The sequence below is a fragment of the Oncorhynchus clarkii genome, chromosome 31 (assembly GCF_045791955.1).
Source record: "Oncorhynchus clarkii lewisi isolate Uvic-CL-2024 chromosome 31, UVic_Ocla_1.0, whole genome shotgun sequence".
Lineage (NCBI taxonomy): Eukaryota > Metazoa > Chordata > Actinopteri > Salmoniformes > Salmonidae > Oncorhynchus > Oncorhynchus clarkii.
The window spans coordinates 33,426,788-33,715,145 of record NC_092177.1 but is presented as its reverse complement, the minus strand read 5'-3'; the positions used below and the strand labels follow the sequence as shown (position 1 = coordinate 33,715,145).

Sequence of the window (288,358 nt, the reverse complement as noted above, 5' to 3'; positions counted from 1 at the left end):
TTATTCAGCCCCTTTACTTTCAGTGCAGCAAACTCTCTCCAGAAGTTCAGTGAGGATCTCTGAATGATCCAATGTTGACCTAAATGACTAATGATGATAAATACAATCAACCTGTGTGTAATCAAGTCTCCGTATAAATGCACCTGCACTGTGATAGTCTCAGAGGTCCGTTAAAAGCGCAGAGAGCATCATGAAGAACAAGGAACACACCAGGCAGGTCCGAGATACTGTTGTGAAGAAGTTTAAAGCCGGATTTGGATACAAAAAGATTTCCCAAGCTTTAAACATCCCAAGGAGCACTGTGCAAGCGATAATATTGAAATGGAAGGAGTATCAGACCACTGCAAATCTACCAAGACCTGGCCGTCCCTCTAAACTTTCAGCTCATACAAGGAGAAGATCCCCCAATCACTCTGGATGAACTGCAGAGATGTACAGCTGAGGTGGGAGACTCTGTCCATAGGGCAACAATCAGTAGTATATTGCACAAATCTGGCCTTTATGGAAGAGTGGCAAGAAGAAAGCCATTTCTTAAAGATATCCATAAAAAGTGTCGTTTAAAGTTTGCCACAAGCCACCTGGGAGACACACCAAACATGTGGAAGAAGGTGCTCTGGTCAGATGAAACCAAAATTGAACTTTTTGGCAACAATGCAAAACGTTATGTTTGGCGTAAAAGCAACACAGCTGAACACACCATCCCCACTGTCAAACATGGTGGTGGCAGCATCATGGTTTGGGCCTGCTTTTCTTCAGCAGGGACAGGGAAGATGGTTAAAATTGATGGGAAGATGGATGGAGCCAAATACAGGACCATTCTGGAAGAAAACCTGATGGAGTCTGCAAAAGACCTGAGACTGGGACGGAGATTTGTCTTCCAACAAGACAATGATCCAAAACATAAAGCAAAATCTACAATGGAATGGTTCAAAAATAAACATATCCAGGTGTTAGAATGGCCAAGTCAAAGTCCAGACCTGAATCCAATTGAGAATCTGTGGAAAGAACTGAAAACTGCTGTTCACAAATGCTCTCCATCCAACCTCACTGAGCTCGAGCTGTTTTGCAAGGAGGAATGGGAAAAAATGTCTCTCGATGTGCAAAACTGATAGAGACATACCCCAAGCGACTTACAGCTGTAATCGCAGCAAAAGGTGGCGCTACAAAGTATTAACTTAAGGGGGCTGAATAATTTTGCACGCCCAATTTTTCAGTTTTTGATTTGTTAAAAAAGTTTGAAATATCCAATAAATGTCGTTCCACTTCATGATTGTGTCCCACTTGTTGTTGATTCTTCACAAACAGTTTTATATCTTTATGTTTGAAGCCTGAAATGTGGCAAAAGGTCGCAAAGTTCAAGGGGGCCGAATACTTTCGCAATGCACTGTATATTAGTACTAAACACGGCTGCTAGAATCTTGACAAGATCCCACACAATGGATCATATTACTCCAGTGCTAGCCTCTCTACACTGGCTTCCTGTTAAGGCAAGGGCCGATTTCAAGGTTTTACTGCTAACCTACAAAGCATTACGTGGGCTTGCTCCTACCCATCTTTCCGATATGCTCCTGCCGTACATACCTACACGTACGCTACGGTCACAAGACGCAGGCCTCCTTACCGTCCCTAGAATTACTAAGCAAAGAGCTTGAGGCAGGGCTTTCTCCTATAGAGCTCCATTTTTGTGGAATGGTCTGCCTACTCAGGTGAGAGACGCAGACTCGGTCTCAACCTTTGTCTTAATTGAAGACTCATCTCTTCAGTAGGTCCTATGATTGAGTGTAGTCTGGCCCAGGGGTGTGAGGTGAACGGAAAGGCACTGGAGCAACTAACCGCCCTTGCTGTCTCTGCCTGGCCGGTTCTCCTCTCTCCACCTGGATTCTCTGCCTCTAACCCTATTACAGGGGCTGAGTCACTGGCTTACTGGTGCTCTTCCATGCCGTCCCTGGGAGGGGTGCGTCACTTGAGTGGGTTGAGTCATTGACATGATTTTCCTGTCTGGCTTGGATTGTGTCGTGGCGGAGATCTTTGTGGGCTATACTCGGCCTTGTCTCAGGATGGTAAGTTGGTGGTCGAAGATATCCCTCTAGTGGTGTGGGGGCTGTGCTTTGGCAAAGTGGGTGGGGTTATATCCTGCCTGTTTGGCCCTGTCCAGGGGTGTCGTCGGATGGGGCCACAGTGTCTCCTGACCCCTCCTGTCTCAGCCTCCAGTATTTATGCTGCAGTAGTTTGTGTCGGGGGGCAAGGGCCTGTCTGTTATATCTGGAGTATTTCTCCTGTCTTATCCGGTGTCCTGTGTGAATTTAAGTATGCTCTCTCTAACTCTAATTCTTTCTTTCTTTCTCTCTTTCTCTCTCTCTCTCTCTCTCTCGGAGGACCTGAGCCCTAGGACCATGCTTCAGGACTGCCTGGCCTGATGACTCCTTGCTGTTCCCAGTCCACCTGGCAGTGCTGCTGCTCCAGTTTCAACTGTTCTGCTTGCAGCTATGGAATCCTGACCTGTTCACTGGACGAGCTACCTGTCCCAAATCTGCTGTTTTCAACTCTCTAGAGACAGCAAGAGCGGTAGAGATACTCTGAATGAATCAAATGTATTTATATAGCCCTTCGTACATCAGCTGATATCTCAAAGTGCTGTACAGAAACCCAGCCTAAAACCCCAAACAGCAAGCAATGCAGGTGTAGAAGCACGGTGGCTAAGAAAAACTCCCTAGAAAGGCCAAAACCTAGGAAGAAACCTAGAGAGGAACCAGGCTATGAGGGGTGGCCAGTCCTCCTCTGGCTGTGCCGGGTGGAGATTATAACAGAACATGGCCAAGATGTTCAAATGTTCATAAATGACCAGCATGGTCAAATAGTAATAATCACAGTAGTTGTCAAGGGTGCAGCAAGTCAGCACCTCAGGAGTAAATGTCAGTTGGCTTTTCATAGCCGATCATTAAGAGTATCTCTACAGCTCCTGCTGTCTCTAGGGAGTTGAAAACAGCAGGTCTGGGACAGGTAGCACAGTGGTCACTGTGCAAAGATTGAGGGTTATGCCATGTTTTTTTCTATTGGGCTTGATTTTGATGTAAATGTAATCTCTGTGCCTGTGCACATGTATGCATGTTCAACTAGTCTACTCTAATATTGATGTTATGTTGAAACGGTTCAAATGTTGTTCAAACTGTGCAATAGAGTATAATTTTTTAAAACATGTCTTACAGAAAATAAAGTGTGGTGCCTGGGCTTCTTCCTGGAATGGATTCTAGATACAGAAATATAATTCCTTTGCTTGTGTGTGTCATTGTGGCAGAACTGTTTCCTGTGAACTGTATCCCTCTCGAGGGATTAGACATTATGCTGGATTTCAAGCAGATGACTCATGATGAGCTGAATGGCAGTTTGATCATGAAAACACTCCTCCCACAGCTTTACAAGTATTCCTTGAACTTACTGTATGTTTCTTTGGAATGGCAATTTCATCCACATCTCTCATCATCTGCTGATCACCAGTTCTCTAAGCCACAGATTGTTACACCAGATAATGTGATTTACCCAAGGATTTTTGGTATCCATTACTGGGAGTTACAGGATGGGGGGGTGGACACCCACCTGTCTCAATCAATAAAGACATACCCTCGCAGTTCTGCCCTAAAGCTGGTGTTCTGTCCTTGAGCAATTATTGTCTATTAATGTTCTGTATTATGTCGTGTTTCATGTTTTGTGTGGGCCCCGGGAAGAGTAGCTGCTTCTTTCACAACAGCTAATGGGGATCCTAATAAAATACAAAACAAATAAACATGTAACTACAGTTCTCTGCACTTGTGTGTCTATACCTGAGACACACCTTTTGTTGTTGTATGTTACTTTTATCATATAACATTCTTTTTGAATACCCAGTTCTCTTGAGTTAGTATTATATAGTGTACACTCCCCTGTATTTTAGAATTTAACAAATAAACATTCTTTGGATATCTGAATGTCTAGAATTTGTTTGATGCTACAGAGCTTATATATATATATTATTTGAATCCATAAGAGCAGACAAATTTCAAAGAGAGAATAATCACATTTATTTTATGGTGGTTTGAAATCAGGGCTCTCCAACCCTGTTCCTGGAGAGCTACCGTCCTGTAGGTGTTCGGCATGGTGGATAGGGGAAGCTGAGACTCTTTGTGCTTATGGCGATGGGCTTGTCCTGCCTGCAGTGAAAGGACAGCTGTTTAAGACTCTGCCAAAATGGGTGTAGGGCTTCTTAGCCACCAACTGTTTGGGTCCTCTTGCAGAAAATGTGCTGGTACTGAACGTCTCATGGAAGGACATGGTTGTGATGTTAGCATTTTACACTTTTTGGGCAAAACGCCTTTGCTGGTAAAGTTATAAACCGAATAGGACTGACTAGTGTCTTGTTTAGGGACAATGAGGGGACTGCTTTTGGGAGGAAAGATCAGTCAACAAAGTGAATGGGCTGGGGGTGTGAAAAGTCTTAAAAAGGCAGTTCTTACACAGTGTGAATTGTTTTGTATAAAAGATTAAGCACAACCCTGCACAACCAAAAACCCCTTCCTCATCTCAAAGTACTGTCTATTAAACCTCCCCCAGCCCATTGACCTTGACAGATCATTCTTGTCAATAGTAGCCCTTGGTAGGGGGATTTTGTATTGTGTCTTTGTACTGTGTTTTGAGAATCTGCAGGGAGAAGAATGAGGTGGTTGTGTCATTGCTGTTGTAGTCTTGATTTTATACATTTAAGTGTCCCTTGCTGGTTTTTGTCCCACAATCTTGTTGTGCTCCATAAACACAAGGTATGTCTGCTCCCTCATGCTCGTGTACCCAAAATCAAATTGAATATTTTTTTTTATTTGTCACAAACATGTGTACATGTGTTTAGCATATGTTATTGCGGGTGTAGCAAAATGCTTGTGTTTCTAACTCTAACAGTGCAGTAATATCTAACAATTTCACTAAAATACACACAAATGTAAAGTAAAGCAATGGAATTAAGAATATATAAATATTTGAGCGATATGAGATGAGTAATGCAAAATATGTAAACATTATTAGTGGCTAGTGTTACATTAGTAAAGTGACCAGTGATTCCAAGTCTATGTACATAGGGCAGCAGCCTCTAATGTGCTAGTGATGGCTATTTAACAGTATTTAACAGTCTGAAGGCCTTGAGATAGAAGCTGTTTTTCAGTCTCTCTGTCCCAACTTTGATGCGCCTGTACTGACCGCGTCTTCTGGATGATAGTGGGGTGAACAGGCAGGGGCTCGAGTGGTTATTGTCCTTGATGATCGTTTTGACCTTCCTGTGACATCGGGTGCTGTAGGTGTCCTGGAGGGCAGGTAATTTGCCCCCGGTGATGCGTTGGGTAGACCGCATAACTCTCTGGAGAGCCCTGAGGTTGCTGGTGGTGCAGTTGCCATACCAGGCGGTGATCAGCCCGACAGGATGCTCTCGATTGTGCATTTGTAAAAGTTTGTGAGGGTTTCAGGTGCCAAGACAAATTTCTCCAGCCTCCTGAGGTTTGAAGAGGCACTGTTGAGCCTTCTTCATCACACTGTGTGTGTGGGTGGACCATTTCATTTTGGCACTGAGGAACTTAAAGCTTTCCACCTTCTCCACTGCGGTCCCGTCGAAGTCCGTGATCAGCTCCTTTGTTTTGTTGACGTTGGATTAGAGGTTATTTTCTTGGCACCACACTCCCAGGGCTCTCGCCTCCTCCCTGTAGGCTGTCTCGTCATTGTTGGTAATCAGACCTACTACTGTTGTGTCTGCAAACGTGATAATTGAGTTGGAGGCATGCGTGGCTACACAGTCATGTGTGAACAGGGAGTACAGGAGGGGGCTGAGCACGCACCCTTGTGGGGTTCCAGTGTTGAGGGTCAGCGAAGTGGAGAGGTTGTTTCCTACCTTCACCACCTGGGGGCGGTCCGTCAGGAAGTCCAGGACCCAGTTGCACAGGGTGGGGTTCAGACCCAGGGCCTCAAGCTTAATGATGAACTTGGAGGGTACTACGGTGTTGAATGCTGAGCTATAGTCAATGAACAGCATTCTTACTTAGCTATTCCTCTTGTCCAGATGAGATAGGGCAGTGTGCAGTGCTATTGCAATTGCATCGTCTGTGGATCTATTGGAGCGGTAAGCAAATTGAAGTGGGTCTAGGGTGTCAGGTAAGGTAGAGGTGATATCCTTGACTAGTCTCTCAAAGCACTTCATGATGACAGAAATGAGTGCTATGGGGCGATAGTCCTTTAGTTCAGTTACCTTTGCTTTCTTGGGTACAGGAACAATGGCGGACATCTTGAAGCATGTGGGGACAGTAGACTGGGATAGGGAGAGATTGAATATGTCAGTAATCACTCCAAGCTTATACCAAAATGCCCCCGCATTGGGATATTTTTACACCCAGGCACTGTGGATGGACTCCAGATAATCTGAGTTTTACAAAAAGAAAGCTAAAAAGAGAAGATAGGTAGACTAAATTGATTACATGGTCTGGAAGGTACTCTGTCATCCTCAGGCTACCTCTAACCACCTGTAACCCTATAAAACAAACACAAACCATACAAACGCTACCCAATTCATGTTTATACCAAACGTACTGTAAATTTAGCTATCTTCGCCATCAGCTTGTGAAAATGTAGGTTGTACACTTACCAGCGTGTAAACTTACCTTTACATTGTGCAGAGCTAGGGGTTGAAAGCACATGTTGGTGGAATCAGATTAGGTACCACCTACAACAAAATACACAACAATACACAATTTAACCACCCCACTAATTGTATTGATCTCTATTAGACTTGCTAGCTAAGCATTCCTAACATGGACAATTCAATATTGTCAGCTTGCTGTTAGCTAACGAACATCACTAAATTGGCAGCAAGATTGCTAACCAGCTGAAACTGTCTGAGAACCAACTAACCAACTAAATCATAGATTATTTATATACACTCTTCATTGCTACAAACACACAGACAGAGAATGAGTTAGCTATATCAACAATTCTGTTTTTAGTAAAGGGGTGTTTTCCAGGCAAGGGTGGAATAGATTGCTACAAAATTGAAATAACAAATAAGAGTAACATTAGCTGGCTTACGTTAGTTAACTTCAGTCAAAGATAGAACGAACAAACATGTTCTGCTGAAGGTACAGTAGCTACCAGTCTAGCAGTGACTGCTATGGCATACGCCAAATTGATTGACAGTGTGTATACCAAAAGATAGCAATTATTCCAAAAGATAGCAACTAGTCCAACTAGGTTAGAAAGCTAGCTAGCCTTAGGTTACCGCTAATTGAGAATCTTCCATTTTGTTGTGATGGGGAAAAAATGGCATCACATCATTTCTCAGCTGATGGATACCCCATCAGAAAATCCCTCTGATAATCTTTGGTCACAGCATCATTCTTGATAGCCGCAAGCCACTAGGGGAATTGGGGTGAATCTCTGGTAGATAGAACAATGGAAGGTAATACATTTTCACGTTTGTTTTGTAATTAGCACTGCCAGGCACAGAACACCATACAGGCATGATGACAAATATTAGTGAAAAACAATGTTTTCAAAAACATCTTGCTTAGAGAAGTTCTGAGATGGCCGTTCAAAGTTAACAACGCCAATATTCAAGGTTGTGGGCACGCCCCCTCTACCTAGTGGGCGGAATCTGCATTCACTATGAATGCAGGGCTTTGTGGTTCACTATGAGCAAAGAATATACAGGGAGTGTATCCCGATTCTGCTAGGGAAATGAAAATGTGCGAGTTCTATCTTGTGGTTTGTATGATTGTGATGTTTATGATAAAAACAGAGTTGTTATTATAGTAATGACTATATGCCGTAGCAGAGCAAGGGTGAAATTCCCATTTAAGCAGTCAGACAATGATATGTATTGAACATACATATTGGACTGTACAGCCTAAGCTAGAGACTGTAAACCCATGAAATGAGGTATCAGCCTACTCGGTGACACCTTTAGAACACAACTGTGTAAAGTTTTCACAAATATTAGCGTCGTAGCACTTATTGCTGGACTTTGAATCCAGTTTGAAATGGGCCACATTAAAAACGACAGTCAACCGACTATGTATTGACCATTCGTATTACAAGGTACAGCCTTACCTATGGATTTTGGGTGCATGGAATGGGGTTTCAGCCTACTAGATGACAGTATAAAAGATACCCAGTAATGACAAATTGCAAGATAGATCAAGTTTTAATCAGCGCCGAATGACGTGACTAAAATCATCATCTGAGCACAACAATAGATTTGTGAGCAAATGAATTGCAAACAGAACCTAAATATAACCCAAAACTAACACTGAATACATGTGAATGTATGTCTGAGTGTGTGGCAGCGTGCTGGAGAGGAGAGAAGTTTCCAGCAGAGGTTATGAGTTCTTGAAAGACTGTATCAACATCAGTTCAATGGATCCAAGACTTTCCCCTTTTCATTACTTATATCAGGGCCAAGAAAATGCCTAACTCTTAGGCCTACCTTGAAAGCCCAGACAAGTACAATTCCCATATCTGCAATTTGTTTATTACCTTATCCTAAATCATTCAGTTTGATATTACCTCACCCACATCTACTATTCATAATTGCACACCTAAAGTACAAATAAATGGTGCGTATCCTGGTGTAGGAACAGGCAAGCAGTGCCATTAGACCATGCCATCTCCTCCCATCCATATATTTATACCCTATAGTATAAGCGGAACAGTAAAATATGTTAAAGGACTTTTAAATCACTTAATCTGATCATAAATCTTTATGTTGCCCTCTTAGCCTGTGGCACATTGGCAGGGACTTGGATATTGTGCCTGAAAGAAAAGGGGCCCTGTCTTTTTCCAAGGCCCTGGCTAATGTGGAAAAGAAGAATGAAAACAGCCTAGCCTACAGTACGAAGCACTGTGGAAACTGTCGTTCAGAATTGAAGGGGAGGGGTCCATGCCTGTTTAGAAAGGGACAATGTTTTATATGGGGTGATATAAAGCACTTGTTTTATTTCTAGCTTTCTCTAGCTTACTTTCTACAGGAGTGGTGGCCTTGGGTTCAGCTCCAGGCGCTTGGTGACTGCAAAGCCCTGAAGAGTGTCCTAAACGGGGTCTGGCTAACGGAGAAGGGACCCAAAAGGAGCCTTGTTTGGGCCACACTGAAGGACCCCAGAGCTCCAGCGAGGACCGCACTGACTACACCGCTGGTTCCAGGACTCCCATGATAAGAGCATGTGGTCTGGGGCTGGGGTTAACCCCGTCAAGGACATGAGAGCAGGATGTTGGACTGAGTTAGGGGTTTCTGGTGGAGCAGGCCCTAACTCATCATGGATATTATTTGGGAGGTGGGACTGTGAGTCTGTGAGACTGACGACAAGCTCTCAGAGTTATAGCGTAGCACAGGAGAGTTGTGTTTTAATTTGACTGAGTCAGCTCAATTTAAAACCAAGTACTATGCTGTATGTCTTTACGTGGTCAGGAAAAGCTCTCAGTACTACTGTGAAAATCATACCAACTCTCATTATATAAAACAAAGTGCAATCTATAAAGTATAATCTATAATTCTTGCCAATTTGTAATACAGATTCCTCACCACCATAACACTTTTTGTAACAACATGTGAGTGGGCTGTGTCACTCATGGTAAAGTATGACATTTTGTACTGCATATCCTTTTCAGATTGCAGGCTGAGAAACATGCTTAGCAGTCACAAAGCGTTCAACACTTGGCCTGCCCTGGTTCAGGCTTCCTGATACGCCTACCCATCCATCCATCCTCCATGACCCTGCGTGTTCATGTACAAGACACACAAGCAGGCCACAAAGCCTCTCTAGTATTCTTTGGCACTGGACTCCTGCCAAGCTCAACCTTAGGCCCACAAATGTATACAACACACCAATTTCAATGACATGAGCGTCTGAACGCAGACGAGGATAAGCAATTAAGGGTTTGACGGGTCCCACTGGACCGTAAACCCTGGGTACCTGGGAGCATGTAGGGAATTTATTGCCTGGGGTCAAAGGGCAAGGTTGCACAGGGGTAACATTCTAAATCAAAGTTAAGAGCAGCAACTTGTGGAATAACAGGGTACTCTTGGGAAGGGAAGAGTGGGGCCATCATTTCAAAGAAACAATTGGAAAAATAGGAGGTTATTTTACAGAGTGTGAACCATTGCCTGTGTATATTGTTATGCCAGGAAATGAGCTCCCTACGTGATGGTCTAACTATGATACCGGGGGCTGTAGGCTCACGGCTGACCAGATACAGCTGCTCCTCCACTGTGATTGCACCTGACTGGTGGTGGTGTGGTCCTGCTATAGCCTAGGGAGTAGTCTGAGTAGACTAGTCCCTCTTACCAATAACTACAACACATAATAATATATGCTCCTCTTATCTCATATCTTACTATCGCTCATATCCTCACCAACAAAAATAAATGGGCAGGACAATGATAATGATGCATATCCATACTCACTAGATGAAGCAGTTGTGCGTTCTGCACTGCTGAGGGTCCGAGAATGTTCAACAACTGCGTGCAAAAGCATGGATCACATTCAAAAGTAATCAAACCCACAGTAATGCACAGATGGATGTGCTTTATTATCAGAGTTAATATTTGGCAAAACTGTCTTCACATTCATTTAGAACAAGTCATCAGACGATTAAGTGTTGCAGATCCCACATATGGTTCCCAGTCAGCTTCAAATGACTTTACACGGGTGTTAGTACATTATACAGTATGCCTGTAATGCAGTTCTCTGAAGCCAAAGTATACACCCTTTTAGGTCAATTTATCCAGAATATCAATGGAAATAATACAGTGCCCTCAGAAAGTATTCAGACTCCTTGCTTTTTCCACATTTTGTTACATAACAGTCTTATTCTAAAATGTATTAAATAAAATAAAATCCTCAGCAATCTACACACAATACCCCATAATGATAAAGTGTATGTATTGCAAATGTCTTAAAAAAACAGAAATACCTTATTTACATAAGTATTCAGTACCTTTGCTATGAGACTCGAAATTGAGCTCAGGTGCATCTTGTTTCCATTGATCATCCTTGAAATGTTTCTACAGCTTGCCACCTGTGGTGAATTCAATTTCTTGGACATGATTTGGAAAGGCACACACCTGTCTATATAAGGTCCCATAGTTGACAGTGCATGTCAGAGCAAAAACCATGCCATGAGGTCGAAGGAATTGTCCGTAGTGCTCCGAGACAGGATTGTGTCGAGGCACAGATATGGGGAAGGGTACCAAAAAATGTGTGGAGCATTGAAGATCCCCAAGAACACAGTGGCCTCCTTCATTCTTAAATGGAAGAAGTTTAGAACCACCAAGACACTTCCTATACCTGGCCGAATGGCCAAACTGAGAAAGGCCTTGGTCAGGGAGGTGACCAAGAACCCGATGGTCACTCTGACAGAGCTCCAGAGTTCCTCTGTGGAGATGGGAGGACCTTCCAGAAGGAAGGCCTTTATTGTAGAGTTGCCAGACGGAAGCCACTCCTCAGTAAAAGGCACATGACAGCCCGCTTTGAGTTTGCCAGAAGGCACCTAAAGACTCTCAGACCATGAGAAGCAAGATTATCTGATGAATGGAGCAAAGTAGAGAGAGATCCTTGATGAAAACATGCTCCAGAGTGCTCTGGACCTCAGACTGGGGTGAAGGTTCACCTTCCAACAGGACAACGACTCTAAGCACACAGCCAAGGCAACGCAGGAGTGGCTTCGGGACAAGTCTCTGAATGAGGGGCCCAGCCAGAGCCCGGACTTGAACCCGATCAAACATCTCTAGAGGGACCTGAAAATACCTGTGTATTTACGCTCCCCATCTGTGTATTTACGATCTGCAGAGAAGAATGGGAGAAACTCCCCAAATACAGATCTGCCAAGCTTGTAGCGTTATACCGAAGAAAACTCAATGCTGTAATTACTGCCAAAGGTGCTTCAAAAAAGTACTGAGTAAAGGGTCTGCATACTTAATCAAGTAAATGTGATATTTCAGTTTTAACATTTTTATAAATGTAACCGACCGGCTCGATTCAGTCTTATGTGGCAAAATTGTGTTTTTTACATTGGATAAAAGTAGAGACTCAGAGCTAGAAAATGGTATATCATACGCTACAGTTGTGTCACGCCCTGGCCATAGAGAGGCTTTTTATTCTCTATTTTGGTTAGGCCAGGGTATGACTAGGGTGTGCGTTCTATGTTCTTTTTTCTATGTTTTGTATTTCTTTGTTTTTGGCCGGGTATGGTTCTCAATCAGGGACAGCTGTCTGTCGTTGTCTCTGATTGAGAACCATACTTAGGTAGCTCTTGCCCACATGGGTTTTGTGGGTAGTTGTTTTCTGTTTTGTGTTTCTGCACCTGACAGGACTGTTTAGTTTTCGTTCATTCTCTTTGTTTTGTATTCAGTTTAAATAAAGATAACATGAACACTTACCACGCTGCACCTTGGTCCTCTTCTCCTTCTCCCGATGACAATCATTACAAGTTGAGGAACAATGGGAAAGTAATTCTGCTTTGAATGAAACCTCACTTTTGAGAAAATTACCTTTGAATGTTTTGGTACACCCACTTGAGAGCTCTTCTTTATCTATACCCATTCAGCATCATTCAAGACCTCTTAAACTATAGCCCAGCCCATAAACTAATTCGAATTGTCATTCGTAAATTCAGAGCGTTTCGCTCTCGGAGCGTTCAGAGCGTACACTGGACGCTCTAGCTGAGGAGTAGGTTTGATCCGAGCGTGAGCCTAACATGGACTATCTTGCTACTTACTTCCAGACACAAATGAACAGCTCACTCTGACCATTTTACTTGCCCTAGCAGAGCTGGTTAGGCTGTTTTTATGTTATCCAGAGGTTTGGTGACTGCAACTGTACTGCTGGCAACAATTTATTTATGTTTTATTGCCAACGTTTACTGACTCCGGCCATATTCAACGGGTGTTGAGCATTCATGAATTTGTCAGTTATTCTGCGCTCTGGCAAACTCAGACGAGAATGCTCTGAAATCGGAGTAGATAGCCAGTACGAATTTACCAGTTACGTCTATCAACAGTTGTAACATTGACATCATGAACATTCTATTGAAATGGTTACTTGCATAGGGGTGTCACAACTTCCGCCGAAGTCGGCCCCTCTCCTTGTTTGGGTGGTGTTCGGCGGTCGACGTCAACGGCTTTCTAGTCACCACCGATCCATGTTTCAGTTTCGTTTTGTTTTGTCTGTATTAATCACACCTGGTTTCAATTCCCATATCATGTTCCTTATTTAACCTTCTGGCATGAATTTCTGTTCTGTCCGTGATTGTTGGTGTCTTAGTGGTTGTTGTAGGTGTTAGTGTGTATGTATTTTCCTATTTGGAGTCTTGCTTGACTTTTGTGGGTAAACTCCGTTGTGTTGCTCAAACCTGCGTCCTGCGCCTGACTCCGCTACATCTCTGCACCCAATCGCTGACAAGTGGAGTCTTTTGTTAAGACATGTAGCTAGCTAGCTAGCATGACGTTACTACCCTGCATGAATCTGCAGTTAGCTAACCAACCAGGTTCAATGTTAGATAGCTAACATTAGGCTATAACTAGCAAATGGCTTTGAGATATGAATAATATTAGTACACAGATCATACACGTAACGTTAGCTAGCGAGCCAGCCAGCTAATGTTAGCTAACAGTACACTTTAACTTGAAATGAAACAACTTTCTGACAAAATTAGAAACATGTAATGCTTGAAAATGTAGCCAGCTAGACTATGGATGGACGCTTCCCCCTCTCTGTAACGGATGCTATGATTTTGGGGAAATATGTTTGGTTGGTGTGATATACCTTAAACTGAATAAACATGTATTATTATCATGCAATACATGGATGTATGGCTAAAATGTTTTCTGAACAACCATTGTACCCACTGTGACCCTTGGGTGGCACAGGAGGAAAAAAATTACACCGGAGAAGAAGGCTGGTGTTTTACGTGTTCCTAACCGATTGTGTTTTCTTGTTAGTTTCTTTGCGTTTGTAACTTATCTACCTAGAGAGTTTTTCATCTGTATTTTTTTGTAGCTGTCTACATTCCACCACAGACCGGGGACTTTAATGCAGGGAAACTTAAATCAGTCATACAACATTTCTATCAGCATGTTAAATGTGCAACCAGGTGGAAAAAAAACTCTAGACCACCTATACTCCACACACAGAGACGCATACAAAGCTCTCCCTCGCCCTCCATTTGGCAAATCTGACCATAATTACATCCTCCTGATTCCTACTTACAAGCACAAATTAAAGCAGGAAGCACCAGTGACTCGATCAATAAAAAAGTGGTCAGATGAAGCAGATGCTAAGCTACAGGAGTGTTTTGCTAGCACAGACTGGAATATGTAACGGGATTCCTCCAATGGCATTGAGGAGTACTCCACATCAGTCATTGACTTCATCAATAAGTGAATCTTTGACATAGTTCTCACAGTGACCGTACATACATACCCCAACCGGAAGCCATGGATTACAGGCAACATACACACCGAACTAAAGGCTAGAGCAGCCGCTTTCAAGGAGCGGGACTCTAACCCGGAAGCTTATAAGAAATCCCGCTATGCTCTCCGACGAACCATCAAACAGGCAAAGCATCAATACAGGACTAAGATCGAGTCGTACTACACCGGCTCTGAAGCTCGTCGGATGTGGCAGGGCTTGCAAACCAATGCAGACTACAAAGAGGAGCAGGACGTGTACTGCGAGCGTGCGCTGACCAACTGGCAAGTGTCTTCACTGACATTTTCAACCTCTCCCTGTCCGAGTCTGTATTACCAACATGTTTTAAGTGGACCACCATAGTCCCTGTGCACAAAAACACGAAGGTAACCTGCCTAAATGACTACTGACCTGTAGCACTCACATCTGTAGCCATGAAGTGCTTTGAAAGGCTGGTCACGGCTCACATAAACACTATTATCCCAGAAACCCTAGACCCAATCCAATTTGCATACTGCCCCACACCATAGTGCCCTCAAAGCTCATCAGTAAGCTAAGGACCCTGGGACTAAACACTTCCGTCTGCAACTGGATCCTGGACTTCCTGACGGGCTGCCCCCAGGTGGTAAGGGTAGGCAACAACACATCCGCCATGCTGATCCTCAGCACATACACTGTCCCCCTCAGGGGTGTGTGCTCAGTCCCCTCCTGTACTCCCTGTTCACTCATGACTGCACGGCCAGGCACGATTCCAACACCATCATTAAATTTGCCGATTACACCGGATCACAGACAACAACGAGACAGCCTATAGGGAGGAGGTCAGAGACCTGGCCGTGTGGTGCCAGGACAATAACCTCTCCCTCAACGTGATCAAGACAAAGGAGATGATTGTGGACTACAGGAAAAAGAGGACCGAGTGCGCCCCAATTCTCATCGACGGGGCTGTATTGGAGCAGGTTGAGAGCTTAAAGTTCCTTGGTGTCCAAATCACGAACAAACTAACATGGTCTAAGCACACCAAGACAGTCGTGAAGAGGGCACGACAAAACCTATTCACCCCCCACCGGAGACTGAAAAGATTTGGTATGTGTCCTCAGATCTTCAAAAGGTTCTACAGCTGCACCATCGAGAGCATCACTGCAAGGCACTACAGAGGGTAGTGTGTACGGCCCAGTACATCACTGGGGCCAAGCTTCCTGCCATTCAGGACCACTATACCGGGAGGTGTCAGAAGAAGGCCCTAAAAATTGTCAAAGACTCCAGTCACCCTAGTCATAAACTGTTCTCTCTGCTACCACATGGCAAGCAGTACCGGAGCACCAAGTCCAGGTCCAAGAGGCTTCTAAACAGTTTCTACCCTCAAGCCATAAGTCTCCTGAACATTTAATCAAATGGCTACCCAGATTATTTGCATTGCCCCCCCCCGCCCTTTTACACCGCTGCTACTCTCTGTTGTTATCATCTATGCCACTTTAAGAACTCTACCTACATGTACATGTTACCTCAATTTCCTTGACTAACCGGTGCCCCCGCACATTGACTCTGTACCGGTACCCCCCTGTATATAGTCTCACTCTTGTTATTTTACTGCTGCTCTTTTATTACTTGTTAATTTTATTCTTATTCTATTCAGATTTTTTTTTAAACTGCATTGTTGATTAGGGGCTTGTAAGTAAGCATTTCACTGTAAGGTCTACAACTGTTGTATTCGGGCGCATGTGACTAATAACATTTGATTTGATTTGATCACACACTTTTCAAGTCTCATGTCCATTTCACAACCTTTTGACCTTTCTGCCAAGCTATTGTTATTAAGGTAACAACCAACAACAGGTCAGAACTCAATAGCAGGAAGCAGTGGCCTGCTTGCCTACATTGCACTTGGCAGCTTTGCAACTGAGGTAACGAAGTTTAGCACTAATAGTCTTTCAAATGTTTTCCAATGCATGTTTCTGCTGAGTCATGTGTGCTCCAGGAATGTTTTGTCTTGAGCATCAAACAATGGTGGGAAGATAATTTGGTCGTATTTGTCGTGTTTTCTTCAGTAATTTGAACAAGGCTTGTTCCTGGAATTGGAGGAACCACCCTTGGTACTTTTTATTGGTTAAAGAGGCTTTACTCTCTTTACTCAAGGTTAAAACAGTGTGCGGGTAAGGAGCCAATAAAAAAAGGGGCTGTGTGAGGCTGCTTCTGCAGCCACCTCCCATAGGAGGAAAAGTTTTACAAACCAAGTTAAGCAATATTTAATCTAGGGGCACATACCGGGATATGTGCTATACACTACATGATTGACGTAGCTTAGTGTTTGCGGTATGTGTCGAGTAGCAAGGTCATTTTGCAATGAATCCACACTAACTTTAGAAATGTCTTTAAACCTGTCAGGAGGCTTTCATGCCAATTAATCTCAGCAATAAAACGTGTTGCTAAAATACTTACAGCTTGGAATCCCGTGAAATGATGTTTATTTTACACCAGGACTTGTGAAACAGCCATCATCTAGCACTAATCTGTCTTCAGTCAGGTGTCATGTTTACAGGTTTACTATGAGCAAGAGGTTAAACTAGAATTTAGGATGTGTTGGGAACTGTCTTGAAACACACTGTTTAGCGCAATGTGTATAAAAAGCAAACTGAGCACAAAGATTACAGATTGACACTGTCTCAAACTTTTTCAACTAAATTCCAGCTATTCCAGTTGTCTGTTACTCGGCCTGGCAGAGTACACAGTACTGGCATTGTCTTTCAATTAGAATAGGGAGGGAGGAAACAGCAAATTAGAAATTGATGAGAGATTGTTATTATTTTCATTGTTAGCTTAATGTTAATAAAACAAATATTGGAATTTCAGAGCTTTGTGGGGGAGATGTTTTCGCGTCATGCACTCTGACAGCAAAAACTTGCATCTGGCTATCAGCACTTCTGCAGGCAGGCCGGCACATCCCTGTTCCCGGAAGAAACTCCATTTATGTTATGTCTACAAAAACTAATTGAAAATGTGTGATCATTCCAAGTTCACGTTGTGTATATGCTTGTGCTACTACAATGTGCCCATGTTTAGGCTAAGGGTGGAGATTTCTTTATTTTTATTAGACCTAGCCACCATAGTTTTGAATAAATTCAAGGCCCTTTAATGCAAACGTATGTCAAAGCAGAATGGAAGTCAGTAGGTAACCCTGGAATAAGACTTAATTAATATATATATATATATATACACTACCATTCAAAAGTTTGGGATCACTTAGAAATGTCCTTGTTTTTGAAAGAAAAGCAAATTTTTTGTCCATTCAAATAACATCAAATTGATCAGAAATACAGTCTAGTCAGTTAATGTTGTAAATAACTATTGTAGCTGGAAATAGCAAATTTTTTATGGAATATCTACATAGGTGTAGATAGGCCCATTATCAGCAACCAACATTCCTGTGTTCCAATGACACGTTGTGTTAGCTAATCCAAGTTTATCATTTTAAAAGGATAATGAATCATTAGAAAACCCTTTTGCAATTATGTTAGCACAGCTGTAAACTCTTGTGCTGATTAAAGAAGCAAATAAAACTGGGCTTCTTTAGAATAGTTGAGTATCTGGAGCATCAGCATTTGTGGATTCGATTACAGGCTCAAAATGGAACACAGGAGTGATGGTTGCTGATAATGGGCCTCTGTATGCCTATGTAGATATTCCATTCAAAAAATCTGCCGTTTCCAGCTACTATAGTCATATACAACACTAACAGCGTCTACACTGTATTTCTGATCAATGTTATGTTATTTTAATGGAAAATGTATTATTATTTTTCATTCAAAAACAAGGACATTTCTCAGTGACCCCAAACATTTGAACGGTAGTGTATATGAGAGGAAAAGTCATCTAAACCCAGGATTTTTTTCACTTTTCGAATGAATTAATTGGGATATTTCTAGCTTTGCACCATACATTTATTCTACTGTTTGGCTCCTTGTTCACAGCTGTAATATAATACATGTGGAATAAATCCCTGCTGGTGGACTTTGAAACAACCCTTTAAAAGAATGTGACAGTCACAAAATAGTCTTGTCGGTTGAGGAAATATATATGATTTGATTCTTGGATTTCATTTCAGGTCGTTACCACTGCCCCAATTAAATGGTTATCTTGGTGCCTGATTTCATTTTAATTCCATCACTTCCATTTGATATGGAACATATGGCTGAGGTATTTTTCCATTTCCACCAATATATGAAGTGAAATAGCATGACTTAGAAGTCTGTGGCTCCAAGTGATCTTTATAAAATTCAGTCTAGTGTTTTCTAATTAAGGAAAGATTGTATTTTCCTTGGGAAGATGAATCTGGTTGAGAGTCACATGATACAAGGGGCCATAAACAAAACAGACATTTATGAGAAATGTATAAATATGAGATCATGAATCGTGATATAATTTGACTGAAGAAATATTTAAGGAAATCATATCTAGCGTGCACTCTGTCAGAATGTCTCAGTGTCTTAAACCTTGTGGCTTTCTGAAAATGAGCCGTGAAGTGAGATGACAAATTACTTTTTTATAGGACTTTCCAATTCTATGTAACTCACTCCTTTGGTGCGCTTTCCAAGTTAACGTTAAAGGGGGGCTGAACTTCCTGATTTGGCCATTAAGAAAGGCAGCAGCCATGACCGAAGAAAGAGTTGTCTTGGGGGTGTGGTTTGATGTGGGTGTCTATAGTGTGTGTGTTTGCCCGTGACAAGCGTTTGTACATTCACTCTGCCAAAACAGTACACAGTTACAGTTACAGTCCCTAACCCTTGAAACACTCTAACCAGGTCTTGAAATCGCCTAGGCTAGCTACAGTAGTGCTAGCAAACTTATCATTGCCAATTAGCTTCAGCCGCTGGTGTGCGACTATGGCAAAGTTGGTTTGACAGTAAGGGATCGTAGAATTGTACATGGTTTTCTCATTAAATGCAGTACTTTCAATATTTGTACATGGTTTTTGTACAGGTTTTTAAGTCTTTGAAATTTGGAGCTATTGACATTTTACTGATGGTTCCTAACTAGTCCCATGGGGATATCGAATGTCAAACCAAATTGACCATGGGCATTACGATTGGGTCGTGTGCAGCTGCGCTACGAATACTTTGGGCAGGATGAAACAAACCCAACCCAAGGAAAACTGTTACGGTCCCTGTCATTCTGTGACATAACTTTTTTTCCTATCATCTCGAAAACTAAGTTTTGGACTAGACTGACCTTATGACAAAAAGAAATCTGATTTTTGACACTAGAATACATGTTTCTGATTCATATCGATGGCACATAGGTCATTTTCAAAACGAGAAGTTGCTTTTTAGGGGCGGCCGCTCTTTAGTCAAAACTATACCCATCCCTCCCTTTCAGCCTGTCTCACTTCATAAATCAGTCAGCTTTGTGGTATAGGTTTGATACACAATAATATTGTAAAAAGGGAATTTGCCAATTGGTGTATATAGTCGACTGTCATGTTCAATTTGAAAAACTTCAAATACAGGTGAGAGGAAGGAAGTCCAAGGATTCCACCTTTAACCCCATTTGGTATGAGTAATTATGGCTTTGGTTAGCTTTTTGATCACAAAATAACCACATAAATGCTTTACAGATTGAACTTGAGGCAAGGAACTAAGGATAACACCTACCTCCCAGACTTTAAAGGCCCAGTGCAGTCAAAACCTGTGTTTAATACATATTTCCACACTATGAGTTTGGAATAATACTGTGAAATTGTGAAAATTATGATGCATTTTATTATAAAGGCTGTTTGAAAAGACAGAATAACATTTCTGCCTGTTTTGGTGGGATGCTGTTTTAGCCTGCCTGGTGAAATCACCAGGTGGTAAATTGGTTAATAGACCAATAAGAAAGACAGTTCCAAACCTCTTTGCCAATCACAGCTAGTTTTCAGTTTTTCCCACCCCACTCCCAGACAGTCATAGCAAAATTCTTGCTTGGGGAATTGCTTTGCTAAGAAGCTATGTTTGTTCATTTTTTACCATTTTGATTGAAGACAATCACAGTAAGGTACTTAATTCTGACCCAAAAATGATTTGCTATTGAGATACTGTAAAAATGGCTGAATTAGACCTTTAAGATAAAATGTAATACAATCATTACAGGAAACTGTCCAAACCATATCACCAAGGAGTGTTCTTTACAACCATATAATTAAGGAATAGCTGGTATGCAAGTAGAGGTTGACTTTGACATGCAATGTGCATGGTTTTTCAATTCAACCAATAGTAATCAATGAAGAAGAATTGAGTGTAGTTTATGGTTTTTAATGAAGACATATTAAAGGCTTGCAAAGTTGATGTTTTGTTTACATTACCATTTATTTCGGCCACAGTGGAAACATCAACCCACTGCCCTCACATTTAGCCCTACAAATTATAATTTAGGATTATTTTATATATTGACATAATGTCTGTAATACTGTAATTTTTGTTAACCTTTATTTTATTAGGCAAGTCAGTTAAAACCTCTCTGGGATATGTGGGACGGTAGCGTCCCACTTGGCCAAAAGCCAGAGAAAATGCAGAGCACCAAATTCAAATAAACTCCTATAAAAATCTCACTTTCATGAAATCACAGAAATTAAAGCTTGTGAATCCAGCCAACATCTCAGATTTCAAAAAGGCTTTTCGGTTAAAGCAAACAATGCTATTATCTGAGGATAGCACCTCCATAAACAAAAGAGAGAAAACATTTCAACCCTGCAGGAGCGACACAAAACGCAGAAATAAAAATATAAATCATGCCTTACCTTTGACGAGCTTCTTCTGTTGGCATTCCAATATGTCCCATAAACATCACAAATGGTCCTTTTGTCCGTCCATATATATTCAAAATGTCCATTTATTTGGCGCATTTGATCCAGAAAAACACCGGTTCCAACTTGACTACAAAATATCTCAAAAGTTACCTGTAAACTTTGCCAAAACATTATAAACTATTTTTGGAATACAACTTTAGGTATTTTTTAAAGTAAATAATCGATAAAATTGAAGACGGGATGATCTGTGTTCAATACAGGAAAAAACAAACTGAAACATGCTTTCTGGTCATGTGCCTCTATCAAACAGTACACATGAAGTGACCCTCGTTCAAGATGGCCGTACTTCTTCATTACACAAAGGAATAACCTCAACCAATTTCTAAAGACTGGTGACATCCAGTGGAAGCGGTAGGAACTGGAAGCAAGACCCTTATAAATCTGGATTCCCAATGAAACCCCATTGAAAAGAGGGTGACCTCAAAAAAAAACTCTGAATGGTTTGTCCGCGGGGTTTCGCCTGCTACATACGTTCTGCTATACTCACAGACATGATTCAAACAGTTTTAGAAACGTCAGAGTGTTTTCTATCCAAATCTACTAATAATATCTAATCTTCTGGGGATGAGTAGCAGGCAGTTGAATTTGGGCAAGCTTTTCATCCAAAATTCCAAATGCTGCCCCCTATCCTAGAGAAGTTTTAAGAACACATTCATATTTTCAATGACAGCCTAGGAACAGTGGGTTAACTGCCTGTTCAGAATTACTGATTTGAACCTTGTCAGCTTGGTGGATTTGAACTTGCAACCTTCCCAATTACTAGTCCAACACTCTAACCACTACCCTGCAGCCCCAAGCTTACAACGTTGATGTCACAAACTTCAAAGCTACACACGATTGTCATTGACTAGTTGGATATTTATTTCCCACTTAGCAAACAATTTCTGTACTGACAGCATTCTTAAATTGTTTTTTTTTTTTATCAGGTTTTGATTCGGGGCATTTCCACTGCTGAGACTAAGAATTTTCACTTGAAAATGACCATAACTCTATCCTCCTGATTCCTGTTTACAAGTAAAAACTCTGACAGGAAATACCAGTAAAGTGCTCAATATGGAAGTGATCCGATGAAGCAGATGTTAAGCTACAGGACTGTTTCACCAGCACAGACTGGAATATGTTCCGGGATTCATCTGATGGAATTGAGGAGTATACTGTATCACAAACTTCAAAGCTACACACGATTGTCATTGACTAGTTGGATATTTATTTCCCACTTAGCAAACAATTTCTGTACTGACAGCATTCTTTAAAAAAAAATATTTTTTTTATCAGGTTTTGATTGGGGGCATTTCCACTGCTGAGACTAAGAATTTTCACTTGAAAATGTATGTCAAACAAAAAACAATGATTGCAAATGTAAAACAACAACTACATGCACAAAGGGTACTTTTAACATTCATACTTAAGATCTTATACATTTATACATTTATACTGAACATTTTATAAAAACACATTTACAGTGCAGATGCAAAGTTTGGTGACAGAATGACAGTTTGTGCAGTTGGTGCCATCATTCTGTGATCAATCTTTGCAACTGCACTGTTCTTCACACTCACACATGCAACAGTTTATGTCAAATTGTTTTGAGTTCTACTTGTAGTCCTAGCTAGCTAGCTACATTAGCAGAGATTCAATGATGATGAGAGACAAGAACTTCAATAAATAAGTAAGGGAGGCCTCCCGAGTGGCGCAGTTCTTGCTGTGCCACTAGAGATTCAGGGTTCGAGTCCAGGCTCTGTCACAGCTGGCCACAACCTGGGAGACCCATGGGGCGGTGCACAATTGGCCCAGCGTTGTCTGGGTTAGGGGAGAGTTTGGCCAGTAGGGATGTCCTTGTCCCATCGCACACCAGCAGCTCTTGTGGTGGGCCGGGCACAGTACATGGTCACCAGGTGTACAGTGTTTCCTCTGACACATTGGTGCGGCTGGCTTCCAGGTTAAGTGTGGCTTGGTTGTGTTTCAGAGGATGGTCAGCTCTCAACGTTTGCCTTTCCCGAGTCTGTACAGGAGTTGCAGTGATGAGACAAGACTGTAACTACCAATTGGAGACTGTCACGTCTGCTCCTGCTCCTCCCCTCTGGCGTACGATGTTGCCAGAGCACTACTCATCATTATGTGCACCTGTTAATCATTATGGACTCCATTACCTTCATCATTTCCTCCCCTTTATATGTCACTCACCCATGTTCACTCACCAGTTGGTATTATTCTTGTGTATAGGCATTTTGCCTTATGCTAGTGTCGCGTTCTTGGTTTTGTTGTTTTATTAAAAAGTTTCACCTACACCTGCTTCTGACTCACCGCCCCATCATTACAGATACCACAATATTGGGGAGAAAATTGATTTTTTTTTAAATAAAATTGTAAGGGTTAAATGCTAACGTTATGTACATTTCCATGTAAATAATGGATGATGCAGCAAAGTTTATTTTTCCAAGGTAATGTACGTAACGAAGGTGTTTATCCCGCTTATACCAGTTACCAAAGAAAATACTACTTAAGCAAACGTTTTAATAAGCAAATTTGCACTTTCTCATCTTTTGTTTAGATCTATATTTAAGGACGCGACCCAGTTGTTCATTCTATGTGTTCCGTTGTCATGCTCGCTGGCAACATTCTTGTCCCTTGCTTGCTAGCTAGCCAACTAGCTATGGCTAACACAGTCACAACCTCTGAAGCCAGAATAACAGCAAAGTAGCTGCATTTTCATTTTTTTAAGTTGTTTTCTATTGACATTGATTTGGATATATCCATAACAATGATCTGATGATGCCCAATTTCGCCTGGCATAGTGCCTTCTCATCAGGACACTCATCGACACTTCATTACAAAGAGATCACATTGTATATCAAACACTAGGCTAGAAACTAGCTAAATAGATTGTTGCTATAAAACCTGCCATAGTAAAAAATTTAAAATAAATAAAAAAAGATCAGTTGCTTAAAACAGCTGGTCAAACTAGACATTTGATGTGTGAGGATTTGACAACATAGTGCCACTTGCATGATTAACTTATCTTTTAGGGAGTGAGAATGGCACCGGAGGGGATAGCCACCATTTTACTCCTGAACAATTGTGCTTTAATGTTTTTTGCACATAATGTTTCTGGACATCAGGACAGTGATTACTCAACTCGAACTGGACAAGGATTTTAAATTAATGAGTCGGATGAGAAGGATATGCTACTCTTCCCGGACCAGGCCTAAATCCCCGTAATTCGTATGAAGAGGAGACGCCGTTACAGAGGTCGACGAGCAGGATGCCTGGCAAGACTGTGTCAGCGAGTGAATAATAAGTCTTTACCCTCCATTCTACTGGCGAACCTGTAATCACAGGAGAATAAACTGGATGAGCTCCAATCAAGGCTATCCTATCAACGAGACATTAAAAGCTGTAAAATCCTATTTTCCACCGAGTCGTGGATTGTAAGGGCTGCATACTGGCGGCAGAGAAGTCAGGCGCAGGAGAGCAAAAAACTGTGTTACAACGGCGCAGTTTAACAATATAAATCACCGTAAACAAAACAATCAAATACAATGGGTACAAAACCCGTCGCACACCAGACATAAAGTGCACAAGCACTTACAATAAACAATTCCGGACAAGGACATGGGGGGAACAGAGGGTTAAATACACAACATGTAATGATGGAATTGAAATCAGGTATGTGGGAAGACAAGACAAAACAAATGAAAAATGAAAAGTGGATCAATGATGGCTAGAAGACCTGCGACGGCGACCGCCAAACGCCGCCCGAACAAGGAGAGGAACCAACTTCGGAGGAAGTCGTGACATGGATAATATACAGTTGGGTTGTCCGTGCATCGGCAAGGCAGAACAGCATCCTCTGGTAAGATCAGGTGGCTGGTGTGTGTCTCTTTGTCAACAACAGCTGTGCGATATCTAAAATTAAGGTAGTCTCATGGTTTTGCTCACCTGAGTTAGAGTACCTCATTTATATTATTCTTGGCTGTCTATTTACCACCAGAAACTGATGCTGACACTAAGTCCGCACTCAACGAGCTGTATAAGGCCAAAAGCAAACAAGACAATGTTAATCTAGAGGCGGCGCTCCTAGTGGCCAGGGAATGTAATGCAGGAAAACTGAAATCTGTTTTACCTCATTTCTACCAGCATGTCACATGTGCAACTAGAAATTTAGAAAAAAAACTCTAGATCACCTTTAATCTACACTCATAGCTCTCCCTCCCCCTCCATTTGGCAAATCTGACCATAACTCTATCCTCCTGATTCCTGTTTACAAGTAAAAACTCTGACAGGAAATACCAGTAAAGTGCTCAATATGGAAGTGGTCCGATGAAGCAGATGCTAAGCTACAGGACTGTTTCACCAGCACAGACTGGAATATGTTCCGGGATTCATCTGATGGAATTGAGGAGTATACTGTATCACATCAGTCACCGGCTTCATTGCAAACTATCACGGATTACAAAGGGAAACCCAGCTGCGAGCTTCCCAGTGTTGCAAGCCTACCAGACGAGCTAAATGCCTTCTATGCTCGCTTCGAGACTAGCAACACTGAACCATGCATGAAATCACCAGTTGTTATGGATGACTGTGTGATCACGCTCTCCGTAGCCGATGTAAGTAAGACCTTTAAACAGGTTCAAATTCAAAATGAACCAGGACTCATACTCAGAGCATACGCTGACCAGCTGGCATGTGTCTTCACTAACATTTTCAACCTCTCCCTGACCCGGTCTGTAATACCTACATGTTTAATAAAGCAGACTAGCATAGTTCCTGTGCCCAAGAATGCCAAGGTAACCTTTCTAAATGACTACCGGCCCATAGCACTCACATCTGTAGCTATGAAATGCTTCACATCAACACCATCATCCAAGAAACTCTGGACACGCTCCAAATCACATACGTCCCCACCAGATCTACAGAGGATGCAATCTCTATTGCAATCTACACTTCCCTTTCCCACCTGGACAAAAGGAACAACCAATAGTTGAAGTTGGAAGTTTACATACATATAGGTTGGAGTCACTAAAGCTCATTTTTCAACCACTCCACAAATTTCTTGTTGACAAACTATTGTTTTGGCAAGTCGGTTAGGACATCTACTTTGTGCATGACACAAGTAATTCTTCCAACAATTGTTTACAGACAGATTATTTCACTTATAAATCCCTGTATCACAATTCCAGTGGGTCAGAAGTGTACATACACTAAATTGATAGTGCCTTTAAACAGCTTGGAAAATTCCATAACATGATGTCATGGCTCTTGAAGCTTCTGATTTCAGTCAATTGGAGGTGTACCTGTGGATGTATTTCAAGGCCTATCTTCAAACTCAGTGCTTCTTTCCTTGACATCATGGGAAAATCCAAAGAAATCAGCCTAGACCTCAGAAAATAATTGTAGATCTCCACAAGTCTGGTTCATCCTTGGGAGCAATTTCCAATTGCCTGAAGGTACCACGTTCATCTGTACAAACAATAGTATGCAAGTATAAACACCATGGGACTACAGCTCAGTGTTCAACACCGTAGTGCCCTCCAAGCTCATCACTAAGCTAAGGACCCTGGGACTGATAATACTCCTGTACTCCCTGTTCACACATGACTGCATGGCCACGGACAGCTACAACACCATCATTAATTTTGCTGACGACACGACGGTGATAGGCCTGATCACCGACAACGATGAGACATCCTATAGGGAGGAAGTCAGAAAACTGGCAATGTGGTGATCATGGACTACGGGAAAATGAGGGAAGAGCACGCCCCCATTCACATGGACGGGCTATAGTGGAGCTGATCGAGAGCTTCAAGTTCCTTGATGTCCACATTACTAAGCACCTATCATGGTCCAACCACACCAACACAGTTGTGAACAGGGCACGGCAACGCCTGGCAACTGCTTGGCATCCGACCGCAATGCGCTAAGGCGGGTAGTGCGTACAGTCCAGTACATCACTGGGCCCAAGCTTCCTGCCATCCAGGACCTCTATACCAGGCGGTGTCAGAGGAAGGACCTAAAATTGTCAAAGATTCCAGCCACCCTAGTCATACTGTTCTCTCTGCTACCGCACGCCAAGCGGTACTGGAGCGCCAAGTCAGGGACCAAAAGGCTCCTTAACAGTTTCTACCCCTAAGCCATAATACTTCTGAACAGTTAATCAAATGGCTACCTAGGCTATTTACATTGACCACCTTATTTTTTTCTTATTTATTATAATGTTTTGCACTGCCTCTCTTGAATAGGCTTGATGTACACTCACTGGACTCTAACCACACAATCACACATACTACAACACACTCACACACACACACACATGCATGTTGACGCAATACACACACATTCACATTCCTTCACACTCTTCACATACACTGCTGCTACTACCGGTCTATTATCTGTACATAGTCACTTTACCTTTACCTAGATGTACCTAATTTACCTCGACTAACCCGTACCCCTGCACATTGACTCTCTACTGGTACCCCTTGTATATAACCTCGGTATTGTTATTTTATTATGTTACAGTATTTTGTTTGTTTATTTAGCTAATTTTTGCAGGAGTTCTTGTGCCACAACTCCTGCATATTAACCAATCTGCATCCAGGACACAAACAACCCATTTTATAATTATTGTTAGCTGTGGTATCTCACAGATTATGATTTCCTTCCATTCTGTCAGATTGTTATTTCCTAGCCAGAGGGGAAAAAAATCGAATTAACGGGTTTAGATGTTTTAAGGGCATTTCACTGTATACTTTTGTCACAATGTCCTTTCATAAAATGTAATTCCAACTTTAAATGTTTTAAATATTTTGTATGGAAATAGCATTGTAATAATCATCTACTGGACATTTGTTCAATGTCTTTCCGATACCTGCTGTCATACACACTTGGTCATGCACACAGTGTCAGCCAAAGGGATCGTTTACCCAAATTACAAAACGACATATTGGTTTCCTTACCGTGTAAGCAGTCTATGAGGTATGTCAGCCATCCATCCTTTGGTTAAATTTCCCTGGCACTGTTTCCACATTTGTGCCACAAATCGTATTCAAGCAATGGGACCGATATTAGCATTTTTAACGCATCATGTTCAGATTATCTATACATGACTTTGTTGAGCTTTACAATCTATTTGAGATATAAAATGGTCTCTTCCTGGTTGATCCCTTATTTAAAGTACAGTATATAGACAAACCTACAGGAGGATATGTGTGGTGCACACAGTGTTTATGGTTGGATTAGTATACCATCTGACTCTTATGTTTCACAAGACTGCAGAGAGGCTAAAATAACATACCTGTTTAGCCATTAATATGCCATCTTTCTTCTTGCATCGTGATGTGGCAAAGCACATTGAACATGGACATACCAATGTAAAAGAAAGCACAATATGGTCAGTATGGAAAGCTCAATACTATTTACCACCATTTTTTCAGACGTGTCAACAGGAAACATGTGGATTTAGGCGAGACATCTGTACTTGCACTTGTCTTGGACTTAAAAGTGCCCCTGTGCATTGACCAAGCAGTTCCCCTTGTCAGGTGGAGAGTGTGTAAGTTCCAGCCCTTCAAAAAAAGCAGTTTTTCTACAACTATTGTAGTGTGAGACTGCCAGCTGTTAGGGTAAAGGCACTTTTTATGTCCTTGTGTTCAGCTAATGGTTTATCTTCCGGTTGTTGCAACACAGTTGCTTGACTTGGTCTGTAAACATACATGGTGGCTCGAATTTCTTTATGAATAATCTACCGGTAATGGACAAAATAAAGGAAACACTTACATTGTTTGAGCTGTTATGGAGTGCGGTGCATTTTCCTGAATGGTTTAGGTCCTCTCAACCCCTTAGAGGGCATGGTAAATGCCAAGAAATACACAGCCATTCTGAGTGATCAACTTCAACCTATGGTGAATAATTTTCTATCCTGATGGGAGTGGTCTCTTCCAGGATGACAATGCCCCCATCCACAGGGCACGAGTGGTCACTGAATGATTTGAGGAGCAGGAAAACAATGTAAACCATATGCCATGGCTGTCTCAGTCACCAGATCTCAAGCCAATTGAACAGTTATGGGAGATTCTGGCGCGGCCTCTTAGACAACGTTTTCTACCACCATCAACAAAACACCAAATGATGGAATTTCTCGTGGAATAATGGTGTCATCCCTCCAGTAGAGTTCCAGACACTTGTAGAATCTATGCCAAGACGCATTGAAGCAGTTCCGGTGGCTCGTGATGGCCCAATGCCCTATTAACAGACTATAAGTTGGTTTTTCCTTTATTTTGGCAGTTACTTGTATCTCTTTATAGTATGGCCCAATCTCTGATCTCTTTTCATAATTATGATCTACCATCTACCATAGATATACAATTATCTCTGACTAAACTATATGGCACCGACAATGCTCAATTTCAAGAGGGCACGCACCATTCTATTTTAAAAAAATTAATTGGGGGTGGGGGGGAGATCATCTTTAATATTGCACATAGATTGGCTTCAATCAATGTAATTAAATGCATAATTTCCAATCCCACATGTATTTTTGGGGTATATATATATATATATATATATTTGTTTTAATGTATTTTCCTTCTTTATTACTTTCCCCTAAACCTACCATCCCTCCCCAAATTGGAGTAAACTAACGGACAACAATACTTAGGCTTCTAATTCCAGCTCATACATACTTTGCATCACAAATACCGTGGGCGGTATACTATAATACTGCAGTAAAATGCTCACGTGAAATAAAAGGACAAGCAGATGTAGACCAATGCAAAGCCTAATTTAGATGAGTCAGGCATAATGGATGTTCCATTATAGCTACTCATAAAAAATGTGCCAATGCGTTGGTCTACATCTGCCGGTCCTTTTATTAGACTTGGTATCCAAAAAATGGTATAAACTTCAGAATTTTACAATTGGTAAATAAATAAAAAAAGACTGTTTAATACTGGAGTGTGAACCTAGTGTATCATTAGCGTCAATATCTGTAGTTAAAAAAGCTGTCCGGTGCTAATCAATCTCAATTAGAGACTGTTTTGATCAATGACCTTTGACTTGTAGCTACAGGGACGCTTGTTTGGCTACATCTTCACTACTTTCCCAAGTTTGTCTGTATGAGGTAAAACCAACGAGCACTCAAGGATCTCTACACTGGAGCATGTTCAATGTAACACAATTCGAGGCTTTGGCAGACGCCTATTATGATTACTCGTTGATTACTCGTCGATTACTCACCCCAGCTGCCAACCTAACCCCTGATTCAGATGACCATCCTACCCATGCTAGATTATGGAGACGTAATTTATAGATCGGCAGGTAAGGGTGCTCCCGAGCGGCAAGATGTTCTTTACCATTCCGGCCATCAGATTTACCAGCAATGCTCCTGATAGGACACATCACTGCACTCTGTGCTCTTCTGTAAACTGGTTATTTTTAATCCCAGCCCCCATCCCCGCAGGAGGCCTTTTGCCTCTTGGTAGGCCGTCATTGTAAATAAGAATTTGTTCTTAACTGACTTGCCTAGTTAAATAAAAAATAAAATACAATTGTAAGCGCTCCTCTGGCAAATTCCATCTTTACCACTGTGTGACATCACATCCTTCAAAATGTATCTCAGTAACCATATCATCCACATACAAGAAAGCTCCTGACCGCATTGAGTCAGTCGGTAATGAATAGTAGTGGGCAAGGTGGGATTTTCTTAATGATCAAACTGGTTTGAGAGAGCGAGAGAAATTACGATGGATAAAGGAGGTTTTTTTTGGGGGGGGGGGGGGGGATCAGCTTTAATATTGCAGATAGATTGTGGCTTCCATCAATGTAATAGTCTGCATCATTCCAATCCCCCATTTAAAACAAATCTATATATACAGTATATAAAATGTATTTAAAATATATTTTCCCCTAACCCTACCATTCTCCCCTAATTGGAGTAAACTAATGGACAACAACTCTTAGGCTTCAACATACTATCTACATTTTACAGACACAGTATAGTTTTTGTTTGTTTTTTGTCCCATCCTACCCTCAACCCCTCCCATCTATCACTGAACACCATCCAGTTAAAGGATAATTAATTAAACTATGGTCACCTTGAATAATTAACTTCCGATGATTCAGCATTGATACTTAATCATCTACTCTGAGCTACCTTCTATGTCAGAGAGCCATACTGTATACGATAATTTACATTTAGCAGACTCTCTTATCCAGAGTGACTTAGTTTAGTGAATGCATACATTTTTTTGTTCTGGTCCCCCATGGGAATCGAATCCACAACCTTGGCTATGCTCTACCAACTGAGCCACACTGAGCATCTGTCTTCGTAAGATGGATCTCTGCCATGTGATATATCACTTCCCTGTCCAATACAACAAAGATAGGAACCAGACAAAGTTGATGTTTTCATATCATACGATACATCCTAACATTGAATCATGGGTTTGTGAGGGACTTGATTTATGCTTCCATCCACATGTTGGTAACCTTCTGAAAACCAGACATGTACTTGATACTCTATAGACTATCTGTAAGGGTACAATGTTTCCATATACCCATGATACATGCATGGTATTGCAATTTGGTGGTGGGTCAGACAAATATTACTTGTTGGCTTTAATGGAACCTGATATTTGTTGTGTCTGTGACTGCAAATGGTTTTAAAGGAGGAGCATGAATGTGGAGTCTAAACCAGCAAGCTGATGATAGCTGACGGAATACAAATACAAATAACACATAACCTGGAATACAAATAACCTGGAATACAAATAACCTGGAATACAAATAACAAATAACCTGGAATACAAATAACCTGGAATACAAATAACCTGGAATACAAATAACAAATAACCTGGAATACAAATAACCTGGAATACAAATAACCTGGAATACAAATAACAAATAACCTGGAATACAAATAACCTGGAATACAAATAACCTGGATGAAAGACATGTGAATAACCCCACAATGGACATTAAGACCTTTTTGATTTATTTGAATATCTTAGTTTTAACCAAAATATTTGAACGTTTACAGTACAGCACTAAATTTAATGATACAGTGTAGGCTAGTAAAATCATCTTTTGCGAGCTGACCTGGAGTTTGATAGCAGTATCTCAGTGCTGCAACACTTTAAATGCTGTCTTATGGTTTTACTACTTAGACTTATAAAAAAATTATATATTTTTAATGTACCTCTCCAGTCAAATGTACTACAGGGATACTTGGGGATTTTGGGAATGAGGCATGCTAGCAGATACCCACCAACTTCCAGTCATTGAGCTAATACTAGTTAGCACTGGCTCGCAAAACTACCTCTAACATCCTTCATACTGGACACAGAGACATAAAAATGGTATCCACGAGTTAATCTGACTACATGGAAGTAGATAAAGGGCAAAAGGCCCTATAGCCCAAATCTCTAAATATCCCATTAACACCAGGGAGCACAAACACAGGTATGTGCTAAAAAAAATAGGCCTAACAACTGACCAGTTTTCAGTGTCCTTTATTAAATTAGCCTAATGATGTTGAATGTTAAACAGATATCACAGAACACACAATGGACATTTTAGAAAGTGTTGATAAAAAGAGCTACAGCTGTTGCTTCATCCTCTTGCTTGACCCTACAATGCACTTGAGGGTGGTGGTAAAATATATGATCCAACGCCGTGCTCACAGCTTGCACTTCTGCAGTTGTTTTTTTTGTCACAGTGTCGTGGCCTCGCCTTAGGCCAAAAGATAGGAACGTCTCATGAACTTACTACTATCCATAGCCTGTTACATTGGTGTGGTGACTTGCATTAGACCCAAGGACAGTTGCCAGGCAAGACTAACTGCTTCAAGACTGGTCTGGAGATAGATTTGTGTGTAGATATGACAACACACACACCTTTGGTTTTAATACTCTCATTACAACGTGAGGCATTATAATTTGAATACATCAACACTGAATAACACTGGAAATGTAGTTTGCTGCCAGTGAAATTTCATATCTGAAAAATACGCTTTGCACCTCAATGAATGTAATCCAAGTCAAACAAACGTCTGCATTGAGGGGTTTCATAGCCAATAAAGAACTCCTGGAGTGGACTAATATTTCATCAAGAGAAATACACATTATAGCACTTACATTGTTTTTGTAGCAACTGAGCCATACTAAATCAATGTAATTCCGTCACCAAAATCGTATGATTTAGAGGGTGACTTTCCAGCACCCACCTCGAAACTACAGGCTATGGCTTTCCATCATGATCCATACATAGAAAGAAGAAGTTGCCTAAGTTTAGAAGAGAAATCCATTTGTTACGACACCGTATGTCACCACCAATAGCTTTTAAAGATTACAGTCTGCCATTTGTAAAAGTGCATATAATGGCTACAAAGACTGCGAATCAATATGGGATCAAATCATAAATCATAATCATGAATCCTAAAATAGGGTTTTCGGGAACATGCTTTGCTTGCACATACAGAACCTCACAAATCCAGAGAAATCATTGATGGAGAAGAAGCAGGTACCCAGAGAAATGCTAGCTTCCTGAAGTAGAAAGTGCTTCAACAAATGTCTTCATGACTCAAATCTGAAGTAAACGAGACGAGTTGCCAGTACTTCATGGTGCACCATGTCAACCTGGAAATGAGTGTTGTTTTTCATATTTTAATTCGGTATAGCACCTTCTCAGCAGTTATATTTCAGTTTATTGATGAAGAGAGATTAACTCACATCTGGAATAACAGGCAAGCTGGTCCTTATTGCAAACAGTAGTTATTACACCAAACAAACCCACTCCAAACTTCCAACAGAAAAAATTGTGAGATGAAAAAAAAGGGGGGGGGGAAATTGGGGAGAACGGGTTGGGAGAACATAACCTCAATGATTAGCATGGAATACATCTGTATTCTCTGTCATAATGGACGATAAGAGGGTTCATAATAATCAGCAAGTTCACTGTTTAATGTTGCGATGGGTATGCCAACATCAGGGTCTTTCCAGCGTCCTAATAAGCCGCTCGTGATTGGAAATAACACTATTAAATGCCTTGTTCCTGCAAATGATGTGTTGGTGGCCCCTGATGGAGTCCTTGTTAATTGGGCTAGAACTTCCCTAACTGGCATGGATCTCATTGCCTAATTATTAGCCTCGTGTGATATAAATCTAAATCCCTCAAATTTAGTTGTAGGTGATTGGAGGGCGACGGAACATGTGCGTTTTTAGTTTGTTTCAGATTACAGTAATACACATTTTTTCGAAGCATTATCCCAAATTCTCCTACATGTTCGGAAGAGATGGCAAGCCATAGCTGTAGTTGGAAAGTCTTGTTTCACACACATGTATTTAGATTGGGCTAAGAAGATAGAAGTATGTATAGTCAAAATGTTTTGCCAGAGCTATTGGCTATGTGGACAATTTAACTTCAAATCCTTAGTGTTTGAATAAGCATAGGATGTGAGGAAAGAGAACCACAACATGTTCGGTGGGTCTTGCGTCTTGCCAAAAACCACCACTAATCATCATTTCTCGGGGATAAAATAACTGGAGTAAATAAAGAAAAAAATTAAGTAAATGCTCCTAAATTGAAACCTTCCCAGCACTGTGGTGTTGGAAATGTGTATGTACTATTTATTTGGATCAATAACAGTAACACGGTACATGATTAGCCAGTGTCTAATTATATAAATACTTTGGGAGTCCTTGATTCATTATAAAAATAAAATAATCTCTGTCCTAGGCAGGTTGTGTTTATAGAGGTGTGGAAATGTATTTTTCATTACACTTGTTTGTTCATGTGGTAATTCCATTGTTGACTCAAGGACAGGACATTTTTTGGGGGATGGAATGTGAAACTGGAGACACCAAAGTTTGTCCTTTTCATTCAACACATGGCCATGTGCGGTGAGTTTGTCTAACCCCCTGTGGGCTAAATTTAGGGGAGAGAACAGGGGCTAGATATACTATGCTGTGTTCAGGTGTGTGCATGTGTGAGTGTGTTCTTGAGTGTGTTATTGTAAGTGTACATGTTTCTATGGCTTTCATTCCAATCACTAAAAATGTAGTGAATTCAATTACCTTAATATGGACTCACTCAGGTGGAGTTAAAAACCAGAGACAATCCAGCACCTCTGGGTTTGACTGGTGCTTCTGTCTGCTCCACCTGCCTCATGCAAAGTTATCTTTGCAACAGAATAGATGACAAGAGGCCTAGCCAGAACAGTAATTATTATTACTTTAACGATGTTGGCTAAGTTTAGCAGTCTTACATAGTGGCAATGACAGCACATGGGAAAATGCTCTGGAAAGAAAACCCAATTTAGCACAACGTAACATTCTTGGTCACAAAGTATTTTTTGTTGAGGATAGACTTTTTATTAAATGACTCAAGCTGTGTTGACTTGCTGTTAGCTCCTGGCAAATGTAAAGACAGTGACATTCTGATAGTAAAATCAGTAGGGGGGGGGGGTGTCAAAACGAGGCAAATATTGCTCTACTCTGAACTAGACATCTAGTTTGATCTGTCAGCAGAGTTCCATCCAACAGTTGCACATTATGCAACTCTTCACACAGGCTAGAGTAAAAGGCCACAGTATGGGCTACAAGGGGTAACCATGGCAAATAAATGTTTACTTGCGCACACGTTGAGACAGAGCACCACTGTTATCTACACTTTTTTAGTACAGTATTGAAACGTAGGCATTAAACTAGTTTTATTAATCTATGTTCATGTGAAACATCCGTAGAGTACTAAATTATGAAGAACGGTATGAGCAGTGCAGGTGTGGTCAATGTCTGTCAAGCCTGCTACCCCTCGGTAGTGGACTTGGAATCCAACCAAACATGTTAACTGAAGCCAATTTTACAGTCCTAAATTATATGCTTGCTTAGAAAAATATGGAAAATTCAGGGAGTAAAGGGGGAGATTTGCCAGGCGAATCCCCTTACAACGTCTGGGGGGACCGTCCCCAGCCACTTGCTTCAGACATAACATTTTACAACAGAAGAAACACAGCGAGATGAAAGTCGCTCTGTCATCCACACAAAGAGAAGAGTTCCTAACTGCCAATTGTAATAAGAAACTAAAGTGGACACAATTGCAGCTGACAAGAAGTTGAGGAAGATTAAGTTCCGTTGCATGAGTGTATCCAAAGCCTTCAAAAAAACAAATCCTTTTTGGTGGTTTCTGTCGATTAATTTGTAAGGCGAATAATACTCCTCTATTTCCTCTGTAGAACGCAGCCCTACGTTTACACAGGGCTATAGTAATGGCACTTCATATTTCAGCCACGATTGAAAGGACATTTTGACCATTTCAAAGCATAACTACTGTTTGAACACTGTTTGTTCATAACTTGTCAGTTGTCATATAGCATACTTTGATAACACAGATCCATAGGAGTAGCATGACATGACACCCTCACAGTTAAGTCATAAATGACAGAACCAACCAGGGCTCATGAGATACGGTATATGTTCCATGGGACAGAACAAACGAATTGACTAATGATTACACTGTCATTTGATTTGATTTTGATTTGATTTCATGAGTAGGTAAAGCTGTCTCATCGCATCCATACATTCATTTGTGCAGTCATATACAAGATATGTGCATCATGTCAATTATATTGATAGAGCCCCTTCTGTAGTTGAGCCAAGGACTCGTCCGCAGACTGCATTTTGTTTATGACGAATGCAGATGTCCAAGTGATTATTTCTGTTTATTTTCTCGGTGGGACTTGGATTGAGCTTTGACCAGATTTACGCACAAAATAAATGGAAGGGACGTGAACTCCATATGCAATCTGTAATTCTAACGCATTAGCTTCAAATTAGCATAGTTCTACATCAAAAGCGTGAGGCCTCTGTGGGATGTGCTGGTGACACATATGGTAACATTTCCCCGGGTAAAACACACACACAGGATGCTTCCCATGCACATCTTTCAATGCACATCCCTATCACCATATCACTGACTAATTATGTGTTTGAACGCCGCAGAAGCTAACCCCCTCTTCCCCTCTTCCATCAATTCCACTGAATTGAGGTTGATTGAGAAAGTAGGAAACACCAATGCTTGGAAATCAACCTCCTTATTTCCTGGTTTTGGCGAGAGGAGCCCAAATAAAAACTTGTGATTATGCGAAGACCTAAAGAGAGAATAAATGAAGTCAAATTGAAACCAGCGCCCACTGAGGCCCAGGACCATCTGGGGGAGTGTTGGGTTGCATCGTCTCTCGCAGGCCTGTGGTTAACCTCACGCGGCAGTCTGCAATGCCTCACGGCGCTGTCCTCAAGTTTAACTATCAGCATGGGAGGAACACAGTCAAGTCCTAATGTCAAGTCACACAGTAAACACAGACCTCCACTGTCCCAGAGTGCACTTAGCTTCCCACCACACTATCCTTGTTTTTTTCTAGTCAGAGAGGGAACCCTTGACGACAAAATAGCAAGATTGAATGTTTCACTTATTTGGCCTTCTTAAATTTTAAGTATGTTGTGATTCCATTATTTATGTTTTTTGCTTGGGGGAAAAGTAATGGAAGACGGTGGATGTTTACGTATCTATCTGTCAATGTTCTTTACGTGGACTGTCTAAATAGAGATTTATGACATGCATTTGTCATTTTTACTAAAAGGGAATACACTGTAAGTGAAAGCCACGCCGCCACGGAGAGTGATGGTCACAAAGGTAAAGAGTGATAACTAATCGTAGAACCCAAATAAGCCATCCGTGCAACACATTTTGAATCCATATTTGCAATGAATCGGCCACTCAAAAAGTACACCCAAATGTGTTTTCAATGTTTTTAACACTGTCGGGGAGAAGGTGAATGCATCCAAGTTTGGGTTGTCACATTAATATCACGAGAATCTTTGACATTCAAATTGCATCTGACAGTGAACTTCCCGAGGCACAGATGTATCGGCTTCAGCCCAAGCAGACACTCACTCCCATACCAGACAACTGAGCAATCATTTGGAAACACTGGCAACTGTGAGCTTTTCATTCTCAACCAGACTGTTTTAACCTCTTCGTAATCTTTTGTCAACCCTGGCGTTGGTGATGAGACCGGATGACTGCACTCACATGTTTTGAACTTTAATTGAAGGGATAAAAAAAAAATCCCTATGATTGAGCACTGTTGACATGTTTAGCCTCCATTGAAACATTACTGTTCAAGATTTGGACATTAGAATTCACTAAGTCCAGCCAGCACAGCCTGGGGTTATCCCTCGTTACGTCTGCATTGCTCTCTGGGGACTAAGGCCCCGTTGGGTCCTGCTTCTGACTCCAGCTCTGGCCTTAGTTGTCTGCACATCGGACCACACACTCTCCCTGTATCTCTCTCTCTCTTTCTGTCTCTCTCTCTCTGCTTTTCTCTCTGTCCCTGAGAGCTGCGCGACCGTGCTGCCAGGGCTGACTCTTTTGATTTGAGTGCAGTACATGTGGTTGAAATCGGAGGCCCTCCCCGCTGCCAAGCCACAGGCCCCGTAATGGGGCACTGGTACAGGAGAATGAGACATTGTTCTGGGTGCAGTTTGGAGGAGGAGCTCTCGGCAAGTCTATAAAAAAAATAAAAAAGTAAACTCTTGCTGAGCAAAGCTCCGGGGTCAAAGGGGAGGCCCGTAATCTCCCAGTAAATCCCGCTCAGGCTAACAGCGAAGGGAAAAAAATGTCTGGGAGTAATTTTCGATGCCTACCTGCTGTCATTTGCATAACTTAGAGGGACTGCCATTCTCTCCAGACGACACGTGTTGTTAATGCTGTATGCTTAGGGTCAGTGCCGGGTTGCATGAAATACTGTAAGTTCCTCCGGCAGTGTTGGAATGTGGTCCTGCCACGTTGTCAATAGTACACTTTAGGATGTCACCAGGGACATTACCAGTGACTTAAAGGTATTGTGTAACTCCGGTCTCAACTAAATAGACGTATGTATATCCAAAGGAAAACAAGTTTATTGGCTTGTGAGGTCCAGATTTCAGGAATGTTTCTCCGATCTCTGCCCCATCCAAGTTCTTCCTCAGTCTAGAGAGAAGGAATGGATCATTTCACTGCTTATGCTCAGCCACAGGACAAGAGTTCACAAGGTCACAGGCTCAGAGATCTGCTAAAGGGTCACAGAGTACAATTTGAGGTAATGGTTGATATTTTGGTAGGTGAACTCCCTTTTGTCAGTAGTATGCTCAACTTCATCTTTATCTAACAGTCTTAGCATAGCTGCTGATCTCTATTTAAACTATTTAAAGTCAGTTCAGAACAAATTCTTATTTACAATGACGGCCTACCACGGCCAAACCCTTTCCCGGAAGACCCTGGGCCAATTGTGCACCGCCCTATGGGACTGTCAATCATGGCTGGTTGTGATACAGCCTGGAATCGAACCAGGGTCTCTAGCACTGAGGTGCAGTGCCTTAGACCGCTGCGCCTCTAGGGAGCTGCCGTAGAGGAAAAACCTCCTAAAACACAGCCAAGTTCAACTATGCTGCTTGACCAACGTATGGGCTGCTTTAAAACATGACTATTCAGAGGAAAACATCTGGAATTGATCTCCATGTTGTTCCAACATTGTGCACAAACCGGCATCAGGATGTAGCAATGTGGTCCTGACAATTTTGACTTAATGAAAACGTTTTTAGGGGAATGGTGACTGTGCAAATGTTGAGCTGATTGCTCATACAGCCATTAGCCCACAAAGTCCCCCCAGCAGACATATGGGCGTAATAAAATACACATATTGTTTTTTGAATCTAAAACGGGCTATGAGGCTTGTTTAACATATTGTAAACTGCCAAAACCATTAAACACAAATGCAATGGCTCTGGTGGCATTGCTCATTAACATGAACAGTCAAATGTAGGCAAAGGGATCACTGGAAACTCATACATTGTCATCTCGAATTAGGACTGCTGCCAGACCCTCAGAACGCTTGGTGCCGTTGGCTCCTGAGGCTTCCCACACAGATATTCTCATGAAGCCTAATCAGCAGAACAGCACAAAACACATTATAAAGTCATTTTCACCCATCGCAAAGCCATAAACATGAACATTACAGTATTTAGTTGAGATGGTAATGGACGTTCTTGCTGTAAGATTCCCTTCCTATATGATTTGACTTTTATGACACGGGCATGTAAATAAAACCCTTTATAGCGAGCAGGATGTTGGGAGGTGACGACAAACCACCGTGAAGTGAACATTCAGTGCTCTATCATATTTCCATCCAGTGTGTTTAATGTTCTCTCTTTGAGTGTAAATGTGCAACAGTAGTCACCCAGTCTGACATCCAGAGCCAGAGAATTGTGTTTGTTTGGCAGAATTTCCATATAGCAACTGGGGTTAAAGTGCCCCCGAAGCAGCAGCTGAAGAGGAGACTTCAACAGTAAACACATTTTTTTACATTCAATGTGGTGAGCAGCATGAAAATGCAAAATAAGACTAGCATTTTCTCTATGGAATAAGATCACAAATTGATAAAGTGAATAAGTAGGATGGAGGTGTCCAATTCAATCAATTGCAGATAATTGGAACGACACAGCGGGTTAGGTTTGTGTTGTATTTTAAGGGCTGGTTTTGTGTCTGTATCAATAACAATGTCAACGATAGTAACACCTCGAATGCCACATAGTACAGTATGTCAGAAGTGAGTTGACAATGGCTGTCATGACAAACATCCTGTCAGGCTAAGTCATGGTTTTGACAAAATTGTGACGATGTCGTGTCATGCTGGTTAAGTCATAGTCATGACAGCATTGTGACGATGTAGTGTCAGGCTGGTTAAGTCATAGTCATGACAGTATTGTGACGGTGTAGTGTCAGGCTGGTTAAGTCATAGTCATGACAGCATTGTGACGGTGTAGTGTCATGCTGGTTAAGTCATAGTCATGACAGCATTGTGACGGTGTAGTGTCATGCTGGTTAAGTCATAGTCATGACAGCATTGTGACGGTGTAGTGTCATGCTGGTTAAGTCATAGTCATGACAGCATTGTGACGATGTAGTGTCAGGCTGGTTAAGTCATAGTTATGACAGTATTGTGACGGTGTAGTGTCAGGCTGGTTAAGTCATAGTCATGACAGCATTGTGACGGTCTAGTGTCATACTGGTTAAGTCATAGTTATGACAGTATTGTGACGGTGTAGTGTCATGCTGGTTAAGTCATAGTTATGACAGTATTGTGACGGTGTAGTGTCATGCTGGTTAAGTCATAGTTATGACAGTATTGTGACGGTGTAGTGTCATGCTGGTTAAGTCATAGTCATGACAGCATTGTGACGGTGTAGTGTCATACTGGTTAAGTCATAGTTATTACAGTATTGTGACGGTGTAGTGTCATGCTGGTTAAGTCATAGTTATGACAGTATTGTGACTGTGTAGTGTCAGGCTGGTTAAGTCATAGTTATGACAGTATTTTGACGGTGTAGTGTCATGCTGGTTAAGTCATAGTTATGACAGCATTGTGACGATGTAGTGTCAGGCTGGTTAAGTCATAGTTATGACAGTATTGTGACGGTGTAGTGTCATACTGGTTAAGTCATAGTCATGACAGAATTGTGACGGTGTAGTGTCAGGCTGGTTAAGTCATAGTCATGACAGCATTGTGACGGTGTAGTGTCATGCTGGTTAAGTCATAGTTATGACAGTATTGTGACGGTGTAGTGTCATGCTGGTTAAGTCATAGTTATGACAGTATTGTGACGGTGTAGTGTCATGCTGGTTAAGTCATAGTTATGACAGTATTGTGACGGTGTAGTGTCATGCTGCTTTAAGTAGTGTTACCACACACTTAATCCGCCATGTTTATCATACTGGTGTGACCAGGATTTAAACTGTACATTAACAACACTTGGGTTTTCATAAGTAGAACTTGTTTTAAGATTACCTTTAACAGTAGTGAATGGAGCATAGAAGTTTCATATCATTAGCTGCTAACTTTCAGCATCTCTTCTGCACTCACTTTTTAAAGTGGAGGATAAAGCATGGACTGTCTGGAAAACCAGCTGTTTCCTACCTCTTGGCATGCCTCACAAGGTGATTTATGAACTGGCCAAGAGAGGGAGGCTGAGGGGTCCTCCAAAAGTTAAGAGCATTAGGTCACAGTAGCTACCACCAGTGTTCCTGGCGGCTCAAGTCATTCCCGTTATTCTTCGCCACTGTACGACACCAAGCCAACATGTGTGAAGGATTACTGCAATAGCAGATAATCAATTCAATTTACAGCAAGACTTGATGTGATTGATGCTTCTATGCTTCCCCAGTGTTAGCCCCATCATTAGTAATATGGTTACAGGTGTTGGCTGATCCATCTCCATCACAGACGCAGGTGTCAGCACTGGTCATAAACACGGTCGAACAGAAGTGGTACAACTGAGTTTCCCTCCTCGCACGGTTTGCCCTTTGTGCTGAACTCAGAGAACGTATAGAATGTCCAGGTCACAACAAGACACTTGACTGATGAGGCCAAGAAGAACGGTTTCAGTTTACTGCAAGCTAGAGTTTGTCCCAGTGGAGAAGAACAGTACCATATGGGCACAGTAGGACACCAAGTGCATGTCAGGCACAACCAAATGCAGTTATTCATATGAACCACAGACATTGTGGTTGACCAAATTTGACCGAATAAGATTTATCGAGGTTTGCGTCGAGGTGGCAGGCCAATACCAATTTGATTTTGTTCGTATGGCAGCGCTATAAGCTGCATCAAGAAAGCTGTTACCGGTAGTGTTAGCACATCGTGAATAAAACGGTTTGACACTGACAGAGAGTGTTGACAATCGCATCACAGTGAAAAGGTAACCAGCAGAGTAACCTCAGGAACCAAATCAGTACACACGGCTCCCTCACTTCAGGTACTGCGTACCCAAAACCATATTTAACAACCTGGTTCCACTAGAACTCATGTATAGGGAAACTAGTGTCAGTCCTTGTGGGTTACTGTACAGCGCTAGAGGCCGTACTTACAGTGCAGTATTATATCTGTTGCATTTCACAGCCTTAGTGCTCCAGACAGGGAAGCGATGTTCATGACACCCCATTGGTTTGATTTACTCTGACGTTAATAAGTGGTATGAAACAGAAGGACTCACCTATATCCAAGGATTACATTTCAGGATGAATGGAAGCATTCAGCAGGCATTACCCGGCATGCCTAGTGCAATATGATGCTGATGAGGAACCTCAGAGGAACTAATGACTGTTCTCCAAGGACTCAACTCAACAACTGTGTCAACGACTCTGCAGGACTCGCTGAAGGAGCTGAATGAGCTGAAGGAGGGGACGGAGCTGAAGAAGCTGAGTGAGCTGAAGAAGGTGAAGGAGCTGAAGAAGCTGAGTGAGCTGAAGGAGGTGATGGAGCTGAAGGAGCTGAAGGAGCTGAATGAACTGAAGGAGCTGAAGGAGCTGAATGAACTGAAGGAGCTGAAGGAGCTGAAGGAGCTGTATGGGAAGTTTATATTTGGATGTGGTGCATTTGTCCAGAAACAACCATTAGTCCCTAGACTTCATATAGAACTGGAAGAATTGGGTTGGTATGGGGAATATGTTACTGACTCCTTTTCCCTGGGTAGTCCTCTGACAAATATCGCTGCCATGTACCCAGCCTAAGCACAATATTTGTGCACTCTGTTTACTGTGAAAACAATAAATCTAGTACCCCCTCCTGTTAATAGTACCTATCTGTTCATCGACATGTGTCCTGAGCACACTTGGCTTAGAGAGAAGTTAGTCTAGTTGATGAAGGACGATTACAGTTTGACAGGGCCTAAATACATCTAGGCTGGGTCCTAATTTATAGCCGCACCGGGAGAAAGTGCCAGAGTGTATGAGAAGAGTCAAGAGTGCTTAGACAGAGGGGAGCAAGAACTCAACACCTAATTTATTTGGACATGTCAAGAGGTAATGCCATCCAGTTCATTTGTCTCTAAACATTATTGCTCAGTCTAACAACTTCCAACAGCCGGGATACTATATCCCTTTACACTGAATCTGTAAACTCTTTAAATGATGTCAGAAACAGTGGGTGAATATAAACACAATGCATACAGTAATAACATGCAATTCTGTGGGCGCTCACTGTTTCCCATGCATTTTGCTGAATGGCTCATTTTGAGAGGTATGTGAAGGTGCCTGCAATTTGAAAAGGGCAGCGCAGTTCTTTTTTTTTTTACTTAGTTGAAATCGTGATAGAAATACTGTGGCGTCAGTGGTTTTTATCAGTATTATTGTTGATATAAAATGTAATTAGATGCAATCTAATGTGAACTTATAAGGGTCTCTGTAAACACACTGTGCTCTTATTTGGGGGCTAGTCCGGAATGGGGCTTGTCCAGGATGGGGCTTGTCCAGGATGTATGTAAGAGAAGTAAATGTATGTATCATGTAAGTATAATTACTATTCTTTGACTAATTTGACAATGTTCAATGTTACTTCATAAGATTAGTTCTTACATGATAGCTGGGCAGTTAAGTTTCCTGTACATATTCATATAGTATTGATCACATGGTGTAGCATTGGTTAATTTGATCTCTTTCATTATACAGTACTATTGTTTCATATCGCTCAGTCCTCTGTTCTGGAAGGCCATATATAACATCACAAATGTAAATGGATACCATTTCAGTTTAAAATGTTGCATAAGATAATGCACTTCTTGTGAATTAAGGAGTTGTTTTGCACTGTTCTTGTGGAGATTAATATGAACACGATGTTTTCCATTATATATTTCCCTCCAGGGATCAGGCATGTGTACGGCTTGGTTTATTTACCACGTTTTCCATGTGATTAAATATGTGGATAATAAATATATGAGGGATAACCCTCATTTATGCTAGTTAAGGATTTCACACCTGCCAAACTGCTGGCAGTTGTGAAAACAGTAAATAGTTGGCAGAGCAGCAGAGTTAACTGAAAATAATGCCATTGTTGATTAGATGCTCTTTCCATGAATTAGGCTATTTCCTCTTGAACCATATGGTCTATCCACTAACAACTCATGGACACTATGGACACAGATATTTTAAAAAGCATGAATACGGTATATGAATAAAACAATTTAAAGTTATTACAGTATAAATTACCAAAATTACCAGAGATTCCGGTAAAATGTTTAAATTAACAGTAGCTTTGCAACCCCAATTACTGCATATTACCATGTGTTTATATTTGTTTCATGTAAGACCCAATGTCTCTTGAAGCACATCGGACCGTATTCCACCAGTGCCTTTCTGACCTGCCTCTTCCTGACTGTCTAGACAGTGGTGACATGAATATTAATAGTTGTTATTTTGGGTTTCGGACTGGTGTTGTGTTATGACAGAAGGTACATCTGTCTTCATACAATAATATGCATCAACAAGGCCTTAGTGTGTTGCAAAGGAACTTTTAGCATTGACATAATGGTTGGCTGGTAGCAAATAGACCTAATCAAATTGACTGAGTTGATAGCCTGTCTTATTTACGTAAGTAAGGGAAAGGGCATACCTAGTCAGTTGCAGAACCTACCGTAATACATTCAACCGAAATGTGTCTTCCGCATTTTAACCCAACCCCTCTGAATCAGAGAGGTGCAGGCTGCCTTAATCAACATCCACGGCGCCCGAGGAGCAGTTGTTGTTGGGGGTTAACTGCCTTGCTCGAGGGCAGAACGGAAGATTTTTCCACCATGCCGGTTCAGGGATTCGAAACAGTGACCTTTCGGGTTACTGGCCCAACACTCTTAGCTGCTAGGCTACCTGCCGTAGATGAGCAAACACAGGTAGCTTTTAGACTTTTTACTAGCTTTCAATCCAATCCAATCTCTCTCGTAAATCTCTCTCTTAAATAACCATGCTTCATTCTATAAAAAATATGTTATTGTCCATTCATAAATAAATCTACAAATAAATAAATCTGCTTAATATATCTATGCTGTCAATAATATTTTTCATGAACGTACGTTTTACCTAATGAGTGTTTTTAGTTCAGCACTGGCAATCTGACGGTTAGGCAAAACACAGCCAAGTAAACTCACTGTAAACGTTCCTTCTGCTCCATCATCACATTAAAATTAAGCTCAGAGTTTAGATCCATTTCAAACCTTTCATGGACAAATAAAGAAAGACACATTTCAATACCCCAATTGGAAGGAGTGACAAGTTGTGGTCTTTTGGTGCTGAGATGAAACATGTGTAACATACTTTCAGCTCAGGCCCTGCACAAATACATTTAATGCCCTCTCTTTTAGCAAGTCATAAAAAAAAAACACAAAAATAGCAAAGGTCTGGAAAGAAATCCAACTATTTCCAGAAACATTCTGCACTATGTCGAACCTATGGAATTTAAACCCACAGCAAGGCTACACCCACTGGGAGAGGGAAGTGGGTTTTGGACTCAAAGGGATTGTGGGTACATGGTGGATTCCTTCTCATTGTGTCTGGCTAATCCCTGTTCCAGGTTACACCATACCACTTCCTCCCCTCAATCATCTTGATCATGTGACATCAATGATCTATTGCTTTTAGAAAGTGTCATTAATGGCCCTGCTAAGAGGGAAGGAGAACAGTCCTTACAGGTCAGTGAGTGAATGTGTATTTATGAGATCTGATTGATCTCATGTCTATCTCTGAGGACTAATAATAAAATATAACCTAAATTCAAGAGCCAAAAACATGGGGGAATTTGACATGAGTTTATGGTTACTGGCTGTAACGCAGTTATCAGTAAAACATAGAGTGTAGATGTAATGTGCGTGTCAGATTTCTCCATATCATCTTCATCCATTCCCCAACAGTGTTGACAAATCAGGTGTGCTACATAGTTTTTTCTCTATTTTTATACATTTTTAAACAAAACATACACATGCAAGTGACAACAAACAGACGGACACCAACAACATCACCCCTGCCCAGACCCACCTGCCCAATATCCAGCGCCAGCCTCACTCCACACCATATGGCCTCAAACAGCACCATTTTGTTTCGCTCCATCGCCCACACACTTTCAACATTTAGACAATAAAGCATTTAACCTTTCCATTGTGTTAATGATGGAGGATTGGTTGATTTCCAGTTTTGAAGTCTTGAAATATGCAGACAGATGGATTAAGAGTACATTTATATTGTAATACTTCTGACAGCCAACTTTCTAAATCAACACATAACTTGGACTTCATAGCATTCCCAGAAGGCATGGATTATTGAGTCATTGTTAGTTTTACACTTTAGACATGACTGTCATTGCGCTGTAGAATTTGTGAATTTTGTCTCTTGTGTAATACATTCATTTATACTGGATTAAGCATACATTTTTGTTAACTAGTTATGTTCCAACATTCCCTCCATCTTGTGCCAATATCAGTTATTATTAGCTCTTGGTTCCAATAGTATATTTTTTTTTTCAGTTGGACAGACTCTATGCAAGGTTTTGTATATCTTATATGAATATCCTTTTCTGACTCAAATAGGATTCCCTCAAGATTGCTCTAATGTCCAAAAGACTTCAAATAAAAATGTCTTGATATTAAACTTTTAAGTTGCATTTAAGTTGCTTTGTAATTCTGTCATGGAAATACATGCATTTCCTATTACCAAGTAATATATGGTTTCTATGCCTTTAGTTTTCGATGTGGGCCAATTTATCAGTGAATTCTGAAAAGCTATACAAGGATTGTTCAGTAGTGTTTCTAGGGAGTGATATTGGTTCTTGTAGAATACATTTCATTTGATTTCATATTGTTTAAAAAACATTTTTTTTTAACTAGGCAAGCCAGTTAAGAACAAATTCTTATTTACAATGACGGCCTACCGGGGAACAGTGGGTTAACTGTCTTACTCAGGGGCAGAACGGCGGATTTTTACCTTGTCAGCTCGAAGATTTGATCCAGCAACCTTTCGGTTACTGACCCAACACTCTAACCACTAGGCTACCTGCTGTTATATCAAATCAAAATGTACAGTGAAATGCTTACTTACGAGCCCCTAACCGACAGTGCAGTTTCTAAAAATACGGATAAGAATAAGAGATAAAAGTAACAAGTAATTAAAGAGAAGCAGTAAAGAATTACAATATAAACAGAGGGGTGCCGGTACAGAGTCAATGTGCTGGGGCACTGGTTAGTTGAGGTAGTATGTACATGTAGGTAGAGTTAATTAAAGTGACTATGCATAGATGACAACAGAGAGTAGCAATGGTGTGGAGAGGGGAGGGGGACAATGTGAAAAGTCTGGGAAGCCATTTGACTAGATGTTCAGGAGTCTTATGACTTGGGGTTAGAAGCCATTTAGAAGCCTCTTGGACCTAGACTTGGTGCTCCGGTACCGCTTGCCATGCGGTAGCAGAGAGAACAGTTTATGACTAGGGTGGCTGGAGTCTTTGACAATTTTCAGGGCCTTCCTCTGACATCGCCTGGTATAGAGGTTCTGGATGGCAGAAAAGCTTGGCCCCAGTGATGTACTGGGCCGTTCGCACTACCCTCTGTAGTGCCTTGCGGTTGGAGGCCGAGCAATTGCCAGACCAGGCAATGATGCAACCAGTCAGGATGCTCTCGATGGTGCAGCTGTAGAACCTTTTGAGGATCTGAGGACCCATGGCAAATCTTTTCAGTCTCCTGAGAGGGAATAGGTTTTGTTGTGTCTGCTTCACAACTGTCAGGGTGTGGATGGACCATGTTAGTTTGTTGGTGATGTGGACACCAAGAAACTTGAAGCTCTCAACCTGCTCCACTGCAGCCCCGTCGATGAGAATGGGGGCGTGCTTGGTCCTCTTTTTCCTGTAGGCCACAATCATCTTCTTTGTCTTGATCACGTTGAGAGAGAGGTTGTTGTCCTGGCACCACACGGCCAGGTCTCTGACCTCCTCCCTATAGGCTGTCTCGTTGTTGTCGGTGATCAGACCTACCACTGTTGTGTCATCGGCAAATTGAATGATGGTGTCGTGCCTGGCTGTGAAGTCATGAGTGAACAGGGAGAACGGGGGGCTGAGCACGCACCCCTGAGGGGCCCCTGTGTTAAGGATCAGCGTGGCAGATATGGTGTTACCTACCCTTACCACCTGGGGGCGGCCCGTGAGGAAGTCCAGGATCCAGTTGCAGAGTAGGGTGTTTAGTCCCAGGGTCCTTATCTTATTGATGAGCGTTGAGGGCACTATGGTAACGCAGGCGCACTAACTTGCAGACTTGTTTTTGAGTTGCTGTGCGTTTTGTTGCCAACCTGTTTTGCTACCTGACAAATTTACGGTTTTTACTTTTTAATTACCGTTTATATTTTTGTTTTTTCCTACTCAACTTTTTCACTCCGGACGCTTTATCTGGACACGGTTCGTCAGGACCTCCAACAGCCGAAGCTAAGTAGTAACATTAACATGATGCCTTCTAATTGCAGTCGCTGTACTCGCCTTACGGCGAGGATAGCTGTGCTACAAGCCCAGCTTCAGACGCAATCGCTAGGCAAGGGTAATTTCAGTGTAGGAAAGGATGAAACCGCGTCTGTGCCACCAGTAAGTACAGATAGTAGTATAAATCCCCTGGCACAGTCCCCGCAGCCGGACAACTTTCTCACGGTTTCTGGAAGGAAATGCTGAAGGAACGCTCAACCGGTGTCGCTCATTCAGCCGACAGAAACTTTCAACCGGTTTTCCCCATTAAGCAGCGGGTCGGAGTCAGAGGCCGAGTCTTCTCTGATCTCTACTCCTCCCGTTACGGGGTCTGAGACGCCAAAGCTTCCCACCATTAGCTCTGACAAATTGAACACTCTAGTCATTGGCGACTCCATTACCCGCAGTATTAGACTTGAGAATCATCCAGCGATCATACACTGTTTACCGGGGGGCAGGGCTACCGACGTTAAGGCTAATCTGAAGATGGTGCTGGCTAAAGCTAAAACTGGCGAGTGTAGAGAGTATAGAGATATTGTTATCCACGTCGGCACCAACGATGTTAGGATGAAACAGTCAGAGATCACCAAGCGCAACATAGCTTCTGCGTGTAAATCAGCTAGAAAGATGTGTCGGCATCGAGTAATTGTCTCTGGCCCCCTCCCAGTTAGGGGGAGTGATGAGCTCTACAGCAGAGTCTCACAACTCAATCGCTGGTTGAAAACTGTTTTCTGCCCCTCCCAAAAGATAGAATTTGTAGATAATTGGCCCTCTTTCTGGGACTCACCCACAAACAGGACCAAGCCTGACCTGCTGAGGAGTGACGGACTCCATCCTAGCTGGAGGGGTGCTCTCATTTTATCTACCAACATAGACAGGGCTCTAACTCCTCTAGCTCCACAATGAAATAGGGTGCAGGCCAGGCAGCAGGCTGTTAGCCAGCCTGCCAGCATAGTGGAGTCTGCCACTAGCACAGTCAGTGTAGTCAGCTCAGCTATCACCATTGAGACCGTGTCTGTGCCTCGACCTGGGTTGGGCAAAACTAAACATGGCGGTGTTCGCCTTAGCAATCTCACTAGGATAAAGACCACCTCCATTCCTGTCATTATTGAAAGAGATCATGATACCTCACATCTCAAAATAGGGCTACTTAATGTTAGATCCCTTACTTCAAAGGCAATTATAGTCAATGAACTAATCACTGATCATAATCTTGATGTGATTGGCCTGACTGAAACATGGCTTAAGCCTGATGAATTTACTGTGTTAAATGAGGCCTCACCTCCTGGCTACACTAGTGACCATATCCCCCGTGCATCCCGCAAAGGCGGAGGTGTTGCTAACATTTACGATAGCAAATTTCAATTTACAAAAAAAAAAATGACGTTTTCGTCTTTTGAGCTTCTAGTCATGAAATCTATGCAGCCTACTCAATCACTTTTAATAGCTACTGTTTACAGGCCTCCTGGGCCATATACAGCGTTCCTCACTGAGTTCCCTGAATTCCTATCGGACCTTGTAGTCATAGCGGATACTATTCTAATCTTTGGTGACTTTAATATTCACATGGAAAAGTCCACAGACCCACTCCAAAAGGCTTTCGGAGCCATCATCGACTCAGTGGGTTTTGTCCAACATGTCTCTGGACCCACTCACTGTCACAGTCATACGCTGGACCTAGTTTTGTCCCATGGAATAAATGTTGTGGATCTTAATGTTTTTCCTCATAATCCTGGACTATCGGACCACCATTTTATTACGTTTGCAATTGCAACAAATAATCTGCTCAGACCCCAACCAAGGATCATCAAAAGTCGTGCTATAAATTCACAGACAACACAAAGATTCCTTGATGTCCTTCCAGATTCCCTCTGTCTACCCAAGGACGCCAGAGGACAAAAATCAGTTAACCACCTAACTGAGGAACTCAACTTAACCTTGCGCAATACCCTAGATGCAGTTGCACCCCTAAAAACTAAAAACATTTCTCATAAGAAACTAGCTCCCTGGTACACAGAAAATACCCGAGCTCTGAAGCAAGCTTCCAGAAAATTGGAACGGAAATGGCGCCACACCAAACTGGAAGTCTTCCGACTAGCTTGGAAAGACAGTACTGTGCAGTACCGAAGAGCCCTTATTGCTGCTCGATCAACCTATTTTTCTAACTTAATTGAGGAAAATAAGAACAATCCGAAATTCCTTTTTGATACTGTCGCAAAGCTAACTAAAAAGCAGCATTCCCCAAGAGAGGATGACTTTCACTTTAGCAGTGATAAATTCATGAACTTCTTTGAGGAAAAGATTATGATTATTAGAAAGCAAATTACGGACTCCTCCTTAAATCTGCGTATTCCTTCAAAGCTCAGTTGTCCTGAGTCTGCACAACTCTGCCAGGACCTAGGATCAAGAGAGACGCTCAAGTGTTTTAGTACTATATCTCTTGACACAATGATGAAAATAATCATGGCCTCTAAACCTTCAAGCTGCATACTGGACCCTATTCCAACTAAACTACTGAAAGAGCTGCTTCCTGTGCTTGGCCCTCCTATGTTGAACATAATAAACGGCTCTCTATCCACCGGATGTGTACCAAACTCACTAAAAGTGGCAGTAATAAAGCCTCTCTTGAAAAAGCCAAACCTTGACCCAGAAAATATAAAAAACTATCGGCCTATATCGAATCTTCCATTCCTCTCAAAAATTTTAGAAAAGGCTGTTGCGCAACAACTCACTGCCTTCCTGAAGACAAACAATGTATACGAAATGCTTCAGTCTGGTTTTAGACCCCATCATAGCACTGAGACGGCACTTGTGAAGGTGGTAAATGACATTTTAATGGCATCGGACCGAGGCTCTGCATCTGTCCTCGTGCTCCTAGACCTTAGTGCTGCTTTTGATACCATCGATCACCACATTCTTTTGGAGAGATTGGAAACCCAAATTGGTCTACACGGACAAGTTCTGGCCTGGTTTAGATCTTATCTGTCGGAAAGATATCAGTTTGTCTCTGTGAATGGTTTGTCCTCTGACAAATCAACTGTAAATTTCGGTGTTCCTCAAGGTTCCGTTTTAGGACCACTATTGTTTTCACTATATATTTTACCTCTTGGGGATGTTATTCGAAAAAATAATGTTAACTTTCACTGCTATGCGGATGACACACAGCTGTACATTTCAATTAAACATGGTGAAGCCCCAAAATTGCCCTTGCTAGAAGAATGTGTTTCAGACATAAGGAAGTGGATGGCTGCACACTTTCTACTTTTAAACTCGGACAAAACAGAGATGCTTGTTCTAGGTCCCAAGAAACAAAGATATCTTCTGTTGAATCTGACAATTAATCTTAATGGTTGTACAGTCGTCTCAAATAAAACTGTGAAGGACCTCGGCGTTACTCTGGACCCTGATCTCTCTTTTGAAGAACATATCAAGACCATTTCAAGGACAGCTTTTTTCCATCTACGTAACATTGCAAAAATCAGAAACTTTCTGTCCAAAAATGATGCAGAAAAATTAATCCATGCTTTTGTCACTTCCAGGTTAGACTACTGCAATGCTCTACTTTCCGGCTACCCGGATAAGGCACTAAATAAACTTCAGTTAGTGCTAAATACGGCTGCTAGAATCCTGACTAGAACCAAAAAATTTGATCATATAACTCCAGTGCTAGCCTCTCTACACTGGCTTCCTGTCAAAGCAAGGGCTGATTTCAAGGTTTTACTGCTAACCTACAAAGCATTACATGGGCTTGCTCCTACCTATCTCTCTGATTTGGTCCTGCCGTACATACCTACACGTACACTACGGTCACAAGACGCAGGCCTCCTAATTGTCCCTAGAATTTTTAAGCAAACAGCTGGAGGCAGGGCTTTCTCCTATAGAGCTCCATTTTTATGGAACGGTCTGCCTACCCATGTCAGAGACGCAAACTCGGTCTCAACCTTTAAGTCTCTACTGAAGACTCATCTCTTCAGTGGGTCATATGATTGAGTGTAGTCTGGCCCAGGAGTGGGAGGGTGAACGGAAAGGCTCTGGAGCAACGAACCGCCCTTGCTGTCTCTGCCTGGCCGGTTCCCCTCTTTCCACTGGGATTCTCTGCCTCTAACCCTATTACAGGGGCTGAGTCACTGGCTTTACTGGGGCTCTCTCATGCCGTCCCTGGAGGGGGTGCGTCACCTGAGTGGGTTGAGTCACTGATGTCGTCATCCTGTCTGGGTTGGCGCCCCCCCCTTGGGTTGTGCCGTGGCGGAGGTCTTTGTGGGCTATACTCAGCCTTGTCTCAGGATGGTAAGTTGGTGGTTGAAGATATCCCTCTAGTGGTGTGGGGGCTGTGCTTTGGCAAAGTGGGTGGGGTTATATCCTTCCTGTTTGGCCCTGTCTGGGGGTGTCCTCGGAGTGGGCCACAGTGTCTCCTGACCCCTCCTGTCTCAGCCTCCAGTATTTATGCTGCAGTAGTTTATGTGTCGGGGGGCTAGGGTCAGTTTGTTATATCTGGAGTACTTCTCCTGTCCTATTCGGTGTCCTGTGTGAATCTAAGTGTGCGTTCTCTAATTCTCTCCTTCTCTCTTTCTCTCTCTCGGAGGACCTGAGCCCTAGGACCATGCCCCAGGACTACCTGACATGATGACTCCTTGCTGTCCCCAGTCCACCTGGCTGTGCTGCTGCTCCAGTTTCAACTGTTCTGCCTTATTATTATTCGACCATGCTGGTCATTTATGAACATTTGAACATCTTGACCATGTTCTGTTATAATCTCCACCCGGCACAGCCAGAAGAGGACTGGCCATCCCACATATGCTCTCTCTAATTCTCTCTTTCTTTCTCTCTCTCTGAGGACCTGAGCCCTAGGACCATGCCCCAGGAATACCTGACATGATGACTCCTTGCTGTCCCCAGTCCACCTGACTGTGCTGCTGCTCCAGTTTCAACTATTCTGCCTTATTATTATTCGACCATGCTGGTCATCTATGAACATTTGAACATCTTGACCATGTTTTGTTATAATCTCCACCCGGCACAGCCAGAAGAGGACTGGCCACCCCACATAGCCTGGTTCCTCTCTAGGTTTCTTCCTAGGTTTTGGCCTTTCTAGGGAGTTTTTCCTAGCCACCGTGCTTCTACACCTGCATTGCTTGCTGTTTGGGGTTTTAGGCTGGGTTTCTGTACAGCACTTTGAGATATCAGCTGATGTACGAAGGGCTATATAAATAAATTTGATTTGATTTTGATATGGTGTTGAACTCTGAGCTGTAGTCAATGAATAGCATTCTCACATAGGTGTTCCTTCTGTCCAGGTGGAAAAGGGCAGTGTCGAGTGCAATAGAGACTGCATCATCTGTGAATCTGTTGGGGCGGTATGCAAATTGGAGTGGGTCTAGGGTTTCTGGGATGATGGTGTTGATATGAGTCATGACCAGCCTTTCAAAGCACTTCATGGCTACGGATGTGAGTGTACCAGAAATAGTCTGCTCCAAGCTGTTGCGCATGCAAAACTCTGCTGGCACCCAGCCATCCACTGATGCGATGTGATCGTTCTCGCTCATTTTTCAGAATAAAAGCCTGAAACTATGTCTAAAGACTGTTCACACCATGTGGAAGCCATAGGGAAAGGAATCTGGTTGATATCCCTTTAAATGGAGGAAAGGCATGCAATGGAACAGGGAGATTAATTTGTTTTAGGCACTTCATGGTTGGATTTTCCTCAGGTTTTCACCTGCAATATTGTAAGGGATTTCCTCCTCTTCCTCCGAAGAGGAGAGGCGAGAAGGATCGGAGGACCAATATGCGGCGTGGTAAGTGTCCATGGTTCTTTTAATAAGAAATAGTACACATGAACAATTGAATACAAAAAAACAATAAACGTGGAATGAACGAAACCCAAAACAGTACCGTGTGGTGAACAACACAGACACGGAAACAAACACCCACAAACAAACAGTGAAACCCAGGCTACCTAAGTATGATTCTCAATCAGAGACAACTAATGACACCTGCCTCTGATTGAGAACCATACTAGGCCGAAACATACAAATCCCCAAATCATAGAAAAACAAACATAGACTGCCCACCCTAACTCACGCCCTGACCATACTAAATAAATACAAAACAAAGGAAGTAAAGGTCAGAACGTGACAGTACCCCCCCCCCCCCCCCCCAAAAGGTGCGGACCTTAACCTATAGGGTGGGCGTCTGTCCGCGATGGCGGGACGTGGGCCCGCCTCATTGTCCACCTCCGTGGCTTCCTAACCACGGCGACCCTTCTAAATGACCCCATTGGACAGAGGGGCAGCTCGGGACAGAGGGGCAGCTCGGGACAGAGGGGCAGCTCGGGACAGAGGGGCAGCCCCGTACTGGCTGACGACTCTGGTAAATCCTGGCTGACTGGCGGCTCTGGCAGATCCCGGCTGAATGGCGGCTCTGGCAGATCCCGGCTGAATGGCGGCTCTGGCAGATCCCGGCTGAATGGCGGCTCTGGCAGATCCCGGCTGAATGGCGGCACTGGTGGCTCCTTGCAGACTGGCGGCACTGGCGGCTCCTTGCAGACTGGCGGCTCCTTGCAGACTGGTGGCACTGGCGGCTCCTTACAGACTGGCAGCACTGGCGGCTCCTTGCAGACTGGCGGCACTGGCGGCTCCTTGCAGACTGGCGGCACTGGCGGCTCCTTGCAGACTGGCTGCACTGGCGGCTCCTTGCAGACTGGCGGCACTGGCGGCTCCTTGCAGACTGGCGGCACTGGCTGCTCCTTGCAGACTGGTGGCTCAGGACAGACGGGAGACTCTGATGGCGCTGGTCAGAACGTGGTCAGAACGTGACAAATATCAGTTCTGTTATACTCACAGACAATATTTTGACAGTTTTGGAAACTTTAGAGTGTTTTCTATCCTAATCTGACAATTATATGCATATTCTAGATTCTGGGCCTGAGAAATTGGCAGTTTCATTCGGATACATTTTTCATCCAAACATCAAAATACTGCCCCCTACACTCAACAGGTTAATTCTAATTCATATCGATTTTCACAGAAACTTTTAAAATGGTCATTAATCGCATTGTTATTTTAAATTAAAGCATTTGCATCTTTATTTTTTTTTTAATTATAACTGGTTTGGGGTGTATTCATTTTGTGAGAGCTGCGAGATGTTTACCATGTTTATTTGCCATTAAGTAGTATGCTTTATTTGAGTTTAACCTTTAGTTGTTGGCTCTCTTCCAAAGTAAAAGCTTGTATCTTAGATTTAGTTCTTTCCTTGTAAAGAGTTTTATGGTATTTTTCTAAAATACTGATTTATTTTTTGTTTTCTTTCATTTTTATTTCTAACTCAGATAGAACTTTTGCCAAGTATGAGTTTATCATTCACCTAATGTACGCTTTAAAAGCATCCCAAATTATATTGGGGGTTGGCTTTTCTCTGTCCTCTATGTCTATATTTCTAATGTGAAAGGTTTTTACATTTTGTCAATTTTGCCATTTACATACAGTGCGTTCAGACTCCTTGACTTTTTCCACATTTTGTTACATTACACCCTTATTCTAAAATCAATCTACACACAATACCCCATAATCACAAGGCAAAAACAGATTTTTAGAAATGTTCCATTTTAAAAACGTAAATATCACATTTACATAAGTATTCAGACCCTTTACTCAGTACTTTGTTGAAGCACCTTTAGCAGCGATTACAGCCTCGAGTCTTCTTTGGTATGACGCTACAAGCTTGGAACACCTGTATTTAGGGAGTTTTTCCCATTCTTCTCTGATCCTCCCATTCTTCGCAGATCCTCTCAAGCTCTGTCAGGTTGAATAGGGAGCGTCGCTGCACAGCTATTTTTAGGTCTCTCCAGAAATGTTAGATCCGGTTCAAGTCCGGGCTCTGTCTGGGCCACTCAAGGACATTCAGAGATTTGTCCCGAAGCCACTCCTGCATTGTCTTGACTGTGTGCTTAGGGTCGTTGTCCTGTTGGAAGGTGAATCTTCGCCACAGTCTGAGATCCTGAGCTCTCTGGAGCAGGTTTTCATCAAGGACCTCTCTGTACTTTGCTCCGTTCATCTTCACCTCGATCCTGACTAGTCTCCCAGTCCCTGCCACTGAAAAACATCCCCACAGCATGATATGATGATGCCACCACCATGCTTCACCGTAGGGATGGTGCCAGGTTTCCTCCTGATGCTTGGCATTCAGGCCAAAGAGTTCAACCTTGGTTTCATCAGACCAGACTTGTTTCTCATGGTCTGAGAGTTCTTTAGGTTCCTTTTGGCAAACTCCAAGTGAGCTGTCATGTGCCTTTTACTGAGGAGTGACTTCCGTCTGGCCACTCTACCATAAAGGACTGATTGGAGGAGTGCTGCAGAGATGGTTGTCCTTCTTTAATAAGGTTATCCAATCTCCACAGAGGATTTCTGGAGTTCTGTCAGAGTGAGCATCGGGTTCTCCCACGATTGCTCAGTTTGGTCGGGCGGCCAGCTCTAGGAAGAGTCTTGGTGGTTACAAACTTCTTCCATTTAAGAATGATGGAGGCCACTGTGTTCTTGGGGACCTTCAATGCTGCAGACAATTGTTGGTACCCTTCTCCAGATCTGAGCCTCGACACAATCCTGTCTTGGAGCTCTACTGACAATTCATTTGACCTCAGGGCTTGGTTTTTGCTCTAACATGCAATGTCAACTGTAGGACCTTGTATAGACAGGTGTTTGCTTTTCCAAATCATGTCCAATCAATTGAATTTACCACAGGTGGACTACAATCAAGTAGTAGCAATATCTCAAGGATGATCAAACAGGATGGACCTGAGCTCAATATCGAGTCTCATAGCAAAGGGTCTGAATACTTATGTAAATAAGGCATTTCTGTTTTTTATATGTAATACATTTGCAATATTTTCAAAAAACCTGTTTAAGCTTTGTCCTTATGGGGTATTGTGTGTAGATTGATGAGTAAAAAAAATGTATTTAACCAATTTTAAAATGTAAGGCGTATTAAATTGTGGAAAAATGGAAGGGGTCTGAATACATTCTGAATGCACTGTATTTAATACATTTTGGGTCTTGAAGATGCGCTCTGTTCATTCTTCATATTCTTTCGCTAAGTGTATTTTCTGTTGGTGCAATTAAGCATGATCCAGGGGAATTATCTGATATCTATATGACATGGATTTTTGGACCCAGTAAATAGTTGAGAGCATTTTTTTTTAAAGAATGTAGCCAATTCTTGAATAGCTTTTCTTACGTTGAAAGAAAAGCCTTTTGGAGTTGGGAATAGTCATCTCCAGGTGTCCTGTCAATTATTTGCAGAGATTACTTTTTTTCAGGTTCCTTGAATTTGACTTTTTTATTGCTACGTCTGTCAATCTAATCTTATCGGATGATTTAGGTCGCCTGCTACAATAATAGTTCCTGTCTGGATATGATCTAATATAGCTTGAATTCTATCTAAAAACACCAGATTTGACCCTGGTGGGATATACAATGAAATCTATGTGTACTTTTCACCATGTAAGGTATGATTCAATATTAGAAAACAACCTTCTTGTCTCTGTGCAGGGACATAAGAGAAAGGGTATATTCTTATTTATCAGGATGCCTACACCTCTGCTGTTACTACAGTAGGTGGCAGCATAGGCCAATCTAACCCAGCTCCTCTTTAAATATTACATTTCTTATTTTCTTCTGTAATTCTTGCAGGAAAACCACATCTGCTGACAATCTCTTTAAGTGTTCAAGAACCATATGCTTTTTTTTTCATCATGGAGCCGTTGCACATTCCTCGCAATACGTTTTATTTGTTTGGTCTTTACTTTGTAAAAATCAAGGTCTGTTCTGTCTATCTTTGAATAACCAGATAAAACATAGCAGTTTCTTGTCATTGTTGCTAGCTATCTGGCCATCCAGAATCACAACAACTCACAAACTTCTGCCCCAGTGAAGCGTGCACATCTTTTTTGTGACGTTGTCACCTAACCCATCTGTTATTCATTATTTAATTTTATGGATCTGGATTACTATGGTGTTTCACTAAAGGCCAGTAAAATGTAATGCCAATGATCACCACCAGAAGACCAGCTGGCCAGGTTGATGTTAGCCTGAGGGGACCGCAAACCTTGATCCAACATTGTACAGTAAACCTCTTTAGGCACTCCATATCATAAGGAATGAGGAGCCAACCTCTTTCCATATTGCACCTGGATGAAGGTTAATGCTGTTTGGCAGCTTTCACGGTCCAGAAAGACTCAAAATAAGCAGAACTTCAAGCGATTGCCAACTAAAATTTTACTATGGTTTCTCCTTTCCTGCAGAAGTGTGTGCTGACGTTTGATTAATTATTGTTATCAATAAAGAACAGACAACCGAGTAATAGAAGCTTATGACAGCAAAGGAATGAAAAGACTGACTTGAGGTCCTTGAAAGATGGAAGTGGTCTTCAGTTTCAGTGACAAATGCCAGCGTGGCTCTCCATGTTTGCTATTGCCAGTCTCCACCCTGCATTTATGGAAGGTAAAGAAATAGTGTGTCGGTATCAGTTTTACACAGTCTGAGAGAAACATACTTCTCATGTCTACGTAGTGCATTCATGCAATTGATGATTGTCATAAGAACATTTAAAGCCATTCAAATGGCAAACCCAGTCCTCTACACTCTAACTTACAGGAGAAATGCAGGGGCACCTTCATTTCACTCACCTGGGCCGCTGGTCAAACAAAGCATTCATTTCACCACCTCTCAGAGTCAGGTGAGGCAAATCAAACTATAACCAAACACAACTCATTTTACACACTGACGCTAGTTGCTGGATTTGTCAAAATACAATTATGATCAAACCTCATTGTTCAGATAGCTAACCATTCTTTCCATCTAAATCATTGGTCTGACATAGCTACTGGAGATATTCAACAGACTTATGAACCCCTGAGACCAAGCAGGACTCTGTCAAGCCTAGACGCTAGCGGCCAATTCAGCCAATAGAGGAGAGGATTCCATGCTTCACACTCATGGCCTTGAGCCAACCCTCTCTCTGACTTTGCACTTTGCAGTAGAACAGCTCCCCCATGACCAGAAGAGAGAACAACTGACTCCCAGCAGAATGTCCACTACTGCTCTATTTTAATAGACATGTTCATGGTAAACACACGAACAAATACCACTAATCCAAAGAAGCCAAATGTGTGCAGTGTGTTTCCAACAACTGCCTGCTGAAAAATGCACTCCGAGTCGAGTATTTTATCCGTGGAGAAAAACAGGAGATCATGGAGTCATCTGTGCAAACAAGCTCCTGAGGGAGAAAACAAAGAAATGGGTTCTGGAATGTAGGGGTAACATATGAAAGCCAGCAGAGGTTTGGTGCAGGAGATGCGTGTTGACAGTTATGCTGTCAAGACAGATACCCGTGATTGTCACCAGATGTGTGCTCCCCTGCATCATACAGTGTATCGCATGACGGAGTGAGCGAATGAAGAGACTGCTTTTCGCTGTGAAACACCCAATGGCTCGCGGTGTTAATGGCAAGTGAAATTAGTATGCTTCCTGTCTGCGCGCAAGGCCCAGGACAGTTTCATTTTAATGCCTTCCTGTGTTTCTTGCAATTCAACAATTGGTAAACGCATCGAGGAAGCAAATTAACTGCCGTTATTTACGAGACACGCAGTTAATGTGGAAATCTGGCGTTTAGACATGACATGTGATGTAAAAATGGGCCTGAGCCTCGACAAACTCTCCCTAAAGAAAAATACATTATGAGCCATTTCATTCCCCTAAAGTCTATAGACACACCTACCTGGGCTTGCAGCTCAGGGTCTGTTTTAATCATTCCTTAGGTCACTGACCCACAGAAAATTTAATTTATCTAGAACTTTGGTATTTTTCTTACAAAGAGCCTGCTCACAGTATTCCTTGTGTATATTGGAAGAGTGTACGCCAACAGCTAGTGGTTTTCATTCAAGCCACCATATTTTTCTAGCAGCTTTATTTAAAAAAAAAACGTTGGCATGGATATACACTCAGTGGACAAAACATTAGGAACACCTGCTCTTTCCATGACATTCAGAGTGAAAGCTATGATCCCTTGTTGATGTCACCTGTTAAATCCACTTCAATCAGTGTAGATGAAGGGGAGGAGACAATTGAGGCATGGATTGTGTATGTGTGTCATTCAGAGGGGTAAAAGTGCCTTTGAACGGAGTATGGTAGTAGGTGCCATGTGCACCAGTTTCTGTCAAGAACTGCAACGCTGCCGGGTTTTTCACACTCAACAGTTTCCCGTGTGTATCAAGAATGGCCTACCGACCCAAAGGACATCCAGCCAACTTGACACAACTGTGGGAAGCAACATGGGCCATCATCCCTGTGGGATGCTTTTGACACCTTGTGGAGTCCATGCCCCAACAAATTGAGTCTGTTTTGAGGGCAAACGGACTCAATATTAAGAAGCTGTTCCTAATGTTTTGCACACCCAGTGTACAGTATTTTACCATCTGTCTACTTCACAAATTTCACGTTGAATTGATTGTTTCATTTCATGTGATAAACGTTAAACCTTAAGTTAAATCTGCCAATTATGAAATTAGACCCAAGGCAGAGTGAATGAATGAACATAAAGTCAGCAGAAGTACACATGCAACACATTTAAAACATGAAACTCGGAATGGGGACAATTATCTTTCACCTCTGGAATGGAGGACTGCTAGTCAACTGTAAGGCTATTATCAAATGACTGGGACTTAAAAAATATTCCCAAAGAGTCATAAAGAGACAGCTGAAAGCTATTGCAAAGCTTGGGAGGTTCGGAAAAACCTACAACCATCCATTATATGCATAATTGTTTTATTCTGAAATAACCTTGAAATGAGGGTAAGAACAGCCGGGAGATAGACGGGGGGGGTCAAATAAAGTAATTATAAGGCGGTTGTTTATACTGGCAACAAAGATGGAGCAGCATTTATGACTCCATTGTAATATCGCCCTTGAAGGAAACCATGCACTTTATTGGCACCTTGGGGGAAAAAAGGGAGTCACCTCAGAGAATTCCGGTTTGGTTGAAAAACGCACATTTCATTTCACACTACATTAGCAATCTAATTACGTGTTGAAATGTAACACCGACAGGGGTCCTCGGGCATTGAGACATGCCACGCCTCGCAGGACTCAGTGGAGGCACAGCATGGCTGCTCTTCCTGCTACTGTTGGGGCTGGGACCCCACGCCCACCCTACCAAGCTCGAAGCAGAGCCGCCTGAAACCCAAGATCTGCCTTCATAAACGCCAGCAGCTGAGCCCAAGCCATGAGCTGTCAGTGAGCATTAGGTGATCTCTCTATACCTGACACACAAGCAGGCTCCTCAGGGTGCCTTTCACAGTTACATCCCCAGACTGTCAAAAGATCAAGCACCACTCATACCCCAACAACAGACTCGCCATTCAGTGGGGGTTCCATTCAAACCTGATGGGAGATTTTTCTGCATCCAAAATTAATTTAATGTCATTTGAACTACATCGTGGGGTCTGTGTTGAACAGGAGAAGTGTAATAACAAATGTTAGGCCATTTTATAATAAGGGATTGTGCATCACAAGGGGTTTTCACCCCAAGTTACAAGGCCTTATAAAGTCAGACCTCTACATTATATTCGTTACTGCCCTATTATGAATGGTATTTTCCTCACATACTTTCCCCAAAAAATTTGTTCAGGGAGTCAGATATCTGTGTGTCCGCAAACCCCACACCATCCAAGGCCTGCAATTGTCTGAGAGAAGTTTGCGTTGGACACGCTCCACATCACCTCATGTTTGAGATTATCGACAAACCACCCAGAAAGTAGGATCCAAAATGATTTTTTTAATACATTTGTCAAGCATCGTGATCCCACCTCCGACCCCCCTTAGCATTCACTCTCCAAGGAGCCTATATCCACTGAGTAAAGAGGAGATCCCTGGATGGTCTCCATGACCACTGTTGTTTTTCTTTTCTGCGTTTTAATGAATATCACAGAGGATTTGAGAATCATCTCAATGTTTGTTACCCCAGGGGCGGTTTCACCCTCATTATCAGGGAGGGAAATTGTATAGAAATGTAAGGGTTTAGAAAGGTAAGGGTTTAGAAATGTAAGGTTTGAGAAATGTAAGGGGTTATAAAGGTAATGATTAAGAAATGTGAGTGTTTAGAATAGGTTTAGAAAGGTAATGATTAAGAAAGGTAATGATTATGAAATGTAAGTGTTTGGAAAGGTAATGATTTAGAAATGTAAGGATTTAGAAATGTAATGGTTTAGAAATGTAAGGGTTGAGAAATGTAAGGGTTTTGAAATGTAAGGATTTAGAGGCTCTGCAAGTTGTTTGTGCATGTGCTTATCCCAGATCCAATCAGAGGGAGACCTGAACGTGAAGTCATAGCAATCATCCTCAGATGAGTACTGTACTCTGCATCTCCACAGACCACAGGAATGGCACACAATTGCCGTTCACAGCCCTATAAGTTGTGTCCCGGTGGAGGCCAACATCTTCTGTTAGAATGGTCCTTGGGCGCTCCCATACCACTTGATCTGCTACTCTCAGAGTGGGTGAAACCAGGAGGATGATGTGTGTGTGTGGCCCCTGGTCTCGTGTCCTCAGCCTTGCATACCTACCTCCAGCCTGCAACAGGTACTCCCTAAATCTGCCCTAACATTTACCCTCTGTGAAACAAAACAGCTGGAATATGCGCATTACACTGGCTCAGTTGGGGTGGGGGAAGGGGGTGCAATCGCTGCCACCATGGGGGTGGGAAGAAAATTGAGTCTATTTTTTTAACTACTCTTACTCCTGACGCGTTGCATTACTGTTTGCTGCGAAGCACTTCCTAAGATCAGCATGTACACTGAGTGAGTCTGAGGGTGGAAATGAACACTGTGTCATGGTGAAAAAACACTGGCGGTATGGGCAATCTCTGGCGGGCTTCACAAACCCAGCAGCGTGATTGATGCCTGAAAGTGAAACCTACTGTAGCCAGTAGTTTGCTTCGCATAATTCTGCTCTAACTCACCCAGGGGATGGCTTGGGAGGAAAATAAGAAAGTGCCCACCATACAGGAATTCTTCAATATTACCAACAATAGTCTCAAAACATAAGGCTCCCGCCTCCCGAGTGGCGCAGTGGTCTAAGGCACTGCATCACAGTGCTAGCTGTGCCACCAGAGATTCTGGGTTCGAGTCCAGGCTCTGTCACAGCCGGCCGCGACCGGGAGACCCATGGGGCGGCGCACAATTGGCCCAACGTCGTTCGGGTTAGGGGAGGATTTGGCCGGCAGGGATGTCCTTGTCCCAACTCCTGCTGGGTCAGTGCATGTTGACACGGTCACCAGGTGCACAATGTTTCCTCACTAACATTGGTGAGGCTGGCTACCGGGTTAAGTGGGCATTGTGTCAAGAAGCAGTGCAGCTTGGATGGGTTGTGTTTCGGAGGACGCATGGCTCTCGACGTTTGCCTATCCCGAGTCCGTAAAGGAGTTGCAGCGATGAGACAAGATTGTAACTACCAATTGGATACCACGAAATTGGGGAGAAAAGGGAGTAAAAAAATATATAATTACAAATAAAAATAAATAAAAACATAACTCTCCAAGTGACCTCCTATGCCTCATGAATTCCCTATTCTAAAGAGAAATGAACTTGTTGCTCGTACTCCTATATCGTATGTCCAACTAACAAAATTAATCTCAGCACACAGCGGGCCCACCTTTTAACGAATGGTGTTACACAGCATTAGATAATGCAGACTCCGTGACTTCTCTTTAAGTGTATTGAGATGCATTTAGTTAAAGTTAGATTTCATTTAAGAACTGCAAACCTGGCTTCTTCATGAATTAAGTGACATTGGAAGTGAAATACAATTATTTGTTGCTGTGGCAACTGAGACCAACTCTTTTAATTTGTTTATCTGCTAATGTGTTTTTCTCCACAGCCTCCCTGAATCTACATGTTTGTCTTAAGAAAGATTAAGACCCAAAATAGTCAATTGGGTGTTGTTGCTCAATGGAGAAGGAGGGGGGTGATTGACATGGGAACAATTTACCTTAGGGTAGCATGAAAAACCAGGAAAACAACCCTTCATGACAGATGTGGTGAGCAGAGAAATGCAGCAATGGGAGTTCAGTCCACTTCCAGTCAAATCACAAAGCCAATCCCAGACATGGGACTTAAAGTAATGGGGAAAAAACCTTGTTTTTAGTTTTCCTACTAATCAGTGCTGGGGATAAACGTTATCTTAGAATTCCAAGGGCAACAGGAAGACCCGATTGGGTTTCAAAGGAAGTTGGTGGAAATTTGCGGTCACAACTGAAATCTGGAACGCCCAACCTGACCATAAAGTGAACTATTGAAAATAGTTCAATAAACCACATTCCACATATTGTTATGGTGACATGTACTTTATATATTTTGTTATGGCTGGATGAGATTTGATAGGGAATTGAAAAATATCTCAAGTTCACTATATTTATACTTGCATTGCCTTGATTGGTTGGTAAAAAAATGTGTGCTTACTCCCATAACTTAATGTCTTGCTCAAATCACATTGTCAGGTGGCATGTGGTTTGCTGTTGTTCCACCCAATTATAGTAGAAACCAGCTTCAAATATACATGTGAGTCTTCCCAATACAAACAGTGTTAGACCAACCAGCTAATTTACGCAGCCACATGCCATATGGAAATGGTGTGTGAGTGCATGTAAAGCATGTCCCAACTGCTTATCAAATGCCAATATAATTCATCCCACGGCTCACAAGGGCCGATGGCATGCAAGGCCGAAACAGTGCTCGGAGCAACACAGACTATTGAGGTTATAGAGTTCAGAAAACAAACATACAGTAGAATACATCATGTGACGTGCGAAGGGAACACTCGACCAAGGGTTTACCATTTATTCCACATCCAGTAGTCGGTCACACAAAGTGTCATTTTCTTGATTCGCCCGGCTACTAAGTCATTCTGAAATATAACCTCGAAATGTAGCTGAAATTTTAAATAACAATCATAAAAACAGACCTAACTAAGTTGTAAAATTTGGGGGATTTGCAATTTATACAAATATTGATTTATAAGCATGATTTGCTGTTGAAATGTTGCCCTGTCAAGCTCAAGTCATCGCATGCCAAATGGAGGGCAAGTCTCGCCAAAACACTGGAGCCAGTCAACGACTTCTCACTATTACACGTCCTTTAGGTAAAGCCAACAGTTAGAAGCTGGTGCCACACACACAGACACGCTCACACTGGGAGGAAATGAAAGCGTGGGTGTTTGACAAGAACACAGACATAGAGCGTGTTGACCAGTCTGACACCGCACCCCGGCCCTACATAAACAACAAGCAAGACTGAGACTGTTTCATCTGTCGGGTCTTCTTAAACCAATCAAATCATGGAGTCCTCCCTGAGCTCATCTCGAGGCCCGTTTTATTCAGACTGGTTTATTTTTCGGTTTACGCCAATGGCTACATGTTTTCTCATCATCGTCAACACTTTCTTGGTGACAAACTGAGTCGTCAAACTGGAGAGGTGACATCATCGGAGTTACAACTCAACAAAAAAAAGAGCTCTAAGGAGTGCAGTTAGTGGTGAAGTGTATCATGGGTGCATATTTGAGCGCCTCTCACGTCAGAGCCCTTATGAATGTAATTTCTGAGAGCAATAGTCTTCTGGCCTGAGCAACACTTGACAAGGTACCCTCATCCTCCATTTAAGTCGGATTAAACAATCTCGACCATGCCAAATGAAACAACACTTTCGCTCTCCTGGAAGACATATAGCCGTCAGAAAAAGTCATTCAGGATTAGGATTTCAATTTCGTCTGGGAATAAAATGCTGAATCAAAACTAGCTGAAAGTCTCCATTGTTGCGATGGAGTAAGGGAACCGTATTTTCCAGCCACTGTGGTTCTTTATGGTTGTCCAAGTCTAATTGCTGAATACTGTGTCTAGATTGGATTTTCATGTGAAAGTAGTATTTCCATAGCTATTCGGGCACCGTCGACACAAGCTTAAAGCAAACATTTACTTCAAACCCTGAAGTTGTTTACAAACTATCTACGATGGATTGTAATTGAGGAATTTGATGAACGTGCATGCAACATGCCATCATGCTGTTTTCCGGTAACGTAGTGTGTATATTACTGAAGTTGTGTGTTTTCTCTTTTTACACACGCACAAACACCAATCAGGATTGTATTGCGCTGTATTATTTTCTAATTAGAGTGTATACACCACATTCATCCACTATGAATGAGCTATTCATATCCATAGTAGACTGGTCCATACGTCGTCAATAGAGCATGATTTGGACAAGCACTGATAGCACAACACAAGGCACAGTGTATGAATAGCTGGTGAGACTACATATGGACAAATTAGCCCTAGGCTACTGGTGTACTGTTACTACAACAGTGTCCAATTTTGTCACAGCATATCAGATACACATTCTTCTCCTTGACAAAAAGCCTGGAGGCGAAGACGTTTAGTGTACTGGATGTAGGCCAGGAGAGGATATTCATAAACATATAAAAAGCAGATTTAAACCAGTGATAAATACCAACAAAGAAGCATGTACTGTGCAGACGACTCTTGCTTTTGGGAAACAAGCAATTCGGTTCGATTTTGTTCTGCTCTATGAACACAGTAGAAGTATGATCTGTCTGTACATGGCATCATTGATTGTGGGAAATCAAGTGTCATAAATGCAGCCAAAGAGGAACTCAGTCGGGGTCCCTCAACTTACTGTTGAGCATTAGAATAGCAGAATGCACAAGGCGCAATTTGAAATTTGGTTGTGCAGTTTTCCTCTTGTTATGTCAGTCACTGACAGTGGCAAAATGTGTAGAATTGCAGGAAATGAGTTGTAAAACGAGTCTTTTGTTTCTCTCCACCCCATGGAAAAATGAGGAGAATTGCATGAAATTTGTAAGAACATTTCAAAAAACGTCTCTCTGCCCCATGGCAAAATGTGTAGAACTGCAGTTTTGAATTGCAATTGTTACTGTCTGTTTATTTAGCAGAAAGTCATTGAATTGATTAGCTTTACTGGCTCCTGGAGCACCTAGTATTCAGGTATTCAACTCGTATTACCCCCAAACCAGCCATTGCGGGAAAAGCTCATATTTTACAGGAAGTTGAAGGGGTTTAGAGTGCCATTGCCATTGTTAGTCTTGTTGGAGTGACTTTGTTGCAACTGGCGTCATGAGAGTGAATACTTATCTTCTTTTGTGTAAAAAATAAATGACCATTGGAGATGGTCTTCAAACTAGACTAAATCGTTTCTTGTTTTTTTGTTTTTGTTTTCTCTTTGGTAAGTTGATCTAGCTAATGTATCAAAAAATATCAAAAGGTGTGGGTGAGGAAATATGTGCTGTTACGAATGCTGCGTGTTTACATTGCTATTTTTCCCTCTCATTGCTGGTCTGCAGCCACCATGAAATTGGTTTGCTATAAATGGAAACCGGGTTGAAACCCTGTAGTTGTTCTATGTGCTCAGTGTCCATGGGAGGTTCTGTCAAGGTTCTGTCAAGGTTCTGTCAAGGTTTTGTCTGTGAGGAAAGTCCACTAGACGACTCTACCAGACGTAAAGGAAGGGAAAGGCATTGATCTCCCTCCGTTTCATACATCTGCATCAATCTACTTTTTGGGGGGCTGGTTGGAAAGCAGACTGCATGTTCAAAGACCAACAGAGAGTTGTTTCAGCTTGCCATTTTCGGGTGCCTCAAGACTGTGCTTATCTGTTGTGACTGTTCACTGGCATGTGTTTAATAACGCAGTTGTCCTTTCAAAGTGTTGTGGGAGAGAGTAGATGCAAATGTAGTGATAGCACTTGTACAAGAACATTCTGATAAAATCAGAGAAAGTTCAGAGGCAACACTTCACTTGATTCTCACTAAACCTTGCTCGCAAAACCCACATAACACTGCTGTAATAATGGCACGCCACATGAGGTTAGAGTTATGAGAACTCGTGACATGAAGAAGCTAGATGGTTAGTAGTGCACCAAATCATGCCCTTGGAACTTTTAGAACCCTTGTCTGAATTCTCTTCCCTTTACATCCAAGGGGACTCGTTGGACAATGGACCGTTTTTATAACAGGGAGAAAATGCATTTTTTTACTCAAGGATCTGGGGCCATAGAGGGTTGCTGCGAGTCAGTCTGTCTTTACTGTGGACTCTGCGGACAGTTGGTGCTGTGGTATCATAAAAATTCCTCATATAGACAGGAAGAAATGAAGATCTGTACTCAATCAGAGATCGCTTGCCAAAGTCAACGTCAAAGTCTCTGCCTCTTTGAAGTATTCGGAGAGGTCAGGCCACAAATACTTTTTTGTGTCTTATTCGACTATTTGCCCTAACCCTCCAGAGATGGTGTGAGCTCCTGTCTGCAACTGGGTCTGCATCCTTGGTTTGGCCAAAACATCATGTCATTTAGAGACCTCATCACTGGTGCTTCTCAGTTTCGATTAGGCGAATGCACGGAACTTGCAACGCCATGACCATCAAAATAATCACTGTATTACTTCTAATGACTATACAGTCTTTCTCTGGAAGAATGATTTTTTTTTGAGTCAATGAATATGGCAACCAATTTGTGCTTTTATGAATCTGTGGCGCCAGTGTTTTGACATCATCAATGCCATTCTAAACGCTAACCGTAAAGCAATCGCATGACATGGCGATGCTTAGGAAACCCTATTCTCATGCAACAAAAAGCATCTATAATTCATATTTTACATGATGTTGGGACAACAGTATGATTAAAAACTACCCAGGGGACTCAAAGGGCCTCCCTCTTCAAGATACAACCCAGGGTTGTTTTCAGGCATTAGAAGGCAAATTGCCTGCTGCCAGGCACTCCTGTCAGCGATCTGGCTCTGGATCACGCGCCTGCTCTCGACTGCTCCCCTGGCTTGGCTACATCACGGCTCATACTCCAAATCTGCTCCGGAGATTGTGGCCCCATTGGAATGCATTCACAACCCCCCCTCACTCTCACTCTCTCACACACACACACACACAGAGAGAGACACGCACACACACACACACACACATACACACGCACACGCACACGCACACGCACAGCACCCTCGTGCTCTCCCCAAAGCGAGTCCTCAGCGCTCAGTCCTTAGCCTAAGTTACAGAGGACCATTAAAAGTGGAGGACTGAGGACCCCAACCACAACCACCACACACAACCCACCAACTCTCATGACCTTTTGTCAGTCTAATTTATGTGCTGGTAAATAAGCTTCAGTGCAGGACAGATGTGGCCTGTAGATTCATGTTAATCTACTGTCTATTAGGGTGTCCAATGATATTCCTGAATCAGCTCCCAGTGATGGTCCAGAGGATGTCGACTACCAGAGGTCAGCAGTAGAGACATTAATTCTTCCAAAAACAGTGGTAATTGGAGAACAGATGGCTGCCCTTAACAGTGTGTTCAGTAACCTGGGGGTGAAGCTGAGGGGGGGGGGGGGGTAGTTCATTATTAGAGCGAGAAACACCAAGGGTGTCATCGGCCAAAGTTACACCAAGGGAATGACGTTTTAAGTTGATTGCCTTCAGCAGCAGCCAAACAAATAGCGTTTCAAATTGTGATCCAGAATGGAAAACACTGTGAATACTTTTTCTTTTTCACCTCAAAACTGTTATCCACTCAGGGCTGAAACCGAACTCGAGATGTTTGCGCGGAACCTGAGCTTTGCATGCGTTGACGTCAATGGGAAACGTGCTCGAAAGTTACATTAAACATGCATGTGCAGTATCTCAAGTAACATTTCAACTCTCAATGATTACCAAATGGTGGCATTTTGTATTTTTTATTCGATAGTGTAAGATCAGACATGTTTTTTGTGCCATTATTAACATATGGAATAGTGTTGGAATGAATCTATGTGCGCAGGTTAGTCTGCGCATCGAAATCCTTGAGAGGTACCACAAGTACGTACAGCTCTGTCCACTTGCATTGATGCGAGACTCCTGAAATGATTAAATGAATCCAATATTAGAGTGGAAGTGACAGAATGAGTGGTCTTCAACAGCAATGTGATGAAAGCCAGAGGGTAAGGCGGTTCCAAAATGGTTTTGTGAGGTGGAACAGACACATGGAATAAAACCTATTAACTTATAAAGGTGACAAAAAGGGAAGGAAACTTGGATGGACATTTCACCAACCTTGCTTAAAGTGCAAATGCCAGTGATGCAGAACAACAACTAAATAAAACTAAGCGCAAAACTAAGACGAGAGTTAGGCTATTGGCACCCTGTTCCCAATATGATGCACAACGTTTGACCAGGGCACATTAAGCTCTGGTCAAAAGTAGTACACTATGTAGGGAATAGGGTGCCGTTTGGAAAGCAACATTACTTTCAAGTGTACTGTTAAAGCAATAAGTCACAAGAGCCTGTGACACAGTGTTCTAAGGGGCTGTGGATTGATGACAGCTAAGGGGTGTTGTTTATAAGGTGAAGGCTGACTTGTTTGCTAGCAAGCCAACTACAACTAGCAAGCTAGCTAGGAACACAAGGGTGCAACTTCCTAGCAAACCAATGAACAAACTACTGTAGCTAGCTAACTGGTGAAGTTATGGAAAACAACATCTATGTGTCAGCACTCAAACATAGCTATATGACTCAGTGGAAAGCATTCTGTTTCACAGAGATTGGAACCAGAAATTCCAAAAGACCCACCTTGCATTCTAATGATGTCGCTCTACATCTACAAGTTTGCCAATTGGGTCCATAGAGAGAGTCTAAAGACGATGGAAGTCTAAAAACAATGATGTTTGGCAGTTTTGGGACATTAAGAGGTGAGTAATGTTTTAACACCTAAACACATCTTGCAGTGGATATCAAACAGTCATATTCCCAAATACATGTTCTTTTAATCAGCATATGTGTTGAGTTAGCCTAACGAGCCAATTGAGGTCATTTGTCATTGAGTGACCCCTTCCAGTTGGCCTCATCCAAATAATGTATATTTCCCAAGAGGCCAAACTTTGCGGGTCACTTGCTTTCCAGTGCATAATCACACACTTAAGTAGGACAACTGTTCTGGTAGAAGATGTTGTTTTAATACATTTGGCTAAAGAAGGGAATTTCTGGATGCATTTTGTGCCAATCATCACTTACATACGAATGAATGCTCGTCACACTTAGGTTCTCAGAGTACCAAAGCAACACCTCCGATGCCTCCATAATGAAGAGTGTCAAGGAAACACATCTCATGCTTATTGTCCAAAATAGGGGAGGGTTGTCTAACTTTCTTTTGCACAGGGGAGGGTAGTGTGTTTTTTCTTCCATCCTAGCCAAATTTCCTCATCTGTTTGTATGCGCCTCCCCTATCAAGGTTTTTTGGTACTTCCCTTACGCACTACGCTTTTCCCTGAGCTTACTATACCACAGGTCAACATAGTTCACCAATCTAACTGTCTATCCTGCCCTCTATCTACCATTCATAGTGATAATATTGTTATTTATTGAACCTTTATTTAACTGGGCAAGTCTATTAAGAACAAAGTCTTATTTACAATGACGGCCCACCTAATAGTGGTAAGTAGGTGGATTGTTTGGCCAGAGCAATAGGCTAACTACTGTAGCAATCATACCCCACATACAATCATTCAATGCTGCACCAATTTTCAATATAAATTCACAAGATTTTTGAGGAATAGCTGATAGACAGTGGAGAAGCCAGATGCCTCAGTGTGCATGAAATCATAGTGAAGACATGAGACACACAGCTCAAAAATCTCCCCTATTGATCTTGGTCACAGACAATACAATTATTCTACCTAGACTAACCTACAACACCCCGATGCAATGAATAATTGCATTGTTGTTTTCAAGTGAATACAAAACTCTACTCTAGGCTGTAAACTACAGTGAAAAAATGTCATTTGAACGTTTAATTCCATTCATTCCATTTGGATCAGTTGTTGGTCTACTGTCAACAGTTTATAAGGTCTAAAAAGGCCCAGTGGCAGGACAGTCTGGCTGTATTTTTACTTATGATACTGAGATGCGCTGCCTGTTGCGGATCATCATTCTCCCATGTCGCCCTATAATAATGTGGCTACTGGCCACATAGGCCTATGCTCCCAGAAGGCCCAGTTATTCAGGAAAGCTTAACACGTGCTCTGCCTCCTCTCAGATTCGAGTGGCTATTCCTCTCGCACCTAGAAACTAAAGCTTCAATATAGCCACACTGTTTGTCATTTCACTTTTCAAATGTATTCCCTTTCATGTGTGGCTTGAACACAATCAGTCACAACGTTTGAATCTGATTCGGCTACTTCAAAAGTCTCCTGTAGGCTTCCTGCACATGTTTGTCCACTCCACTCTAATATGCTGTAATTCCAGCATCCAAAGTGTGCACCGGCCATTTGATGAATGGACAGAGATCTCTGTTACAAAATACCAAAAAGCGTAATGGCATTCAGAGATTGTCATGCCAAGCCTTCGATACTGGGTCCAAGGTAGCGAAGGATGTATTTTCTGTTTTTCGAGATTGATAATACCGTATTTGATTGTGATGTTGAAGATGCAATCCATTCATGTTGAAGCACCCAAAGTCAGTAATCGGTATGCAGTTATGCTTTTTTAACTGGTTGTGTGGTGCATTGGCACAGAAACCTGTTGGTGGAGGATTCCCTGCATACATTTTATATACAGTAATTATAAATATAGCTAGCATCAAACTGTTAAATCTGACTTCCCCGTAGCTGATCATTGTCTGCAGCCGGCTCTGTACGTAGTCTTAATGAGACCGGCAGGGTGAGTGAGCTAGTCCATGGTGGTCGGCGAACCCTCAACCTTCTGGGCCATAGCCCTGCATGGCATTGACCGTGTCAAGAAAACATGCTGCATTAGCAGTCGATATTCACGTTTGTAAACACAGGGTCGCTACAGTTACCCCCCTTCAGCAGTTAAAAAAGTGAAAGTATTGCAGCGCTGTCATAACAACTGTGGGATATACATTATTGAGCTAGTACTGGGTATAAACAAGCTACGTTTCCAGTTTGTTTGGATTTGTTTGACGAATTACATAGAATGATATATCTGTGGATGAGGAATAGCTCGGAGAGCAGAAGTCCATATGTACCAAAATGCAATATTGCATCAATGGCACTAGCCTATGTTGTTACAATCTAAAGGATTGCTTCAGGCGACTGGACAAGATGAGTTGCAATAAATGGTTTTCCCATGAATTGGAACAATGTGTCCAAACACTAAAGAAATCCCAAATTGATTCATTTGTTATTAAATATAGGACAAAACATAGAACGAAAGACCTTTAAACTTACATTCATTTACATTAAGGCCATTAAATGACAACATGCAGTAGTGTTTGTGATTAAATACTAAGTCACATTTGTGGTTGTGGGACAGGGACAGGGACAGGCAGAGCGTGGGTCTGGTTAAACAGATGCGTTCACTGTGATACAAGCTCAGTGGACCCTTCGGCTCAGAGCAGAAACACAAACAGAGTGCTCTCTGGTCAGGAGCTGGCTGAGGGCAATAAATTGAATGAAAAGGGAACCAACTCAAAGGGGAAACTATTCATCCCAGCCCTATAACTCTTCCTGCTCCTTTCCCTATTATATTTTACGTCCAGCTTTGCGGTGATTGCATTAGCAGGCCCGACGCGGCCTTGAAAGAACAAAGCCGCCTTAGCTGGAAACCCAGCTAGAGCTGTGGAGGGGAGCCCGGAGCTCTGGACCAAGTAGTGATGGCCCCCGGGATGGGAAACGGTCTCCAAGTCCTGACACGGCACAGACATGTCCGGCTAAATTATGACGTTTTCAAAGGGAGGATGACAGCCCCTAAAGCCACAGACCTGCGTCAGCATATGGGCCCCACTTCGGGGAAGTGAAGGCAGGTCACCATATGTGGTGCGGTGAGACACTAGTCCTTTACAGACAGACGCACTATCTCAGACTCCAATGGCACAGTAGCCATCTTGTTGTTCCAAACCGCTCTGTCGCATCAATGACCGGATGATACTGAGATTAAAAGATGAATGTGCCTCAGTGATGAGATATTGAGGTCATGCCTTTGTAGGCACCACTTAAGTAAGGGGGAAGTGTCCTTTTATCATTGGAACCTTGGTTACCTCTGGCTCCCACAGAGTAATCTTTGATACACTTAGGCTTACTGTACATGATTAATTAAAGAGGCTCAACATTCCTTCACTTCAATCAGTATGACTATTTAGTTGTTGAGTTCATGGATACGATCTGCATACTTCACAATGGATGAATTATCATAATGATTGTAATTATCTATTTATGGGCTCCTCTTCATGTTTACAACATTTACGTCCATGTTTTTCCTCACTACGTTTCTCCAGAGGAGAAAGGGTGGAATATCAATATGGTTTACATCAAGTCCGAAAGTAAATTATTCTTAATTAGTTACAGGACGCACATAAGCTTGGGGGTATTGAAAAAGAAAGCTGAGGTTACAAACATATAATGAGGACCGCAGTATAGCAAAGAGGGTCACATTATATTACATGCACTAAGAATGAACAGATCTTTGCATCTGCCAATTAATTAGTAATTAATCAACAAATGTTTTAACAGATTTCACAAAATAAAAGTTCTGAGTTTCATGACGTATTATATTTTAGTGGTCAAATCTGCTGAATTTAGCATTAAAGACTAGTTAATATGGAAATTCTGACAAGCATGGGTGAGACTTCAGTCTGAGAATTAATAGATTTTTCAATTTTACTTTTTGATGTATTACTAATGGTGAATCATATACTAAAGGAAAAAAATGTGTTTTCTATAACCTAGAAGCATTCTTCGGCTCTCCCCATAGGAGAACCCTTTGAAGAACCCTTTTTGGTTCCAGGTAGAATCCTACTATTTTCCACATAGAACCCTTTCCCCAGAGGGTTCTACATGGAATCCAAAAGAGTTCTACCTGCAATCAAAAAGGTGTTTCCTATGGGGACAGCCGAAGAACCCTTTTGTAACCCTTTTTTCTACGAGTGTACGGTAAATAGGAACATTTCCAAAATCAGAAGTTTTGTCCCCCCATCTTCTGATAAATTCAATCGTTCCAACAATAACTGAGGTTTGTCAGAAATCCTTGGGTATTTTCACCTAATTCAAGCATTTATTCCTTTCTCACCAGAGTGCCACTCGGCATCTCTTTCTTCAGCTGCAAAAAATATTGATTTATTGCTTTGATATGTATATGTTTAACACTCTTTATAGAGTGTATGTGTCACGGCTTTCTTCTGTTGAAGGAGAGGCGGACCAAAACGCAGCGTGGTTATTTAGATACATCTTTAATAAGGATGAAAATAGAACAATATAGAAAAACAAGAACTGTGAAAAACCGAAAACAGCCCTATCTGGTGTAACAAACACAAAGACAGGAACAATCACCCACAAAACCCAACACAAAACAGGCTACCTAAATATGGCTCCCAATCAGAGACAATGACTAACACCTGCCTCTGATTGAGAACCATATCAGGCCCAAACACAGAAACAGACAAACAAGACATCCAACATAGAATGGCCACTCAGATCACACCCTGACCAAACAAAACATAGAACATACAAAGCAAACTATGGTCAGGGTGTGACAGTATGTGTACTGTTATAGAATATTGATACAGACTGAGAATTGAAACCGGAGTAAAGTTGTGCCCAATCTGGTAAAACCACAGCAGGAAATCCAAAAGGGAGCTATGTCTTGATAAGACTTGTCCGAGTGGGAGCAATTGTTTGAAACAACCTTATCGAGAAAAAAAAACATTACCTCTACAGCAACAACAGACTGGTTTGTTTTTGCTTTGCAGGCAGTGTGATGAAGCCAAGGTGTGAGGTAGTCATTTCATTTTCATTGCCCACTTGCCTTGTTACAGCAATACTTCCTTTATGGTATCAAACCTTGCCAATCCTGCGAAACATGGCGGAATGTGGGGGTGTGCTTGGTATTGCTTAGAGTATTATGTTTATGTACTTCGAAGCTGTTGAACTAGCAAGCTAAACTCATTCCCCCCTAAACTAGTATCTCGTGAACAATGTGAATCTCCAGAACGTTTTTTTTGTAGGGACAGCTTAGAATTATGTAAGAGTGAAGGTCCACACATTTAATGAATGCAAATTATAGTAGTAAAGTGTATGTTCAAATTTGTGGCCAAATGATGTAGATTTTAGAAGAGCCATGAAACTAATAACATCATATATGTCATCATCATATATAAGACTGAAGTTTTAAAAAAAGAGGCAATTTGGGAATATCGGGGCTCACCATGTTTAAACATTTCTTTATTACTGAAAGTATCAGATTCACAAATCAGACATGGGCAATAACCCCTAAATCCCCTCGTGTCAATGGTGTTAGCGCCTGTATTTGACATTTACAAGGTTATTTCATGGCGATGGAGCTCCAAGCCAGTCAATGCAATCAAAATATATGTGACTAGATCCACAGTGGTGATGACCTCACATGTTCAAGTTGTGTCCAAAGTTGCAGGATAATTGTAGCCATGAAATAGCTAGTCTCGAAAAAACCCAACGCAAGGCAACAGTTAGAGGGTCTGGTTTCAATGATGGACGCTTTTGGCAACTTCAATATTTTTTTGATTTTTTTAAACAAAAATACGGGGCTGGTCTTTTTCAGACAAACAACTCTCCCAACAAATCACGGCAGACATGCCAGAACGTTGCAATTTAAAAACAACGTTTTCAGGCTAAACCTTTGCAGTGGTTTTAGTGAAAGTAGTTGATGCAAATTAGCCACTTGTGAGATGCACTCGTTAAACATAACATCTGTAATCTCCATCTTGTTAGCTACTATTCTGTGTTTTATTCAAGCGGATAAACTTGTGACGCAGTTCCTCTATACCAAAAGAGTCCATCATTGAAACCAGGCCATAGTCTGTTTCCTAGGGTCATGTTTTCGAGACTATGAAATAGCAATGAGTGACTAGACCATGCTTTTTAAATTGTGAATGCAGGATGATAATGGTCTGGCTGTGGATGGGCCATAAATAAATGCCAGATCACACCGGAGTTTAGGATCTGTGATTAGGCTTGTGGCTGGATAAAGAACACATTGGCTCGTGCTGTGCTGAGAAAGCCTGCTTCGAGGAGACCGTATCCCTACGCCTAACATGAATATCTGATGCAAAATCCTCATGAGTTTATATCCTACTACTGTTAATTTTTCCACAAATAGCATTTTTGATTGAAAATTATCAATGCCAGTTTCTGCCTTCCAAAGTGTGTGTCCACTGGAAACCAGTTGTTACAGAAACAAAGGAAATGTACCTACCTGGTATAGCACACGGTTGTTTGGTCGATGTAGTAGATCACTTACCGTATCTATTATAATGACAAGATAGTCGAGTGACCCTCTAACAATGGAAATACACGTACGAGATCAGGTGGGACCATTCTAGCCAATGAGAGGGCAGATATGTGTGTGAACAACAGGCCCAAATCCGTTTTTTTTTTTTTCATGTTGTCGAAATGCCACGTGTGTCCACTTATATCAGTGAATTCGTAACAACCTAACCATTATGAAACTTCTATTCAATCAAATAAACCTCACATTGCAAATTATCAATTCAATTTTTTGTTGACCGTATTCCACACTCTCATTGACCTCCATTAAAAAATTCCTCACTTAGTGGTCTTATTTTCGTGGACATATTTTGGACGGAGTAAAGCATCTTGCTTCGCCTCTTCCTCTCTGCTTATATTATGTTATATTATGGCCGTAGCTGCTCTCAGGTAATCAGATAACCATGAGCTTCAATGAGGAACCAGCACCAGGTTGAAAGTGTCCAACTTTACTGTGTAGTCTTCATATTTACTCATACCTATTTTGTGAAACTGAAATAAAAAGAGAAAGAAAGTGCTTGAATAGGCTACAGCTTTAAACACAAGCAAAGAATGGAATATGTTCCAGGATTTAATCAATTGCGTTGAGGAGTTTACCACATCAGTCACCGACTTCATTAATAAGTGCATTGACGACGTCATCCTCACATTGACAGTACATACATATCGCAACCAGGGGGCTTGGATTACAAGCAACATCCACACTAAGCTAAAGGCTAAAGCTGCCGCTTTCAAGGAGCTGGACACTAATCCGAACGCTTATACAAAAATTTTTACAAAATACAAGGACGCGTACTCAGAGCAAAGCCTCTTTCCCCTCAGGAGGCTGAAAAATATTGGCATGGGCCCTCAGAGCCTCAAAGTTATTTAGCTGCACCATTTTTTGTATTTACTACTTATTAGGACCCCCAATTAGCTGCTGCCGAGGCAACGGTTACTGTTTCTGCGGTCCAAACAGGAAACAACATAACAAATAAAATACATAATATACATAAATATGCATAGCACTATATTTATATTACAATTTAGCCATTCAGCAGACTTTCCCACCCAGAGCGACCCACAGCTAGTGCCTTAATTTTAAGATAGCCAGGTTAGACAACCACATATCACAGTCGTATCCCAGGCACATATCACATACATAACACAAGACATAATACAATGCTAAATACAATACAAAATGCATACAAATGCCTGTGTGTCTCTTCACAGTCCCCGTCGTGCAGTAAAACATTCTTTTATCTGGTTTTTGAACCTGGTTTTATCGCTGGCTTGAGTTACCTGGGGTGGCAAAGAGTTCCATTTAGTCATGGCTCTATTTAATACTGTGTGTTTCCCAGCCTCTCTTCTAGACCTGGGGACTGCGAAGAGACCTCTGGTTGCATGTCTTGTGTGATACCCTTGAGTGTCTAAACTGTGTGCCAACTGCTTGAACAGACAGTTCGGTACATTCAACGCATCAACACCTCACACGAAGACCAATCAATCCATTGAGGGCATCTTGACTGGCTGCATCACCACTTGGTACGCAACTGCTTGACATCGGACCGCAACGCGCTACAGAGGGTGGTGCATACGGCCCAGTACTTCACTGGGGCCCGAGCTCCATGCCATCCAGGACCTCTATACCAGGCGATGTCAAAGGAAGGCCCTAAACATTTTCAAAGACTCCAGTCACACAAGTCATTAGACTGTTCTCTCTGCTACCGTACGGCAAGCGGTACTGATGCACCAAGTCTGGACCCTGAACAGTTTCTACTCCCAAGCCATAAGACTGCTAAATAGTTAGTTAAATAGTTAACCAAATAGCTACCTGGACTATCGGCATTGACCCTTTTTGCACTAACTATTCACTCATCACATACGCTGCTGCTATTGTTCCACTAGGAACTAACCACTAGGCTACCTGCTTAACCACTAGGCAGGTAGCCTATTGATTAGAGGGTTGGACTAGTAACCAAAAGGTTGCAAGATCAAATCCCAGAGCGGACAAGGTAAAAATCTGCCGTTCTGCACCTGAACAAGGCAGTTAAACCACTAAGCCGCCATTGAAAATAAGAATTTGTTCTTAACTGACTTGCCTAGTTAAATAATGGTTTTAAAAAATCATCTATCCTGTTGCCTATTCACTTTATTCCTAGTTATATGTACATAATTACCTCATACACACATCGAGATCGACACTGTACTGGTACCCCGTGTGTACAAAATATTAGGAACACCTTCCCAATATTGAGTTGCGCCCTCACAACAGCCTCAATTCGTTGGTCCATGGACTCTACAAGGTTCTGGCCCATATTGACTCCAATGCTTCCCACAATTGTGTCAAGTTGGCTGGATGTTTTTGGGTGGTGGACCATTCTTGATACACATTGGAAACTGTTGAGCGCGACAAACACAAAAGCGATGCAATTCTTGACACAGACTGGCGCGCCTGGCCCCCACTGCCATACCCCGTTCAAAGGCACTTAAATATGTTGTCTTGTCCATTCACCCTCTGAACGGCACACATACAGAATCCATGTCTCAATTGTCTCAAGGCTTAAAAATCCTTCTTTAACCTGTTTCCTCCCCTTCATCTACATGTATTGAAGTGGATTTAACAGTTGACATAAATAAGGGATCATAGCTTTCACCTGGATTCACTTGGTCAGTCTATGTCATGGAAAGAGCAGGTGTTCCTAATGTTTTGTACACTCAGTGTATAGTTATTGTTAATCATTGTGTTGTTATCATTACATTTATTATTACTTGTTACTACATTTCTTTTTTCTCTCTCTCTGCATCATTGGGAAGGACCCGTAAGTAATAATTTCACTGTTAGTTAACACCTGCTGTTAACAAAGCATGTGACAAATAAATTGATTTGACTTAAACACGTGCCTGTGAAATACAGTTCAAGTAATAAATGTAGCTAATTTCTTCCATTCAAAATGATCTTGAGAAGAATAGGGCAGCTAGGATGTAGGCCTACAGCATATAACACTAGCCTAGCTAGCATTTTTAGCATGAATAGTTTATTTTGTTACACAGTTGCAAAAATGTCAATCTCAATTTTCTAACAGTAAATAGCTATGCATCCAACCACAGTTTCAAGCATTAAAATAAGAATATTAACTTACAAACAATGCTTTCCACGGCACAAACAGAGTGGATGGGAACAATTTGAACAAGAACATTTGAAAATGGAGCACCTGAGAACCTTAACTCCTGTGACTCGTTGAGCCAATAGGGAAACACTAAGTGATTGACTGTGAAAAGCCTGAATATTTAAATTGTCCATTAGATGGCAGCTCATCTTCAACATGACACCTTAGACCTAAATACATTTCTATTCAAATTGTTAGAATCATGAATGACTGTGTGGTTGGAAGCAAGGCTATTATAGTAAACGAAAACTGAAATGACAACTAATAATGAAAAAACTATTTAGTAAAACTAAAATAAAATAATTAACAAACCCCTTTTAAAAACTAAAACTATACTGAAACTATTATTTCTGACTCCAAAAGTAACCAAAAAATAAAAATAAAAATTATGATAATTTGTTGTCTATTCAAAACTTTGTGAGAAAAAAAATTATGCCGTTTTAAATGGGTTTTTCAAACCTTTGGAGGGTTTTCAAGCTACTGAACCCGGCCAGGAGAAGGTGATGTTTCAAATAGGCCTAGCTTGTGCATCAGTAACACTAGCTTTCACTAGCTAACACGGGAAAAATGGCTAGGTAGCTAACGTGATTCTTCCTTCCATCATATTTTGATTACGATTCAAAAGTGTCATTCCTTTTAAATTCAAGTCACATTGAGATTGACTTTATAAATTTAACCTAACCTAACCCATTACCTTATGCATTACTGCCCCCAAGTTGCAAGTGACATCCCAAAAAGCAAAAAACAAACCATACAACACAAATGGCTCCTAGCCTCCCATTCATGCTTTCTGTCCCTAACCAGGTTTCCTTCCTTACCTGACACAAAACTTGACACAAAACAAACCTTTCCAAGCTGTTTAAAGGCACAAACAAAACAAACCTCACGACAGGCCTGATGGAAAAAGCTAATTTGTCTGTAAAATGTCCCGATGTTGACAAAACAAAATATGCTAGACAAGGGTGGATCATTTTTGGGGCGGGGAAATAGATTATGCGTCAATTGCGGTGGAAATGTATTTATGCGCAAATATTGATACAACCATCAAGTCGAAGTAAACTTGGAGCCACATGATGATATACTACGTTGTACCACCAGGACATGGAAGGGCATGAAGAGATTATAAACAGATTAAATCAATTATGATGAACTTCTTAACTTAATTCATAACCTCATCATTTATGGTGGTTAACTGCACGGTGATGATTTGCAAATTTCCAATAAATATCGAGGGTATTATTTGAATTGTGGTGACATGATGATCAGTGCTGTGTCAAATAAAAAATGATCTTGCTCTTATCCATATCTCATCATATCTTGGGCTCCCAAGTGGCGTAGCGGTCTGGGTACTGCATCGAAGGTGCATCTCAGGCATCACTACAGACACCCTGGCGGCATACAATTGGCCCAGGTTTAAGGGGTGTGTAATTGGTGTCAGGGAAGTCAGACGCAGGAGAGCAGAACTTGGTAATAGCCAATGACCTGGCTAGAAGACCGGTGACGCCCGACCGCCCAGCGCAGCCCGAACAAGGAGAGGACCCGACTTCGGAATAAAAAAGGTACCTACCTTGTCCACATTCTCAGCAGACTGTTGTCTACATGCTCCAAATTGGGAAAGTTTGCTACTTATCGTGAAAGGGTTTTGAAAAACACATTGAACATCAGTTTTTTTTATTCGGGACATGGAAAATAATGTGCAAAAGTGCTTTTTATGTGCACTACGTAATCACGCACAGATTTTTATACTCAACATGTCAGTTTGATGGAAACACATGTCTGGTGGGATAGCGCGCATATTTCTTAATGCGCATTTTAGAATATTTGCATTTAAAGCTGTCGCCAGTTGGATGGAAACCTACAGTTGAAGTCGTAAGTTTACATACACTTCGGTTGGAGTCAAGAAAACTTGTTTTTCAACCACTCCACAAATTTCTTGTTAACAAACTATAGTTTTGGCAAGTCGGTTAGGACATCTACTTTGTGCATGACACAAGTCATTTTTCCAACAATTGTTTATTTCACTTATAATTCACTGTATCACAATTCCAGTGGGTCAGAAGTTTACATACAATAAGTTGACTGTGCATTTAAACAGCTTGGAAAATTCCAGAAAATGATGTCATGGCTTTAGAAGCTTCCGATAGGCTAACTGACATCCTTTGAGTCAATTGGGGGTGTACCTGTGGATGTATTTCAAGGCCTACCTTCAAACTCAGTGCCTCTTTGCTTGACATCATGGGAAAATCAAAAGAAATCAGCCTAGACCTCAGAAATAAAATTGTAGACCTCCACAAGTCTGGTTCATCCTTGGGAGCAATTTCCAAACGCCTGAAGGTACCACGTTCATCTGTACAAACAATAGTACGCAAGTATAAACACCATGGGACCACACAGCCGTCATACCGCTCAGGAAGGAGATGCGTTCTGTCTTCCAGAGATGAACGTACAGTGGGGAGAACAAGTTTTTGATACACTGCCGATTTTGCAGGTTTTCCTACTTACAAAGCATGTAGAGGTCTGTAATTTTTATCATAGGTACACTTCAACTGTGAGAGACGGAATCTAAAACACAAATCCAGAAAATCACATTGTATGATTTTGAAGTAATTCATTTGCATTTTATTGCATGACATAAGTATTTGATCACCTATCAACCAGTAAGAATTCCGGCTCTCACAGACCTGTTAGTTTTTCTTTAAGAAGCCCCCCTGTTCTCCACTCATTACCTGTATTAACTGCACCTGTTTGAACTCGTTACCTGTATAAAAGACACCTTTCCACACACTCAATCAAACAGACTCCAACCTCTCCACAATGGCCAAGACCAGAGAGCTGTGTAAGGACATCAGGGATAAAAATTGTAGACCTGCACAAGGCTGGAATGGGCTACAAGACAATAGGCAAGCAGCTTGGTGAGAAGGCAACAACTGTTGGCGCAATTATTCGAAAATGGAAGAAGTTCAAGATGACAGTCAATCACCCTCGGTCTGGGGCTTCATGCAAGATCTCACCTCGTGGGGCATCAATGATCATGAGGAAGGTGAGGGATCAGCCCAGAACTACACGGCAGGACCTGGTCAATGACCTGAAGAGAGCTGGGATCACAGTCTCAAAGAAAACCATTAGTAACACACTACGCCGCCATGGATTAAAATCCTGCAGCGCACGCAAGGTCCCCCTGTTCAAGCTAGCGCATGTCCAGGCCCATCTGAAGTTTGCCAATGACCATCTGGATGATCCAGAGGAGGAATGGGAGAAGGTCATGTGGTCTGATGAGACAAAAATAGAGCTTTTTGGTCTAAACTCCACTCGCAGTGTTTGGAGGAAGAAGAAGGATGAGTACAACCCCAAGAACACCATCCCAACCGTGAAGCATGGAGGTGGAAACTTTTCTGCAAAGGGGACAGGACAACTGCACCATATTGAGGGGAGGATGGATGGGGCCATGTATCGCGAGATCTTGGCCAACAACCCCCTTCCCTCAGTAAGAGCATTGAAGATGGGTCGTGGCTGGGTCTTCCAGCATGACAACGACCCGAAACACACAGCCAGGGCAACTAAGGAGTGGCTCTGTAAGAAGCATCTCAAGGTCCTGGAGTGGCCTAGCCGTGGCCTAGCCAGTCTCCAGACCTGAACCCAATAGAAAATCTTTGGAGGGAGCTGAAAGTCCGTAATGCCCAGCGACAGCCCCAAAACCTGAAGGATCTGGAGAAGGTCTGTATGGAGGAGTGGGCCAAAATCCCTGCTGCAGTGTGTGCAAACCTGGTCAAGAACTACAGGAAACGTATGATCTCTGTAATTGCAAACAAAGGTTTCTGTACCAAATATTAAGTCCTGCTTTTCTGATGTATCAAACACTTATGTCATGCAATAACATGCAAATTAATTACTTAAAAATCATACAATGTGATTTTCTGGATTTTTGTTTTAGATTCTCTCACAGTTGAAGTGTACCTATGATAAAAATGACAGACCGCTACATGCTTTGTAAGTAGGAAAACCTGCAAAATCGGCAGTGTATCAAATACTTGTTCTCCCCACTGAACATTGGTGCGAGAAGTTCAAATCAATCCCAGAACAACAGCAAAGGGCCTTGTGAAGATGCTGGAGGAAACAGGTACAAAAGTATCTATATTCACAGTAAAACAAGTCCTATATCGACATAACCTGCTCAGCAAGGAAGAAGCCGATGCTCATAAACCGTCATAAAAAAGCCAGACTATGGTTTGCAACTGCATGGGGACAAAGATCGTACTTTCTGGAGAAATGTCCTCTGGTTTGATGAAACAAAAATATAACTGTTTGGCCATAATGACCATCATTATGTTTGGAGTAAAAGGGGGGGCTTGCAAGCCGAAGAACACCATCCCAACCGTGAAGCACAAGGTGGCAGCATCATGTTGTGAGGGTGCTTTGCTGCAGGAGGGACTGGTGTGCTTCACAAAATAGAAGGCATCATGTGGATGGAAAATGATGTGGATATATTGAAGCAACATCTCAAGACATCAGTCAGGAAGTTAAAGCTTGGTCGTAAATGGGTTTTCCAAATGGACAATGACCCCAAGCATTCTTCCAAAGTTGTGGCATTATGGCTTAAGGAAAACAAAGTCAAGGTATTGGAGTGGCCATCACAAAGCCCTGACCTCAATCCTCTAGAAAATTTGTGAGTAGAACTGAAAAAGCGTGTGCGAGCAAGGAGGCCTACAAACCTGACTCAGTTACACCAGCTATGTCAGGAGGAATGGGCCAAAATTCACCCAACTTATTGTGGGAAGCTTGTGGAAGGTTACCCAATACATTTGACCCAAGTTAAACAATGCTACCAAATACTAATTGAGTGTATGTAAACTTCTGATCCACTGGGAATGTGATGAAAGAAATAAAAGCTGAAATAAATAATTCTCTCTACTATTATTTCACATTCTTAAAATAAAGTGGTGATCCTAGCTGACCTAAGACAGGGACTTTTTACTAGGATTAAATGTCAGGAATTGTGAAAAACTGAGGTTAAATGTATTTGGCTAAGGTGTATGTAAACTTCCGACTTCAACTGTAGCTCCTAACACTAAAACAAAAACTGAATTGAAATAATATAAAAACTAAATGGAAATATGTTTATACACCTTCAACTAACAAAAAATGTGCATATCAGGTCTGAAAACTAACTGAAACTAAACTGAATTTCTAATAAAAATCGAAAAACAAATACAAATAAGAACTATCATATAAACACAAAACTATAATATCTTGGTTGGACGGAAAGCCAGGAAAAACATTGTCTCTTTGCGGGTAAGATTAGAAGCCACTGAGAAGGTATTTATGATTTAGCGAATGGCAGTGATGATGACAGCTTGATTTCAGTCATCAGGTTAAGCTACTCACAGTATCAACACCACAAAGGTTATTTAAATATCCAATATCAAAGTTAAGCTTTCTTGATTGATTCTCATAATCATTGGTTCTCTATAACTCTCACTTTCCCACTTTTACCACAATAACAATGTATTAAAATTGATGAGGTTCATACATGAAACCTTCCGTGTGAGGTTTTCATTTATCTTGTGGTTTAACTGTCAAGCCTTGTCATATCCGAAACCACAAATCTATAAAATACACCAGTTTCGTGTTACCTTGATGCAAACAATTATCCCCACAAGATTTCTCGGATTTAGTACTTTCAACCACTGCCTTTTCTTTGTACCAATTGATTTGGGGCCGTAGATGAAAAGTATCAAAGAAAGCTAACATGCTAAGAGGTAGAATATGTGTGCACAGACTGCAGAGAGGAAAATGAAACCTGTATAGATGCTTAGAGAGCCAGTCCAAATCAAACAGACACCATGCCAAGATTTTGGCCTCGGCCAACATCCATCATCCAGCCAGGACTTTATTATGAACATGTTTTGGACATCTGATGATTCCAGAAAGGTGCAAGGAAGTTGGGTTTTTGGGATGTAATTGCAGTCAGAGGGCCAGACAAGACTGTGAGAGAGGATATTAAAAGGGGTTGTCCTTTAAGGGTGGAGGGCGGGTTGGACTATGTCGTGTTTGCAGACAAGGGATTTCACCCTCAGTCCAACTGATCCACAGCCAATTCAGAGGAAAGGGCTTTTCTGTTCCAGCCTAGGCGTTAGCTGGTACGCTCACAGGGTTGGGGAGTAACTGATTGCATGTAATCGGTTACATGTAATCTGATTGCAAAAAACTGTAACTGTAGTCAGTACGTTACCAGCTAATATATTGTAATCAGATTACAGATACTTTTGAAAAACTAGATTACTTCTTGGATTACTTTTAAATTGTTGTTTAAATTAATTAAATTCAGCATTGAAAATAGGCCCAAGTATAAGTTTGTTCGACCTGAGCGAGTCTGACCACAAGTCATTATCATGACACACCAAATGCATTTGATGGATCATTTTTGTCTTCTTCTAATGCCTAGTAATCCAAAAGTTACATTACTGATTACAATTTTGGACAACTAACAGATTACATTTTGAAAGTGACCTACCCAACCCTGTACGCTAATAACGTGTAAGTACCTTATTCGTGAACTAAGGGAAACGGGAAGTTCGCACAATGGAAGTTATGGCAAATACTGTATCTCACGGTCCAATATGTTAATTCAATCTGGTCTTTACTATCAATAGACGCAACAATATCCAAATATTATTCCAAAGGAGAAATCTGGAGAGCAATACTTGAAGCCAGAGAGATGAACTCGGGACTTACTGGATGATCATCATATGTGGATTCATTTTCTCTTCCGCCCCAGACCAACTTGTTGCAGTGCCAAAAGCCTCTCCGCTTGTGGAAATCAGGCCTGGAGGCAGAGTCATTAACAGCTGCACACATCACAAACGCACAGTACTGTCAATCTCAACGGAGCTGTGGATTCCATGTGTGAATGAGGTAATTACACCAATACCTGCCCTATGATAATGCTATGGCTCATTTAGCTCTTCCTACAAACAATTCCCAGGCAAAATGTATAGTGGGAGAGGAATTTTCCCCAAAGAATCAGGGAAGTTTGTGCTTCTCTGTGCAGTGAGCGGAGGGGGAGGAAAAACATCGGATAACACCAGCTGCAACGGATCAGAGTTCCCCTCCTCACTGCTATAAGAAACCCCTTATTCTTTTTGATTTATTGCCTCAGAAACGTTTGCCTATACAAACGGCTTGCGGGATTCCTTGCTTGCCTCCATTCAAATGGGACATGAACCAGGGAAACAGAAAGAAGATCCCTGGCAATGTATGCCATCACTCTACAGAGAATAACCTAACTCTCGAGCCTTTTGGACAAGACTAAAAGGGTGTATTAAATGCCAAATACCAATTGTTCTGGCAGTCAAAGGACCTCACAGGATGACTTGTGATAACCTTCTGGTAGCATCATGCAAAGTGCACTACACTTCCTTGTAACCCGAATGGATGGATACAGTCTCAGCCCCGCAGTCATTAAACTCATTCCCCAGCCCTCACGTCTTTGCCATATGGGATGCATTGAGCTATGACAGCAGCTCCGCTCTCATCCTGAACCAGGCACAGAGAAATCAGCCTCTTTCCAGTTTTTTTTTTGCCCACACAACAGGAGCAGAGGCCCTGATTTGGCAGCAAGGATCATTTTGAGGCCAAAATGTGTAAAAAAAATGTCTCTTTCATAATCCTAGTGTACATCACCATTGTGTTTATTATTGTTACCGCTATTATGAATAATTTTCTATCTCTATTCAGACAGGATGCAGGTATATACACATGTACCGTAGTTTGAAAATGACCATCAATTGCAGCTGCAGTCTAGTTCTCTCTCCCGCCGGACCTCGAGTTGGTTCAAGTCCGGATAGATTCTTTATTGTACTGAAGAGCACCTGCGTTGCATCCTCATAGCAAACAATGGCAAGATTGAGTAGCCGTCAATAGGCCCCGCGGTAATAACCCCAAGCTCCCTGACTGCAGCAGCACTACTTCACCATAAGTACATGTTCAAAGTTATTGAGCTATTTGTTATATCTAAGAGCAGCTTCCCACCAAAAACTCCCCATGCTGTACTATGCTATCTCGTGCTTTGAGAAAGCCAAGATGTCTCCCCAATAACTTTCCAATCCAAGTGTAGTACATCAGTGTTGAGAGCAAGCAGCGGAGTAATGACATCACCAATCACTATTAGGAAGCCTCCTCAGAGCATTTATTTCCTTGCATACTCTTAACACGACGCTGTGGTTCAACTCCTCCTCTAAACATTTCACATAAATTCATGACTCACACTTTTTCCATGGACTACTGCTGCTCTCCCACACACATTACAGGGGCCTTTTGCCATAGTCTGTACACTATGGCATTAATGATGTCGTAAATGAGGACTGTGTTTGCCTGGGTTACGACATGTCATGGAATAGGGCCACACTTAACATAATATAGGTCTTATACCAGTGTAATAACCAGTGTAATTGTCACGAGGTGGAAAAGTGACAGGTTCGTTTGGGTCTGGGTCGAGCAGGCAGAGTGAGGAGGCAGACAACAAAAGCCATTTTCAAATATTTAATAAATACATATAAGGCATGGTTTCCAACAGTTTCAAAATGTACTTTTGCTCATGTCAGTTACTGGCCATTCTCTGGCTGAAGAACACATTAGAAAAAGAATACATTAGAAAATGAATACACAAACAAACCAAAAAGACAAACCAACAGGGGCATAGGAAGAGGTGCAGCCCAGGAGGCCATTTTCTTCAAACAGTCCAAAGATTTTTATAACTAAACCAAGATAAACCACAGCTTGTCGTTTCCAATAGGAACAAATTGGTCATAGTGGGCATAGCCAAGCACGTGCTAGTGATATCCTATTGGCACGTTCTAGTATACATTTACATATTTCCGTTAGGGAACGCTTACTCTGTGAAGTGCGCGTATGCAATAACTCCATTCGCCTTTGCACTCCTTCTAAACAGCGCAATTTTTAAAAACCTTTACAAAGGGTGAAGTCTACAAAACTTAGTCCACTCTGTTCATAACAGATTATAGTTTTGGGAACAAAAAACTGTATTGAGATCAAATGTTTAATTGATGAGAAAATGTGCAGAATGTCGTCAAAAATTACTCACATATCATCTTCTCCAACTGCCCGGCAGTAGGCTTCCTCTCACTACCATATCTGGTAGTGAGTGAAAACTCCAACCGGATGCTTCACATTTATACATCCAGTGAAATATCTGTCTCATGGTTCTATCTGTGTCACAACCATCAGTGGCCACCAAACGCTTGCCACATGCTCTCTGCAAAACAGGGCTCCACTGTGCCTCTGGACTGAATCCCTTCCTGTGGGCAGCTGCCTGGAACACAACCACAAGGGGGTTTAAATACAAGTAGGGAACATCAAATTAATCAATCAGATTGCTTCCTGCATTAACAAAGTAATTAGTCACACCTGTAAGCCTGTGACATAATTACCCTGTAACCAACTAGTAATAAGTAAATACACAGTCATTCAAGTCCACCATATTTCAGGAATTATGACTTAAATTGGTCTAAAAATGTTTGTATTTAGTACAGAGGTACTATGTAAAAACGTGTGTAGGTAGTGCTTTTCGTCTCAAGTGGAAGACCATAATAGGCAAGAGTCCATGGATAATGACACTTTCAAATGAACACATTACCGTAAAAATAAATTTAATTGAGAACAAAATGGCTAAATGACACTGTATGTTTCATGTTGTCCCCCTCTGAAATGACCCCTCGTAACCCCAAGAGCAAAAGGCTCTACAAAAACGACAGATGTGAAACTATAGATCACGATCCACAATAAGAGCGGAGTTAACCTTGGAGGTCTGGGGAAGCAGTCCGGTTCAAAGAACATGGGTCTTGAGCTATTTGTTTTGGGAGGCTTTGCTGAACAGGACCTGCTGAGTTTCCAAAGCTATATCTCAGCCATGGCCCTTTTCCTGCCCGGGTTCAAAGGTCACTGTTGTCTGTTGCCATAGACACAATATAGGGAAATTATCTTGCTTTCCAGCTAATGTGAATATTTGCACACACAACAGATTTCTAAAGGGAGTGTTTATGCTTAATAATAAGTGCAAGGAGTAATGATGGTTGTTGGTGGTCAAAATAAAACATTAACAGAACAAGACAATGGTGTTTTTTATTCAACCACCAATGCCAATTTTGACAGGAAAACAGAGGCCTTTTTATTGCACTATTGTTTATGTTATCTTAGGTGGCCTCTACCATACAGAATCCCAAATCATCCATTAAACAAATACACATCATAAACTATGCATGGTAGGCATATCCGAAACACTTTTCCAAGCCCAAATCCTCTGGCAACTTTTTTTCTCTGAATGGTCTACCTACAAAATTACATGTTGGATGAGAGAGTGCCTATTCTTCCTTATTCTTCCAGTTCTCATGCCTCACACGTGTTCTCCAAAATGAAAGGTTTTGATTGGACTTTTTTCCCGTTTTGAAGTACTGATAAACGGCTGAAAGCCGATCTTGAAGATGGACATTGAATTTGATGTTTCGCAGTCCAAAGCAATGCCACATGTATGAAACAGGAGAGGCCATTCACTTTTTACTTCTCTTAATGTGTCCGTTCCTCAGTGACCAAGTGTCTGAGTTTGAACTCGAAGAGGCCTGATTCTAATATGCTGTACAGTGTTTGACAAAGGCTTCAAGGTGTGACATCAATCTATCTTGGATATTCTGCAGCACAGAACAACGATCAGACACATCTGTGCTTGTTTGAATAGCATGGACTGGGCCGAGCCTATTGGCTTTGGGTATTGTGTTATATAGGATTTTATACTCTTATTGCTCACACTTCAGGCCAATATTGCATTGAGAGTATAGACATCTTTTCTCTGCAATAATTGTTTCCATATTCTTGGTTCTTCTGGTTAATATTGAGCTGTGTTGTTTATTGTCTTAGAAGCTCAAGAAAATGTTTCCTGGTAAGAAAACAGCAGCTGTTGGTTCAAATCCAGGTTCTGCTGCCATAAATAATTTAGGACTATAAGGGCGAGTGCAGGTTTATGTCAGATAAACACAGGTTGTGTGGGGACAATGTATGCTCATTATTACGGCAAATGTTGTTCTTTCCCCTTCAACTGCCATGTCTAAGCCAGCATTAGCACAGCCAATGGCGTTTGCCCTCACATTAGGACTGCAACTCTGCAGTCTTCCCAAAGCAAGAGTCCGCCAAGAATCCTAAGACCCAATTTTGGTTTCCAGCATCAGTCCGTTCCAATGGACAAATCAAGCCATTTGCCTCCAAGGAGGAGGGAGGAAAATGCACGCGGCAGTCCATTTCAAAGGTTTATGTTTCTATTTTTTCGACAAACCTACTGAAAGATGGGGTGTTGTTTGTCTTTCTTTCTTCAGAACTTATGGCCCGATATATCCGTTGGGTCATTCCAGATCTTCCAACCTCCAGTCTATACCATAACAACACTGAAATTCATATGTTCTCAGAGATCCCAGTGTTACACACATGTGAGACTTTTCCCTTGGATTCACACGTTGTCTCCCTGACGGAAAAGTTGAAGAGGGGAAAGGCCCACCCAGGATTTGCAAAAGCACCTCTCACTTTCACCTGGCGCCCAAAAACACAGCAGTCATGCTGATTACAGGTTTACAGCAGATCTCAATTAGTGTTATTATTGGGTATGAGGCCGTTTTTCTCATTACAGTCTTCTGTGTGATAATTTCATTGTTTCCACACTCAGGCCTTTGTCCAGGGAGACTTTTATTAACAGGCTTTTTGGTTACGTCAATGAGAGGATTTTGAATTGCACACTCCAGAATGTCCAGAGATGTTTCACCGGCCAAGTGTGTATGTAATTTTTATGGAGCATTGCAAGTTGTCAGAGCATGTGTGTGTGTGTGTGTGTGCGTGCATGCATGCCTATATACGAGATAATCGTCCTGTCATGTCAAACACATTCTCGGCAGGACAATTGACAGCTGATGGGGGGGGAGTGAGGTTGGGTTCTTGTGAGTGAGTGGTCCACTGCCTCCCAAATGGAGTACAGACAGACGCTGGAAGGAAAGACAGTGGACCGCTGTGAGAGCTCTGGATCCGTCTGAACCTTCCAGCTTCACAGAGGTCACAGCTTACAGTGGGAACGCAGCCACCTTAGTCCGATTCCAATACATGCAACTTCAAAGGCTCCTCGGGCTATGTCCTCCATCCTTCACCAGCCCTCAATATGTTACATTCTGGCCCTCACTCAAATCGTGATTGCTTCCATAGTCAAGAATTAGATTTGGGGGAGTGTGATTGTTTTTGGGGAAAACACTTGTTTCTTTGGTAACTATTTCGATGTGCATGATAATAATGACAATAAAATAAAGGAGTTACTGTTTTCACTGAATGGATAAGAGTGCTCAGATTTGGAACGGGGTGACTCCATACATGTTTCTATGCAACCTGGATACTGTCACTTTATTGCAGTCTATTAGAAATGAATAATATTTTATCCATGTTAACCAAGTTAACAACAATCTACTACTTAGTTAAAGTTGCACTATGCAGAAATCGCTCTGCCATTTCCTGGTTGCTAAAAAATCCTAATACTTCGTCTAATTTTAGTTGATGTGACAAAACAAGCTAGTATAGTGTAGAGAATAAATGTATCATCTAAACCGCTGTGAAATATATTTTCCATAAACAAAAATATTGTATTTTCAGCTGTTTGAGGCTGGTGTACAAAACCAAAAGTAAAAGACGCAAAAACGAAAGTTAAGAACTGGAAGCATAGAAATAGAGCACATATGCCACTTCTTAGACTGAGAACGCTTCTTAGAATAGAGAACATATGCCACTTCTTAGACTGAGAACGCTTCTTAGAATAGAGAACATATGCCGCTTCTTAGACTGAGAACGCTTCTTAGAATAGAGAACATATGCCACTTCTTAGACTGAGAACGCTTCTTAGAATAGAGAACATATGCCGCTTCTTAGACTGAGAACGCTTCTTAGAATAGAGAACATATGCAGCTTCTTAGACTGAGAACGCTTCTTAGAATAGAGAACATATGCCGCTTCTTAGACTGAGAACGCTTCTTAGAATAGAGAACATATGCCGCTTCTTAGACTGGCTTTCAATGAGAACTACATATCTATAACTCACATTTCGATATGAATTTGATTGGTTCGCACAAAAACATACATATTGCCACTTTAACACCATAAAGGCTTCAGTTAACAACCACAGATTCACATACAATAGCTATGCAGCAGAGACATCGTTAACGTAATTTTTTTAATTTTTAGTCATTTAGCAGACACTGTTGTTTACAAAGCATTTTTCATTTTTTAAATTAGTAGTCAGCTAGTCAGTTAAGAACAAATTCTTATTTACAATGACGGCCTACCCCAGCCAAACTCTAACCCGGACGACGCTGGGCTAATTGTGCGCCGCCCTATGTGACTCCCAATCATGGCCGGTTGTTATACAGCCTGGACTCAAACCAGGGTCTGTAGTGACATCTCTAGCACTGAGATGCAGTGCCTTAGACCAATGCGCCACTCGGGAGGTCTGTGACAAATACAATGTGATTTGATTTGAAACAGACCTCAGTTTTTTCCTTTACAAGAGCAATTATAGTTTTCACCTAGTCGGTTCGGGGATTCGAACCAGCAACCTTTTGGTTACTGACCCAAAACTCTTACGCGCTAGGCTACCTGCAACCCTAATCACCTCCAATCTGTTACACCAGGGTCTTTCCACCTGAAAAAGCACCAGAAAGAGGTGTTCGACATCCACTATCTCAGATTGTTCTGAAATTATTTTTTGTAGTTAGTAACAGATATGATTAGCATTGCAGAAATATTATTTTGTTTAAAACATAATTTGGTCTTTGAGATATTTAGCTAATTGACTGCACTCAAATGTGTAATTTTATTTATAGGATTCAGATAATATTGAATAACTATAGTACCCAACATCCAATTTGGACCAAACATACCAATTGTCAAAATCCACCCACAGACCCCCATGACAATCCCACCCCAACAACCAGTATACAGTATAAGTTATCTTGGTTTGACAAGTAGTATGAAGCTGTGGCTTGGGAGTATTGCTGCTCCATACTATGTAATGTATACCTCTGTGAATCTGGTGATGTTTTTTCCCCTGTTAAGAGAAATTAGTAAACTGATTTGCTTTTATGGAGGACAAGCTTGAATTGTGAGGAAGACCACACAATTTATTTCATCATGAGCCAAATCTATTGGTTTTCTACCCAAAGCTGCAAAGAAAAGGCTGTGATCTATTTAATAAACACAATAGACCAGCAAAATCGAAAAGAGTGTGGAGGTATAGCAGGAACAGTGGCATCTAGTGGTCAAAACTTGGTACTTTCACACTCCTTTCTGGTAAATAATGCAAGCGACTTCAATTACTAATTTCTCTGAACACGGTGAAAAAAACCTAACCAGATTCACAGGGAATACATTACATAATATGGAGAAGCAATACTCCAAGTCACAGCTTCATTCTACAAAAACATAGAAAATTGCTACTGTTTGTTGGTTATTGGCTTGGGATTGGCATGGGGTGTGGGAGGTCCGTGGATGGCTTTGGACAATTTCTTTGGATTCCCCATGTCTTACTCATTGGTAGGAAAACGTTTGGTCCAAATTGGATGTTGGGTACTATATTTATTGAAATAATCTGCATCCTGTAAATTAAAATGGCCAATTTGGGTGCAATAAATTACCTTAATTTCTCAGAGATAACATTTTATGTATACAAAATAATGTTCCGGGAATGCCAATCGTACCTGTTTCTAACTACAACTTCAGAACAATCTGAGATGATGGGTGTTATAGCTTGATGAAATGTCATGGAACGACTCACTAGTCTTCTCGTGGAAAGGGCATGGATCGTCTTGTTCTGACAGATTTCCTAGTGTTGACCCTCCCCAGCAGCATGCCCAATTTCTCTGTCTGTGTATAGAAGCAGAAGGTTTGAAGTCATCATGGTTGGACCTTGGAATAATATATGTTGTTCTACCCCAGAGTCCAGAGCCAACTCCATCCCTCTGTTCAACATCCAGTGGACTCTTCCCGCTTTTTACTGCCAAAAAGTCTCCGCAATGTCTGTTACTCAGGGGGTGGCAAACGTCAACCGCTACCCCATGACTCCAATCCATAAAGGTTCATTGATAATGAAAATACCTGAAAAGAAAATACCCTTTCATAAATACAATTGTAAGCCTAAACAGGGAGGATTTAAAAATCAGGGTATGCCACAAAGAAAATACACAGGCCTTTAGATGAATGGATATTCTTTATACACAGTTCTATAATTGTTGTTTCTCTTTGGGAAGCGTGTGGGCTTTGTCGAGTTGGGCCTTAGCTCTGTGACAGAACCATATAGGATTTACAGTAGCAAGGTAGTCCCTTTTTAGTGTCCATTTACTCAATGTGTTTTCAGTGTCTGACACATTTTTATATCGTAGATCGGTGTTTCTGAAACCCCACCCCCATCCCTCCACAAACTGCCACCAGTTGCCTATCCATCAGTTACTTCGCTGACACCAATTCAATCATTTCTCAAATGCTATTTTTAGGAATCTAGGCCCTCAACGTATGGACACATTAGCTAGCCAACTCCCTGATACAAAAAAAATGTTTAGAAGCAAGTGGGGAGGGATTTATGTTATTTTATGTTCTTCAGCTATTGACGACCTGATAAGTGTCAACAATTAGGTGTCAACACGTCAAAGACAACAACGGACAGAAGAGATGACGGAAAAGATTCAGCCAGAGTTAAGATGGTAGCTTAAAGAAAGTAACATCTGCATCTGCACCTTGACTCATGATTTTTTTTTCTTACTTATCTTTCTTCTTTTGTACTTCTCTTGCCATTTGCTTGGAGCATCTTTTCCATCCCAGACAGCTGGGCTGGGTTACAGACTGCTTGACCACAGGCCGACAGACAGACCGGTAGATGCAGACGGTTCAATTCTCATGTCACCCGTCTGCGTGGCAGAGACACAGGGGCAACAGGACAACCATTCGTGCCTACCGCCCCCACTTCTCTGCCCCTGTAATGCCATGGATATTTTTCACATTGCTACTACGGTCACTGTGCCACGCACCATATTTTGCTCCCCTAATTTGCGTTATTCAAAACATACTTCTTGAAAACCGTGTGAAGGCATGGGAGTGAGGTTTTCTTAATCATGTTTTTTGGAGACCAAAAAAAGCAATGGGCTCCCTTGCCTTCCCTTGAAGGCCTTTCTGGGAGAGGATGGGCTGTGTCGTGTTAGTATGCAGGGACTCGGGGAGGCTCAAGTTTTCCGATTGTTTTGCAAATGTTTTAGAGTTTGTTGTCATACCTAATTTTGGGTGAAAGGGGAGGCTGCATTCCTGTGGTGGAGGAGACGGTCATCGGAATAGTCAAGGCCCACTCATCTGCTGGGGAGTAGACTACTGTGGGTTGAGCAGAGCAGCAGAGCAGACAGACAAGGTATCCATAGAGAGAAAACCCTGCTGACAGGGGTAGACAGGTGGGAAACATTGTAATAACATCGGAGATGGGGGTTTGAGGTGTGTGTGTGTCCATTTGTGCGTGCGCACGCTTGGGAGCGTGCACACTTCCATGTTTGTGTGTGTGTGTCCCCGTGTGCATGTGGGCGTGCACACTTCCCTGTTTGTGTGTTCTGGCATACCCTTCTTTCATCTGAGCTCCCTGCTGCTGAAGAATCTCACTCAAAGTACTGAGTTCATTTTCTCTTCAGCGTCATTAAGAGGTTATCAGGCAGCTGTGCACAGGGAAGAGAAGGTTCTCTATTCTGTCAAAGCATATTTATGTATAGGAAATAACTCGTATGTTTTACTTCAGCACACTGAAGTGAAAAGTGTTTTTAAGTGCCTTTATCTATAGGTTTGAATCTGCTTTACAAAATACGTCAAGATGTCCAAATAGAATATGTGCCTGTTGGATTTTTATGAGGGAGAAGGGGGGAAAAAAGAGGGGGGTTATCTTGAATTCAACTGATATTCTGATTCAGTGGACGGTGTGGAGTGGAGCTCTATAATTGAAGACACATTTGAGAGATGTCTCAACAGCTGCCAAAGAGCTCCACAGACAGCAAGACTGGTGAAAGAGGGACCTCTACTGGCTCGAGCCTTTTATTATTTTTTTGTTGTACAGACCCTCATGTTGTTTCTGTGCCGATTGAACCTGATAGCGAGATTGAGTTGATGCCAGATACATGCCAATCAAAGGAACCCCTTTAAAGGTTTACGACCTGGCTGACCATATTCTCATTGTGACAACTATTGTCATGGCTCTCTTCTACATTTAGTAACACATACGTGAGTGCTTATGCCCTATGGCAGACAGAGGCTTTAAAAGTCCCCTGTATTTACATATTTGTACCATGTACTTGAGCTTGTGTGCTCAAAAGTGAGTACATATCAGCAAGAATATTGGACCTCTCTGAAATAATAGTCAAATAAATATTTTTACCCGACCCTCCCTGAATGCTTTAAAAAAAAGTGACCCTACCCTAAACGCCAAATAATAATGAAAACATAAACTGGATAGCAGAGGAGAACATGCCTACTGTTTACTACCCTCACTCCTAGGACAGACCAGAGCCTTAGATATGCAGTTCTAGAAACTGTTCTTCGTTTTGTAAGCATTACATGGCAAAGTAGCCAGAAGGTTGTGGATTCGCAGGGTAGGGTAAAGGGTAAAAATATCTCCATCATCATAAAAGCACTGCATGAATCGATCATCTTATTTGCGGTCCGGAAGAAAAAATGTGCTTTTATAAACACATTTCATGCAATTCTACCTCATTTTACATGACTGGAGAGAAGCAGAATCTTTTTTTAATACCGCAACAGAGCATGACAACAAATGAGCGCATGTTGCAGTACCAACGGCGTTTGATTTCTATACAGGTCATTGTTAAAAAAAGAGGACAGTCTAAGTTTGGACAAGTGTCTATCAAGTGTAACAATTGAGTGGAACAGAACCAGTTACAACTGAAGTATCTGATCATCAATCAATTCGAGAAAAAAAAGCAATTTGTTTTTAACATAGCAGCCACATATAATTAGGTGGGTCTATATGCACTTAACTTTTTTTCATTTGGGAAACTAGCATTTTCTAACTTATTCTATTTTATTCGATGATATTGTCATTACAAAACATGTGTTGACTGTGATTAGGGCATGGGAATATACAGTAAGAGCATCTGCTAGACTAAATTAACAAACTAGGCATGCATAGCTCACTGCATGATCCTCAAATCAAAGACTTGCCAAACTCGTGTTTCTAAAAGTGAATTCAAATGCACTGTAGAATGACTTCATAGCCTAACAAGGCATTTTTCTTGAATTATTATTTAATTGTAAGTTAAAAAAACGTTTTTTACATAAAACGTTACACAGCCTAAATCAGAGATTTACAGGCACGTTATTGAAGTGCTGTTGTTGATGTGTTTTTGAAATGCTGGGCGCTCCTGCCAGCCTGTAACGTGTCACAAATGCTTCACAATTGGTATCTTAAATGGCAGGCTATCGCCTTGAAATAATAATAATAATATAGCCTAAATAATTCATTTTCGTTCCTTCTTAGTTGCTCCCAACTGATTTAGAATTAGCATGTAGTTTAATAGCCTGTTTAAAAGTTGATGGTCAATTGAAAGTGACTGAATCACACATTACTTCCCGAGCAAAGTCGTTTTTTTTTTTAATAGGATGAAGTGCAGCTTCCAAATGTCATAAAGACAAATTCCATATGCACCGGAGGCACGTCTTTCCCCGGTGTTTTACAGCTTGTTTTTAACATAAAGCATTGATGACTAAAGCATTGTTAACTGGTTATAGATCGCTTTATATAATCAGGTCCATACATTTTTTTTCACTGACACTGAGATATTTAAGGAGTCCATGGTGTCTGGAGGACTTGGCTGACAAAATCTACGGTCAGTAAACTATGATTTCATCTGTCAAAACAGGTAGACCTACCTGTTCTTTCTTGAATAGGAAGAAATAGGTTCCAACACAAAGCCTTTCTTGCTGTAAGTAGCCTAAAGTCAAAATAAAAACGAAAGACTGTTTAAATTAATTAGGCCTTCTCGAATGATCCTACTTTCAGCACCCATGCGCTGTCCATCTTCGCAGCTGCCGCTTCAGAGTAATGTAAGTTATGCATATTAATTGAATATGGCTTATTGTGAGGTCAATAACTCGGATAAATAGCTTCATCCATCTGTCAACTATAGCAGTAGCAAGCTTACCTCCGGTCCTCCTCCTCATCTTTGCGCTCTCTCTCGAACTGATCAGGACATCAGTAGGCCTAGTCTGCGCGCACAGATATTGAATTCTTTGGACAAATAAACAAATATTTTCAGAAGAAGCCTTTGACTCCCCTGCTGAAGTGTCACCGTACACAGCACCGCCATTGGTTAGGCAGCACAAAAGGGTTTACATCAGCAAGAGCAGGGCAGGCCGGGGCTCATGATTGGGCTAGCCTATCCATTGCCGTGTGTAATGCAGTGTAGTTTTATATCCATCCCAGCAGCGCAAAAACTCAGGAATGACATTTTCTTAGAAATATAACTTTGCCATGTGCTTCTCCGAGCATACCCTTATAAGGCTAGGCCTATAGTATAGGCCAGGGCTACTCAACTCGTACCCTATGAGGTCCGGAGCCTGCTGGTTTTCTGTTCTTCCATGATTATTAGTTGCACCCACCTAGTGTCCCAGGTCTAAAATCAGTCCCTGATTAGAGGGAAGCAATGAAAAAACGAGGTCCAGAGTTGAGTTTGAGGGAATATGCTATGGGTCATTTGATTGAAACCACACTCGACGCACCCCATATTGCGAGCCTATCAGAGAATCAGGTATGAGCGGCAGCATCGGGCACACAGAGATATAATAAGCAACTAATTCTCAAACACTGAGCAATAAGACATTTAAATCGATTACAAATTACATGACCCACCCCTGGACTCAATTTTTAAAAAATACTCGCTGAAATTGAAAAAGCATAACCCTCCCCCATTTTCCTCTGGGTAACAATTGTGTAAATTTCGACCGTTCCCTTACTAGTTGTTGTTTATGGCCATCACGTGAAAAATAATTACTATTTAGCGGGAAATCTACATTTTGCCATAACGTTCAAGAGGTTTTAAGTAACTAAACATGCCAACATTTGCAATCTTGTTTACGACGGCACACCTTATGTCAACATTACATTTGTTGTGTGTAACAAAGTAGTGTTAAAAAAAGGTTCTGCAATGCTTTGATACCCAGTATCCTGATACCCAGAATCCTCCTGCTTTTATCAACACTCTACAAGTTGGTGGACTATCATCGTGATTTAAGGGGTCCCGAGAAGAGCTTTGCAGCTGGTCCATCTAGCGGAAATCGCTCAATTCTGCCTCTTGGGCAAGATTCATGAGAATAAAACGTCAACTGGCCTGAGAAGAGGCCTTACTATGCACCATGATATATTTCCCCAAAGAGTGGAGGGGGCGGTAAGGGCGGGAGCTCGTTTTTAATGGCTAGGAGGAGGGAGAGGGAGGGAAAAAAGGGAAAGGACAAGAGCTATAAGACAACCCCCCCTTTAGTGATGGCTGACAGAACCTCCAGATTTTTTCCCCCCAGGATACTTAGCAGGCTCTTCCCTCATTCCTTATTTTATTGTTGAAAAAAATTCCAGTTGGGTATCAGGAGTGGGAGGCTCGGGAAGATGAAAAGAAAAGAAACACGCTGAGCAGAAATGATGCTTCAGAACCTGCCTGGCACTAAGGTATTTAGACCCTGTGAGAAAATAGATTACAGATGGCTCCTAAAGTTGCAGGGCAAAATATCTCCAGTCTGGTGCACCTTGTATCCCTTATGGGTGCCAGCCAGATGGAATGATACCTTGCTGTTTTCACATTCAAACGCAAATTCAACTCATAGCAAGTCATTGTAGTAGACAGGGTTCCAAAAGTGACTCAGAGGTATATGTTACTCAACACCTGGAATGACATATGAAGGGATGGGTACAACTCTATTGCACACAATTCCATAGCAAATCCAAAAGGATTATAACAAGCCAAAATGAGAGGACTAGAAATTCAAAAGTAAGGGAATGTATCATACATTCCTGAGGGTCATATACTTTATACTTTAACTTTAAACCTCTGAGATTTTTGTTGGGGTCATTCTCTTGTGATTTACCGACCATTTGCAAGAATATTGGCGATTTTTACAACTTAATTAACAATGAAACATGTAAGGCGTAAAATCAAGCACTACTTCTTGCCAGGGTAAATAGCCAATTTTGCTAAAACTAGGCCTACGGTCCTCTGCATAACACGTAAAAAGCCCATCTGTCTTCTAGACACACTAAGAGTTGGAGGTGCGCTGACATACGTCTTATACAGCAGTAAACTGAGTCGTTTCTCCCCACCAGCTGAAGGTTGTAATGACCCAGCCTACGTCACTTCACCCTGTGGCCTGGCTGCCTGACTAGCAGGCCCGTGGCGGGCGTCCCATCACCCCTCCCCCCAAACCCACCTAGTCACCCCCCGGTCACCCCCCGGTCACCCCGCCAGCTGTAAAATAAGCTGCTCCCGCTCGCTAACAGTGGGGGGGTCAACGGTGTGTCAACAATTCTCCGTCGAGCCATGAGTCCTCACCAACCCCTTCTCTGTTTGCACCCCGAGCTCTGAAGGAGCCCCTATCCTCTTTGTTTGGAGAGCGCCAGCCTCTTTGTTTGGAGAGCGCTCATTGAAGCTGGACAAAAGGGAGCCGCTGAGGTGGAGGGGCTGTGGGTGCTTACTAGCACACTGGATATCAACGCCACTACTATCCTCACTTGACAGAGCCACTCACTTGTTTTTACGGAGCAACTGTTCTGCGGGTGATGTCATTGTGAGTTTAAGAGTTTAAGACTAAGAATAACATCTTGCTTTCGGTAGTGTTGGTGCCACAGGGATGTTCATGTGGAAGCATAGCGCCGCGTGGGTGTCACAGTTTGGCCGGGCGGCCCCTCTCCAAATCCCAACGCCTAACCCCTTGTGTGTGTTTACACACTCCAGGGTTAAACATTTATATATCATTCTAAACACGGTGTCAAACAACCACATCATTCCACTCTGTTGTGCATTAACATACAGACAACGACTTTGTCTTTTCCTCCGAGAGAGACAGAAAAAGCCCCCCAAACCATCCACAATAATGAATCTGGTCTAACTAAAAAGTGAGACCTTTCAGTAAACAACTTTCACCTCGTTTAGGGTGAAACCTCATCTGTGAGATCGTGAGGAACCAGACAGGTCTCAACGTTCTGGCGATATTTTCTCTTTAATGAGCAAGAAACCTCTGCCAGAAGCCATATGTCTGTCGCTTGTTAGAACCAGAGGTCAGGAACGAGTTGAGAAGTGAAGTGTTTTCTGAGGAGACACGTAGAGGCATTCCTTAACATGAACCCTGTGTCCCCCATAAAGTGGAACATTTACAAACAATCAAACAACTCCCAGCCACTTCTATTTACAACCGCTAGGTGTGGACTTCACGCTTAGACAAGCAGCCGAATAGACAAACGCACAGTACACACACACAGCAAAATAAGTCTCTGGGTCTCACTTTTTTGGGGGGGGATTTATCCTGGTGTAAATGTACATGTGTTTTCCCCGGCTGCGACTAAGGTTAAACATAAAAATGCTATTCTTGTCATACTTATAATGGTGCCATTAATAAACCCTATAAAGAGTGCTCTTAGAGGTTGGGTTCTGCATGGACGGGTTTATAACTTTTTATTGTGTGCAAATTCAACGAGTTTCCAGCTGCCACACATAGTTAATCCTTGGCTACACCTTTGCCTTCCAGAACACCTTAAGGTCATGTGACTTTACACCTGGCGGTGACACGGAATCCTCTTGTGGGTGACATAGAAAGGAACTAGACCACGTCTTCGAAACAAACCCCTGGCGAATTGGTGAATGAGAGGAGTGAACGTGCATCATCAGCTCGTGTTGTTTTCTGCTCATCAGCTAGAGTCATCATCAGGATTGGTAGAGTGACAAGACAGGTGTGTTTACATGTTTTTCCTTGTTGATTACTATGTTCCACCAGTGTGTCTGGAAATAGACAATGACCGGAACGTGTGGCCAAACAGGAAAGCACTGTGCAAAAGACATTAGACTGTGACACAGCTGCATATCACTCTCCAGTACAGTCATGGAGTGCTTTCAAGACAGGAAGCCCAGCGGTTAAGAGCGTTTGAACAGTAACCAGAAGGTTGTTGGTTCGAATCCCAGAGACGACTAGGAGAAAAATCAGTCAATGTGCCCCTGAACAAGGCACTTAACCTCAATTGCTCCTGTAAGTTGCTCTGGATAAGATCATCTGCTAAAATGATGTAAATGTCAAATGTAAGACAGGTAAACAAACAATGACAAAAACAATAGAACGGTGAGGTTATATGGTTCTTCGCAACAGTTGGATAGCAAGCAACAAACCAACACTGAGGAGTGCCTACGCTGGGTTGAAGAGAGGAAAAAAATGATTTCATGGTTTTCTAACCTCGGGGAGGTTTTTGGTATCCGTCGACAGCGTGCCCCCTCTGAGAATTCGAAATAAACTATAGGTGAGCCCAGCCAAAGGCAATGAACATAAACCACACACACACACCTACACAATTTACAGTGAGAAGAAAAAGCATTCTGGAAAATTCTACATCTGCTTTCTCTGCAAACTTTCATATAAGTAACGGTATGATATTTTTTTATCTCCCTCAAATTTAAGAGTCACAACATGAGTCCGGTCTCCCGTGTGTGAATCGACCGTATAAATCATGTAAAATGGTAATAGATTTTTAGCATGGTCGCTTGTCTCGCTTCCTATTTCTCCAGCGGCTCGGCTAACTTCCTTTTCTCTCAGGCTCACTAGAGACTACACTAGAGGCAAAAGAAATGTACACCTATTTAGGTGAGGTGCTGGCTAGCGGAGTAGAACACTTGAACAACTAAAGGAGAGCGGCACACTCTAGGAGCTCAGATGCAATAATTGAAATAACAACCAACGTTTCGACAGAAACTGCGGGGTGACTAGTTTATATGGTGTCAAAGGACACACACAGGTGTCTGTAATCATGGCCGGGTGTGGCCTGATATCATTGGTTAATTCTCAGATATAAAAATAACATACCAAAAACATAAATGATAACATAGGATCATAGATACAATTTGGCTACATAAGCCTACAAACATTATTTACAATGGATAGCAAACTCACAATAATCACAAGAATGGCTATAGATCAAAGTCTGCATATAGGAGCAAGGGTCTTTAAAGGAAAGATCTAGGCAACCTCTCATTTTAACAATAAAATGTTGAGGTCATCCCCTCTCCTAGGGAGGGTGACGTGTTCGATGCCGATATAACGTAGAGTGGTTTGCTTCCAAAAAGTGGGCCACAACTGGATAAGTCAAGTTTAGGGCCAGTCAGAAGGGAACAAAGCAAGGAGACCACTAGCAAACACCTACTCCAGTCATTAGTCGTCACTTTCCATTGGTTTAGAAGAGCAGCCCGTTGCCTGGGACACAGCCATACAGAGAACAGACTGCCTGAGAAAACCAGAGAGATCCATGCCCAAGAAATATCAAAATTCACTTAACATAAGATTCCCTAGATCCTAGGCAGTCATATTACTCATGCCATGTCCATTTAGACCAGTGCTGCACAACTCCTGTCTGTAGTCAGGGTATATTAGTAGTACCTTCTCATTCATTCTAAACCTTGCCAGCGAACTAGCAGTCAAACTCATCAATTAGTAATACACAGCAAGACGCAACTCTCTACAGCCCCTGAAGACTAGAAATGTGCAACCCGTGGCCTATGGTTTGGACAAAGGCAGTGTAGGCTATGCTTACTTGGTGGGTTGTGAACTGGCTGGGTAAGTCCTCATATACAGCCCTCTCCATTTGTCGACCTGGGTTTGCAGGTCAGCCATCTCATCGGATTCCCATTAGGGAATTCTGCAGAATTGGAAAGGGAAGGAAACAAGTTCACATGGACATGTGTGACTGAGAACATCCTGTGTCTATAACCGCTGTTCCCAATTTCATTAGCTATGTCTAAGATAACTGTTATGGGCACTATTTTGCTGTCACATAACTGAACTGACTGTCAATGGTATGACTGAGGAAGAAAAACTGATCAAAGATAAGTTGTTAAAGGAGGCCAGAGCTCATTGAGGACAAATTGCTGTTACCTGTCACAGTGCTGGCTGTCAGTGTCCAGTAGGGGGCAGCACAGGATCTGGGTGTGGCTCTCTGAGCCCTGTGAGCTCCACCTCAACTCCTCTACCTCCTTCTCCAACCGGTTCACCTGCTGAAACAGAGCCGTCTTCTCCTTTGACAGGCAGTCTTGGAGTCTGGAGTTTTTATTCAGATATCAAATCTGGGGTTATGTACTTACTGTGTCCGTCCATCTGTCTGTCTGTGCTACATAACCAATGACAACAGAGTGATGGGTAGAGCATAGCTACCTCTTGACGCAGCACATCCAGTAGCGCTGCTGTTCACGGCCACTCAAACTGCTCAGCCGCCTCCTGGAGCTTCCTCAGGCTGCCCTCGATTTCCCGCTGCAGTTCCTGCACCTTCCTCTGATTGGCGCTGCACAATTTGTCATTGTCGCGCTGCAGTTCCTGACACTTCCTCTAATAGGAGTGTTAAAAGTTAACTTATTAAAACCTCGATGGGATCGGTGCCCCCCCACCTCCCCACGCGGACTGTTGAGCTAACGTAGACTAAAGTGATTAGCATGTGGTTCTAAGTGTTAAAAGTGAATTTATTACGGTGCTACTTGCATTTAGAGATGTTTCTAATATGTGGTGTTAAAAAAATCAATTTTGCAGCATCCTTCCTGAATGTTGCATGAACAGCCAATATATCCAACCAACATGTTACCCCCCTGCTGACGTGATTTTCTTGCACTATCAATCATGAAAACATTATTTTTTAGAAAGACTATGATTCCCCAGTTTATCTTTCACGGGCAAACAATGAATTTCAGCTCTAGGAAGGGTTTTGAGCTGAGCTCATGTGAAACTCCCCTCTCTCCATCATCCCCATAGTGCCAGAGTACCGCTGGAGTCACGATGTGATAACGTATTCTGACCGTCAGCCAACTTTCCAAACGGGGGATTCAAAGTCAGCGAATTACGGCACAGCATGCTTAAGGGCGTGTGTGTTTTCGCTGACATAGAATCACAAATTCAAACTCAATGTTTTTATTTGACGTGTGACAATATGACTAGCTGGAGATATGTTCGACATGTTTTTAAAACAGTGGGGTACGGCTTCACTTTGTGTTTGCAGGAGATGGTAATCAAAAGTTAGGAGTTTCATAAATGTTTATGCGTCTTTGCTGAGACTGGCTCTACTACATTATGTCCATTTGTACAGCTGGCTTAATACTGCTGCCATTTAAAAAAAAAAATAGTATGTCTTATGTGTTAAACATTCAGGGGGGTTGGGTACACACACACACACACAGCCATTTTACTTGCCATTTCCCACAGTGCAGAGCCGTGTAGGCCTACCTGTACAGCTGCGCTTGAAGGCCCCTTCGAAAGTGCAGCCCTCTGCAGGGCCTCAGTGTGCAGCTCCTCCACCAGGCCTTCCAGGTGCACCTTCAAGCTCTGCCAGTGCCATAGCTCTGAGTGGAACTGTTCCAGCTGTAGGCCCAGCAGTGCAGCGTCTCTGGAGCTCTCCTACACCACAAGATGCACCCGTTGCTGCAAGAACACAACCAGATCCTTGGTGAGGGCCACATAAACCACGCAGACAGAAAGGCAAGAACACAAAAGATATGTATTCAACACATGCTATGGAAAAGACTCTTTCAGAAATGGGAGGAATGTTCATGACATTTCCCTTTATTGCACCATTAGTATTCACGTCATCCACTAGACAGATTCTGGAGATGTTACCAGAGTATTTTCCATAAACACCTATAGATAAAGGTGGCTAGCGAGCCCATACTTGATAGTTGAAAAGAATTCAGATTTGACAGGAATGTGTCAAGGCATTTTGTATAGCTTCGATTGCATCGGAATGTATTGTTTTTTTGCATTGAGATTCTACGTTTTGCCAATTGAAGGTAGACCCTTAGAAAGATATACTAAAAGTAAATGATTCCTAATCTATGCAATTAGGATCACTTTATTCGTCAATTGTACACAATGTCGAACCTGTTCATGATAAATCCTGTAGAGCAGCTGGTCATGTTTGAACATTAGCTATGTTGATCTGCTCCTGTTGGCAGAGCTGTCTGGACAGAGCCTCCGGCTCATTCTGCAGGCTCCTCTCTCTCACTGGCCACCAGGCATTCCCCCTCCAGCACTGCCGTACCAAAAGAAGACGACCCTGTGAATGGAAATCTTGTCTCCCCCTTAACCACCATCCCTCCACATCAGAGGACAACTTTCTCTTACGTATTCAAATGATTCTCTCAGTCGCTGTACAGTAGGTTTGGAATTTGAACACTGTAAAATGTGATAGGATATACAGGATTGGTACATCCGAACATCACACCTGCGGGACAGGTACAGGATGGCAACAACAACTGCCCGAGGTACACCAGGAAAGCACAATCCCTCCATCAGTGCTCAGGCTGTCAGCAATAGGCTGAGAGGCTGGACTGAGGGCTTGTAGGCCTGTTGTAAAGAAGGTCCTCACCAGACATCACCGCCAACAACGTCGCCTATGGGCACAAACCCGCAGTCACTGGACCAGACAGGACGGGCAAAAAGTGCTCTTTACTGACGAGTCTCGGTTTTGTCTCACCAGGGGTGATGGTCGGATTCGCATTTATCGTCGAAGGAATGAGCGTTACACAGAGGCCTGTACTCTGGAGCGGGATCGATTTGGAGGTGGAGGGTTCGTCATGGTCTGGGGCGGTGTGTCACAGCATCATCGGACTGAGCTTGTTGTCATTGCAGGAAATCTCAACGCTGTGTGTTACAGGGAAGACATCCTCCTCCCTCATGTGGTACCCTTCCTGCAGGCTCATCCTGACATGACGCTCCAGCATGACAATTCCACCAGCCATACTGCTTGTTCTGTGCGTGATTTCCTGCAAGACAGGAATGTCAGTATTCTACCATGGCCAGCGAAGAGCCCGGATCTCAATCCCATTTTGCATGTCTGGAACCTGTTGGATCGGAGGGTGAGGGCCTTGCAGGTGCCTTGGTGGAAGAGTGGGGTAACATCTCACAGCAAGAACTGGCAAATCTGGTGCAGTCCATGAGGAGGAGATGCACTGCAGTACTTAATGCAGCTGGTGGCCACAAGAGATACTGACTTACTTTTGATTCTGACCCCCCTTTGTTCAGGGACACATTATTCAATTTCTGTTAGTCACATGTCTGTGGAACTTGTTCAGTTTATGTTTCAGTTGTTGAATCTTATGCTCATACAAATATTTACACATGTTAAGTTTGCTTTAAATAAACGCAGTTGACAGTGAGAGTAAGTTTCTTTTATGCTGAGTTTATATATGAATCAGCTTACGTATTGCTTTGTTTCATGTGTCAGTTCCTTGCCAGGTGGGGGAGACAAAGCACAGCTATTCCTCATTTGTTAGTACTTGATTACCTGCTTCCATGTGAGGTTAATAAACATGTCAATCACTACCTTACATCGCACACATGTGTGGAACGTATAAAATAAACTATTTAGAGTCAATGGTTGGATCCTTGTGAGATCTGAAGGTTCAGTAGTCAAGGAAGAACCATTAAATAACTGAGGCTCTTCAAAAGTCTCATACCGAATGCAACTAGGACGTGTTGATATTGGAGTTTGATGAACAATTAATTCAATGACAAGATGTTCAAAAATTGCATTTATTTAGAAAAGAAAACCACCATGCTGACTTCTGCCTCCGAACACAAAACTCGTAGATAGAAAATGGCAATTGGACATCTACACAGTGTCTGCTAAAACAAATAAATAAAATATTTCAGGTCTGTTAAACAACGTATCTTTCATAAAAGAAATCAGTGACATCCCATGATTAGAATGACCTGATTCAGCAGTTTGTTTGTTTTGAATTATATTGGAATTTGTTGGACATTTCTCAGACTTTCACTATGCAGTACTCTGTCTTTTACAATCATTTTGTGATTTAAAACCGTATGGATTACCTTGGATGTCCAAAAACTGTAGATATACCATCAGTGCATTGCTGTAGGCATAAATGTACAGTATCAGTCAAAAGTTTGGACACACCTACTCATTCAAGGGTTTTTCTTAATTTTTGACTATTTTCTACACTGTAGAATAGTGAAGACATCCCAACTATGAAATAACACATATGGAATCATGAAGTAACAAAAAAAAGTGTTTCTTTGAGATTCTTCAAAGTAGCCACCCTTTGCCTTGGTGACAGGTTTGCACACTCTTGCATTCTCTCATCCAGCTTCATGAGGAATGCTTTTCCAACAGTCTTGATGGAGTTCCCACATATGCTGAGCACTTGTTGGCTGCTTTTCCTTCACTCTCTGGTCCAACTCATCCCTAACCATCTCAATTGGGTTGAGGGTCATCTGATGCAGCACTCCATCGCTCTCCTTGGTCAAATAGCCCTTACACAGTCTGGAGGTGTGTTTTGGGTCATTGTCCTGCTGAAAAAACGAATTATTGTCCCACAAAGGGCAAATCAGATGTGATGGCGTATCGCTGTAGAATACTGTGGTAGAAATGCTGGTTAAGTGTGCCTTGAATTCTAAATAAATCACTGACAGTGTCACCAGCAAAGCAACCCCACACCATCGTTCCTCCACTGTGCTTAACGGTGGGGACCACACATGCGGAGATCACCCGTTCATCTACTCGTGTCTCACAAAGACACGGCGGTTGGAACCAAAAATCTCAAAATTGGACTCATCAGACCAATGGACAGATTTCCACCGGTCTAATGTCCATTACTCATGTTTCTTGGGCCAAGCAAATCTCATATTCTTATTGGTGTCCTTTAGTAGTGGTTTATTTGCAGCAAATCAACCATTAAGACCTGATTCACGCAGTCTCCTCTGAACAGTCAATGTTTTGATGTGTCTGTTATTTGAACCATGTGAAGAATTTATTTGGGCTGCAATTTCTATGACTGGTTACTCGAATGAACTTATCCGCTACAGCAGAGGTAGCTGATTCTACCATTCCAGTTTCATTGTAGCACTTGATGGTTTTTACAACTGCAATTGAAGAAACATTCAAAGTTCTTGAAATTTTTCAGATTGAAATGAAGGTCAGTCAAAGTAATGACGGACTGTCATTTCTCTTTGCCTATTCGAGCTGGTCTTGCCATAATATGGACTTGGGTCTTTTACCAAATAGGTCTATCTTCTGTATACCAACCCTACCTTTTCACAACACAACTGATTGGCTCAAACACATTAAGAAGGAAAGAAATTCCACAAATAAGGCACACCTGTTAATTGAAATGCATTCCAGGTGACTACCTCGTGAAGCTGGTTGAGAGAATGCCAAGTGTGCAAAGCTGTCATCAATGCAAATGGCGGATACTTTGAAGAATCTCAAATATATTTATTTGTTTAACACTTTTTTGGTTACTACATGATTCCGTGTGTTATTTCATAGTTTTGATGTCTTCACTATTACCCTTGAATGAGTAGGTGTGTCCAAACTTTTGACTTGTACTGTATATTTGATTATTTGTTTTGATGTATGGAAAGTTCTAGTTTCAATTTGACTTACATAAAAGGATAACAAAAACACCAAATGCCATTTGCTGTGACATTACCTTTGTTAATTAAGGTAATAAATATTATTTAAAAGTTCAGCTAAACTCAAAAAGGTGCAAAAGTTGTTTTCATTATGATACAATTAATACAATCACTATCTTCACTGAGGTTGTGGTCTCTGGAAGACTGGAAATAAGAAGGACAAACTGAGTGACACAAAGAGATAACAGATTCATGAGCGCTTCCGGTCATATCTGGAATATTTGTCTCTCCAGGGACCACTTTTCACAAAGATAAGTGCTCCTCCCGCAAAAGAAAAGAAAGAGATCATAAACACTCAATCCTTCCACCCAGATGAACAAACCAGTGCAGATGGGGTGACAGCTGCTTAATACCTTGGTTAGCTAGGACTAATTCAGTTAAATGTAACAAACTCCAAAGCTGCAGCACACTGTTCACTGAGACCTTTAACTAATGACAAACTACACTGAGAGAATGTATGGTATCAGCACACCCAATGCAGGCATACAAAAAACACATTCAAAACTAGTTTTGGCCTATACGGCGAGCTCATTTCCTTCAACAAGAGGACGCGAGTACATTTTAGCGCAGCTATACAAAATATAGGCCAAAACAGGATGTGACTTGGTAAACACTGGGGTTCGTCCACATTTATCTTTGAACCATAATTACAGTGCAGCCTTCGTTTCCTACTCCAGGTATATAAACCAATAGAATACCTGGTAAATCCAGGCCTAGCAGTATTACCCATGGTTATAAGTAGCCTAGATCTTAAATTGGCCATGATTCCACCGGCTAGCCCTAATCCTGGGCTGTCTAACGAAGGTTTTTGATGATTTCTAAACCTTGTCCATCAAATCGATGCCGACTTTGTTTTAGAGAGAAAAGACGACACTGGGTTACAATGATTTCTAGACATTTTTCAAAAGGAACAGAATATGCTACACTAGGCTAAACAACAAAGCACAAGAGGCCAGTATCAAATGAACGTATTTGAATAGCTGAGTCATTAGAAATGATCACTGCAATAAGTGACAGTGCATTGTATAATGTATTATATCAATGTACGCTGTATGTACGTTAGTATTGAAAGGTTTCAATCTGAGAGACTAAAGCTCACAGCTTTCAATATGCTCTTCAAAAACAACACATACTCCATACAAAATATCCTGTGCTGTCTGCACTTGGAGGGAGATACTTTCCTCAAGACTGACCAGCATGCTATTGTACACCGTCAATCCCAAAGGAGTAACAACATTTGTCAGTTAGATATCTTTGTCACAGGAAAAGCTTCCACCTTTCAGACAATCCCAATCCCTCCCATAGGTCAATCTGAGTCCAGGTTTACATTAAGTTTGACATTTTTACAGATAAGATGGACTTTTATGATTTCAACATTATAAAGATTTTGACTCTCAAAAGATAAGCCTGTACAGTACATGAATGGAGAAGACTCAAACATGGAGCAAACAAAAAGTACATATGAAAGTCAGCACATCCACCTGAAGTCAGTCTGACGTTCCGCATGACAGTTAAATCAAATTATTGCACTGGTTTAATGCGTCTGTGGATGGGCGGTCATAAATATACAACAATAATAGTAATCATAATGACAATAATAATAATAACAATTCTAGTAATATAAACAGTTCAGACTTAGTCCCCCACCTCACGCTCCCAATTTTACCACTGCTGCCAACTAAAGTCGTCGTTTGATCCGAAGACCAAGAAGAATCCCAGAATGGTTGCGAAGATCACTACATTGCCTGTTAACACAAGCGCACATGCTCCCCAGGCAATCTGTAAACAACAAACATGAATAATTCAGTCCGCACGTTACAAAATTCTGCATTGCACACTTTCAATCTGTAGTTTGGACTGAGCAAAACAAAGTCCTTTTTAAACTGTTATTTAGTAATGGAGCATTTATTGTTATTACACAAATGGTAGCCTATAAGATTTAAAAGGAATGGTCCTTATTCCATTTGTGTAACAAGAAAAATGCATGCAAATAGAAAGCAATTACTTTAACAGCAAAGCTAACGCAATGTTGTAACTGCACAGGTATAAGTGCAAAGTGTTGCCAAACACCACTTAGCCTACACATGCAAAAATCCCAAAAATGTGTACTTACAACATCGGCTCTGGCGAAAATTATTGGCAGGCCGAAAGCTGAAACCACTATGCCTGTTGTGAGAAATAAAGCCAGCTCTTTGCAGGCGTTGCTTGCCGAGTCTGTGTCGTCAACAATTCTCCGGGAGATGCCGTAAGGGATTGGGGCGAGGATGTAGAAGAAGAGGAGGAACAAGGGCCAGTATTTACTGTGAAGAGAGAAGTTCCCAGCAGTTATGACTGGAAGAATACTACATCTGGGCGGCATCATATTACAAAGGCCTGCATCATGACAGTCAGGTTGAATATGATGGAGATACTTACTCATACACTGGAAGGGCACATCCTAGCATCAGGAACATGAGTCCAATGGCCCCACCAAAGGACAGGCTGATCAGAGCTGGAAAGGAGTGGTAAAGAAACTAAGCAGCTGTGTGTGTGTAAGACTAAATCCTTTGGTCATAATTGATAATCTGACCGTTGGCCTAATGCTTGGGCGAGGGGATGCTGATTATTTTCAGCTACCATTTATTATGTGAATTGGTGGCTAGGTGCTATTATTATCGTTTGATTTGTAAACATCCAGGATGTCATGTTATTTAGCTAATAGCTAGCTAGCTGGTGAGGATTGAGACAATGCTATAGCTAGCTAGTTGGTGAGGAGAGACAATGCCATTTCTGTCGAAGTATAGCTAATCTTAGCTTGAAGTCATCGTTGCATAGCTTGATAGCATTCTTAGTTAGCGCTATCGTCATTGCCTAGCTTGACATAACAACCAATCAATAACAACACAGATTTGGCCGGAAGGCAAATATCGTTTCTAACGTGGATTTCATTGATTCAGAATGGCAATCATTAGCTAGCTCGCTTAGTTCACCATTCGAAACTACGCTACCAGAACTAGCCTGGTGCCAAGCTAGCTAACAATAGCTATACTGCTTCATCTCTCGTTGATATGTAGCTAGCTAAGCGGCAAAATGTTTATTTAGACAGTTAGCTAGCTACACCAGTATTTGTCGGCCTGTCAAAGCTAGTAGACGTTAGCCTAGCCGGCTAACTAGCTAGTACTCAGTTGTTAGCTTAATAGCTAGCAGCACATGCATCCTTTCAGCGTTTATATATGTGTGTGTGATTTATTACTTTTGTTGCAATCCAGTTAATGTATTATCTTAAAGTATGATAGTAACTTCCTCACCTTTAATTCCGGCCATTTCTGTAAGACATAAAGTTGTCACACAGTCCACAACAACAACACACCCTTGCTACTGGATCAAACAGTCCGTGCAAACGATTTCAAAGAGCTGTCTGTAGCTAGCATCGCGCATGCGCGAAACCCGTCACCCAAAACAAGAAATGTGTCTTTGAATAAATAGACAATAATCAATTTATCGCAGACAAAATCATCTGACTTATGCATTTGTATGTTTAAACCCCACCCTGTATCAGTATCTATACATTAGCTCATTATCCTTGTGTTGATGAGAGAGTTTATTCTTAATACTCTGTTAATATCAATGCCATTTTTATTGACAAAAATGTAATAAGCTAGTGTATTATGCTGTATTGTGATGTTTGTCTTTGTAAATTCATGGGAATTCCTCACTTGTTTTGTTTTCTTTAGGTACAGTTGTGATTCTATCAACCCGGAAGAAGCACATTTTGCTTCCGGCTACAGTTTCGCATGCAGCGAAACATGTCGAGTGGAGGAGGCTCCGTTGCTTCGCTGTGGACTGAAGTGAATCGCTGTGGACAGAATGGAGACTTCACTCGGGCCCTCAAAGCTGTCAACAAAAGTAGGATTTTGCTCTTGTTCACATGTTTGTAACTGTCAAGCTATGAGCTATTGTTTGAGGGCTGACTAGTTTGTTAGGCAGTTGGCTAACACAGCTAGCTACAGCTGTTAGCACTTAGCTAAAGCGTTAACAGAAATATGCAACTATACGTTACTCAAGCCAATTGCTAACTAGTTTCTGTTTATATTTGAGTAATTTTGCCAACTGACGAGTCGGAGTCGAGCGTAGATGTTGTTGAGGACAGTAATATCACATTTTGACCAATATTAATTATTCAACACTGTGACGTGTCCCAATTAGCTAACTACTAGCTTAGCCACACGATAGCAACTACCGTGCTATACGCTTAGTTATCACTTGATTTTATTTAACCTTTATTTAACTAGGCAAGTCAGTTAAGAAATAAATCTTATTTACAATGACGGCCTACCGGGGAACAGTGGCTTAACTGCGGTGTTCAGGGGCAGAACGACAGATTTTTACCAGCTCGGGCTGTCCCAGCGCTCTGACCATTAACGTTAGGCTACCTGCCGCCCCATCTACCAGGAAACTGTGATTACTAGATTTGAGCAAAACATATTTTTTCCATGTGCACTTCAAATTGAGATTTTATTACGTTATAGATAACTAGTTTGCTAGGGTTGACCTGAAGAAAAGGTATACATTTTAATGTAAATTGTAATCCCGAAGTGCATTTCTTCCACAGTTTTGCATGAAGTCAAGGAAGACGTGACAGCCCTTCACTGTAAAATAGTTTGCCTAGTGCAGAATTGCAGTTTCAAAGAGGCACTGAATGTCATGAACACTTATTCAAAAGTACTTGGCAGGTATGTTGAATATGACAAATGACTATAAATGACATATTGTTAGATTTTGCATTGCTACAAGATTATCAAAATGTATAAATACTTGACTTGGTCAGAGAAATTCCTGGTTGTACCCTTTTACAATGTTGAACACTTGATTTTTGTTCTTTCTCAGTGAGCTTATTGTGTTTGAAAAAGCCTACTGTGAGTACCGATTGAACAGAGTTGAAAGTGCCCTGAAGACCATTGAAAGTGTTTCAGAACAAACAGACAAGCTCAAGGAACTCTATGGCCAAGTGGTAAGACTTTTTGAAAATAAGACATTACATGAGTTGTTGTTAACGCTGCTTGGCTGTCTACCCTTCAGTGGATAATCCTTCCAGCCACTGTAAACTGGCCCAATGTACTGGCCTCAAGTCATCACTAGTTACCTCAGCCACAAAGTAATAATTATCACATTTATCTGTGAAATGCTCACTTACAAGCCCCTAACCAACAATCCAGTTCAAGAAATAGAGTTAAGAAAATATTTACTAAAATAAAGTAAAAAGTAACACAGAATTACATAACAATAATAAGTCTATATATACAGGGGGCCTGGTACCGAGTAGATGTACAGGTTAGTCGAGGTAATTTGTACATGTAGTTAGAGGTAAAGTGACAATGCATAGATGATAAACAGAGAGTAGCAGCAGTGTAAAACCATCCCCGGTCTGGGTGGCCATTTGATTAATTGTTTAGCAGTCTTATGGCTTGGGGGTAGAAGCTGACTTGTGTGACTGGAGGGTTTGACCATTTTTGGGGTCTTCCTCTGACACCGCCTGGTATAGTGGTCCTGGATGGCAGGAAGCTTGGCCCCAGTGATGTATTGGGCTGTACGCACTACCCTCTAGCGCTTTATGGTCAGACACCGAGCAGTTGCCATATCAGGCGGTGATGCAACTGGTCATAATGCTCTTGATGGTGCAGAACATTTTGAGGATCTGTGGACCCATGCCAAATAGTTTGTCTCCTGAGGGGGAAAATGTGTTGTCATGCCCTCTTTACAACTGTCTTGGTGTGTTTGGACCTTGATAGTTTGTTGGTGATGTGGACACCAAGGAACTTGAAACTCTCCACCCGCTCCACTTGAATCTCATTTATGTAAATGGGGGGCTGTTTGGCACTCCTTTTTGTGTAGTCCATGGTCATCTCCTTTGTCTTGCTCACGTTGAGGGAGAGGTTGTTGTCCTGGCACCACACTGACAGGTCTTTGACCTCTTCCCTATAGGCTGTCTCATAGTTGTCAGTGATCGGGCCTACCACTGTTGTCATCAGAACTTAATGATGGTGTTGGAGTTGTGCTTTGCCACGCAGTTGTGGGTGAACAGGGAGTACAGGAGTGGACTAAGCACACAACCCTGAGGGAACCGGTGTTGAGGATCAGTGTGACAGATGTGTTGTTCCCTACCCTTACCACCTGGGGGCAGCCCGTCAGGAAGTTCAGGATTCAATTGCAGTGGGAAGTGTTTAGTCCAAGGGTCCTTAGCTTAGTGTTGAGCTTTGTGGGCACGATGGTGTTGGAACGCTGAGCTGTAGTCACTGAACAGCATTCTCACATAGGTGTTCCTTTTGTCCAGGTGGGAAAGGGCAGTATGGATTGAGATTGCATCATCTGTGGATCTGTTGGGATGGTATGCGAGTTGGAGTGCGTCTAGGGTTTCATGGCTACCGATGTGGGTGCTACGGTGTGTTAGTCATTTAGGCAGGTTACCTTCGCATTCTTGGGCACAGGGACTATGGTGGTCTGCTTGAAACGTGGGTATTACAGACTCGGTCACAGCGAGGTTGAAAATGTCAGTGAAGACACTTGCCAGTTGGTCTTCGCATGCTCTGAGTACACGCCCCGGGTTTTGAGTTTGTTTTCCAGTGATTGCACGTTTGCCAATAGACCCGATGGTAGTGGTGATTTACTTACTCTCCTACGAATCCTAACAAAGCATCCCAACCTTCTCCCTCGGTCTCTCCTCCATTTCTTCACGCGAATGACAGGTATTTGAACCTGTTCTCTGGAAAGCAGTATATCCTTAGCGTGAGACTTATTAAATCAATTGTGGTAACTGGTGACAACCCTGGCCTCCCCTTTTGTTCTCACCTTAGCTGTACCGTATGGAGCGCTATGATGAGTGCAAGGCTGTCTACACGGACCTGATCAGGAACTCCCAGGATGAATACGAAGAGGAGAGGAAGACCAACCTATCAGCAGTGGTGGCTGCTATGAGCACATGGGAGACGGCTTCTCCGGTGGGTCTTCTGCACACAATTAGAACAGACTTCTATTTATAATGGTCCTCTGAGACACTTGGTTATTGAAGCCCTGGCATCCTTAATCTTCCCAAATGTCATTCCACCCTGTTTTTGCAGGATGATCTTGGCCTTTCTGAGACTACATATGAGCTGAGCTACAACGCTGCCTGCACTCTAATTGGTCGAGGCCAGCTCACGGAGGCTCTGAACAAACTACAGGAAGCAGAAGGTCAGGGCCACAGACGTATTGCAATTCATCCTGCTACATAATGTAGCACTTAAGGTTTTTGTCCAGCCCTTTTGTGGTTAATGTTGACAATTTTTGTTTATTTTTTTCCAGAGCTTTGTCGGGTTTTCTTCTCAGAGGATTCGGTGAGTTCTCTATGCCTGTGAAATAAATATGCCCACAATGTCATGGCTGAGCGTACAGACAGAAATGTCAAACTTTTTTTCATGTTTTGAATCGTAATTGGCTTGTCTGGTTCGTGCAGGATATAACTGAGGAGGACGTTGAGTCGGAGCTGGCTGTCATCCACTCCCAGATGGCCTACATTATGCAGTTACAGGGTCGGACAGAGGAGGCGCTGCAGCTCTATAACCAAGTCATCAAGCTCAAGTGAGTGTTCCTCCAAAGTGGAATCAATTGTGCCATTACATTCCATTGTAGCTGATGTGTAATTGTAGGCACAGGAAGAGAATAGCGGAAGCGGTGTCTCATAATTTTTTTTGTTGAATCCTAGGCCGTCAGATGTGGGACTTCTAGCTGTGACTGCTAACAACATCATTACGATTAACAAGGTGGGTACATGCATGAACATTCCCTGTACTGCTAGGAACGACTAAACATTGAAACAGGCTTTGCTGTTATTGACCGTGTTCTCTTATTGTTTGAACCCATGGTTTTGATCCTGGGCCAGAGCTGTTGCTCATATCCCTTTTTGTCCCACAGGACCAAAACGTGTTTGACTCTAAGAAGAAGGTGAAACTGACAAATGCCGATGGCGTTGAGTACAAGCTGGCCAAGAAGCAGCTACAGGCCATTGAATTCAACAAAGCCCTGTTGGCTATGTACACTAACCAGGTATCGGATTTGAGTACATTAACTCTTCAGTTGTATTTTTACACGTAGTTATACAGTCTGAATAGGTTAGACTGGTATTCCAAACAGTCATTGATGACGTGCGTTACATTATACCCCACAGGCGGACCAGTGCAGAAAGCTGACGTCAGGCCTCCAGTCCCAGAACCCAGGCCACCCGCGGCCAGTTTTGATCCAGGTGGCTCAGCTGTGCAGAGAGAAGCAACACTCGAAGGCCATAGAGCTGCTTCAGGTACTAACTTGAGATAAGTGTAGTTGATGTATGAATATAAATAGGACATTGAAAGCTCTTCCTTTGCCTCGCGAGTGGCGCAGCGAGCTATGGCACTGCATCGTAGTGCTAGAGGCATCACTACAGATCCAGGTTTGATCCCGGGCTGTGTCGCAGCTGGCCGCGAACGGGAGACCCATGAGGCGGTGCACAATTGGCCCAGCATCGTCCGGGTCAGGGGAGGGTTTGGCCATGTTGGACGGTGTTTCCTCCGATACATTGGTGCTTCTGGCTTCCGGGTTAAGCGAGCAGTGTGTCAAGAAGCAGTACAGCTTTGCAGGGTCGTGTTTTGGAGGACGCATGGCTCTCGACCATCGCCTCACCCGAGTCTGTGCAGGAGTTGCAGTGATGGGACAAGACTGTAACTAATAATTTGGATATCACAAAATTAGGGATAAAAGGGGGTAAAAAGTGCGCACACAAAAACTAAAAATCTTCCTTATCCTGCAAGTATAATGCTAACTGTGTGATTCTGTTTTTAAAGCGTTTTTCAGACCAGCACCCAGACAGTGCATCTGGTATCAAATTGACGATGGCACAACTCTATTTGACTCAAGGTAAACTTCTTTCCAAATCTTGTTTTTTGTCACTGGGTAAAACACCCCAAAAATAAGCCTATTGAAGATAAATTAGATTAGAGCTAAACATTGCCTTTACTGATGCCTGATACTGTTATCTTTTCATTTGTTTTGGCAGCATTTAATTCTGTTGTGTTTGCGCATATGACAGACTACAAGTTAACCTCATAATAATTAAATGTATCGGTGTCTTCTCCAAAGGTCACGTTACAAAAGCATGTGACATCTTGAGGTCGATCGAAGATTTCAAGCACAAACAAGGGATGGTTAGTTTTTATACTCTTCTGTTGCTCTTAATCTAATCATAGATGTAACATTTTCTGAACAAACATTACAAGGATCATAAGACTAAGAAATTGACATTGTTTCACAGATCTCAGCTCTGGTATCAATGTACAGCCACGAAGAGGACATCGACAGCGCAATTGATGTCTTCAGCCAAGCTATTCAGTACTACCAATCTGAACAGGTATTATACCCCTTTGACATGGAATGTGACGTCTTGAAAGCACCTCGGCTATGGCATGTTTGTTTGTCTGAAAGGGTACACTATGGCTTTTTAAATGCCACCACGAAACCTTCTCTGCAGATAGTTTTGAAGTGCCACTGAATGGACATTTAACTTGTCAGTAAAGGAATTCCACTTTTGAAGCGGGAATAACGTCCATCACTAGGCTACCAGAACTGTCAATCAAATGTTCTCGTGCTGCCTGCACGCAGACCACTCGCTCCTAAGAAAAGTACTTTGACGTTCATTAAATACAATGACTCAACAATACATTTAGTAGAAAGAAAACACATCTAAGTACCCTAACATAAAAAAACATAAATCAATGTTTATTGTTGTCAGGGGAACAATACTGAACATCCTATGCAGGAGCAGAATTCTGCTTGGAAAAGTTAGATGCTTCTGATGATGCCCTTTTAAAAACATTTCTGAAAGGTTATCAACTGTCACTATCGACCCGTTACTAGCGGCTTCCAATGTATGAAAGGGGTATAAGTAGACGAGCACCTTTTTAGATTCATCACGAAGTCGATGTAAGTTTGAAAATGTGATGCCATAGTAGCGCACTTACTTGTCAACTGTTGTCTTCTGCCATCCCAGCCTGGTTCATCTGTTCACCTGGCGCTCGTACGAGAGGCCGCTGATTTCAAGCTGAAGTACGGACGGAAAAAGGAAGCCATCAGTGACCTGGAACAACTGTGGAAGTGAGCAAAGTTCTGTTTCTGTTGTGCGGTGGTGATGCTGGTGAATGTTTTGCTTGCTCTAGGCTTGATATTCAATGTAATAACTAGTCCCCCTCCCGCTCCACAGGCAAAACACCAATGACATCCATACTTTGGCACAACTTATCTCGGCTTATTCTTTGGTGGATCAAGATAAAGCCAAGTCGTATCCTTTCTTTGCTCTCAGTATTTTAAACTACACATAAGTATGAGTCTGAGTATTTGAATGACTATCGCTGATTAGTGCAGTTTTAAATTCACAGTCAAGGCATTTTCTAAATATTTTTATACCAATTGTTATCATTAAAGTACATAGAACTGGCTAGTAAATGGAAAGGCATGTTATATCCTTAGCCATTTGTCCCAGCCTCAGCAAGCACCTCCCCTCCCCTGAAAGCATGTCGTTCAACGTGGACGTAGATGAGCTGGAGAACTCTCACGGAGCCAACTATGTCAGAAAGAAGGCTGCTAAAGTAACAGGGGAGAACCCACCCAAAGAACAAGGGTGAGGAGACCTGAAGCTTTTTAAAACACTTAATTAAGCTGCATACTACCTGTTCTACACATTCTGTGTACATAGGCTTTCTCTCACTATCAATATTATCTCTCTCCACAGCCAGGGGGATGTTAAAAAGAAGAAGAAGAAGAAAAAGAAGGGTATTGCAAGTTATGTTGTATGTGAATATCTGCATGCTGTGTGACCCAAGTAATTGTTTTATCTGATTTAAATAAAGTCAGCATCTCTGAATGGGATGGGGAATCACTGTTTTTCTCCTGCCTCTGTTTAGGCAAACTGCCCAAGAACTACGACCCAACAGCGAACCCTGACCCGGAGAGATGGCTGCCCATGAGAGAGCGCACCTACTACCGGGGCAGGAAGAAGGGCAAGAAGAAGGAACAAGTGGGAAAAGGCACGCAGGGGGCCACGTCAGGAGCTGCATCCGACCTGTGAGTAATGCATCCGTGTCTCTTATTGTTGGTCACTTCCACTAACACTTAATATATATGAGTCTAATAGTTTAATTCAGGAAAAATCAACGCAGACCTGTCTGATTCCCGATTTGTTCATGTGGGACCTTTTTATATACAGTCGTGGCCACACGTTTTGAGAATGACACAAATATACATTTTCAACATTTTCAGCTTCAGTGTCTTTAGATATTTTTGTCAGATGTTACAATGGAATACTCAAGTATAATTACAAGCATTTCATAAGTGTCAAATGTTTTATTGACAATTACATGAAGTTGGTTCAGAGAGTCAATATTTGCAGTGTTGACCCTTCTTTTCAAGACCTGCAATCCCCCCTGGCATGCTGTCAATTAACTTCTGGGCCACATCCTGACTGATGGCAGCCCATTCTTGCATAATCAATGCTTGGAGTTTATCCAACTTTGTGGGTTTTTGTTTGTCCACCTGCCTCTTTAGGATTACCACGTTCTCAATGGGATTAAGGTCTGGGGAGTTTCCTGGCGATGGACCCAAAATATATTTTTTGTTCCCCGAGCCACTTAGTTAGCACTTTTGCTTTATGGCAAGGTGCTCCATCATGCTGGAAAAGGCATTGTTGGTTACCAAACCATGGTTGGGAGAAGTTGCTCTCGGAGGATGTGTTGGTACCATTCTTTATTCATGGCTGTGTTCTTAGGCAAAATTGTGAGTGAGCCCACTCCCTTGGCTGAGAAGCAACCCCACACATGAATGGTCTCATGATGCTTTACTGTTGGCATGACACAGGACTGATGGTAGCACTCACCCTGTCTTCTCCGAACAAGCTTTTTTCCGGATGCTCCAAACAATCGGAAAGGGGATTGATCAGAGAAAATGACTTTACCCCAGTCCTCAGCATTCCAATCCTTTTGCAGAATATCAGTCTGTCCCTGATGTTTTCCCTTCTTGACACCAGGCCATCTTCCAAAAGTCTTTGCCTCACTGTGCGTGCAGATGCACTCACACCTGCCTGCTGCCATTCCTGAGCAAGCTCTGTACTGGTGGTGCCCCGATCCCACAGCTAAATCAACTTTAGGAGACGGTCCTGGCGCTTGCTGGACTTTCTTGGGCGCCCTGAAACCTTCTTCACAACATTTGAACCGCTCTCCTTGAAGTTCTTGATGATCCGATAAATGGTTGATTTAGGTGCAATCTTACTGGCAGCAATATCCTTTCCTATGAAGCCCTTTTTGTGCAAAGCAATGATGACGGCACGTGTTTCCTTGCAGGTAACCATGGTTGACAGAGGAAGAACAATGATTCTAAGCACCACCCTCCTTTTGAAGCTTCCAGTCTGTTATTCGAACTCAATCTGCATGACAGCGTGATCTCCAGCCTTGTCCTCGTCAACACTCACACCTGTGTTAACGAGAGAATCATTCAAACATTCTGGAGTATATGCAAATTGCCATCATACAAACTGAGGCAGCAGACTTTGAAAATTAATATTTGTGTCATTCTCAATGATAGGCCATGACTGTATAGTTAAACCGCCCTAATTTTGGAAACAAACATAATTATTATTATGTTCGTAGCTATGGCACACAATTTTACTTACAGCAGGTTTTTAAAGGACCAAAGAGTTTGGGCTGCTTCGTGTTTTCATTTTTTTCAATGGAATTTTTTTTTTAATACTGGTATTGTCACAGCTTTACTTTTTACCTGTACTGTTGCATTTGGTCGGTAACACATTCTTCTGTGTTCCCAGGGATGCCAGTAAAACTGCCAGCAGCCCCCCCACCTCCCCCCGGCCAGGGTCAGCCCAAGCCTCCACCTCGGCCCCCGCTGCCAGCAACGTGGTCCCTCCACGTCAGCAGAAGCCCGCTACCGCAGGGCCAGGGGCCCGCAAGAAGGCCCCTCAGAAGAAGAAGAAAGGAAGCAAGAGTGGCTGGTAGACTGGAAGAACGCTGCAGATATGGAGCAACACATAGGCAACCACCACCACACGGCCCGGAACTCACAGAATCATGTGCTTTGTCATTTAAGTTGATTAGCCTGTTCTTTTTTTTTTTGACCACAAACATTGTCCAATTTGTAGTTGTTGAATAGGATGCAATGAATTGAGTAATGGGCATCAATTCCCTGCCTGGTTCTTTCACGGTTAGATTTTTTTACGCAGAAACAATTGTCAGATAACTAATTTAAATGGCCAGAGACCTTATTTGTTTGTTGTAGGCAAGTGGGTTCTCTAGTTATAATTTGTATCTTCTGTGCAGAGGAAATTTACTGTTGTTTCTGTTCTCTGAGCCTGAGTTTTTGAAAACTGTTCTTTGACCGTAACCTAATTTCCTTGAGTTGCCCACTGAAGAGGCAAGCTTTGTATGCAAAAGTTAGTATATATTTCTTTCCTGCATTGGTTTAAAGTAAAAAGACAATTTTTTTATTATTATTGGGTAGCAGTACGTCATTTGCGTATTGTTTTAAGGAAAATGATGAAAGCAAATGATTTTGGCCAAAATGTGTGTCCCATTATGTCTTAATAAATAGGCTTCTTTAACTGAAACGGATCTTTGTGTTAATTTTGTCTTTGGAAAGTTTTCTCAATTTTTATTTTACCTTTATTTAACTAGCCAAGTCAGTTAAGAACAAATTCTTATTCGACAGATTTTTACCTTGTCAGCTCAGGGATTTGATCTTGCAACCTCGGTTACTAGTCCAACACTCTAACCACTAGGCTACCTGCCAACCCATCAATGATGTGTATATACAGTGCTAATGGAAAGTATTCAGACCCCATGACTTTCAACATTTTATTACGTTACAGCTTTATTCTAAAATGTATTAAATATTTGTTTCCTCAAACACACAACCCATAATGACAAAGCAAAAACTGAATTTTATATTTTTTGCATACCTTATTTAAATAAGTATTCAGACCCTTTGCTGTGAGACTTTCAATTTAGCTCAGGTGCATCCTGTTTCCATTGATCATCCTTGATGTTTCTACAACTTGATTGGAGTCCACCTGTGGTAAATTCAATTGATTGGACATGATTTGGAAAGGCACACCTGTCTGTACAAAGTCCCACAGTTGACAGTGCATGTCAGAGCAAAATCAAAACCATTCGGTCAAAGGATTTGTCCGTAGAGCTCAGAAAAGGATTGTGTTGAGGCACAGATCTGGGGAAGTGTACCAAAACATTTCTGCAGCATTGAACGTCTCCAAGAACACAGTGGCCTCCATCATTCTTAAATGGAAGAAGTTTGGAACCACCAAGACTCTTCCTAGAGCTGGCTGCCTGGCCGAACTTCACAATCGGGGGAGAAAGGCCTTGGTCAGGGAGGTGACCAAGAACCTGATCGTCACTCTGACAGAGCTCCAGAGGAGAACCTTCCAGAAAGACAACCATCTCTGCAGCACTCCACCAATCCGGCCTTTATGGTAGAATAGCCAGACGGAAGCCACTCCTTAGTAAAAAAGGCATATGACAGCCCGCTTGGAGTTTGTCAAAAGGCACCTAAAGGACTCTCAGACCATGAAAAACAAGATTCTCTGATCGGATGAAACCAAGATTGAACTCTTTGACCTGAATGCCAAGTGTCACGTCTGGAGGAAACCTTGTAGTATCTCTACGGTGAAGAATGGTGGTGGCTGCATCATGCTGTGGGGATGTTTTTCAGTGGCAGGGACTGGGAGACTATTCAGGATCGAGCGAAAGATGAACGGCGCAAAGTACAGAGAAATCCTTGATGAAAACCTGTTCAGGACAGCAGACTAGGGCGATGGTTCACCTTCCAACAGGACAACGCAGGAGTGGCTTCCGGCCAAGTCTCTGAATGTCCTTGAGTGGCCCAGCCAGAGCCCGGACTTGAACGTGATTGAACATCTCTGGAGAGACCTGAAAATGGCTGTGCAGCGACACTCCACATCCAACCTGACAGGGCTTGAGAGGATCTGCAGAGAAGAACAGGAGAAACTCTCCAAATACAGGTGTGCCAAGCTTGTAGCATCATACCCAAGTAGACTCGGCTGTAATCACTTGCAAAGGTGCTTCAACAAAGTACTGAGTAAAGGGTCTGAATACTTATGTAAATGTGATATTTCAGTTTTTTGCAAAAATGTCTAAACCTGTTTTTGCTATGTCATTAAGGGGTATTGTGTGTAGATTCATAATGGAAAAAAACGATTTAATTAATTTTAGAATAAGGCTGTAACGTAACAAAATGTGGAAAGGGTCCAGGGGTCTCAATACTTTCTGATTGCACTGTAAATCCTGGATTTCTATTGTATTTATTGGCCAATGAGAGGCTTTGAAGCCACCGGTCAGACATATTGGACTCTCAGAAGAAGAAGTCCGTCAAAGGAATCAATGGAATTCTACAGTATTTCAATTCAATGTTTCAAGGACAAAAATACATGTACTGTTGTAGTGGGGACAGTAACATTAGTACTTTAAAAAAAATTGCCATAAAGGATTTAAAAAATATTTTGATGTTTAGCTCACAATGTAATATGCATTAAAGGTGTCTGTACTAAAATAAACATGTCAAAAACAAATGTAGAGATTAATAAATGCATTTCTAAAGCTTGTTTATTGAGTGCTAAGATGGAAGCAGGGTGGCTTCAACACAACCCTCCCTGTCAGTCTAGTGTATATTTGTCATTAGTTTTTACCGTTTTTTGGTCATTGAGCATCTCATCAGCATTGTTCATCGGCATTGAACGCAGTGTGCCCTCTTTGATATCAAGCGCTGCCTGGTGGACTTACTATGGAAATGCAAACAAGAAAGAATAATTTAGCTGCATCATTCATGTTGCTGATTTTCCATATGCTATTTTTCAGTCCTACCTTTGAAATTGTGATGCTACTACTGAGTTTAGACAGGCAGCTCAATTCGGTTATTGTTTCACTAATTGGACCATTCAGATCAGCTCTGAAGAAGATCTTATGTAAAAAGATGGAACAAATATCAGAATTGGGCTGCCTGTGTAAACGCAGCCATACACCCCCTTGAAGGTACTTGTATCAAGTCTCTACATACATGTCAATCAAACTGATGAGCCGAAACAACTCTCGAGAAGATTAAAGTTCGAGTGTAATATAGTAGTGACTGGCTGCATTGTAGAACGTTCATGTCTTGCGTTTGATGTTTTTTTATTTAGAAAATGTATTATATTGTATCTCTATATATTCATATATTCTAGCTCCTGCAAACATTATTTTCTGTATGCGCCTTAACGTTACTTCCTGTGTGCTCTAAGCCCCCGGATATCCCCTATCGCATTGAGAGCTTAATCTACTTGTTGTAACTGGGGGGATGCAAACTTATCGATAGGTAACGATTATCACGATTTATAAAGACATGTGAAACAGTTCTCCGAGATTTCCTAACATTGTTTCGAACATGCCTGTTGTCAGAGAAGCTGCGGTCGTGGGTCTTGCTCTTGCAGTAACCGGAGGAGTTGCGTATGTCATCTGGACTTATGCGTCTTCGGGGGAAAAGCCAAAGCAAGAACCAGAGAAAATAGAAAAGGAGACTAGGAAAAAAACTGCACAAAAAGCACCAGAACCCGCACAGCAAACACCAACAATCGTAACAGAGGTACTTTTTGTTCGTCTTATGCTTACAAAATGTATATTTTGAGGCACGCCTACGTGACGGGTGTTTGTGGTTGCTATTGGAAATTACCTCACCGCCACAGAAAAGTACTTGTGAAGATATTAAACAAGTTAGACTTTTCAAACTTGAGACTTGTAAACTAGAGGCAAATGTCCTGTGCAGTTTATAATAAATAGGGTCCATAGATAGGCAATATATCTATATACAAGGGCGCCACTTTGGTTTTAGAAGTGGGGGGAGGCATAACCTGGTGGAATTTTTTGGGGCATCTAAAGCTAATTTCCTGCATTTTTACATAATCGAATATGCCTTCTCTATTTGAACAAAAAGTTATAAAAAATGCCCACAGTTATCAAGCTAGGTTAGAGGTCATTATTAAATATGTTTAAGTGATTAATAAGACTGAACTAGGTCAATATTTTATATTTTATTTCCAAACATTTTCCTTGGGAATTGAAATAAAATGAATGGTGGGAACTGGGAAAGAAAATTGTGTTGGGAGAGAGTTGCGTTAGACTGGTGTGGGTCGGGTGTGCAGGCTGCTTGGGCTGGCTGGTCGGTCTGGCTGAAATTTGATATTGAGGATGTCTTAATAAACAATCAAAAGTCTGTATTGGTTGTTAGACTATTGGTTTAAAATTCACCTCCGCTCCATCACAAACTGGTCTTCCCTGGCTGCCTGACCCTGCTGAGACCCCTGTCACCATCTGATCCATGCTCTTAACTGACTTGCCTAGTTAAATAAAGGTAAAAATAAATCAATAAAAGATGAAGCATGACAAAGAATTACCTTAGTGTACATTTATACAGTATATTATCCAATAATAGAATAATGGAAATTACCATTATTCCCAGATCCTAGACTGTAGCTTTAAGCTTAAACTGCTGTTCTGTAGCTATGCCCATCAATATAAGATGGAACTTTGTATCATTCACTGATATTGTTAATATACTGTGAAATTCACCTGAGCTCTGTAGACTGTTCTTCCCTGACTGTGTGACCCTGCTGGGACCCCTGTCACCATCCGATCCTACTAAGACATGGTGAGCAGTGTTGTGTACTGACTGCACTCAAGGTCTGCCATCCCACGGGACCTGCGGGCCCCGACAGATCATTGCGGCACGGTCTGCATTTTTCATTCTGTGGGCGGTCAGACGGATGACTTTTGGATGAAAGCATTTTTGTATCCACTGATTATTTGGAAACGGTCCTCTTTCTGCTTTGTATGCGTTAGCCTACCTATTGTATTAAAACCACATTTTTCGCATTATTCACACACACAGAATTCGCTGCTTCAAGGTCCTGCCATTCTTAAGTGGCCTACCTCTCCTAGTTGATAATGAGAGTTCAAGGACGCTTAGTATGTGTGGTCTCATTGAAATAGAGTAGGCTGCAAACATGGGTGGGGAATTACGTGGCAGTTAATTTAAATATGAAATTAACTTAAATATGATTAGACTGTAGTTTGCTAAATTGTCTGTAAATAAATAGGCTTGATAATGGAGTAAATGAGGGTGCTCAACCAATGTGAGTCGACGTGCAATCAAAAAATGGAATCATCATTGAAAAAGAAAAGGCACAACTCGCACATTAGTTAGGCTACAATGGTGAGCGAGCGTTGCACCTTTTCATTTTCAATAATGATTTATTAACCATTTATTTGTCTCTGCCTGCAAAGTGTCCTCCTAAAAGCTAGGCTATATCCTATAAGCCTATGAAAAATGTAGTACGTGTCGCTGTCATCATTCTTGCTGCATCCAGTTCAGTAGACATACCTGTGAGATCAGGTGTGGTCTCAATTAAATAGAGTAGGCTATATCCTATACATGGGCGGAGAAGCACGGGCAGTTATCTTTCCAAGGAAATGTACTTCCTAAATAGCTTACTATGTTGCCTCGAAATAGGCCTAAATATTGATCACCCATATTTCTCAGTCTGAAAATCTTCCCACTCCTAAAAGGGAACTATGAAAATAACTCAAGAGAATGTGGAAGTCTTTCGTACTCTGCTCTCTTCAAACTACATCTAGCATTTTGGCCGATATAGCCCAGTAATACAGATAGTCTAATATAAGAATCTCTAGGAATTTAAACAATTTCTTAAGTAATTTTTGCATTTGATATTCCCTATAGGGCGCAAAATTAATGGGACCATGGCTGGCATGTGAGCTGCCTCACATGCCAGCCATAAAATAACATTGCGGGACTGCAGTTGGGTTTGGGACCAGTTCTTGGGGTAGCGGGTGGTAGTCAGATAGAAAGCCAACAGCTGATGCGGATTCCGGTATGAAAAGCTGCGGATGGGTGCGGGAGCGGAATGAAGAAATCGGTCCTGCGCAGACCTCTACTGTGCACCATGACAGTGAATCCTTTAACCTTATAGCGGTTTATTACTGTGTCAGTGTGAAAAGTAGGGAATTAGCTCAGGAACTGACAGATAAATAACATTACATTGCCATACTGACTAATAAAAACGTACATTGCACTGAAAAAATGCCAGAATATAAATATTCAATCGTTTGGCTGATGGTTCCATCATTTGATTCAGGTCTAGTGTGATTGAGGCAAAAATAATAGCTAACTTTAGCCAACTTTTGGCCAGCTCTCTCTAACTGTAAATCAACTGGCGAAAGATAGCCAAGTTCATTTACTCCTGTTGAAACGGGACCAAACAAAGGCTACAAAACATGTCTATACAAACAACTGCTGTTAGCTATATGAGGTGGCTATTATTACTATCTATCTGACAGAGGTTAGAGCTGACCTGGCTGTCCTAGCTAATAGCTAACGTAGCTAATTCATTCACGTCAGTTGATAGGGGATGAAACGTTACATGTCAGTTACAATACTAGCTCAGCACTGCAAAAAAACACTCGAGATTCTTAAAAGTTCAACCGCAGTTACCTTGCCAGCCACATCGGTCAACTAAAGAGTATCCCGTTTCTGCTCTGCTTGCCTTTACAACTCGCTGAACGAGAGCAACACATACACACTGAACCATGCTCAACTCTCCTGTGCTGTTTCAGCCAGCGGGATAATTAATGGCGTTTTGTATAAGCTAACCTGTAACACCCAGTAAAGGAAACATAATTATCACACATCTGGTGTACTGTTTTATCATGCACTAGTCTATTCTTACTCAGGCATTGGTTAGCTCGAACTGACCACATACGTGTAATGTGACAGTTCAGTTACGCCCCCTTCAGTCACTAAGGCTGAAGTAAAGATGAAGCAATACAATTTAATTGTGGGCTTAAATTGATGGTTCACTATTTGCAATGACCAGTACCATGGCCCAAGCTTTATAAATGTTCACATAACACATGATTCCGGATCAGCACTTACAGAAAAGTATTAATATGCAATGTTTAAATATATTATTATCCAGGTTGTGTTAACTTGTGTATCTGGATGTGCTTTTATTATGATGTGCCATCTTAGACAAAGGCCACGGGAAAGCAAGTCTTGGTGCTTGGCCTCGAAGGGGCAGGGAAGACCAGCTTGCTTCACTGCTTTGCCTCGGGGAGTCTGGAGCAGGATGTGACCCCAACACAGGGGTTCAATGCCGTCTCCATCAATAGAGAGGACCTGCAGATTGAGTTCCTAGAAAGTAAATGCAACTTGCACATGAAAATATTGAGTACAGTTACTGATTATCTGGATGACCATGATATGAAGGACCAACATGAGTTCATCACTCGATATGCATTCATAGTATTTTCTTGTGTTTAATAAATGTTAAAAAAATGACTTACTGCTCTGATACCTTATGGTGAAGAAATTAACTAAAAACATGCCATCTTTTGCAGTTGGTGGCACAGAGAATCTGCAGCCCTATTGGAAGAGGTACATGTGCAAGGCTATGGTGCTCGTATTTGTGGTGGACTCTTCCAACGCCGCCCAGTTCCCTTTGGCTAAGAAGCATCTCCACGAGCTGCTCGAAACCGACCTCTACCTTCCCTTAGTGGTACTAGCCAACAAGCAGGTGAGACTGACATACTGATTCAGGGCTTGCATCTCAATTGTCTTTCCTTGATTCCTCACGTCTTCTCTCCTCGCCTCCTTCTCAAAACGTGTTGAAGGGGAGTGTCAGAGAGGAGTAACCTTGGATCTTTTTCAAGAATTTTAAGAATGAGATGAGGAAGGACGTGAGGAACCCAGGACAGACGTGAGAACGAGCCAAGAGTTGCATTTCAATAGTCTTGTGGCGTTTCCTTTCTTCGTCGCCTCTTTTTCATCCTTGTGAGATACTGCACCTGCTCCAGTGTCTTCACCTTGGGTTTGTTCCCGTTATTCCCCTTATCTCCAGGATAACCAGGGGGCCTGCAGTATCACAACACTCCATGAAGCCCTGTCCCTGGAGGAGGTGGGGGACCAGCGCAAGCTCTTCCTCATCGGCACCCATGTAAGGAAGGGGGACACAGAGGTGAATTCTGCTGTGCAGGACGCACGGGACCTGATCATTCAAATGGTGCAGGATGGTAGATAGACTCATCATCTAGTCATCAGCTATGAATGTCCCACTTGCTGAGAGGTGATAGGTTAGTTTAGTTTCACCCCGTCCTGGCTTGCCTTCATTTGTTTTGATAACACTAGCTACAATCTCTACTGACAGACTGCATGATAGTGAAAGGCCTCATTCACATCCAAAGAAGCCATAAGCTGACAAGGTTCTTATGGTCAAACTCATTCACTGGCAATTGTATTAGCACAAATGAACAATAGCACAGAGTGTTATCATTTACTTGCCTCTGTAGTTTTTCACTTTCAGACACAATAATTCAAGGATGGTCTCGACATCCTTACCTATAGGGATTGAATTGATAATGCTTTGTTGTTATCAAATATTATTCTCGTAGAGTTATGTACAACTTGCAGAGCATAATGCAGGTTCATTTTAGACAAATGGCTGTTAGGTAGTATGTTGAAGACTCTTTTGTTGTACATAGGATTATTTTAGTTTATATTGCTTAGGAACGTGATGTATTGACTATATTGTCTTAAAGGGACCTTGCTACATAGTTATATTTTCTTAAAACCGATGTGATATTTAATTAAACAAAGCAAACTGAACAATTCCAAAGTATCATTTTTCACTTGTGTCTGGGCATTTGGCTAACAATGTTTTGCCTTGGAGTAGGTTGAAGCATTTACATGCACTAAGGAATAAATCTACATGTGAGCACAAAATGTGCTACTCATTTTCATATTCATCACTTGTAAAACTACCGGTATAATCTTGAGTAATAAGCCGGTATGAAGTGCACTACAGAATTTCAAAAACCAATGGAACAATTATTTGTATGGCATGACTATAACAGACCTCCAAACTGTTTCTGTCATTTAAGCATAAAATACCTTATTTTTTTCCCACTCTTTTTCTGTTTTGTCGCACCTGGTGATGTAAATAAAAACCTGGTTATAAATACATGCGTGGGTCAAATTGTTGTCTATAGGCGTATGCTGACATTTAGTTCTCACTCCTCAAATATAAATATCTATATGTTTATTTTTGGAGTTAAAAATACAGCTAACCATAAATATTTATGTCATTGTTGACCTCCGATATCACTTTTCATTTGAAATCCTGTATCGGAACTCTTAAGAAAGAAGATAGACGCACTCCCAAAAGGGGCTTGTACACTCCGGTTTCAACCCGCCACACTCAAGTAGTCCAGTCCTGTCATGTGATAAGTTGCTAGGGACTCCCAATGCCATAGCAACAACACAGACCATTGTGACCCAGCAGGTGAATTCAACTGGGTACATTTATAAAGACTTCCCATCAGGCAGATATGGTATCTGGAGAAAAAGGTACGTATGGTGGGGACCATGTTGTCCGAATGCTTATGTTGAAAACCATTTTAATGTTATCCTTAAATGTTGGTATTTAAAAAAAAAAAAAAAGAATTTCCATTTTTATCATAAGGGGCTAAACCCAATTGTGTATTATTCTCTGAACAATCCTCTCTTTTGTAGGACTTGAATCCAGATCATGTCCATCAAACAGGTGCACATCTTTTCTTTATGAATTCCTTGCTTTCAGATCAAACTGATGTGCGAAAAAAAAGGAAGGTACTACAACTACTGTCCAGTTGTTGGTTGTCTTTGTATTGTCAAGATACATTTTAAACAGGGAATAATGAAATGAAACATTCTTGTAGGATTCTGGAACTTGCACAACACAAAGAAAACAAAACAGTGTGGGTCACAACACCTTGGTAAGTAGGCTACTTTTTGAGTATTGGTATTTGCAAATAGTTTCTATGACAAGTCTATCATTGGAAAAAAAATACATTAAAGCAAGTACTTTTTTTGTTTATACGTTAGCATTCATAGTGGAGATGTTTATTTGATTTCCTCATTGATCTAGTCCAAAGCTTACCTGGGGCAATCAGGAGTCAATATGGCCTCTGTCTTACTCAGCGCTGGGTGCAGTTCCAACAGAGAGAATCCAATACCTAGCTAAGCATAAAAGAGACTTCGCAGCATGGGAGGACCACCTGAGGTAATGTATGTAAACTAATTACACCCAGGCTGAACATTATTGATGACTCAAAAAAGTATGAGCCAACAGTTTGACTAAAAAAGCACTGTAAGTAGGTATAGTCGATACATTACCATTTTATTGTGCAGTGTCACCACAAAACAGAGAATATGTTTGCTAAGTCTTATATTGGTCTGCTTCATAAGCTTGCGTAATATACAGTAGATTTGGCTCTGAGCTCAAGCGCAGGAAATGGTCCTCCAGAGTGAAAAGAGATGTTAAGGCTACTTGCCAATTTCCTGCATCCTCATTGGAGGTGACTGCTACAGAGATGTCAATTCGAAATCGAGAAATGTCTGTTCGTCAGATTTAGACAGACCTGTATTAGATAATACAAAAAAAAGAAAGTAGGTTATCATTCAGCTGCCAAGCTAAACGTGCAAGCAACATTAGACAAATCATTCAATCAAAATTATTCTCAGGAAGCCCTGCCTTGTAAGCTATTTGTTGAATTGAAGAAGGCAGCATTTGCCAGTAAGTGAGAATGAATGGTCAGTTTGGCCACAGGCAAGCTGCCCTCATTGTTTCTGTGCTCATTGAATTTATGTTTTAATGTGCTGCAGTTCGTTTTTTGTGTGGTTTTGACAGAGAAACAATGCCCAAGTGTTCCAAGTGGTTGTAGTTTGACCACATAACCTCACCAACCTACTAGAAATAGGAGACAGATATTTGGCATTCTTCAAATGTTCAGTTTATGACTAAACAATTAAGTCTAATGAGATTACGGAAAAGTGAATTTAGCTGCCTGCAGGCAACAGAGGTGGTATGTCACCCACACAATGTGTCATGATCTATATCTCGCATAAATGTGAAATGAAATTGTTCAGGTTCAACACAGTCCGATCTGTCTATTCACCCCTCTAAAACGTTGCATCATTAGTGATGCATTTAATCCTTTCAATTGTCCATTGAGACAGGAGGTTAAGTTTCTTACCCTCTGGCATTGCTTGTATTTTCCTGCAGGAAAGACGATGAGGTGATCTCCTCCAGGAAGACATTACGTTCTTCCTCCAAGACAGCCCAGTACGAGCTCGTTGTCCGCCTGTCAACACCCAAGACCAGGTCCCGAAGCTCCCAAGAAATGGGGTAAAATCCCCAGGAAAACGTGACTATAACAAAATGTGCCCAGTCCACATTGTTAAATACTAGAGTACACGCAAGCATGCCACTTGGCCCAGATCCTCCTTGGCCTAAGAAGCCGATATTTTGACATGTGTTATTTCAGTTGCGAGTTGTGGCTCTGGGAGAAAGAGGAGACGATGATGAGATAATAGGGGTTATTGTCCAAAGGTCAGGCCCCTGGGACATTCAGAAACGGCCACGGAAGTCTTTTTATAAATCTTAAAGCGCAGCAGCGCACATTTGGCCTCAAGCCTTCTAGAAAGGACTCTCAGGCCTGCACACTGGAGCGAATATAAAAAACAATATGCCTCTTTGTATTCATGCCTCTGTGGAGCACACTCCCCTGGGAATGGTCTGAAAAGATGAGAGGTTTTAGTTCAGGGCAGAGGGCTATGTTGGGGTGTTTGTTTTATGGTGATCTTGCATATAGAAATATTAGAATCTCTGTGGTTCCACAGTCCTCCTCACACGTCGTGTTGTGAGTACAGCTGCCCCATCTGGCACATAGACCCCAGAGTGAGAACTGCTGAGACCACTCCACGGCTACTACAGCTAGCCAATCCCAAAGCGAACCACCTCAACTTCAAAAGCAACAGGGAGGTAAGTGCCTAGAAAGAAAGGTAAGTTATTAATTCAGTTCAGTGTAATTGAAAGTGTTGCCAAAGGTGTATATCAAAGGTTTACAGTTGCTGTACCTTTTGGATAACATTTGGATAACTTATTCAGAACTGGAGGGGGGGGGGGTTGCCTTCAAGGCTTGAGGTCGTTTTCACAATTGCATGTTTGATTGGGAAACCATACATAAGTCAGTGATTCATCTTTACTTATTTTTCTTCTTTGAAGAAAGTGGAGACATACATTTCCTATGCTGCCAAAACAGCCCAGACCACTCCCAGGCTGGACCAGCTCTCACTGCCGAAGTTGAGGGATTGTCAAATGTTCTTTGAGCGAGGACATCCAGAGGACTCCATTTGGCCAGTGAGCTCATCGCCTTTACTGTCACCCACACAACACGCTGGAAAACAGTTAAATTCATAGACCTTAGAATAATGCTCTGCACCAATGTGTAACATTGTCTCAATGTTGTTGTGATGTGCACGTTTTTTTTTTCTTTCTATAATTTGAAGAAAGATGCGACGTGAGAAAGAGTATGCTTTCAAATAAGTTTTTTAGATCCTTGGAGAGAACTCACTGAAACATGCATTCTCAACAGGTGTCAAGGAGAGCCCGTCAGGCCACAGCAACTTCACGACTGCAAACTCTATCAGCTCCTAAGGGACTTAATAAGGACTACATCCCTCTGAGAGACCTGCCACCTTTATGAGCTTGCTTCTCCATCAAGGTCCATGTCGGTGCACAATGTACTAGGAAAATGGCCACTGAGAAAAGCAAAATAAATGGGTACAGAGTACTCAAGGGGTCTCTAATAAAACAACGTCTTGTGCTTTTTAAAAATCTGTTTGGCGCCAGAGCCGAGTTGGGAAAACCGGGCGCTTTTGTCCCCCACTGGTTTTGCAATTATGTGCATTGAGATGTGTTGCTTGGAGCTCTTTTTGACGACATCGAAGCAATACATTACATTTGTCTTTAGCAAACAGCCAAACCAAACTGTTGCTTTGCTCCAGTAGGCTCTCTTTGCAGAAGAATGTGTTTTCATCTTTTGAAATGAGAGCAACGGTATGATAAAAGGATCCACATGTGTTTCGACATTTCAATCATTCTGGGTTCTCTGTTTATATCAAAACCACCTGTTGTAAAGATTCCTCGCGTGTTTTCCTTGAGATAGTGAAACCTCATAGATTGATTCAAAAACCATATTCTCGCCCCAGGAGCTTTAAATGTCAGCCTCCCAGTCTATATGACCACTGTTTAATTTGCAAAAGGCACCGTGACCTCTGTTTGAAATACACCGGTAATCCCGGTTACACTACAGGCACATGTGAGCATTACCTAAAAGTGGACACAATAGCTTTCAATGGGGCTATGTGGATTTAGAGCGGTGCGGGAGGTTTGGTGGAGCCGCCGTGAGTGTAGGGCCCGAGCGGAGAGGCGAACAGACCTCGGAGGCTGGACTTCAAATCAGATCCAAGTGTCCAACTGGGACCTAATCTTGGATAAGCCAGCAATGATCGTGACCTTGGACTGCAGGATAAAGAGGGATAGAGTGGAAGGTGGAGGAGGCCGAGGAGGAAGGAGGAGTGTCATGACCGTTGGTGCCTCCCACTGGTTGACTCACTTCCCATGGGGCACCTGTTCCTACAGAGGAGCTCTGATCTATGCTGTTGGTTATCTGTCTGTGTGTGGCAGCCAGCTCTGACACGTTCATCAAGCTCCAGCTGACACTGATAGGCTCTGAGTGGGGTGGCTGTCTCACTGTCTGGATCCCGCCAGTTACATGAGATGTTGACGCTTGCAGAGTATTAGTGAGACTGATCTGGTTTTGGCAGAGAACTGCAACGTTATATTAAACTACACTTTTTATAAAGGGCTTCTAAACGGTCCGTAATTAGTTTATAGACAGTTCATTATGGATGTAGTAATAGGTAATAAACTGTGTGTGTAAATATATCCCCTCTTTAAACACCTGAATGAAGATCACATTTTTAACAGCTGGGTGAAACTAGCTACTTTCACATTTAGCCACTTGAACCCTATGAAGAGCTGTCTGCACACATCTATTTCCTATCAACTCTTCACTGCCTCAATAGTTAAGTATGCAAACAAATGTCATGGTCCATTTTGTGTCTTATCGGCCTTGATAGATCTTCTCATATTATCCTTGACTATTCAAGGCTGCACTCAAATACCCTTTGATCAAATAAAATCTCAAATATGTGGTCGGCCTACATCTTCAACCCCCACACACGTGCACTTCCTCCTAATGCAGGGATAACAACAAACCAAGACATCCTCACTTGCCCCTTTTGGTTGAACTTTAAATAAAGTGAAAATCGACAAGAAAATGTCATCCTTGTGAGAACTGTTGTCGCTCATACATCGAAGCACATGTGAATCCTCTTAGTCTAGCAGCTTCTTGAGTCCTGGAAAGTGCGGCTTGGACAGAGTGCAGTTTGGACACTTCTGGAGTCAGTTCCTGGGGCCAGCTGGACCAGGCTCTGACGCTCACCAGTCTTGGGGTGACAGATTCCACACAAGCCTGCTAAGTCCTCTTAGCAACAGACAATGCAGGGCCCATTCAAATTCCATACACACCACATTGGCCTCTTATAGAGCACTAACGGCCTTTCATTCCACTGAATTGTGGTTCGGAAATGACATAACAAGCGGTATGGCATTATCTTCCTGACATACTTTGCCAGCTATCAGCACATATCCATAAAGGTGGGGTATACTTTTTTTTTCTCTGATCTTCAAATATCCATTTCTTTATTGGTTTGTTTACTTATTGTAGTTGTTTTGCAGCTGCAACACAAGTCATAAGATGGCATGCAATGATTTAAGAGTGCCGTGCAAGAAGGGACAATATGCGTTCAGCTGGAGCTTGATGAATGTTCAGCAATTGGTGAGTTAGCTGCTCAACTCTCAACAAACACACTTGTTTTTCCCTCTTTGGGTGTGACTCTTTTTTACACAGTCAGCTGAACAGGGGAAACAAAACAGACCGGGACAGGGAGAACAGTATATACCACTGTGTGTGTGCAGTATGTGCAGCCAGGCCACACAGCTATCTCTTATAACACACTGTAAAACAGAGAGGAGAGTTTTATTAGGACCAGAAGTACCTGAGTTAGTATATATTTTTGTTGTAGGCGGTTCCCACAATCAGTCCATCATTACCCTACGTTTGTTGGCAGGATATCACTCCCTTCTCTCTTTACTTCACGTTATTTCCCCTAGACAGATATTTAGAAACTGGGACAACTGAACCGACAAGTAGGTGGCATCACCTGCTGGTGGTTGTTTGCTCTTAACCTCAGCTGACTTGTCTAAAGCCTTTCCCTCCTAATTTGCCATCTTGCCTGTTACATGGCTAGCCGATTCTGTAGAATCTGTCGTAAAATGAGTGCTGCCTCACATCTTTTATAGTCCCATGAAAGCCTAATGTTATCCCGCTCCCTGCTGAGAGACACACAAAACAAATCCTCACAACCAAGTCCCCCCCCCCCGCCAACTCTTCCCGTCATTGTACCCTACTTCCTCATTGCATTCAGCAGCCCCCTTATACAGATGACATGAAGTATGAAAGCAGGCTACCATAATGTATAATATAATATATGTTTATTTATTATTATATGTAAACATGGCGGTTATATTGGCAAAAAAGCAATGACTCACTTTACATTCAGTAAATGAAAATAGCTTAGATACAAAAGAGAGAGAGTGATTCAAGGAAGGGGGGATTGGTCAGTAAGGGCGTGGTGGGTGGGTCGGAGGAGCAACGGGATGAGGGGGAGGTTTCCTACGCCATTCCAATCTCAGTCTTTCACTGATCCCAGTTGAGCTGGAAGGCCCTCGGCCTGTCTCCACTGTGCGTTGCGTAGCCTAAACCATTTCTGAAACAAACAAAAAGAGCCCAAGGGGGGTGTCAGAGACAGATGACGGCACACCACGGCATTGTTACTATTGTTCAACCGGGTATTAGTTCCAAATACCATTTATTATTGGTCAATTTGTTTAAAACCTGAACTGACCTGGGTGAGGTAATGGCGGGTTACAAACTCAATTAAGTCATTGTGACATGAATATTCCTGAGAAATTACATTCTTCCCCTAGGTGTTTTTCCTTATGCAGGGCGATGAGGTTCCTAAAGCAACACCCAGGGCTGCTTACATCTAAATGTTCAACTGAAACAAATAAACTCAGATTTTTAGGAGGGAATTTCTGTAGCAGTATTTTTCCAGCTAGGCAATTGGGGGAGAAGTCAACTACACTCAGACAACGTTGTGGACAATTAGTTGTGTCTGGAAACAGGGTTTGGCTGTGTCATCGACTGTGAAATGCGTTCTCAACTGTGATTTCCCCACTCTATCTGAATGATGCCATCATTGCTGTGGATTCTCTTGACAACTTGGAATTCCAAACAATGACAGAATTTCATGGATGGTCAAATCATTAAGCAAAATCGTGGATGGTGAAAATTGTTATTGTGGGCCAATATAAAAAATGTTTTTTTAGCAATACACCAGTTGAGAATAAGTGGTATCCAAATGAAAACCTACATATGATTCTCATTTGAAATGTCCATGCCCTAAAGTGGTCAGAACAGCCTATATCAAACCTGTCATGGGTGTTTATTCACAGATAGCTAGAAGTATTAATTGACACTGTATAGCTAAATTGTGCTTCATTTTTGTTCTCCCAGATGGATTACACAGAGAAATCACTGCAAGAAACTCCACATGACCCCATTGCCTCCGTGTGCTTTAGAAAGCACAGAAGGTCTAATAATGAGGTACTGTATGAAACACCTTGTAAAGAGGTTGTAAAACATGTTGCAAATGCTCTTTATGCACGAGAGGGAGTGGTAACAGGGTGTGCCCTTTCCCTTAGGTGTACTGTAAGACCTATCAAACATCCAGTGCTTTGTTCAAACTGAATGAGACAACAGTAGGTGGTTCAAAACATCCGCTGTCAATGAAGTCAGAGGGCCAAGTACTCAACCTCACCCAGAACCACATTTGCCTAGTCAAGTTGGCTGGGCTTCTTCCAACTTTGCGCACTCAATGGAAATACAATGGAAATGAGCAGGCCAAACCGGTTTGCAGAGGAGAGATGATCTGTGCATGTAGTTGTTGATGATCCTCCATTTGATCATGCAAATAATGTGCAGGACAAAATCTGCTCAAGGCAGTGGGTTGGTTACGTTCTTCTCTGTCACACACACCACTGTTTATGAAACGTGCGTATAAAAATGATCCCAGCTCACGTCTTCCTCCAAAACAACAGCAAATGAATGTATGTGAAGCCTAAAACTGATCGTGAACCCTGAAACTCAACATTATTGTCCCTTTAGCATAGTCAGCGGAGAAACAAACAACAGAGTGCATTACAACAAGCATCCTAAATACGGAATTAGAAGAACTAGCCTCTGCATAAGTGGAATGCTATCAGATAGAGGTGTCTGCATAACTTCACCATGTTCTCAACACCTTGGAGTATCACTGACCCAGCCTTCAAGCAAAGGATAGGCCCTACCCCGAAACTGTGCATATGTTTATGTCATACTATATGGTTACTCAATGGCTTGGTTATTGCATAGTCAAGAGTCATGTCCAACAACAAACGTTGACTCAATTAAATGTATGTTGTGACTGTATCCAAAACTGACAACTGGCAACGTTGTTATGTAAGGACCACAGGTGTTCAGATGTATTATTAGAATGTTTGGAATTTCTGGAATGAGTAAATAATATCTTTAAAACTGTCAGCTTCGCGTTATTTTGGGGACAGTGACATGGCATGCGAACCAAAGAGCCGTCACTGGACGCGCGCGCTGTCAGCACTGTCCGAATCACGCTATTCTCTTTTGACATCGTTGCCACTGAACACAAAATATAGTTAGGCTACACATTTGGGTAGCCTAATAGAGGTAGATAATATCTCATCAAAACAACGATCTTTCTTCTGGCCACTCATCTGCGCGCCATTACGCCTATTCAATGAACTACCAATTGCCTCTCTTTGGAAATTTCTACATAGTATTTGTTCAATGGTGCGTGGGAAAAAATGACAAAAAAGTACACTGGGGTAGCCTGCGCCAGCGCAGATATGTATCGATACTAAGTTATATGTACAACAACATTGTAGCCAATAGCCTATAGGTTCCCAAATATGTGTAACTCTCTAAATTATGTTCATTTTCAAGATAAACAAGGCATTCATTTGATTGTTGACATTATATTACACATTGAAAAGACAGACACATTACACATTAACCTAATTTGAGTTTTGACAATAAATGCGTGTGGATGATTTTAGGCCGTTTCTAGCCAATTCACCCCATCCTCAGCAAAGTTTATTTCCTCGCAACATTGTTTTCATCATACAAAACGAATCTCTCCATAGAGCGTAACATTTTCATTATTGAAACAACATCGAGAACATAATTGAACACTCACCGCTGTCTCTTCCTCGGTTAGTCCGCTTTCAGCTGCGATCAACATGAGCGTCGACTCGTCGGGATGCTTGCTGACTCTGTTGAAATTCTCCTCCAGAATTTTAATCTGGTCCTCCGCTAACTGCATACTTTCCATTCCATTTGAAGCCATGTTACCTCTCCAAAAGAGCTCTCAGCCACAGAAGTCGTTTTTATGATACAGGCTCAAAATTATAGCAGTTCGTGGTATAAGCTCCAATCCAAATGACGTCCGTTTGCCAGTAAATACCAGTGGCAACTAGGAAATAATGCTGGAGATAACGACCAACAGCAATCGCTTAGCAATTACAGCCCCTGAAAAACTAACAACAAAAACGCATGTCACACTGACTGAATGTCGACCGTGTGAAAGCTCTACTACTGTCAACAGTGGCTCTCTCAGAGCGTTTAACAGAACACTCCCCTTCTATATGAAATTCAATGAAAGTTTGACCCCACGGAGTATGAACAAGTTTAAAAGTGACATACTCATATATGAATACACATACAGAAGTTTAGATATTTCCACAGTGCTTCCTTTAGCTTATTTCTCTCAACTCAATTGCTGATAAGCCTTGTCTCTCCTCATTATATGCAACATATGCTTGATGATGTCAGGAATACATGATGCTGTGCACTGGAGCTGCTGCCCCAGCTGCACCTGTAACCTATCTAAAGGGCCTGCTTAATGCATGGGCTTACCGGGGCTGTTGCCCCTGTGCCCAGGCCCGTGGGGGGCCCAAGAGACAAAAAAATACATAAACAACAAAAGAACACAGTGGCCTCCATCAATCTTAAACGGAAGAAGTTTGGAACCACCAAGACCCTTCCTAGAGCTGGCCGCACAGCCTCACTTCGCAATCGGGGGAGAAGGGCCATGGTCAGCGAGGTGACCAGGAACCCGATGGTCACTTTAACAGCGCTCTAGAGTTCCTCTGTAAGGATGAGAGAACCTTTCAGAAGGACAACTGTCTCTGCAGCACTCCACCAATCAGGCCTTTATGGGTGAGTGGCCAGATGGAAGCCACTCCTCAGTAGAAGGCACATGACAGCCCACTTGGAGTTTGCCAAAAGGCACCTAAAGATTCTCAGACCATGAAAAACAAGATTCTCTGATCGGATGAAACCAAGGTTGAACTCTTTGACCTGAATGCCAAGTGTCACATCTGGAGGAAACCTGGCAGCATCTCTACGGTGAAGTATGGTGGTGGCAGCATCATGTGGTGGGGATGTTTTTCAAGGGCAGGGACAGGGAGACTAGTCAGGATCGAGCGAAAGATGAACAGAGCAAAGTACAGAGAAATCCTTGATGAAAATCTGCTCCAGAGCACTCAGGACCTCAGACTGGGGCGAAGGTTCACCTTCCAACAGCACAACCCAGGAGTGGCTTCGGGCCAAGTCTCTGAATGTCCTTGAGTGGCCCAGCCAGAGCCCGGACTTGAAATACCTGAAAATAGCTGTGCAATGACATTCCCCATCCAACCTGACAGAGCTTGAGAGGATCTGCAGAGAAGAATGGGAGAATGGAATTCCCCAAATACAGGTGTGCCAAGCTTGTAGCGTCATACATAAGAGGACTTGATGCTGAAATTGCTGCCAAAAGTGCTTCAACAAAGTCCTGAGTAAAGGGTCTGAATACTTATGTAAATGTGACATTTCAGTTCTTTTTGTAATAAGTTAGCAGACATTTCTATAAACCTGTTTTTGCTTTGTCATTAGGGGGTACTGTGTGTACATTGATACATTTTAGAATGAAGCTGTAACGTAACAAAATGTGGAAAAAGTCAAGGTGTCTGAATACTTTCCAAAGGAACTGTATAGCCTAAGTTAACGATGTGTGTACTATCTCAGGACACCATAAACCAGGAGGACCATGTAACAAACCATTCAATCATTACAATGGAAGCTTCACTTATTTATTCTTTCCTAAGTTTCCCTTTGTAGTGGTGACTTGGCTATAATTGAAATGACAACAGAAATGACCTTGTGGGGTTGTTGATTTTCTCAGGGGAAAACAGTCAATACTGCCACACAAATGTTCACCCGTTTCAAAAGCAGGTTCCTTTTAAATGCTATTTTTAGATTCAGATTTGGCTCATCGTTTTAAGTTACTCTCAATGAACAGCTGGAAAAGAGGGACACAAACCCATTGATAAGGCCCAGCCTTGCCTGTATATACAGTAGGTGCTAAATAGATTATTTATGTTGCCCATATCTTTAGTGTTGGCAGTACTCTGCACCTGTTATGTCATATTATGTAGTGTAACTAAAATGCCTTAAAGTTAATACCGATAAAACCCATGAGCAGCAATATTGATTGGCAAACTAAAATCTTTGCCTTAGTACAGACAGATATAAATGTTATAATGACATCGACCTTTCAATTTAGGACTATTATTTCACAAGGCAAAGATCCATATTTGTTTCAAGTAGTGAAAGAGAGAGTTCCATTTGATTTGTATTACTCACTAGCCTGTTTGACAGGTTGTACAAGCCACAATCACTGATAAGACTTGTAGTACCCGCATGGTCAATCCAGAATTCGACACATCGGTTGGCACCTGTTGCAAACATTTTGAACCGATTATGAATGGACTATGTTCATAAACATTATGTTGAACAATTCAAATAGAAATAACCACCATGCATTTTTATGGGCAACAATATTGAACTGAGCTTTGTTGAATTCAGGAACACCAATGTACCCAGCCCCACAAGCAGTTTGTCCACTTCAGCAGGCCTACTGTAGATATGCAAAGATATGGTAATTGCTTTTGAGTTCAAAATGGATATGAGGCCTGTCTAAATATATCAGGGGTTAGGACCTCCCTGCCAGTAGAATGAGTTGTGTGCGTGTGACTAATCAGCCTATCCTCTCCTGACTTACACAACAATGCCCTCTATTTTCTCAAATTCAATTACATTCCACTAAATTAAATGACATATCATAACGAAAATGATTAACTGAGACCAAAATAATCCAATCAAATGAATTAAAGCAAATTTAAGTGGAATGGATAACATGAGCTTGATCCTGTGATTGTGCTTAGTAGACGTACAGAGGTCGAGTAACTCATAATCACACATTACCGTCTTCTACCGGGACCAGAGTCATGTCTTTATGACTTGAAAGCGAGACTATTGCTACATGCAGGTCAGAGGTAAGGTGTTGTTTTGAAACATAATTAGGGTGGCAAATTCCTAAGACAATCACCCATCGCTGAGGACATAGACATGACTGAGACGGGATAACCCCTTGGTATAGATGTGGGTATTTACTAGTGAATGAGAGGGTGATGTCACGCGACACAACTATGTTACCATGTTTGGTAACTAACACGCTGTACGGTTTGACTCTGACATGATACGGATAATAATGTTGTGGTAAGAAAAACAATGCTTGTGTCACAACATTCCATGACAACTACTACCAGCTGTTAGACTTACTGTTGATGAGTGAATGATTCAATCATTTACTCTCATAGCAGTCCTATGACATAGTTATAGTAGGACTGTCACGAGTCACTACAGAGATTTGTTGCATCAGACACTATTCTACTGTTATGACAGCCCAATGTTGAAAGGTCTCTTGAGTCATCTACATATTTTTTTTTACTGCATACCAACACTTACACTAGATTGGTTTAGAGATGTATTGTTGTCTCTAAATAAATTGGACAAAAACAAGAAAAGCAAAACAGGATGTTCCACTATCCACACTGTCCCTATCGCACATCCTTACGACCACCCTTCTACAACAGGAGGATGAATAAGGAAAGATACCCACATAATAATAAAGGAAGTCTAAAACAAACACCCAACTCTATTTCCAGAAAAGGAAATATGTTCGTACAAGTATGCAAAAATAAAACAACAATAAATCTGTAGATGCACTGACATGTAGTAGGCCATACCACTACTAAATCTCTAAGGTCTCCGGGAGATTGAGAAAACAGAGCTCGTCTCCCCCTGGCTTTAACCCCCTGAGCCAAACATCTTGTTTCCATTAAAGAGCATCGGTAATGGCCTCAGAGTCACTCTGGAAGGAGCTCCTGCACAAGTCAGTTATTTAAGGAGGCCGGGGCGTATCACATGGGCCTTACATGACAGTATCGTAGTCCGGTTCTACCCTACCACTTCCCTCGTGCCTCCCCCTCCAGAAAATGAAACATCTGGAAATGAGGAATCAAATTCGCCTGGACCTGGCGGAGGAAACGAGGCTGCTGAATTATGGAGGAGTGTTGGGCTGGGGACAGAGCGAGAAGCATTGGAGCGTGCCCGTTTGGTCTGCTCTCGCTGGTGGCACACTCAGCTCCTTCATGGAGGAAGCACTAAAGAAGGCTGCAATAAATCGTCATGCTGGGAAGCCAGACTTTGTGCAAATGGCAAGAAGCAACTTCCTGTGGTCTTAGTAAGCTGGCCAATGAAGAAGATGTGTATAAGGGTGGAGTGGCTCTGTTTTAAACAGTGCGAAGGCAGGATGTCTTACGCAATTGGGCAGCTTTATTCATTGTGATGTCAAGATGGGGCCAATATAGGCTACTGCTCTAGGCCCCAGGGTAGGGACCGAGTTGAGTCTTACTATTACTTATTCTGCTGGCCAAGCACAACAATAGCTACTGTCACACAGATGGAGGCAAGGGCGTCATGCACCCCAAAAATCTGAGGGGGCACAAAGTACGTGAGGGGGGCTAGTTGGAGAATTTTGCAATTTTCCCCTGAAACATCAGTAAGTTTTCTCCTGCAATCTAGAGCCATAATCATTATGTTTAATTGTAGGTTAAAAAAAGTATATTTTTCTGCATATCTAAGCATACCTCGAGTGGTCTGTACCCACCAGACTGCTTCTCTGAATCTCTGCTTACATCTGGGTAAAATATGTAAGCAGAGAGCTGTTGTAAAATATGTTTTACTGCTGCTATTTAATTACTTGTTACTTTAATCTCTTATTCTTGTTCAGATTTTTTAAACTGCATTGTTGGTTGGGGGCTCGTAAGTAAGCGTTTCACTGTAAGGTCTAAAGAGCTTCTGTAATGGCCTCAGAGTCGGTGCATGTGACTAATAGCATTTGATATGAAGATGGAAAGGAATGCTTCTTATTCAGTAAATTTAATTATTGCTTGCTTTTCTACCAACCTTGCCAGCAGGCATGCCAGCTAAAATAGTTAAACAAAATAGGTAGTCTAATTGGCCTAGCTAAAGCCAACGTCATAAAATTGCCAAGTGGCTAGTAGTATTACAAAGAACAAACAAACACACTTGTTTTTTTAAAGGACAAATTGAGGGGGCAAGTGCCCCTGTGCCTCCTATAGGCATGACGCCTCTGGATGGAGGCACTGCTATTCCTTTGCTGCATTTCCAAAACAAATAAATAATGTAGTGTTTAATCCCAATGACATGGCTTGAAATTCAATAAATCTTGGTAGGCTATCTATTCTGAACACTCAACTCTATTTGACTTACCCAAGCTGCCTTTCGTGAGAGAAATATTGTATTGACTGAGTAAGCAACAAAATTGATATACTGTGGGCCCCCATGTCTCTATGAGAGCCTCCTGCCAACGGCACTATGGGAGTCTCTCACAGGTCGTTCTGCATATGGTTAAAGTTTAGAAGTCAGGCCTGTTCAAGGAGTGCTCATCAAAATAAACTCCCAGCCGACTCTCTCTCTCTGACGGTTGGAGAGGTTGATGGGGGGGGGGGGGGGGGGGGTGTTTGTGTCAAGCTGCGGGAAAGCTGTACAAACACTGTTGTTTGTTCGGCCCATTAAACCATACACAAATAGAGGTGATGAGGCTTGCATGAATTGCATATGATGACCTCGATAACAGAGCGTCATGAGCTCCCTTTTGTTCACAGTAATGCAAACATTGAGTGTTGTAAAGAAGTTGGTTTGTGTATTTCAACTGCTAACAGCAGATGTGGAAGCGGTCTGTTCATTACCATGGAACAATAAGCTATTACTATATCGTCAAGTCTATTACTTCACAATATGCTACCATGTGAAGATGAACAAGGCTCTTGGTTAGATGCTTTGAGCTACAGAAGAGGTATAAAAAGGAGACTTCTGGGTATTATCTCAAACTAAATACATTTGTCATAAGAAACTCGCTCCCTGGTATACAGAAAATACCCGAGCTCTGAAGCAAGCTTCCAGAAAATTGGAGCGGAAATGGCGCCACACCAAACTGGAAGTCTTCCGACTAGCTTGGAAAGACAGTGCCGTATCGAAGAGCCCTCACTGCTGCTCGATCATCCTATTTTTCCAACTTAATTGAGGAAAATAAGAACAATCCGAAATTTATTTTTGATACCGTCGCAAAGCTAACTAAAAAGCAGCATTCCCCAAGAGAGGATGGCTTTCACTTCAGCAGCAATAAATTCATGAACTTCTTTGAGGAAAAGATCATGATCATTAGAAAGCAAATTACGGACTCCTCTTTAAATCTGCGTATTCCCCCAAAGCTCAGTTGTCCTGAGTCTGCACAACTCTGCCAGGACCTAGGATCAAGAGAGACACTCAAGTGTTTTAGTACTATATCTTTTGACACAATGATGAAAATAATCATGGCCTCTAAACCTTCAAGCTGCATACTGGACCCTATTCCAACTAACCTACTGAAAGAGCTGTTTCTATGCTTTGCCCTCCTATGTTGAACATAATAAACGTCTCTCTATCCACCGGATGTGTACCAAACTCACTAAAAGGGGCAGTAATAAAGCCTCTCTTGAAAAAGCCAAACCTTGACCCAGAAAAGATTTTAAAAACTAAAATCGGCCTATATCGAATCTTCCATTCCTCTCAAAAAATTTAGAAAAAGCTGTTGAGCAGCAACTCACTGCCTTCCTGAAGACAATGTATACAAAATGCTTCAGTCTGGTTTTAGACCCCATCATAGCACTGAGACTGCACTTGTGAAGGTGGTAAATTACCTTTTAATGGCGTCATACTAAGGCTCTGCATCTGTCCTCGTGCTCCTAGACCTTAGTGCTGCTTTTGATACCATCGATCACCACATTATTTTGGAGAGATTGGAAACCCAAATTGGTCTACACGGACAAGTTCTGGCCTGGTTTAGATTTTATCTGTCGGAAAGATATCAGGTTGTGTCTGTGAATGGTTTGTCCTCTGACAAATCAACTGTACATTTCGGTGTTCCTCAAGGTTCCGTTTTAGGACCACTATTGTTTTTAGGACCACTATACATTTTACCTCTTGGGGATGTCATTCGAAAACATATTGTTAACTTTCACTGCTATGCGGATGACACACAGCTGTACATTTCAACAAAACATGGTGAAGCCCCAAAATTGCCCTCGCTAGAAGCCTGTGTTTCAGACATAAGGAAGTGGATGCTACTTTCTACTTTTAAACTCGGACAAAACAGAGATGCTTGTCCTAGGTCCCAAGAAACAAAGAAATCTTCTGTTGAATCTGACAATTAATCTTGACGGTTGTACAGTCGTCTCAAATTAAACTGTGAAGGACCTCGGCGTTACTCTGGACCCCGATCTCTCTTTTGCCGAACATATCAAGACTGTTTCAAGGACAGCTTTTTTTTCCATCTACGTAATATTGCAAAAATCTGAAACTTTCTGTCCATAAATGATGCAGAAAAATGTATCCATGCTTTTGTTACTTCTAGGTTAGACTACTACTTTCCGGCTACCCGGATAAAGCACTAAATAAACTTCAGTTAGTGCTAAATACGGCTACTAGAATCCTGACTAGAACCCAAAAATTACTCCAGTGCTAGCCTCCCTACACTGGCTTCCTGTTAAGGCAAGGGCTGATTTTAAGGTTTTATTGCTAACCTACAAAGCATTACATGGGCTTGCTCCTACCTATCTTTCCGATTTGGTCCTGCCGTACATACCTATATACGTACGCTACGGTCACAAGACGCAGGCCAACTAATTTTCCCTTTTTGCAACCTCGACAACTACTGTGATTATTATCATTTGACCATGCTGGTCATTTATGAACATCTTGGTCATGTTCTGTTATGATATCTACCCGGCACAGCCAGAAGAAGACTGGCCACCCCTCATAGCCTGGTTCCTCTCTAGGTTTCTTCCTAGGTTTTGGCCTTTCTAGGGTTTTTTTTCTTAGCCACCGTGCTTCTACAACTGCAATGTTTGCTGTTTTCGGCTGGGTTTCTGTACAGCACTTTGAGATATCAGCTGATGCAAGAAGGGCTTTATAAATACATTTGATTTGATATTATCTGGGGTTCAACTGCAGTTTTTCACTGGACTACAAAGAATACTTTTTTCTCTATTTTGACAACCACTACTATCTGCAGTTTATCCTGTCAAACAATACTCCCTTGTAAGCTTACAAGACAAGCACAGAAAATACCTTTAGTTGAAGCCAAGATTACACCTCAAAACCACAAGCAGCGTATCACTAGTAGATAGTTCTTACCACATGAGATAAGGGGCCTGTGTGTGTAACAACTTAAAGTTTGCTTTAAGGAGACAAAGCGGAAGAAGGGAGGGAGAAAAGCATATATTTAAACAGTGGTCTCAAATCAGGTGTAAGTTTGCAGTAATAGCCACCACAGGGACATGAAGTTACTGTAGAAACTCCTTTTTCTGGATATCAAGATGGGAAAATGTAGTCATGATGCAAGGCTGAATAGGGAAACTGTGACATCATGTCCCATGAAAATATCTGAGGTACTGTGGTGGTGAGTGAAAGGGGGTGTTGAAGTGGGTGTGTCCGGGGGCCGTCCAGTCAAAATGGTGTTTAAATATAGCTGGTCAACAGCAGTAGTTTGTTTGTTAGTGAGGGGCTCATGAATTGTGCTGTGACACCTCACTGAGTAGGTTCAGTTAAAAAGCAAAGGAAATACCATTAGACTTGATGTGCTTTTTCAAGGACTGTGTGTGCGCGCCCATACCTGGAACCCTGCAGTGACGAAACATTTGTGCACTAATTGAATGGTCGTATTACTTTTTGAAGCGTGAAAAGCAACAAGTACTGTATGTTCTATGTAAAATTATTTGTGGCATTGGGGGTTTGTCTCAAAAGTAAATGAAAAAAAACTTGATGCAATGGAGAAAAACATTATTTCCAGTTGGATGGTGATAAAGGAACAGTATAACGTTGTTATTATGGCTTGCTAAAATAACTGTACCCCGTAGGAACCAGAGATGTTTGTAAATGGACCAGGAAGGACCAAGGAGTCCACGAGGGAGGCAGGACGGTTCATTTCTTTGTATATTTACAATGTTATCTTTAGTACATCTGAGGTATGCCCCCACCCTTTTGAGTTAGTGTATTTTCCAAGACTAGGTTGACTAACTTTGAAAATGAGACGTTTACTAGGAGACATATGGTGAGTAAAATGTAAGAATGTCTTCCAAAAACATTGGTCTAATTTCTGAGAACACAAAAGGATGGATGTTAATACTGTTTCCTTTTCATGAATAAAGCTGAAGGATTCCTAGATCATTTTATACTACTGAGAGTGAGACATTATACATAGCTGGTGAAATAAAGCAGGGAACTTAGTAACAGAAGTGCTTTTTAAAGTATGCAGCGCAGATACAAATCCTTATAGTCATTAGCGAAGTGGTTCATTGAATGTGTCAAATATGTACTATTCCTAACCTTTCCATCAAGGAAACAGTCCATTCCATTTATTTTAACCGTTGTGGCTTTTCTCAGTAGTCCTCTGAACAAAAAAAATGCAATATGCCTTTAATTTTCCTGTGATAGGCATCTTAGAGAAATCAGTAGGGAATGTAGATGTGTTTAGCCAAGATAGTTCATTTATCCAAAAGAATTGCAAAGTCCCTGCCAATCACTTCACCATAGTTGTGTCCCCCAAAGCTACAGTTTCTGTCACATGATACAACTGTAAATATTCGCTACAAACCATGAATGAAACATTGATAAGCGACCTCTAATGTAGCAGACAAATTCTGCAACACTTGAAGGGTTTTCTACAAAACAGGATTAATGAGATAGCCAGATAAACAACTAGAAATAACTTGATTTTCTGGTTCATTAAGAAAGATAAACTTAGATGTGTTTTTGGTTACTGAGTCATTAGACCATGCCCATTTCAAGCTTATATTTCTAAAGAATGAAAAGTATTTTCTGAATATTTCCACAAGTTAACTGGCTAACTCATTGATCCTGCTTTCTAGTATACCCCTCTGCAAAATATGTGAATGAGGAGGAAAAAAAATCAAGTGAAATACTGTTTCATTTTATTTAATAAGCTGGTAAATTATAAATTATCGCACATAAAATATTATTTTCAATAGTTACAAAGTGGATAGCAACGTCTGGTAGCGGATCAAAAAAACAAGAGGGCGGCAGTTTACAAAGGATTCAGTTTCATCTGACGACACAGGATTTGAACAGCTGGGAGAGGAGTCGAGGTGCAGAGGAGGGGTATTCAACCACTGTTGACTAGCGTCCTGTTAAGCAGAGGGTGGCCAATTACCCGACTAGCAGCAGCAAACACAATGGTAACAGAGGTAGCTCCAGAACACACTGAAAACAAAGAGGGGGGATGCTGTACTCTTATGTCAAATGTGTTTGAAGATAAGAGGGAGGAAATGGGAGAAGGACGTGGAGGATGTATGGCAATAAAAATAAATAAAAAATGTGGATCATACCACAGCATGCGGAGGCGTATCAGAGAAGGGTCAACTTAATCAGATGAGGAAGTAGCATCTTTGGCTTTCCCTTGGAGATGCTACGTGGAGCTACGACAGCGGCTGAGAGACGATAGGGGAAAGGTTCAAGGGAGCGAGCTGGTTGAAGAAGCAGCCCGTTCAGAGCACACCACTTGATCTGTGAGTCCAACGGCATATTACTTCACTTCAACTCCAGAAGTCATCTTCACTTTGTCACTCTGATTTTTGATTTTCTTTCTGGTCCTTCCACCTGCCTCCCCCGGGTCATGGGCCGTGGTTGACCGGACCACTAGGGTGGGTGGGGTTGGGTTGGTTGTGTTGTCCCCTCTACGGTAAGTCTGAGGGAACTTCCTGTTTACCATGTGCCACGTTCACATTCAGTTTTTTTTTTCCTACACAAGGCCCAAAGGGCCTTCTACTCTGTGTGTTCTACTTGGTCATCTGTTGCTGGATGTGGAGCAGGAACTCGTAGTAGGAGAAGGCCGATTCCGACCTGTCCTCTACCAAGTGCTGGAAAAAGCTGGTCTTAGCTGAAGCATCATCCCTACGGGGAGAAGTAATGAAATGAATAAGCATGTGAAATAAGAAGGAGTGCATATTGTCCGAATACATATACATTCTATTGAAATTACTTTGATACTCAAAAAAAAAAAAAAAAGAAGGCCTCTTTGAATTTGTAAGATGTCCATTTGCTATGAAGAATTGTCCTCTGGCCTGTAGACATTTGTAGCAAACAGATCCTCACAGCAGTGTAGAGGTGCTGACTAAAGGTGAATAAACTGTAAGCTGTAAAAACAAAGAGTCGCACACTATGTACAAATTACTGGGAGTTTACACATAGCGTGCGATGCGGTTTTTATTGCTCATAGTGCAACAATGCACCAGCATGACGTAAGAACACCTGATCGTTCCATGACAGAGTGACCAGGTGAATCAAGGAGAAAGCTATGATCCCTTACTTATTTATTTCACTTGTTAAATCCATTTCAAATCAGTGTAGATTAAGGGGAGAAGACAAGTTAAATATTTTTTAAGCCTTGAGACATGGATTGTGTACAGTCGTGGCCAAAAGTTTTGAGAATGACAATTTGCATATACTTCAGAATGTTATGAAGAGTGATCAGATGAATTGCAATTAATTGCAAAGTCCCTCTTCACCATGCAAATTAACTGAATCCCCAAAAACATTTCCACTGCATTTCAGCCCTGCCACAAAAGGACCAGCTGACATCATGTCAGTGATTTTCTCGTTAACACAGGTGTGAGTGTTGACGAGGTCAAGGCTGGAGATCACTCTGCCATGCTGAATGAGTTCGAATAACAGACTGGAAGCTTCAAAAGGAGTGTGGTGCTTGGAATCATTGTTCTTCCTCTGTCAACCATGGATACCTGCAAGGAAACACATGCCGTCATCATTGCTTTGCACAAAAAGGGCTTAACAGGCAAGGATATTGCTGCCAGTAAGATTGCACCTAAATCAACCATTTATCGGCTCATCAAGAACTTCCAGGAGAGCGGTTGTTGTGAAGGCTTCAGGGCACCCAAGAAAGTCCAGCAAGGGCCGTCTCCTAAAGTTGATTCAGCTGCGGGATCGGGGCACCACCAGTACAGAGCTTGCTCAGGAATGGCAGCAGGCAGGTGTGAGTGCATCTGCACACACAGTGAGGTGAAGACTTTTGGAAGATGGCCTGGTGTCAAGAAAGGCAGCAAAGATGCCACTTCTCTACAGGAAAACCCATCAGGGACAGACTGATATTCTGCAAAAGGTACAGGGATTGGACTGCTGAGGACTGGGGTAAATAAATGTTCTCTGATGAATCCCCTTTCCGATTGTTTGGGGCATCCAGAAAAAAGCTTGTCAGAGAAGACAAGGTGAGCTCTACCATCAGTCCTGTGTCATGCCAACAGTAAAGCATCCTGAGACCATTCATGTGTGGGGTTGCTTCTCAGCCAAGGGAGTGGGCTCACTCACAATTTTGCCTAAGAACACAGCCATGAATAAAGAATGGTACCAACACATCCTCCGAGAGCAACTTCTCCCAACCATCCAGGAACAGTTTGACGACGAACAATGCCTTTTCCAGCATGATGGAGCACCTTGCCATAGGGCAAAAGTGATAACTAAGTGGGTCGGGGAACAAAACATTAATATTTTGGGTCCATGGCCAGGAAACTCCCCAGACCTTAATCCCATTGAGAACTTGTGGTCAATCCTCAAGAGGCGGGTGGACAAACAAGACCCCACAAATTCTGACAAACTCCAAGCATTGATTATGCAAGAATGGGCTGCCATCAGTCAGGATGTGGCCCAGAAGTTGATTGACAGCATGCCAGGGCAGATTGCAGAGGTCTTGAAAAAGAAGGGTCAACACTGCAAATATTGACTCTTTGCATCAACTTCATATAATTGTCAATAAAAGCATGACACTTATGAAATGCTTGTAATTTATATTTGTGTCATTCTCAAAACTTTTAGCCACGACTGTATGTACAGTGCCTTGCGAAAGTATTCGGCCCCCTTGAACTTTGCGACCTTTTGCCACATTTCAGGCTTCAAACATAAAGATATAAAACTGTATTTTTTTGTGAAGAATCAACAACAAGTGGGACACAATCATGCAGTGGAACGACATTTATTGGATATTTCAAACTCTTTTAACAAATCAAAAACTGAAAAATTGGGCATGCAAAATTATTCAGCCCCTTTACTTTCAATGCAGCAAACTCTCTCCAGAAGTTCAGTGAGGATCTCTGAATGATCCAATGTTGACCTAAATGACTAATGATGATAAATACAATCCACCTGTGTGTAATCAGGTCTCCGTATAAATGCACCTGCACTGTGATAGTCTCAGAGGTCCGTTAAAAGCGCAGAGAGCATCATGAAGAACAAGGAACACACCAGGCAGGTCCGAGATACTGTTGTGAAGAAGTTTAAAGCCGGATTTAGATACAAAAAGATTTCCCAAGCTTTAAACATCCCAAGGAGCACTGTGCAAGCGATAATATTGAAATGGAAGGAGTATCAGACCACTGCAAATCTACCAAGACCTGGCCATCCCTCTAAACTTTCAGCTCATACAAGGAGAAGACTGATCAAAGATGCAGCCAAGAGGCCCATGATCACTCTGGATGAACTGCAGAGATCTACAGCTGAGGTGGGAGACTCTGTCCATAGGACAACAATCAGTCGTATATTGCACAAATCTGGCCTTTATGGAAGAGTGGCAAGAAGAAAGCCATTTCTTAAAGATATCCATAAAAAGTGTTGTTTAAAGTTTGCCACAAGCCACCTGGGAGACACACCAAACATGTGGAAGAAGGTGCTCTGGTCAGATGAAACCAAAATTGAACTTTTTGGCAACAATGCAAAACGTTATGTTTGGCGTAAAAGCAACACAGCTGAACACACCATCCCCACTGTCAAACATGGTGGTGGCAGCATCATGGTTTGGGCCTGCTTTTCTTCAGCAGGGACAGGGAAGAGGGTTAAAATTGATGGGAAGATGGATGGAGCCAAATACAGGACCATTCTGGAAGAAAACCTGATGGAGTCTGCAAAAGACCTGAGACTGGGACGGAGATTTGTCTTCCAACAAGACAATGATCCAAAACATAAAGCAAAATATACAATGGAATGGTTCAAAAATAAACATATCCAGGTGTTAGAATGGCCAAGTCAAAGTCCAGACCTGAATCCAATCGAGAATCTGTGGAAAGAACTGAAAACTGCTGTTCACAAATGCTCTCCATCCAACCTCACTGAGCTCGAGCTGTTTTGCAAGGAGGAATGGGAAAAAATTTCAGTCTCTCGATGTGCAAAACTGATAGAGACATACCACAAGCGACTTACAGCTGTAATCGCAGCAAAAGGTGGCGCTACAAAGTATTAACTTAAGGGGGCTGAATAATTTTGCACGCCCAATTTTTCAGTTTTTGATTTGTTAAAAAAGTTTGAAATATCCAATAAATGTCTTTCCACTTCATGATTGTGTCCCACTTGTTGATTCTTCACAAAAAAATACAGTTTTATATCTTTATGTTTGAAGCCTGAAATGTGGCAAAAGGTCGCAAAGTTCAAGGGGGCCGAATACTTTCGCAAGGCACTGTATATGTGCCATATAGAAGGTCAAGGCAAAATAATTAAGTGCCAGGCGCACTAGTTTGAAAAGGGGGTTACAACTCAATACCAGGAAGGTGTTCCTAACGTTTTGTACACTCACTATGTGGTCACCGATGGCTTCCTACACGACATGGACCCAGACACTCACTAGCAACAAACACACACGCGTCAATGCATCAGACCCGGGGTCCTTGACTTACTTCAGGACGTGAAGTGTTGAGCTGAAGGTTCGTGAGTCCTGTAGCCAGGCGAGGAGTGCGCGCAGTCGTTCAGACAGAGGGGTTTCCAGCTCAGGAATTTGGGTCTGGTATTCATAAGAGACAAAGAAGAAAAAAAAGAAGACCCACAGCTTTGTTTTTACTACTCAAGACAGTCTACACTGTGTGTGTGTCTGTGTGTGTGTGTGTGTGCGTGTGTGAAAAAAATAAAGATAACTAGTGGTTGGTTTCAATCCCAGATCTCCACACGTCTGACGTGTTTGTGATCTAGTGAAATATGTACGTGTGGTTCCGAATGTAAGGAATGCCTGTGGTTTAGGGATGTGTTGGTCTTCTCCCGAAAGATGGAATCAGAAACGCAAACAAAACCTCGACAATTGCTACTCGGCCTGTGTTTGGGTTGTAACACACCCACGTTGTGTGGTATTACATTATTTAGGTAGCCACGGGCCTTTTGTCAAAAAAGTAGAACCAAATAAACAAACCTACTAAAATGTAAATTACTCTCTGGCTGAACTGACTAAAGTACAGTACTATTTAATTGTGAAGCACCAGCTGGACACAGCACAGAGTTATACACAGCAATAAATGTGTCACATTGTGTCAAATGAATGTTAGTGCCCCACTAACCATGTTAGGGGGTATTGAAGCATGGTTTGGGCAGCCCAGCACGTCTCGAATGAACATATCATTACAGCATTTCCCAATCCACAAGTAAAACACCTGGAGAAGAGAACAGAGAGGAAGTCAATGAAGTGTACATTTCTACACGGGACAGTAACAAGGATACTTCTTCCAATACATGAATCTTTCCTCCATTCCCTTCCTTGAGGTAAACACTGATCTACACAGAGTGTGAAAACCATTATGGACACCTGCTCATTCCATAACACAGGCTGACCAGGTGAAAGCTATGATCCCTTATTTATGTCACTTGTTAAATCCACTTTAAAATCAGTGTAGACAAAGGGGAGGAGACAGGTTAAAAATAATTGCCTTGGATTGTGTATGTGTGCCATTCAGATGGTGAATGGGCAAGACAAAATATTTAAGTGCCTTTGAACGGGGTATGGTAGTAGGTGCCAGGCGCACCGGTTTAAGTGTGTCAAGAATTGCAACGCTGCAATATTGCCTTCACCTAGTCAACCTTGTCAGATCTGTTATCATCATGGAGGAACGGATTGAGGAGTTCATTGCTAAAAAGTCCTCAAACAGAGACGAGGTTCATTTTTTCAGGGACTTCGGTCAATTGACAGAGCATAGCAGGACTTACACTGCCACAGTCCATGAGGAAAGCCCCTTCTCTGGTCAGCTTCTCAGCCGTAAGGTGCAGCAGATGGGGCTGGGGCACTATGCAGTCGTTCAGGTGGAGCGCCCCCTGTGGACAGAAAATGGTAAAGCAGTCTACATTTCAGTATACTCGTGACCCACCAGGTAAAACAAAACCAACGTGTCCAGCTAGGAACCAGTGGAACGCTGGAGAGATGAATCAGTTGTTCAAAGCAGAGCGGGCAGTGTTGACCTCTCACCTGGTCTGAAATGGTGTCCAGGCGGTAGAGGTCGGGGTGGACCGTGCGCATGATCTGCTGCAGCGGCTGGCTCTTGAACTCGCACATGGCGAAGACGCGCTCGTCCAGCTTTGTGCTGGTCCCTGTGCGCAGTGCTTTCTGTTAGGTGGAGAGGAAGGAGGAGGAAGGGGAAAGAGGAGGAGAGGAGGGAGCACAGATTCATGAGAAGGGTTAGCATTGACAGCTTTAAACGGCTTCTGACTAGTGACGGAGACATACGGCGCATACAACGGCTCTGTGTGTGTGTTGTTCAGACAGACCTGTTTGAGTAATGCCAGCACGTAGAGGGGGAAGAGACAGAGGGCTGCGGGGGCGATGAGGCCAGACTGCTGCAGATTCGAGACGGTGTTCTTGTACGCACTCAGGGAGTCCACCACCGCATTCACCAGGGCATCCCGGGCGTCCGACAGGCTTGAAGATATCGACCGGTCAATGGCTGTTCAAAATTAAAATGTATGAATATACACAACAACAAAAATCGGATCTCATGAACAAATGCAGCGTGCGTATATATACACTCACCCATGTTGGCTAGGAGGCAGGTGATGGCCTGAACGTCAGCCCCGGCATATACATCACTCAGCTGGCTGACCACGGGCAGACACAGAGTATGGACCCTGATCCGCCTCTTCCCTAGGAGGACAGAGGGAGGGGGGGGATAGGAGTAGAGATGAGGGTAGATTAATTTGTCTTTGTTAGATGATATTAAAATAACAACTCTTGTACTAGAACTGGGACTAATTATTCATTATTTAAGTAAAAGTCGGCAATGACTTCTCCAAATATTTCCACAATGAATGAAACGGTGAGATGGTGTTCACCTTTGCTGGAGGTGTACAGCAGCGCAGCCTGGAAGCAGGCCAGTGAGGTGTCGGCCATGCTCTCCTCTATAGACATCTGCACAGCGAAGCCCGAGTCTGGGTTGACATTGGCCAGGGACAGCAGGTCCGTCGAGCGCACAAAGAAGTTCCCATGGAATGTGTGGATGGACAAGCCTGTTTACCAAGGAGACATACATAGTAATGATGACTGCTAAATCGATCTAGAAATTGTCAAGAAATGTGTACTGTTTGGCCTCCCGAGTGGCGCAGTTCTCTAAGGCATAGCATCGCAGTGCTAGAGGCGTCACTACAGACCCGGGTTCGATCGCAGGCTGTGTCGCAGCCAGCCGCGACTGGGAGACCCATGAGGCGTAGCCCGGGTTAGGGGAGGGTTCGGCCGGGCCGGGATGTCCTTGTCCTATCGCGCTCTAGCGACTCCTTGTGGCGGGCCGGGCACAATGCACGCCGACTTTGGTCGCCAGTTGTACGGCGTTTCCTCCGACACATTGGTGCGGCTGGCTTCCGGGTTAAGCGAGCAGTGTGTCAAGAAGCAATGCAGCTTGGCAGGGGTCGTGTTACGGAAGGACGCATAGCTCTCAACCTTTGTCTCTCACGAGTCTGTACGGGAGTTGCAGCGATGGGACAATTGGATATGATGAAATTGGGGAGGCAAAACACGTAAAAAAATATTAACAACATTTGTGGAGTGACAACAGTACCTTTCAGAAAAAGATTTTAAAAACTACTCAGACAATACAAAACGAAATATCTAGGAGTAGTTTACCCTTGCAAAATCATAACCATTTGAAGAAACAAACTAACAAAATAGACCTACCTTTGGTGCAGCGTATCCTCATGACAGCCTCAAAGCCGATCTTCCTGGTGAGGTAGCGCTCCAGATCCTTCTGGAACTTGTCCAGCTGGGCCGGGTTGTGAACGTGGTGCAACGAGGGGTAGTAGAAGATACTACCCGCTGAGTATTTAGACACACACGCTGGCCATCCGAGAGGGGCGGGGGGGTGGGGTAGGGGGGAAATAAGGAAGGAAAGAAAGGAGGATAGAAATTCTCTTTAAGACGCCGGTCTCTTTCTCAACTTTCAGCATTTTCCTAAACAGTAACCTGTCTATTATATAATCTAAGGAATGGACGATCACGTCTTACCTAGTGAGGCCAGGTCAGAGTACTGGGAGCTGAGGAGGAAGAGGTCCACTCCTATCTGCTGACCAGAACAGTCCAGGGCCAGCTTCTTGTAGAAGTCTGTGGCTGGGCCCAGGTGTTGGACCCCCTGTCACAACATGACATGCAGAACAGACTTCTTAGACAACTGGAACCTTACATTACAGAGCCATATGGTCTGACAGTGTGTGTCATGCCTGTGTGTGCGACTCTGCACTCATACCTTGGTGCTGGACCTCTGGTTAGGGTCCTCCCGGGACTGCAGCAGGCCGGCACCCAGCGTGGGTAGCTGGGTCTGGAACACGGAGACGCGGCCCCCTGTGGAGGACATGAGCTTGTAGGCAGCCTGCAGCGCCGGGCCCAGGGCACTGTGGGTCTCCCTGGTCTGGCTAAACATGCCGGGTAGGGAGGTCAACAGGACCTTCACCAGCTGGGAGTGGGAGAGAAAATGAGAGATCAGGGAGAGAGAGAACAGTCAAAATGACTAAAGATGCACACACACACCAGCATCTGAAAACAAACTGACTATCACACTAAAGCAACCATACATGGTCAGAAACACACAGACTCTCACCCTCCAGTCATAAAAAATACATTAATAAAATAATAAAATCAGCCTGTGGTGACACTGGTAAACACAAAAAGTTCCACACATTCTCAGTCAAAGAAAAACCTTTACCGCTCTGCTTTCCTTTAGGTTCACCAGTAGACTGTCGTGGGTTGGAATGAAGATATCTACAAGAACAGAACAAAGACTGAATCATTTACTGCATCACCACAGCTCACATTCAATGTCCTGGGATAATTCACTTGGAGAAATGACTATATTCACCAGCAGAAGGACAAGTCATTACATCTCTACAGTACACATTATTTTTACCATTAGTGGATAAGTGACATGTCAGTTTGAGGGAGAGGAGGGTGTAGTCAGTCTGCAGTCAACAACACTGTTGCCTTGCCAAGAGCTGTTTGTTGTTTAGTAAGACAACGACATGTTGGCTTGAGCACAAACTGACTGGCAGTGGACCTAAAGATGGAGGAGAGCTGACTGAAACACACACACACAGAACACACACCGTCGATGTCGGAGACCACCAGCATCTGGGGCTGCGAGAGGCTCTCGTGGAGGTTGTAGAAGTGGATGGTGCTGTTGAAGGTGATGAAGCCCACTCGGGTACGCGTGTCCCCCGGCATCCTGAGACACAGAACAGACACCCCCCGGAGAGTTAGCCTGGCCGCGGCATGTAACAGTACTGTACAACGGAACAGGTCAAGAAAATGGCAGAATAACTCTCTGGTTTGAGAGATACCAGATGTGTGTGAGTGTGGAGTTCTGGTGAACTCTTTTTCACGTCAGAATGTGAGATTATGGAGTTCAAGTTGACGTGACTGAGATTTTCCAGACATCGGAACCAGCAGTGAACCTTCGTCAAAGCTAGTTTTGTATAGTTGCAACAAAGAACAGGATAATTTCCTGAGAAAAACAGGAAGGACAGTCCTGCTAAAGTATTTCATGTTTCTCTTTTCTTTTTTTCTGGCAAGAGTTCAAGTATATACACTTCAAAATGGTTTGCTCCCTAAGGAACTGTCCGATTAAATTCGGATTTGACCAAATCTTATTGCTCACCATGTGTATGAATGTTGACGAACTTAACTACTAAAACAGAAAGCAACAGAGCGATCACCATTTACTTTTAAATGCCTCCAGTTCTTACGCACTTCCATGCCAGCCAATACTAGTATGACTTTTATAGTAGGGCTTGACCTGTTTCACATTTGATCCATGGCTTTTATTTATTTATTTCTCTTTGAAATGGAGCCTTGACTACTTAATAGTAGGGGTGTGAGCAGGAAAGGCCTTTGTCAGATACATATAAACTGACTGGAAAACTACAGCTACTGCATCGGTTATCTAAGTGAATTTATCAGGAGTCAACGGCAGTGCTATAAGCAACTCAGATCATATTGAACACATGAATCCAAGTGCGAAGCTACTCACTTGTCCAGGTTCTCCAGTAAGGTCTGACAGAAGACTTCCAGGTAGCCTGCATCCACCGCGTTGTGAGACACATCCAGCACAAACAGGTACACTGCAGGCTGAGGGGGCCGCAGCTGGGGACAACACCCATACACATGCTTTACTCAAAACATTCAACCAGTTCACATCTGCAGACTGACAGTCTGATATTGGAAAGCACAGTGCCTTGCCATTGGTGACTGCATGAATCTGATGGAGACCTGCCCTCTAGAGGATTGTGGGCAAACTGTTTCTGGATGACTGAACTTATTATTAAAAAAAGTTATTATATTATATTATATTATTATTATTATTGTTTTTTGAATCACTCACCATGTAATCTGAAGAGGCTATGAACTCCACAGTGGAGTTCTGCACCTCTGGCCTCTTGTGGGGCTCTCCATAGGAGCGGGTCACGGGATTGTACATGAACTCATCGGGAACTGTGAGGGGGAGAATATATGCACGTTCAAGTAATTTAGCAGATGCTATTTAATGTCTCACATTTTGGACGGTGCTGCCCTAAGTACACATATTGAATAGAGGGATCCGTACCATCGTTGACCCTGTAGCAGAGGCTGCATTTCCATCTCCTCTGGTCCAGAAAGGAGACGAAGGGGTTAATGTAGGTACGACAGGAGCGACATCTCACTATGGTGCTGGACGTGATCACTGGGAGTTGCTATGGATGGAGAGAAAAAGATGTTAAAAAATAAAAAAGTAATCACTAGGCAAGTCAGTTAAAGAACAAATTATTTTACAATGATGGCCTACCCGGGCCAAACCGGGATGACGCTGGGCCAATTGTGCGCCGCCCTATGGGGCTCCCAATCACGGCTGGATGTGATACAGCCTGGATTCGAACCAGGGACTGTAGTGACGCCCCTAGCACTGAGATGCAGTGCCTTAGACCGCTGCGCCACACGGGAGCCCAAAGATGAAGACGACTGTTGATTTGTGGTTTGTTACTCATTAAATTATTTACATTCTACACCTGATTGAACCTGCGTCTGCAATCTATAGGAGAGGACTCTTTTCTGTCAAGTCTTTATATCAACAGTCTGCTTTTTGTACTTTTACCACCTTGCACCTGACACTGTCAATGAAACTAAAATAATGGCTTTCTGCACCTCCTCAACCTCCAGCTCATTCTGCCTTGCCTCCTGCTTTTCTGTTTCTGAACTCAGGTCAACTTCCTATGACATATTGACAGGGTGTTATTAAGGGGCACTGAACGCTACAGTCAATATAAATAACCACTGAAGTGTCTTATTCTATGATATTCACTCAATTCCACAACCAAACATTTGTGCTATGTTCAATGTAGCGTTTCAATTCAATTGCACTTCCAAGTTGGTAGCTTCCTGAAATGTCAGTCGCTTACACCTATCCAATCCTCTCAGATCTACACCAGTACATAGTAGTTAGGGGCTAGGGGATGTTTGTGGACAGGGCCCGGGTTGTATTAGGGCTGGGTGTCTTCTTACTGCGAGGTCTCTGAAGGGGTGCAGGAGGAGGCCCAGGGGCAGCCGGGCTTTATTCAGCAGGGCCTGGGTCTGTGGGATGTTGGTCAGGGTACACCTGAATGTGCTGTGGAGGCCAGAGAGAAGAGCTTTTAGCACAGCTTTGTAAAGGCATGAGATAATAAGTTAAATTGAGTGAGCGGGGACTATGGAGGAACAATGCAGTGTGGAGATAGAGGAGAAGTACATTTGAAATCAACAAATGTTCCCAATTTTTTTTTTGCTTGAGCCTATAAATAAACTTGGGATCGCACTTGTCATTCCTAGTGTTTCAGTTTACGCTGAATATTGTCCGTTAGTGTTGTGTCCAGATACCAGCATTTCCTCAAACCCACAAACTTCCCCTGCCCTTACTCCGGGCTGCAGTTGGCCTTCTTGAGGTCAGCGTTGAGGTTGGGTTCGGGGGCATCCAAGGGCCGGTGGGGCAGAAGGTTCCTCTCCTGCAGCAGGTTGACGGGCCGCAGCGCCTCCACCTCCAGCTCTGGCACACCGCTCAGCCCCCCCAGGGCCTCAGACAGCTGGGACATGTTAGGGAAGGGCTGCATGGACAAACAGGAGGCAGTTAGTCAAACAGTCACTAGGGACAGGTAGATCATTACCACAAGGGTCAGGTGTGGGGCAGAGATGAACATGATAGAAAGGAAGTGATATCCACAACACTAATATGCCCCCAGAGAAATGTATTGACATGCAGTGTCTTAGTAGGCCAACTCCTTTTCATGTATTTCATGAGGGACCATATTAAAATTGCACAATAAGGCCCGAGGGGGTGTGGTATATGGCAAATATAGCACGGCTAAGGGCAGTTCTTATGCACGACGCAATGAGGAGGGCCTGGATACAGCCCTTAGCCGTGGTATATTGGCAATACACCACAATCCCCCGAGGTGCCTTATTGCCATTATAAAACTGGCTAGCAATGTACTTAGAGCATTAAAAATACATGTTTTGTCATTCCTGTGGTGCACGGTCTATTATAAACTGGGTGGTTCGAGCCCTGAACGCTGATTGGCTGACAGCCGTATACCATGGGTATGACAAAACATTTATTTTTATTGCTATAAATACGTTGGTAACCAGTTTATAATAGCAATAAGGCACCTCTGGGGTTTGTGGAATATGGCCAATATACCACGGCTAAAGGCTGTATCCAGGCACTCCGGGTTTCTTCGTGCATAATAACAGCCCTTAGCCATGGTATATTGGCCATATACCCCTCGTACATTATTGCTTAAATATACCAACGCTGTCAGCCAATCAGCATTCAGGGCTTGAACCACCCAGTTTATTTAGAATATATATTCTCTTTTAGTCATACACAACCAGGTGAGTTGTACCAGAACATCTTACCTGTGACAAATGCTGGTAGCCAGTTTGGTTGTACCTGCCGTGTGAGGGGGAGGAGTCTGTCCTGGGGGACGGCCTCTGCTGATAAGCTGGCTGCATGCTGGGGTAGCCATAGCCAAAGGGCGGGGCTTGTTTGGTCATGTCGGCGGAGGGGGGAATGGAGGACTCTAGAAATAGAGTGACAAACATTAGGGTTGAAGGTACCAAAATGATGACTGCCTGCCCACTTAGTGCATTTTGGGGTTGTGGTTGAACGGAGAGAAATGTGGCAGCAGAATCGTTCAATTGTGTCAAATGCCTCAACGTGGCGCTGGATTTTTAAGAGCCGAGTACAGTATGTACCTGGGTAGCTGCCGCCTTCCAGGGAGTCGTAGCTGTTGGGCACCGGGGACGCACTGCCAGTGGTAGTTGAGGAACTATCACCACCTGAGAGTGGGGATGGTGGGGGAAGAAAGAGAAAAACATTTAAGGAGCTGCTCTCTAACTTTAAAAGTTGAATACAGTGCACATGCAGGCGGGAGAAAAATGACACATGAAAGGTGGACATGTTAGGGGTGTGTAAGCAGGGCAGGGGGAATGTGATGCTGATGAAATAGGAAAATAGGTGAAGCCATAGACAGACAGGCAGTAGTTATCATCATCATCCAGCCTTCCCTTCCAGATCTCTGAGAGAAGTCATTTTAGGTCTCGCCACCCACACCCACGCACTGGAAGCTCTGAAAGAGTTGTTTAATCCAATTGGGCAAAACGGAGGGCTGTGACAGTGAACCAAGATAGCGCTGCCTCATTGGATGAGCTCCAATTATCACAGGCAGCTAAATCTGCCTGCCACCCCAGTGGATTAAGTGCTCTAGATATTAAAGAACCTGGGCCTGGGGAAACATGTACTATGACTGACAAGCCCTCCTAACACATCGGAATTCAGCTAATTAGACATATCAAAATGACCAAAAATGGAGAGCGGCTGAATGATGATTGGCCAAATGTACAGAGAATGATAAGAAACCACTTGAGAAAAAAAAAAATAGGACAAACAAGAGAAACATCAGTGTCAAAAAAAGTGCATGAAAATGACATCCGAAGGCGTTTGGAGAGCAAGGGCAGAGGAGAAAGAGTTAAGGCATAGCGCACTTAACTGAACCAAGGTGCTAAGGAGTGCTAGCTGACTTGCCTCAGCCTCTACCCTTTTCCCATTGGAGACCAAGTGAGCGGCAGAGAGCCTGTTGGCCCGTGGTAACAGGGGACATGCTATATATATAAAAAACAGTTAACCTCTAGACAATAACACACTACCCAAGGGTGTGGACCCACCAGCGCCTCTAGGACATTCATCAACACCTTCTCATTGAAACACGGCGTGTACTCTGATAACAACATGTGAAATGTAGTATGAATAATATCATTATCAGGATAGCATAACTATGGAAGTTGCTAAGATTTCAGGTTCCAAACCAACTGGTGACTTGACTGGCCCAGATAGGGGGTCTATTGAAAATTGTGTTCAATTATGTCTGCTCTAAACATCTGTTTATCTAAATGCAAAACCAATCATGCCCCCTCCTGTAATTGAAATGCAGACAGACATTCCCAAATGGTTAGTGGGTGAGAGGAAAACTGAGGACATGATTGGAAAGGACAAGAACGAGTGCATAGCCTGAATTTCAAGAAGACTAAACAGATTCTAAAACAGATCATTTACTCTCAAACACTACACCGTACTCACATTATTTGAACTGATGGTTCGAATGAGGCTTATCCTCTGTGATGAAGTTAGGATAACTGATCAGATGCTCCACACCATTCTGATTGCCATGCTTCAGTGATTTTAGTTACAACGAGCTCACATCACTAAAAACAAAAATCTATTGGGAACACTGTGATAATGTTGGGAGAAGATATGGCGTAGATGTTGAATGCGTGGACGCGTCAGAATGCGTCAGATGGGCAGCAGAGAGAGATGGATCTGCAAGTGGGGGGCAGGCAAGCTGCTAGAGATGGGCAGAGGTGGCTTTGAGACATGAGTATGAATGCAAAGTGCCTGGGGTTGAAAGGAAAGTAAGTGGGTTGATGTGGAGGTCGGGTTGGTTGGGTGGTTATTGGAGTTGGGATGAGGGGCGGGCGGGCGGGCAGGGATGGGAATAAAAGCTATAAGCAGACCTGCTTCCTCATCCTCCTCCTCATCAACATCCTCATCGGAGCTGGATGACAAGGGGGCAGCGTTGGTGGAGGCGTTGGCAGAGCTAGCGCCACTATTGGCTACATATCCGTAGTGCATGCCTGTAGAGGGGTGGGAGAGGGTACAAAACAGAACAACCGTCAACTATGTGGAGGGGAGGAGGGGGCGAGGACGGAGCCAGAGGACTGTCAATTTAGAAAATCTGTGTCTGTGTGGTGGGAATGTTGGTGAGGATGCTTGTGATTCGCCTGTTGAAACATCACATCTCACTAGCTTGTACCAAATTGAGACAAAAACAAATCATGGTAGGATTGTATCTATGGAGAAGAGAAAACGGAAAGCGAGACAGGACAAGAACAAAAAGGAGATAGAGGACCTATTACATTCACTTAGTTAGACTAAGCCTACAAGAAGTGAGTTTGAAAGATGAAATACAGATCCCTTCATCAATCATTGAATGAAGGTCCTCAGGGTGAGGACGGATAACCACACAAACGTAAAAATGCAGGACCTAGGGCAGGCAAAATTACCGTATAACTGACGGTTATGGATGAAGACCGTCATGAAAATTAAGTAACCGTCATAACTGTAAAAAAAATAATAAAAATTGATTTTACGGAGACCGCGGTCATTTACCATCATCCAAAATTCCATGAATGTCAGAGCCTTGGCAGGATCCTCTTAAACTTGCATTAAAATGGCAGACATGGGCATGCCATTGAGGACTTAGAGTTACTGTAGAGATATGGAGGCTAATTCAAAAGTTGAAAAGCCTCTCTTCTCTCCATTTACCTTGCTGATGCCCCGGGGAGGAAGTGAAAGGGGTTCCTGAAAGTGGTCTATCTCCGTCAGCACCCCCGGTGTTGTGTGTGACTCCGTAGTGGTCATGTGCCATGGCTCCCTGGTGGCTTTGGTCATAGTGCTGGAGGACTGGGGCTTGGACTGGGGAGAAGACGACAATTAAGGCAGAGGCAAGTATATCAAATATTGTCATTGCATAAATTAAAAAGAAAAGGGGATTGACAAGTGTCTCAAAATCGATTATGTACGGACAATCACAACAGTGCATTACCCTGGCCGTTGACTGTGGCTGGTTGGCCGGGTGGAGCCATGCTAGGCCCAGAGGGAACCGCTGCAGTAGATGCTGGGTGACTGGTGCCATTTCCTGGGGGATACTGGTGGAGGGGAGCGCCTATCAGGTTGGAAATGGCTCCTGGGCCGGTGGGAGCCTGGGAGGAACGCAAAGTGCCGTACTGGCTGCTTCCTGGTGCAGAGGGGTACGAGACAATGGGGTACATGGGAGTGCCTTGGCTGCTGGGGGTCGCTGACACCAAGTTAAGCTGCTGGGGATAGATTAGCGCTTGGGAGGGGAGGTACTGCTGCTGGTCATGGTAGGCCCCATGCGGTGCGTAGGGGGATGGTTGTTGGAATGGAGGTGCCTGTTGGGGGTTTGGAGGGGCAACTGAGGTGGGAAGGGTGCCATAGGGCTGAGAGGGAGGATGGGAGCCTTGAGTTACTCTGTATGCAGAGGGGGCTACAGTAGGTGCAGCAATAGGCTGCTGGTGGCTGTTGTGGTGGTAGTAAGCACTGTGGTCATTGTTCGTATTGGGAGATTTGTTGAGGGCAGGGGCACAGTGTCCAGAAATGGTTGGGTAGCCCTGCTGTTGAGGCCCTGCTCCATAGTACCCCGGAGGATATGTGGATGGGTAGGTCTGTCCTACTGGACCTGTGGAGAATAACAGTTGAGGTTAGCAAAACCAGGATTCATGTTTTAATTTTTTTAAAGGAGTTTGCGGAACAATTTGCATATTGTTGATGGATTTTTGATCATCGATGTGTAATCAATCTACCATTTTCAAAAGTATTACCTACCTACATTACTAAATATTCTATAGAAGGGGTCAAACCTGTCAATGTTAGCTAAGCAGTTACTGACTTATTCAAACCAACAGTAACATAATTGTGCTAACTAGCTGCCGGTGTATTGTCCTACCAGTAATGAGATGTCAATACCCTAGCTAGCCTAAAGGTTCCTCCCCTCCATGGACCCTGGCTGCGTTAGTACAATAAGCAAAGATAGATAATATCTGGCAACATCCATTTGTGAACATGACCAAATATTACTACAAATACTTTAGTGATGTGGTTGTTCAATATAGCTTGCCAACTAACTAGTTGCAAGCTTGAATGGATGTTCGCTAGAAAGTTTAGCTTTCTCTTTAACGTTAGCTAGCAAGCTAGCTACAGTACAGTAGATGGCTAACGGTTTGCTAGCTGTTTCTAGCTAACGTTACTGCTAGTTAATAACAAAAGGACAATTGTTCCGTTTTTACTAGCTAATAACGCTATAGCTAACGTAAGTTAGTTATCTAAGCTAATTACCAGACGCAATAGGTAGCCAAGCAACACCCTTTCACACAGCCATTAGCTATTTCAACCACTGGCACTTGCTAGTTTAGCTAGCGGCCGTATCTCCACGGCCCGTTTTACCATTCTGATAGGGGGGTGCTGCTCCACCATTAGGCGTAGAGTTCATGCTGTAACCGACAGGGGTTTTCAGGTCCGTCTCTTGGTCACGAATGCACAGGGTGACAAAAACACATGAAAGGTTGTCACCAGGGCAATATTCCCATTTGCTAGCTAGTTGTTGGCTGAGGATTTTGTGTCCCCTACTCCGATGGCTGTCGAGCAGAGACGACGAGGTTCATCCACTTATGTGAAGCTGCCGTTTCTATGCGACTAGAGATGGCATAACGGCGCCACCTGTCAGTAGGCAGAAGAGCAAGAGCTGGATCAAGTGTTGAAATTGTTTTATTTATTTAGCTAGTCAAATCAGCACCTATTTTTTCTGTTGTTCTAAGTCATGAATATAGATGTTTTATTTATTTGTATTAAACAATAAACCAGGTGATGATATCAGGGACATATGTCTCTGTCATATTTACTATCTAGTGTAAAATGTTATTGCATTTTTAACTCATGATGGTGAGTAATTAAAGGCAAACAAATAAAACACCAGATCTGTCGAGGATTACTTTAATTAAAATAGGCACAAGCCAATTGTGGTGACAATCACATTAGAGTCTATTGAATAAGGATTGTCCATTTAAAATACATGAATGGGTTAAGCTCCAGGTAAGGTCTCTGCTTAGCTCTGTTGAACTTTTTTTAAACTGGTGATGTCACATCACAATGCATCCTGGGGGATTCTGGGCCGCATGGCTGTGCACTCGCACTCCTCTCTCTGTGGAGGTGTGGCAGAGGGCTCTTCTCCCTTGCCCTTGGTCTGGCAGATGGGGCAGCAGGCGGTGTGGCCGCCCTGTCTGCAGGCAGAGCAGGAAAGGACCAGCTGGCAGCAGAAGTGTGTGGAGCATAGCTGGTACTGGTCCCACAGAGAATTGCAGTACCTACACCCTGCACACAGAGGAAGGGGAGAGGAATGTTGATGAACAGGGCCTGGTTTCCCAAAAGCATCTTAAGGCTGCATTCATCGTTTAAACCTTCGTAGGAGCATTGTTAAATCTCAGAGCTGTTTCCCAAAACCATTGTTACTAAAGTTGCGCTTGAAAAAGCTTGTTATTTAACAACTGCCTCAGACCACTCAGAACAGTTAAGTATGTCATTACATGCTTTTTTTGCGTTTCCACGTCACTTTATACACAGAAATCTCTGCTAAACACAAAATCAAGATGTTCATCTGTCTTTCTGTGACGGCCAATAACTTCAGAACAAATGTGACCGCGACTACAAATACAAAGTTGACGATTTCTTTGCATAACAAGAGAAGGGTATCAAGGCTTCAAGTGAAAACTGAGATGACTGTATTAAAATATAAATACAGTCTAGGCTACATAGGCCTATAAATTAAATTATTATAAAATACATTTCATGTTCATTCAATTGAGTTTTATTTAGCAATTTGTGCGCTACCGTCTGTGATTTGTGCCTCAATATATTTAATGTGTAACATGTGAGCAATGATGTGCCAAATCGTTATTTTGTGCATTATTATAGCGTAAGCATTAGAATAAGCCGGCTCAATATTTGTAGCCATAGGTGATATCGCTCTAAGAGCTAATTCGTCATAAGTATTGTGGAATAATTGTAATGTTAAGGTAAGATTGTAAAGGCAGAACGCTGATCCTAGAGCAGTGCTTCCTTTCTTTTGATCCTATCAGTATTGACACATGCCTCAACGACGCACTTAGCAAACGTTCTCTCTGCATGGCGCTTTGGGAATCGCATGTTACATCTTCGGCTGTTGTAGAAAAGATGCGTGGTTAAAACACTCGTAAGCCTAAATTCCATCGCTTTCAGGAAATTGGACCCTGGTCTCTCGTTCTAACAGGAATGGTGAACCATATGTTGGAATGCTGGGTTTGCTACTGCTTACATTAAAAAAAACATTGTGGTGATCATAAAGTCTTAAGGGCAATTCATAGTTAACATAGACCTGAGATGATGTCACTGTTGGAGGAGATTGCAAAGCGCTCGTCAAACACAAACAGTTTGCCGCGATAGAAGCCCTCAGGGAATTGTTCCAGGTACTTATGAATGCCACCTTTCAGCTGATAAACTTCTTTACACACATGCTAGAAGTAGGAAATAAACACAAACACTTTGTTTAGGTTGAGCTTTTTGGTTGGATAAAGTGTGTTTGAAATATTCCAATTATATACTGTCACTGTGCAAAACCTGAAAGGTAGGCTTACTTTTGAGCGGAGATAGGCTGAGCCGCGTTCACAGTGAATGCCACCGGTACAGTACACAAGGACCTTCTTGCCTCGAAAGAGGTCAAGGTTCTGGTCAACGTAATCGGGGAAGTAACTGAATTTTCAGATGTTAGGGGCCAAACATTGGCTGAACTGGCCCTGAAAACAAAAACATATTTAACCTGCCATTATCTTTATTACTCTATTCGATACACTTTAAAAATACATAAATAACCAAGTGGGATACAAACATATGCAGTCAAAAGCAATACTTACAATTCTACTCTCGTAGAAGTTCCGGCAGTCCAGCAGTATTGTATCATTGCAAGAGTCACCTTTTGACAAAAGAGCCTCCACTTCTTTGTGGAATTCTTCAGGTTCCAATTGAGTACCTAGGTGGTAAAAAGAGGATTAACTCAGGGCCATATTCAACCATAACCACTTACTGGTTCCATCATCTCAAATAACATATTTGTATTTTATTTTACAGTTTATTTATCCGTTATTTTACCAGGTAAGCAACGACCTGGGGAATAGTTACAGGGGAGAGGAGGGGGATGAATGAGCCAATTGTAAACTGGGGATTATTAGGTGACTGTGATGGTTTGAGGGCCAGATTGGGAATTTAGCCAGGACACCAGGGTTAACACCCCTACTCCTACGATAAGTGCCATGGGATCTTTAATGACCTCAGAGAGTCAGGACACCCGTTTAACGTCCCACCCTACAAATATGCAACGCAGACGTACAAAAGACACACATGTTGTTTACCTGCTAGACTGTAGGAAAGGGAATCAGGGTCCACTCCCATTGGCACTATTTCCTTGTAGACTCCAACCCTCAGGTCACAAAAACACTCTGCACCCCCATTGCTGGTCTAAGGGGAAACAGAAAGACATATTGAGCATTGACAACAACACTTGGGCGATTCCACGCCAGTACAGCCCGAAAATATTTAAGGTTTCTTAGATTGTTATAGCAATTTTCACATAGTAACTTCATTGGGACGAAGAAAGTTTGAAATGCTTTTTACAATTGTATCACAGTTTGAGAAAGTCATGATGAAAATGGCCATTTATAAGGCCCTTTTTAGACCTACACATGCCGCCTCCTGTAAGACCCTATGATCTGTGAAATGTACATGATACAGACAACATCTTGGTGTCATTATACTCCTAACAAACAGAGTCTGTCTAGATTCAAAAACACACTTTTTTTTACATTAATTTGTTCCACATTTAATTCAAATATTCACTAGAATTATAATTTCTCAAAAGTACCCTTTTTGATTTCATTCATTTCAATTTCTAAGCATTAAATGGATCAAATATTTAAGTACCAGAGAACCCATTCTGGAAAGTTGACATGTTTGAAGAGTATATCGTTCCAAACAATATGTTAAAAAAAAAAAATATATATATATATATATATATATACAGTGCCTTGCGAAAGTATTCGGCCCCCTTGAACTTTGCGACCTTTTGCCACATTTCAGGCTTCAAACATAAAGATATAAAACTGTATTTTTTTGTGAAGAATCAAAAACAAGTGGGACACAATCATGAAGTGGAACGACATTTATTGGATATTTCGAACTCTTTTAACAAATCAAAAACTGAAAAATTGGGCGTGCAAAATTATTCAGCCCCTTTACTTTCAATGCAGCAAACTCTCTCCAGAAGTTCAGTGAGGATCTCTGAATGATCCAATGTTGACCTAAATGACTAATGATGATAAATACAATCCACCTGTGTGTAATCAAGTCACCGTATAAATGCACCTGCACTGTGATAGTCTCAGAGGTCCGTTAAAAGCGCAGAGAGCATCATGAAGAACAAGGAACACACCAGGCAGGTCCGAGATACTGTTGTGAAGAAGTTTAAAGCCGGATTTGGATACAAAAAGATTTCCCAAGCTTTAAACATCCCAAGGAGCACTGTGCAAGTGATAATATTGAAATGGAAGGAGTATCAGACCACTGCAAATCTACCAAGACCTGGCCGTCCCTCTAAACTTTCAGCTCATACAAGGAGAAGACTGATCAGAGATGCAGCCAAGAGGCCCATGATCACTCTGGATGAACTGCAGAGATCTACAGCTGAGGTGGGAGACTCTGTTCATAGGACAACAATCAGTCGTATATTGCACAAATCTGGCCTTTATGGAAGAGTGGCAAGAAGAAAGCCATTTCTTAAAGATATCCATAAAAAGTGTTGTTTAAAGTTTGCCACAAGCCACCTGGGAGACACACCAAACATGTGGAAGAAGGTGCTCTGGTCAGATGAAACCAAAATTGAACTTTTTGGCAACAATGCAAAACGTTATGTTTGGCGTAAAAGCAACACAGCTGAACACACCATCCCCACTGTCAAACATGGTGGTGGCAGCATCATGGTTTGGGCCTGCTTTTCTTCAGCAGGGACAGGGAAGATGGTTAAAATTGATGGGAAGATGGATGGAGCCAAATACAGGACCATTCTGGAAGAAAACCTGATGGAGTCTGCAAAAGACCTGAGACTGAGACGGAGATTTGTCTTCCAACAAGACAATGATCCAAAACATAAAGCAAACTCTACAATGGAATGGTTCAAAAATAAACATATCCAGGTGTTAGAATGGCCAAGTCAAAGTCCAGACCTGAATCCAATCGAGAATCTGTGGAAAGAACTGAAAACTGCTGTTCACAAATGCTCTCCATCCAACCTCACTGAGCTCGAGCTGTTTTGCAAGGAGGAATGGGAAAAAATGTCAGTCTCTCGATGTGCAAAACTGATAGAGACATACCCCAAGCGACTTACAGCTGTAATCGCAGCAAAAGGTGGCACTACAAAGTATTAACTTAAGGGGGCTGAATCATTTTGCACGCCCAATTTTTCAGTTTTTGATTTGTTAAAAAAGTTTGAAATATCCAATAAATGTCGTTCCACTTCATGATTGTGTCCCACTTGTTGTTGATTCTTCACAAAAAAATACAGTTTTATATCTTTATGTTTGAAGCCTGAAATGTGGCAAAAGGCGCAAAGTTCAAGGGGGCCGAATACTTTCGCAAGGCACTGTATATATATATATATATATACACAAAATAAGCAAAATCAAAAAGGGTACTTTTGAGATACTAATATTTTTAATGTTGAAAAAATAAATGTGAACATTATCATTTCGGGATCTTGACATACTCCATATTTGAGATCACACTATTAAAGGAGTAAAATGCAATGGTGTAATGGTGCCTGGAGAAGTGGGTATACTCAAATGTTGCTAAATATTTCCCAGACGTCCTGCCCGGCGAAGGAAAGGCACCTCGTGTGAAAAATTCTATGACAAACAGTGACACACACAATGAACTAACGTGATAAATCCCATATTGGTCTTTCACAGTCAGGCCAACCAAAGCTGTACTGTGCAGTAGGCTAATAATAGGCCAACTATTGAAACAGATAAATCAGGCTATCAACTGTCAGAAATTCATAGGTTTCGGATTTTCGCTCTCAACAAAAAGAAAAGATGTTCTATGTCCATAAAAATGATTAAACCACATCAGGAGACCACTTTTGAGGTTGGGGGAAAATCCAAGATTTTTATTTTTTTGGACGTAGTTACCCTTTAATTCAAGCGAACAGGCACCTATAGCACTGTTTGGTTATATGTGTTTCTGTAGCACGAGTTGCAGTTTGAAAAACAAATAGCCACTGGATTGATTTTGCCAGGTAGGCATAGGCTACTTTGTAGCTAGTTAACATTTAATTGAGAACATTTTTTGGGAAAGCTTCTCCATCTACAAGACAATGGTTAGGCCTATTGTTGGCGTCGCTATATTTTTCCTGTTCTTTAATTGTTTAAAACTGGACATTTACTTCATATAGTGAGGCATGTCTTGCCTTGCTTCAAAGAATACTGAGCAAAAATATAAATGCAACATGTAAAGTGCTGGTCCCATGTTTCATGAGCTGAAATAAAAGATCACAGAAATGTTCCATATGCACAAAAAGCTTATTTCTCTAAAATGTTGTGCACAATTTGTTTACATCCCTGTTAGTGAGCATTTTACCCTTTGTCAAGATAAGCCATCCACCAGATAGGTGTGGCATATCAAAAAGCTGATTAAACAGCATGATCATTACACAGGTGGACCTTGTGCTGGGGACAATAAGAGGCCACTCTAAAATGTGCAGTTGTTACACAACACCACAGATGTCTGAAGTTTTGAGGGACAGTACAATTGGCATATCCACCAGAGCTGTTGCCAAAGAATTGAATGTTCATTTCGCTACAATAAGCCGCCCCCCCAACGTCGTTATTTAAGAATTTGTCAGTATGTCCAACCCAGGACCTCCATATCCGGCTTCTTCACCTGCTGGATCGTCAAAGGGATGAGGGGTGCTGAGGAGTATTTCCGTCTGTAATAAAGCCCTTTTGTGGGGAAAAACTCATTATTATTGGCTGAGGCTGGCTCCCCAGTGGGTTTGCCTGGCTCCCAAGAGGGTGGGCCTATGCCCTCGCAGGCCCACCTATGGCTGCACCCCGACCCAGTCATGTGAAATCCATAGATTAGGGCCTAATTTATTTATTTAAAATGGACTGATTTCTTTATATGAACTGTAATTGTTGCATTTATATTTTTGTTCAGTATAGCTTATAGACAAAATCCCACCATAGAAATGGGGAGGTAATTATTTTATAATGACTTCCTTTCCTGTTCTTTTGGTTCTTTCAAGTTTCTTTCATTGTCCAGCAGTTAAAGGCATTATCCTAGTCATTATCAACCCATGATAGTTGTTGCATCTTTTCTAAATTCCTAAAGGAAATGTTCATCTCTGTCCATGTGCATTTTATAACGGGGTTTACCCATAAATTGCATTTTTGAACATTCGCGCATAGGCCTACCACCATGTGCACATTGCTGCGCCTAAAATGTGAAGAAATAATAGTTCAAGATTTTAAGCTAAACATTCTGATCGGTTCCATCAGCCTTATTGATACGGTGTATTCCTCCACTACACTACTTTGATATGCATCGTAGGGATTAAGTGAGTATACGCAATGCCCACTGAAAAACAAGTGGATATACAGCATATACCCGAGTATACCCTCCACTACACTGGTAAAATGACACCAAGATGTCTGTATCATGTACGCCTCATGGATCATAGGGCCTCACAGGAGGCCTGTAAAGGTCTAAAATGAGCCTAAAAATGGCCACTTATCATGATTTTCTCATAACTTTTGCCAATTTTACTTGCCCCAAACTGAAGCCTTTCTTTTTTACCTTAAAGTCTTCTTTTTCCATTATATTGAAGATTGGATGGCAGCACATTGCCTTGATGTACAAGCCAGTCGCCACTTTTGTGCCTCCAACTGTTCCATTGATCCCCTCAGTTGCCACTCTCACCTGTAGAAATTGTATGATAACTGAATGTAAACACACACACATACATACATACATACATATATACATATATATATATATATATATATATAAACATCTGTTTATAAGCCAAGACTCTGTAATTCTGTTACCTTGCCAGTTAACTGGAGTTCTTCACAAAGGGCCTTTTGCCAAGCACAGATGAGCTGTGGATTTGCCAGCTGACAGTAGCAGTAGAGCAGAAGAACCTCGCCTGGGCCACTTTACAGATTACAAGAAACAGAGCATGAGAAGGAATTGATTTCATAGAGTACTATACAGTCTAATGTAATAACTCCCATACTTGTGAAGCTGGTCACCAGTGATGTGACTGGTGTCAGGTATCCAGGAGGAAATGTCCACTGGCTCTTTCTCTGTTGATTTTTGTTGTGAAGTGGCTTCTTTCTCAATCTGGCTCAGTAAAACCTCAAATGTGGACTGGGTAAGCTGGTGAATGTCAGTGTCATGAGTCCTTGCCACATGTTTGTGGATGGAAGAAAGTTCCTTGAAGGTCTGGCCACAGCAATTCCAAACTGTTGTTGAAGCTCTTTTGGATGTACCAAATGTCTGCAAGATGAGAGATACGTCTCCATTATGACATACAATAACCAGCACTTTAGCAAGCCAATAAAATAGACAGTTTCTTACACCCACCCTCCTCTTACAGAATGAGTAGTACTTTCGTAGAGTTGCAGAAAGTTTGAGTTTTTCTTGTTTTAAATCATGGGGGGCAGGGGTGTCAACATCTATGTTAATTAACTGCCATATCATCGGTTGTCATCATGTCCCCTCTTCTTTCTGTGGCTAGACCTTTTCTAGAGTGATAACGTTATTTGCTAAGTTGATAATAAAGATAATGTCACTTAGCATACAGTTGAAGCTAGCCCCCATGCCTTGTTTAGTTTATGTCAGCAATTAAAACATTAAACGAAGCAAATAACCTTTGTACCCGAGTTTATCACCAAAGCCAACAAAATGTAGCTATAAATTAACACTACTAGCTAGCTAACTTACGTTAGGACACACCGGCGATGACAAATACGGAACCAAACACAAGAAATTCGGAAGACAAATAAAGTACACAACCAAGTACTTCTGGTTAACCTCCACCCCGGATGTGCCTGACTTGAATCTGACCGCTATTATTTTTGCAACCATTGAAAAAAATCTAATCTTTATAACTTGGTTTCTTATTTCGAAAAAATATTGTTGCCATATTCAAAAAGAAGCAGCACACAATTGTTAATCCAACGGTGTCAACAAAAAAATGTCGAGAAGACGGCACAGTGACGGAGATGATGGTAAGTTGTCGCTAGTTACTTCGAGGCTAACGGTATAACGTTTGCTGAAGCCCGCGAGAGTTGATGCTGCTAGCTCTGTCAATGTGTGCATGCTAGCCAAATAGCTAGCTAACCACCTTGATTGCTAACTAAATCATTATAGCTAGTCATTTCAATTAGCTAACGGTGACTGTATCGGTTCATACTTGTATGTGACAATTTAAAACAAGTTTTTCGCAAGTCATTGGCAGTTTTCCAGCACCCCATTATTGGCTAGCTAGTTAGCCTGATGGATTAGCATAGCCCTTGCTTTTAGCCGGTTAACTAGAAATTGCCTAGCAAACTACCTTTCGTTCCCCATCACATAAAGCAAAAACACTTCTTTATCCTACCATTACGTTAAACATTTGACCAACATATAATGTGATATATAGCTAACATTATTCTCTTGTTGTTAATTAACAACTGTTAATATTATTTCAGACCTTGGGGGCGGCAACCATGCCAAAAAGTTGTTTATCTCGCTAGCTGGCTATCCTCTGCCATTTACCCCACAGACAGCGGATGTTCAAAATAATGATTAGTGAAATTAACTAGTTAGTAACTTGTTACACCACTGAAGGATAAAGTTTTTAAAGAGCTAAGAATATTTGAGCTAGCACAAAATACTACATTGAAGGAAGGCTTTATCTCAGACTGTATATGGTCCATCTCCCCATCATCCGTCCTGTATGTGTCTGTCTGATTTCAAGGAGGCCAATCTCACAAAAGAAGGAGAACGTCTGAGCCCATTGAGATTGAGGATCGCCTGGAATCACTGATATGTCGAGTGGGAGAAAAGGTAATAGGGCTTTGCAGTAAGTGTGGGGATGTTTTCTGCATGATACCCATGTGTGTATTTTCTCACTCACTATACTTTTTTTTGCCTGATTTGACCCCAGAAATCACCAGATATGTTGCCCTACAACAATTTCTTCATTTGCAGAGTACCTCTTCCCTGGAAAGCAATTTGGAAGGTCTTGCAGGTGTCTTGGAAGCCGACCTCCCCAATTACAAAAACAAAATCCTCCGCATTTTGTGTGCTGTGTAAGCTATTGGAAGTTATTCTAATACATTTGAAGGACTTTTAGTAAAACAAATTAAAACATGGAATGAGTAGGTGTGTCCAAACTTTTGACTGGTACTGTAATTGTGTGTCTGGTTTTGACAGGGCTCGACTTCTACCCGAGAAGCTGACAGTGTACACAACATTAGTGGGCCTTCTCAATGCCAGGAACTACAACTTTGGCGGGGAGTTTGTGGAGGCCATGATCCGACAACTCAAAGAGACCTTGAAGGCCAACCTGTACACCGAAGCGCTTTACCTAGTAAGTGTTTGGTGCGATAAAATAATTAGTCCACAGGCTCACCAAGGCAATTTTCTTTCAAAGTAATTACAGATGCTTACAATCATGTTTGACGTTATGCTAAACAATGGTTTCCAACACCCTGGTTTCCCTCTTTTCTCCAGGTGCGCTTCCTCTGTGACCTGGTGAACTGCCACGTGATCGCTGCCCCCTCCATGGTGGCCATGTTTGAGAACTTTGTTAGTGTCACTCAGGAGGAAGATGTGCCACAGGTAACATCTTATTGATGCATTTTAAACCCTTGAATTGTATGAAAGTATATTCAGTTTAGTTTTAGGATTGGTACATTTGGACTGTTTTCCCTGTTCCCAGGTGCGCTCGGACTGGTTTGTCTATGTTGTACTCTCCAGTCTCCCCTGGGTTGGGAAGGAACTCTATGAGAAGAAGGATGTGGAGATGGACAGGCTCCTAAACCAGATTGACGGTTACCTCAAGTATGCTTTTTTCACCCCTCTTAGTTTGGTATTAACATGTCCTTCTGGCTCTTTCCTAGTTGAGGAACTGTGCATGATGTAATGCAACTGCAATTCATGAGTATTTTGAGGGAGACTCCTTTGTCAACTGCACTCAATAGTAGTGAGACGGTCATGGTGACACCAATCTATGGTTTTTAGGAGGCGACTGAAGACTCATGTCCCCATGCTTCAGGTTTGGACAGCAGAGAAGCCACACCCACAAGAGGAGGTAAGTAAGAGATATGTGTTCATATATGTTATTCCTCTGTCATAACCATCATAACCTTCACCTCTTCCTCGCTCGCCCTCAGTACCTGGACTGCCTGTGGGCTCAGATCCAGAAGCTGAAGAAGGACCGCTGGCAGGAGCGCCACATCCTGCGGCCGTACATTGCCTTTGACAGCGTGCTGTGTGAGGCCCTGCAGCACAACCTGCCACCCTTCACCCCGCCTGCCCACATGCCCGACTGCCAGTACCCCATGCCTCGCGTCATCTTCCGCATGTTCGACTACACCGATGCCCCCGAGGTACCGTGTAGTACTCCCTCGCTCAGACCAGAGAAAGAGGAATGTTTGGAGATGGGGTGGCCTTTTTGGAATGCTCCGACTAGTCTTTCTCTCTCCCTGACCACAGGGTCCCGTCATGCCAGGCAGCCACTCAGTGGAGAGGTTTGTGATTGAGGATAACCTTCACAACATCATCAAGTCCCACTGGAAAGAGAGGAAGACCTGGTGAGCTGCTGTACTTTCCAGTTGACTTGTTTATGTGTCCTCTTGTTGTGCGAGTGAGTCATTTATGACTCGTAATTGATCGAACAACTTATTATTTGTTTCCAGTGCTGCGCAGTTGCTCAGCTATCCAGGGAAAAACAAGATCCCACTCAACTATCACATTGTGGAGGTAAGCCCATTACTGCTTCATATCAAGGTTTCATATCAATAAGAGGACGTGATCGAAGTCGACGCTTCGGTTCCTCTTTCCCTCACTTCTGCCAGGTGATCTTTGGAGAGCTCTTCCAGCTGCCCTGTCCCCCCCACATCGACGTCATGTACACCACACTGCTCATCGAGCTCTGCAAGCTGCAGCCAGGCTCCCTGCCTCAAGTTGTATCCTTCTCCCCACTACTGGGACTACCCATTACAGTCTAGTAAAGGGCACACTGAATGGGTGGTCCATCACAGAAATGCTTGTTTTGAATACTTAAGAAATACATTTTTGTCCTATGCCACAATTTGAGAATAGTGGGAAACCAAGTTACACAAAATGGCATGGGAAAGACCCTAAAAATTTTTTGACCACAAGTAATTATTTTGTCAGGCTTGGATGCCTGTTTTACATCAACCGTGAGCGTTAACCCCTTAACAGCCTCATCCCAGTTGGCCCAAGCCACAGAGATGATGTACATGAGACTGGACACTATGAACACTACTTGCATAGACCGACTCCTCAACTGGTTCTCCCACCATTTGAGCAACTTTCAGTTCCGATGGAGCTGGGACGACTGGTAAGACCAGCTGTCTTTCACACAGCTTTTCATTTTATTTAGTTGGAACCCCTACTTATTATATTGAAATACTTATTTACTATTCAGAACAAATACATGTTCTTCTCCAAAGGACGGACTGTTTAGCGCTGGATGCAGACAAGCCCAAGCCCAAGTTTGTCAAGGAGGTTCTGGAGAAATGCATGAGGTATTTCCATTCAGATCCACTATAACTGTGTTGCACCCAGCTTGTTTTAAATCATACATGGGGAGGGATTTGTTATAGAGTCTGTCCCTGTAAACTGACCAATCAGCTTTTTGTTCTCGACCTCCAGGCTCTCCTATCATCAGCGGATAGTGGACATCGTCCCGCCCACTTTCTCAGCCCTCATCCCAGCCGACCCCATCTTCTTTTACAAATACCAAGATGAGGCCAACAGTAAGTACACTGCCTCTCCAGGGGCCATTCATTTATGTATTCTTGAATGTATTTCTGTAAACTTCTGTTTGTTGGTGCATCATAGCCTGGGGACTAAGATGACTCTAATGTGCTCGTAATTGGTCTGCCATTTATTTAAAAAAAAATTCTGTTGGATTGTAAGAGTGTGATCACAAGTAGCAGCCTTTTGAGGGTAAAGCTCAAATAAACCCCAGGGGGGTAACACTTCACATTAGTGTTGTTATTCCAGTGAAACTGTAATGGAACAGATGTAATTAGCCTGTAACAGGAAAGAAGTTCACTCAGCGTAATCTAAGTAAATACGATGTGCACAGTCTTCTTTTTTTCCTACTGTTGAACTATTGGCGTAAGCACCATCGGAAATACAACACGACACCTCTGCCTTTGTCCAGGTGCGCTGCCAGGCTATGCCGTGGCCATAACGGTGGGCAACGCCATCAAGAACCGGGCCTCCAACGAGGAGATCCTCACCGTGCTCAAAGACGTGCCAAACCCCAACCAGGAAGATGACGATGGTCAGTTAGCCCCAAAGCACTCACCTTCTCAGTGTCCCTATATCCTACATACACTCATTACAGTACTGTACACCATAGGGATATGTTCTGCTCATTTCTCACTCGCTCCTCCTTTGTCTGTTTCCAGATGAGGGTGAGGGCTTCAACCCCCTAAAGATAGAGGTGTTCCTGCAGACACTCCTCCATCTGGCTGCCAAGTCCTTCAGCCACTCCTTCAGTGCCCTGGCCAAGTGAGTGCCTGTTATGCCGACCCACACCCTCCATTTCTCTGCCCTCCTCTGTGCCTCAGAAAAGGGTGGCATTGTTCAGCCTTGAGGCTTAGTGTAGCATCGCTATGATACCAGGCAGTTGAATGAACGGTGGGAATCCGTCTTCTGTTGAGTTTTGCGCGTGTTGTCTGCGTGTACAACGCCTAAAGTGTCCTGTTTCCATCTGCCAGGTTCCATGAGATTCTGAAGGTCCTGACGGACTGTGACGAGGGCAAGCTGCACATCCTCCGGGTGGTCTACGAGGTCTGGCGGAACCACCCACAAGTGAGACCGACCACCCATCTCCGTCACCTACACTAGAACCCTCATTTCCACAGAGTTAATATAGATTTTGTGAATTGTGATGTGACCATAGGGTGTATGGAGAAATATGACCTTTCTCTGTCTGTGCAGATGATCTCTGTGCTGGTGGACAAGTTGATCCGTACACAGATTGTGGATTGTGCAGCTGTAGCCAACTGGCTCTTCTCCCCAAACATGGCTCATGAATTTACCAGGTGGGTGTTAAACCCTCTCTGCGTGTGTGCCCGCACACACACGTTTGCTGTGTCTTCCTTTGCTGTAAATCAGGTCATGCAAATATCTCGATCAATAGTTTTCAATTATCCTAATATGTACTACAGTATAAAAAAAATCCACTGTTTTGAAATTAACAAACTCATTGTTACTCCATGCTTGGCCGTGTGGTGGGCAGGTTTTACGTGTGGGAGATTCTGCACTCCACCATCCGTAAGATGAACAAACACGTCCAGAAGATTCAGAAAGAGCTGGAGGAGGCCAAGGATAAGCTGGAGAGGCAACAGCATAAGAAGGTAGGCAGCAGGAGTGTGTCCTATCAACCGCTGCTGTAAACACTGCCTCTTTATAGACTCTTTAAATGCACGAATCGACCAGCCGCATTGCTCTGAATATTGTACTGATTGTGCCAGTAGTTTCTCTTCCAAGGTTTGCACAAAGCAGAATGTTCCCTTGTCTATATATAGTGACCTTTTTAGATTGTGCACTAGTTTTGCTTTCTAAACATGCATCACACGTGGTATTTTCAACCCAACACATTTCATTTGACTTTGAATGGACAAACTGTCCCTTTCAAACATATTAAAACATTTGAATTAGTCTGTGTTTGCTGATAATAGACATTACCAGTAGATGTCAGTGCTGCCACCATTTTTAAAGGGACGAGAGGAGCCAAATACGCAAAATAAGATTCACTCTTTCTCTCCCTCAATCTCTCTCGTGTGTTTGTCTCTCTCCCCTCCCTATCTCAGCAGAAGGACAGTGGCGATGAGGAGGACATGGAGAAGAACAGTGAGGATGAGGACGGTCAGCTGGAGGAGCAGATCGAGCGTCTGCAGGAGAAGGTGGAGTCGGCCCAGAGTGAGCAGAAGAACCTCTTCCTGGTCATCTTCCAGGTAGTGCATGGGCAATACATCTTTGAAGTTAAATGTACAATGTCGGCAACATGGTTTCCTGTTTTTGTTTTCAACTGTTCAGCGCTTTCAGTGATGCTGAGGAGAGGACAGTAGACAGGATGTCACTCCAACGTGTTTTGTATGAGTCCATAGTACCCAGCCTGATTTCATCATTTTTTTCCCTTCTAATCTTTGTCCCTCTCTTCTGTCCCCGCAGCGCTTCATCATGATGCTGACGGAGCACCTGGTGCGCTGCGAGACAGGCAGTGTGGACTTCAGCACGCCCTGGTACAAGAACTGCATCGAGAGGCTGCAGCAGATCTTCCTCATGGTATTAGCTAGCCTTTCTCGCCTCGTCCGTCAGTCTGACGGGCCCTGTTCGTTCAATTCCATGTCTTTTCAAGGTCAACTGATGTTCATGTGGCTCTTTTGTGTTTTCTTTGTAGCATCATGTGACCATCCAGCAGTACATGGGGACCCTGGAGAACCTGCTGTTCACCGCCGAGCTTGACCACCACATCCTAGCTGTTTACCAGCAGTTCTGTGCCCTGCAGCTCTGAGACCCTGCACACACACCATTACTTTACATATGCCATACTCTATATATACACACACATACACACACACACACACCCACACTTGCATCAAGATGTCTTCATTACTTTTTAATTTGTATTTTATGTGTGAGTGCCATTGACGGTATTAACTTTAAAAGACCATATTTGAAGGAGGAGTTGTTTATTTGGTGAAGTAGTACATTTGACAGATGTTAGAATCTGTCTCTCGGGTCTTATGCCATTTCTTTGTATTGTTTTTTTTCTCCCCCTTCATTTTGACCACGTTACTCATAGCCCTATTAAGGTGGCTCTTTTAAAAAAAGAACTGAGGTTGCAACAAGGCAGAGGGTGGCATTCAGTTTTGCTCAGGCGAGCCTGAATCCAGAGTTCTCTATTTTTTTTATATGTATTTTATGTGAATTGAAATTGGGGAAATGATTCAAACTCATGTAGAGTCTTATCTGCCTGTATTATCTGTATGGTGTCTACTGAGGGGAGTGCAGTTCTGTTTGTCACTGTGTAACACTTTGGAACAGTGATGAAATAAATAGACTGAAACGGCTTCCTCTTTAAAAAAAAATCTCTCTTTCTTAACTTTAGAACTTTTAGATAAATGGCTCATTTTATCAGCTGCCTGTATCTTGGTTGGGGTGTATGCATGTGGTAAATGGCACATAATAGTATCCAGGAGAAATGAAAGTGTTTTGACAATTCACTAAATTGTATGTATTTAGAAGTGAATTAAACCAATGACTGACATGGTGGTTTATTTGACTATAAAGTATATTTACAGGAGTAGTTTAAAATACCAAATTTACACAATTGAATGTGTAAAAGAATTTGGTACTGACAAAAAATGTGCCATCATTCAAATACCTGGAATATTATTTTATGAACTAGTCTGTACACCCCACAAGCATACATGTCCACCACATCACAGTTTAATTCCGTTGAAATTTCAGTCAGTTCAGGTATTGGATTACTTTTGCATCATACATTTAATGTCCAACTTAACAGACCGAGCCGAAATGACCTCCACTCTGCTCCGCATCAGTACAAACGGTGCGGTGCATAAGATGCTATTCATCTTAGAGCATACCTGTATAAAAGGAAAGCCCCGTTTCAAATCGAGTAACTTATGACCACTGTTTACCACCACCGTTTAAGCAATATTAAATATCGCTATTGTCAAAACTGTAATTCACTTGGGACGAGAGAATGAAGCAGTATAGCAAAGGTAGAAATTACCTTTCAGTTACATTCCGAAAACCTAAATAATCTTTATTAAGGAATGTAATGGTAAGTCAATACACTTGGCCTCGTGTGAGAATTGTTGTGCTTCTGAAATGATGCTAGTGGTCTCAAAGCAGTTCAGTTAACCCCTGACCTGTTCCTACTTTTGGTCAGAGTTTGACGTGCTGTCACAGGTTGCCAGAGTTGGCTTTTTTCCACCAGCCTGTGCCTCAGAATCCAGTCTCCTGTACTTCGTGTGGAAGAAGATAACGAAGCAGCAGGTAAAGACACTGAACAGGCCTGCCATCACCAGCACGGGCACTGTGGAGACGTACACAGAAAAATACATTTTCAGACATTTCTACAGGAACTAATCACAGTGTGTGTGTTTTCGAGAGAATCACGCTGCTAGAGCCACTGCAAAGCACCAGACAATAACAATACAGGCTTGTTCCTCTTTATCAAGTCCCCAGAGGATTTCATTATGTTATATTTAGAAATAAGAGTGGCAACTTAACTGAACATAACCTCCGGCATCACTGTGTTTTGGCCTTGGGCACGTCATTTATTTTTGGAGGGCAATATTTTTTTATGTATTTGTTGTAAAATAAACTATAGCTTGTCAGGGCAACTGTTCCCTCAATTTCAAAGTTTGGACACACCTACTCATTCAAGGGTTTTTATTAATGTTTACTATTTTCAACATTGTACAATTATAGTGAAGACATCAAAACTTTGACATAACACATATGGAATTATGTAGTCCCCCAAAAAGTGTTAAACAAATCAAAATATAATTTATATTTGAGATTCTTCAAAGTGGCCACCCTTTGCCTTGATGACAGCTTTGCACACTCTTGGCATTCTCTCAACCAGCTTCACCTGGAATGCTTTTCCAACAGTCTTGAAGGAGTTCCCACATATGCTGAGCACTTGTTGGCTGCTTTTCCTTCACTCTGCAGTCCAACTCATCCCAAACCATCTCAATTGGGTTGAGGTCAAGTGATTGTGGAGGCTAGGTCATCTGATGCAGCACTCCATCACTCTCCTTCTTGGTCAAATAGCCCTTAGACAGCCTGGAGGTGTGTTGTGTCATTGTCCTGTTGAAAAATAAATTATAGTCCCACAAAATGTAAACCAGATGTGATGGCGTATCACTGCAGAATGCTGTGGTAGTCATACTGGTTATGTTTGCCTTGAATTCTAAATAAATCCCTGACAGTGTCACCAGCAAAGCAGCCCCACACCATCACACCTCCTCCTCCATGCTTCACGGAGGGAACCACACATGCGGAGATCATCCGTTCACCTACTCTGCGTCTCACAATGACACGGCGGTTGGAACCAAATTTGGACTCATCAGCCCAAAGGACAGATTTCCGCCGGTCTAATGTCCATTGCTCGTGTTTCTTGGCCCAAGCAAGTCTCTTCTTCTTATTGGTGTCCTTTAGCAGTGTTTTTTTTGCAGCAATTCGACCGTGAAGGCCTGATTCACACAGTCTCCTCTTAACAGTGCCACAATACAGTGCCACAATACAGTGCCACTGTCACGGGCCGCTACCAAAACCTGCGGGCTCTCCTTCACCACAGCCAACATGAGTAAAACATTTAAACATGTTAACCCTCGCAAGGCTGCCGGCACAGACGGCATCCCTAGACTCGTCCTCAGAGAATGCGCACAGCAGCTGGCTGGTGTGTTTACGGACATATTCAATCAATCCCTATCCCAGCCTGCTCTTCCCACATGCTTCAAGAGAGCCACCACTGTTCCTGTTGCCAAGAAAGCTAAGGTAACTGAACAAAATGACTATCACTCACTTCCGTCATCATGAAGTGCTTTGAGAGACTAGTCAAGGATCATGTCACCTCCACCCTACCTGACACCCTAGACCCACTCCAATTTGCTTACCGCCCCAATAGGTCCACAGACGATGCAATCTCAATCACACTGCACACTGCCCTAACCCATCTGGACAAGAGGAATACTTATGTAAGAATGTTGTTCATCGATTACAGCTCAGCAGTTAACACCATAGTACCCCCCAAACTCGTCATTAAGCTCGAGACCCTGGGCCTCAACCCCGCCCTGTGCAACTGGGTCCTGGACTTTCTGACGGGTCGCCCCCAGGTGGTGAGTATAGGAAACAACCTCCACCCCGCTGATCCTCAACACTGGGGCCCCACAAGGGTACGTGATTACCAACAACGACGAGACGGCCTACAGGGAGGAAGTGAGGGCCCTCTGAGTATGGTGTCAGGAAAAGAACCTCACACTCAACATCAACAAAACAAAGGAGATGATTGTGGACTTCAGGAAACAGCAGAGGGAGCACTCCCCTATCCACATCGACGGGATAGTAGTGGAGAAGGTGGAAAGTTTTAAGTTCCTCGGCGTACACATCACGGACAAACTGAAATGGTCTACCCACACAGACAGCGTGGTGAAGAAGGCGCAGCAGCGTCTCTTCAACCTCAGGAGGCTGAAGAAATTTGGCTTGCCACCAAAAACACTCACAAACTTTTACAGATGCACAATTGAGAGCATCCTGTCGGGCTGTATCACTGCCTGGTACGGCAACTGCTCCGCCCACAACCGTAAGGCTCTCCAGAGGGTAGTGAGGTCTGCACAACGCATCACCGGGGGCAAACTACCTGCCCTCCAGGATACCTACACCACACGATGTCACAGGAAGGCCAAAAAGATCATCAAGGACAACATCCACCCGAGCCACTGCCTATTCACCCCGCTATCATGCAGAAGGCGAGATCAGTACAAGTGCATCAAAGCTGGGACTGAGAGACTGAAAAACAGCTTCTATCTCAAGGCCATCAGACTGTTAAACAGCCATCACTAACATTGAGTGGCTGCTGCCAACATACTGACTCAAATCTCTAGCCACTTTAATAATTAAACATTGGATGTACATTTTTTTACCCCTAGTCACTTCAAACAATGCCACTTTATATAATGTTTACATACCCTGCATTACTCATCTCATATATACTGTACTCTATACCATCTACTGCATCTTGCCTATGCCGTTCGGCCATCGCTCATCCATACATTTTTATGTACATATTCTTATTCATTATTTTACACTTGTGTGTATAAGGTAGATGTTGCGAAATTGTTAGATTACTTGTTAGATATTACTGCACGGTCGGAACTAAAAGCACAAGTATTTCGCTAAACTCGCATTAACATCTGCTAGCCATGTGTACGTGACCAATAACATTTGATTTGATTTGATTTGTTGAGATGTGTCTGTTACTTTTATCTGTTAGCATTTATTTGGGCTGCAATTTCTGAGGCTGGTAACTCTAAGGAACTTATCCTCTGCAGCAGAGGTAACTCTGGGTCTTCCTTTCCTGTGGAGGTCCTCATGAGAGCTAGTTTCATCATCAGTTTCATCAAAGTTCCAAATTGACTGACCTTCATGTCTCAAAGTAATGATGGACTGTCATTTCTCTTTGCTTATTTCAGCTGTTCTTTCCATAATAGGGACTTGGTCTTTTACCAAATAGGTCTATCTTCTGTATACCACCTCTACCTAACACTTTTTTTTGGTTACTACATGATTCCATGTGTTATTTCACAGTTTTGATGTCTTCACTATTATTCTACAATGTAGCAAATTGTGAAAATAAAGAAAAACCCTGGAATGAGTTGTGTCCAAACTTTTGACTGGTACTGTATTTTGTTAGCTGTGGCAAACCATGTGTTGTCTAGGATGCAGTTTCAGCCAACATTTCGGTCTGCCATATGCATCTTGTGTTATTTTCATACAAATGCAAAGTCTTAACTGCTAACAAAACAACCAATAGCTGTAATTGCCTGCAGAAATGTAATGGTGGGCAACCATACCTCAATTAGCATGCATATACTATTTTAATCCCTCCGATACATATGGTAGTTCTTGACTTACCCCTCCAACTCAAGGCCGCATCCCCTCCTACAGAACAGGTAGAGAAGGGCGAGTTGGCCATTGGTTTGGTCAACCCCTGAAGAAGCAGTATATAGATAACTGACTGGATCTGTCTGAAAAAAACAAAAACAAGCACATTCTTATTAACACATAGCCCTTTATTCACACTCTTGCTCTTTAGTCTATGTTCTTCTTGTATGAAACAGTGTATCAGACAGATGTACCCTGATATAAATATCAGGCCTGCTGAGGTGGCCTCTCCAACCGGGTAGGAGCACTCCACAGACAACTCCATGGCAACCGGGTAAATGGAGAAGCCGAAAAAGCCGAAGAGCGAACAAGCAACGGCCACGGCTATTCCCTGATTCCGCATCTGAGATACCTGGTAGGGGGAAACACACACACACAAGGATGAGAAGGTGTTACACACAAAACTGCTTGGTAAAAATAGAAGATTGTAAAGAGGATAATGGTACCAACAGAGAGGGCTGCTGTGCTTCTAGCTCATAGGAAAATGTGTAGTATTTAGTTTTTTTATGTATTATTTATTACATTATTAGACCACACATTTTTTTGGTGTTATTACATACAGCCGGGAAGAACTACTGAATATCAGAGCGGAGGTAACTCACCAGCACTACCAGCATTACAACCAGGAATATGACTTTCCCAAAGCGAATCCTTTGTTCGCACCCCCCAGGCCAAAACACCGCCGGCAGAGGAGAGGTACTCGGAGTGGTCTTCTAGTTCGCTAATGTTCAGTCTCTGGATAATAAAGTTGATGAGCTCAAAGCGCGGATTTCTTTCCAGAGAGACATCAGGGATTACAACATACTCTGTTTCACGGAAACATGGCTCTCTCAGGATATACTGTATGGGGAAGTCCAGCCAGCTGGGTTCTCAGTTGATTGCGCAGACACGAATAAATATCTCTCCGGGAAGAAGAAGATGTGTGGTGGTGTTTAGAGACTCATGGTGTGATTGTTCACCTGACCTAGAACACCTCACAATCAAATGCTGACCGTATTATCGCCCAATAGAATTCTCTTCGGTTATAGTCACAGCCGTGTATATTCCCCTTCAAGCCAATATCACGACGGCCCTCAAAGAACTTCACAGGACTTTATCCAAACTGGAAACCACATATCCTGAGGCCACATTTATTTAAGTTGGGGATTTTAACCGAGCAAATTTTAGAAAAAGGATGTCGAAGTTCTATCAACACATTGACTGTAGTACTCGCGCTGCTAAAGCACTCGACCACTTCTACTCCAACTTCCGGGATGCCTACAAGGCCCTCCCCCGCCCTCCTTCGGCAAATCTGACCATGACTCCATTTTGCTCCTCCCTTCCTATAGGCAGAAACTCAAATGTGTGACTGTGACTATTAAAACCTACACTAACCAGAAACCGTGAATAGAAGGCATGGTTCGCACAAAACTGAAAGCGCAAACCACTGCATTTATAAATATGGCAAGGTGACTGGGAATAAGGCAGAATACAAACAGTGTAGTTATTCCCTCCGTAAGGCAATCAAACAGGCAAAATGTTAGTACAGAGACAAAGTGGAGTTGCAATTCAACAGCTCAGACACGAAACATACGTATGTGGCAGGGTCTACAGACAATCACGGACTACAAAAGGAAAATCAACCATGTCGCAGACACCATCGTCTTGATTCCGGACAAGCTAAACACCTTATTCGCCCGCTTTGAGGATAACACAGTGCCACCGACGCGGCCCGCTACCAAGAAATGTGGGCTCTCCTTCTCCGTGGCCGAAGTGTGTAAGACATTTAAGCGTGTTAGCCCTCGCAAGGCTGCCAGTCCAGACAGCATCCCCAGCCCCGTCATCAGAGCATGCGCAGACCAGCTGTCTGGAGTGCTTACAGACATATTCAATCTCCCCCTATCCCAGTCTGCTGTCCCCAAATGCTTCAAGATGTCCACCATTGTTCCTGTACCCAAGAAAGCAAAGGTAACTGAACTAAATTACTATCGACCCATAGCAGTCAATTCTGTCATCATGAAATGCTTTGAGAGACTAGTCAAGGATTACATCACCTCTACCTTACCTGTCACCCTAGACCCATTTCAATTTGCTTACCGCCGGAATAGATCCACAGACAATGCAATCGCCATCACACTGAACACTGTCCCATCTGTACAAGAGGAATACCTATGTAAGAATGCTGTTCATTGACTATAGCTCAGCATTCAACACCATAGTACCCACCAAGCTCATCATTAAGCTTGAGGCCCTGGGTCAGAACCCCGCCCTGTTCAACTGGCTCCTGGACTTCCTGACAGACCACCTCCCCAGGTGGTGAAGGTAGAAAACAACACCTCCACTTCGCTGATCCTCAACACTGGGACCCCACAAGGGTGTGTGCTCAGCCCCCCCCTGTACTCCATTTTCACCCATGACTGCGTGGCTACGCATGCCTCCAACTCAATCATCAAGTTGCAGACAACACAACAGTAGTAGGCTTGATTACCAACACTAACGATACAGCCTACAGGGAGGAGGTGAGGGCTCCCGGAGTGTGGCGCCAGGAATATAACCTCTCACTCAACGTCAACAAAACAAAGGAGATGATCGTGGACTCCAGGAAACAGCAGAGGGAGCACCCCCTATTATCCATATCAACAGGACCGCAGTGGAGAAGGTGTAAAGATTCAAGTTCCTCGGCGTACACATCACTGACAAACTGAAATGGTCCACCCACACAGACAGTGTGGTGAAGAAGGCGCAACAGCGCCTCTTCAACCTCAGGAGGTGGAATAAATTTGCGTGGCACCTAAAACCCTCACAAACTTTTACAAATGCACAATTGAGAGCATCCTGTCACCTGGTACTGGAGAGTATGGTCTGCCCAACGCATCGCCGGGGGCAAACAACCTGCCCTCCAGGACACCTACAGCACCCATGTCACAGGGAGGCCAAAAAGATCATCAAGGACAACAACCACCCGAGCCACTGCCTGTTCATCATGCTATCATCCAGAAGGGTAGGTCAGTACAGGTGCATCAAAGCTGGGACCGAGAGACTGAAAAACAGCTTCTATTTCAAGGCCATCAGACTGTTAAATAGCCATCGCTAGCACATTAGAGGCTGCTGCCTATAGACTTTAAATCACTGGCCATTTAAATAAATGGAACACTAGTCACTTTAATAATGTTTACATATTTTGCATTACTCATTTCATATGTATTTAATGTATTATATTTTACTGTATCTTAGTCTATGCCGCTCTGACATTCCTTGTCCATACATTTATATATTCTTAATTCCATTCCTTTACTTAGATTTGTGAGTATAGGCTGTATGTTGTGAAATTGTTAGGTATTACTTGTTAGATATTACTGCAGTCGGAGCTAGAAACACAAGCATTTCGCTACACCCGCAATAACATCTGCTAAACACGTATGTGACCAATTCATTTTGATTTGATACCTTGAAAGAATAACAACTGAAAATATATGCTGTTTTCTTCCACCCCAAACCTTAGTTTGGAACATGCATCACTGTTTCATCATCACACCTATTCATGAGGTACTAAACTGATAACCCTGAGGTTTGATCCTGACTCACCACTGAGAAGGCAATGCAGGCCAGCGCTGAGAGGCTCATGTTGACCTTGGTGACCTCAGTGAACTTCTTGGTCTTGTCAACGTAGAGACCCAGGAAGCCAGCTCCGACTATACCGAACACGATGAAGAGACCTCCGCACAGTCCTGCAAAGTCCTGCAACAACAACACACATTGAAAATATTGTTCAGGAAACCAATTCATGGGACATGTTTTTTCATATTTTGCAATGAAAAACTAATCTTGTTGGTCCTTTGGGATCATTGATGGGTGCTTACATTAGTGTACCCTCGGACACACATGATCTGCTCCAACAGTGTAGAGAAGCAGGTGAACACAGCGATCCCCGAGCCGAAACACAGCAGGAGAATCATGTAGGCCTTGTTCCTCAGGAGCTACAAAGGAACAGGAGGCAGACAGGCACAGGTTACAGTGGGTTACAGATGCTCCTGTTAGAAGATAGCCATCAGGGATCTTTCAATGCTGCAGAAATTTGATTTCAAGCAGTATCCAAATCCATCGGATATGATGATCACAATATAGTAGCCATATCTAGGAAAACCAAAGTTCCAAAGGCTGGGCCTAATATAGTGTATAAGAGGTCATACAATACGTTTTGCAGTGATTCCTACGTTGATTGATGTAAAAAATATTTGTTGGTCTGTGGTGTGCAATGAAGAGCAACCAGATGCTGCACTTGACACATTTATGAAATTGCTTATCCCAGTTACTAATAAGCATGCACCCATGAAGAAAATGGCTGTAAAAACTGTTAAATCCACCTGGATTGATGAGGAATTTAAAAATGTATGGTTGAGAGGGATGAGGCAAAAAGAATGGCAAATAAGTCTGGCTGCACAACCGATTGGTAAACGTACTGCAAATTGAGAATGTGGAAATTGAGCAAGTTGAGGTAACTAAACTGCTTGGAGTAACCCTGGATTGTAAACTGTTATGGTCAAAACATATTGATACAACAAAAGCTAAGATGGGGAGAAGTCTGTCCATCATAAAGCGCTGCTCTGCTTTCTTAACAGCACTATCAACAAGGCAGGTCCTACAGGTGCTAGTTCTGTTGCACCTGGACTACTGTTCAGTCGTGTGGTCAGGTGCCACAAAGAGGGACTTTTTTGCAATTGGCTAAAAACAGGGCAGCACGGCTGGCCCTTGGACGTACACAGAGAGCTAACATTAATAATATGAATGTCAATCTCTACTGGCTCAAAGTGGAGGAGAGATTGACTTCATCACTACTTGTATTTGTGAGAGGTATTGACATGTTGAATGTACCGATGTGTCTATTTGAACTACTTGCACACAGCTCGGACACCCATGCATACCCCACAAGACATGCCACAAGAGGTCTCTTCACAGTCCACAAGTCCAGAACAGACTATGGGAGGCGCACAGTACTACATAGAGCCATGACTACATAGAACTCTATTCCACATCAAGTAACTCATGCAAGCAGTAACATTTGATTTCAAAAACAGATAGAAATACACCTTATGGAACAGCGGGGACTGGGAAGCAACAAAAACATAGGCACAGACACACACGACAACATACACAATATACACACACGTACACATGGATATTGTGTTGTAGCTATGTGGTAATAGAGTCGGGGCCTAAAGGCAGACACTTAATGTGTTGTGAAATCTATTGTTAATGTTTTTAAAATGGTATAACTGCCTTCATTTTGCTGGACAGAGAGTAAGAAAGGAAGAGTATCTGCTAATAAACACCAAATATACAATGCAATATGGATGCTGCTACCCCTCTCAAATGAAGTATAATGAGCCTGAACCTCAGTACCATCAGGAGTGAATTAAATGTTGATGGGGACTACAAATATTATTAGTACAGTATTGTCATTCTTTGTGTGTATAACTCCTCACCAGCTTGATTCCCTCCAGGAAGGGCTCTGAGTTGGAGCTTTCGGCACTGGCTGAGGGGGGCGTTGGGGGGGCACTATCACGGATCCCCACTGTTGCTAGGAGACAGGTAATGGCTGCTGGTACAGCATATATGAACAGCTGGGAAGATCAGTGAACGCGGAAAAAGTATTAATGTAGTGATAAATATATATGCAATCTAAAGTCAAGACAATCTGTTTTACTATTTCTTCCTTAACTCACCAATAAAGGGATGTTGTTGGTAGTCCCCACAATCATAGGGGAAAAGATGCTAGCAATGAGAATCCCAAGGGGATTGGCTGAAAGGAGAAATAGAGAAACACAACCGAAAAATGTAAAATAGTCCGCCATGATATTGTCATTTGGAGCTTAAACAAACAGACATTTTGGACTTTCTCTTCCTACTTTTTAGGGGATCTCAGTTCCTGTGACTGAAAAGCTGACTGAAAAGCTGACTGAGGCTGACGGAAAAGCTGACTGAAAAGCTGACAGAAAGCTGACAGAAAGAGGAGCAGTTGGCAATTCAAAACACATATGGCAAGTGGTGACTAAACCAATAATGCTGACTTGACACAGGTAGTTTTAACAGAGTAACTGATGGGAAAATCTGTGGTGGACAGGACAGCAACCATAGCTCACTCACACATGGAGGCTATCATATTGGCGGTGGCTCGCTGGTGCTCTGGGAACCAGAGGGCTGCCAGCTTGGTGGGAGTGAAGATAACCAGAGGCTGGGCCAGGGCACACAGGGTTTGGCCCCCCATCACCACGGGGAAATTGGCTGCACTTGGTAGGTTCCTCATGATGCCCACGAAACGCAGCACAGCTCCCAACATGTTGAGCCAGGAACCCAGCACCAGCTATAGAACAGTCAGAAAGGCAAAATGTCACAATGGGCACGGTTTAGTAAAAGAATCAGAGTGCCATCTGCATGTGGGCAGCTTCCTCTATCACTGACAGCAGACTTCATATCCAAAGCCCCCACACTTTCTATCTGAGATTTTTCCAGACAAACTCAAACATTCACACTTTACTGAATATCACTCTTACACCTCTCATCCATATCTCTTTCATCATATCTCTTTCATGCTTATTTATTTCATGCATATCTTAAAGGAACAGTCTGTATCTTTCATTTCAAGCACTGGACAGACTCCCCTCACAGGTTTGTTTTCAGTGTGTGCACAGCGTTGTAAACAAATATTCTGCGAGATACTGTAGGCAAGGCAGATTTAATGGAATCTGGTCTGTTTTATTAATTTAACCTTTATTTACCCAGGAAGTCCCATTGGGGTAGGAGACCTGTGTGTGGTCTACCTTGACCAGACTGTACATACTGTGATTCGGAGTCCTAAGGTGTCCAGCATCCATGTGGTCCCAAAGCTGAGAGGAATGGCCACCACCATGTAGATCATGGACAGCCAGTTGATCTGGTCCAGGGTGACACCCATGAACTGGGCTGAATGGTCTGCCACTGGAGCAAAGGTCAGCCATAACTGAGGACACAAGCACAAACACAAAGGAAGAGGGTGTTTTAGGATAATTTGATTATATATACAATAAATGTGTTATTACATTATTTACAACTTGCTGCTTGTACACAAATGTTATTCACTGATATTTCCTCAATCATTCTATCTGCCCAATGTTACAATGCAGTGACACAAAAGTGTCTGATCGGACACCATCTGTTAATATTCCAGTCCAATCAAGACATCAACAAATGAGACGTAAAGCTTGATTTATTATATTTAACCTTTATTTAACCAGGAAGTCCTATTAAGGACTGAATACCTCTTTCCCAAGGAAGATATGGCAAAACTGCATGACAAACGCAACCCACTGGTATACATGTGATCATGTGATAAAAAGATACATCACTAAGCAGGAAGTAAACCACAGCCTTGCCTTGTGGAACTCCAAGTCACGTGAAAACAGAAGCAATGACTCACAAGGCACTAGCGTATGACCCAGCTTTAGGCCGGACTATTCAAATCAGAGGCTACTATGGAGTGTTTACATAGGCTTATTTGCAAATAGTCTGGGTAGCCATTTAATTAGCTGTTCAGGAGTCTTATGGTTTGCGGGTAGAAGCTGTTTAGAAGCCTCTTGAACCTAGACTTGGCGCTCCGGTACCGCTTGCCGTGCGGTAGCAGAGAGAACAGTCTATGACTTATATTGGCATTCATTGGTCAAAATGAATATGTAGAATTCCTATGCTGAGGAGAGAGACCAACCATCCCAGCCCAATAAACAGTGATAGGCCGATACAATCACAGCATGTTAACCATATACAGTTTGACCCCTGTGCCCTCTCCTTCAAAGATGAACCTAACTTTAACCTCTTAGATGTTGTCCCTTATATAGGAGACTTTGAGCGGTTGTGGACCGGTTCCAACTTACATTTTGGTGTACAAAGCCCCCTGTGAACGTTGCAGGGTCCAGTACCTTAAAGTGCCAGTAAGCCCCAATTGTCTGCTTTCCACTACTTCTCAATCAGCGGAGCTTACTTGAAGTGTCAGGTTTCACACCCAACATTTGCATAGGGAGTGACGTGTCACATTTTCTGGCCTATCCAGACAAAGTTTCAATTTCATCTGCCTCTGAGCACTAGATTCCAGCCTACTCAAGAGCATGTTGTGTCTCAACCGATGGCGGGCACAACACTAAAACCTCAGATGATTTAAAGTAAAGTCTAAGCTACAACACGCAAATATGAAGGCACGAATTCATTCCTTCAATTCAGTACCGCTCTTCACCGTGCCCAGAACTGGCCGAACAGGTGTTCATGGCCAAACAGGTGTTTTGCCTCCTTTCCCTCCTTCATGGAACAGTAGTTATAGTCATAACTGTACCTTCCCTTTCAGTCACTCAACTCAGTACAACAAAGCTATGAGGACATGAAATCACACCCCAGGCCGACCCCAGGGGGCACCAAATTAAATTGCCAATGGCAGACCACTCAGAGTTCCAACCCGATAGGAAAACCTGCGGTACCCGGGTATTGTGCAATCTGCATGCTGCTTAATGACCCTCTCCTGACCCAGCGGTAACCACACAGTTGGCTACACAGGGGGCAATGAAATCCGAGCAATAAAACCAACCAACCAAAAACAAAAATGTTTGGTAATGCCCAACTCGCCGTAGAACAGATATCTCCTGAAGGCAACCCTTTAAACAACGCCCAAGACGTTGCCAAACCCCTGGTGAAATGGGCACGTGCACCGTTAGGTAATTCTTGCCTTTTGCTGTCATAGCAGACCAGAGAAATAGCCCCCGAGCTGCAGTTTAGAAAGCCCCCTAAAACTATCCGGATTAGCAAAACAGACAAAAAGTTGGACACTCAAACGTACACCCCTATGCCGCTCAATGTACAAATCAAATCAAATTGTATTTGTCACATAAGACATGGTTAGCAGATGTTAATGCGAGCGTAGCGAAATGCTTGTGCTTCTAGTTCCGACCATGCAGTAATATCTAACAAGTAATCTAACCTAACAATTTCACAACAACTACCTTATGCACACAAGTGTAAAGGAATGAATAAGAATATGTACATAAAAATATATGAACGAGTGATGGCCGAACGGCATAGGCAAGATGCAGTAGATGGTATAGAGTACAGTATATACATATGAGATGACTAATGTAGGGTATGTAAACATTAAATAAAGTGACATTGTTTAAAGTGACTAGTGATACATTTATTACATCAAGATGGCAGTATGCAGTAGATGGTATAGAGTACAGTATATACATATGAGATGAGTAATGTAGGGTATGTAAACATGGCGTAAAGCTCATACGGATACAGGGCATGTAACCTCCACTGCTCCTCAGAAGCAAATGGAGGAGGTGAAAAGGGAAATAGCTCAAAGCTAGAGACCTGTAGGACATAGTCATGACCTTAGCAGCAAAGGGTGCAATAGGACGCAACGTCACCTTAGAGTCAACAAGGGTGAACTTTATACAAGAGGGGTGAATGGATAACATGTGGGGATCTCGCTGTTGCGCCTTCTTCACCACACTGTCTGTGTGGGTGGACCATTTCAGTTTTCAGTGATGTATACGCCAAAGAAATGGACGCTTTCCACCTTCTCCACTGTGGTCCCGTCGATGTAGATAGGGGGGTGCACCCTCTGCTGTTTCCTGAAGTCCCCGATAAGCTCCTTTGTTTTGTTGACGTTGAGTGAGAGGTTATTTTCCTTCATCACACTCCCAGGGCCCTCATCTCCTCCGTGTAGGCTGTCTCGTCATTGTTGGTAACTAGGCCTACTACTGTTGTGTCATCTGCAAACTTGATGATTGAGTTGGAGGCGTGGGTGAAACGGGAGTCATGGGTGAAAAGGGAGTACAGGAGGGAGCTGAGCACGCACCCTTGTATCGCCCATGTGTTGAGGATCAGCTAAGTGGAGGTGTTGTGTCCTACCTTCACCACCTGGGGGGCGGCCCGTCAGGAAGTCTAGGACCGAGTTGCACAGGGCAGGGTTCAGACCCAGGGCCTCAAGCTTAATGATGAGCTTGGAGGGTACTATGGTGTTGAATGCTGAGCGATAGTCAATGAACAGCATTCTTACATAGGTATTCCTCTTGTCCAGGAAAGCAGACTGGGATAGGGAGAGATTGAATATATCTGTGAACACTCGAGCCAGCTGGTCTGCACATTCTCTGAGGACGCAGCTAAGGATGCCGTCTGGTCCGGCAGCCTTGCGAGGGTTAACACGCTTAAATGTCTTACTCACGTCGGCTACAGAGATGGAGAGCCCACTGTCCTTGATAGCTAGCTGCGTCGGTGGCACTGTGTTATCCTCAAAGCGGGTGAAAAAGGTGTTTAGCTTGTCCGGAAGCAAGACGTCGGTGTCGCTTTCAGTTTTGCGCGATTGCTGCCATCTATCCACGGTTTCTGGTTTGGGAAGATTTTAATAGTCAAAGTGGGTACATCTCCTATACATTTTCTGACAAACTCATTCATGTATTCGTTGATATTATTCTCAAAGGCTACCCAGAACATATCCCAGTCCCATGATCAAAACAATCTTGAACCATGGATTCCGATTGGTCTGACCAGCATTGAATAGTCCATAGCACGGGTACTTCCTGTTTGAGTTTCTGCCCATAGGAAGGGAGGACCAAAATAGAGTCGTGATCAGATTTGCCGAAGGGAAGGTGGTGGAGGGCCTTGTAGGCATTTCGAAAAGTTGAGTAGCAGTGGTCCAATGTTTTCTCAGAGCAAGTGCTACAGTCAATGTGCTGGTAGAACTTTGGTAGCGTTTTCCTCAGATTAGCTTTGTTAAAATCCCTGGCTACTATAAATGTGGTATCAGGATATGTGGTTTCCAGTTTGCATAGAGTCCAGTGTAAGTCTTTGAGGGCCGTTGTGGTAACGGCTTGAGGGGGAATATACACGGCTGTGACTAAAACCGAAGAGAATTCTCTTGGGAGGTAATGTGGTCATCATTTGATTGTGAGGTATTCTAGGTCAGGTGAACAAAATAACTTGAGTTTATGTATGTTATCACAATCACACCATGAGTAGTTAATCATGAAACATATACCCTTCTTCTTCCCGGAGAGATCTTTATTCTTGTCTGCGCAATGAACTGAGAACCCAACTGGCTGTATGGACTCCGACAGTATATCCAGAGAGAGCCATGTTTCTGTGAAACAAAGTGTAGAAAAGGCCCATGGAGTTGGTGGAATACTCCTTTAATTCATTGCCATTTACTCAGCTGGGCCAGGGGTGCTTTAATTAGGTCAGGTGGAAATGTCCAACAGATCTCAACGCCAAAAGGAGGAAATTGCCATCGCCTGATCTCGCTGCTTTCTCTTCCTTAACTCCATCTGATCCAGAAGTTCTGTGCGTCCATGAATCCACGTAAGTCCACCGACTATGTTACCTTTCATCTGAATTATCTGTGGCGATCGGGAGAGTGGGCCATTCAGTTTTTGTTTATAGGTTTTACCGCGGAGCGCGGCTTGGAGCGCATGCTTCAAACATATTGTGTAATGTGAATTGTCAATGATCACGGCCCTACGGATCCTCATAGGCCAATTATGCAATCGATATGGTTCATATGTATTGAAATGAATTATATGTACACATGAAGACAATTGAAAGAGTGAAATGAGAAACGTCATTGTTTGCTAACTGATTGACTTTGATGGGGATTATAGATTGTGTCATGTACTGTCATGTTGTGTCTTGTCTCTGTCCTTTCCCTTCACCCTGTCTCCCTCTGCTGGTCGTTGTTAGGTTACCTTTTCTCCCCCTCTTTCCCCCAGCTGTGCCTTGTCTCCTCCTAACCACCTCGTCACCCCTTTTCCCACCTGTTCCCTTTTTCCCTCTGATTAGGTCCCTATATCTCTCTCTGTTTCTGCTCCTGTCCTTGTCGGATTCTTGTTTGTTGTGTTTCATGCCTGAACCAGACTGTCGTCATGTTTGCTGTAACCTTGTCTTGTCCTGTCGGAATCTGCCGGTCCGTCTGAGCCTACCTATGTTTGGTAATTAAAGAAGCTCTGTTTAAGTTAATTCGCTTTTGGGTCCTCATTCACGCACCGTAACAGATTGTATAACCATTCACTGTTTGTATTCTTTCATGATTTATGATAAATAGTTACGAGCCTAAATGACTCGCGGATGATTACTATTGACTTAATGAACTGAACTGTTGACCTCCCTAACTTGTGTTAATAATGAATGATATGATTTGATCTTTGATTATGAATCTGATTGGATACATGTTATTTGTTTCCTTTGTGATGCAGCACAGACTACTCAGTAAATATACCACTTTATGGTTAAAGGAATTCCTGCCTCAGTCTCATCCATTCCTCTGTCACCTGACACGTGACCACCTGTTCACCTTCACTGTCAGTCATCCCACCTGTCCAGCTACTCACACAGATTCCACTAATCTTTCACAAAGTATGTTACGATCCCCGATGTCTCTCTGGAAGGAGATCCTCGCCCTGAGCTCGTCAACTTTATTATCCAGAGACTGAACATTAGAGAGTAATATACTCGGAAGCGGTGGGTGGTGAGCGCGCCTACTGAATCGGGATTAGGAGTCCAATCCGAATACCTCTTCTCTGCCGGGGGTGTTTTAGATCAGCCTCTGGAATCAGTTAAATTGCCCTGGGGGGTACGAACAATTAATCCAATTCGGAAAATTCCTGGACATAATGCTGCTCGAGAACATCTACATTTTAAAAAGTCTAATAAATGCATGTAATATAGCCTACACCATCACAATAAATCCATTATTTATTCTAGACAGGTCTAAAGAAACATGATATGAAGTAAATGTAGTCTATTTCAGAAGAACAGAATAGCATACATTGTTGCTATAAACTACACCATATGGCTGTAGGCTACACTAGTTCATTTATCAAATGTGGCAGTAGGGAATCACATAATATACCATATTATATCAGGATCACAAACAATAGAAAGAGGTCAGACTTTTCAAAAGTAACCTGTGGGCTACATGTCAGTGTCACATGCTTCTCCAGTTCATTTACCTTTGAAACAATGTAGTAATAGAGCCATAGAGATTGCTACATTGTTGTAACATTGTAGCAATCTGAGCCCTAGAGATTATTACATTAGTGTAACATTGTAGCAATCAGAGAAAGAGAGATTATAACATTGGTGTAACGTTGTAGCAATCTGAGTCACAGTGAGTTTTACATTGCTACAAAAAGTTACAAAATCACACCATTAATTTATTGACAGATTACAGCCAAGTTAATGTATGAGACAGCAAATGATAATTAAGCCACTTACTATGGAGTTTGAGCAATTTAGCAAGCACAACACGAACAGAATGAACCATCTCCTCTTGTAAACTTTGAATACAATACATTTTTCGAGTACTGGATTGGGTTTAATCGGAATGACGTCGTCCCGGAATTCATTAACATCTGCCATGAGTAGTGTTGTATCCAGCCTGATGCAGTAGACTTTAACATATCAAATGAGCATATTCGAACCAAGGGTTTAGTGCCTTTAAAACGTTTATTTAAAACATATCCTACATTGTCATTCCGATAAAGCAGCACAACCAGCTGGTTTGAGATCAACAACACCGCACAGTGTTTTAGTGGGGACGGGTATTCATTACGGAAACCGGTTACCGTTTAAGAACCAGATGGAGCAAACAGACCAAACGTAACGAAACCGCGAAGGACCTACCTTAAATTGTCCAATAGAAACTCCCGTTTGCGTTTTCCGTTTGAAGTTAACGGAAAACGTTTTGTAACAGACGAAACGTTTTGCAACAGAATCGGCGTAATGACTACACCCCAGCAGGAATACTGCAATTCGGATGCCCCTCCCTTTGGCTAGCCCTAAAAATTGAGTCCTAGTGATAGTCTAGTTCAATGCTCATTCGGCTTTGGAGAACGAGGTAGAGGATGTGCAGAGTTTTGTTCTAGCCCAGCACTAACACACCTAATTCTATTATTCAACTGCTCAATTATTATAAGTGACAAAATTCATGTTCATACTGTGCTGTTTAAGATGAGGGATGACCATGATTTTTTTCATGAGCATGGCCTTTTTAAGCAATAAGGCACGAGGGGGTGTGGTATATGGTCAATATACCACAGCTAAGGGCTGCTCTTTGCACGGTGCAACGCGGAGTGCCTGGATACAGCCCTTAGCCGTGGTATATTGGCCATGTTTATCATTTCCATTTTAGCATAGTGGATGACTGTCATTCATATTCCATTCACCCAGTTCAATCTAACATCGATAGGTTAAGGCTACTACTAAAATTTTCCCTATACCCATCATGAGGTTGCTACAACCTAGCCTATGAATTAAAGTTTCCAAGGTAGGTGCACACAGGTCAAGAGAAACATTTGAGGGGACAGACAGGGACACATTCAATACTGCCTTGCACACTCTGGCCTGCATCTGGCTGATCTAGTTTGTAATCTTTAGTCTGACAGTTCCAAACGAGAGGTTCTATTGGACTAATTCAGGTATGTTTATCCCTGTTTCATTCCATTTGCTTCCGTTAAAGAAACATTTTAAAAAAACAGAATTGTCAGAATAAAGACACCCCTGATCACACGAAAACATAGTTCACCTTCATAGCAGCCACGTTGTATTCCTTCTCGCAGCTATGCCGTTCTCCCCCTCTCACCTTTTCACTTTGTTTGTGGACTTCAAAACACAACACATCAGCTGTACGTGACCAGGCAAAAATAAACTTTCCAAGCCAAACGATATCATAACTGCTACACACAGCCTACAGAGTTGTCACCATATTGGCTAAGGTAACATCATAGTCAACATAGCTAATAGAACTAACGCGTTAGTAAACCCGCTACAATCATGCAGTAACTTTACAGTGTATAGTCAGTAAGCAGTTTAGCAGATTAGCAGTTTCAACGACGGGCCCCTGTGGCAATAAATTTGTCAAACCAAATGTTTATCTTGACTTGGAAGAGTTCCAGTGTTGTGTTGGATAGTCATAGCTAGCTAGCTAACATAGCATCCCTCTAGTTGAGCAGGGTGTGAGTATGCTAAACTAGCTAGCTACATTTGCTAGCTAAGTAAGTGAAACCGAAGGTGAAAAGAAAATGACAATCTCTCTTTCTCTCCTGCTTTTGAAATAAATATTTTTTTTCAAAACCGTTCACCTACTGTATTTCTCTCTCTTTGAGACAACTACTCACATTTTATGCACTGCAGTGCTAGCTAGCTGTAGCATATGCTTTCAGTACTAAACTCAGAAAAAAAAGAAATGTTCCTTTTTCAGGACACAATCTTTCAAAGATAAGTCGTAAGAATCTAAATAACTTCACAGATCTTCACTGTAAAGTGTTTAAACACTGTTTCCCATGCTTGTTCAATGAACCATAAACAATTAATGAACATGCACTTGTGGAACGGTCGTTAAGACACTAACAGCTTACAAATGGTAGGCCATTAAGGTCACAGTTAGGGAAAACTTAGGACACCAAAGAGGCCTTTCTACTGACTCTGAAAACACCAAAAGAAAGATGCCCAGGGTTCCTGCTCATCTGTGTGAATGTGCCTTAGGCATGCATGAGGACTGCAGATGTGGCCAGGGAAATAAATTGCAATGTCTGCACTGTGAGACGCCAAAGACAGCGCTACAGGGAGACTGGACGGACAGCTGATCATTCGTCGTTCGTTGCTGGACCAGACAGGACTGGCAAAAAGTGCTCTTCACTGACGAGTCGCGGTTTTGTCTCACCAGGGGTGATGATCGGATCCGCATTTATCGTCGAAAGAATGAGCGTTACACCGAGGCCTGTAGTCTGGAGCGGGATCGATATGGATGTGGAGGGTCCATGGTCTCGGGCGGCGTGTCACAGCATCATCGGACTGAGCTTGTTGCCATTTCAGGCAATCTCAACGCTGTGCGTTACAGGGAAGATATCCTCCTCCCTCATGTGGTACCCTTCCAGCAGGCTCATCCTGACATGACCCTCCAGCATGACAATGCCACCAGCCATACATCTAGTTCTGTGCGTGATTTCCTGCAAGACAGGAATGTCAGTGTTCTACCATGGCCTGCGAAGAGCCCGGATCTCAATCCCATTGAGCACGTCTGGAACAGGTGCCTTGCAGGTGCCTTGGTGGAAGAGTGGGGTAACATGTCACAGCAAGAACTGGCAAATCTGGTGCAGTCCATGAGTAGGAGATGCACTGCAGTACTTAATGCAGCTGGTGGCCACACCAGATACTGACTGTTACTTTTGATTCTGACCCCTCCTTTGTTCAGGGACACATTATTCCATTTCTGTTAGTCACATGTCTGTGGAACTTGTTCAGTTTATGTCTCAGTTGTTGAATCTTGTTATGTTCATACAAATATTTACACGTTTAGTTTGCTGAAAATGAACACAGTTGACAGTGAGAGCACATTTCTTTTTTTGCTGAGTTTATATTAATTATCTAATTCTTTAATTAGGTAGACAACATGTCAGTTCATCCTGCAAGAGCTCTGATAGGTTGGGGGATGTCCTCTGGAAGTAATTACTGTGTAAGTCTATGGAACGGGGTGGGAACCATGAGCCTTCTAGGTTTGTACTGAAATCAATGTACCCAGAGGAGGACAGAAGCTAAGCCATGGGACTACAATACAGAGTGTGGTTGAGGCTACTTTAGACCTTAGTTGCAAAACAGTGTGTTTTAATTGATGTGAATATATTTTGTATAGTTTTATCTAAAAAGGATCACTTTTTAAATGTTTTACCATTTTTATTTTTATGAAATTCACTGAGGGGGGTGGTCCACCCCTTCCTCCTCTGACGAGACTCCACTAATAGGCTGTCACATGTGTTGTCACATGGATTTTGTTATGTCAATGTGTAGTCCACTGGAAGTGGCTAGTCAGGTTAACACAATTGATTAATAGAGGCTTTTCATTCTGGTGCTTGATTACTCATGTTAAGGATGTGTGTAGGACTACCTGTAAACTGTGTACCTATGTTGAAACATACTGAAAAAGCAAATATTCTCTGATAAGGTTTGACCTAATCTCCTGGCATAAGCCCTTTAACCACCCTCTAAGCAGTTGGGTCCTTCCAGGAAGAAAGTGCCTTTTGCGTCCCTTTGATATATGAAGTAGAAATTGTGCACCAATATTGCATTTTAAATTCCTGTTATATAAATGACATTTATTTCAATATAGACCACATGGACAATTTTATAAATGTGATTTTGTTTTGCATAATTACTTGCTGAAGTGCCAAAAATCAGCATTTTGACGTGTCCCTCCTCATGTTTTTCTGACTTCTAGGAAGATTTTAACCCACTTAGTGCAGAAATGTCCCCAAGTTTTTCCATCATTGTAAAGGCCTAGTTACTTTGTTGCTCTGACAGTCATTTTTGAAGATTCATATTTATTTAAAGCGATTAGTGATTAATTTACGTTTGTCCCTCATTTTAAGGTCAACTCTGTTACGTGAACTGAACTGTCATTTTAATATGGTGAAAATGTTCCTTTTTAAATGATTTTTTCTATTCTACTCTTTTTGACCATTTTCTGGTGTTACGTGGAGGAAAACTGAGCAGATCAAGCATGGGGCTCCTGAGTGGTGCAGTGATCTAAGGCACTGCATCTCTGTGCAAGAGACACCACTACAATCCCTGGTTCAAATCCAGGCTGTATCACATCGGGCCTTGATTGGGAGTCCCATAGGGCAGTGCCCAGTGTCGTCTGGATATGGCTGGGGTAGGATGTCATTGTAAATAAAAATGTATTCTTAACTGACTTGCCTAGTTAAATACAGATTACATAACATAGCTATGGTCACAAGACGCAGGCCTCCTAATTGTCCCTAGAATTTCTAAACAAACAGCTGGAGGCAGGGCTTTCTCCTATAGAGCTCAACTTTTATGGAACGGTCTGCCTACCCATGTCAGAGACGCAAACTCGGTCTCAACCTTTAAGTCTTTACTGAAGACTCATCTCTTCAGTGGGTCATATGATTGAGTGTAGTCTGGCCCAGGAGCGGGAAGGTGAACGGAAAGGCTCTGGAGCAACGAACCGCCCTTGCTGTCTCTGCCTGGCCGGTTCCCCTCTTTCCACTGGGAGTCTCTGCCTCTAACCCTATTACAGGGGCTGAGTCACTGGCTTACTGGGGCTCTCTCATACCGTCCCTGGGAGGGGTGCGTCACCTGAGTGGGTTGAGTCACTGATGTGATCATCCTTTCTGGGTTGCCCCCCCCCTTGGGTTGTGCCGTGGCGGAGATCTTTGTGGGCTATACTCAGCCTTGTCTCGGGATGGTAAGTTGGTGGTTGAAGATATCCCTCTAGTGGTGTGGGGGGTGTGCTTTGGCAAAGTGGGTGGGGTTATATCCTTCCTGTTTGGCCCTGTCCGGGGGTGTCCTCGGATGGGGCCACGGTGTCTCCTGACCCCTCCTGTCTCAGCCTCCGGTATTTATGCTGCAGTAGTTTATGTGTCGGGGGGCTAGGGTCAGTTTGTTATATCTGGAGTACTTCTCCTGTCCTTTTCGGTGTCCTGTGTGAATTTAAGTGTGCTCTCTCTTATTCTCTTTCTCTCTTTTTTCTCTCTCTCTCGGAGGACCTGAGCCCTAGGACCATGCCTCAGGACTACCTGACATGATGACTCCTTGCTGTCCCCAGTCCACCTGGCCATGCTGCTGCTCCAGTTTCAACTGTTCTGCCTTATTATTATTGGACCATGCTGGTCATTTATGAACATTTGAACATCTTGGCCATGTTCTATTATAATCTCCACCCGGCACAGCCAGAAGAGGACTGGCCACCCCACATAGCCTGGTTCCTCTCTAGGTTTCTTCCTAGGTTTTGGCCTTTCTAGGGAGTTTTTCCTAGCCACCGTGCTTCTACACCTGCATTGCTTGCTGTTTGGGGTTTTAGGCTGCGTTTCTGTACAGCACTTTGAGATATCAGCTGATGTACGAAGGGCTATATAAATACATTTGATTTGATTTGATAACACATCAACCATAGATAGGCTACAAATGTTTTAATAATTGCTATTTTTTGTGAAGCTTGCATTCATTTGCTCCTCCCTGTTGCTCACAACATTCCATTACCCCGTCACAATGGGAGTTATGACTGATTTAAGATGAAAACTCCAACCCTGTTACAATCAACCCGGTTACTTTAATTGCCACCTTTTATAGTAATTTTTCTTAATTGAACCTCTGGAGATGTGAAAACATGTTTTTTATTAACTTGAACACAAGCTCTTTATGATAGAATGTTAAATACAGGTTAAATAGTTTGCTTATCTTAACCAAATAGCACTACCCAACTGGCACTCTATTGGTGGAGTGGCATAACGCTATTCTGAGTTATTGTCTGAATTAATAAAATGTTTGATTAATATGTTAAACTTGTTGGAGGACTTTTAAAATCTCCCCAAATGAGCCCGGTCCTACTTCGAAACTCAATCCACACTGAACACATCTCAAACTTATTGGAAGTGTGTTCACAGGGCGATTTATAAACACCCTATCTTGCAGTAATATTAAATAAATATTGCTCTTTTTGTCAACATCATTCTACATCAGGGTACATTTTAGCACAAGTATCCACCTTTTACTTTTGGCATCCTAATGTGCTACATCTCAGACATCAATGTATAGTGTTATCATCATCAAATTGACTGAGATGACATACATAACTCCTAATACAGTAGTGGGCTATTAGCAAAGAAACTTATTCTGACAACATAGTCCGCAGGTCTTGCCCACATATTACCCTCGATTTCATTGTGTGTTTTTTGGGGTCATTTCCCGGAATTCTAAAATGTATAGAAATGTATCAAAATTGTGAATTATTTTAAATGAATGGGGCGCTCCCTATAATGTTACCTTTTCGTCGACTCTCGTTCAACCCCCCTCCCCCTCGACTAATCAGCGCATGCTCAGCAAAGCTCCAAATGGTGTTTCGGCCTGTTTCGGTATTGCCCGGACATTTTCGCCTCTTTGTTTTACCGATAGTGCATTTAACTCGCGTTCAACCCAATATCCAGCGGACTGTACTGTTCTCAAACAGGTTAGTTCGTTTGACTTGAAATATTTCAGGCGTATTAATGCATTAATGCGTCTTTTATTGATTTATGGCTGCGATTTGTATTGTTCTTATTCATTTGTGTCTGTGTCTTTTCCGCTTGGTGGTATGGACATGCCATACGTGTTGTTGTATGTGCCAATGTTGTAGTGTATGGCGGCGCCGGGCCCTGCAGTTAGGCACCGGGATCCTTTTCAAGGAAGAGTGCATTATACCGGAGGGTTTGGATAGCAGCGAAGCACGCTTTTTGTTCTTTAGGAAGGGAGCTCTCGTAGACGCTCACATGTCTCCCATAATATTTGTGTTGTTTGCAGAGACCAATCTTCCCCATTGCCTGGAATGTTCTTGAAAAACCATGGTCCAACATTAACGCCTTCGGGTTTCGAAAGTTCGGTGTTAAATGCACGATGGTGTAGTTGTCGCCACATGATTTAATCTAGACAAAAGAAAGTTATTGCTTTTTCGGGGCTATTACGGCCCCGTCTGACTGTATGGAGCTGTTACATTGTGGGGTTTTGGTGAAGGGTCGAGCCAACAAGTCTCTCTTTTGGTAGATTGATGTCTTGTAATCAGGGACAGCAATATGTAAATGACTCTGTGGGTCATGGCACAATATAGCAATATAAGTGGCTAAGAAGCTAAACATAGGTGGGTTTTCCTGACTTCAGACTATATGGATTCAATGGTTAATGACTTGCATAATAGCACAAGACAGTTCAAAAAGTCAGACAGGAACAAAATGACTGAACTTTTATTGTAGCATTACCTACTTTGCTTTTGAAGTAATAAATATATCTAAACATGCACAGCTTCTTCATTCCTGGTTTGTCATAAATTGATTGATCAGGTGGAAAAATTGCAGAGAGCCGTTGGCTATTTTCAATATCGATGGTCATGAAACCGACCTTAGATCAAATTAAGAAGGCTGTTCTTCTCTTCATAACAGCCTTTGCTATGAACAGTCAAATAAAAAAATAAAAAACACACCCACTCACACTTTACAAAGAACTAAGGTAGCCATACAAATATTCCACATGTTGATGGCCCCTTGACAGTGGTGCAACTACTGGCCATTAGGCTACAGCTTTGTGGCAGTCTCTCTATCCATGATGCCATGGCTAGTATGCCCAGCTGTGTATAGAATAGCCCATATGTAAAGCTGCTCTTATACCTGTGGTAACGCTGTAATTAGCCTACTACCACATCGACCTTGTTGTTACATTGTAGTATTTACATTGTAATGTAGTTGAGTTTGTTTTGGTCATAGTACAAGTGTTAGGGCTATCAATAAGTGTTGCTGAAATGCCAAAATACAAACTATTACGGGAATCTACCAACATTTTGGGGGATTTGGTTCAATTTCATTCAGTTCCAATCCGTACCACCTTCTTTGTCAAGGTGTGTTGACTGTAGTTAATGAGAATCGCTGATCAGTGACCAGCAGAGCAAAACAACAGATGGACAATAAACTAGATATCACCTCTTTGAACCATATCCCACTTCATCCCTTCTTTTAAATTATGTCAGCTTATGAAAAAGGGAACACACGATGTTGGTTATAGACCTTGTGAATGTACAAATCCTATTCATTTTGAGAACAAGACCAGACCTACTCAACATTCTGCACTATGTGTAGGAGTTTCTCTACACTCTTGAGTGGATTACACCCATAGAGGGAAGTAGGTCCTAACTGTATCAGCTCACTACCCCGACTGTTGCTGTTGTATGCCAACATCCTGAAAAACTGGTTCACACAACCAATTGTGCTAATCCAGTGGTTTTCACTCACTGCACACACACACGCACACACACGCACGCACACACCACACGCACACACACACTGCACACACGCACACACCACGCACACACCACACACACACACTGCACACACGCACACACCACACACACACACACACACACACACACACAGACAGATTAAGATTTAGGGAACCAATATTTAGGGAACAAATGATCCACTGGCTGTTGCTTTCTGAGTTTGACAGATGGGTCTAGTTAGCCTGTTGATGCTTACCCAGGCCATGGTATATGGCCTTACATTCATGCATTTAGCAAAATCTCTAAATTCTAGTTAACTTATGGGCACTGGACTGAATCCAAGAACACTTGCCAATTTGAAAGTGGTAATGTGAAGGCTTTGTGAAGCAATTCAAGTAACCCAATCCCAAATCACCCACTATACCCTACGTCCTATATTCTTGTGGATGTCTGAGAGGAGTACATTTTCAGTGTGTCACTTATAACTTATTACCCCGTTATTTCCATGTTATTACCACTTTAGTCTGTGTTGTAATGTAAAGTACTGTCCTAAATTCTGTAAGGATACATTTCAACTGTGTGTTAGATGGGCTTTCAGATGGGCTAAAAATGGTCAAATTAAGAAGGTTTAGGCTGTGTTCATGAACCGAATAGGCGGTGACTTGCTTATGTAGTGCCACTGCCAACCCTCGTTGTGTAACGGCTGTTAGTTAAGGTTCTGTTTTAGGATTAGTTAGTTTACAACTAACTGCCTTTTAGTCTTACGTCTGAATATAGCCTTGTGATTTCTTTAAACAATGACAAGGGGGCTGCCCAAAGTCATTACAATATTAACACGAGTACACCCCCCCCCCCCCCCCCGGCATGTACTTTGCTGATTAAAACGAATTCCATGACAGGAAATACATCAATGTTTTGTACTAGAAGTCATTAAAATTCCTAGTTTTTGATGTGAGGTGAAAGTTGTATTTTTCAAATGTGTTTTTTTTGTGCTAAATCTCCAAATCGGAGACTGTTGCTGCACCGTCCCCCTTCCACCTCACGCATAGTGTCACACCTATACCAGCCCCCCCTCCCCCATTCCGACGGTATATATTTTAGTTGAAAAATACAAAATGTACTTTATGTCAAGACTCAAAGGTATACATTTGTCGCGATAATGCAAAGGTGAAAACAAGCATGCGCTGAGGGATCGCGCCATGAATCCCTGATAGAGCCTAAAGGATTTGGGAATGTTATCGAAATCCACGCTGAAGTACAGAGGCAGTGGCACCAGACACATTATGAGAGCATTGTTATAGACTGAACATGTAGTTCCTAAGTGTAAATTACACAATGCTGACAACGTGGACATCCTCTACAAGACACATTTAAAGACACATAGGCCTAAGCCCAGTGTCTCTGAAGAGGGCCTCTAGCTATCTAGCAATGCCATTCAAGGGAAACCCAACTGCTTGACCAAAGTTCACCTTAACCGGAGGAAAGGTTGTATAAAACAATAATAGTTGTTCCTGATCGGTGATAGAGTCTAGTGTAAACAAACGGTGATGGCTGAAACTTTGTTAGCTGAAAAGTTGTTAGCTGTGCTTCTTAGTTAATGAAAGACAAAAACATGGCTCAACAGAACCTGAAGGATCCACATTTCCTTGTTTACTCCTTATCTCCTCCTCCTGTCTCACTCCTGTTGCGGTAGTCTGATGCAACTGCTGCTGCTGATGATGATAGGGTTTATTCACAAGCTCCTTGACTATGTGTGTGTTCCTGCGCACTACCCAAGATCAATTTGTCTCAATCTACAGCAGTCACTGTCCATTGCATTACCCAGTACCTAAACTGGCCAGGGAATCAGCTAGGGCCTAAACGCACTACACTGTTTGACAAGTGTGGTCAATTCTGAGGATTTCCTCATGCTAGTCCATGTCATATTGCGTAAATGTTTCTAGCTGTGTTCTACCAATCAGGTAACTCCACTTCACAAACCAAAATGGTCACACCATTTTCATAACTCATTATTCCGATTTGGCCACTGCATGACACATAACAACACATAAGAAGGCTTTCTGGCATCTCATCACATTAGTGCAGCTTGCTTCACATTTGAACACTTGTTTGGTCTGTCTATCCCTTTTGGCACCAACTCTCATTCATGAGTCAGTTGGGACCATCAGAGAGCATTTATAAGGGTAGAATAAACAGTGTGTGTGTGTGCACGTGCACCCGTGTGTGTGTGTGTATGTGTGTTTGAAGTGAATCCAATGCATCAGCCACAACAAGAGTGTTCTCCTCCTGGCTGCCTCTGCTGATACAGGCCTCAGTGTCCTACTCCCAGGCTGTCGCCCAGTCTACACTGGACCCAAACACTCCACTGCCCACAGGCTGCCAACAGGGGCTCTTTGTGCCTGTGTGTCTGTGTGTGTGTTTGCATGTGTGTGTGTGTTTGTGTGTGTTGCCCAATTTCAATTGAGAATTTACCCCAGTGTTTTACCCAAAGGCTCAGACTTTTCTGTTTCCATCTATGCCTGCCGGCACCCGTGTCTCACTGGGCCATGACTCCGGCAGACATGCTCTAAGTTGGAGCCAAGGCAAGGCCCTGGGTACTTTTCAGCTTTCATTTACATAACAAAGGCTAACTGTGAACTTTAACACCTTCTCACAAAGCAACAGTCTTGAATGATGGAGAGGTTGTTGATCCTGCTCGCCACAACTCTTTAGTGTCACACTCCTGATGGGAAACACAATAAAATACTTAATTCTTACTTTAGAATATGGTGGTGGATCTTTGATGTTTTGGGGCTATTTTGCTTCCACTGGTCCTGGGGCCCTTGTTAAGGTCAACAGCATCATGAACTTGACCCAGTACCAGGAACCCCGTCCATTCAGCCAGAGGAGTTTTCTGTCCATCGTGCTGATGGGAAGAAAGAACTCTTAGAGAAAAATAAAGGAGGGTGGGTTTGTTTCATGATTAACAACTCATGGTGGGATTGTATTAAAATACAGGAACTCAATACCTTTTGTTCTCCCGATCTGGAATACCTCACCTTCAAATGCCGACCGCATCACCTTCGAAGATAATTTTCTTTGGTCGTCGTCACTGCCGTGTATATTCCCCCCCAAGCCGACACTGCGTCCACTCTCAAGGAAGTACACTGGACTATGTTCAAACTGGAAACCGCATATTCTGAGGCCGCATTTATTGTAGCTGGGGGACTTTAATAAAGGAGATCTGAGGAAAATGCTACCGAAATTCTATCAACACATCTCCTGTTCTACATGTGCAACATGGACCCTGGATCATTGCTACAAGGCCCTCCCCCACCCTCCCTTCAGCAAATGAATGAAGCAAAAGATCCCATTCTGTTCCTCCCCATTTATAGGCAGAAACTTAAACAGGAAGCTCCCGTGGTAAGGACGATTCAACGTTGGTCTGACCAATCGGAATCTATGCTTCAAGATTGTTTTCATCACGTGGACTGGGGTATGTTTCCGGTCACCTCTGAGAATTGTATCAATGTATACAGTGACTCGGTGATGGGGTTAATCAATAAGTGCATAGAGGATGTTGTTCCCACTGTGATGAATAGAACTTATCTAAACCAAAAACCGTGGATAGAGGGTAGAGGTCGACCGATTATGATTTTTCAAAGGCGATACCGATACCGATTATTGGAGGACCAAAAAAACCCGATACCGATTAATCGGTCAATTTTTTTATACATATATTTGTAATAATGACAATTACAACAATACTCAATGAACAATAAACACTTTTATTTTAACTTAATATAATACATAAATAAAATCTATTTAGTCTCAAATAAATAATGAAACATGTTCAATTTGGTTTAAATAACGCAAAAACACAGTGTTGGAGAGGAAATTAAAAGTGCAATATGTTCCATGTAAGAAAGCTAACGTTTCAGTTCCTTGTTGAGAACATGAGAACATATGAAAGCTGGCAGTTCCTTTTAACATGAGTCTTCAATATTCCCAGTTAAGATGTTTTAGGTTGTAGTTATTAAAGGACTTATAGGACTATTTCTCTCTATACCATTTGTATTTCATATACGTTTGACTATTGGATGTTCTTATAGGCACTATAGTATTGCCAGCCTAATCTTGGGAGTTGATAGGCTTGAAGTCATAAACAGCGCTGTGCTTCAAGCATTGCGAAAAGCTGCTGGCAAACGGAGGAAAGTGCGATTTTGTCACGATCGTTATAATAAGATGCAGCGTGGTATGGTTCCATCCTCTTTATTATGAAGTGAAACTCAAATAAAATAATAAATGCAATAAAGCGTAAAAACTAAACGTGAAGCTCAAAAGAAGTGCTCGCAGGCAACTATACCAAGACAAGATCCCACAAAGCACAATGGGGAAATGGCCGCCTAAATATGATCCCCAATCACAGACTACGATAAACAGCTGCCGCTGATTGGGAACCACACCAGGCCAACATAGAAATATAATTACCTAGATAACCCACCCTAGTCACACCCCGACCTAACCAACATTGAGAATAAAAAGCTCTCTATGGTCAGGGCGTGACAGGTTTGAATGAATGCTTACGAGCCTGCTGCTGCCTACCACCGCTCAGTCAGACTGCTCTATCAAATATCAAATCATTGACTTAATTATAATATAAGAAACACACAGAAATACGAGCCTTAGGTCATTAATATGGTAAAATCTGGAACCGTTCCGTATTTTATCGAATGGGTGGCAACCCTAAGTCTAAATATTGCTGTTACATTGCACAACCTTCAATGTTATGTCATAATTATGTAAAATTCAGGCAAATTAATTTTGGTCTTTGTTAGGAAGAAATGGTCTTCACACAGTTCGCAACAAGCCAGGCGACCCAAACTGCTGCATATACCCTGACTCTGCTTACACTGAACGCAACAGAAGTGACACAATTTCAGGCACCACATTGATTATATGCAACACAGGACAAGCTTGTTAAACTATTAATATCGTCAACCATGTGTAGTTAACTAGTGATTACGTTAAGATTGATTGTTTTTTATAAGATAAGTTTAATGCTAGCTAGCAACTTACCATGGCTCCTTGTTGCCTGCACTCGTGTAACAGGTGGTAAGCCTTCCACACAGTCTCCTTGTGGATTTGCAGTATAATCGGCCATAATCAGCGTCCAAAAATTGTTATGAAAACTTGAAATCAGCCCTGATTAATCGGCCATTCACAGATTATAAAGGGAAAACCAGCCACGTCGTGGACACCTACGCCACGTTCCTGGACGAGCTAAACACCTTATCCCGCTTCGAGAAAAACAACATTGAGCCACCGACGCGGGCCCCTAACGCTTACGAGGACTGTGTCTCATTCTCTGTGGCCGACGCGAGTAAGTCATTTAAGCCTGTTAACCCTTGCAAGGCTGCCAGCCCAGATTGCATCCCAAGCCGCATCCTCAGAGCATGTACAGACCAGCTGGCTGGAGTGTTTACGGACATATTCAATCTCTCCATATTCCAGTCTCTGTTGTCCCAACTTTCTTTAAGATGTCCACCAATGTTCCTGTACCCAAGAAAGCGAATGTAACTGAACTAAACGATTCTCGTCCCATAGCACTCACTTCTGTCATCATGAAGTGCTTTGAGAGGCCAGTTAAGGACCATATAACCTTGTATAAAACAATAATAGTTGTTCCTGATCGGTGATAGAGTCTAGTGTAAACAAACGGTGATGGCTGAAACTTTGTTAGCTGAAAAGTTGTTAGCTGTGCTTCTTAGTTAATGAAATACAAAAACATGGCTCAACAGAACCTGAAGGATCCACATTTCCTTGTTTACTCCTTATCTCCTCCTCCTGTCTCACTCCTGTTGCGGTAGTCTGATGCAACTGCTGCTGCTGATGATGATAGGGTTTATTCACAAGCTCCTTGACTATGTGTGTGTTCCTGCGCACTACCCAAGATCAATTTGTCTCAATCTACAGCAGTCACTGTCCATTGCATTACCCAGTACCTAAACTGGCCAGGGAATCAGCTAGGGCCTAAACGCACTACACTGTTTGACAAGTGTGGTCAATTCTGAGGATTTCCTCATGCTAGTCCATGTCATATTGCGTAAATGTTTCTAGCTGTGTTCTACCAATCAGGTAACTCCACTTCACAAACCAAAATGGTCACACCATTTTCATAACTCATTATTCCGATTTGGCCACTGCATGACACATAACAACACATAAGAAGGCTTTCTGGCATCTCATCACATTAGTGCAGCTTGCTTCACATTTGAACACTTGTTTGGTCTGTCTATCCCTTTTGGCACCAACTCTCATTCATGAGTCAGTTGGGACCATCAGAGAGCATTTATAAGGGTAGAATAAACAGTGTGTGTGTGTGCACGTGCACCCGTGTGTGTGTGTGTATGTGTGTTTGAAGTGAATCCAATGCATCAGCCACAACAAGAGTGTTCTCCTCCTGGCTGCCTCTGCTGATACAGGCCTCAGTGTCCTACTCCCAGGCTGTCGCCCAGTCTACACTGGACCCAAACACTCCACTGCCCACAGGCTGCCAACAGGGGCTCTTTGTGCCTGTGTGTCTGTGTGTGTGTTTGCATGTGTGTGTGTGTTTGTGTGTGTTGCCCAATTTCAATTGAGAATTTACCCCAGTGTTTTACCCAAAGGCTCAGACTTTTCTGTTTCCATCTATGCCTGCCGGCACCCGTGTCTCACTGGGCCATGACTCCGGCAGACATGCTCTAAGTTGGAGCCAAGGCAAGGCCCTGGGTACTTTTCAGCTTTCATTTACATAACAAAGGCTAACTGTGAACTTTAACACCTTCTCACAAAGCAACAGTCTTGAATGATGGAGAGGTTGTTGATCCTGCTCGCCACAACTCTTTAGTGTCACACTCCTGATGGGAAACACAATAAAATACTTAATTCTTACTTTAGAATATGGTGGTGGATCTTTGATGTTTTGGGGCTATTTTGCTTCCACTGGTCCTGGGGCCCTTGTTAAGGTCAACAGCATCATGAACTTGACCCAGTACCAGGAACCCCGTCCATTCAGCCAGAGGAGTTTTCTGTCCATCGTGCTGATGGGAAGAAAGAACTCTTAGAGAAAAATAAAGGAGGGTGGGTTTGTTTCATGATTAACAACTCATGGTGGGATTGTATTAAAATACAGGAACTCAATACCTTTTGTTCTCCCGATCTGGAATACCTCACCTTCAAATGCCGACCGCATCACCTTCGAAGATAATTTTCTTTGGTCGTCGTCACTGCCGTGTATATTCCCCCCCAAGCCGACACTGCGTCCACTCTCAAGGAAGTACACTGGACTATGTTCAAACTGGAAACCGCATATTCTGAGGCCGCATTTATTGTTGCTGGGGGACTTTAATAAAGGAGATCTGAGGAAAATGCTACCGAAATTCTATCAACACATCTCCTGTTCTACATGTGCAACATGGACCCTGGATCATTGCTACAAGGCCCTCCCCCACCCTCCCTTCAGCAAATGAATGAAGCAAAAGATCCCATTCTGTTCCTCCCCATTTATAGGCAGAAACTTAAACAGGAAGCTCCCGTGGTAAGGACGATTCAACGTTGGTCTGACCAATCGGAATCTATGCTTCAAGATTGTTTTCATCACGTGGACTGGGGTATGTTTCCGGTCACCTCTGAGAATTGTATCAATGTATACAGTGACTCGGTGATGGGGTTAATCAATAAGTGCATAGAGGATGTTGTTCCCACTGTGATGAATAGAACTTATCTAAACCAAAAACCGTGGATAGAGGGTAGAGGTCGACCGATTATGATTTTTCAAAGGCGATACCGATACCGATTATTGGAGGACCAAAAAAACCCGATACCGATTAATCGGTCAATTTTTTTATACATATATTTGTAATAATGACAATTACAACAATACTCAATGAACAATAAACACTTTTATTTTAACTTAATATAATACATAAATAAAATCTATTTAGTCTCAAATAAATAATGAAACATGTTCAATTTGGTTTAAATAACGCAAAAACACAGTGTTGGAGAGGAAATTAAAAGTGCAATATGTTCCATGTAAGAAAGCTAACGTTTCAGTTCCTTGTTGAGAACATGAGAACATATGAAAGCTGGCACTTCCTTTTAACATGAGTCTTCAATATTCCCAGTTAAGATGTTTTAGGTTGTAGTTATTAAAGGACTTATAGGACTATTTCTCTCTATACCATTTGTATTTCATATACGTTTGACTATTGGATGTTCTTATAGGCACTATAGTATTGCCAGCCTAATCTTGGGAGTTGATAGGCTTGAAGTCATAAACAGCGCTGTGCTTCAAGCATTGCGAAAAGCTGCTGGCAAACGGAGGAAAGTGCGATTTTGTCACAATCGTTATAATAAGATGCAGCGTGGTATGGTTCCATCCTCTTTATTATGAAGTGAAACTCAAATAAAATAATAAATGCAATAAAGCGTAAAAACTAAACGTGAAGCTCAAAAGAAGTGCTCGCAGGCAACTATACCAAGACAAGATCCCACAAAGCACAATGGGGAAATGGCCGCCTAAATATGATCCCCAATCACAGACTACGATAAACAGCTGCCGCTGATTGGGAACCACACCAGGCCAACATAGAAATATAATTACCTAGATAACCCACCCTAGTCACACCCCGACCTAACCAACATTGAGAATAAAAAGCTCTCTATGGTCAGGGCGTGACAGGTTTGAATGAATGCTTACGAGCCTGCTGCTGCCTACCACCGCTCAGTCAGACTGCTCTATCAAATATCAAATCATTGACTTAATTATAATATAAGAAACACACAGAAATACGAGCCTTAGGTCATTAATATGGTAAAATCTGGAACCGTTCCGTATTTTATCGAATGGGTGGCAACCCTAAGTCTAAATATTGCTGTTACATTGCACAACCTTCAATGTTATGTCATAATTATGTAAAATTCAGGCAAATTAATTTTGGTCTTTGTTAGGAAGAAATGGTCTTCACACAGTTCGCAACAAGCCAGGCGACCCAAACTGCTGCATATACCCTGACTCTGCTTACACTGAACGCAACAGAAGTGACACAATTTCAGGCACCACATTGATTATATGCAACACAGGACAAGCTTGTTAAACTATTAATATCGTCAACCATGTGTAGTTAACTAGTGATTACGTTAAGATTGATTGTTTTTTATAAGATAAGTTTAATGCTAGCTAGCAACTTACCATGGCTCCTTGTTGCCTGCACTCGTGTAACAGGTGGTAAGCCTTCCACACAGTCTCCTTGTGGATTTGCAGTATAATCGGCCATAATCAGCGTCCAAAAATTGTTATGAAAACTTGAAATCAGCCCTGATTAATCGGCCATTCACAGATTATAAAGGGAAAACCAGCCACGTCGTGGACACCTACGCCACGTTCCTGGACGAGCTAAACACCTTATCCCGCTTCGAGAAAAACAACATTGAGCCACCGACGCGGGCCCCTAACGCTTACGAGGACTGTGTCTCATTCTCTGTGGCCGACGCGAGTAAGTCATTTAAGCCTGTTAACCCTTGCAAGGCTGCCAGCCCAGATTGCATCCCAAGCCGCATCCTCAGAGCATGTACAGACCAGCTGGCTGGAGTGTTTACGGACATATTCAATCTCTCCATATTCCAGTCTCTGTTGTCCCAACTTTCTTTAAGATGTCCACCAATGTTCCTGTACCCAAGAAAGCGAATGTAACTGAACTAAACGATTCTCGTCCCATAGCACTCACTTCTGTCATCATGAAGTGCTTTGAGAGGCCAGTTAAGGACCATATAACCTCCACCTTACCCGACACCCTAGACCCACTACAATTCACATTTCGCCCCCAACAGATCCACGGGAAACACAATCACCATTATACTGCACACTGCCCTATCTCACCTGGACAAGATAAATACTTATTTAAGACTTCTGTTCATCGACTACAGCTCAGCCTTCAACACCAGAGTGCCCTCCAAGCTCATCACTAAGCTCAGGGCCCTGGATCTGAATCCCTCCCTGTGCAACTGGGTCCTGGATTTCCTAATGGGCCGACACCAAGTGGTAAAGGTGGGTAACTACACCGCCGCCACGCTGAACCTCAACATGGGGTCCCAACAGGGGCGTGTACTCAGCCCCTCTTGTACTCCCTGTTCGCCTATGACTGCGAGCCACGCATGTCTCCAACTCAATAATCAAGTTTGCTGGCTACACAACAGTGGTAGGCCTGATTACCAACAATGATTAGACAACTTACAGGGAGGAGGTGAGAGCCTTGGCAGAGTGGTTCCAGGAAAATAACGTCAAACGAAGCAGCTGATCGAGACGGCAGAAAGAGCAGTCCCCCATCCACATCGACGGGGCCACAGTGGAAAGGGTCAAAAGCTACAAGTTCCTCGGTGTGCACTAGAGGTGGACCGATTAATTGAAATGGCCGATTAATTAGGGCCGATTTTCAAGTCTTCATAACAATTGGAAATCTGTAATTTTGGACACCGATTTGGCAGATTTTTTAATTATTCTTTATTTATTATTATTATTTTTACACCTTTATTTAATCTTTATTTAACTAGGCAAGTCAGTTAAGAACACATTCATATTTTCAATGACGGCCTAGGAATGGTGGGTTAACTGCCTCGTTCAGGGGCAGAACAACACATTTTTAACTTGTCAGCTCGGGGGATTCAATCTTGCAACCTTACAGTTAACTAGTCCAACGCTCTAACCACCTTACATTGCACTCCACGAGGAGCCTGCCTGTTACGCGAATACAGTAAGCCAAGGTAAGTTGCTAGCTAGCATTAAACTTATCTTATAAAAAAACAACCAATCAATCATAATAACTAGTTAACTACACATGGTTGATGATATTACTAGTTTATCTAGCGTGTCCTGCGTTGCATATAATCGATGCGGTGCGTATCGTTGCTCCAATGTGTACCTAACCATAAACATCAATGCCTTTCTTAAAATCAATACACAGAAGTATATATTTTTAAACCTGCATATTTAGCTAAAAGAAATCCAGGTTAGCAGGCAATATTAATCAGGTGAAATTGTGTCACTTCTCTTGTGTTCATTGCACGCAGAGTCAGTGTATGTGCAACAGTTTGGGCCACCTAATTTGCCAGAATTGTACGTAATTATGACATAACATTGAAGGTTGTGCAATGTAACAGGAATATTTAGACTTATGGATGCCACCCATTAGATAAAATATGGAACGGTTCCGTATTTCACTGAAAGAATAAAGCCTTTTTTTTCTTTGAGATGATCGTTTCCGGATTCGACCATATTAATGACCTAATGCTTGTATTTCTGTGTGTTATTATGTTATAACTAAGTCTATGATTTGATAGAGCAGTCTGACTGAGCGGTGGTAGGCAGCAGCAGGCTCGTAAGCATTCATTCAAACAGCACTTTTGTGCGTTTTGCCAGCAGCTCTGCTGTTTATGACTTTAAGCCTATCACCTCCCAAGATTAGGCTTGTGTAACCGATGTGAAATGGCTAGATAGTTAGCGGGGTGCACGCTAATAGCGTTTCAAACGTCACTCGCTCTGAGACTTGGAGTAGTTATTCCCCTTGCTCTGCATGGGTAACGCTGCTTCGAGTGTGGCTGTTGTCGTTGTGTTCATGGTTCGAGCCCAGGTAGGAGCGAGGAGAGGGACGGAAGCTATACTGTTACACTGGCAATACTAAAGTGCCTATAAGAACATCCAATATTTAAAGGTTAATGAAATACAAATGGTATAGAGAGAAATAGTCCTATAATTCCTATAATAACTACAACCTAAAACTTCTTACCTGGGAATATTGAAGACTCATGTTAAAAGGAACCACCAGCTTTCATATGTTCTCATGTTCTGAGCAAGGAACTTAAACGTTAGCTTTCTTACATGGCACATATTGCACTTTTACTTTCTTCTCCAACACTTTGTTTTTGCATTATTTAAACCAAATTGAACATGTTTCATTATTTATTTGAGGCTAAATTGATTTTATTGATGTATTATATTAAGTTAAATAAGTGTTCATTCAGTATTGTTGCAATTGACATTATTACAAATCAAATAAAAAAATCATCCGATTAATCGGTATCGGCCTTTTTTGGTCCTCCAATAATCGGTATTGGCGTTGACAAATCATAATCGGTCGACCTCTAGTGTGCACACCACTGACAACCTTACAAGGTCTCTTCACACAGACAGCGTGGTAAAGAAGGCGTAACAGACTGAAACAGGTTTTCCTTTAGGATTTTACCTGTGCTTTGCTCTATTCTGTTTCTTTTTATCCCCCCCAAAAAATCCCTAGTCCTTGCTGATGAGAAGCATACCCATAAAATGATGCAGCCTCCACCATGCTTGAAAATATGAAGAGTGGTTCTCAGTGATGTGTTGTATTTGCCCCAAACATAACGCTTTGTATTCAGGATATAAAGCTAATTTCTTTGCCACACTTTTGGCAGTTTTAATTTAGTGCCTTATTGCAAACAGGATGCATGTTTTGGAATATTTGATTTCTGTACAGGCTTCCTTCTGTCATTTAGGTTGGTATTGTGGAGTAACCATTCAACTTTGTAACTGATTTAAAGTCACCATTGGCCTCATGGGTAAATCTCTGAGTGGTTTTATTTCCTCCCCAGCTATTGAGTTAGGAAGAACGCCCGTATCTTTGTAGTGACTGGGTGTATTGATACACCATCCAAAGTGTAATTAATAACTTCACCATGTTTAAAAGAATATTCAACATCTGCTTTATTTTTCTTTAACCTACTACCAATAGGTGCCCTTCTTTGCGAGGCACTGGAAAACCTCCCTGGTCTTTGTGGTTGAATCTGTGTTTGAAATTCACTGCTCGACTGAGGAACCTTACTGGTGTATGGGGTACAGAGATGAGGGAGTCATTCACAAATCATGTTAAACACTACTATTGCACACAGAGTGAGTCCATGCAACTTATTATGTAACTTGTTAAGCATATGTTTACTCCTGAATGTATTTAGTCTTGCCAAAGCAAAGGGGTTGAATACTTATTGACTCAAGACAGTTCAACCTTTTAATTTTTTATTCATTTGTAAACATTTCTAGAAACATAATTCCACTTTAACATTTTGGGGTATTGTGTGTAGGCCAGTGACACAAAATCTGAATTTAAATAGATTTTACATTCAGGCTGTAACACAACAAAATGTGGAAAAAGTCAAGGGGTGTGAATACTTTCTGAAGGTACTGTATATACTGTATTCTAGTCATTGAACACTGGTCACATTAAAACCTCTTAGAACCACCCATCCCGGATCGTCATCAACAACGCTGAATAGCATAGCGCCACAGTCAAATAATATTACTAGAAAATATTCATATTCATGAAATCACAAGTGCAATATTGGAAAACACAGCTTAGCCTTTTGTTAATCCACCTGTCGTCTCAGATTTTGAAATTGTGCTTTACAGCGAAAGCAATACAAGCACTTGTGTAAGTTTATCGATCGCTCGACAAAACAAGTCGGCTTTTCACTAGGACCGGGAGGAACAATGGCCGCATTTTGTGCAAAAAGCACTCTGAGAGCCCCCACCTGACCACTTACGTAATGTGGTCGTTCACGCTCATTCTTCAAAATAAAGGCCTGAAACTTTGTCTAAAGGCTGTAGACACCTTAGGGAAGCCATAGAAAAAGGAATCTGGTTGATATCCCTTTCAATGGTCAATAGTCCAAACTTCCTGATTGGATTTTTCTCAGGCTTTCGCCTGTAATATCAGTTATGTTATACTCACAGACAATATTATTACAGTTTTGGAAACTTTAGAGTGTTTTCTATCCTAAGCTGTCGATTATATGCATATTCTAGCATCTGGTCCTGAGAAATAGGCCATTTACTTTGGGAACGTTATTTTTCCAAACATAAAAATAGTGCCCCCTAGCGTCAAGAGGTTAAGCAACTGAGGAATGATGGTGTAATACAAATCAGAAAGGCTAAATCTGATTATTATGTAACCACTCTTCCGGATTGTAATGGGAACCCGGTTAAATTCTGGAAAACTGTCAAATCCCTGAAGGGTTCTACTTCCTCCTCTCTGCCACAACAAATTAATTCAGACACTGGCCTCATAACTGAAAAATATGCTATCATTGATGCATTTTATTTCAGCAGGCTATTTCTTTGAAATAACTTCTAAGTCTATTCACAATGATATTGTGCTGGATACTGATAGGGGAAACTTGCTGAATGATCAGAGAAATGATAGTCAAAGCTTTTCTTTTAGGCTATTTACAGAAACATAAATACTGGATGCTTTACTAGCAATAGATTAGAAGGAATCCACCCACGGGGGCCGATTAATTGGATCCCGGTCTGCTTAAGTGTAGCGCCCATCGTTTTTTGCTCAAAACCCCACATTTTTTATTTAAAATTGTTATCAGGAAATATTCCAAAAGTATGGAAATCAGCTCTTGTGCTGCCACTTCATAAGGACGTGGATAGTAGTGATCTTAATAATTTTTGCCCCTTTTCAAGGCTTCCTTTTCAAGATAAGATTCTTGAATCTTTGATAAATGTAAAACGTTGCTCTTTTTAATCTGAGAAATGTATTTTGAATGTGGTAAAATGTTGTCCTGGGCATAGCACTATTACAGCAACCACTTTAGTTGTCAATGATCTTGTCAATGCTTTAGACACTACATTGAATTATGCTGCTAGGGTAGCCATTTTATTAGTTGTTCATCGGTCGTATGGCTTGGGGGTAGAAGCTGTAAGAAGCCTTTTGACCTAGACTTGTCGCCCTGGTACCGCTTGCCGTTGTCACGTTCTGACCTTAGTTCTGTTGTTATGTCTTTGTTTTAGTCAGGGCGTGAGTTGGATGGGTTGTCTATGTTCCTTTTTCTATGTTTTGGGATTTCTGTGTTTGGACTGGTATGGTTCTCAATCAGAGGCAGCTGTCAATCGTTGTCCCTGATTGAGAACCATACTTATGTAGCCTGGTTTCACTTTTGAGTTGTGGGTGATTATTTTCCGTGTCAGTGTTTGTTCCACACGGAACTGTTTCGGTTTTGTTATTTCACGTTGTCGTTTATTGTTTTGTTCATTATTCTTATTAAACTATATGGACACTTACCACGCTGCGCATTGGTCCTCCGATCCTTCCTACTACTCCTCTTCGTCAGAGGAGGAAGACGAAAACCCTTACAGCCATGCTGTAGCAGAGAGAACAGTCTATGATTAGCAAGGCTGGAGTCTTTGGCAATTTTTAGGGCCATTTTCTGACACCGCCTGGTGTAGAGGTCCTGGATGGCAGGAAGCTTTGCCCCAGCGATGCACTGGGCCATACACTCTACCCTCTGTAGCACCTTGCTGTCAGATGCCGAGCAGTTTCCATACCAGTCCGTGATGCAGCTCTCGATGTTGCTGCTGTAGAACTTTTTGAAGATCTGAGGGCCCGTGCCAAATCTTTTCAGTCTCCTGAGGGGAATAGTCATTGTCGTGCCCTCTTCACGACCATCTTGGTTTTGTTGGACCATAATAGTTTGTTGCTGATTGTTGATGTGGACACCAAGGAACTTGACGCTCTCAACCTGCTCCACTACAGCCCAGTCGATGAAAATGGGGCGTGCTCGCCCCGCCTTGAATACACAAGTAATTATGACGAATTAACTAAATTCAGAAAGGTTATGTGTTGCAGTAATGAGAAATTACAAATACATCTGTTCAATTACATTTTAAATGTATTTGTTTTCAGTGTTATGCTTAACTCAGGCCTTTTAATTTGGTTAGCAATGTAAAAACATATTAGCAATTGATTTGTTTATTACTTTTTGGGACATAAACTATTATGGTAATGAGATTTTTTTTAATTGGTAGTTGTGGAAATTGTGGTAAAATGCATAGTATCTGATCAATAAACATAACAATAAATATGAAATAGATACAGTGCCTTCAGAAAGTATTCACACCCCTTTATTTTTTCCACATTTTGTTGTGTTACATCCTGAATTTAAAATGTATTAAATTGAGATTTGGTGTCACTGGCATCCACACAATACCCCATAATGTCAATGTGGAATTATGTTTTTAGATTAAATAAAAAAACAAAGAAACAGAAGAGAAACAGAATAGAGCTAAGCACTAGAGGTAAACCTGGTTCTGTCTGCTCTCCAACAGACACTGGGAGACAAATTCATCTTTCAGCAGGACAATAATCTAAAACGCAAGGCCAAATATACTTACCAAGACGACATTGAATGTTCCTGAGTGGCTTGGTTACAGTTTTGACTTAAATCTGCTTGGAAATCTATGTCAGGACTTGAAAATGCCCGTCTAGTAATGATCAACGACCAACCTGACAGATTTATATATTTTTAATATTGTGCAAAGCTCTTAGATGCTTACCCAGATGTATTGACGAAGGGTTGTGAATACTTATGTACATTTCCAACAAATGTGCAAAAAATTCTATGAACATGTTTACACTTTGTCATTATGGTGTTGTGTGTGTAGATGTGTGAGAGGGGAAACAAAATTCACACTGTAACACAACAAAATGTGGAATAAGTCAACGGGTTGAATACTTTCTGAAGGCACTGTAAGTAACCACAGATCTTACTTGTAGTGATCCAAGAGGAATTATAGTGCCAGTTTTGTGATGTTTTGTCATAAAAGATCAACGTTCTCAGATTCACGATCTGCAAATAAAAAATCCACTCAGGATGTTCATGTTTTTTGTTTTCACAATAACGTGACGTCCTGAGAGGAACAGCTTCATTCATTTATCACCGCCGATACACCGTAAATATTCTGAATTGAAAAGAGCAATTTAAACACCATAGCTCAACACTAATTTCAGAGGTTACAGAGTACCAGCTCCAGCGTCAATCACATTGCATGTGTGTTAAGGAGGACAATAGTTATAGGCGTAGTTCATGCAGACCAGTTTTTGACTGGCTAGATTGGCTAGAGTGCCTTGCCAATGGTGTGTCAATGTGAGTCATCCTGTGTCGTGTTGAATGACTGTTCCTTCATCAGGAACCTGCAGGCGTTTGGAACCAAACCTTCATTACCGTCTTCTATTGTAATGGAAAAGTTGTCACCTTGGTTATGACAGTTTATCATCTTAGCAACTTTGAATTGTCGCACATTCATTAATGAAGCACTCTTGTTCAGTTGTCTCTGCAAGTCATCCCATCTGAAATGAAATAAATCAAAAACAATGGAACATGGTGATTGACTTTCGAAGGAACACTACAATGCACACACCATCACTGATAAAAGGTGAGCCCATTGAAATAGTGGAGGAGTACAAATACCTTGGGCTAGTCATTGACAACCAGCTGTCCTGGGATCAGTGTACTGACGCTCTTTTTAAGAAAGGCCAACGGAGACTGTATTTCCGACGGAAACAACACTTTTTTTTAAGGTTGATCTAACCATCATGGTTCTCTTTTATAAATCATTCATTGAGAGCATTCTGTCCTACTGCTTGACCCGCTGGTTTGGGAATATCAAGGTTGCACAGAAAAATAGGTTGGGCAAGATAGTCAGGACTTCCGGGAAAACAGCAAGACCTATCATCTCTATCTGGGCAGAGCCGTCCAGAAGGTGAATAAAATAGCAGTTGTCTCTTCCCATTCACTCCACCCCGAATTCCAGCTCCTCCCCTCCGGCCGCAGGCACAGGCTACCTAAAGTTTTAAAAAAAATAGGGCCAAGTACTCTTTTATTCCAAATGCAATTCTGCAACTTAACAAAATGTTGGACTAATTGCACGTAGCACTAGCATTATGAAACTGCACCTATTTGCTGGTAAATATCCGTTGCTATTTATTTCACAGGGTTACAAGCTGGGTCATGTTGATCAGGCAGTTTCTTTTGCACCCACAATGGTCATGTGAGGTGAAATGTGTATATTTCGGGATGTGAACACTCAGTGTGCTTGACCTGACGAAGATCCGTTTCGGATGGAAACGCTGTCAATAAAGCGGGTGAATTGGGAGCCTTAACGGTGTGCGGCTCTTCTTGTTCTGTACTACTATTCTTTATTAGCCCAGCATTTATGTTGACACGTCCTGTCAACACACTTGCAAGTGCTCTGCAACTGAATGCACTTGTTCAAGTCGACAGTGTGGCAACTGTTACAACAACTCTGATACATGATTTTGGATGCAGCCCAGGTTTGAACCCAAACAGCGCAGGCTAGGGTTCTAATACATCTGCAGCAGCTCTCCTTCACTCATCTCAGAGGAGTAAGTGGGCTAATTTAATGATCTGATGAGCAGACAAAAGCACACAGGCAGACTCTTATTGTCCAAGACAGAGTGAAAGAGAATGCACATTTAGGATCAAGAGGCCCCCAAAAAAGTGGTGGGAGTAGTGGGAGCCAAGTCGAAGAGGGTTTTCGGGCTCACAACTCCAAAGCTGTCTGCCTAGAGAGTAATGACTCTCTAGGCCTATGTCTAATGGATTGACTAAGTACTGCAGTACGTCGTTCCTTGAGTCATGTGGGGACACCACTTTTTCTTGTTTATTTTTTAGGCTTTGGTGGATTGTAAGTTACTTTAAATATGTCTCTGGTTCTTATTTTGTTACGTTAATTCAGGGACGTCTCCTCTCCATACAATGGTCTCATTGTGTAAATGTTGTCTCAGATGTTTCAAATATGAATGGACTTTTTACAGTAGCAATGGCATGTGCAGTCAGCACTTCCCAGTTTTAATTGAGTTCTGCAGAGCAGTGTCTCAAAAAATGGTGGGTCTCAGCCTACTCCTAAGAGTTTGCGGTTCAATATAAGCCTGAGATCAGACAGATATATTCTGTTCTGCAATATTCGTCTGGTTTTAGGTTAGTTCATGATTAGGCTAAGGCTAGAAAAGCCTCTCCAACTCCTGTCCTGGAGAGCTACTGGGTGTGTGCAGGCTTTTGTTCCACACTTGTAGCACTGCTCTCCAGGATAAGGGTTGGAGGACCCTGGGTTAGAAACACTGTTTTATTCATCTGGAGGGTCTTTGTTGGCTCACCATGGCACAAGGAACTTTGGGGCATCACCACTGCTGTAGAGCCCAATGAATTCTGACTGTTGTCTGTGTTCTCCCTTTAGCCACATGAGAGGGCATCCATGATGAGGAGCTAACACCACTGCGTGCCTGCAGGAAGAGACGTGGCTGCCAAATCATCCTCAGTCAACACATGGCGTCATTAGGGGTAAGACAAAACAAGCATCCACCGTGAATAGAGTTTTCTGTCTGTCTGTCTGTCTGTCTGTATCTCTCTCTCTCTCTCTCTCTCTCTGTCTGTTTCTCTGTCTGTTTCTCTGTCTATCTCTCTGCCTGTCTGTCTCTCTGTCTGCCACTCTCTCAAAAAAGGTACTCTGCATAACCTTGAAACCAATGAGTTGTACAGTTGACATGTGTCTTTATCCTGTATTCTTTTGTCAAAAGTGAATTGAGAGGTTACCCTTAGAATGTGCAAAATGCACAGAACAGAACGACTCAAATTGTTTTGTCCTCCTTCTCCCCAGAACCCCGAGATGCTAACCAGGAAGATCAAGCTGTGGGACATCAACGCCCACATAACTTGTCGCCTGTGCGAGGGGTACCTGATAGACGCCACTACTGTCACGGAGTGCTTGCATACCTGTGAGTACCTGCTGATGATACAAGCATGTACTCATACTCCGACACACATCATTCACATCTTAACACTGATCATGTATCTTCATGAGGGCTTCATGCATGTGGCTTCATACGGCAATAGATATTTTTGTTGTCTCATTAAAGTTCAATTATCATAACGATCAAGCAACCCCCCACCCACAAAGTAGGCCTAGTTGTACTGGAGACAAGAGAAGTCTTGAGTAATGTCAGCAGCAGCACAAGTAATGTAATCGGTCAGTCATGCCCTAGAGGGCGCCATTGTACCATACGTGGAAAGTCCCAGTTGACCAAATGTCAATGTTGAGTGGAGAGCTTCAATCGCAATCCTCAGGTTGGAAATTACTTTCTCTCACACCCCCCTCAGAGATGAAACAGAGAGACTCACATCATGTCCGGATAGCTATCGGACACATCATAGCGAGACTGGTCTCTCAAAAAAGCAACACTTTTTTTAACAACACCAAAAGATAGAACAAGATACCCGTATTGCTTATCATGTGATTGACATCTCTCTCTCTCTCTCTCTCTCTCTCTCTCTTCCAGTCTGCAGAAGCTGTCTAGTGAAGTACCTGGAGGAGAACAACACCTGTCCCACGTGCAGGATTGTCATTCACCAGAGCCACCCACTGCAGTACATCGGGTCAGTAGGCAGCCTGGACACCAAACCACATTCCCCTTAGCCGCTCAGTTGTTTCATCAGTGTGCAGAACAGAGAGCCACCACTACGGGGCAGCAGCACTGTCCAAAAACAATACCGTCGAAGGAGATGGGAGAGGAGGGGGAAAACAAAACAACATGAATATTCTAATTAAATAAATACATACATGCATATTTGCTTAAATGCGCATGTGCGCTGGTGGGGACTAAACAATTGATTTCCATTCAAAGTCCTATTTTCCTGAACCCTAAACTTTTTTCTTGTGGGGACCGGTGAAATGTCCCCACCTGTTCGAATGTTCCTTTTTTTACCCTCCTTGTGAGGATTTCTGGATAGTCAAACCAAACACACACACACACACAAAGTAAAGGGACTGTTGTCCATCTGCCCTATGAGGGCTTGTGCAGTAGTGTCTGATTAATAGTACAGCCAATGGGGATGTTCGCCAGCCTAAATGTCTACCAGCTATTTAGTCATAAGCATTTTGCAGCCCAGAAAAATGTCCCCATTTTGATGGAAAAACCCAATTTCGAACACATTTGAAATGCACTGCTCTCTTCATTTCTCTCTGAGTAGTTGTTTGCTCAAATGAAAATAAAAAGCGAATAAATGTGCCAAACGAAAACATTTAAACAGATGTAAGACACATCAAAAATGTTAAAATTCGAAACATAAAACAATTAACAGGTTCAAACTAGGTGTGAGAGGCGGAGATATAAAAAACAACAACAACGAGTGCTGCTACTACTACGGCCTGCTGCCGAGAAGATGAAAACACAAGCATATTTCTAACCATATTTCAAGTCATACAACATTTAAGGGTTATTATAAGCTTGTATGCACTTATCTTTAGTGTTTCAAGACTAATAAAACTTGAACGATTCATAATAGGTCAACTAGGAGTAGCCAAAATCATCAACAAGCATTAGGTAATCTTTCAGATGGTGAACGCTAATTGAGCCTCGATCCATCCCCCCTGTCAATAAGGCGTCAGCGCTCGCTGTGTTTGGGGCGAAGCAGAGTTTGGCCACCGCAGTGGTAAGCGGTCAGCTCTCACCTGCCTCAGGGGGTGGTGAAAATCAGCTAATTATGGTCTTGAGCGCAGGATAGGATAGAGAGAATGACCTTCACTCCAGACGGCGCACACCCCGCTGAGTTTCGCTAGTCACACTGCAGGCCCAGGTGTTGCAGTACAAAGTGGGCGTCACAGCTGGGTAGTGGACAAATGCGCGGTGTTTTGATGTCATTCATGCTGTTATATGGTAAACATGGGAATTTTGAATGTCAAGAAGCATGTGCTGCTGACATTAAGGAAGCGTATATGTTTTGTATATGCTGTGGCAAGAGAAAGTATGTGAATGACCTGGATTTCTGCATAAATTGGTCATAAAATTTGATCTGATCTTCATCTAAGTCACAACAACAGACAAACACAGTCTGCTTAAACTAATAACACACGAACAATTGTACATTTTCATGTCTTTATTGAACACACCGTATGAACATTCACAGTGCAGGGTGGGAAAAGTATGTGAACCCTTGGATACTGGTATATAACTGGTATAATAACAGGTTGGCCCTCCTTTGGTAGCAATAAATTCAACCAAATGTTTTCTGTAGTTGCGGACCAGACCAGCACAACGGTCAGGAGGAATTTTGGACCATTCATCTTTACAAAACTGTTTCAGTTCAGCAATATTCTTAGGATGTCTGGTGTGAACCGCTCTCAAGGTCATGCCACAGCATTTTAAATGGGGTTGAGGTCAGGACTCTGACTGGGCCATTCCAGAAGTCTTATTTTCTTCTGTTGAAGCCATTCTGTTGTTGATTTATTTCTGTGTTTTGGGTCGGTGTCCTGTTGCATCACCGAACCTCTGTTGAGCTTCAATTGGCGGAAAGATAGCCTTACATTCTCCTGCAAAATGTCTTGATAAACTTGGGAATTTATTTTTCCGTCGATGATAGCAAGCTATCCAGGCCCTGAGGCAGCAAATCAGCCCCAAACCATGATGCTCCCCCCCACCATACTTTACATTTGGGATGAGGTTTTTATGTTGGTGTGCTGTGCTTTTTTTTTCTCCACACATAGTGTTGCGTGTTCCTTCCTTCCAAACAACTCAACTTTAGTTTCATCTGTTCACAGAATATTTTGCCAGAAGCTCTGTGGAACATCCAGGTGCTCTTTTGTGAACTTCAGACATGCAGCAATGTCTTTTTTGGACAGCAGTGGCTGCTTCCGGGGTATCCTCCCATGAACACTGTTTTTATTTAGTGGTTTACCTATCATAGACTCGTCAACAGAGATGTTAGCATGTTCCAGAGATTTCTGTATGTCTTTAGCTGACACTAGGGTTCTTCTTAACCTCGTTGAGCATTCTGCACTGTGCTCTTGCAGTCATCTTTGCAGGACGGCCACTCCTAGGGAGAGTAGCAATAGTGCTGAACTTTCTCCATTTATAGACAATTTGTCTTACCGTGGACTGATGAACATCAAGGCTTTTAGAGATACTTTTGTAACCCTTTCCAGCTTTATGCATTAGCCGAGGGGTTCACATACTTTTCCCAATCTACACTGTGAATGTTTAAATGATGTATTCGATATATACAAGAAAAATACAATCATTTGAGTGTTATTAGTTTAAGCACACTATGTTTGTCTATTGTTGTGACTAAGATGAAGATCAGATCAAAAGTTTTGACTAATTTATGCAGAAATCCACGTAATTCCAAAGGGTTCACATACTTTTTCTTGCCACTGTATGTCTATCATTAAAGGCAACATTTCCAAACAAGACACAGAATAAGCATGGTACCACATGTCATCAGCTATTAGTGATAATAAATGTAGCATTGTCAGATTTGTAATTTTGAAAAAAATATCTCTCTCCCCTTTAGCCATGACCGAACAATGCAAGACATTGTCTACAAGTTGGTGCCGGGACTACAAGAGGGCAAGTGTCTCACTTTGGTTTCTCTCCTTCCTTGTCCCCTCACCAAAAAATGTAATATATATATTTGAATCTGTCCATATACATTTCCAAACCAACCCCAGTTCGCCTTGAATCTTTTTCTTTCGGTGAGATTGGGGCTGAATGACTGAATAACAAACATCCCAAAGCACATAGCCCTGAAATATCTATGGATTTGACTTTTATTTATTTATCTGACAGACTGTAATGAAAGAAATCCTACTCCATACAGTCTGCCATCAAATTTAAAGAAGCCCTAGTGACAGTTACCTTCAGCCAAAGCAAGGCCCTAATTCTCCCTTGTGTCTCTCTCTCTTTCAATCCCCTTTCCCCTCCTGCAGCGGAGATAAAAAAACAAAGAGACTTCTATCAGAAGCTGGGAATGGAAGTGCCCGGGGACATCAAAGGAGAGCTGTGCAGCATGAAACAACATCTAGATCCTCAGCGCAATGGTACGGTCCACTTCCCCCCTCTATTTTCCCTACTTAGTATCACCTCTTTCCTGGATTCGGCCCAGGCGAATCAGAGTGTGAAAGTGGCGGCGCCTGTAAAGCACGGCGGCGTTGCGATCCAGCCCGACAACGAGGTGTAAAACGCATGCCCAGAGAGTCGTCGCAGAGCAGGCCTAATTGGTCGCTCAAAACCCTTTCTGATTTCTTGTAATTAACGCTCAAATGGAAGTGGAACTGCTCTCGCCCCCCCCCGTTGGGCTGAGCTGTGGCTAACATCCTTAGGACGTCGTTTAAACAGAATTCTGGCAGAAATGGAACCCTTGTCAACACTCACTGCCCAGCAAAACAGAAATAGTGCGGAGCTTGTTGGCTAACAACAGGCGACAGCTCCGGCTCCTAGATATCCTGAGAGCCAAACCCCGGAGTGGGGAATGACATGAGTGTGCTAATGGACAGCTTCTATAATATCACCTTCACTTCAAGAGCACAAAAAGTGTCTTTCACTCTCATTTTATTTCTGTCTATTCCTTTCTCTCATGTTCTCTCTCTCACTTCTATCTCTCGCCCCCCCCCCCTCTTTCTCTCTGTCCCCTCTCTCTCTCTGTCCCCTCTCTCTCTCTGTCCCTCTCTCTCTCTCTCTCTCTCTCTCTCTCTCTCTCTCTCTCTCTCTCTCTCTCTCACTCTCATACCTCTAACATTCTATTTCATTCTCTTTCATTCTCTCTCATATACACTGAGTGTACAGAACATTAGGGACACCTTCCTAATATTGAGTTGCAGCTCCTTTTCCCCCAGAACAGCCTGAATTTGTTGGGGTCATGGACTCTACAAGGTGTCAAAGGACACCGTATATACTGTGTTTGGAGGTGTTTGGAAATAGCCACAGGATGGTTTGTCAATACCGTCAATACTGTTGAAACTATTTATTTTAAATAGTTTACATTTTTACATTTGTACATTTTCATATTTGTAGCAATGTTTTAAGTAAATACCTGCAGTCAACTAGTGCAGTGCGTTAGTAAATAAAGCAAATTGCTTTCTTATTTCACCTGTCACATTATTTTACATTATGAAGCTTACTTAGTTCCCAGCACAATTGAGTAAGTCACGTGTTTGTTTGTAAAAGCACAACAGGAGATTGACGAGTGTGTATTGGCGAGTGTGTATTGGCGAGTGTGTATTGGCGAGTGTGTATTGACGAGTGTGTATTGACGAGTGTGTGTTGACGAGTGTGTGTTGACGAGTGTGTGTTGACGAGTGTGTGTTGACGAGTGTGTATTGACGAGTGTGTATTGACGAGTGTGTATTGACGAGTGTGTATTGACGAGTCACGTTTTATATTGAAAGTCAACAGTGTTTTTTTGAGTGATCAGGGACGTGCAACTATTCTTTTCATTCACAGAAAATACTTTAGTGCAACACATTCAAAATAAAATAGCTTCATTTTTATCAGATGGCAACAGAAGTGCAACGCTATTTGGCTGGCAGCCGCAAGTACATGAGCAAAAATATTTATAATGTTTGGGCCTATAGAGAGAATGTTGCCAACTACATTTCCTAATGTTTTGCTTAAAGTTAATCTTGCATTTTACCGGAGAAAAATAGGCCGGCTACACCGAGAGAAGTTCAGGAGAAAAGAAGCGCTGTCTGCTGATAGAATGCTGTTCATGAATTCTCATTTGAGTTTAGAAGTGCAACTGAAGCACAAAATGAGTCTGATGCCGAGCAGAAATGACAATAAGAAGCCATTTAGATCTGTGTTCACAAAACGGGGGAAAGAAATGTCTTGTGTTTTATATATTTTTTATTTTTTACTTTGTGAAAAATGCTGCATTTCGTGTTAACACGACCCTTAAATTGAACATGCTATCTAAGTAAGTGGCTGGATTAATAAGGTGACGGGGCATCGTATTGTGTAAGCTTTCTGTCTTGTTTGAGAAGTCAAAGCCCTCTGGATGAGTTATTTGTAGTGGCTGCCCAAGGCTTTCTTGATTTCCTTGTGTTTTTTCTCCTCTGTTCTCGGCCTGTCTGCTCCTCCCCCCTCTCTTCTCTGAGCAGAGCAGGCAGGCCCGTTGCCCTAGCGACTCCAGACTTCACAGTCCACTCAAACACAGTGTGTAGACATGTTGCTGGAGAGCCAGTACTGCATGCTTCAAAACTTTGTTCATTTGCATAATGCCCCTCGTTCCCCTCGCCAAAAATGACATTCGGCAGCTCCTACCTATTTATGTATAACATTATGAACGGGATTGCCTGTCTTTGCAATTTGTTTATTTGTGTTTGAGCTCGTTAGCGTATTTAGCTAGCAGCCTCCATGCAAATTCACTATTACTTTTGTTAGCATTCTGATAATAGATGCCCAATGGGCTTTTTTTAACGTTTTTTCGCGCCCTCTTATGTACTAAACCGGTAATACTGTAAATCCCGTGGTGAGAGAAGGACGGTATGACGATACCGCCCAACCCTGCCGAAACCATTCCACAGGGATTTTGGCCCATGTTGACTCCAATGCTTCCCACAGTTGTGTCAAGTTGACTGGATGTCCTTTGGATGGTGGGCCATTCTTGATACACATGAGAAACTGTTGAGCATGAAAATCCCAGCACTGTTGCAGTTCTTGACACACTTAAACCGGTGCGCCTGGCACCTACTACCATACTCCGTTCTAAGGCACTTCAATCTTTTGTCTTGCGCTTTCACCCTCTGAATGGCACACATACACGATCCATGTCTCAATTGTCTCAAGGCTTAAAAATCCTTCTTTGTTTTGTACACTCAGTGTGCATTAATGCCAAAGTCTCCATAAAGACCCACTTATGTGAAAAATCACATTAGTATTTTACATGCCAGCTCTTTATGACAATGTCCTCTGTGAGTGGTTTTTCGATGGTAAACAATGCCGTATGCTATGTAGAAGCTAATGAAAAATAAAATGTTCTGTGACATATAGTGCTCAGATTAGCCCACCAGTTTCTTGTTTGTAAGACTCGATAATATCAGTGTCTTGTTTCCTAGAATTGTTTCAAAATGGAAACAAAGTCCACCTTATACTTAGTGTCATTGAGTTATTTTCAGGTTGGCTGAAGGTGTATCATAACCAATTTGGCATCACTTGAACAGTAATCACTCTGCTTACTCTTGAGATTAGCTCGGGCTAGCACAAGAGTGCTCTCAAGCCTCACTGTCAATCCCCTTTGGAATGTACCGTGGAGAGCAAATGGGAGAACAATAGAAGATGGTTGGGCCCCAGTCCCATCGCCAATCATAGAGAGGGAGGAAATGTTTGTCCACAAACAAGTGGCTAACCTAATCAACTGAGCTCAGATAATGGCCCCTTGCTTCGCTGGGACGGAATTGAAAACTCAGGGTATTGGGAGATTCTCAAGGCCCTCTCTCCCAAGATCTTTTCCATCACAGTGAACCAAACATCCGGAGCCAACAGGTTTATTTAACAGGAGCTAGCCTCCCTCTCACCGCTCCACGCCTATTTTCCTCAGCTTAGCTATTTCGCTGTGTGTAGAAGCCTTATTTCTCTCTTCCTCTTGCCAGTGACCATCGGCCCTTACTTTATAATGACCTCTCTCCATCTCAATTTTCCTATTCCTCCATCTTTGCTCAAATGGTTCCCCAAGGACAATTAAACCAGAGAAGAGGTCTGATTTTAGCCCCCTTACAATCACAAAGGCAAAAGATCAGTTTGGATGACCGCGCTCAGACGGTGGACAAATCAAGTAAACTGCTTGACGCGTTGGGCCACGTAAATTCCTAATAAATGTAATTCTACAGTTGAATGGATACAGGCCATTTGGTTCATTAGAAAAAAAAGCCCTGTTTCTTGCCATCAGATGAGCATTGCTTGTGTTTAGTTAATAAAGAGAGCAGGTATGAAAGTCAATTGTGTCCAGTCGACTAGATTAAAGGTTGAACACACTCCGAGTGATCCACTCTTGTCATTCACTCATAATTGTCTGGTAATCTTATATAGAGCCATGGCTGTATGAAGTAATATTCGTTAATGTGTTAAAACATTGAAATGATGAATACAGTAGATGGCGACTAAAATAAAGTCTTATTAGGCTTTCTATGACCACTATCTGTTGCTCCTCTCATTGGTTGACAACAGGTGAGGTGAAAACGGAGGACACGGCAAATAAGGAAACAGCGGAGGAGAAACCGGAGGAGGAGGAGAACGATTATCACCGCAGCGACGAGCAGGTAGGTGGACGTCCACCACACGCCGCCTTCATTTCCTGCAGGACAGGAAGGAGTCATGTCTGAGCTCTTCTTTCATTTTCTCTTTTCGGGTGCCATGAAATTACAGGCCCCATGCTTTGTCTGCTCAAGTGGAATCTCATAAACATTATCCTAGGTTATAGGGGAATGTATTTTATACCATCTATTGCATTTTGCCTGTCATTGCTCATCCAAATATTTATATGTATATATTCTTAGACCATTCCTTTACATAGATTTGTGTATTTAGGTAGTTGTTCTGGAATTGTTAGATTACATGTTAGATATTGATGCACTGTCGGGACTAGAAGCACAAGCATTTCGCTACACTCGCAATAACATCTGCTAACCATGTGTATGTGACCAATAACATTTGATTTGGATTTGATTTGATTTGATTTAGGTGAACTATTTTGTAATGACCAGTTCACTACATGGTAGGCCTATAGTTGTTTTGAGTCGTATATCCACGAGTAGACAACCCAGCATGCCGCACATACAGCTCATTTAAAATACGGAAGGGTTTTTACACAAATTTCGTCTTGATGATCATTTGTATTCCAGTACATTCTCAGCTCTGTGGACGATATCAATAATGCAGAGAGCTTTTATTGTCTCTGCTCGGCGCCATTGTATTCACAAACAGTATTTTCCAGAAAAGAGCCGCCGTACACGCGTCACCGCTATATAGCTTCAGGTGATTGGCTGTTTAACATGTAGCTATTGTCTCCGTAAAGAAAAGATCAACATGTTTTTGGAAAAACACGCAGTGTCGACTTGCAGCCAAGCGCCACGTCCTCTCTACTTGGCCGGGAGATTGTACCAGAGGTCAAAGGTCCCGCTCTTTTGGTATTCAGCAGAGGTGTGGAGTGTTGAACGAATAGCTAATAGAGCTGCTAAGCTTTGTGAACAGAATACGCGGAGGGCAGAACTGCTGTCCAGCGTCATGTGAGGCACGGGAGAAAGGGAGCGGGTGAAAAGGAGACAGTGGGGGGAGGATGTGAGAAAGAGATAAAAGAAAAAAAGATTTGGAGGGTCGAGATAGAAGCCCTTTAAGACACCGTGGGTGAGAGAGTCTGCTAAAATGACATGGCTGCTATGGAATTGTGGAGGAGATGAAGAAGCGCGTGAGTGAAAAGGATGGATAGAAGGAGGTCAAATCAAATGTTATTGGTCACATACACATGGTTAGCAGATGTTAATGAGAGTTTAGCAAAATGCTTGTGCTTCTAGTTCCGACAATGCAGTAATAACCAAAGAGTAATCGAACCTAACAATTTCAGGCGAAGAGAGGAATGAGAAACAGAGAGATCAGGTCAATGGGGAGAGAAAGAGAGGACACAGAGGGGGGAGGTTATGCAGAAAGGGACGAATTGATAACCAAAAAAAGAACAGAAACAAAAGATGGCGAGGACGGATATAGGCAGTGTTAAGATTCGTTACTCGGAATAGTAATATACAGTGCCTTGCGAAAGTATTCGGCCCCCTTGAACTTTGCGACCTTTTGCCACATTTCAGGCTTCAAACATAAAGATATAAAACTGTATTTGTTTGTGAAGAATCAACAACAAGTGGGACACAATCATGAAGTGGAACGACATTTATTGGATATTTCAAACTTTTTTAACAAATCAAAAACTGAAAAATTGGGCGTGCAAAATTATTCAGCCCCCTTAAGTTAATACTTTGTAGCGCCACCTTTTGCTGCGATTACAGCTGTAAGTCGCTTGGGGTATGTCTCTATCAGTTTTGCACATCGAGAGACTGAAATTCTTTCCCATTCCTCCTTGCAAAACAGCTCGAGCTCAGTGAGGTTGGATGGAGAGCATTTGTGAACAGCAGTTTTCAGTTCTTTCCACAGATTCTCGATTGGAATCAGGTCTGGACTTTGACTTGGCCATTCTAACACCTGGATATGTTTATTTTTGAACCATTCCATTGTAGATTTTGCTTTATGTTTTGGATCATTGTCTTGTTGGAAGACAAATCTCCGTCCCAGTCTCAGGTCTTTTGCAGACTTCTTCCAGAATGGTCCTGTATTTGGCTCCATCCATCTTCCCATCAATTTTAACCCTCTTCCCTGTCCCTGCTGAAGAAAAGCAGGCCCAAACCATGATGCTGCCACCACCATGTTTGACAGTGGGGATGGTGTGTTCAGCTGTGTTGCTTTTACGCCAAACATAACGTTTTGCATTGTTGCCAAAAGTTCAATTTTGGTTTCATCTGACCAGAGCACCTTCTTCCACATGTTTGGTGTGTCTCCCAGGTGGCTTGTGGCAAACTTTAAACAACACTTTTTATGGATATCTTTAAGAAATGGCTTTCTTCTTGCCACTCTTCCATAAAGGCCAGATTTGTGTAATATACGACTGATTGTTGTCCTATGGACAGAGTCTCCCACCTCAGCTGTAGATCTCTGCAGTTCATCCAGAGTGATCATGGGCCTCTTGGCTGCATCTCTGATCAGTCTTCTCCTTGTATGAGCTGAAAGTTTAGAGGGACGGCCAGGTCTTGGTAGATTTGCAGTGGTCGGATACTCCTTCCATTTCAATATTATTGCTTGCACAGTGCTCCTTGGGATGTTTAAAGCTTGGGAAATCTTTTTGTATCCAAATCCGGCTTTAAACTTCTTCACAACAGTATCTCGGACCTGCCTGGTGTGTCCTTGTTCTTCATGATGCTCTCGGCGCTTTTAACGGACCTCTGAGACTATCACAGTGCAGGTGCATTTATACGGAGACTTGATTACACACAGGTGGATTGTATTTATCATCATTAGTCATTTAGGTCAACATTGGATCATTCAGAGATCCTCACTGAACTTCTGGAGAGAGTTTGCTGCACTGAAAGTAAAGGGGCTGAATAATTTTGCACGCCCAATTTTTCAGTTTTTGATTTGTTCAAAAAGTTTGAAATATCCAATAAATGTCGTTCCACTTCATGATTGTGTCCCACTTGTTGTTGATTCTTCACAAAAAAATACAGTTTTATATCTTTATGTTTGAAGCCTGAAATATGGCAAAAGGTCGCAAAGTTCAAGGGGGCCGAATACTTTCGCAAGGCACTGTATGAAATATTATTTGTTATATTAGTTATTTCTTTACGCCGTCCATTCAGTACGGATAAGCAAACTTTTTTTATTTACTTTGTGATTTTCGCCATTGTTTGGTATTGTTTGTCCTTAATAAGTAATCCCTTTGATGCTTTATATTTCAATGCGTTATTATGTGCAGGATCAGTCTGACAGTTTGCATTCGCCGTCATTTAACCCACTCGTCATTTGAGTTTTGATGTCAGCATTTGAAGTCGGCCTTGTTGTGACTTGATAGCCGGTATTTAATGGCTTTAATATGTATATTTCGTTTCGTGAAGATGCCAAAATGTTCATGGACAATATTCCTTTGATGTGTTAGATTTATGAAGATGGAATTTTGTTGTGATGATAGACCTTTTTCTTGCTGTTTTGAATGACATTTATCAGACATTTCTATTGTTTTTATGGACATTACTATAGAACACTTGGAAACGTTATTTATGGATATTTTGGTTATTATAATGTGCATATACAGTGGGGCAAAAAAGTATTTAGCCAGCTGACAAATTGTGCAAGTTCTCCCACTTAAAAAGATGAGAGATGCCTGTAATTTTCATCATAGGTACACTTCAACTATTTTTTATGAATTTATTTGCAAATTATGGTGGAAAATAAGTATTTGGTCACCTGCAAACAAGCAAGATTTCTGGCTCTCACAGACCTGTAACTTCTTCTTTAAGAGGCTCCTCTGTCCTCCACTCATTACCTGTATTAATGGCACCTGTTTGAACTTGTTATCAGTATAAAATACACCTGTCCACAACCTCAAACAGTCACACTCCAAACTCCACTATGGCCAAGACCAAAGAGCTGTCAAAGGACACCAGAAACAAAATTGTAGACCTGCACCAGGCTGGGAAGACTGAATCTGCAATAGGTAAGCAGCGTGGTTTGAAGAAATCAACTGTGGGAGCAATTATTAGGAAATGGAAGAGATACAAGACCACTGATAATCTCCCTCGATCTGGGGCTCCACGCAAGATCTCACCCCGTGGGGTCAAAATTATCACAAGTGAGCAAACGGTGAACGGTGAGCAAAAATCCCAGAACCACACGGGGGGACCTAGTGAATGACCTGCAGAGAGCTGGGACCAAAGTAACAAAGCCTACCATCAGTAACACACTACGCCTCCAGGGACTCAAATCCTGCAGTGCCAGACGTGTCCCCCTGCTTAAGCCAGTACATGTCCAGGCCCGTCTGAAGTTTGCTAGAGAGCATTTGGATGATCCAGAAGAAGATTGGGAGAATGTCATATGGTCAGATGAAACCAAAATATAACTTTTTGGTAAAAACTCAACTCGTTGTGTTTGGAGGACAAAGAATGCTGAGTTGCATCCAAAGAACACCATACCTACTGTGAAGCATGGGGGTGGAAACATCATGCTTTGGGGCTGTTTTTCTGCAAAGGGACCAAGACGACTGATCCGTGTAAAGGAAAGAATGAATGGGGCCATGTATCATGAGATTTTGAGTGAAAACCTCCTTCCATCAGCAAGGGCATTGAAGATGAAATGTGGCTGGGTCTTTCAGCATGACAATGATCCCAAACACACCGCCCGGGCAACGAAGGAGTGGCTTCGTAAGAAGCATTTCAAGGTCCTGGAGCGGCCTAGCCAGTCTCCAGATCTCAACCCCATAGAAAATCTTTGGAGGGAGTTGAAAGTCTGTGTTGCCCAGCAACAGGAATGGGCCAAAATACCAGCAACAGTGTGTGAAAACCTTGTGAAGACTTACAGAAAACGTTTGACTTCTGTCATTGCCAACAAAGGGTATATAACAAAGTATCGAGATAAACTTTTGTTATTGACCAAATACTTATTTTCCACCATAATTTGCAAATAAATTCATAAAAAATCCTACAATGTGATTTTCTGGATTTGTTTCTTCTCATGTTGTCTGTTATAGTTGAAGTGTACCTATGATGAAAATTACAGGCCTCTCTCATATTTTTAAGTGGGAGAACTTGCACAATTGGTGGCTGACTAAATACTTTTTTGCCACACTGTATGTCTCTTCTTTCACCCATTTTTGTGGAACAATTCCATTTCAATATAGGCTACAAGCGTTTTTCCATTCAGTGTTTCAGAACATGATTGGAGAATGGTGCTCGTTTAATAAAGTTAGATCAAAGCTGAATGTCTGCAAGATCACATAATGATAGTGTTCTACATAGTCGAACCGAATAGTTTATTTACCACATTTTATTATGAGATGGTAAGATGATTGTGCGAATGGTCCGATTGTTTGCTCATGCAGCCAAAACTGAACAGTACACGACACAAGGTAAAACAGATTGAAACAAAACACAAGTAGGCTACAGTTTGTGAACTGCATGCCAACCATTTGATATCAATCAGTTTCATGAGAATATGCATTTAAATCTTGAGTGATGTTGCATGAGTGATGTTGCATGGACATTTCACTGGTAAAACTTGAAGAATAAGCCTGTCATTTACGATTGACAGTGATAAATGTGAATAGAGGGTGAGCACATACAGTTAAAGTCGGATGTTTACATACACTTAGGTTGGAATCATTAAAACTTGTTTTTCAACCACTTCACAAATTTCTTGTTAACAAACCATAGTTTTGGCAAGTCGGTTAGGACATCTACTTTGCGCATGACACAAGTGACACAAAAATTGTTTTTGGACCCAATTTCAGTGGGTCAGAAGTTTACATACACTAAGTTGACTGTGCCTTTAAACAACTTGGAAAATTCCTGAAAAGGATATAATGGCTTTAGAAGCTTCTGCAAGGAGAATTGAACTCATTTGAGTCAATTGGAGGTGTACTTATGGATGTATTTCAAGGCCTACCTTCAAACTCAGTACCTCTTTGCTTGACATCATGGGAAAATAAAAAAAAATCAGCCTCGACCTCAGAAAATAAATTGTAGACCTGCACAAGTCTGGTTCATCCTTGGGAGCAATTTCCAAATGCCTGATGGTAACACGTTCATCTGTACAAACAATAGTGCGCAAGTATAAACACCATGGGACCACGCAGCCGTCATACCACTCAGGAAGGAGAGGTGTACTTTGGTGTGAAAAATGCAAATCAATTCCAGAACAACAGCAAAGTACCTTGTGAAGATACTGGAGGAAACAGGTATAAAAGTATCTATATCCACAGTAAAACAAGTCCTATATCGACATAACATGAAAGGCCACTCAGCAAGGAAGAAGCCACCGCTCCAAAAAGAGCCAGACTGGCCTCCCAGGTGGCGCAGTGATCTAGGGCACTATAAATCGCAGCGCTAGCTGTGCCACCAGAGACTCTGGGTTCGCGCCCAGGCTCTGTCGCAGCCGGCCGCGACTGGGAGGTCCATGGGGTGATGCACAATTGGCCTAGCGTCGTCCGGGTTAGGGAGTGTTTGGCCGGGATATCCTTGGGATATCCTTGTCTCATCGCGCGCCAGCGATTCCTGTGGCGGGCCAGGCGCAGTGCACACTAACCAAGGTCGCCAGGTGCACGGTGTTTCCTCTGACACATTGGTGTGGCTGGCTTCTGGGCTGGATGCGCGCTGTGTTAAGAAGCAGTGCGGCTTGGTTGGGTTGTGTTTCGGAGGACGCATGACTTTCGACCTTCGTCTCTCCCGAGCCAGTACGGGAGTTGTAGCGATGAGACAAGATAGTAACTACTAATAATTGGATACTACAAAATTGGGGAGAAAAAGGCCAGACTATGGTTTGCAACTGCACATGTGGACAAAGAGCATATTTTTTGTAGAAATGTCCTCTGGGCTGATGAAACAAAAATAGAATTGTTTGGCCATAATGACCATTGTTATCTTAGGAGGAAAAAGGAGGAGGCTTGCAAGCCGAAGAACACCATCCCAACTGTGAAGCATGGGGGTGACAGCATCATGTTGTGGGGGTGCTTTGCTGCAGGGCCTGGTGCACTTCACAAAATAAATGGCATCATGAGGAAGGAAAATTATGTGGATATATTGAAGCAACATCTCAAGACATCAGTTAAAGCTTGGTCGCAAATGGGTCTTCCAAATGGACAATGACCTCAAGCATACTTCCAAAGTTGTGGCAAAAAGGACAACAATGTCAAGGTATTCTTTAAAAAAAAAATATTTTCCCCTATTTCAGTAGGTTAGTAGTTACTATCTTGTCTCATCACTACAACTCCCATACAGGCTCAGGAGAGACGAAGGTCTCTCTTAACACAGCACGCATGATGATGATGCACAAATGATTCTCTCTACTATTATTCTTACATTTGTCATTCTTAAAATAAAGTGGTGATCCTAACTGTCCTAATACAGGGAATTTTTACAAGGATTAAATGTCAGGAATTGTGAAAAACTGAGTTAAAATGTATTTGGCTAAGGTGTATGTAAACTTCTGACTTCAACTGTAAGTTGAGGTAAAGAAACCGAGGGTATAACATGCCAGTAGAGACTTGAATCTGAAAGTAACGTTACTTGAAAAAGAAACTGTAATAATGCTACAATATTTCAACACAAGTAACTTGTTATATTATTCATAAAAGTAATAGATTACTGTAACGCGTTACCCCCAACACTGCTTATACGTGTGAATTTTGAACAGCCACTCAACCCTATTTGGTAATAGTAATAACAGCAGGAGAGGGCTATGCATGGCTGGTTTTTGGACTTCTTCCACCATGTCTGCTGGGTGACCTTCTAAAGGTTGACCTTGGGGTGGGGAGGGAAGCCAAGGCAGCCTAATGAAAGCAGCACAACACTGAAATTGAAAAGAGGAAGAACCATGAAAGCAAAATTTAGCAGAGTAATGAACGTCTGCTCACGTTGGCAGAGGCACAAAGGTTTGAATTTTCACATCCAGGATATACAGACAATGGAGTGAGTGTATTCGGTGTTAGTTATTTTCAAGTGAAATTAGCTCCCAATTAAAAAAGATACGAGGACACTGCTTGATAATGTGATAAAATGATTTTTCGAAAGACATGACATCAGAATATATAACTCCATGTTCTTGTATGGTGATTTTGGGATGCTAAATATGGACACACAGTTGAATTCGGAAGTTTACATACACTTAGGTTGGAATCATCAAACCTTGTTTTTCAACAACTCCACACATTTCTTGTTAACAAACTATAGTTTTTGCAAATCGGTTAGGACATCTACTTTGTGCATACCACAAGTAATTTTTCCAACAATTGTTTACAGGCAGATTATTTCACTTATAATTCACTGTATCACAATACCAGTGGGTCAGAAGTTTACATACACTAAGTTGACTGTGCCTTTAAACAACTTGGAAAATTCCAGAAAAGGATTTAATGGCTTTAGAAGCTTCTGCCAGGCTAATTGACATAATTTGAGTCAATTGGAGGTGTACCTGTGGATGTATTTCAAGGCCTACCTTCAAACTCAGTGCCTCTTTGCTTGACACCATGGGAAAATCAAAAGAAATCAGCCAAGACCTCAGAAAAGTCTGGTTCATCCTTGGGAGCAATTTCCAAACATCTGAAGGTACCACGTTCATCTGTACAAACAATAGTATGCAAGTATAAACACCATGTGACCACGCAGCCGTCATACCACTAAGGAAGGAGACACGTTCTGTCTCCTAGAGATGAACGTACTTTGATGCGAAAAGTGCAAATCAATCCCAGGACAACAGCAAAGGGCCTTGTGAAGATGCTGGAGGAGACAGGTGCAAAGGTATCTATATCCACAGTAAAACGAGTCCTATATCGACATAACCTGAAAGGCCTCTCAGCAAGGAAGAAGCCACTGCTCCAAAACTGCCATAAAAAAGCCAGACTGCACATGTGGACAAAGATCGTACTTTTTGGAGAAGTGTCTTCTGGTCTGATGAAACAAAAATAGAACTGTTTGGTCATAATGACCATTGTTATGTTTGGAGGAAGAAGGGGGAGGCTTGCAAGCCGAAGAACACCATCCCAACTGTGAAGCATGGGGGTGGCGGCATCATGTTGTGGGGGTGCTTTGCTGCAGGAGGGCCTGATGCACTTCACAAAATAAATGGCATCATGAGGGAGGAAAATTACGTGGATATATTGAAGCAACATCTCAAGACATCAGTTAAAGCTTGGTCGCAAATGGGTCTTCCAAATGGACAATGACCCCAAGCATACTTCAAACGTTGTGGCAAAATGGCTTAAGGACAACAAAGTCAAGGTATTGGAGTGGCCATCACAAAGCCATGACCTCAATCCCATAGAACATTTGTGGGCAGAACTGAAAAAAGCTGACTCAGTTACACCAGCTCTGTCAGGAGGAATGGGCCAAAATTCACCCAACTTATTGTGGGAAGCTTGTGGAAGGCTACCCGAAACGTTTGACCCAAGTCAAACAATTTAAAGGCAATGCTACCAAATACTAATTGAGTGTATGTAAACTTCTGACCCGCTAGGAATGTGATGAAATAAATAAAAGCTGAAATAAATTTCAAATATTATTCTGACATTTCACATTCTTAAAATAAAGTGATGATCCTAACTGACCTAAGACAGGGATTTTTTACTTGGATTAAATGTCAGGAATTGTGAACAACTGAGTTTAAATGTATTCGGCTAAGGTGTATGTAAACTTCCAACTTCGACTGTAACTGTTTCACTGGAATATAAATGTAACATATTTAATAATCTCCCTTAGCCATTGAATCTATCAAGCCATTTTTTGTTCTTAAGTAATCGATACCTGCTATTCGCTACAAAGCTCAAAAAGAGTGAAACTTTGGTGCTCCAAAAACCTTCATTTTACTCAATGCCTTACGCTATTGCATTAGTCATATCTGTGAATTTGCTCCGAGTCATACCAGCGCGGCAGTTCCCTAATGGTTCCACTAATGTAACGGCCCTGAAGACTGCTGCCGAACTACCATTAACTCTCAGTGCCTCACTCTCTCAATGGAAAGCTTTTGTTTGCATCACAATGTTCCCCTCATTGTTTGTTCCATTGAAAACCAACCATTTACACTTTACAGCGGTCTTTACACTTTACAGCAGTCTTTACACTTTACAGCGGTCTTTACACTTTACAACGGTCTTTACACTTTACAACGGTCTTTACACTTTAAGCGGTATTTACACTTTACAGCAGTCTTTACATTTTACGGCGGTCTTTACACGTTGCACTTTACAGCAGTCTTTACACTTTACACCAGTCTTTACACTTTACAGCGGTCTTTACACTTTACAACGGTCTTTACACTTTAAGCGGTATTTACACTTTACAGCAGTCTTTACACTTTACAGCGGTCTTTACACTTTACAGCAGTCTTTGCTTTCGATAGGTTCCATTGCCGCTGAGTATTTATTCCCGGATGATTTTCCACATTTGAGCATAACTCTGGGTCCCGTGTTTTTACTGGCTCTGTTGATGTTTTAGGGAGAAAGACAGGGGTTGCTAATGCCATCTGTTTCTATTAATGCATCCCTGGGTCTCCAGAAATCACCTGAAAATGGCAGTATAAAGCCACTTTACCAGGGCACTTTGTCTGTCTATGCGCCAGTCAGAGGGATAGGCCTGATGCTGGTAATGCAACGTGACTCCTTCAGGCACAGACTTGCCAAGCCACCTGCGGTATGGTCTTCGCTTGCCATGCTTCAGAAGTGTGCCACTCTCCATCTCCTGGCTTCTTGAGAGAATGCCATGGCACACAGTCACCATGGAAGACAGCAAGTCTCATGTGGAATGGTATTTTCAACGTAGTGGTTGATATCACTTTCATGTACAGTATTTGCAGAATACTGAGAAGCCTGGAAGGAAAATTCAAGTGCCACCTCAATCATTTTTTAAATGCGTGTTCATTTGTCTTCCCTCCTGCAGGTCAGCATCTGTTTGGAGTGCAACAGCAGCAAGCTCCGTGGCCTGAAGCGCAAGTGGATCCGCTGCTCGGCGCAAGCCACGGTCCTTCACCTCAAGAAATTCATCGCCAAAAAGCTTAACCTGACATCGTTCAATGAGGTATGGCTAACCCACTTTAAGGCAAGGGGGGGGGGGGGGATTTTCCTGCAGTAAGGCGAATTTGAGCTTGTCTAGTGACGAAGGACCTCTTTTTAAGGAGGCCCCAAGATGTCATCTCTTTAAGCCCTTCCCATGCACTTTAAACTGAAAGATGATCCCTTTTAACAAGGCTTTCTTGGTTCTCTCAAGGCAGTGCATTTGTTTGCCTCATCACATACACTATCCAATCCTCTTCCTCCGCTGTCATTATTCTTCACAACGCTTTTGCCATTCACCTTATGTTCTGGGGAAAATATGCCCTTGTAATATAATTTGCTTTCTGTCTTGTCATTGTGAGTCGCCTGTCACAACTGTATGCGGGAGATGTGATGTAACTTTTAAGCCGGTGTTCAATTTGCCTTTTATCTCGTATCTGTCTGTCTGTCTTGAAGATGTGTGTGTGTGTGTGTGTGTGTGTGTGTGTGTGTGTGTGTGTGTGTGTGTGCGCGTTTGCGTGTGTGTGTGTGATGTCTTCAAAGCGTATGTTTCCATCACCAACGTCTGTGACGCAATACAGCTGTCAGCTGCTCTGTTGTTGTCTATTGAATATCAAGAGCCGTTCTTCATTCAAAATCTATTTTCAACACTAAACATAGAGGTGTACGTCAACAGTCCCTGCTGTGTCAAAGCACATCGCGTCGCTTTCCCATGGGTTATATTTATATCTATAGGATAATTGGAGCATCCATCTTGATATTTCAGCAGACCTCACCAGGCCATGGAGAAGAGTATTCGACCACATGAGCTGAATGCGTTGCGTCACCCACACCATGTGTTTCATCATGTTTTATTTGTTTTCAAACTTGTTGCCATGTCCCTCAGCGCCCAAACACATGTACGCATGGGGAGAAGGAATGTGTTATGTTATTAATGACATTATCAACAATGGAATAAATACTCTAATACATGCTGTCTATTATTGCTGTAACTCTTGCTGTGGCAAGACGGTTTTACTCTGTTACCAAGATAAAATAACATCAAGGCAAAAGCAATGTCTCTCAGTTAGAAGGAAGAGCCAGCTACCAGTAGGTGCTGCTGTGGCAGTGCTGCTTCACACTGGCTTCCTCTCCTCCTCTCTCCCCTTCCCCCCTCAGCCCCTCAGTGTCTGTGTTGGGGAGAGTATTGATTGGCCGAATGCAGATGCGGGCAGCCGCCTCACAGAATATCAATGTTTAATCCACGGAGGAGGAGTGGATTGGCAAGGAAGTCTTTGATTCTATTGGCTACAATGAAGGTTTTTGTGCTTTTCCAAAAGACCCCCATGCGCAAGGTGCTAAGGGCCCACCGGCAAATATACTTTTCCGTCTTTGTTTCCTCTCAAAGAAATGTAGATATTTTGACAGCACAGAGAGACCTCAAGTCTGAATCAGAAGGACTTTATATTAAATATGATCAAAACAGTGCCTGTGTCTGACCGTGTGGGTGTTACAGCACACGCATTACACACTCCTAAGGTTAAAGGTATTTATTCTCTATATGCAGTGCAGCGGATTTCCCTTCCAGTGAATTGTTAATAAATGCATCATTCTTATATCTCCCATTCACAGCTGGACATTTTATGCAATGAGGAAATCTTGGGAAAGGACCACACTTTGAAATTTGTTGTTGTGACAAGATGGAGATTTAAGGTAATACTTATAAAAGAGCATGGGGTAGAATAACTCTACTAAAATATTGGTTTTCCGGTTCTGTTGAAACTATGTTTTCTGCATAGATCATCCACAGAGTTGCATGCTGATAAGCTGTGCACACACACAAGTCTCGGTGGAGAGGACAGCTTGCTCTACCAGAACTATTTAGAGACCTTTTCTCTCACGATGTGCTATGGTGACACAAAACCCAGAGATGAATGGAAGTGAATGTTACGATCAGAGCTTGTCATTTTAAACCCCAATGTTTTATACTAGAGTCTATGATAAGGATATAATCAAAGTAGTACTCTATCTATCTCTGTCGGTGTTGAGAAGGACATTTTTCCAGCTGTATTGTTTTATACTAGAGTCTATGATAAGGATATAATCAAAGTAGTACTCTATCTATCTCTGTCTGTGTTGAGAAGGACATTTTTCCAGCTGTATTGTTTTCAGTCAGTTAGTCTTTATTTGTCATTTGTTTTGTTTGCATTCCAGAAATCCCCCCTCCTGCTGCATTACAGACCCAAAATGGATTTGCTGTAGTCGGACAGAACGGTTGTTTTGGCCCAGTGGCCCAGAACTGTGCAACGTACTATTTATGCAGAGACGATCAATCCCAACACCAAGCAAACACACCAGATCAGAAGTCCACACAAGCCAGCAAACAACAAACCCCAGCACAGATACTGCACCACTGGCGGGTTTAGATCAAAAAACAACCTTTTTTTTGTCCGCTATACATCCTAGATATGTGAAAGATTTGAGAGAAAAAAGCATATATTTATACTTTTGTACAGATGAGACATGGAACCAAGACACTACTGGTGCTCTGTTTACACATGAACAAGATGTCGGGGAATCGTGTGCCCATATTTTTTGTTTTTTTTTCGACAGACTTCACTCCTCCGACCCTCATTGACTGATAAAAAGGCGAGGACGAGGATTTTTAACAGTTCATTTTATTTTTCAGGTTACACTCAAACGAGTCTTGGGAGCAAAGAAAGTATATACATTTATATAATAAGACATTGTTTCAAAGCTGTTTATTGCGTTGTTGTATTGTCCTCTGATTTATTTTTTTATTTTACTTTAAAATTGCTTCGGGTTTGCTGAAGGTTGATTGTGAATAGGGGAAAAATGTGTGTACTAATTTATGTTCTATATACCAATATTGTACATAAAATGTCATTATGAGAGAGATTGAAAGGAGTAAGAAAGATACTTAAGATTGTTAGGAAAGGTTCACAGAAGTGCTTCAGTACGTTGCATTCGGAAAGTATTCAGACACTTTGACTTTTTCCACATTTTGCTATGTTAGTCCACACAAATCTACACACAATACCCCAAACAGGTTTTTAGATATTTTTGCAAATGTATTATAAATAAAAAACAGAAATACCTTATTTACATAAGTATTCAGACTTGCTATGAGTTTCGAAATTGAGACAGGATTGTGTCGAGGCCCAGGTCTGGGGAATGGTACCAAATTATGCAGCATTGAAGGTCCCCAAGAACACAGTGGCCTCCATCATTCTTAAATGGAAGAAGTTTTGAACCACCAAGACTCTTCCTAGAGTGGGCCGCCCGGCCAAACATCGCAATCGGGGGAGAGGGGCCTTGGTCAGGGAGGTGACCAAGAACCCGAGTTCCTCTGTGGAGATGGGAGAACCTGAAATAAGGACAACCATCTCTGAAGCACTCCACCAATCAGACCTTTATGGTAGTGTGGCTAGACGGAAGCCACTCCTCAGTAAAAGGGACATGTCAGATTGAACTCTTTGGTCTGAATGCCAAGCATCACAGCTGGAGAAAATCTGGCACCATCCCTACAGTGAAGCATGGTGGTGGCATCATAATGCTGTGGGGATGTTTTAGGCGGGAGGGGCTGGGAGACTAGTCAGGATCGAGGGAAAGATCAACGGAGTAAAGTACAGAGAGATCCTTGATGAAAACCTGCTCTAGAGCGCTCAGGACCTCAGACTGGGGCGAAGGTTCACCTTCTAACAGGACAACGACCCTAAGACAATGCAGGAGTGGCTTCGAGACAAGTCTCTGAATGTCCTTTAGTGGCCCAGCCAGAGCCCGAACTTGAACCCGATCAAACATCTCTGGAGAGACCTGAAAATAGCTGTGCAGCGACACTACACATCCAACCTGGCAGATCTTGGGAGGATCTGCAGAGAAGAATGGGAGAAACGCCCCAAATACAGGTGTTTCAAGCTTGTAGCGTCATACCAAGAAAACTCAAGGCTGTAATCACTTGTAAAGGTGCTTTAACAGAGTGCTGAGTAAAGGGTGTGAATACTTACACTAATGTTCAGAAGTTTGGGGTCACTTAGAAATGTCCTTGTTTTTGAAAGAAAAGCAAAAAAAATGTCCATTAAAATAACATCAAATTGATCAGAAACACAGTGTACACATTGTTAATGTTGTAATGTTGTAAAATACTATTGTAGCCGGAAACAACAGATTTTTTATGGAATATTTACATAGGCGTACAGAGGCCCATTATCAGCAACCATCACTCCTGTGTTCCAATGGCACATTGTGTTAGTTAATCCAAGTTTATAATTTTAAAAGGCTAATTGATCATTCGAAAACCCTTTTGCAATTATGTTAGCACAGCTGAAAACTGTCGTTCTGATTATAGAAGCAATACAACTGTCCTTCCTTAGACTAGTTGAGTATCTGGAGCATCAGCATTTGTGGGTTCGATTACAGGCTCAAAATGGCCAAAAAACAAAGAACTTTCTTCTGAAACTTGTCAGTCTAATCTTGTTCTGAGAAATGAAGGCTATTCCATGCGAGAAATTGCCAAGAAACTGAAGATCTTGTACAACGCTGTGTCCTACTCTCTTCACAGAATAGCGCAATCTGTCTCTAACCAGGATAGAAGGAGGAGTGGGAGGCCCCGGTGCACAACTGAGCAAGAGGACAAGTACATTAGAGTGTCTAGTTTGAGAAATAGACGATTCACAAGTCCTCAACTGGCAACTTCATTAAATAGTACCCGCAAAATACCAGTCTCTACCTCAACAGTGACGAGGCGACTCTTGGATGCTGGCCTCCTAAGCAGAGTTGCAAAGAAAATGACATTTCTCAGACTGGCCAATAAAAATAAAAGATTAAGGTGGACAAAAGAACACAGACACTGGACAGAGATATGGCTTTTTCTTTGCGTCTCTGCCTAAAGGCCAGCATCCCGGAGTCACCTCTTACCTGTTGATGTTGAGACTGGTGTTTTGCGGGTACTATTTAAAGAACTTGCCAGTTGAGGACTTGTGAGGACTTCTGTTTCTCAAAATAGTGTACTAATGTACTTGTCCCCTTGCTCAGTTGTGCACCGGGGCTCTTTCTATTCTGGTTAGAGCTAGTTTGCTCTGTTCTGTGAAGGGAGTAGTACACCGCGTTGTATTGTGTGTAGATCGATGAGGGGGGGAAAAACTATTTAATCCATTTAGAATAAAGTTGTAACATAACAAAATGTGGAAAAGTCAAGAGGTCTGAATACTTTCCGAATGCACTGTATATTGTTGGGCTACTTGTATATGTAATATTGGGTTTTTAATGTAGAGCAGACTCCTTATCAGTATATAGAAAGACATCTTTTAGTTGTCTGAGAGAGAAACAAAACAAATATATCAAATCTTCTGCCGTGTAAAAAAGAAAATAGTCTGAAATTACGTTGCATTGCTACATGCACAAGATATGAATTAGAGACAGTCTATGAAAGCAGCCCGCTTTTAAACTATTCCAGTGATTACTTCATCTCAATTGCATTGCCATCAAATACGATTGACCATTAAATCAACCTGGTTTCGTCTAACAGTATAATCAAGCAAGAACTTGGGAGTATTGTTCGAAACATCTGTGTCCAAAAAGCCTGCAAGGTAATATTATGCAGCTACTGTTACTCTTGCTATCGACAGGAGGCACTTGTATTGATTTATTCTCTTTAGGTATTCATACCACAATAAATCCGTCCTCGTGTTTATTCGACCGCACTTCACAGCTCCCTAGCCCTGCATATTGTTTCGAGAGATGAGGAAGTGCAGCCACATGCATATGAGATGGCCGAGCACCCAGCAGCTGATAGCATTAGCATCCCAGTCCTTAGTAGAATGTATTCCTCTGGGTTACCTTTAGGTACAGTGCAGCATCCCACCACTTCTTCTATCCCAATGTCATCGCTACCTTTAGTGCCAAAGGCTTGAAAACCCCCCTTGACTTGATCTTGTATTTCCGTGTGGTCAGCTATATGAAAGTCAATGAGATTTCATCTATTTCACAGCAGTATGGGACCTGAGATATAAAGCTGTTTGGAACAGAGTCAAATATGAAACAGTTACATTTGAGACGTTATTAAATTGACAAGAGCTTGAAGTTTTTTCATTATGTGGAAGAAGCACACTCAGACGTGAAATATTAACATGCTCTTTTGAGCATATGAAATAAATGCATTTTTTGATATGATAGTATCAAAATCGGATTACTTTTCTACCTTTCTGAGGTGGCTCTAATTTTGGTGCTTATTTGAGCGTGTCTAATGAGAGTTTGGGGAGAAAGTACTTCAGAGATTAATGGCTCAACTGTGTATTACGGGAACCAGGGCACGGAAGGACAGAACAGTCTTAATTCATAGTCATGGCCACCTTTTTCTTCAGTGCAACTGAAATATGCTTTCCTTGAACTGGACCATAAATGAACATTTCAGACCTCACATAGCATTACCTCACTGCGCTGTCAATATTACTGTCAATAATTGTTGATTCCCCTCCTTGTATTTATGCAAGGAAAGCTGTCGATCTTGTTCACACACAGTCCAAATAAGGTCTTATAGGTGCATATTATATTTTAAAAATACTTTCATACCTGTCTCTACCAAACCAGCTTAACCAAAACTCATTTTTATTTGGTTAACGGTCACCCCATCAGTAAATACATAAATGCTATTGATATAAATACTTTAAAAAATAAATAATTCCATACTTCGACCATATTTGTTGAGATGTCTTACAGTGCAAAACATTTTTTTGTATGCATATGGCAACACAATATGTGTAAAGCCTGCCCGGCTCATTTCCTGTTGTTTTTATCAGTACCTTCTGCCTTTGACCTTAGCTTACCCATCCAAGAGCTGAAAGATGTGCAAGCATTTTTGTCAATATTGACCGCTTGGCTCCTGTGTGAATGACATATTCATTTTGTGTTACAGGCCCCATATATTTACATTAGCTTTGTTTGAACAGCATATTAGCCATGTAATCATTACTTATCGCAAAAATGCTATCAGAGTAAACAATGAGGTAACTATTTCCCAGCAGAACCTATGTATTCTTAAGAACTGGTAAAATTGGAACAAAGGCATGTTACATGTTTGTTTTTTTTTATATGATTCAGATGTTCTTTTCTCTACTTGTTTTATATGTATGCGAGTGCTGTTCAGTAACCCTGTGATGTGATCTCTGGAACATAATGGGGGGTATGGGGCTTTGTTTTGGGGCCTTTGCCACTGTGAAGGCTGGTGCCTTCTCTTCTTTTCTCTCTTCTTGGAGCTGAGTACGGTGCTAACATCTTTTCTCTAACTCTAACTCAATCTGTTTCAAATCCGCTTCAGAGAGTTAAAATGAGTGCTGTGGATTCCGCGGCCTGTAGTACTTCAGTCACTCACTAATCGGGCTTCGTGACGACGTGCCCTAGTGCCTACGTGCTGGAGTCCAGGGGTGTGTTGTCTTGTCGTGTCTGTCTCACTTTCTCTCTGTGCAGATGAAAAAGGTGCTGTTTTTTTCTTGTTGATTTGTTTGTTTGCTTTTCCCCACGGTCCGGGCTTGCTCTGGAAAAACAGAATAGAGAGAAAGGTAAATAAAGTTTTAGACCGTGAAGAAGTTGCTGTTATTGAAAACACACAAAAAGCGGAGAAGCTGAGGTAGCTATATACCTGAATGATTCTTCTTCAGAGAGAAAGAGTATTTATTTGGAGTTATTTTCATGCGACTCACAGTAACCTCAGTGAAATGCTTGGGGATCCCTGTTTTAGCTGTGGTTGTCCTTTCTGCTCTAAGGAATTAGTACAGAAAGCTCTTCTTTATCACTACACTTTCACGACTTCTAGCAGTTAGACATTCGCCAGGTGCATAGTGCCGGCACAGGTATTGTTGTTAGAATGTTTCCAAAGTTAACTCATACCCCAGGAGTCATGCCTGGGAGGTGTGTGGAGTAACGCGGGGGCAGGTTCCACCTCCAGAGCACTGGATTGGGTCGATCTTCACACTTTTATCAGCCCTACGTTGAGACATCAGTGTCGCTACAGTTGACAGCTAGGCTAAGAGGCTTTACATGCTTCCCTATTCTGCTCACTGCAGAGCGTGGTTCGTATCCAGACTGAACCGCTGCCAGTGTGGAGACCGTGACATGCCAAGGCCTCAACTCATGAACTCCTCTTTTCTCATTTTCTAGACTCTTATCCTCTCGTTATCTCCGAATTATCCACACCCCGGTTGGGGCGAGCTGTATGTAACTGATAGTCTGATTGCCTGAACTTGACTACCAGCTAATTTAGATGTCATAATGCTACTTATGAAGACCAGAATAAGCCATGGTACCTGTGGAGGCTTTTAACCTACTTTTTTAAAGAGCAATTAAGTCTTAATAATAGTTTCGTGAAACAGCGGCAGTCATTTTTGAATGGATACCCTGGATAGACACCAACGTATTCCTAGGTGGTCTCAAAATGGCCCAGTGTTTATGTTCCTGTAATAACAGTCTCCACTCTGAGAGTGTGATGGCTCTTTTTCACTCTGGCCCCCTGAGCTCTCCTGTAAAGCTCTGTAATCACCCAGGCGACCCCTACGTCTGACCGGGGTCACTCAGGCGGCTAGTCTGGATGAAACACACTCCACAAATACGGATTGTCTGGCCAGGGCAGCACTGCACCACTGCACCCACTCAGAAAGGCAGCTTGGCTCTTGATGGTGCCATGCGGTGAATCACAATCCCACAGGTGGTTCCGATTGAGGGGCAACTGTCTGGAGTTGGCTTTCATTTCAACATGATATTTCCATTTCAATTGTCTATTTCAAAGGTGTTTAACTATCATCTGCAACTTTGACCCGACTCTGGGAATGAGGAAAGAGATGTAGTCTGGATGTCATAGTGAGTTCATTAGCCTGATAAATATGTTACAGTCATATTTTCCTTCAAAATGAAGGGAAATAAATCCACAGTAACCAACCTTCACAGTGGCACTGGTCATCGATATAATCTGTCCGAATTTTGTATTATTATTATTTATTTATACTGTAAAGTTATGAATCCTGCAGTAGCTTTTTGTTTTTGAAAAACATACAGAGATTTGATATCCTTCCCTTTGTTCATTATTTTTATTTTTGTTCTGTTTAAAACATACGATTTGTATTGTAAGTGATCGCGTCTGCTCAATGCTCTCTGTGTACCAACAGCACAAGCTGTGCTCCTCTTTGGGTCAAGGTCTGGCAAAATTAAAACTAATGTAAAACTGGCAATGTGGTAATTGTATTTGCAAGGAAAATGTGCAATATCCTTTTCTCAGATGGTTCCAGGTTTCAGAGTAAAAATTCCATTTAACGTATTTTTTTTTGCTTTCCAGTCAATTCCTCAGGTCACAAAAATGCCTTCCTGGTCTTGAGGGTGACCAGGAATCTCAGATCACACTAATGCACCCGGATATGAAATGGCTGGATTTTATTTTGGTCTTGTCGCTCTTGTTTATTTTATGTCTCTGTTACACAAATTTCCTCAGAAAAAAAGTTCTGGGTTAAACACAGGCACTTATTCAGGTGTCCTTTTCCTTGTTCTCTTTTTTGTATTATGATTATTTATTTCCATTGCCACATGAAAGGAGTTTTTGGTAGAGAACTGGGCTGGAATTTGTTACACACAATATTAAGGATGTTTTTTTGTCAAAAACTTAAGTGTGTATTTCATCAATAAATGCCTTTAAAAGTGGCTGTAATGCCTTGGTGTCTTTGCTCTGTCTGATCCCAAAGAGATTGCTCACACAGCCTGGTCGCTCAGAATAGATGTAACATAGTAAATGTACATTTGTAGCCCTCCAGTTAGATATGATATGTTACGTTTGGTGTGGTTACTAAAGACAGAGGGTTACTTAAAGACAGAGACGATAGGGTGGAGGTTGGTCAGGAAATATGGGCGTATAACGCTATTTTCTAGCAACCCAATGGTTGCACGTTCGAATCACATCACAGACAACTTTAGCATTTTAGATAATTAGCAACTTTGCTACTACTTTTTAATGACTTCGCATGTTAGCTAACTCTAACATTAACCTCTTACCTGCTAACCATAGCCCTAAACTTAACCCCTTGACCTAACCCTAAACTCTAACCTAGCTAGCATTAGCCACCTAGCTAACCTAGCCAACGTTAGCAACAACAGATTGGAATTCGTAACATATCATTCAAATAGCAAGTTCTAAACCTATTATACGAATTGGAATTTGTAAAATATCAAAGGAAATAGATGTTGACATCCACACTATGAAAAACAGGAGAAATGATTACAGCTATGTATTTCTGGGTAAGTCTCAGCTTTCCAAACCTCGATTGTGCAACATCATACACATATTTAGCAGATGTTATTGCGGGTGTAGCGAAATGTGTTCCTAGCTCCAATAATGCAGTAGTATCTAACAATTCACCACAATACACACAAATCTAAAAGTAAAAGAATGGAATTATGAAATATATGCAGTACCAGTCAAAGGTTTGATGACAGCTTTGCACACTCTTGGCATTCTCTCAACCAGCTTCACCTGGAATGCTTTTCCAACAATCTTGAAGAAGTTCCCACATATGCTGAGCACTTGACTGCTTTTCCTTCACTCTGCGGTCCAACTCATCCCAAACCATCTCATTTGGGTTGAGGTTGGATGATTGTGGATCCCAGGTCATTTGATGCAGCACTCTATCACTCTCCTTGGTCAAATAGCCCTTATACGGCCTAGAGGTGTGTTCGGTCATTGTCCTGTTGAAAAACAAATGATAGTCCCACTAAGCGCAACCAGATGGGATGGCTGAGTGCTGCAGAATTGCATGGTAGCCATGCTGGTTAAGTGGGCCTTGACTTCTAACTGAATCACAGACAGTGTGACCAGCAAAGCACCCCCACTACATCACACCTCCTCCTCCATGCTTCACGGTGGAAACCACGCATGCGGAGATCATCCGTTCCCCTACTCTGCGTCTCACAAAGACAAGATTGGAACCAAAAATCTCACATTTGGACTCATCAGACCAAAGGACAGGTTACACCTGTCTAATGTCCATTGCTTGTGTTTCTTGGCCCAAGCAAGTCTCTTCTTATTATTGGTGTCCTAAGCAATGGTTTCTTTGCAGCAATTCAACCACGAAGGCCTGATTCACGCATTTTTTTGTCTGCAATCTGAGGTGCAGTTAACTCTAATGAACTTACCCTCTGCAGCAGAGGTAACTCTGGGTCTTCCTTTCCTGTGGCGGTCCTCATGAGAGCCAGTTTTATCATAGCACTTGATGGTTTTTGCGACTGCACTTGAAGAAACTTTCGAAGTTATTGACATTTTCCACATTGACTGACCTTCATGTCGTTTTTCTTTGTTTATTTGAGCTGCTCATGCCATAATATGGACTTGGTCTTTTACCAAATAGGGCTATCTTCTGTATACCCCCCTACCTTGACACAACACAACTGATTGTCTCAAATTCATTAAGAAGGAAAGAAATTCACTTTTAATAAGGCACACCTGTTAATTCAAATGCATTCCAGGTGACCACCTCATGGAGCTGGTTGACAGAATGACAAGAGTGTGCAAAGCTGTCATCAAGACAAAGAATCTCAAATCTAAAATATATTTTGATTTGTTTAACACTTTTTGGATATTACATGATTCCATATGTCTTATTTCACAGTTTTGATGTGTTCTCTATTATTCTATTATTCTATCATGTAGAAAATATCTGCCAAGCAGATATGTCAAAACTGTAACTCGGCCACTCAGAAACATTCACTATCTTCTTGGTAAGCAACTAGTGTAGATTTGGCCTTGTGTTTGAGGTTATTGTCCTCTTGAAAGGTGAATTCATCTCTCAGGGTGTGGTATAAAGAAGACTCAACCATGTTTTACTGCACGGTTTTGCCTGTGCTTAGCTCCATTCAGTTTCTTTTTTTCATCCTGAAAAACACCTGTCCTTAATGATTACAGGCATACACATAACATGATGCAGCCACCACTATGCTTGAATTATGGAGAGTGGTACTCAGTAATGTGCTGTGTTGGATTTGCCCCAAAAACACCACTTTGTATTCAGGACAAAAAGTTCATTGCTTTGCCAAATTTGTTGCAGTTTTACTTTATTTGAACCTTTATTTAACTAGGCAGGTCAGTTAAGAACAAATTCTTATTTTCAATGACGGCCTAGGAACAGTGGGTTAACTGCCTTCTTCAGGGGCAGAACGACAGAGTTTTACCTTGTCAGCTCGGGGATCTTGCAACCTTTCGGTTATTAGTCCAATACTCTAACCACTAGGCTACCTGCCGCACTTTAGTGCGTTGTTGCAAACAGGAAGAATGTTTTGAAATGTTTTATTACGTACAGGCCTCATTCTTTTGACTCTGTCATTTAGGTTATTATTGTGGTGTAACTACATTGTTGTTGATCCATCTTTAGTTTTCTCCTATCACAACCATTAAACTCTATCAGTTTTAAAGTCACCACTGGCCTCATGGTGAAATCCCTGAGAGGTTTCCTTCCTCTCTGGCAAATGAGGTAGGACGCCTGTATCTTTGTAGTGACTAGGTGTGTTATTACACCATCCAAAGTGAAATTAATGACTTCCCTATGACTTCCCTATGTTCAAAGGGGTATTCAATGTCTCCTTTTTATTATACTTACCCATCTGACAATAGATCACTTTCTATGCGAGGCATTTGAAAACCTCCCTGGTCTTTGTGGTTGAATCTGTGTTTGAAATTCACGGCTCGATTGAGAGGTAATTGTATGTGTGGGGTACAGAGATGAGGTAGTCATTAAAAAATCATGTTAAACACTATTATTGCACACAGAGGGAGTTCATGCAACTTATTTAGGCTTGCCTTAACAAAGGGGTTGAATGCTTATTGACCCAAGACATTTCAACTTTTCATTTGTAATGAATTTGTGAAAACATTGAAAAACATAATTCCACTTTGACATTATGTGGTATTGAATGTAGGCCAGTGACACACAATCTCAATTTAATCCATTTGAAATAAAAAATGTAACAGAAAATGTGGAATAAGTCAATGGGTGTGAATACTTTCTGAAGCCACAGTGTAACCGAGTCCAGGTTGGCTCACAGGGATGTCCATCCATCCAAATACTATCTGTACTAAACGCTGACACCGATATCACACCAAAAACTCTGCAATCATGTCTTTCCAATGAGGACTTGGTTAATGATCCACTGACGTTGTCATACCCTGTCTCATTTCACATCTGACCATTTTATCTACACCTACTGGAACCGCTGGGATCTAATGAACCATTGAAAATAAACAAAGCTTCATTGCAAATGGAAGCATTTGTATTCTAAGGATGGGCACATGGCTTATGTGTTTCCCCACTGGCAAGTGAACCTTTCTTTAGTTTTCGATGACTACTTGACTAGAATTAAACGGAACTGAACAAAATGGATATGATTATCTTACACAAATCTTAACATCAACATCAATATCCATTCCACCATAATTATGTGAAGGAGATGCTGTCATGTTAGAATGCTAACAGCAGTAGCTGTATGCAGTTAGTATTCTCACAGCTCTGTTTGCCCTGTAGGCCACTCCTTATCTGGCATAGGATCATGTAGTTTTTCACCACCAACAGTAACTTGTTGCCGTAAGCAACCTGCTCAATCAACCTATCCTCCTCCCCTTCTGCACAAGTTATGTAATGTATTGTGTATGACTCAATGTATAATATACACTGAGGGTACAAAACATTAGGAACACCTTCCTAATATTAATACCGCCTATTTCCCTCAGAACAGCTTCAATTCATCAGGGCATGAACTCTACAAGGTGTCGAAAGCGTTCCACAGGGATGCTGGCCCATGTTGACTCCAGTGCTTCCCACAGTTGTGTCAAGTTGGCTGGATGTCCTTTGGGTGGTGGACCATTCTTGATACACACTGGAAACTGTTGAGGTTGAAAACCCAGCAGCATTGCAGTTCTTGACACAAACTGGTGCACCTGTGTCATGTCTGTCCTTTGAGGCTCCAATGGGTCAGATCAGCTTGGCAATGGATGACAGTAATCAGACCTCCTCTCACCCACAGAAGAGGGGAGGAGGGAGCTGCTGGGGGGCTGACAGTTCAAGCCCTCTTGTAAATTACAGGAGAAGTGGACTATTTTCCCCTCCAGTATGAACAGCCTTATCCCACTGAAACTCTAACATGATCAAAAAGTGAATACTGGAACAATACTGCTATCATAAGAATGTGGGGAATGGTCGTAGATGATATATAGAAATCTAATGTCATATTGTTTTTTATTTTGTGATATCATTAAAAAGGTTATAAAGGAAATACTGTAACTTGGAAAGTATATCCCCTTTATCTATCAAGTTTCCATCCTTACCATAGTATATGAAATTTGTAAAATTCTGAAAATATTTTTTGTTAAGATAGGAATGTGATTTTAGGAACCATAAGATAATCTATCTCCTATAAACTTTACACAGTAAGTAGCCACGCCCCGTGGTCAGGGAGCGTGTCAGACTGACGGAACCATTCCCTTATAAATAAAATAAAAACACCTCCCAGATTAGACCAGAACATCGCCAGGCTGCAGCTGCGCGTATAAAGTGGTTCAAACTCTGACTATCAACACAAGATGGATAGAGGAGAAAACTCCCCTCTCGGAAAATCACTAGTACAGCTGATTAGCTGTTCTGAGTCAAATATCTAGAAAAGCTCATTTAAATGGCACCATCCTACTATTCTCAAATCACCGTATTCTACTACTCTCATCACCAATGGGAACCGTCAACACAGCTGGCTAGCTATCTTCCAAGGAGCATCTTCCAGAGTGAACAACAGTCGAAGACAGGAAAGGGGAGACCTCTTTCAGACAATCAGAGCCATACAAGCGTGACACTGAAAGGCCAACAACCTTCCTAAGGAGGGCTGGTTCCGACATAGATAAAAGGCGAATGAAGGCATTCACACGTAACGTTAAATACATTCATGATTTCTTACTTCAAACGGGGGGCGGTTCGTGTGCAAAGTACATGATCACTGTGAGAATAGTTTCTAAAATGCATCAACGATAAGTGTCTCTCTTTTTCTCTCTCCCTCTCCATGTCGTTTATGTAACAAGCAGCCATATGTTGTGTCCTTTTGCTAGGGACCTTTTTCTCATGTATTAAGTGTGTATGTTTATTCTGTGTTATTATTTAGTTAGCTAGTAAATAAATAATTAAACCAATTTGTGCAGAACTTAATCATGAGTAAGGCTGGGGTATTTGCAGATCCAAGAAGGTTACGGCTGTTCAGAATGATGATATGATAAGAGGTTATAATTAATACGTTGACTGTTTTATGGATGTAATAGGTAAAGACCTTTAGAGTTTAATTTGGGAGATGGTAACTCTTGAAACAACCGCTCTCGTGGTGCCTCAAATTCCTAATGAGTTAATTGTTACATAATTAATTTAAATGGGAAACAATTAAACATATTTAGTTGAATCGATAAATAACAGTCATCAGATTGTTGAACGTAAAGTCACAACACCTGGCACCTACTTACATACCTCGTTTAAATGAACTCACATTTTTTGCCTTGCCCATTCAACCTCTGAATGGCACACTTACATGATCCATGTCTCAATTATCTCAAGGATTACAAATCCTTCTTTAACCCCCGTCTCCTCCCCTCCATCTACACTGATTGAAGTGGATTGAACACGTGACATCAATAAGGGAGCATAGCTTTCACCTCGATTCACCTGGTCAGGCTATGTCATGGAAGGAGCAGGTTTTCATAATGTTTTGTACACTGTATGCACAGTGCCTTGCGAAAGTATTCGGCCCCCTTGAACTTTGCGACCTTTTGCCACATTTCAGGCTTCAAACATAAAGATATAAAACTGTATTTTTTTGTGAAGAATCAACAACAAGTGGGACACAATCATGAAGTGGAACGACATTTATTGGATATTTCAAACTTTTTTAACAAATCAAAAACTGAAAAATTGGGCGTGCAAAATTATTCAGCCCCCTTAAGTTAAAACTTTGTAGCGCCACCTTTTGCTGCGATTACAGCTGTAAGTCGCTTAGGGTATGTCTCTATCAGTTTTGCACATCGAGAGACTGAATTTTTTTCCCATTCCTCCTTGCAAAACAGCTCGAGCTCAGTGAGGTTGGATGGAGAGCATTTGTGAACAGCAGTTTTCAGTTCTTTCCACAGATTCTCGATTGGATTCAGGTCTGGACTTTGACTTGGCCATTCTAACACCTGGATATGTTTATTTTTGAACCATTCCATTGTAGATTTTGCTTTATGTTTTGGATCATTGTCTTGTTGGAAGACAAATCTCCGTCCCAGTCTCAGGTCTTTTGCACACTCCATCAGGTTTTCTTCCAGAATGGTCCTGTATTTGGCTCCATCCATCTTCCCATCAATTTTAACCATCTTCCCTGTCCCTGCTGAAGAAAAGCAGGCCCAAACCATGATGCTGCCACCACCATGTTTGACAGTGGGGATGGTGTGTTCAGCTGTGTTGCTTTTACGCCAAACATAACGTTTTGCATTGTTGCCAAAAAGTTCAATGTTGGTTTCATCTGACCAGAGCACCTTCTTCCACATGTTTGGTGTGTCTCCCAGGTGGCTTGTGGCAAACTTTAAACGACACTTTTTATGGATATCTTTAAGAAATGGCTTTCTTCTTGCCACTCTTCCATAAAGGCCAGATTTGTGCAATATACGACTGATTGTTGTCCTATGGACAGAGTCTCCCACCTCAGCTGTAGATCTCTGCAGTTCATCCAGAGTGATCATGGGCCTCTTGGTTGCATCTCTGATCAGTCTTCTCCTTGTATGAGCTGAAAGTTTAGAGGGACGGCCAGGTCTTGGTAGTTTTGCAGTGGTCTGATACTCTTTCCATTTCAATATTATCGCTTGCACAGTGCTCCTTGGGATGTTTAAAGCTTGGGAAATCTTTTTGTATCCAAATCCGGCTTTAAACTTCTTCACAACAGTATCTCGGACCTGCCTGGTGTGTTCCTTGTTCTTCATGATGCTCTCTGCGCTTTTAACGGACCTCTGAGACTATCACAGTGCAGGTGCATTTATACGGAGACTTGATTACACACAGGTGGATTGTATTTATCATCATTAGTCATTTAGGTCAACATTGGATCATTCAGAGATCCTCACTGAATAAGGGGCTGAATAATTTTGCACGCCCAATTTTTCAGTTTTTGATTTGTTAAAAAAGTTTGAAATATCCAATAAATGTCGTTCCACTTCATGATTGTGTCCCACTTGTTGTTGATTCTTCACAAAAAAAAATAAAGTTTTATATCTTTATGTTTGAAGCCTGAAATGTGGCAAAAGGTCGCAAAGTTCAAGGGGGCCGAATACTTTCGCAAGGCACTGTATGTCCAAACCCAATATCAAAAATAGCACATCAGCAGTAAACAAAAAAGAAAGCAGTAGTGGTAGTTGTGTAGTGGTGTCAGAAGCGATGTTGTTTTTCAACGATGCTGGATGTAAATCAGTGTCCATTGTCAGTTAAGGTGAACTCTGGGTAACAACACCCAGGTGAGCTGTGGATCATCTTCAGTGCCACGGCGTAAGTCTAACTGCAGGAACGCCTGTCAACACTCCCACCAACCTGCAGCAACACTTCACACACCTCTGGACTGGAGGGAAGACACACTCAGCGCTGTTACAATTAGGAGCGGCACATAGAAGTTTACGAGAGTCTCATACACCTCTCATAAATCTCAGTAAACATTGCCTGCAACTCATCTACTATTCTCTCCGACACCATACCGTGCTGCAAGTTATTACTGTGTTACTGTGTTTCTTACCCGAGGCTACGGTGATAGGTACTGGTCTCCCCTTTCACACTTGATAGATTTCCAACGCAATCAAATTCTAAGCTGTCAGTAGGTGTTTCTATTAACATACAGAGGTTGACTGTAACTCAGGTTACATGTCTAATGTGCTCTTCTCTGCAATTACTGTAATTACTGTTCATAGCACATAACTATAGCTTACAGTTTTGCTAGAGAATATGCTCGTTTTCCAACCTCTTGAGTTATTACAATGCCGTTATAGATAGTTACCTGCATGTATTCAGATAACTTACACACAGGCATTAAATGGTATTATACTATAATTTGGAGGAACATTTGCAATGTTATTATTTTGTTATAGTATTTTGAAGGTACAATGGGCTGTATAGGATTAAAGAACATTTGTATCAGCAACCACTATGCTCAGTTAATTTGCAGTAGGCTGAAATTCAGGTATGACTGAAACCATGATACTTATTTCCCCAAGGGAGGAAATCGCACACCAAGGACGTCCGACATTTCCTTTGAACTCCATAATCTCCTCAGCGCTAGCCCTTTTTGTTGCCACTCTGAAAGAAAAGACTACTGTATGTAATGATTCAGCTTTTATGTCGCGGCTATTGATTCTGTGATCTTAATAACTCTTCATCGATCCTCCGGTTTGTGATCCTATCGTCTGAACAGTACTTCCACACTTTGATTTTAAAGCAATTTAACCTTGTTGCACCACTCTACTTGAGCCGCCTGTAACAGTAGAGACGATGACTCCAAAGCAATCTATTTGACAGCCCAGGTCCCAATTGCACGAGAAGCCAAAGCTGCCAACCCAGACAATAAAATGCAACAAAAAAAAACGACGTATTTCACAATGGGAACTATGTGTACTATATAGTGATGTCAAAGAGTGTCAACCATGATGGAGGGTATTTATATAACGTGACAACATCTAATACTCTGGCTGTAGAGGTTTGATCAGATAATTACCAAAATATCTTTGTGTGTATAGTGAACAGTGTCTAAATGATTGAATAGAATAGAAATAGGGGTGTAAATGTTGCAAAACTATGTATTTCGATAGACATGAAGTAAGGTGTTGCACGCATCAAAAATACCCCATTGTAAATCAGTTGTCTTGTCAAAGTAATGTTGATGATCTGCCAGAGGTGCCTCCTGGAGTGGAGATAGATTAGACAGCAATGTATGCAGATCACAGTCATTCTTCTGCATCACATCCGTCAATGTAAATTAGATCCAAGTTGACATGTGTCCCATTGTCCCCGTGACTGAATATCAAAACCTACCATCATTTTCAGGGCACTAGACAGTTTTATTGTGAGACTACAACTATTTAAGATGGACATGATCACTATGATCCAGAACTGCAAAACCATCTGTATTTAACTTAGATATACTACATGTCAGTCCCCCTCATATCTTCAGCCATCCCTTCGTTCACTCTCTGAGCCTTAAGGCACCCACATGCTAGGTTTGGAGGCCGATGATATCACGACTTCCCGTCAAACCAACTTCTTGAATGGCCTACTCTATGAAGTTGTCAGTTGTGTCTAAAAAACACTATTTGGCTCAAAACATATATATCTTTTTTACCCTTTAGTGTACTTTCTTTACTGGAGGACATCTTTAAGTCCAACTTTTTGGCTGCACTCGTGAGAATTTGGTACTGGACACAGTCCTTAAGTTGTGTATCTGTTTTGATGACGCTGAAAAGTATCCTTGAGGAGAATTATCTCATTTGGGACTTTCAGCTTCCACATTTTTCTTGTGGCATATCGATTTAAGATTTTGATCAAAATGTTTCTGGAACTAGAGGTGAGTTGCCTCCTAGATTTCGTTATGCACATCTTTTTTTTTTTACACATTACTACATTGTGCACGAAAATGTATTCCTCTGCTGTGGCTACCTGATAAGGTCCCCATCAAGAGGTCAATGGAAACAAAGGGTCATTGATTTAATTCCCAATGAGGCTTTCTCTACAGCATTGAAAAATAAGCCTTATCAGTTCTTTGAGATGTGGGACCTCTTCTTAAACTACCTTGGACAAACTAAAGCCAACATTTTAATTTCAGGGTTATCTTGGCTGGCCTGGCACTATTCAGCTTCTTTAGAATGATCTCTATGTAGGCTATTAGTACACTTTTGGCATACTTGACCTCTGTGTAGTCTGATGCTTGTCTATGATCTGTATACTGATTAGTGGTCTTTTATTGATTTTTTATTGTTGTTGTTTTGTCTGTCTGTTTGTTTGTTTGTCATCTTTATTGCGTCTGTTTTAAAAAAAATGTATTTTTATTAGTAAATTATGATGTTTATTCTATTGTTATTTAGCCTTGTATTCTTGTATGGTATACAGTACCAGTCATAAGTTTGGACACACCTACTCATTCCAGGGGTTTTCTTAATTTGTGCTATTCTCTACATTGTAGAATAATAGTGAAGAGATCAAAACTATGAAAGAATACATATGGAATCATGTAGTAACCAGAAAAGTGTGAAACAAATCAAAATATATTTTATATTTGAGATTCTTCAAAGTAGTCACCCTTTTCCTTGATGACAGCTTTGCACACTCTTGGCATTCTCTCAACCAGCTTCATGAGGTATTCACCTGGAATGCATTTCAATTAACATGTGTGCCTTGTTAAAAGTTCATTTGTGGAATTTCTTACCTTCTAAATGCGTTTGAGCCAATCACTTGTGTTGTGACAAAGTAGGGGTGGTATACAGAAGATAGACCTATTTGGTAAAATACCTAGTCCATATTATGGCAAGAACAGCGATAGGGCAAAAACACACTTAACGACAAGAGAGACAACACAACATTATATAAAGTGGGACCTAAGACAACAACATAGCAAGGCAGCAACATTGACAACACAGCATAGCAGCAACACAACATGACAATAACATGGTAGCAACACAACATGGCAGCAGCACACCATGGTACAAACATTATTGGGCACAGACAACAATACATCACGCAAAGCAGCCACAACTGTCAGCAAGAGTGTCCTTGAGTCTTTGAATGAAAAGATTGAGATAAAACTGTCCAGTTTGAGTGTTTGTTGCAGTTCGTTACCATTGCTAGCTGCAGCGAACTGAAAAGACAAGCGCCACGGGGATATGTGTGCTTTGGGGACATTTAACAGAATGTGACTGTCAGAACAGGTGTTGTATGTAGAGGATGAGGACTGCAGTAGATATCTCAGATCGGGGGGAATAAGGCCTAAAAGGGTTTTATAAATGAGCATCAACCAGTGGGTCTTGCGACGGGTATACAGAGATGACCAGTTTATAACAAAGTATAGAGTTCAGTGATGTGTCCTATAAGGAGCATTGGTGGCAAATCTAATGGCCGAATGGTAAAGAACATCTAGCCGCTCGAGAGCACCCTTACCTGCCGATCTATAAATTACATCTCCATAATCTAGCATGTGTAGGATGGTCATCTGACTGAGCCATCTTACCCATGCTAGATTATGGAGACAGACAGGGAGTGTGGTGAATAGTGGGGAACCCCACTCTTCATAAGATGCTACGTTCCCTCCCTTTGTGGTTCAAGTCGTGCTTGAAGAGTCAGATAGAGCTTGCGTTCCTCCTTAAGGAGAAAACAATAATGAAGTTACCAGGAGGGACCGTGGCATCTTATAAAGAGTGGGGTTCCCCACTATTCGCCATGCTCCCTGTCTGTCTATGACACATGTTGTGTGACTGGAGCTTAGCGAGAGAATGAAGCATAGCGAGAGAATGAAGCATAGCGAGAGAATGAAGCAAGCATTTTTAAGAGAACAAAGAAACATCTACTTACCTCCTATGGGTGTAATCATTGTCTTGCTGTGATCTCCATGTGCTTGAGAATGAATACTGAATGCCTTGCTTTTTTAGATAAACAAGGAACTATAATTAGGGACATTAATTTGCTTTCGAAGAAGGCAGTGTGAACGCCACATTAAAATCACCAGAGGCTCGATATCAAGAGCATTCACTCATCTAGGTGTGCAACAAAACAAGGGAGCCGGCCATGGGAATTTCACAAAAGGATGAGACTTAACGCCTCATTACTGCATGTACATGATGTGTCAATGGAGACATGTCTAGCATAATTTTCCCTGGAAATGGACCAATCAAGGTATCACTAATCACTAATCAAAGTGTCATTATAGGAAGAAGCTCACCGTTTAATATCTGTTGCACCGTTTAATATATCTTTAGAAAATACTTCTGCAGGTTCTTTACCCAGTGTTAAACACAATATAGCAAGGCGACTGGCATTTTTCATTTTGGCTGAAATGCCACACCTGCTTTAGCTCAATGATTTACATATGCTAATAAACCACTGTTGGAAAAAGTAACCTATTTCCTTGCTAGCTGCAATGCCATACACAAGCTCAGGGACTATCCAAAAGCGGTGATTACCCCCGAGCACTCAGCTACTTTTCCACAGTGAGATACATCTTTGCCTCGTCACCTCCATGTGCTAGGGCTCCTGGGGATTTATTATTTGGAAGGTATTCAGCTGCTGTTTTCATAAGCAGTTTTTAGATTAACACAGCCAAAGGAGAGAAGGGTTGCATTCTCACAATGGAAATGCATGGTAATAAGCAAATGTTTCATATGACAGCCGTCAGAGATGCAGTAATAGCCGAGTTAATTGGCTGTCATTCAGAGTTTATTTTGACTGTTGATATCTCATAGATAGCTCTGGGAGTTGATACCTTTTGATTGGGTGCTTAGTTAGTTCCTTCTCCCAGTGAATGGACATGAATCCTATGGAGCACTTAGAGAGTCCGGCCCCATTCCTGTTCCTTGTTGCTGACACAGAGAGTTTAAAGAGAATCAATAAACCCATCAACTTTAGGACGCACTTGCATACCATACCCTAAATCCCACATGAAAAAAATACTATACTATGTTACAAATACATAGTATTTACTGCAGTGTTTTTGCTGACTTTACTGTGGTATCCAGGCTGCATCACATCTGGCCGTGATTGGGAGTCCCATAGGGCAGCGCACAATTGGCCCAGCATCGTCCGGGTTTGGCCGGGGTAGGCCGTCATTATAAATAAGAATTAGTTCTTAACTGCCTTGCCTAGTTAAATAAAGGTTAAATAAAATAAAACATTTAAAAATGCACTATTTGTTTTGCGGAGTAAATTCTGTAGTGTTTACTTTAGCTTAAAAAGTGTAGTGTTTTTGTGGACATTACTGTAGTATTTACTATAGTATTCTACAGTATACTACAACATTCTTTATTAAGTACTATGCATGTTAGAGGGATACTACAGTTTTCTATAGTAAGTACTGTGGTATTGTAAAGTAAACTGTGGTATGTTTTCATGTGGGTAGTACTGTGTTTAGATTTTTCAAATCTATGTGTGTTTTGATCCACATGCTTTCAGAGCTTAGCCATATGAAACATGCACTTCAAAGCCTGTTTATTAGAGTATTTTAGCTTGCCAGTGTAGTTGCATAGCAACCATGTGAAATGTGTTGACCTGTTTACCCTCTTCGTACACAAGGACAACAATCACTAATGCCAACTCTCCCAACTCCGTGGATAAGTATAATAAAACCACTCCGTCCCATGCAATTTACAGATATGCAGCAGGCTGTGCCTAGTTTGGACAGATTCTAATCTATGCATGCATCACATTTGCATCTGTGTGTGGGAGGAATCCTAATTAAGACAATTTCCAACGTGACATTGAGGACAAGTCAACACTAAACTATCGAGTTTACCGTCTCAAAAAAAAAAACGGTGGAGTAACCTGAATTGGGCTACATGTGTGATCCACACACACCTTTGGAAGTGCCGCTTGTCTGGTGCGCGAATCCAGCTCAGATCACAAGCACAGCTCACATGGTCTCCAGGCGTTCATCCAAAAACAATGTAGATGCCTGTCTTTGTATGCCACGTGTACGATGGCAGCCAGACAGGCTCCACGGGTGTCAGAGTTGACAGAATATACTTGGTGAACAGATTTCGCCTTGCCGTACATTTTACTGACTAGGTGTAGTGTGTTACTGTAATTATGTTATCATATTTTCATCTGGGAACACATCACGTCTACATCATTGCCCTGTATTCAAGGGGGATTTAAGGGATGCATTTAACGGTAATATACAAACATAGTTCTACGATTATGCCACAGGGAATTTATTGTTTTAATTTATTTTCTAGAAATGGTATGAATTAACGATCCATTTAAATATTGACTGGATTTTATTTAACGAAAGAGAATGTTGATTTGAATATAAATGAAATTCTGCATTATTTATGAGGTTGATGTTTTGATAAACAGTCAATAAGTTGGCCCCAGCAGGTCAGTTGAGAATCAATGCTCAAATAACTGCGATTAAGAGGAACACGTATTGATAAAATGTGCATTTCTCATTAAATGTATGACTCAGGCTTGGGGGTCAGCATGTTGTCTGCCACTAATACAACCCACATTTTGCTCAATTGACAGTTATGGGTTCATTTAAATAAAGAATGATATAATACCGATCATTAAAATATGCACTTATTCTTCAAAGAAGGAAAATGAAAGTGTTTATCAACAGCCTAAAGACAGAAGGATCCTTTCTCTGAGCAATTGTAGGGCGACAATTATCTTATTTACATTTACATTTACTCAAGTATGACAATTGGGTACTTTTTCCCCCACTGCTTATAAAGGTGTTCTTCACAACTACCCTTTTACATTAAGAACTAACACAGAGTGAGGTGAATAGAAGAGGAATATTGAGCTCCAGAAAGGTCATTATTCAAATCATCTTCTGAATCGTTTCCCAGCAGAGAAAGCCAGCAGCACAGAGCTCTATTGGAATATGCTCATATTTTTTAACCATGTTTCTAATCTTTTTCTCCTTCTCTCTCTCAAATGTTGAATAGCTCATTCTATTCTGTGGCGTTCCTTTACCTTTTGTTAAAAGACACATTTAGACAAAATCAAATCCTATTCCGTATTTTTTACATTCAGGGGAAAGCCTCCGTATAATCAAATCAAATCAAATTGTATTTGTCACATGCGCCGAATACAACAGGTGTAAGCCTTACCGTGAAATGCTTACTTACAAGCCCTTAATAACCAACAATGCAGTTCAATAAATAGTTAAATGTAAATAGTCCTGGTGGCCATTGGATTAAATTGTTCAGCAGTTTTATGGCTTGGGGTAGAAGCTGTTAAGGATCTTTTTGGTCCTAGACTTACCGCTTGCCGTGCAGTAGCAGAGAGAACAGTCTATGACTTGGGTGACTGGAGTCTTTGACATTTTTTGGGGGCCTTCCTCTGACACCGCCTAGTACATAGGTCTTGGATGTCAGGAAGCTTGGCCCCAGTGGGCCGTACGCACTACCGTCTGTAGCGCCATATGGTCAGATCTCAAGCAGTTGCCATTCCAGGCGGTGATGCAACTGGTCAGGATGCTCTCGATGGTGCAGCTGTATAACTTTAAGGATTTGGGGACCCATGCCAAATATTTTCAAACTCCTGAGGGTGAAAAGGTGTTGTCATGCCCTCTTCACAACGGTCTTGGTGTGTTTGGACCATGACAGTTTGTTGGGGATGTGGACACCAAGGAATTTGAAACTCTCGACCCGCTCCACTTCAACACCGTCAATGTTAATGGGGGCCTGTTCAGCCCTCCTCTTCCTACAGTCCGCGATCAGAGTTACAATGGCAAAATCATGACAAAGTTCATAGAAACATACAGTATTAAGTAGTATTAAAATCAAAGCAGTAAAATAAGGATTTAAGTAGAGCTCCAAGTCTCAAAGACAAGACTTTAATCTCACAATGTCGAGTGAATGAGGGAGTTTGGCTTTGGTGCCATTCATCTTTAAGGATGCTCTCTACTGAAGTCTGTAGTGCATCTGGTAGCTTCAATTAGTCGTTGACGTTGCAACACCTCTTTCCATAGCCAAACCGTGTCACGAGAAACACTCCCCTTTTGCTATGGGCGTATTTGTTGATCTTTAATCATCATATATTTTAAACAAACCACACTACTCCTGCAGTGATTCTAGAGGTTCCAACACATGGTCTTTACTGGAAGGGCTGAGGCTTTGCCAATGCTGTCCACTGAATTGCATCATATGCAAGCATATTGGATTAATTGTTAGATTTCCTCTGTATACGTTCTTGCAGTGAGAAATAAGGCGGTCTGCATAATGATACGCTGTGGAATCTAAGCCCTGAACAGAGATGCTAATGCTTTAATTTAACGATTCCCCTCCTGCAGCTGAGGCATATTTCCAAGATTTAATGAATGCATACGTGTGGATATCACTGATTAATATCTGAGAGAGGAAAATAAGCAAATGTCTTAAGGCAAACTATATATTCTGTGAAGATCGACACTGGAGACAGGAAGCAGGTACACAGAGAACATTTAATAAATGGAGGACAAGAAACAGGACAGGAACTGCATCTGGACAGGGGACAAAATAACAACATCAACAATGACACAGGAAACAAACTGAAGAGCATACAGATATAGAGTGGGTAATCAACAAAGTAATGGAGTCCAGGTGAGTCCAATATTGCGCAGCTGCGCGTAATGATGGTGACAGGTGTACGTAATGATGGGTAGCCTGGCTCCTTCAAGCGCCAGAGAGGGAGAGCGGGACCAGGCGTGACATATTCACTGCTCAGTTAGAGCTGAAGTAGGACTTTTAGATGACTAGTAAAAAACCTAGCCTTTGGTTCTCGGAGTTAGACAGTGGAATTTGCAATGCGTCAAGATTATTTGTCATGAGCTAATTATGTGGAGTGTGGGAGAATGATTTCTTTGGTGTTTCTTACACGGCAGTTTTAAGAGTGAAATATTGATTTCAGTAAAAATATGTCAAAGTCCTCTCCTAACAGATTTTGTGAGGGCATCTAGATTTAGATTTCTTCACTTCATTGAAATATTTCTATGTGGCCAACCTATTTCTATATTATGAGTCATGTCTTTAAAATGGACTATCATTCTACAACACCGGGCTGATCTTTTCGTTCACTGGGCTGAGGATAAGTGGAAAGACTAACCTGTCTCGCAATCTCATTTTGATTGAGTGGCATAATTCATGCTTTCATCACCTGATAGACATAATTCCCAATATTTCGAGAAAGGTTACTGCAATAGACAAATGAGCTGTGGAAAATGAAAATTGCGCAGTGGTTTTCAGTAGATGAGGAATAAAATCTACTCTGTATTCCTGGGCTATAGTTAGTTCATCACCTGTGTCCTCTCAAACAGACACAGTCCTAAGCCCACACATGACAACACCACACTGAGACTAGAACACATTCTCCAATTATCGGCGGTAGAATTCAATTGATCTGAAATAAGGCTTTATAATTGCATCTTTGATGTGGGGTGTTTGGATTCTGTGGCTGAGGATTACTCCGACTCTAGCAGACACCCACGTGGGGAAGCCTCGCTCTCTCAGCTGTGGGAAAACCTTCCACCACATCAAAAGGCTCCCTATCTACTTAGTCCACATACTGTACACCACGAGAGAACAATATATCATTATTACTTGCATATTATTGCATATTATTACTAATATTGGTGCAAAAAGCCTCAGTGCTATAGGCAAGTTGAAATGGCTGTGCACACAACCTCTGAAGTTGAAGTAAGTCACGATGTAGATATTATTTTAAAATATGCCTATGTTAGATGCTATGCCCTACACTCTGTCATATAAATCAAGATGGCAGCAGTGTATGTGCAAAGTTTCAGATGGATAACTTGAAGTATGAGCGAACTACATGACAGTTTGTGTGAAGTCACCCAGGTACATTTGGGCAATCGTGAAGGAGACATTTGCAATCATATGACATTTTTCTGCAAGAATATCGTCTAATCTGTATACTTGGACTTTGATTTAGCTTTTCCAGTATTAGTAGCCATATTATAAGTTCAACATTTGCAAAACGACCAATTATCATAACTTCATAATTCTGAATATTCTTATAATTTTTGTCCAAAAGGAAAAGGCATGCTGTCGTACAAGGTTAGCAGGTACATTTGGCGACAGATACAGGGTTTCCAGATACTCCCATAAAGCCCAGCTCATTGGCTATCTAGCTAGCTTTGTTTGACCCCGGTTGGTGCTTATTTGACAAAGTTAGAGTCGTTCAAGTGAAGACCGCAAGCGTCATCTGTGTGCCATGAAGACGTTGCTCTCTGACAAAATTTGGTGTCCTATAGGATATACTACACCCCAATGATATAGTGAAGTCTGTTTACGTTCTAGGATCTCTGAGGAATACATACGAACGTGACTTGACTGGTTGAAACAACGTTTAGGGTTAGATTTTCACAGGTTCCTTTCTTTGCAAATTGAACGAGTGGAAATACAAAATCGATCGTGCATGCTATATGGACCTTTTTAGGATATGAAAAATGATTTTATCAAACAAAACGACACTTCATGTTATCTCTGGGATAATTTGGACAGTGCAGTTATATTAACATTTGTTTCTCTAAAATCTGCGATCCTGACACAAGGCGCTGCATGATTTACAACTGTCCCAGGACAGTTGTCCCTAAGAAGTTTTTAAAGTGGTGCTCAGCCAAATGTGTACTACCTTACGTCGTTCATTTCGTGTGATATGTTACGAATTGTGCAATTTGTGTGATATGTTACAAATTCAATTTGTGCAATGTTTTACAAATTTGTTGTGCTTAAGATCTCGGAGTACATCTTCCTATAAGGCTACACCTGTACTCAGAGCTTTTCATGTCCAAGGTCTTGGTTTCTTAGCCAACAACAGGTACAACAACAGTAAGTCCAGCAGAAGTCCACTCACCCAATCAAGCCCAAGAATCACAAACATTTGGCACAGAATTGAATCGTGGTGGAGTCATGCCGGCTTTCGAGGACCCCAAGCCCAGACTGTCTCAACAGCCAGATGGTACCATCAGCTGTGGCCTCCTCAGAACAAAAAAATGAATGCCTATGTCTCCACTCAGCTCCCTTTGTCGTCTAATATCTCCTTGGATTCCCATCAACCTGTGTCAGCTGGATCAAACGGAAAATCTACATGACGATGCATGGTGCTGTGTCCACCCACGGCTTCTAAAGACCAGGGCTTCTCCAACTCTGTAGCCTCTCTCCTTACAACTCAAATAGCCTTAATGGAATACCTTTGACTGGAACAGTAGTTCAAGATGGCATCAGATGAGAAGTGATCTCAGCATGCCCCAATGTACTTCCTTGATATCGGATTGTTCCTTAGCCCATGTTTTTTTATTATTTTTTTTATTTATTTCACCTTTATTTAACCAGGTAGGCTAGTTGAGAACAAGTTCTCATTTGCAACTGCAACCTGGCCAAGATAAAGCATAGCAGTGTGAACAGACAACACAGAGTTACACATGGAGTAAACAATTAACAAGTCAATAATACAGTAGAAAAAAGGAGAGTCTATATACATTGTGTGCAAAAGGCATGAGGAGGTAGGCGAATAATTACAATTTTGCAGATTAACACTGGAGTGATAAATGATCAGATGGTCATGTACAGGTAGAGATATTGGTGTGCAAAAGAGCAGAAAATAAATAAATAATAAATAATAAATAAATAATAATAAATAATAAATAAAAACAGTATGGGGATGAGGTAGGTAAAAATGGGTGGGCTATTTACCGATAGACTATGTACAGCTGCAGCGATCGGTTAGCTGCTCAGATAGCAGATGTTTGAAGTTGGTGAGGGAGATAAAAGTCTCCAACTTCAGCGATTTTTGCAATTCGTTCCAGTCACAGGCAGCAGAGAACTGGAACAAAAGGCGGCCAAATGAGGTGTTGGCTTTAGGGATGATCAGTGAGATACACCTGCTGGAGCGCGTGTTACGGGTGGGTGTTGCCATCGTGACCAGTGAGCTGAGATAAGGCGGAGCTTTACTTAGCATGGACTTGTAGATGACCTGGAGCCAGTGGGTCTGGCGACGAATATGTAGCGAGGGCCAGCTGACTAGAGCATACAGGTCGCAGTGGTGGGTGGTATAAGGTGCTTTAGTGACAAAACGGATGGCACTGTGATAAACTGCATCCAGTTTGCTGAGTAGAATGTTGGAAGCAATTTTGTAGATGACATTGCCGAAGTCGAGGATCGGTAGGATAGTCAGTTTTACTAGGGTAAGTTTGGCGGCGTGAGTGAAGGAGGCTGTTGCGGAATAGAAAGCCGACTCTAGATTTGATTTTCGATTGGAGATGTTTGATATGAGTCTGTAAGGAGAGTTTACAGTCTAGCCAGACACCTAGGTACTTATAGATGTCCACATATTCAAGGTCGGAACCATCCAGGGTGGTGATGCTAGTCAGGCGTGCGGGTGCATGCAGCGAATGGTTGAAAATCATGCATTTGGTTTTACTAGCGTTTAAGAGCAGTTGGAGGCCACGGAAGGAGTGTTGTATGGCATTGAAGCTCGTTTGGAGGTTAGATAGCACAGTGTCCAAGGACGGGCCGGAAGTATATAGAATGGTGTCGTCTGCGTAGAGGTGGATCAGGGAATCGCCCGCAGCAAGAGCAACATCATTGATATATACAGAGAAAAGAGTCGGCCTGAGAATTGAACCCTGTGGCACCCCCATAGAGACTGCCAGAGGACCGGACAGCATGTCCTCCGATTTGACACACAGTATCATACCTTATATGGAAGCAATGAAAACCTTGCGTTGAGTTTTTAATTGCGTTATAAATATCCAGCTTGACTGAAGTTTGGTACTGATCCCTAGTGGAGGTTCTGCAGTTTCTGTGGTTGTTAACATGAAGTATTAATTCATAACGGTCCTTATGCAGTATCACAAAGTGCTTATACTGTATGTACAGTTGTAGGTTCTTAATTTGATCACCCTATTGCAGGAGAACTTTCCAGCAATCCAGGACATTTTTAACTTGGATGTATTTGAGATTTTCAAGGCTTCTGAAGTTTGTAATTTACATTTAGAAATTTCAGACTTGATTTTCCCTAATGAAACATGTATTAACCTCTACAATGTCAATGAATTATAATCCATATAATAATTAACATTTCCTGTTGCTGCAGGATTTTTTTTCCACTGTAGCAAACTGGCTCAAATTAAGATCCTACATTTGTAGTATACCGGAAAGTATTGACACCCCTTGACTTTATCCACATTTTGTTGTATTACAGCCTGAATGTAACATTTATTAAATTGAGATTTTGTGTCACTGGCCTACATACACTGAAGAAAAATATAAACGCGACATGAAACAATTTCAAAGTTGATATAAGGAAATCAGTCAATTGAAATACATTCATAAGGTCCTAATCTATGGATTTCACATTTATTTTTTATTTTATTTCACCTTTATTTAACCAGGTAAGCTAGTTGAGAACAAGTTCTCATTTGCAACTGCGACCTGGCCAAGATAAAGCAAAGCAGTTCGAAATGTACAACAACACAGAGTTACACATGGAATAAACAAATATACAATCAATAATACAGTAGAAAAATCTACATACAGCATGTGCAAATGAGGTAGGATAAGAGAGGTAAGGCAATAAATAGGCCATGATGGCGAAGTAATTACAATATAGCAATTCAACACTGGAGTGGTAGGGTGTGCAGAAGACGAATGTGCAAGTAGAGATACTTGGGTACAAAGGAGCAAGATAAATAAAGTATGGGGATGAGGTAGATTGGATGGGCTATTTACAGATGAGCTATGTACAGGTGCAGTGAACTGTGAGCTGCTCTGACAGCTGGTGCTTAAAGCTAGTGAGGGAGGTAAGAGTCTCCAGCTTCAGAGATTTTTGCCGTTTGTTCCAGTCATTGGCAGCAGAGAACTGGAAGGAGAGGCTGCCAAAGGAAGAATTGGCTTTGGGGTTGACCAGTGAGATATACCTGCTGGAGCGCATACTACGGGTGGGTGCTGCTATGGTGACCAGTGAGCTGAGATAAGGCGGGGCTTTACCTAGCAGAGACTTGTAGATGACCTGGAGCCAGTGGGTTTGGCGACGAATATGAAGTGATGGCCAGCCATCAAGAGCATACAGGTCACAGTGGTGGGTAGTATATGGGGCTTTGGTGACATGAATGGGAATACAGATATGCATCTGTTAGTCACAGGTGCCTTAAAATTAGAAGGTAGGAGCATATATCAGAAAACATGAACACCATTTGCATCATGCAGCGCAATACATCTCCTTCGCATAGAGTTGATCAGGCTGTTGATTGTGGCCTTCTCTTCAATGGCTTTTTTCGAAGTTACACACTGTCGTACACGTCGATCCAGAGCACCCCTAACATGCTCAATGGCTGACATATTTGGTGAGTATGTAGGCCATGGAATAACTGGGACATTTTCAGTTTCCAGTAATTGTGTACAGAACCTTGAGACATGGTGCCGTGCATTATCGTGCTGGAACAGGAAGTGATGGCGCTGGATGAATGGCACGACAATGGGCTTCAGGATCTCGTCACGGTATCTCTGTACATTCAAAATGCCATCTATAAAATGCAATTGTGTTCGTTGTCTTTAGCTTAGACCTGACCGTACAAGAACCCCACCGCCACCATGGGGCACTCTGTTCACAACGTTGACATCAGCAAACCGCTTGCCCGCGAAAAGCCATTTGACGGTACAGTTGAAACCTGGATTAATCCGTGAATAGCACACTTGTCCAATGTGCCAGTGGCCATCGAAGGTAAGCATTTGCCCACTTAAGTCGGTTACGATGCCAAACTGCAGTCAGGCCAAGACCCTGGTGAAGATGACGAGCATGGTGATGAGCTTCCCTGAGACAGCTTCTGACAGTTTGTGCAGAAATTCTTTGGTTGTGCAAACCCACAGTTTCATCAGCTGTCCGGGTGGCTGGTGTCAGACAATCCCGCAGTTGAAGAAGCCAGATGTGGAGGTCCTGGGCTGGCATGGTTACTTACACATGGTCTGTGGTTGGGAGCCCGGTTGGACGTACTGCCAAGTTCTCTAAAACGACGTAGAAGGCAGATTATGGCAGAGAAATTAGCAATACATTCTCTGGCAACAGCTCTGGTGGACAGTCCTGCAATTGCACACTCCCTCAACATTTTAGACATCTGTGGCATTGTGTTGTGTGACAAAACTGCACATTTTAGAGTGGTCTTTTATTGTCCCCAACACAAGGTGCACCTGTGTAAGGATCATGCCGTTTAATCAGCTTCGCCACACGTGACAGGTGGATGGATTATCTTGGTTGGAGAAATGCTCACTAACAGGGATGTAAACACATTTGTGCACATTTTAGAGAAAATAAGCTTTTTGTGCATTTGGAACATTTCTGGGACCTTTTATTTCGGCTCATGGAACAAGGGAGCAACACTTTGCATTTATATTTTTGCTCAGTGTACATCACCCCATAATGTCAAAGTGGAATTCTGTTTTTAAACATTTTTACAAATGAATTAAAAATGAAAAGCTAAAATGTCAGGACTATTCAAGTATTCAACCCCTTTGTTATAGTAAGCCTAAATCAGGAGGAAATATTTGCTTAATAAGTCACATAATACGTTTCTCTGTGTGCAATAATAGTGTTTAACATGATTGTTGTATGACAACCTCTTATCTGTACCCCACACATACAATTATATGTAAGGTCCCTCAGTCGAGCAGTGAATTTCAAACACAGATTCAACCACAAAGACCAGGGAGGTTTTCCAATGCCTTGCGATGAAGGGTATCTATTGATAGATGGGTAATAATACAAAAAGCAGACAGTGAATATCCCTTTGAGCATGGTGAAGTTATTAAATACACTTTGGACGGTGTATCAATACACAGAGTTACTACAAAGATACAGGTGTCAGTTGTCAGAGGGGAAGGACATTTCTCAGGATTTCACCATGAGGTCAATGGTGACTTTAAAACAGTTACATTTTATGATAGGAGAAAACTGAGGATGGATCAACAACATTGTAGTTACTCCACAATAGTAACCTAATTGACAGAGTGAAAAGGAAGCCTGAACAGAATACAAATATTCCAAAACATGCCTGTTTGCAACAAGGCACTAAAGTAATACTGAAAAAAAAAATAAGGCAAAGCAATTTTGTCCTGAATACAAAGTGTTATGTTTGGGGCAAATCCAATACAACGCATTACCGAGTACCACTCTCGATATTTTCAAGCTTAGGGGTTGCTGCATCATGTTATGTGTATGAAATAAACAGAATGGAGCTAAGCACGGGCAAAATCCTAGACGACATTGAATGTTCAGTTCTGACTTAAATCTACTTGAAAATCAATGGCAAGACTTGAAAATGGCTGTCTAGCAATGATCAACAATCAACTTGACAGAGCTTGAATAATATAAAGAATCATGTGCAAATATTGTACAATGCAGGTGTGCAAAACTTTTAGAGACTTACTCAGAAAGACTCACAGCTGTAATCCATTCCAAATGTGATTCTAACAAGGTGTGAATACCGATGTAAATGAGATATTTCTGTATTTAATTTTCAATATATTTGCAAACGTTTCTAAAAACATTTTTGGGTATTGTGTGCAAATGGGTGAGATAAATATATATTTAATTCATATTGAATTCAGGCTGTAAGACAACAAAATGTGGAATAAGTCAAGGAATATGAATATTTTCCAAAGGCACTGTTATAGGCC

At 42.2% G+C, this 288,358-nt stretch overlaps 8 protein-coding genes, 2 long non-coding RNA genes and 1 pseudogene across 12 annotated transcripts; 6 read left to right on the top strand and 5 right to left on the bottom strand.

The window, feature by feature from the left end:
* Positions 1 to 111,002: 111,002 nt before the first annotated feature.
* Positions 111,003 to 116,349, bottom strand: LOC139391157 (leptin receptor overlapping transcript-like 1). Its single transcript, XM_071138717.1, has 4 exons — positions 116,206 to 116,349; positions 115,334 to 115,409; positions 115,032 to 115,218; positions 111,003 to 114,697 (listed from the first exon to the last, which is right to left on the bottom strand). Exons 1-4 carry the CDS (start codon positions 116,219 to 116,221, stop codon positions 114,581 to 114,583), a joined length of 396 nt encoding a protein of 131 aa, XP_070994818.1. The 5' UTR covers positions 116,222 to 116,349; the 3' UTR covers positions 111,003 to 114,580.
* A 328-nt stretch (positions 116,350 to 116,677) lies between these two features.
* Positions 116,678 to 126,438, top strand: LOC139391156 (signal recognition particle 72). Its single transcript, XM_071138716.1, has 19 exons — positions 116,678 to 116,803; positions 117,510 to 117,630; positions 117,785 to 117,908; positions 119,749 to 119,892; positions 120,013 to 120,124; positions 120,236 to 120,267; positions 120,387 to 120,511; positions 120,636 to 120,693; positions 120,845 to 120,976; positions 121,098 to 121,226; positions 121,750 to 121,822; positions 122,045 to 122,109; positions 122,217 to 122,312; positions 122,952 to 123,055; positions 123,162 to 123,239; positions 123,441 to 123,578; positions 123,690 to 123,730; positions 123,862 to 124,021; positions 125,772 to 126,438. Exons 1-19 carry the CDS (start codon positions 116,692 to 116,694, stop codon positions 125,956 to 125,958), a joined length of 2,031 nt encoding a protein of 676 aa, XP_070994817.1. The 5' UTR covers positions 116,678 to 116,691; the 3' UTR covers positions 125,959 to 126,438.
* A 2,617-nt stretch (positions 126,439 to 129,055) lies between these two features.
* On the top strand, positions 129,056 to 135,054 carry LOC139391085 (ADP-ribosylation factor-like protein 9). Its single transcript, XM_071138596.1, has 4 exons — positions 129,056 to 129,607; positions 133,067 to 133,235; positions 133,435 to 133,610; positions 133,935 to 135,054. The coding sequence occupies exons 1-4, from the start codon at positions 129,410 to 129,412 to the stop codon at positions 134,112 to 134,114; spliced, it is 723 nt and encodes a 240-aa protein (XP_070994697.1). The 5' UTR covers positions 129,056 to 129,409; the 3' UTR covers positions 134,115 to 135,054.
* A 548-nt stretch (positions 135,055 to 135,602) lies between these two features.
* LOC139390801 (uncharacterized) lies at positions 135,603 to 136,121 on the top strand. Its single transcript, XR_011629550.1, has 3 exons — positions 135,603 to 135,635; positions 135,790 to 135,846; positions 135,999 to 136,121. It is a non-coding gene; the product is annotated as an uncharacterized lncRNA (long non-coding RNA).
* A 1,036-nt stretch (positions 136,122 to 137,157) lies between these two features.
* LOC139390565 (uncharacterized) lies at positions 137,158 to 138,257 on the top strand. The gene is made up of 3 exons (XR_011629525.1): positions 137,158 to 137,258; positions 137,753 to 137,894; positions 138,138 to 138,257. It is a non-coding gene; the product is annotated as an uncharacterized lncRNA (long non-coding RNA).
* A 3,306-nt stretch (positions 138,258 to 141,563) lies between these two features.
* LOC139391022 (HOP homeobox) lies at positions 141,564 to 144,798 on the bottom strand. The gene is made up of 2 exons (XM_071138486.1): positions 144,374 to 144,798; positions 141,564 to 141,808 (listed from the first exon to the last, which is right to left on the bottom strand). Exons 1-2 carry the CDS (start codon positions 144,521 to 144,523, stop codon positions 141,731 to 141,733), a joined length of 228 nt encoding a protein of 75 aa, XP_070994587.1. The 5' UTR covers positions 144,524 to 144,798; the 3' UTR covers positions 141,564 to 141,730.
* Positions 144,799 to 154,601: 9,803 nt separating this feature from the next.
* Positions 154,602 to 172,773, bottom strand: LOC139390791 (protein transport protein Sec24B-like). The gene is made up of 24 exons (XM_071138186.1): positions 172,509 to 172,773; positions 171,091 to 171,744; positions 170,811 to 170,960; positions 170,000 to 170,119; positions 168,185 to 168,268; positions 167,846 to 168,009; positions 166,850 to 167,034; positions 166,460 to 166,562; positions 165,528 to 165,654; positions 165,306 to 165,415; positions 164,955 to 165,067; positions 164,032 to 164,150; positions 163,635 to 163,690; positions 163,179 to 163,385; positions 162,941 to 163,064; positions 162,614 to 162,772; positions 161,779 to 161,952; positions 161,480 to 161,590; positions 161,218 to 161,393; positions 160,919 to 161,056; positions 160,663 to 160,767; positions 160,020 to 160,112; positions 159,372 to 159,475; positions 154,602 to 155,592 (listed from the first exon to the last, which is right to left on the bottom strand). Exons 1-24 carry the CDS (start codon positions 172,552 to 172,554, stop codon positions 155,478 to 155,480), a joined length of 3,537 nt encoding a protein of 1,178 aa, XP_070994287.1. The 5' UTR covers positions 172,555 to 172,773; the 3' UTR covers positions 154,602 to 155,477.
* Positions 172,774 to 173,042: 269 nt separating this feature from the next.
* Positions 173,043 to 181,159, bottom strand: LOC139390959 (thiosulfate sulfurtransferase/rhodanese-like domain-containing protein 2; annotated as a pseudogene).
* Positions 181,160 to 181,221: 62 nt separating this feature from the next.
* On the top strand, positions 181,222 to 188,551 carry LOC139390513 (nuclear cap-binding protein subunit 1-like). Of its 2 annotated transcripts, none has more exons than XM_071137658.1 (22): positions 181,222 to 181,435; positions 182,167 to 182,255; positions 182,400 to 182,500; positions 182,625 to 182,781; positions 182,925 to 183,032; positions 183,133 to 183,254; positions 183,435 to 183,504; positions 183,587 to 183,802; positions 183,909 to 184,006; positions 184,112 to 184,175; positions 184,271 to 184,381; positions 184,652 to 184,779; positions 184,892 to 184,966; positions 185,094 to 185,197; positions 185,611 to 185,733; positions 185,861 to 185,963; positions 186,173 to 186,266; positions 186,396 to 186,499; positions 186,697 to 186,814; positions 187,274 to 187,414; positions 187,632 to 187,745; positions 187,861 to 188,378. In XM_071137658.1, exons 1-22 carry the CDS (start codon positions 181,402 to 181,404, stop codon positions 187,972 to 187,974), a joined length of 2,388 nt encoding a protein of 795 aa, XP_070993759.1. In that variant the 5' UTR covers positions 181,222 to 181,401; the 3' UTR covers positions 187,975 to 188,378. The 2 variants fall into 2 exon arrangements, with proteins under 2 accessions (XP_070993759.1, XP_070993758.1); XM_071137657.1 differs by having other exon boundaries at positions 181,225 to 181,435; positions 187,271 to 187,414; positions 187,861 to 188,551.
* LOC139390514 (solute carrier family 49 member A3-like) lies at positions 188,534 to 206,776 on the bottom strand. The gene is made up of 10 exons (XM_071137659.1): positions 206,427 to 206,776; positions 199,978 to 200,136; positions 199,284 to 199,500; positions 198,863 to 198,939; positions 198,623 to 198,760; positions 197,000 to 197,116; positions 196,725 to 196,877; positions 193,355 to 193,512; positions 193,131 to 193,243; positions 188,534 to 189,525 (listed from the first exon to the last, which is right to left on the bottom strand). Exons 1-10 carry the CDS (start codon positions 206,568 to 206,570, stop codon positions 189,365 to 189,367), a joined length of 1,437 nt encoding a protein of 478 aa, XP_070993760.1. The 5' UTR covers positions 206,571 to 206,776; the 3' UTR covers positions 188,534 to 189,364.
* A 6,332-nt stretch (positions 206,777 to 213,108) lies between these two features.
* LOC139390738 (polycomb group RING finger protein 3) lies at positions 213,109 to 259,294 on the top strand. Of its 2 annotated transcripts, XM_071138074.1 has the most exons (10): positions 213,109 to 213,174; positions 234,050 to 234,153; positions 234,470 to 234,587; positions 235,149 to 235,245; positions 238,159 to 238,214; positions 238,574 to 238,684; positions 242,808 to 242,899; positions 253,814 to 253,951; positions 255,538 to 255,618; positions 256,120 to 259,294. In XM_071138074.1, the coding sequence occupies exons 2-10, from the start codon at positions 234,139 to 234,141 to the stop codon at positions 256,165 to 256,167; spliced, it is 756 nt and encodes a 251-aa protein (XP_070994175.1). In that variant the 5' UTR covers positions 213,109 to 213,174; positions 234,050 to 234,138; the 3' UTR covers positions 256,168 to 259,294. The 2 variants fall into 2 exon arrangements, with proteins under 2 accessions (XP_070994175.1, XP_070994176.1); XM_071138075.1 differs by lacking the exons at positions 255,538 to 255,618; positions 256,120 to 259,294 and adding an exon at positions 254,693 to 254,808.
* Positions 259,295 to 288,358: the final 29,064 nt, after the last annotated feature.

Excerpts from the sequence above, each read along its gene's own strand:
- LOC139391085 (XM_071138596.1), top strand. The coding sequence starts at position 129,410 with ATGCCTGTTGTCAGAGAAGCTGCGGTCGTGGGTCTTGCTCTTGCAGTA. Across the intron at positions 129,608-133,066 it reads CACCAACAATCGTAACAGAG|ACAAAGGCCACGGGAAAGCA; the intron begins GTACTTTTTGTT and ends GTGCCATCTTAG. Across the intron at positions 133,611-133,934 it reads TGGTACTAGCCAACAAGCAG|GATAACCAGGGGGCCTGCAG; the intron begins GTGAGACTGACA and ends CCTTATCTCCAG.
- LOC139391157 (XM_071138717.1), bottom strand. Across the intron at positions 115,219-115,333 it reads TGTGCCCTTCCAGTGTATGA|TAAATACTGGCCCTTGTTCC; the intron begins GTAAGTATCTCC and ends CTCTCTTCACAG. Across the intron at positions 114,698-115,031 it reads TTTTCGCCAGAGCCGATGTT|ATTGCCTGGGGAGCATGTGC; the intron begins GTAAGTACACAT and ends TGTTGTTTACAG.
- LOC139390791 (XM_071138186.1), bottom strand. The coding sequence starts at position 172,554 with ATGAACTCTACGCCTAATGGTGGAGCAGCACCCCCCTATCAGAATG. Across the intron at positions 170,961-171,090 it reads AGCCACAGTCAACGGCCAGG|TCCAAGCCCCAGTCCTCCAG; the intron begins GTAATGCACTGT and ends TCTTCTCCCCAG. Across the intron at positions 168,010-168,184 it reads GGAAGGCGGCAGCTACCCAG|AGTCCTCCATTCCCCCCTCC; the intron begins GTACATACTGTA and ends CTCTATTTCTAG.
- LOC139390513 (XM_071137657.1), top strand. The coding sequence starts at position 181,402 with ATGTCGAGAAGACGGCACAGTGACGGAGATGATG. Across the intron at positions 183,255-183,434 it reads CAGATTGACGGTTACCTCAA|GAGGCGACTGAAGACTCATG; the intron begins GTATGCTTTTTT and ends TATGGTTTTTAG. Across the intron at positions 186,500-186,696 it reads ATGGCTCATGAATTTACCAG|GTTTTACGTGTGGGAGATTC; the intron begins GTGGGTGTTAAA and ends TGTGGTGGGCAG.
- LOC139390514 (XM_071137659.1), bottom strand. The coding sequence starts at position 206,570 with ATGGCAGATGTTAATGAATTCCGGGACGACGTCATTCCGATTAAACCC. Across the intron at positions 199,501-199,977 it reads CCTTAGGACTCCGAATCACA|CTGGTGCTGGGTTCCTGGCT; the intron begins GTATGTACAGTC and ends ACTGTTCTATAG. Across the intron at positions 193,513-196,724 it reads CCTGCATTGCCTTCTCAGTG|GTATCTCAGATGCGGAATCA; the intron begins GTGAGTCAGGAT and ends TCCCCCTACCAG.
- LOC139391022 (XM_071138486.1), bottom strand. The coding sequence starts at position 144,523 with ATGGCTTCAAATGGAATGGAAAGTATGCAGTTAGCGGAGGACCAGATT. Across the intron at positions 141,809-144,373 it reads TAACCGAGGAAGAGACAGCG|AAATGGTTTAGGCTACGCAA; the intron begins GTGAGTGTTCAA and ends TGTTTGTTTCAG.
- LOC139391156 (XM_071138716.1), top strand. The coding sequence starts at position 116,692 with ATGCAGCGAAACATGTCGAGTGGAGGAGGCTCCGTTGCTTCGCTGTGG. Across the intron at positions 116,804-117,509 it reads CCTCAAAGCTGTCAACAAAA|TTTTGCATGAAGTCAAGGAA; the intron begins GTAGGATTTTGC and ends TTTCTTCCACAG. Across the intron at positions 120,125-120,235 it reads CAAACTACAGGAAGCAGAAG|AGCTTTGTCGGGTTTTCTTC; the intron begins GTCAGGGCCACA and ends ATTTTTTTCCAG.
- LOC139390738 (XM_071138074.1), top strand. Across the intron at positions 242,900-253,813 it reads ATCACCGCAGCGACGAGCAG|GTCAGCATCTGTTTGGAGTG; the intron begins GTAGGTGGACGT and ends TCCCTCCTGCAG. Across the intron at positions 255,619-256,119 it reads TGACAAGATGGAGATTTAAG|AAATCCCCCCTCCTGCTGCA; the intron begins GTAATACTTATA and ends TTTGCATTCCAG.